At 41.6% G+C, this 243,793-nt stretch overlaps 3 protein-coding genes and 1 non-coding gene across 8 annotated transcripts; 1 reads left to right on the plus strand and 3 right to left on the minus strand.

Annotated features, from left to right (window-relative positions):
• Positions 1 to 56,100: 56,100 nt before the first annotated feature.
• EFR3A (EFR3 homolog A) lies at positions 56,101 to 161,703 on the plus strand. Of its 5 annotated transcripts, XM_025450092.3 has the most exons (23): positions 56,103 to 56,334; positions 93,398 to 93,474; positions 97,922 to 98,049; positions 99,428 to 99,578; positions 101,554 to 101,675; positions 105,134 to 105,283; positions 105,850 to 105,987; positions 112,963 to 113,041; positions 116,786 to 116,921; positions 117,629 to 117,796; positions 122,587 to 122,701; positions 123,889 to 123,940; positions 126,471 to 126,643; positions 127,293 to 127,368; positions 131,597 to 131,758; positions 132,383 to 132,514; positions 133,667 to 133,734; positions 134,660 to 134,787; positions 144,011 to 144,102; positions 148,978 to 149,026; positions 154,365 to 154,468; positions 154,990 to 155,039; positions 159,337 to 161,703. In XM_025450092.3, exons 1-23 carry the CDS (start codon positions 56,325 to 56,327, stop codon positions 159,440 to 159,442), a joined length of 2,466 nt encoding a protein of 821 aa, XP_025305877.1. In that variant the 5' UTR covers positions 56,103 to 56,324; the 3' UTR covers positions 159,443 to 161,703. The 5 variants fall into 5 exon arrangements, 4 of the variants coding, with proteins under 4 accessions (XP_025305877.1, XP_048948696.1, XP_025305878.1 ...); XR_003138124.3 differs by lacking the exons at positions 154,990 to 155,039; positions 159,337 to 161,703 and adding an exon at positions 147,751 to 147,993 and having other exon boundaries at positions 56,101 to 56,334; positions 154,365 to 154,454; XM_049092739.1 differs by lacking the exon at positions 105,850 to 105,987.
• LOC112662552 (U4 spliceosomal RNA) lies at positions 151,089 to 151,233 on the minus strand. Its single transcript, XR_003138649.1, has one exon. It is a non-coding gene; the product is annotated as a U4 spliceosomal RNA (small nuclear RNA).
• A 4,524-nt stretch (positions 161,704 to 166,227) lies between the features above and the next one.
• OC90 (otoconin 90) lies at positions 166,228 to 190,928 on the minus strand. Its single transcript, XM_049093272.1, has 12 exons — positions 190,676 to 190,928; positions 187,862 to 187,973; positions 185,743 to 186,015; positions 183,068 to 183,180; positions 180,670 to 180,798; positions 180,478 to 180,519; positions 179,261 to 179,311; positions 175,303 to 175,350; positions 171,853 to 171,969; positions 170,787 to 170,958; positions 169,373 to 169,479; positions 166,228 to 166,800 (listed from the first exon to the last, which is right to left on the minus strand). The coding sequence occupies exons 1-12, from the start codon at positions 190,926 to 190,928 to the stop codon at positions 166,499 to 166,501; spliced, it is 1,719 nt and encodes a 572-aa protein (XP_048949229.1). The 3' UTR covers positions 166,228 to 166,498.
• An 11,544-nt stretch (positions 190,929 to 202,472) lies between these two features.
• Positions 202,473 to 243,013, minus strand: HHLA1 (HERV-H LTR-associating 1). Its single transcript, XM_025451090.3, has 16 exons — positions 242,935 to 243,013; positions 241,763 to 241,822; positions 238,451 to 238,510; positions 237,349 to 237,429; positions 236,344 to 236,427; positions 235,270 to 235,353; positions 229,338 to 229,421; positions 227,421 to 227,477; positions 227,224 to 227,316; positions 224,578 to 224,817; positions 222,344 to 222,562; positions 219,864 to 219,932; positions 219,445 to 219,519; positions 207,683 to 207,839; positions 204,293 to 204,375; positions 202,473 to 203,002 (listed from the first exon to the last, which is right to left on the minus strand). The coding sequence occupies exons 1-16, from the start codon at positions 243,011 to 243,013 to the stop codon at positions 202,959 to 202,961; spliced, it is 1,569 nt and encodes a 522-aa protein (XP_025306875.1). The 3' UTR covers positions 202,473 to 202,958.
• Positions 243,014 to 243,793: the final 780 nt, after the last annotated feature.

The raw sequence follows: 243,793 nt of genomic DNA on the forward strand, positions 1-243,793 counted from the left end.
TATTCTAAGTATTAAAGAAGATAATGTGCCTGGCACAAAACCTGACAGAAAGCAGGTGTTTCATCCATTGTCATTATTGGTTTGGTTACTAATATTAGCAGTTATTTTCACCTAATACTGATTCCAGAGGCAATGCCTTATTCATTAGAGGAGTGGTCCTTAACTGGAGGCAAGTTTGCCTTCTGAGGGCTATTGGGCTCTATCTGGAGACATTTTTGGTTATTGCAACCAGGGTTGCTTTTGGCATCAGGGTGTAGAGACCAGAGATACTGCTGAACATCCTCCGATGTACAGAATCGCTGCCCACAGCAAAGAATCACCACTATTATCATAGTAGTGAAGAGAGCCCAGCACAGTTTCAAACCTAACACAGTAGGTTGTCAGTAAATGTTGGTGTTTGAAGGAATAAATAAATGAATCAGTGGATGGATAAAGACAGTCCCATTGAGCAGCCTGGGTGGCTCAGCGGTTTGGCACTGCCTTCAGCCCAGGGTGTGATCCTGGACACCGGGGATCAAGTCCTATGTTGGGCTCCCTGCATGGAGCCTGCTTCTCCCTCTACCTATGTCTCTGCCTCTCTCTCTCTCTCTCTCTCTCTCTCTCTGTGAATCTCATGAATAAATAGATGAATCTGAAAAAAAAAAAAGACAGTCCCATCATGACAATATTTTGCTTCTGCCTCATACTTTGCTGAAGAGGACTGCTCTATGGACCCCATAACATTGAATTGATACATACATTAGATTCAATGCCTAATGTCAGCTGTGACTCCATGTGTATTGTTCAAAGTTAAACCTCCAGTGCATGGTGTAATGATGACACAATATCTTGGTTGAAGGTCACCTGGGTGGCTCAGTAGGTTGAGCATCCAATTCTTGGTTTCAGCTTCAGGTCATAATCTCAGGGCTGTGAGGTTGAGCCTCACATCAGGCTCCACCCTCAGCAGGGAATCTGCTTGAGATTCTTTTCCTCTGTCCTTCCACCTCCCCTAACCCATTCACACATATTCTCTCTCTCTTTCAAATAAATAGATAAATCATTAAAAAATACATATCTCAATTGATGCTCGATAAATGGTAGCCAAAGAATAATTGAAGGTAGTCTCTTATGCCTATTGTACGAAATTCATTCATTCAACCATTACTTACTGAGCCTTGCTTTGTCCCACCTCTGTCCTTGAGGCTGTATGATAGGGATCTCCTTCTCACCCTCCATCCCATCCCCATTCCACACCCCCTAAAGAGTAGGATTGCATAGTAACAAAAAATTTCATGTTGCTCTCAGTTTTTCCCCAAACAGGAAAAAAAAATGTGTGTTGCAAACCCCAGCAGCACAGTGCAGTCCTGCTTGCTCCACATTGATAGGTTATGTGCATTATTAGGGGGGAGGAATAATACGTGGAGATAATTGTGCTGGAGGAGCTGAGGCAGAAAATGCAGGAATGGCAGCTGAACGAGTAAGCACACAATACCTGGGGAATTCGCTGAGCCTCTGAAAGGCAGGGGAGACTTCAGGACCCCAGGAGATGAAATGAGTGTTGTTGGTAGGTAGAAGAAGCAGTTCCTACAGGAGGCTTTTTGCTTTCTGTTTGTGTTTGTGTTTTTGTCTTAAGCCATTTCCTTAAAGGAAGAGAAACATTTAGAGGAACATCAATTTTAAAAATCTCCCATCTGGGAGATCCTGTCTTTGCAGGAAATATTAACCTTAGATTCATTAACCCTTAGCTGCCTATAGATGTACTGGAATCCATGGTAAGGAGGAAAACTTTTCCCTTTTTCCCTTCTAGGTTCTTTGGTCTAATAGTTAAATTGACACAAGACAGATTAACAGGAGGAAAACAAACTTAATTTTGCGCATACAGAAGCTCGTGGAAAAATGAGAGTCAAAGAAGTGACCAAAACAGGCTGCTTTTATGCCTTTTAGACAAAGACACAATTATTCTTGAAGATTTGACAAAATACAAGGGTTGGGCCTTGTGGTAGCATGCTAATGAAAAAGTAATGATGTTCATTTATACACCCTTCCCAGCCTCAAATTCCCTGTCTCAGGTGGTAAGAGTGATCTCTCCCCTCTTGGTATGGGGATGATACTTTCACAGGAGAGATTTATTTCCAGCTTTTAAGGGACAAAGGAAGTCAGAGTGTCCTTGTATCTTTTATTTCTTAAGTAACTTTAATTCAAAATAATCAATGTGCCAAGGTGGAATATTTGGGAGTGGCCTAGTCTCTCCTTCACCATAAATCCTTGAGAGTTTATGTAAAGTTATTTTCCAGACCTGTTTTTCACTGGACATCTGTTATCTGATTCATCATCCAAAGAGAAGTTAGTAACCACGTAACCACTGCTCTAGAACTGCTAATTATAGCAATGAATGGTTTTGACTACTTAATGTGTGCTAAGTACTGGAGTAAGAATAGGACACATATTTTCTCTTTTAATTGGAAAATAACTCTGTGAAATAGGCTCTTCTACTGTCCCTATGTTCTGGGTGAGGGGCAAAGGCCTGAGAAGCTCCCTGGATCAGTCTGTAGGGGCCAGACTCCAACCTCAGTGCTTCAAACCCCATGTCCCACTGCTGCCCTACCCACAGCCCACTGGTGCCATGGCTGCCACGGCTGAATCTCATCGGATAACTATCTATGTGGCTTTGGGTGAATTATTTACTGCCTCTTATCCTCAGATTCTTCGCCTCTAAATAAAGTTAGTAGGGGCAACTGGATGGCTCAGTAAGTTGAGCGTTCAAATCTTGGTTATGCCTCAGATCATGATCTTGGAGTCCTGAGATCCAGTCCTGCATCAAGCTCTGCACTCAGCAGGGAATCTGCTTTAGATTTCTCTTCCTCTCCTTCTCCCTCTGCCCCTCCACTGCTTGCACACACTCTCTCTTTCTGTCTCTCTCAAATAAATTAATAAATCTTAGAAAAATAATAGATAAATAAATGAAATATAGTTAGTAATAATAGTCATTCCATAAGATTACCATGAAGACTATATATAAAGAGTTCAGCAGAGTGTGTGTTACATATAAAACAGGTAATAGTTGGTAACTACAATTATATACTCCCACTATTTAGTTTCCTACTACAGAAGGAAATAAGGAAGCACCTTGGCCTATTAATTATTTGGAATTAAAGTTACTTACTTAAGAAATAGCAGATACAAGAAGGACACTCTGACTTCCTTTGTCTCTTAAAAGCAGGAAATAAGTCTCCTAAGGGGAGGTATCCTCTCCATACCAAGACAGTGGAGAGTATCTCACTGCCTGCGACAGGGAATTGGAGGCCAGGAAGGTTGTATAAATGGACATTGTTACTTCTTCATTAATTCGCTCCCCTTACAGATAAGAAAACCAGAACCTAAAGAGAGACATGACTTTCCCAAGGTGACAAGGCCAGATGATCACCATTCCAGGATAGGTGATCCTCAAGCCTCCTACTGCAAACAAGATGTGAGATCTGCTATACTCCATCTCATGCAGCGTCAGAGGGGCCCCTCTGCCCTCACCTGCCCAACCTGACAAGGGCAGTGCAGAAGTAAGCAAATCCAAGGGCAGTAGGAAAAGATGATGTGCAATCCAAACTTCACCATAGACATTTGCAAGCCTTTTTTAAAATGACATTAAATAGCTGCATTCCTGGCTTTTTAATTTGTTCACTGTGTGGTGATATGAATGAAATAATAAAAAGGGAGAGAAGTTGGGGTTAAGTCTTTTTGTAAGAAAAATGCTGATGAAGTCATGACCTAAATCATCCTCTCCACAAAATAGCATGAAAAGACCAAGTAGTCATGGGTTTTGAAGTTCGACAAATTCTAGCTCCAAACTGAGCAAGCTGTGTGACCTTGTGTTTCAGCCTTGCTGACTCTCATGACATGCAAGTTTAAAATGAGGTGAAATGCAGTATGTTCACTACACTGGAATTAAACAAATTTTAATCACATTTATTCAGAAAAATAAATGAGGTGAAATGCCCACAAGGATGATGGCAGGAGAGTCGAATGAGATCATAGGACATTTTGAAAACAGTTAAAGACAGGCTCTGAAGTTCAACAGGCATGAATTCAAATCCTAAGTCTGACATTTATAAGCTTTGTAATTGAGCAAGGTACCACACCTCTGCAAACCTACTCCTCCTCCTCTCTGAGATAACAATAATATTAATAACTACATCACAGAGCTGTTATAAAGATTGGGAGCTGCTAAGAATGCAGAGAACCTGGTAAATTGCCTGGCAAAAATGTAGGTGTTCAATAAATGCTGACTATGTGTACTAAGTCCCTCACAACTTTTTACTGAGCAGAGACTGCTGCTGACTACTTCTGAATGGACCTGTGGATTCATTTGCCCAACATACATTGAGTAACTACCATATGCCAAGTTTTGTGCCAGACTTCTCACACCACCTTTAAAAGATTGGAGCTAATGCTTGAAAAGGAAAAGAAAACAACACAGGATGAAAGGGGACATAAAAAGCATCATAAATATTTAAAGAACTATGACATGGTTTAGTTTTCATCTCAACATCTCCAAAGAGGAAAATGAGGATCAAGTCATGAAAAATTAGGAGATGAAATATATTTGTTTCTCCTATGATTTTCCTGCTGATCAGATCCATTAATACTCAGACTGTTAATCTTAAAAGACAGTGAGCTTCCCATTATCAGAAATAACATGATTTCTTTGCCCTCCATTCCGTGCCAATGGACAGATTGGGTTTCCAAATATGTCACACCATGTCATGTGTTTCTCTGTGACTCGGACAGTCTGTTCCCTTTCCCTAGAAAGATCTTCCCTTACCATGTATACTTCTGCTAGTCAATGCTTAAAGTTCTCGAGATCCTTCTCCAAAGTTATCCTATCTGCTGTGATGCTGTAAGAAGTTGTGCAATCTCGACAAGAACATTGTTTTAACTTTTATAATCTATGCCATCCTTATCTGGCTGCTTTGGGAGCCAGAACTATGTCTCACAATTTTGTGTCCTTTTAGAGGCTGACACTCTGCCTGCACATAAAATCCTCAATCAATAAATGCTGAAATGATAATCAGGAAATCACTGTATCTTGAAAATATTGGAGAGGAAATGTTTTAAAGATTTGTTGATTGATTGGTTGGTTGATTGATTTGGTGTAGGGAAGGAGTAGAGGGAGAGGAAGAGAGAATCTCAAGCAGATGCTGCACTGATTGTGTAGGCCAGTGCAGGACTCAAACCTATGACCCCAAGATCATGATCTGAACTGAAACCAAGAGTCTCACACTTAAGTGACTATGTCACCTAGGTGCCCCAGATGTGCTTTAAATTATTTTACATCACCTCTATTTATGGTCCATGTCAGTAGGATAGACCAGCCCTGTGCTGAGAAACCTACAATCCAAAATCTCAGATGTTGATCGCTGTTAATTTCTCACTCATCCAGAGTTATCCATAGGCTGTAGGCTGGGTAATTCTCCAGGGCACCTGTGCTCCACGCTGTGACCCAGTGATCAAGGATGCTCCATGTTGTGACTTCACCATCCCAAATCAAGGCCTCCATGAGCACTATAGCAGCAAAAGAAAGATGGGAAAATGTCAAAGGTGCTTTTTCCTGCAGTGTTCAAAAAGTATCACACTTCACTTCCACTCACACTCCTGGCCAGAACCAATTCCATGACCTGACCTAACCTCAAGGAAAACGAAAATAGAATTTTCCATAGGCCTAGAACGAGAACTAAGAAACAGGATTTGTTGAATCCATAAGTATCATCTCTGCCACATGGTCATTGAGAGGAAGTATAAAATATTTTTAGAGTGTTATTAATGTTTACTGCTCTTAAAAAAATAGTCTTAGAGCCATTCCAAATATTTACTGAATTAATGCAAATTGCAGAATAGCCATGTACCTAACTAAATCTTAGGTAGGAAATAAAAGTTATATTAGATAGGGCACTTGGGTGGCTCAGTCGGTTAAGTGTCTGACTCTTGATTCCTGCTTAGCTCTTGACCTCAGTGAGGGTCATGAGTTCATGAATTATTTTTATTTAAAAATAAAGCTATATTAGAGAAAAAATTTATAAAATATTAATACAAAAGTGTTGCAAAATAATATACACAGTATGTCTTCAATTTTGTCAAAGAGTGATATACGTTCACAGAAAAAAAAAAAAAAAAAAAAACACCTGGGATAGACATCAATGAGTTAAATCTGGTTATCTCCGAAAGATGGTATTACATGTGTTTCCATTTTCTTCCTTGAGCTTTTTTGTACTTCCTATTTTTCTTACAAGAAAGAATTATTACTTTTGTTATCAGGAAAAAAAGGAGTTTTTCCTTCTAATTTACCAAAGTAATGTACCTGCTGAGCCAAGAAACTATTAAATCACTCAAGAGTGGAATTCTCTTTTAGTGCTTTTTGTCTGGGTACTCCTGGGGATTCATGAAATCCGCCCAAAAGGAGCAGGGCTTTTGCCTTCTCCTGAAATGAAACATCTAAAAATAATATCCTGCAGAGTTTAGACTTCACAGGTGAGAAACATCAACCCTAAATTTAAGAAGAAAAATCACTAGGTTGTGAAAGTGTACAAGCACGGTCTGTGCCAGGTGCTGGGTGAGGGTGGCCGGAACAAGCAGAAGCCCTGCAATGGCTGAGGAGGTCATCAAACCCATCCAGTAGGACATGTGGAGAGGTTTGCAAAAGGTCAGTAGCTTGGGTGCACTTGAGACAAGGAACAAGAATACAGGAGAAGGTGGAAGAGAAATAGGGAAAGAGAAGGAGGAGGAGGCATGAAGAAGAACGGGAAGAGGGAATCAGTGATAGAATGTGGGCAAGGGGTCAAAGGAGAGTGGAGAGAGGAGAGAAGAGGACAAAGGGGAGGAGGCAGAGCTTAATAGTTTGGGTTTTTGCAGAATTTTTTGAGGTTTTTTTTTCATTGGAGAGAGAGTACGCATGCACATATATATGCACACATGCACAGGTGTGCAAACGCGTGCAGAAGTTAGAGAGGAAGAGGGAGAAAGAGAATCCCAAGTAGGCTCCACTCCCAACACGGAACCCAGCCCAGGGCTCAATCTCATGAGATTGGGATCATGACCTGAGGTGAAATCAAGTGTCCAATGCTTGGCTGACTGAGCCACACAGGCGCCTCTGGTTTGGGTTTTTGAAGTCCACTATATCTCGCTCCAGATCTTGTCCTCTGCCTATTACCTGTGACTCTTTCAACACTCTCTCTTCTTCTCATATTTAATTTATTTTATTTACTTGGTTTTAATCCACACAACACATGAACATAAAAAGTCTGATGGTTTCACACAGCTAACAACAGTCCAGCTGCCCTATCTCTAATCCCATCCCTGAAGGAAACCACTTTCAACTTGCTGGGCATTTACTTCTGTATTTCCAAAGGATAGGCCACATTGAAAGTTCTTCTTTTCTTAATTTATTTTAAAGATTTTATTTTAATTTTGTTTTTTTAGATTTATTTTATTTTATTTTTAAGTAATTGCCACATCCAACGTGAGGCTTGAACCAACAACCCAAAAATCGAGGGTTGCATGCTCCACAGACTGAACCAACCAGGCATCCTTGAAAGTTCTTAACTCCTCTTGTTTGATACATGATCTACTGACTTCCTACTAGGGAAGGTGACAATTTCTCTCCTCTTGTATGGCCAGCCTCTGCTTCCCTGCCCCATCCTTCTGACACCCCCAAACACAGAGACACTCACTTCTGTCCCATCTATGTCTCTACTTTTGGTTAAATTAGCATTCTGTTTAATATCATAATGCAATTATAAATAAAGAAGCACCTGGCTGGCTTAGTCAGCAGAACATTTGACTCTTGATCTTGAAATCATGAGTTTGAGCCCCAAAATGGACATAGAGCTCACTTAAATATATATATATATATACACACATATGTTAACATATATTTTAACATATATATGTATTTTTAACATATATATGTTATTCTTTTTTTAGATTTTATTTTTAAGTAATCTCTATACCCAATGTCGGGCTCAAACTCACAACCCCAAGATCAAGAGTTGCACATACCTCAATTGAGCCAGCCAGCAGGCTGCAAAAAGTATATATACTGTACAGTTACACTTTCATGGTTATTTGATTTTTTTCTCATTTTTCATATGCTTGATTTTGTGTACTAATGTCTAATTATTCAGGTCTAAACACTGACAAAAATATATTCATCTTTCAATGGTTCTAACACATCCAATGATCTAGAAGCTTCTTCTTCCCTTGGAGCCATTGTTGTGAAAGCCCTCTCTTCTCCCTGGTCCAACGTAGAGAAATCACTTTCCAGGCCTGTTACCGAACCATCGTTCTGGAACAGCCCCTCATCACCAACCTGGGGATTCTCTTTGCTTCTGTTCATTGTTGAGTCCTGTTTGCTCAATGGCATCTTTTTAAAGCTTAGGTTACACCCTCATTTGGGAGAAGCATAAATTGTGCTTCCACTCTTATTTGAGGGAAGCATCCTCAAATTGTATCCTGAAAAAGAGTCATACAAGGCAACTTTCTCAGATCTTGGATATCCCAAAATGCCTTTTTTCCTACTCTTCTTAATTGGTAGTATTGCTGGGGGGAAGAAATTCTAAACAGAAAACTGTTCTTTCTGAGAATGTTTTTCTTATTTATTTATTTATTTATTTATTTGTTTGTTTGTTTATTTTTATTGGAGTTCAATTTGCCAACATATAGCATAACACCCAGTGCTCATCCCATCAAGTGCCCTCCTCAGTGCCCATCACCCAGTCACCCCCACCTCCCTTTCCACCACCCCTTGTTCGCTTCCCAGAGTTAGGAGTCTCTCATGTTCTGTCTCCCTCTCTGATATTTCCCACTCATTTTCTGAGAATTTTTTGAGAATGCTTTTAAAAAGACGCATTTATTTATTTTAGAGAGACAGAGTGTGGAAAGGGGCAGAGGGAGAGGGAGAGAGAGACTCTCAAGCAGACTCCCCACTGAGCATGGAGCCTGACGCTGGGCTTAATCCCAGGACCCTGAGATCATGATCTGGGCCAAAGTCAAGAGTGGGACACTTAATCAACTGAGCCACCCAGGGACCCCAAGAAATTTTTGAAAATATTACAGCATAGGGAGTTTAGTCAATGGTATTGTAATCATACTGTGTGGTGAAAAAGAAAAAGAAAGAAAGAAAGAAGAAAGAAGAAGAAAGAAAGAAAGAAAGAAAGAAAGAAAGAAAGAAAGAAAGAAAGAAAGAAAGAAACACATTATCCAATTAGCTACTAACTATTGTTTCTGAGGTTGAAAACCCTAACATCCTTCTGATTCCTCACTCTTCCTTTATTCAAAAGTTTTGGGGGCTTTTGTCTATTTATTTTCTGTATAACTTATAGAAGCTTTTAGGTTCTCTTAATAGTCCAGACCCTCTTCAGTCTGAGAATGTTTACTCGTCCTTTCTGGGAAACTTACTAAACATTTCTTGGGTAAATGCCTCATCTCTATCTCATTTCCTATTCTAAACTTTCCATCATTCATATTTGGGACTTGCTGGCCTAAATGCACTTATTTTCATGTCTCTCCTAATTTCCCCTCATTTGCTTTTTATTCTAGTTTCTGGAAAATACCTTCAACTTTATTTTGCCATCTTATTCTCAGAGTTTTTATTTCAGATTTCCTATTTTAACTTCCAGGGCAACTTTTCATTTTTTGTTCCTTTTCAAACCTATTGTTCTTATTTCATGGTTGCATTGATTTACCTATTTCTCTGAGATTTTTACATATAACTTGTGGTTCTTTTAAATTTTCTCTGCTCCCTGAATTGACCATTTCCTCCAAGTTTCATTTTTCTGCTTGCATCTCTTTCAGTGTTAGCTTTTCTTCAAACCTGGTGATCCTTGGCTGTTCATTTACATGAAGAAGGAGGCACTAAAGGTAACTGGGCAGAGCCTACTGGGTGGTGGCTTTCAATAGGGTGATGGAGCAGTGCCTGGGATTTTCACTTGGAACCCTCAGCTATCCCTGTGTCCAGGTTATTGTGGCAGAGATACAGTTTTCCCAGAGATAAATTCCCCAATCTCCTGTCTAAGAGATTAAATAAACCCAGCTGTCAGCATTCTCACTGCCAAGTGGAAAGTGGATTGAGTTCTCACTGTTTAGGATGAAAACTTTCATATAATTCCACTTGCATCAGCATCCTTGGATTCAGCAGGTCTGATATTCCAGAGTTAAATCTTTCTGGTTAAATACCTCCAGAGAGTTTATCGCCAACCATCTTTTGTTGGAAAGGGGGAACTATAACAATACTAAATAGAAAAAAAGAGGGAGAGAGAAAAGAAAGAAAGAAGAAAGAAAGAAAGAAAGAAAGAAAGAAGAAAGAGAAAAGAGAAGAGAAGAAGAAAAGAAAAAAAAGAAAGAAAGAAAAGAAAAGAAAAGAAAAGAAAAGAAAAGAAAAGAAAAGAAAAGAAAAGAAAAGAAAAGAAAAAAGAGGGCAGCCCCAGTGGCTCAGCAGTTTAGTGCCACCTTCCACCGGGGTGTGATCCTGGCGACTCAAATCGAGCCCCACGTTGGGCTCCCTGCATGCAGCCTGCTTCTCCCTGTACCTGTGTCTCTGCCTCTCTCTCTCTCTTTCTGTGTGTGTGTGTGTGTGTGTGTGTGTGTCTCATGAATAAATAAATAAAATATCTTTAAAAAAAAAAGAAGGAAAATACTTTTAACCAATCTTGTTTTCCTGAGGTCTCACTCACATGTGGCATAAAATAGGTTGGATGGTAAAATCTTACACCTGAGTTGGATAATCAGGCTTTGGCCACCCCTTGCCACAAACTCCTAATGTGTGTTTCAAACACAAGCATGTTTCTTGCCTCTGAATCTGGCACTCAGGATTCAGCAAGGAGCACCTGTCCCCATGGCCCCATGAATAGTCCACTGAGTCAAAGCACCAAACTGTGGTTTCTATTAGCATGAAGTTTGGAAACTGAGCAGAAGGAAATGTCTGCTACCTCTGTGCCTGGAGATCAGGGATCCTTAGCAGGCAAGAGACACAGAGATTGATATAATGTGGGTGTCTCCAACATTCTTAGAGGAGGTATGATAAAAATCCACTGACCTAGCTCTGCAATGACCAGTCAAATGGACAGTTATATTAGGAGGAATGTGCTCTTTCTCCAGAACAATAGAAAAATAAATCCCTTAGTAAAAGCCCCAGGAAAGCTTATTACTTTCATAAAATATTTTTTTTTCTTTCCTTTCCAATGCTTGGTAAAGATTAAAAACAGAAGACAAATTGCACTGCATTGCTTGTTTTTATGTGTGTGAACCAAAAAATTCTGTAAAGATTCAATTAAAAAAATCAATAAAGTTTCTGAAAGAACTATGAAATCTAAAGTTTCTCAGTATAGAACCATAATGAGGGGAAATGGGGGGAGAGACACAGAAGGCTTGCAGAATCACTAATTAAAGAAATCGGCTAAAATGGAATCATATTTCCCTGAAATGGTTCTGAATCATCAAGTCTGGGGGCTGAAGAAGGGACACAAGAGATCATTTTGTCATCTTCCAATTCAAACACTAAACCAGAAAAATCCTTGTCTGTTCTTTTCCATAAACCTCCAGAGAAGGAAAAAAAAATTTTTTTTCACTCTCCCTCGACATTAACAGCCAGTCAGTGAGTCACTGAGTTAATAACCACCGAGCATTTATTTCACATCCAGTTCGATATTAATTGGAAAGAACCTATCTTTGGTCAGGTTCAACACATTTAGGTTGAAATGCCATTTGTTGGAAATTCCTATTACCAGTCAATGGACTACATACTTTCCCAAGTATTAACTCATTTACTCGGCACAACTATTCTGTGAAGCAGTCACCACTATTGTTCTTTTCTTATGAATAAGAAACAGATCTCTTAGAAAGCTAAGCAATCTCAAACCTAGTACGTGAAAGCCAGCTTTTATGATTCGATCTTTTATGTTTCTTCCACCTTATGACATGCCTGCCTTATATTCCAGTTTATTCTCAGAAGGTGGCCTTTTTTAAAAAAATAAGTTCTATGCTCAACTTGGGGCTCGAACTCACAGCCCCAAGTTTCAGAGTCCCTTGTTTTACCAACCAAGCCAGCCAGACCCCCCTAAACTTGCCTTCTTGAAACAAAAGAGTATGCATAGAGCAAACAAGTACAAGAATGTCTTTGTAGGACTTTGTAGATAACAGGGACACCACCCTCCACCAGCTCAGCCATTAAGAAACCATTTGACGTCTCTGAACATGTTGCTTCATTTGAAAAGAATCAAAATGATGTCTGTATTGAGCCACAGGTAGTAAATAAAATGCCACATATAAAAGTGCTAAGTAAACAGACAAAAACACTCAGTGAATATTATCTACGGTTTTCATCTTCTCTAAGGGGCCTCTCCACTCCATCTTGCTGTACTTTGTTTAAACCAGTTACTTCCCTCCACTTGACCTGGTTATTAACTGCTTGGATGTCCAGTTCTCTGACTAAATGTTAAGCTCCTTGAGAGCAGGCACCTCATTTTCTTTTTCTCCTACCCCGCAGTGCCCAGATTGACATCATGTACAGTGTAGACTTGCACAAAGGTGTGGCAAATTGACTAGAGAATAAATGGCTCTCATATACTGTTCTCCAGGCTATCCATGGCATATCCATTTTGGAAAATAGTTCAGCATTATCTGTTGACATTGAACATACACATAGACAGTAATCTAACAATTCCATTTCTGGGTGTATATGCTGCAGAAATGCCTACATATACACAGGAAAAATGTACACTCTGGCAGCACTGTTCATAATCGCCAAAAGCTCAACACGAATCAAATGCCCATCTCTAGTTGAGTGGCTAAACTGCCATGTTTGTTAATGAAATATTGCACAGCAGTGAGAATAAGTGAACTATAATTACATGTAACAATATGGATGAACCTCATTGACATAATGTGGAATGATGGAAACTAGACACAAAAGAGACCATACTATACAATTCTAGTTACATAAAGCCAATATCAATCGATGTTATTAGAAGCCAGGATGATGCTTATTCTTTGCGAGGAGTAATAACTGAGAGAGCTCCAGGGAGCTTTGAGGTGCTTTCCAGATTCTGTTCCTTCATCTTCGTGATGTTTACATGGGCCCCACTCAACTAATAAAATAACTGATAAAAATTTCACACTTTTCTGTTTTAAGTGTTTTATAGCAACAAAAAAGGTCTGAGAAATGAATAAATAGAAAAATAAGTCCACGAAGGTGTCAAAAAACAATGGAACACAGTACAAATAGGATTCCATAAAGGTAAGATGCTTGAAGAGACCCAGAATGGTATATATGAGACCTCCATAATCTAGCTGTTGCCTACTTTTCTCACCTCATGTCTGCAATCTGTCCCATATGCTGTGTCCAGCCACATATAATTATTCAGAGGCAGTTTGATTGCATTCACTGCCAATTCACAGCAGATTCTTCAGTCACCTTGCATTGCCTGACCCATTAGAATATGACGCTAAATTCACCCAGGATATGTCTGCTAAAGAATTAGGTCCAAATGTTAGCATAAACCTATTTACTTCCTTTCAAACTATGTGGATTTACTTTTCCTCTTATGAGTAACTCAAGAAACAAAAGAACCCTAACCACTTAAATCACTCACTAAAGGAATTGTTTTTTGTTTTTGTTTTCGTTTTTTTTTTTTTTTTTTGAGAGAGAAAGAGAGAGAGAGAACAGGAGGGGGGCAGGGGGAAAAGGAGAGAGAGAGTCTTAAGCAGGCTCTACACCCAGCGTGGAGCCCAACTCAGGGCTTGATCACCATCCTGAGATCATGACCTGAGCCAAAATGGAGAATCAGACACTTAACCCACCAAGCCATCTAGGTACCCAAGAACTGTATTATTTTTAACTAAAGACTGTTGTTACAACAAAAATATTAAACACACAGCAAATAGATATCCCACTTGTCATGGATTGCTGGGGTCTCACCCAAGTGGCCCAGGTCCATCTGTACAGGACTTAACACATCTGCCATCTATTTCCTCAAAATGCAGCATGAAAGGAAACGCAGAAGCCAGGGCTCTAATGGCAGGCTAATATATGTATTTATGTCCCCTAACACCAACAACTCCAACCACTGTCTTTAAATCTTTTATGTTATTTCTGCAAACTTGGATGACCATCATACAAAGTGACCCCTACGATTCTTTGATCAGGTGAAATGTATGATATCATATTCTTTCATTTGCTAGCAGGAAAGGAAGAGCTCATTAATTAGACACCTAAGAAAGACTTGCATTGGCAGCTACCATCTGCAAAGTTGACTGATTGCTTTTGTGGACTTGTAAGATTATAGTAGAAATCAAATGATCTAAGATGTCTAGGGCAAAACTTCACGGGAGGGTGCTTCCTTTGTTTTGCTTTTCGTGAGCATCTCCACCTTATTTTCTTGGCCTGGAAACTGTGACCAGTACTCTAGTCGCAAAGACTAAATTATTAGGACCTAAAGGAGAATAGCACTGTTCTCCAGGGGGGTTTTGGCAACTCTTGTATGTTTATGTGAGTGCACTCTCTCAAGTCCTTTTCTCTTGCTCTCTGATCAAATTCCTATCACTCAAGCTTTTCCTTATAAAAGAGGTTTCCTAGACCATCTCAGAAAGTTCTAGGGGCTCTAGATTTGTGATACCATTGTACTTTGCACATAATTAGATTAAAGCCAGTTAACTCTGATTTTTAGCTACCTGCCCATATCTTTCTGCCCCTACAAAAATCTCCATGTCTCATACGTAAAGGATGATTATCACAACATACCTGTTACTTGCTGTATGCACTAAGCGTTCCAAAAATGTCTGTTGAATTATCCTTCTTGTTGAAGAGAAATTCTCATCAAGAGAAATCAAAAACCTTAGCAAAGTCAAAATACACTGTTTCAATTTTTCTATCACTCTGTCACAGAAAGAAAACAGACTAGTTTGATATATCGATTCTTATAAAGCTCTGCTGTTTTTCACCCCAAACCTTGTGCTCTTATGGCTGCTTAGGAATTGATTTCTGGTGATATATTCAGTTTGGTTTTTTGTTTCACAGTATGACACATTGATGGATCCATATCACGCCACACTATCCCCTCTCTCCTTTCATGGAAATGGACTTTAAATTGCCTCTTTCACTCACTTTGACCACCTCCTCAAATCTTCATGATTCATTTACAATCATTGCTAGTGATTGTAATGTTCCAACTAGACCTCAAGTAAATGCAACTTTGCTGATTAAAATGCATCTCACTTGCTCAAAATGTAACTTAGGTTTCCCCAAGCCATACCAGCATTGTGGTTAAAAACATGATCGTCTTGAGGTGCTTGTGTGGCTCAGTCTGTTAAGCATCTGACTCTTGTTTTTAGCTTAGGTCATGATTTCTTGAGTCATGACCTCTTGGGATCCAGCCCCAAGGAGGACTCTGTACTCAGCGGGAACTTTGCCTGAGGATTCTCCTCCTGCCCCTACCCCCTCACTCTTTCTCTCTAAAATAAATAAATAAGTCTTTAAAAAACAACACAAAAACATGATTGTCCTAACACTAATAAAATAGAATATTACTCACAAATTATTATAAGACTCTATCTGATTCAAACTACTCCCCACACCAGATTCCTGGGGGTCACTGAGGACATGAGGTCCTGAGGTCCTGAGGTCATGAACAACCTGAGTGGCAGCCATGGGCACTGTTCAGAATGACCTGGCACTCCTATATAAACCATTGTATTCCAGATAAAATCCTTTGTCCAAACTCTGCGTTTGCTCAGAATGATGTCTTCTCCCAAAAGACTCCTAGTCCATAGTGACAACAGAATGCTCACGGGCATGTTCAAATGAGCTTTAGATATGACCAGTTATATCTGCATCATGAGTGACTACAGTTTGCAATCAGCATGAGGCTCCCTTCATGTTACATAAAGAGAACTAGCAGCTATACTCTATGTTGTGTCTTCCTGTTTTCCCATGCTTGTAGGTTTCCCTATCCATAGATTCTAGATAATGTTTAAAATTGTTCTGTTTCTGGGACTTCTGTGACCTGGTCAGCTCAATTAGATTCAGTAAGAATTTACTGAGTACCATCTGTATGCCAGGCATTTGCCAGCCCTAGGAATGCAGTGATAAATAAAACAGGAACCCTGTACTCTAGGGTTTTCTAGCCAATTAGAAAGAAATATTTATCATGTGGACTGATAATTTTTATGAAAGTGGTTAAGTACAGATGCCATGAGAGCAAAAAGGGGAAGAGCTTTTGTCAGCTGGGGGTCAGAGGAGGCTCTCAAATGGAATAATGCCTAATTTTAGTGCTAAAGGACAAATACGCACCACCTGAATCAAGATGGAAACTCCTGAGGGTGAGAAGAATATCATGAACTAAGATGCAGAGCATGCAGGCTACAGGATTCTTGGGGAAACTCCAAGTAGTTGTGTATTACTGGATAACAGGTGAAGGATTAGGGAAGGGTAGTAGTAGGAGGTTGTATCTATTTGTGGCTGCTAAAGCTTATGACCATATCTTTATATTTAGTGCAACCCCCAGCTCCAAATCATGAGGATTTGCATCTTCTCTATGGGGTTTGCCAAAAGAAAATGTAACAATCCTAACCACCTGTCACTTAGATAAAAGAAGAGGCATTCTTTCAATTAGTAGAATACTTGTAATGAGAGCACACTAGGCATTTAGCAAAGATAATTTCTGCCATAGATTCTTCTATCATTGGTGACCCCTACCTTCCAAGGTCTTCTATTTATGATTTCTGAAGGTCATTCATGGTTGACCATCTATGCCTCAAAATATCCCAAAGAAAGGGAATTTAGAGGCTGGTATTCTCTTGGTGAGTTGACATACCAGTCCCCCATCTTTGACCCAAGTGACTTGAATAGCTGTTATGTTTGGTCTAAGTTTTCATATGTTGAAAACTGGAGGGCTAGCACTCGAAGCGAATGAGCCATTTACTAATTTGCTAGTCCAAATATGTAGTACAATACAAACAAGAGGGGTGGGAATGTATTAGGATTGGCTAAACACTGCAACACAAAACACGTCAATGGATTGACACAATAATTACTTTTTTTTACTCACCTTATAGTCCAATGTGATAGACAGGAAGCCCTGTTCCACACTGTCATTTATGTATTCAGGCTTCACTCATCTTGTGACACAACCATCTTCAACAACTAGTCTTCAGAATTTCCACAAAAGAAAAAGAGAAGATAGAATAGGGAAGGTATATAGCTAGGCATAGCATATATCCCTTTTGCATGCATTCTGACATGTGGACCTCGGTCACATAGTCTCAGTTTAACTGCAAGGGAAACATGGAAATATGGTCTTCCTGTGTACCCACCAAAAAAAAAAAAAAGAAAGAAAGAAAAGAAAAGAAACTGCTCAGGCTAAACACATAGCATTGTTTCAAACACCTTAAGGGCAAAGAATGAATCAAAGTTGACCACTGTGAAGTTGCTCACTGATGCAAGGAAGCAAAGGGAAAACATGGAATTATTATCCCATTATATCTTTATATTGAACTCTATTCTACTTTCATGGAGATAAAGGCAGGATGAACACACCATCCTAGGCATAGAGAATGGTAGATGACAAGCTTTTATATTTCTGTGTGGGGATATTTACGTTTGTGAGCTCATTATTTGAAAGAGGCCTTTCAAGCTGTTGGGGGAAACTAGAGAATGGAGTATAGAACTTTTTAAGCTCTAAGATTTTGTGAGTTTTACTAACAAATACCATTGCCTGAGAAATAGCCTTTAATATTTTCCTTTCTGACTCTATATTTTTAAGACTGTTGGCAATTACTTTCCATCTAACAAGATTCACATCCATAAGAACCCTTGGCAACACCCATCTCCAAGGGCTCTGCAGCATTGGCCATGGTCTCAAGAGAATCAAATTAAATTCAGGAGAAGAATGTACCTTTTTATCATCCAGGATCAAATATCTACATAACGACAGAGCCCATGTAACATTTACACATAGATCTAAAACATTAGCATCTTGGGGAAAATGGCAGAAAACTATGAAGGTCATTTTGATTCATTACATCAGATTCTTCCAAAGCTTCACAGACATTTGAGCTAATTCCACAGTTTTTATGTTTACCATTTCACTGACTCACTATATTTTGTAGAGATAGCTTTTCTTTAATACCCCCAAAAAATCACAAAACATCTAGAAGCATTAGATATTATACAAAATATAAAGCAATAGTATAGTTTGTGGAGAGTAATTCTATCTCAAGAAACGCATTTATAATGCTGGTTTGGGAGTGGTATTAAAACTCACCTTACAGTCATCATTTTGCATAGGAATTTTGGATCTCAACATTTCTTCTCTTTTCGGCTTCCTGCTTCTACCTTTTGTTAATTATGATCATGAAAATTAATATTTTGACAAACAGGATAATTAACACGTCATTTTCTTACAGTGTTGGCACAGGGATCAAGTGAGACAACATACACATAATCATCTTTGAAAGAATAAAATGTGGCAGTTGTTCTATCACTTGACCCTGTGCCAGCAGAGTGGGCCTCTCTTCACTGCCCTGTGTGCATCAGTCCATGACATCCCTGTCCCCTTGGACTGTATCTATCATGGAATCAGAACTCTGGGATAGAAATGTGTTTGTCATTGGTTGGGGAAAGGAGTACTGTAATAATACAGTGATCATGCGTGATAGATGCGATAGGCACCAGGTAGGGCATCAAAACCAATCCATACCCCATCTGAAGACAGAGAAAGAGGTATCAAAGTCTTCTATCCTTAGACAGGAAGACATTGACTACTTGTCAGTCTACTTTCTTAATTAGGCCCATAGGCTGACAAGGAGACTTTCACTTCTGTCCCAGCTCCAGAAATGTTGGAGAGAATACATCTGATCTGGTCAATCTCTTTCCTTTTACCCCTAGGTGGTTGTGAGATTAGAAAGCCCAATATGTTTTAGAACAGAGCTACCTATTTTCTAACTTTTTCTTTCACTATCTTTTTTGTTTGTTCCCCTGAAAATGGGTTGTGAGACAAAATTAACAATTCTTCATACACTTGGATGGATAAGGGTACAGATCCAATCCAGAGGCAGGTCCTTACATTTAGCTCTGGAAGGAAGTGGGGGACAGAGAAAGAGATTTGAAGGAACTGATTCTCATGATTATAGAGGCTGAGAAGTCCCATGTTCTGCAGTCAGCAAGTGGAAATGCAAAATGCCAATTGTATACTTCCAGTCCGAGTCGAAAGGCATGAGGACCAGGAAAGCCAATGGTGTAAGTTCCAATCTGAGTCTGAATCCAATACCAGGAAAAAAAACAACACCTCACCTCAGAGACAGGAAGAAATAATTCTTTCTGTTTCCCCCTCCTTTTTTAATATTTATTTATTTATTTATTCATGACAGACACAGAAAGGCAGAGACATAGGCAGAGGGAGAAGTGAGCTCCCTGCAGGGAGCCCAATGTGGGATTCAATCCCAGGACCCCTGGGTGCCTCTGTTTTTTCTCTTTTTGTTCTCTCCAGGATTTTGATTTGCTCAGCCCACAGATTTAAGTGTTATTCTCATCCAGACATATCCTCAAACACTACCCAGAACAGTGTTTAACCCACTGTGTGGACCTCCACTGGCCCAGTCAAGATGGCACCCAAAGTCACAATCTCTAATCCTTTGCTAGAGAGTTCTTTGTCTTGTATGTTTAAAGCTAATGGTGAGATCATTGTTTGGCTCCTCATCTCCTCACTACTGGTTAGAACCCAAAGAGGAGATGTGGTAAGGAGCCAGCTGCAGCAAGCAGAGTGGGACCCTGTGCTGGAGAGCCTCAGTGATCACCCATGAGCAGAGCCAGGAAGGGCAGGTACTGGTAAACCAACTGCCATGTAGTCCTTTCAACTCTACAAACATAATCACATACCTAGAAAAGCAGGTAAATAAGATAATAAGATTATGTCTAGGGGCACCTGCATGGATCAGTCAGTTAAGTATCTGCCTTTGGCTCAGGTCATGATCCCGAGCTCCCAGGATTGAGCCCTACATCAGGCTCCCTGCTCAGCAGGGAGTGTGCATCTCCCTCTCCTCCTTGCTTTGCTCTCCCTTGCTATCTCTGTCTCTCTCTCTCTCAAATAAATATATAAAATCTTTTTTTAAAAAAATATTATGTCTAGAACATTATTGGGAGGTGAATGGTACTAAGAGATGTGACTATAGGACAAGAGAACTTAACCCTTGGCACTTTCAGGGGCTATCCAGATGATCCTCCCAATGTATTGGCTTCTCAGTTCCTTGAAATTCTCTCCCCTGATGATTCCATCCCAACTCCATTTCTCAATCCTGAAAGCTCATCCTCAACCTCATCATCACCCATAATGGCAACTCTGGTTATTTCATGCCTCCACCCTCCGACCACCACCTGCTAACTTCCACTCATTCATTCAATCCCTCTTCCCCCTACTCTGCAGTGTTCACTCCACTGACCCTCCCATTGACTTTCATCCCTTAACATTCTAACCCCCCAGGCAACTTCAATGCTTCAGAACATTAGCATCATCCTGTGGTCCCCTTCAATCCCTTGACACTCCCTCACTTCACCTTCCTCGATAGAAAAAACACAACCTGGTTCAAATCAACCCCTCACCCACTCACACTTGCCCTTGTGCAGCTGGACATGCCTTAAAGAAAAAAACCTCAACCTCTGTCCTTTTAAATCTATGACCAGGAACTCAAGAGGGCCCTTCACATTGCTCAGCAATTATCTTACACTTCCCTGGTCTATTCACTCCTCCGCACTCCTAGAGCACAATTGTGAAACTCCTCTCACCAGATCTTTGTCATCGCCTCTCCTAAGCTCATTTTCAGTGGATAAGCTTGCTTTCTATGTTGAGTAAATGGAAGTAATCAGATGAGAATCCCCACACCCTCGCACCCATCTGCATCTCCCTCTAGTGGGTGATCATGGATGGACTTCCCAAGATCCTTTCTCTTTTTTTTTTTTTTAATATTTTATTTATTTATTCATGAGAGACAGAGAGAGGCAGAGGGAGAAAGAAGCAGGCTCCATGCAGGGAGCCCGACGTGGGACTCGATCCTGGGACTCCAGGATCACGCCCTGGGCTGAGGGCAGATGCTCAACCGCTGAGCCACCCAGGTGTCCTCCCAAGATCCTTTCTAAGGCAGTCTTCCTCTTGCACTCTGGAGCTTATCCCTCTCACCTGCCCTACAGCATTGCTCTATTTCTCTCTCCCGCCAGTTCTCCCTCCATCCTAGACCACTGCCATCAGCAGACACACCTGACAATGTTTCTCCCACCTTATTTCATCAACCTTCTCTCTTCTCTAGACCCTTAACCCTGGAGCTAGTGCTCTATGCCCTTGCTCTTTCTCTTATAGCAAATCTCTTTTAAAATATGGGCAGCCTGAGTGGCTCAGGGGTTTACCACCACCTTTGGCCCAGGGCGTGATCTTGGAGACCCAGGATCAAGTCCCACATCAGGCTCCCTGCATGGAGCCTGCTTCTCTCTCTGCCTCTGTGTGTGTGTGAATCTCATGAATGAATAAATAAATAAAATCTTTTAAAAAATAAAATGTTCATCATAGGGGTACCTGGGTGGCTCAGTCGGTTGGATGTCTGTCTTCCACTCAGGTCATGATCTCAGGGTCCTGGGATCAAGTCCCATGTCAGGCTCCCTGCTCAGCAGGAAGTCTGCTTCTCCTGTTTCCTCTGTTCCCCACCCCCCCACACACCTCCCACTTGTGCGCTCATTCTCCCTTTCTCTCTGTTAAATAAATAAATAAAATCTTTAAAAATAAATAAAATAAAATGTTCATTATATTTGCTGCTTCCACTTTCTCTCCTTTAATCCATTCCTGTCAAGATTTCAACCCCCTCCCTCATCAAAAATGTCTTTCCACAGCCACACAAAGATACTTGCATTGTTAATCCAATGGTCAGTTTTCAGCCTTTTTACCAGACCCAGCAGCATCAGTTGACATAGTTGGTTACATTTTCCTGCTTGACTCTGATGCCTCTTTCTTCATTTGGCTTCCAGGACACCACACCCTTTTGCATTTCTGTCTCAGTCTTCTTTGCTCATTGTTCCCTACCTCTTTTTCCTGGAGTGGCCTTGCGCTGGGATCTTGGTCTCCTTCTCTCCTCTGTCTATGCTCATTTCCACCTGATCCTCATCTTGTCTTGTGGTTTTCAATGCCAACTATATGCCAATAGTTCACAAGTGCATATCTCCAGCCCAAGCCTGTTTTCTGAACACTGGACTTTGTATATTCAACTTCACATCTCTGCTCATTCGTATAAAAGATTCTTAACCCAACATGTCTAAAACTCAACTCCTAATCTTTCCTATCCCCCCAACAAACTTGCTTTCCATTCAGAGACTTCTTTATCTCAACCAATGGCAACCCCACCATCATGGCTCTCCCTTCAAAATATATACAACATTGGATCACTTCTCACTACTCCATCACAGCCATCCTGGTCTGTACCACCATCTCCTCAACACCTGAATGGCTGTAATAGGCTCCCAACTCATCTTCTGCTACCTTTGTTTCCCTACAGTCTATTCTCAACACAGGAAGCAGAGGGATCCTTTTTAAACTTAAGTCAGACTAAATCTCTATCCTGCTCAAAATCTACTATGGGCCTTAACTTTGGAATTCCTAGGAATTTCTTACTATAGCTTTCTGCAAGACCCTTCATGATGTGGGCCTCTGTCTCTCCCTTGGTTTTGTTTGCCCTCTCTCTATTCCCGCCACCATAGCATCTTTGCTCTTCTTTAGATATTCCAGACTTACTCCCACCTTAGAACCTCTGCAGTAGCTGTTCCCTCCATCTGGACTATTTCTCCCTAGATAAGCCCATGGCTCACTCTCTCACCCCCACATGTCTTTATTCCAATGCCACCTTCTTGGTGAGGCCTACCATAAACACCTCTCCAAAATGGCATTCACCTCTCTTAAATTCCCTACTCCCTCACCATATTCTGCACTTTCTTTTTTCTATAGCACTACTACCAAACATCCTGTAAAATTTATTTATTATGTTTATAATTTATTTTGTTTCCCTCACCCTGGAATATAAGCTTTCAAAGAAAAATTATGGTAATAGCTTTTGTTCACTGATGGATTCTAAGCATTCAAAACTGAGCCTGACACATATTAGATAGTCAGTCAATATTTGTTGAATGCAAGAAGGAACTCACAGATGCACGAATAAAAATAAATAGAAACTGGTGGGTAATGGGAATAGCAGTGAGGCAGGAAGAAGCCTGTGGAGAAAGGTGTCCAGGGAGAAATGCCTTAGGAGTGCAGAAGCCAAAAGACTTTTAAGAACAAGGGTGCATAAAATTAATTTTTCTATCATTTTTTCACTGCACTATTGCCCTCTTTTGGTGGTTAAAAAAAAGGCATGAGTTCTTTAACACTTTTCTTGAGAGGTGGGGGAGGTTTGTGGGTGCTCCTACCAATAGGGTTTGGCAACTGTGAGGGACCTATGGGACCTCTGAGGCTACATCACACAAGGTCTTGCCCTTTCTGACTGGTCTCTCAAGTGCTTGTTCTGGAGACATTCCGTCTTGGAATCCAGCCACCCTGAGTGAGAAGTACTAGGCAGGGCAGAGGCCATGGGTAAGTGTCCCAGTGGACAGTCCCAGCTGGGCACAGCTTTCAAGTTACACACAGATGATTCAGAGCCTCTGAACCCCACTCTGTTGAGAGAGTCACCCTGAGTTGAGGCCTCACATATCGAGGAATAGAGAAGCCCTCTCCACAGTGCACTGTTTGCATTACTGATTTTTTTTAAAGTGAGCATAATAAAATTATTGCTGTTTCATATCATTAAGTTCCAAATGGCTCATTACATGGCAATAGTAACTGGGACAGCCCCCATCCTCCAGAGACAAACACATGACCAGTGTGACTGGGATATAAGTTTTTGGAAAAGAATCGGTGAAGGTAGTAAGTAAAGAACCACCTAGAAGGTGAAATTAATTTAGAGGTAAGAGTCTGCCAGGAGCCAAACCTGAGGGGCAGCTGTGACCAGAGTACAGGTCTCTAGAAAGTAGCAGAAAATATGAGGAAAGCAAAGAATTGCCCCCAGATGGTGAGGTTGGTAGGGGCTTGAGGCCACTGATGGCTGGTGACCACAGCCTGGGTTCCAGGAGGAAAGTAGAGGGTTTTCTACATTCGTGCTGATTCTACATTAGTTATCAACTAGGACCCAAGTGCAGGATGTCAGAGATCACCCCAGAAATCCACTGTGTCCACTGGGTGACCTTATGTCTCTCACTGTAAATCAGGGATTCTTTCCCCCACTCTTCTCTCTGCTCTGTCTCTACATCTAATCCCGACAGCAAAAGAGCAGAAGCAATCAAGTGACAGCTTTGAAGGCAGCTCTCTGGGTCTGATTATCCATCATAGAACAGGCCACCACCCAATTTCCAAACAACCAGTGATCCCTCATTGCTTCGGAATGCCACCAAGCCCTGCCCAATATCATGGCCCCAACATTACCGGTTTTCTCTCCTACCACTTTAATGCCCATTGCCTTTCTCCTTCTACCCACACATATTTGTTTCCTCTGCCAGCAATACCCTGCGCCCCACTTACCTCATTCTGTAATGTAGTCATCTGTGAAGGAATGTTCTCGGCAATGAGCACTAAAATCCTAGTGTTAACCCACTCACAGAAACCTCAATTCTCAGACTTTTTTTTCTGCTTTATTCTGAAGTAAAAGCAGGGAAAAGGATGAAAGCAAACCCATATCAGGGAAATTGTTTCTAATAAGTGTTTCCTTGATTCTTCTCCAAGAGCAGTTTATGTTGAACAATTTCCTGCCTCCTGTGGGGCTACACTGGCCAATCCCTCTCTCCCACCCCTTCTTCCTTGAGCAGTTCCTCAAAATGAGTCACAGTAACCAAGGAAAAGGTTGATATCACAATTATCGGGGCACATGTTTGTCCTTTTTACCCTAACCTTGACACTTGCCCAGGTAACACACACGTGAAAGGAGCACACACATGCACATGCACATGTACACGCATGTATGCACACACACATGACAGTGTGACATTATCGTCCTTGATATATGATGTATTGATTGTTGTTGTTTATTGTCTGCTTCTTCCCCTCCTGTCACCAAATGGCAAGCTCCCTGGGACTTCAGGGATTTGCCTGCTGTTGCATATCTAGTGCATAGTATTCAACACATACTAGATTCTCAACAAACATTAATGAATGAATGAATGATGAATGGATGGATGGATGAATGAATGGATGGATGGATAGATGACTGAATGGAAGAAACAATTCACTAAATTTATAATAGTAGGAATGTTGCTACTTATTAATTATACAATCTTAAGTAGGACCTAAGTCTTCTAATGAATAATGATGGGTGAGTGAGTGGATGAATGGATGATGGAAGAACCCACTTGAGTCATAATAAGTAGAAGTTCTGCTATTTCCTAACTTCATGGTCTTAGGTCAGAACTTAAACTTCTCTGGGCCTTAGTATTTTCATCCATGAAGAGTGCACAGTGGCATTTTAAAAGGAAAAAAAGTTATGGAAGAACTAACTCTACTCATACCTCCATGCCCTGCTCCATCACTGTGGAGCCATCATCACTGTGGAGACTACCTGTTTCTCCAACAGCATTTGACACTCCTTTAGATTCCATCTATGCTTCTGTGTCCTTATCACCGATGATCACTGAGCTCTAAGAATGTGCATGGAGAAGAACAGAATTTAAGGACTAAGAGGAGATATCCCCAGAAGGCTAATGGGGGTCAAGGAAAAAGCTAAAAATGTACCAGGCAGCATTAGAAGGCCTTTCTGAGAAAAGGAAGAAAATTCACAAGAAGAAAGGAAAATAGAGAAGGCAATAAGGAGAGAAAAGCAGTACATGGAGCCTTGACCTTTTGAAATCAGAAAATTATCTGCGTGAGAGTGGCAGATTTTTAAAATATTTTTAAAGATTTATTTATTTATTTATTTATTTATTTATTTATTTATTTATTTATGAGAGAGAGAGAGAAAGTGTGCAAGCACATGAGCAAGGAGGGGGCAGAGAGAAGGAAAGAATCTCAAGCAGACTCCCTGCTGAGCAGAGAGCCCAACATGGGGCTCAGTCCCAGGACCCTGAGATCATGACCTGAGCCAACTTCAAGATTTGGATGCTTAACCAACTCAGTCACTTAAGCGCCCATAAAGTGGTAGCCTTTTTAGTGCAAGGAAGGCACAGGGTGAGGGAAGAAGAAAGCCCCATGGACATTAGATCCCCATGCAAAGGATGGGAAGGTCATAGGGTCATTCATTACAACAAGAGCACAGGAGGGGATGCTTCTGTCATTGATCTTCCTGTGTTCCAGCAGAAATACCAGCATTTACTTACTACATGAGCAAACTATCCAGGATGCCAGAGGCAGGTCTCAGGACTCAGCACAGCATGGAAGCAGAGGGACCCTATCCACCCAGCACCGATACCGCAGTTGAAGAGGAACAGTGCCACCCAGTGCTCTGTAGCTTACACCTGGCTAGCTCTTAACATACTTTATGACTGGAAGAATTTGAGAATCTCTTTTAGCTAAAACATATTTGGGGCTGAAGTGTAAACAGTTGATTCTTTGCCAAGTATAAATGATACAGTCATTCGTTTTATGCCTTGAGAGAGGAAGAATGGATTGGAAAAGAAAAAAAGAGGGTAAGAGGGTGTTGAGAGTTCCAATTACGGATCAGGATATAGCCCTGCAGAGACTGTAAAGAGAGGCAGACAACACTGAAAGGAGATCTCAGAGGCTTCTAATTTTGCAGAGGGCTGTCATTCAATCCGGCAAGGTTAGACGGAGAGTATGTAGTGAGCTACCCATTGTGCTAAGGCTTTGAGGGTGCCAGGGGGAGAGGCCTGCCGAAACACCCATAATAAGAGTAAACAAACAAGGTCTGTGGGAACAGAGAAGGGAGCAATTAACTTGACATGTATACTAGAATAAGGTGCCAGGCAACCAGGGTCCTATTCAGCTCTACCATTCCCTCGCTGTGGGCCCTAAGACAAGTTACCTTAAATCTCACTGAGCCTCAGTTTCCTCTGTGAAAATGACAACGGTAATATTGACCATACCACATTGCAAGGATTAAAAAATGTAATTGAAAGAACCTAACGCAATGCCTAACACCTACAGCTATTCACTAAATCTGAACTCCTATTACAGAGGAGACTTCACGGAAGGTTTTATTGGAAAGTGACTTTTGAGCTAGATCTCAAAGAAGTAAGAGTTCCATTTTCTTGGCTGAAGAACTCTTATCCCCCTTAATTGAGGAAGTGACTCAAGATGGATGTCCTTGAAGCAGTGAGGGCAGATCAATGCGGGTACCCCTCCCGCCAGCCAGATACATGATTTCCTGCACGAGGTCTGTGGGAGACAGCTGTCACAGGCAGATCACCCAGACCTCCCACCGAAGAACAAGCAAGTTACCCCTAGCTGGAGACAGCAAACTTTCTGTGGCCAATCACCCTCCTCTGCAGAGCCATGGCTTGAGAATGGAGCCTCCAGTCTGAGGCTCTGTCCCAGAAGGCCTTCCCAGACTGCGGCTGAAAACTGCAGGTCAGGGAGGTGTGTATTACAGACACCATTCTGGCACTTTCTGAAGGCGATCTGCTCTCTACTGGATGGAGAAGGCATCGTTACTGCAGAAGATCAATCTGATTCTGTGCCAAAGATGCTTGCTCTCAATTAGCACCTGTGCTTTCCTAGCTGGGGTGCAACACACATTCAAGTATTTCTCAGCTCTAACACTGGAATTTGCAGGTTCTTCCACAGTCACAGGAACACTCCAGGTAAGAGGAAATAGGTACGTGTTGTGAAAATGTGAACAGGCTTCCTTCCCTACCCGCAGCCAAGAGCTGGAAACCCGGTTCTTCGCATCTCTGTCTTGCTCTCAGCGCCACCTACAGTTCCATAAAGGTGCTTTCTTTTCCTACCTGGGAGATCTTTTCCCCAGTACAAAACTGATGCTCTTTCACAACCAAGAGAAAGAGAGATCCGCACGCACTGTCCTCCGCATCAGAATATGCCAGAAGAAGTGAAAGTGACACTTTAAATCTAAGAGGCATTTTATTTCTAGTTAGGAGGGCAGGAAGAGACATCAGAGTAAAGAAACACATTTGTGAACATATGGAAGTTACATTTAACCTGATATGAAAACAATTGAGCCGAGCAATAATGTTCACCTCGTGTTATTAGGGTGCTGCTAATACTGCACAGCTGAAGGGGATACAAATTTTGCCCTCACAGAGCCAATTTCAAGACAGACAATTAAATACAGAGTGATTATGTGATCAAATTATAAAGAGCATGGGAAGGAGGCCTCAAGAAGACAGATCTATCAGAGTCTGAGAATGGGGTCGGGGACTCTCTGAGTAGAGGGCTTAAAAAGCTAGATGGATGGGGCACCTGGGTGGCTCAATGGTTGAGCATCTACACCTTTGGCTCAGGGTGTGATCCCGGGGTCCTGGGATCCAGTCCCACATCAGGCTTACTGCAGGGGGCCTGCTTCTCCCTCTGCCTGTGCTTCTGCCTCTCTCTGTGTCTCTCATGAATAAATAAGTAAAATATTAAAAAAAAAAAAAAAAAAAGCTAGATGGGTAAAGACAAAAAGAGGGGAGGGAAGAAGTGTTCATTTTGTGGGGATTAATAGGTATATTTACGGGTGTCAACCAAACCAGAGGACATCGGGGAGCTCCCCTAATTCACTGGTGGAGGAGGAGCCCCAGCTGTACAGCCTGTGTTCTATCCCCCCACACCCCAGTCAGGGCTGAGTGGACTAGGGAGCAGCACATTACCCAGCCTGAGCTGGGAAGGTAGAATTGAGACTTCGAGGTCTCCGATTGGGAAGAAAGGTGACATCTAACTTGGAGAGTTAGGTGGAGAAGCCATGATTTGCTGTGCAGGTAAAGCAGAAGAGGAAAAAAGTCTTCTCTCTCTTGGGTTATTGTTTTTTCTTCCAAATTTTTTTATTGAAATTCTAGCTATCTCCTGGGTTATTGTCAGAGCCTCCCAACAGGTACCCTTGCCTCCTTGGCCTCTTCTACAGCACTGGGCGATTCTATCCCGACTTTAACCAGATTCCCTCAGTTCTCCCCTTAACTGTGTCATAGCTTCAGCCCCAGAGTAGAAGCCAAAGTACCTAAAACAATTCAAGAAACTTTACGTGACCTCCTCCAGAATCACCACTACGTCTCCCCTCTAATCTGCTGACTCATCTCCCCCATTTCTCACACTGCTCCTCCTCCCTGGCCTCCTTGCTGTTGCTCTAAATGCTGCCTCACAGCCTTGGTGTTTGCTCTTCTCTCATCCTAGAATTTCTGACTGGAGAGGTCCATGTAACTCACTCATTCGCCTCCTTGAAGGTTTGCTCAAATGCCAACTTTTTAGTGAGATACCTCTTGACTCCTCAACTAAAAATTAAAACACTCTATAATGTTCCCTCCCCCTGTCCCTGCTTTATCGTTCATTCATGGAACTTACCACCATCTGACATACTATAGACTCCCCTTATTTAGACTGTATACTATCCGGCTTTGCCCCCATCGCCAACAACAACTGTTGTTAGAACATGGGAAAGAGATTTTAAATAATTGCTTAGCTGATTAATTAATTAGTGGAGTAGATGGGTGCGTGGAGAAAGCTCTGGTTGGGTCCTAATTGCTTTTCTAGCTCCTAATTCACCTGCTCCTGACTCCACCTGCCATGGTGTCCTAGGAAAATCTCTGCCACCTTATGACAAATTCTTCTTTTGTTGCTAAAATAATCTCAGTTGATTTTTGTCATATGTGCAAACTAAAAAGTCCTACAATGAGAGAATAGTCTGAAGTTGCTCTATCTGAAGTAAGTTTTCCTCTAAATATCCTGAAGCCTTGCTCCCTTACTTCACCTACGTCTCTGGTCGAGTGTCTCTGAATTGCAGAGGTCTTCTCTGACCACCTTACCTAAAATAGCAATCTCCTAGGGGTGGGGGCGGGGATGGGGTAACTGGCTGATAGACATTAAGGAGGGCACTTGATGTAATGAGCACCAGGTATGATATACAGCTCATGAATCACTAAATTCTACCCCTGAAATTAATAATACATCATATGTTAGCTAACTTGAACTTTTATAAAGATTTTATTTATTTATTCATGAAAGACACACACACAGAGAGGCAGAGACATAGGCAGAGGGAGAAGCAGGGTCCATGCAGGGAACCTGACGTGGGACTCGATCCCAGGACTCCAGGATTATGCCCTGGGCTGAAGGCAGGAGCTCAACCACTGAGCCACCCAAGCGTCCCACTAATTTAAACTTAAATAAAACAAAGTGAACAAATAATAAAACAGCAATCTTCTAGAATAGATCTCAAGAGTTCATGCCACAAAAAAAGGTGACTATGTGAGCTGATGGATCTGTTAATTAGCTTGATTGTAATAATCAGGGTACATGTATATCAAAACATCATATTGTATGACCTAAATATATACAGTTTTTGTCTATCAAAAATAAAATAAAAATAAAACTGGTAAATAAAATAAAATGGCACTCTTCTGTCTCCCCCTCATAGTCTATTCCAACCCACATTATACTTACCTTCATAGCACATGTGGCTAGCCTGATAATATATTTATTTATTTACTGCTCCCTCCACTGGAAGGTAAACTCCAGGAAAATAGGGACACATAGGGCTTTTACCACTGGATCCTCAGTGTTTAGAATCATCTAGCAGACAGCTCACACTCGGTAACTGTATGCTCACCTATTCCACAAATGCCTTTAAAATGCCCATCACTGGGGCACCTGAGTGGCTCAGTGGTTGAGCTTCTGCTTTGGTTCAGGGTGTGATCCTGGGGTCCTAGAATCAAGTCCCACATCGTGCTCCCATGGGGAGCCTGCTTCTCTCTCTGCCTATATCTCTGCCTCTGTCTGTGTCTCTCATGAATAAATAAATAAAATCTTTAAAAAATAAATAAAATAAAATAAAATAAAATAAAATAAAATAAAATAAAATAAAATAAAATGCCAATCACTGTGTTACAGGTACTATGGAAGCACATGCCCTGCAGGAACCTACATCCTAATGGGAGATTTTTGTTAGCTATGAAATGAATGCACTTAGAGGTGAGAAACATATGGAGCGTATGTTAAAGTGTTGCTGGACCTGAAAGTTGAGACGAGAACTAAACTTTGGGACCACCTTGGAGGTCCTAGTGGGTTATAGAAGACTTTGGTTGGTTGTTTCCCTAGCATCTACCTCCCACACCCAACAAAAGAATACAGATTTTCAAAAAAAAAAAAAAATGAATACAGATTTTCCCCCTGGCAAACTACCCTACATCCAGTTTCAGCAACACTGTTTGGACAGCTCTAGGGGCCGTATCTAAATAGACATAAGCAATCAGCATGTGACCCGTTGGCCACCAACATTGATTTTCAGAAGAGCATGTGACTCAGTTCAGTAAGGCTGAACTTACTGGTAAGTAAGAACTTACTTACTAGCAAGGCTGGAAGAAATATTTGTTGAAGTTTTGGGGCAAGAAATGTCTTTTTTCCATAAGAACTACAAGAAAAGTAATTTCTCTTCCTGTGGATACCAGGTTGAAGCTGAATGTTCCAGAACTCTTGCAGCAAACATTGCTTCCATAAGCTAAAGAATGAACAATACAAGGTGGCATATGGAGGACAAAGCAACATACAGAAAATGGCAGAGTTCAGAGAATTGCCCTGATGATATCATAAACCCCTGGATCAGATGGTCTGAAGCACAAATTCTGACCTTTTCTGTCCTATAAGCCAATAAACTCCTTGTATGGATTAAGCCGATTTTTATATTTGCCAAACCAGAAAAGGAATACATGCTTGTAGAAACATGAGAAATAGTAGAGATACATAAGACAAAGCTGAGCAGCTTCTCTTATATTCCCTTCCATTCCATCCTCTGAAATATTAACAGATGGGTGTTGCTATGGGTTGAACTGTGTCTCCCCCAAAAAAAGCCATATGTTGAAGTCGTAACTCCCAGTATCTCAGAGCGTGACTATATTTAATGATAGGATCTTTTAAAAGATAATTAAGTTAAAGGTCGCCTGGGTGGCTCAGTCCGTTAAGCATCCAACTTTTGATTTAGGTTCAGGTCATGATCTCAGAGTCATAAGATCAAGCCCCAGGTCAGGCTCCATGCTCAGTGTAGAGTCTGCTTGAGGTTTTCCTCTCCCTCTGCCTCTCCCCACCCATAAATTAATAAATTAATAAATAACAGGGTAAGTTAAAATGAGGCCATTGGGTCAGCCCAAAACCAATGAGGTTGATGTCTTTATAAGAAAGGAGATTGGGACAAACACACACACAGAGGGAAGACCATGTGAAGATATAGAGAGAAGACAACCATCTGCAAGGCAAAGAAAGAAGACTCTGAAGAGACCAATTCTGTCAACACCTTGGTCTCAGACTTCTGGCTTCCAGAATTGTGAGAAAATGAATTTATGTTGTTTAAGCCGCTTAGTATATGGTACTTTATTACAGCAGTGGTAGCAGCTAATACACATTTGTATCTTTCCACAGCTTTCTCCTTGCTTCCATCTAGACTTACAATGTATCTACACATAATTATAGTTTCTGCTTTTGTTTTTATCAAAAGAGTCATGCTGTACTCATTATTCTGCAACCTGTTTTTCTCACAAAAAACATGGGTATTGCTAAATATCAGCTGAGACCAATCCATCTGTATCTGTTTCCTAATTTTTAAGTGCATGTACATGTATGTAAATATAGTTTTATACAAATGCAATCATATACCTAAGGTGTTTGAAGGAGGAAATTTGTTTGTTTTTCTGTTTGGTTTGCTTGGTTTTTTTTGTTGTTGTTGTTGTTGTTTTTGGTACTGTTTTCTTACTTTCTCTTTTTTTTCTGGGACTTGTCTCTTTCCTTTTCCCTCAGACCCAAGATAAACCAAATTAACAACTTTAAATGTGTCCTGGAAACCATGCTTTTCTCCGAGCCTTGTAATCTTTTCATTGCCTAACTCCTATCATCCCAACCCAACTGCACAACCCCTAGGACATGATGGCTATAACACAACCCCTAGGACCTAGGACCTGATGGCTATAACGCAACCCCTAGGACCTGATGGCTCTAACACAAAAGTGTGGTTTCATCCCAGCCCATGAGTGGTTCACTTCAAATGGTTCATGGAGGATCCCATTATTCCTAAGGACTCAGGGGTTGAAATGAGAGCCTTGGCTGTGGATGTTGCCCAAAGCCTGGAGTGGAAAAAAGATGGCTGACACCAAGAGATCTTTGAGATGATTGTATTTGTTAGCACACAAGAGACACCTGCTGGAGACTCTCAGGATTGTTTGGAAGAGCAAAAGAATGCCGTGGCTGCTGGACATCCTGTGGTAACTGGAAAGCCCTTCAAAAACTCTTTTGTTCTCCCCAGTTGAACTCCTCCTGCTTGACAATTGCATTTAGGTGATAGTAGAGAAATGATGCCACTAGAATAGTAGTCTTTGAAAACAGCTCAGATGCACTGGTGATTATCAGCTGATGCTGGTTTTGTGTGTGTGTGTGTGTGTAAACGACTTATCTCTGTTAATAGCAAAATTGCACAACCAAATTCTTGTGCCCTTAGAGATCAGTAAAACATAAGAATAAGATGGGAAGTTCCCATTTATCTTCCTTTTAAAGAGTTAAGTTATTGAACTAGTTCTTCACTTTGCTCAAGGTGATCTGCCTTCAGTAGGGCAAAGGCAACACAAATCAGAGAGATTCCAGATCCAACAAAGCACTGTGAAGAAAATGGTGGAATTTCACATAGGATGGCCCCCACATATGTGCCATTCAGAAACCAGCTTTGTGGCTGCTGAGCTCACACTATTTTATGTCACACATCAGCACACCATCAGCCAGTCTGTATCCTACCATGGGTTTTATTTTATCCAGAAACATTCCACCTCTTTCTTCAGCTGTTAGGCAAATGCTCCTTTGGGCTCAAACACACTTGAAATATCGTGTATTTAAGAAATGGAGTGTTTAAAAAAAAAAAGAAATGGAGTGTTTTACAAATAGATAAAACAAACTTCAAAAGAGATCCTGAGTAAAAAATATGTACAGGTTATGCATGTGAAGTGTAAGCGGAGGGGAAGAAAATCAGTATTAATCCTCTCAAACCATGAGTACAAATTAGAATCATAATAAAATATGTTTGGGGACACCTGGGTGGCTTACTGGTTGAGCTTCTGCCTTCATCTCAGGGCATGATCCCAGGGTCCTGGGATCAAGTCCCACATCGGGCTCCCTCTGCCTATGTCTCTGCCTCTCTCTCTTTCTCTGCGTCTCTCATGAATTAATAAATAAAATCCTTAAAAATGTATATATATATATATATGTTTGGTCAATAAAACAGCAAAATAAAAGTTAATGCAGTGTTAGTGAATATGTAGGGAAACTGGATTGTCATACACAGTTGATGACAGGGTAAATTACTATAAGCTTTTTGAAAAGCAACTTGATCATAAACAACTTAAACATACGACTAATTTTGACTCACAACGCTATGTTAATGGATATTAATTCTGATATACAAGTATTTTATTGTCTTAGAAAGCTGCTCATAAAACATGAGGTTTTGAAAGCGTGAGTGAAAGAACCTTATTATGTTAGAGAAAAATATCTGTGTATGTGCATGCATGCCCACATGACACATGCCTAAAGAAAATTCTGGAAGAATGTACATAAATTTTAACAGCAGTTATTTTTTACCTGCCATCTTTTTCCTTTTTCCTCAGCCATCTTCTGGCCTCATCTCCTGCACCTCATCAGCACTCCAGCCATACCAGCCTCCTCACCACTCTAGAATATACGAGGACAGTTTTGTCTTGGTGATATTCCATCGATTTGTTAGCCGGGAACTCTTTCCCTTTGGATATTCACTTGGTTCCCACCCTCACACTCTTCAAGGCTTTGCTGAAATGCCCCCTTCTCAATAAGGCTTTCCTCTATCCCACAAGTTAAAACTGAAACCACCCCCAATGCAGAGCCCCATATCCTTTTCCTGCTTTCCCTCCATGGAACTTCCCACCATGTAACTTGCTAGACATTTCACTCATGATTTATTATGCCTTGTTCGAAGCCAGCTGATCCCAAGGATAGAAATTTGTTTTCCGTGCTGAATCCTCAATCCTTTGAATAGTGCCTGGCACACACTAGGTTCTAAATACAGGGGAAATGAAGGAATGTGCTTGATGATTCAGTGTTATAAAGCTTCACAACCATTCTGGGAGGCAGGCACTCAGTACTCCATTTTTTATAGGGGACCAAACCAAACCTTAGAGGTAAAAATGTCATTTGGCAAACAAACAATAAGATCAGGGTACAAACCCACAATTACTAGACCTCAAAGCCAAACTTCTTATCACTATGGCTACCTCACCACCATCTTCTCTCCAAAAACGGCTGGTGGGATTCAGATCATTCTGACGCCTATTGCACCTTTTATTTATTTATTTTTTAAATTGTGAGAGAGAAAGTGCGTGCGCGCACACACACACACACACACACACAAGCAGAGGGGGAGGGACAGGAGGAGAGAGAGAATCTTAAGCAGTCTCCATCCCCAGCACAGAGACAGCATGGAGCCCAGCACAGAGCTCAATCTCACAACTCTGAGATCATGACCTGAGCTAAAATCAAGAGTCTGGCACTTAACCAGCTGAGCCACCAAGGCACTCCAATTATTGTACCTTTTAAAATGTTGCTAGACCCATTGGTAGGTAACCATGGAAGCCAAAATAAGTAAGATAATAGGCTAAAGACTGAGTTAATTGGTAGACCAGTAATTCACCTTGTCAGAGTCCCAGGATTCCTGTTCTGGATGTCTTTAGACATGTCATGCCCTCAGCCTGGACAAAACACTTGGCTTTGAAGTTTAGATATACCTGAGCCCTGGCCTCCCAGTTGTCATCCGTTATGTGTGTGTGAAGCAACTTGTCAGCCCTCTGGGTTTCAAAGTCCTCATCTGCAAAAGGAGATGTATGTCCCCTACTTGCAAGATTAACTGAAAAAGTATGCATTAGGTGCCTACCACAGCGCCTGGTGCTTAGGAGCAAACATGTAATAAATGTTCTCCTTATGTATGCAGCAAGGAACAGCCCAGAGCAGCGTTGGACTTTTTGAGCCTATGGTCAAGCAGCGGGCTAGTGTGTTCAGTATCGCCTCTCAGATGAAGAATGTGTTGGGAATAGGTCAATAAAAATTTCTGGTGCTTTTTTTGTGTGTGCCTCAGTAGCAGAATCTTGATAAATTATAACTATTTGCACAAAACTGGATTGCACAAATTAGATATCTTTGTCCATTCTTTGCTTCAACCTTATGCTGAGGTAATATTATTATTACAAAGTGTGAGGGCATTATTCTTTTACTATACTCAGGCTCTTTTCATCTATTACTTACTTAAGTAGATAGTAAAATACTTCTGCAAATAAAGATAAAATATTACAATGTTAGGAAAGTGCTCTCTTCTTCTTCTTCTTCTTCTTCTTCTTCTCCTTCTTTCTTTTTCTTCTTCTTCTTCTTCTTCTTCTTCTTCTTCTTCTTCTTCTTCTTCTTCTTCTTCTTCTTGTTACAGCACTCATCAGTATCTGAAGCTGTCTTATTTATTAAATGCTTAACTATTCATTACTTTTCTCACCTACTAGACTATGAGCTCCCTGAGGGCAAAGAGCACATCCAGTTGCATTTTTACTCCTCTTCCTCTAGTTCCTAGAACAGTATCTAGACCATAATTGGTGTTCAATAAATACTTGTCAAAAGAGAAATGTAAAAGGAGAATATGCTTTTCTGAAAAGATTTGACCAGCCTGAGCCTGAGGGAGCCATCTGTGAGGCCAAGCTAATATGCTTTTTTGAAAAATTATGTTATTGGACTTCTATTAAAATCCTGAACATATGCTTTTCTGGAAAATTACTTGTCTAATGGAAATATATTACAATTCCAACTTTTATTCTGAGCAACTGACACTGTTTCTGGGTGATGTGGACTCCTCTCCCCCCTACCCCATTTCATCCCCCCCGATGTGGAGAACAAAAGCAAAAGCAATATAGAAAAAAATATTAAACTTCCTTGTAACTTACAGCCCATTGACAAGTCCTTAAGACAAGCAGAGTGACCTTCCTCCAGGAAGCCAACTGCCTCAATACTTTGTTAGAGGGAAAAGACAACTGTAGCTTGACACTAGCCTGATCCCCAGGATCCTGTAAATCTACTTTAATATATAAAAATTCTTTTGGAGACTTCCTTTATCTCTACCTTTCCCCACCAAGATATAAGTTAGCAATCATCCTCCAGACATACGACCAACTGATATACATCTGAAGCGTATCATTTCTAAGGTTTTACTAGACAGTAGTAAATGACCTTATCCTAACAACAACCAATCCCTCCAGGACCTAGAAACTTTACTTCCAAATTCCTTAGAGACATATCCTATCCCTAACCCCCTCCCAACTTGAAAGTATATAATCAATCACCTGTCACAACGCCAGTGTGGGTCTTTCTGCCCATAGGTTCTGTCCCTGTGCTTTAATAAAACCACCTTTTTACATCAAAGATATCTCAAAAATTCTTTCTTGACCACTTACTCCTGGATCCCAAATTTCACATCATCCACCGAGTCTCCTTCTAGACAGAGGAACACTAGAGAATGGAAGAAAATATTTTTAAAGTATTCCTGAATCTCAACATCCTCAGCAAGTGCTCTTATTCTTTTACTAAGTTCTTGCAGATTTCCATTGTTAAAACATGGTCAGATTTCACTGTTGTTCAAGGCTCGCAGCAAGATTACAAATAAATAGACAGTCTAAAAATATCTTTGTACATGGTTTGGAGAGAGATCTTCCAGAGTATCCTTTGAGATATCATTCAGATAAAAAATGCTGTGAGGCTGTGCTCTCATTATTGTGGCTTTATTCTTTCTTCTCATTCACATGAAGGTGAGAACATATTGATGACAAAGATGCCTGTAGGCTTTTGTTCTTCTATAAAGATGCTCCCATTGAGTTCAACAGCTTTCAGAGAATCATTACAAGACATTGTGTTGTTTAACTTCCCGCATCACACAAGGGCAATAAAGGGTTTTCAACACCTTTTTAATATTCCAACCATCTCTCATAGCCTATGCAAGCTGTATCGAATACATTAAAAAAATCGTCCTAATGCATACAAAATGTTTAAGAAGAAAAACATAGTAAATGGCAGGGGGAGATAAAAATTGCTAAAGGCTCCCTTTATTGTTGCCTATAAAGTTTTAATCAGACGCAATTTGTTGAGCCTGGAATGGGAAGAGAATAATGAGCTTCTATTTTTGGAAGTTATGATCATCAGAAATTCTGACAATACTGATTTACTGCAAGGCACAAAAAAGGCATGGCCTCAGCTGGCAGGGCTGAAGTGCATCTAGTTCCAATCTCTGTGCAAAAGGGATTAGTGCTTGACAAATACACCAAATCTCACATTCGAGAGCTCATGACTATCTAATCTATAAGAACTCAGATATGGATTTCCTGTTTTTTCCTCATCTTCTCTGGCGTTTCAAAAATTTTAAAAATTGCTCATCGATACAATGGGGAAGAGTCTCCGAGGACATGTAGTCCACATCTTCCTTTCAACCAGTGGGGATATTGAGGCAAAGAAAAGTTTTCTCAAGTTCAATAAACAGAATGGACCCACCAGATGGCAAGGAGCCATTCTACTGTTATTTTTTTTTCATTTTTAAAACAATAGAATAAATAAGCAAGTTTAGGAAATCAAATTCTACATCCTACTTAGTAGGCAAGTTTCGTCCATGTGTTCACAAAGACTTTTACAACTGTCATGAGAAAGATGGTCATTTTCAATAAAATTGTTATGGCTTGATCATGAGAGTGGATGTGGAGGCAGAAGATAGAAGTCACAGACTTCTAGGAATCTGATTTGGGTAATCCAACATGAGTCAATGCCTTATGAGCTCCATTAGCCCAAGAAAGAAGGCAGGATCTCATTACCACAGCCTCCTTTTTCAGCTAGATTCAGCCATGGGACCTAATAACCTCTACCAATCAGATGCACCAGGACAAGATGTCTATTCAAAAGTGAGCAATAGAAGGAGTCTACCAGGACATGGAATTTCTTTTTGCAGAGAGACTTGGGAGTGAAGTAGTGGAAGTTTAAGAATATAGAGGCTGGCATCCTGCGTTTGAGCCCAGGCAAGATATCAGTAGGTTCTACACTATGAACCTTGCACTGTGGCTTGGACCCTGTTCCTGAATACCTAACTTTCAAGCCTGATTTTCTGGCTTCACTGGGGAATCTCTTTACTACCTGTCACTTTTTTTTTTTAAGATTTTATTTATTTATTTGTGAGAGACACAGAGAGAGAGAGAGGCAGAGACACAGGCAGAGGAAGCAGGCTCCATGCAGGGTTTCCAGGATCACGCCCTGGGCTGAAGGCGGCGCTAAACTGCTAAGCCACTGGGGCTGCCAAACTCCCTGTCATTTTAACACACTTTCTTTGCTGGAGTGGAAGGGGAGCTAGTCTCCAGAGATGGCTCCTCTGTGAGCCTCATCTCATGGTGTCATCCTTCCCTTGAATCTGGGCTAGCCCTGTGACTCCACTCATACCAAAATGTGATGGAGTGGTACTCTGTGACTCTAATGGTAAGTCACTAGAATCCTTCTGCCTTTGCCACTCAGATGGCTTGCTCTTGGGGAAGCCAGGTTTGGAAACTGGCTGCCCCCCTGTTAGAAGCTTAAGCCATGTGGAGAGGCAGTATGGTGTCAGGACAAATCAAAAGAAGAGGTGAGACTCTTTCTGCTGAAAATAAAGAATGTCTCTCTCCTCAGCCTTGGATAATTTACTTTAGAAAACCTGTAATTATAAGTACTGGCTTCCTCTCTTTGGAGTGTATATAAACCCCTTTGAAAACTAGATGGGTCTTTTGTCAGGTGTATGACCCATCAAGGACCTGGGATCCTTTACTTTGAAATGTAAACCTCAAGTGAGATAGCACCTCCCCTGTCCCAGTCCCCAACCCCTGCTCTCTCTCTCCTTTCCTTTCTCTCCCTGCCTCCCTCTCTCTCTCTGTTTGTTTTCGACAGTGGGAACCTAGCTTGATTAGGTACCTTTCTCCAAGTTGCAAAATAATCTCCCAGTCATAAAGACATCAGAAGTTTGTTATTCCTCTGGATAAAACCAATTAGCCAACACAGATGGTCACCCTCATTACCATGTAAAGTTAGGACGAAATGTTTGTGACAAGTAGTGCCATCAAATCCTCTGACCTGAGGACTAGCTATTTGTTATCTTGAGAATGGGTATGTAACAGGTTGTGACTGCTTGGCCATATAAAAGGGTGCAATTTCTCTTTGCCATCTCTTAGCAGAGTGCCTCAAATATGCACCTCATTCTGGTTTAGTGCTTACTGAACAATAAAACTGGTTTTTCTTATTCTTATTATTATTTTACTACCTCTGCAGAGAGGGTTTCTGGGTTAGAAGATTTTGTTTTTAATTGTGTTTCCCACGAGTAGACACTGGGTTGTCAGCCCAGCTGAGGTCCCAGATGACAACCAGTACCAGCTGCCAGCCATGGGAATGAGCCATCCTGGATGTCCAGCCCAGTAAGCCCTCAGATGACTGCAGCCCTGGCCAATATCTGATCATAATTACATGAGGGATCAAGCCAGACCCGCTAGTTGAGCCAGTCAATCAGAGAACCATGAGAAGTTAACAATGATTTATTGTTTTAAGTCACTAAGTTTGGGGGGAATACATTCTACAGCAAGAGATCACCAAGACGGGGCAGCCTGGGTGGCTCAGCAGTTTAGCGCCTTTGGCCCAGGGCGTGATCCTGGGGTCCTGGGATCGAGTCTCCCATGGGTCCCTGCAGGGAGCCTACTTCTCCCTCTGCCTGTGTCCCTGCCTCTCTGTGTGTGTGTTTCTCATTAATAAATAAATAAAATATTTTTAAGAGATAACCAAAACGAATGACTCTTGTTCTTGGAAAGTAAGAACTGACTAGTACTAGAACCTCTTCTTCTATGCGGTGAGTGTCTTGGAAGATTAGGGTCCATTCTGTCTCTGAAATTCCCTCTTGAACCTGGTGTTACTTTTTGCATAGAGAGGTTACTGATACCCATCCCTGCTTAAATCATTTTTTGGACAGTGGGGGTTTCAGTAAAGTAAAAACAACAAATCAGAGGCAATACATGCCAATCCAAATAAATTGAATATTTTTATCTAACAACTGCTTCTAAAAACCATTTTCTTCTGTTTATATACTCCACAGATAATTTCCCTGCAGTTTAAAGCCAATACACCCCAAATTATATGCGGACAATTATATGCAGACCAAGACTTTCTCATTTGTTCAGAACCATTTCCAAGCTTTGACCTTGGTTCACTGGGCATTTCATTCCAATGTTTACTTGAGGGGACACCATGTTGGGTTCTGTGCCTACTTTTTTTCCCATTTCAATGCTATAATTGAAAGCTCTCTATTTGTTGACCACAGGGACCTCTTTCACAATACACTGTCAGGATTGGAACCAAATAGTTAGGCAGAAAGAATACTATCTGCAGGGACCCATTGTTCCATTTCTGTGGAGCATCAGCCTCTGTGGAGCCACCTTTGGGTTATGTTTCTACAGATGCATGCTGTCTCTGCCACCTTGACTTTCCACACCTCTGACATATTACTGACTCTCAGGTTTTTTGGTAAAAACAATCCAGATGCTGTCTTTCTGCTTTTTCCAGGATTGATAAATGCCTTTTAGTTGCAATTTAAATTGAATTTTGGAAACTTTAGGCTGGTTTCCTTAGTTGATCTGAAACTTCCTAACATGATTCATCTTCCACACAGAGACTCAGCAAGCAGAGGTTCACAGCTACCAATTTCCCCTTCTTTCCCCCATCCATTTTAAAAAAATTTTTAGAATTATTTTACTTATTTATTTGAGAGAAAGAGAGAGTGCACAAGTAGGGTGAGCAACAGGCATAAGGAGAGGGAGAAGCAGTCTCCTTGCTGAGCAGGGAGCCTGATGGGGGACTTCATCCTAGGACCCTGGGATCATGACCTGAGCCAACAGCAGATGCTTACCCAACTGAGCCGCCCAGGTTCCCCACCCCTACCCATTTTTTAAAGCCTCATGGCATGAATCAGCAGACCATCCATTTATAGAGAAAGGGTTGTGTAAAGATGTCATAAATGACAACCAGACCACAAAGTCTGTTGCAGGTGACCAGCTCCTATCTGATGGGCTGAAATCTCTCATTTGCCTCTGTTTCCATAGAGCCTGGGATAACCATGTAAAGACGGGAAGTAAAAAGGTTCTCAAGCAATTTGGAAAAGTCTGTTGAAAGAGTGAGTTCCGAAGCATACATCCATGGTTTCAGCAATTTCATCTTCAAAAAGACAAACTATTAGTATGCACCTCCCAGGGCAGCAGAGAAGCCTAAAAAGAGTAAGAATGTAGGCAATGCCCTGAGTATTGTGTTGGCTCCTCACAAAGCAATAAATCAATCAGTGTCACCTTTGATTATTGTCTCATCCAGGGCAGTACTGTGAGCAATGCATTCTGTTGGAGGCACTGTGCAAGAGAGACTTTGCAAGATGTAGAGCTACGAAAAGAGAAGAAAAGGGAAGAGGAGCAAGAGGAGGAGGAAAAGCAGCAGAAGGGAAGGAAAAGGAGAAGACGAATGAAGAGAGGAAATGACCAGAATGATGAAGGGCCTTGACATAATGTCAGATGAGAATTCTACAGAAAATAAGACATCACACCTGGAGAACATAAAGCACAAAGATCATGAAAACCAAAATGCCTCCTGGTTGAGGAAACAGATCTTTGATCGTTTAGCAATTGCATACTTAATGCTGATCTTGTGCCCCGCATACTCAGTCATAAATGCAGGTACAGTAACTGCCTACATGGAGCTCATAGTTGAAAGGAGGAGAAATCAATCAAATAATAATGAAAACACGTTTGATGTCCTGTTGTCTTTTGCACATTTAGAGTCCCTTGAATTCCATGGCACGAATTTTTCCTTATACTAAAGCAAAAGGTTACTTCTGAGTAAGAGGAAGGTAAATTAGACATCATTGGTATTTTCTGCTTTATACTTTTCTGTATTTTCCAGATTTTCTATAATTGGCATGTATGTCTTTTAAAAATATATCTTTTTCATTAGACAGATTGTATTTTACTCTCCAGCTGGAATCTTTGGAACCTGCAAAGATTTTTGGTTCCTGTGATCAAAAACTATTTTCTACTACTCTGCATCATTATAACAGCATTTGGGAATTGTAGTTGGTTTATGTGAGATTATACTAAAGTTATTAACATCATATGTCTTAATATGACTGGGGAAATGTGCTTTATTTAATTGTTAGCACAATTATAAAACAAGTAAAGCAGGTCAGATTATGTGAGGAACAATTTTATTGAATATCAGGATAAATAACCGGAGGGGGGCGCGGGGGCTATTCTGAAAAGATTTGCAATTAAATTTAAGGCAATTTTAAAACTGACTTATTAAAAGTGTAAACTCTGGCACCTGTTTCGTTTAGTTTAGTTTAGTAAAATTGTATTAGCTTAACTCTGTGGCGAATGAACAACCATAACAACAAAATCAATGACATTTTTTTCTCTTCTTTTCCTCCGCAGCTCATTCTTCATGCTGTGTGTGTTTGTCTGAATCATCGCATGGTCCCTTATGTTCATACTTCTGTATCTCACCAAGCTTGCCTTGTCTGATACCATGTAGAAGTGTATAAACTTCGATGGTTTTGGACAACTAGTTTGCAACTTAGCTTAATAGCAAAATAGGGAATTCCCTTTGCCACATTTCATGAATCACTTATAGGGTTTTTGGCCAGCTAATCCCCTCTTAAGGAGAATAGATTCCTCTTCATTTTGCTGTTAAATATCTATTCCTGTAGACTTCTTTCCTCTCCACTTCATGTCTTCTTCATTTCCAAATTGCACAGGTAAAAATGCTCTCTCTCTCTCCTTGATAATGATCATTAATTGCCAAACTCAAGGACTTAGTCCTTTCCCCATTAAAGACTTCTGTAAGTTAGAGATTGCCATCATCCTTAAAAGAGCAAGATTGCCCATTGGAGAGGAAAGCTTCACATGTTTAGAAGAGCCAGACCTGAAAGCCCTAACCTTTGTCCTTCTGAACTTCATCTTCCTCCTTGAGAGAGACGATCACTTCAGAGAGATCCAATGGTACCTAGTGTGTTTCCACCTGGAGGTGATCATTTTTTAACAATCTCTTTCTCAATATGACAAAAATGCTTTTACTAATAATCTAATAATCAATGAAATCAAATTTTGATTTTTTTAAACCTTTAATGTAAGGGACACCTGGCTGGCTTAGTCAGTAGACCATACAACTCTTGATCTTGGGGCTGTGAGTTTGAGCCCCATGTTGCATGTAGAGATTATTTAAAAATAAAATCTTTAGGGCACCTGAGTGGCTCAGTTGGTTAAGTGTCTGAATCTTGAGTTCAGCTCAGGTCTTGATCTCAGAGTCCTGAGATCAAGCTCTGTGTTGGGCTCCACCCTCATTGGGGTATCTGCTTGAGATGCTCTCTTCCTCTGTCCCTCCCTCCACCATACGTGCATTAAATAAATAAATAAATAAATAAATAAATAAATAAATAAATCTTAAAGAAGATCTGAAATAAAGCAAATAATTTTAAAAGAATCTTTAAAATTAAAATATCATTCAAAATCAGTAAAATAGTTCAGATACAAACTGAAATGTGCACTTCCAAACACTATTATGTAGCAGAGCCTGCAATTCACTATTTTAAAATTTCAATGCAAATAAAAACTCTAAATTGTTCACTTAGATTTGAAGTCCCTCAAGTTATATTTCTTAGTTTTCATGGTCATGGTGGTATCATTCATTTTAGTTTCACTCTTTGATTGCAGAGATGTGTTATACCACAAGATTTGGAGGTGAGAATTGAACCAGAAGCTAGCTCAAATAATCAGAATCACTCTGAACCTACTCTCAGAATGAACATGTGTAAGTGTGTCCATATGTGTGGCAGTCCATTTCTATAACTGGTAGTTCTTGAAAGTATTCCATATTGATTATGTTTATTAAGGAATATGCGATTAAAATGTGCTAATTACATATAAATTATTAGAACTCACAGTAACCACAGAAATTGATTAGAACTTAGACCAACAAAAAATTTTTTTAGAGAATATGTTATCACTGACATTGTTTATAATAGCTGGCACATGATAATTAAAAAAGCAAACACACTTTTTTTTTTTTTGAGAGAGAGAGAAAACTTGTTTGCATGCACTCAAGTGGGGGTAGATATTGCTGATCCCACTTGAGTGAGAGAGAGAGAATCCTAAGAAGACTCCTCCCAGTGTGGAGCCTAGTGCTGGGTTGGATCTCATGACCCTAAGATCATGACCCAAGCCAAAACCAAGGGTTGGAAGCTTAACCAACCAAGCCACCCCAGGTGCCCCCCTCCTTTTTTTTTTTTTAGCAGACACTTTTAATTAATATATTTTTTATTGTTGTCAAGTCCTCTACAAAGAATGCCTTCTTTTATAACTGGCATCTGCGATGAACCATACCTACCCACTGCTTTTGGTAAGCCAAGGAAGAGGTCTTTTCCAGACCCTCTATCTAATAAGCATTCCCCTAATCCCATTTCTTTTTATCACAGGACACTATTTGCTTTACAGCACTTAACACAATTCATAATTAGATATTTGCTCATGTACTTAACCTACTGTCTACCCTACGACACTGCAATCACCATGAATTAACAATGGTTGGTTGTGTCTATCCCAGCACCCATTGGATGCTTGGCATACAGCAAATACTGAATACATTTTTCAAAAATAAATGAACGCATGCAAGAATGAATAAGTTAAAGTCTTGTTCATTTAGCAGTGGCAAGGGGGATGACATGATGTAATATGGGATTCTAACTTATCCAAAAATAAAGCAGTCTTGTGGCATGACTTGGTGTGCCCTGGCCAATATTCTCACCCTATTTAAAATCACAATATATTGAAGTATACAAATCAAATGTCCATGTGGTAAGAAATATAACCATCCAGAAGGCCAGGAGTTTGTACTGGCCTTAACAGTGCATTCTTTCTTATAGTAAATATAGATAAGAAATCAAACCAAGATTTCTCAATGAACCACAGGACTGCGGCCAAGATAATTAGGTATGTGCTTCAAACAGTACAGTGACTAATTTAGAAAAAGTCCCTAAACGTTGGGAGAAGGGAAGGAATGGATAGATGAGAGCAATGCCTCATCTTCACAAAAGAAGACACAGAGTATTTGAATCTTTGAGCCTGGGTCCCCCTTCCCTAAGACCATTTTATATGAATCTACCAGACATGCCTCTTTGATTCCTCTCTTTCTATATAACATTGCTAGGATTCCTGGGTGGCTCAGCAGTTGAGTGTCTGCCTTCAGCTCAGGGCGTGGTCCCAGAGTCCCAGGATTGAGTCCCACATCAGGTTCCCCACAGGGAGCCTGCTTTTCCCTCTGTCTGTGCCTCTGCCTCTCTCTCTGTGTCTCTCATGAATAAATAAATAAAATCTTTAAATATATAATCTTTAAATATAAATATATAAAATCTTTAAATGTATATATGTATATTTATCATTGCTGATCATTTCCTATGCTGGCTAAAACTCTCTTGTAACTTAATGTAACAGAATGACTACACTCCGTGGGGTCAGATAGAACTGATATAGGACCCTGGCCCTGATACCTCCATGCCTGTTTCTTATCTCATAGGGTGCTATGATAATTCAGTGACATATTAGCCTCCTAGATTAGTCTATTTTGAGAAGTAGTGGCTTGCCTTATAATAATCATCTTAGGTGTGCCCACAGGTGTGATCCTCAGCAGTGAGATGTGTACTGTCCATCTAGGGTAAATTAACTGCATTGATCCTCCCAACTAATGGCCTCTATATATGCATCACCTTTGCCCTATAACATTGTAGTTTGTGTCACTCTGAGGATGGTCTCCATCACAAGACTTGTTTTGACTAATTAAGTAGTAGTAAACTGGACTCATGCCAAGACTTGAGAAAGTGTTTGCACCTTGGTACTTTCTCAGAACCCTGTCACTGTTATGTGAATAAGCCTAAGCTAGCCTATTTGGAGGATGAGAGACCATGTGGATGAGATCCAAATATCTTAGAAAAGGCCATTCATTCTTAAACCAGCCAGTTTGCTGGTAACCCAACGGCTGATCACTTACGCATAGATGCATCTAGCCAAATTCAGTCAAACTTAGCCCAGATAAGAAGAACCATCCAGTTGACACAAAAACTCATGAGAATATGCATGGCTATTGTTTTAAGCCTCTGAGGTTTGGGGTGGTTTGCTGTGTAGTATTACTGCAGCAAACATAACTAATGTACCATCTGTGTAGCAGCTACAGTTGATTGAAACAAGAGGTATACCTGACTCAAACCACACCAATCATATTGTCTTGGGAATTTAGGACTAGAATGAACAGAGAAGAGTTCAATTTGGGTTGCTGGCATTTTTTAGTATAGCAAATAATAAAATTTGAGGTCTGTGGAATGGCCATCTGTAGTTGTGTGAACTACATAGCAAAATAATCAGTCTGCAGAAGATAGGCAAGAGACAGCCATGAGGAAGATACACTATTTCCAATGTTCCTGATTACTTTAATTTTAATTCCAAGTCATTTTGAGCTTGCTGCATCCTGCCCTTATATTCTCATAATAAAGTCCCTCCTTGTGTGTGTGTGTGTTTAAACTACATTCAAATGCTTTCTGATACTGTATTGAGCAGGTATTTAGTTGAGCAGTAGTTCTAAGATCCACAATTTCATCAATTACATGATAGGTATATTTGCTTTTCCTATAGTTAGCCCGATAAAGCTTTTTTTTTTTTTTTCACCCAATGTGGGGCTTGAACTCATGACCCTGAGATCAAGAGTCACATGCTCTACCTATTGAGACATATAGGCACCCCGGCTCAATAAAACTTTTGTCTTAAATCTACCTTACATATATAATTTCATGCATCGCATTTCTTCAATTGTAAAATGTCATCAATTGCAAGATAAACTATGATTTAATCACAGTGTTTTAGGGAGAAACAAGAAACTCAATAAATGTATTTTAAAAATCGATCAATAGAGCATATATTCACCCATATAATTACAGTGTACTTTCTCATTAATTTCACAATCTAAGTTTGACTTTAAGCCTTCTTCATATTCAGCACCCAAAGGTTCTTCTGAATCACATTTGTCTCTCAACAGCTATGTGGTTAATCATGAAGACATACTGGTTTTCATGAACTTGATCTCAGCCTCCATTGCTACCTTTGCTTCGATGGTAGTATTTTGAGGCTAATCAAAGCATACACGAGTTTTAGCTATATTTGTTATCTGATTAAGTTCATAATGATGAGACAACAAAAGACAAGCTGAAGGCAAAAGGCAAACTGACATTCCACATACCCCTCCCCAAAGTATGACTGCCCAAGAACAAAGGAAGGAAAAAAAAAAACAAATGGTCAGCTGATAAAGATCACAGTTATAAAGGACATGAAACTCCGTCAGTTTGTTTTCAGGCATCCAAGAACAAAGACCAGTGCTTAGGTGTCTGTCTCTGTGTCCTGAAGCCAGGGGTCTTGATGAGTCAGTGGTTTTGGAAAGTTCATGGGGACCCCACCCAGTCACCTCTTTAATGTTATCTACTATGCTAGAAGACTCCAAAGACATCATTTACTCCTTGACCTTGATAAGGAGGACATGATCTGTTCTATAAGGCATGTATAAGGCAGAGGCCTAAGTCCTAGCAAGAACAGAAGCATGAAAGGGAACAGAAAAAGCAGCTTTTCTGTGGAGTCTCTTTAAATTCCCTGTGTCAGGTGGAAGCACAGGTAAGAGAGCCTAGGCTTGCCACTCGTGACTGGTGTCTGCACCTGGGGTTGGCAGGCTATCTGGAGGACTGAGCTCTTAATCCATGGAAACTGTCACTCTCTCCAGGTACTGTCTGAACTGAGTTGAATTGTAGGACACCCAGTTGGTGTCCAGAGAATAGCTTGTTGATGTGAGGAAAATTTCCCATGCCCTGCCCCATCCTCCCACATCCCCTCCCTCCAAAGTGGTACCTAAAATGCTAGGTACTAGCTAATTCTGGCTCTCGTATTTATTTTACTTACTTATTTACATATATATATATTTTTTTAAGTAGGCTTCATGCCCAGCACAGGGATTGAATTCACAACACCAAGATCAAGACCTGAGCTGAGATCAAGAGTCAGATACTCAACCAACTGAGCCACCCAGATGTCCCTAATTCTTGCTCTTTGAAAATCCAAAGACCCAAAAAGGCCTACAGACCACTCAAAGTGTTACTCAAAATATAATCCCTTTATTCTCCAATAAAATATGTTACACAACATTCTGGTGTTACCCAACTGGTTTCAGCCACCTGCTTGTGATATTTTTTTCTTTCCCTCCTTCCTCCCTCCCTTCATTCCTTCCTTCCTTTTGTCTTTCCTTTCCATTATTTCAAAGCAGGAATACCACTCCACTCCCTCATTTCATTGGATATAAATAGGGTTTGGCTGTAACTGGGTTTCTGCTTGGAAGACATAAATTCTGGCTTTACTTCTAACTACCCCTCCCCCCATTCAAGATTCAAGGTAAGCAAGAACAGCAGTGGTATTACCTAACTGCAACTCTGTTGCCTTAGTTGAGACAAATTGCATAGGCAGATATTTCTGCCTCTCTCACTCTCAGCTACATAAAAGTCTGGGATGACACAATTTATGGACAAAGATTTCTCATAGGAACTTCACAAGTATTTCAGGTTTCATTGGATGCAATGTTTTAAAACTTATTTTAAGGACGCCTGAGTAGCTCAGGGATTGAGCGTCTGCCCTTGGCTCACAGTGTGATCCTGATCCAGGATCCCCTGAGTCCTGCATCGGGCTCCCTGCCGGGGCCCTGCTTGTCCCTCTGCCTATGTCTCTGTGTCTCTCATGAAAAAAATAAATCTTAAAAAAAAGTATTTTAACTTATTTGAAGACAATATTGTACTGTCACCATTTATTGCCACCTTCTCAAACAAGAGGAAATCCGACAACTATATGGTGTTCACTTACCTCTGTTTTGACTTCGAACTTTCTAATTGATTCTTTCTGGCTTATCTCTTGACTTAGGCAAAAGACCTTATGGACAAAGTATCTTGTGATGAGAACCAGAACTACTCCCTGAAAAGGAAAGGACTTCTCTGATACAGCAAGACTCCATGTGACCCCAAGACAATGATTGACTTGACTTCCACCGCTCACCTGCAGGTCCTCACAGACCTTTGTCCCACATTTTCCTTCTATAAACCTGAAAGTATTTTCGGTACTGTGGAGACAGTCTTTGAGATGTTAGTCCAATGTCTTCCTGGTGTTGGCCTCGCTGACGTAAATCCCCTTCTTGTTGCACCACCATCATCTCTCTGTCTTTGGATTTTGTTAGTGCCCAAATGTGGTGTTTGGGAACCCAGGAGCGAGGTGTTTTGCATTCTCACAGGAGGGCTACAACTGCAAATCAGTTTCCAGTCTCTAAAAGGAGAATCGGTACAAAGCCTATTGACTTTCTTATGAGTCTTTGAAACAGTTGGAAAACGTAATTCCTCTTCTGAAGCATTTCACAATTCTTTCCAAAAGGCAAACTGGAAAGAGACAACAATTGTTGCTAGCTGCACCACCATCTCCTATCCAGCCCTCTGATCTGCTTGTCAGTTGACTCTTTGTACTATCTGTAGTCAGAAATCTGGGTTTGGGGGCCAACAAACCTGAGTTCAAATTCCAGGGCCACTCACCTGACTTTAATCTAAACTCCTATTAAAACAATAGGGCTATTCATCTGCTCAGTTTTTGTGACGATAATGTCAGAAAATGCATGGAAGGTACTTAGCATGCTACTTGGCACAAATTAAGATCTTGATAAATTATACTTCCTATAATGATTTTTTTAAAGATTTATTTATTTGAGAGAGAAAAGGAGAGAATGTGGGGTGGGAGAGAGAGAGAGAGAGACAGAGAGGGAGAGAGAGAGGCTCTCAAGCAGACTCCTTGACGAGCACAGAGCCAAGGTAGGTCTCGATCTCATGACCCTGGGGTCATGACCTGAGCTGAAATCAAGAGTTGGATGCTTAACCGACTAACCTACCCAGGCACCCCCCCCATTAATGATTTCTATACAGTATGGATTAGTTAGATACAGTTGTAATGATAACTAGTAATAGTGATTATGGAGTACATAGATAACCACCCCTAAACTTAAAATAAGTGGCTTAAAAATAACTATTTAGCTCATGTTCCTGTGGGTTGACAACTGAGCCAGATCTCAGTGGAGCAGTCTTATGTTGGTCTTGGCTAGACTCACTCTTGAATCTTTGCTGAACTGATGGATCAATTGGTTCTGACTAATTGATGGTGGCCTCATTTGGAATGGTTGGGATGACTGGGGCCTCTCCTCCAAAAAGGAGCCCAGTCTACACATTTTCTAAGTCTCTGCTTGCACAATGTTTGTCTTTATCTTATTGGCCAAAGTTGTAAGGTCAGCCCAGATTCCAGAATGGAGAAAGTGTACTTCTTTTGGAAGGAGTCAACTGCAAGAGTGTGTATACAGCCTGGTAAAGAAATTCAAGCTATTGTTCCAATCTACCACAAAAAGCCTCTTCTGCTCTTTGATTTACATGTTTGCTTCTCATCTCTATATCCTTTACATTGATCTCCTCATTCCCCCTTTTTCTCCCTCAAATGTTTACTAAGCCCCTAATATGTTCTATATATAGGAGATACAGCAAAAAATAGTATTTAATTCCAGTTGTCATAAAAACATTGTAAAGGAGTCACTGCCGAGAATGTCACTATATTTAAAGTATTTTTTCCCTCTTAGAGCAGCTCCACTACACTCTGTGTTAAATGCTAAAGCTAGCTAGCATTTTAGTAACAATAAGAGAGAATGCTTTCCTCTAATTGTTTAAAATGATAGTGTTTCTAAGGAAGGGTTTCCAGCTGTTTTGGCTGATTTAATCAAGAGCTCCTAATTACCTCAGGATTTTGCTCCCTATCCATTTGCAAGTGTCTTTACAAAGCACAGAGGAGGATGATTTTGGTTCATGGAATGTTCGGGGGATTGTGCCTTGCAGTGTTCTAGTTGGCACAGAAAGGGTAGCTAATGACCTTCTGGGTTAGAGGTTTATCCTTTTCACTTGTTCTCATGTGTGTTTGCAACTACTTTGGCTAGGACATGAGTGAGAAAATTACTCTAGAATTCAGAGGGCAATGATCTCAAAACGCATGACCTTGACTGGCAGCAGAAATTGTCCAACTGACTCTGAGTTAGAGCCTCATTCACTTTGCTCAATTCTTTCCTAGGGCAATGGAGCTCAACGTGGCTGCATACAAACACCTGGAGAGCTTTTAAACTAGGTCCAGGCCCAGACCATGCTGCAGACCAACTATATCTGGATTTTGGGAGTAGGACCCAGAGATGAGTATTCTTTAAAGCTCTTCTAATGAGTCCAAAGTTCAACCAAGTTTGATAACTATTGCCTTAAGGTAATTCATAAAATATCACAACACAAGGGAATGTCTCTTGATTTTGAATTTGAGGAAAAGTCCACAGAAGTCATGGATTGTCAAAAGGTCAGGTAAGGGGGAAGGCAGGATTCAAACTCAGGTTTTCTAAATCCAGTGTCTGTGCTTTTTCTATGCCTCCTAAGAACTGGAAATCCCCAAGTCACTATTAAGCAATGGGAGAAATAAAATGGAAATGTATGACACAAAAGGCACATCATTGATGTACATATTGAACAAGAAGGAAAACTAAGCCATGAGAGCATCAGATTGCATCATGTTGGCCTATTGGGAATAATCTTTTCGGAAGAACAAATATCCTTGCAGTTAATTCCTATAAACTGTCAATTTTCTGGCAATTACCTTGGGACACTAAAATGTGTGCCAATTAAAAATGAATTGTCTCCGTGCCCGATTTAGAAATTGAAACAAATAGTGGGCTAAACTGGAAGCAGCTATTTTGGGCAATGTGGCCAAAAGCTAATGTTCCAATAGGATGCCAACGATGATCGTTCTAATATCATTTTAACTGACAGTATCAGGCAGGCATTCTTTCTGGAAGAGGGACCTAAGTGGCTCATGCCTGGGTCAGCAAGACAGGGCATGCAAGTACAAAGTGCTGGGCAGTGTGGGGACTGACAGATGGATAAAGCCCAATTCCTACCACCCCAAATGGGGCTTTAAAAGGGGAATACAGGCAGAGGGTTTGGAAGGGTGTTTGCAAGACAGAAGAAGTGGTCCAGGAGAATCTACCAGTCTTAGACCAAGTCTAAAGAAGGTGGCAGCAGAATTAGTGCTCTCAGAGAAAGAGGGAAGAGGGTGCATAGGCAGAAGGTGATCCAGAGGATTTGATAGGGAAAGGGGTCTGTATGGTAGCTCTGTTACCCAAAGCCCATGTGTAAACCAGGAAAGCACTTTGGCATGTTGTATGCCATCCTGCAATTATGATGACACAATTATTATTTCTGACTTTCAGCCGTCCTTCCCTAGAATCTCTGGCAGCTGATTTAATTTCTGGCAACAATACAAACCAAAAGACCAAGGAGACTTAAAAAAAAAAAAAAAAAAGAACCAAACTCATTATGGGCCAGACTATCTCAGGACTTCTGGGATTTACATCTTTTTTGAGTAGTGTAAGTGGAGATGTCTGTCCTTTGGAAGCATATCCTCCTTCAGCTTACACGGGGCACTGTGCCCTTTGGATCTCCTCTATCTCTGTCTCTTTGGCTCCACACCCTCCCTCAGCAGGTTTTCTCTGACTCCTGGCTTTAGCTTCTGTCTGCAGGCCAAAGTTTCCCATGTCTCCAACCTTTAGATCCTCCATCTGTCTTCAGCCTGGTATGCCCACCTGCCTCAGAACGATTCACTCGGATGTCTCCCTTGGATGTCACTTCCAGCTTAATGTGTCAAAGAGAAACTCACATCCTCTCTTCACACCCTTCCCCTAAAACAGCATTCCCTTTCAACTTGTCTACTGCTTTCTCAGTATCATTCGTTTCCTTATTCCAGCCTTGGAGTTACATAACACTAACAGATGCCTCTCTTTTGCTCCCAAGCCAGCAGCCAACAGATCCCAGGGATTCTTCTGCTGCAGTAAGATTCAGCTCATTCCTTTTCCACAGCCACCACTAAAACCAGGCACCTGACACTTCCTACAGTGTCCATGCTAAGGACTCTCCTCCATGGTTTCTGTGTCATGCTGTCCATTCCGCCGAACCCTGCTTCTGATTATTTAATGCCACTGTCCTCATAGAGAATCTAGAATGGCATCTAATTCCAAGTTTGCAAGGTTGTTCATTACCTAGTTCTATTTTAGCTGTTTTTTTCTCACATTCACTGAATAAATACATACTTTGTTAAACAGTCATTAAATGAAAATGCTCTAGCTCCCTACTGCATGCCAGGCAGGGATACATAAATATGGATAATGGTTTGTGCCCTTTTCTGAAAAGTGCATAGTCCAGTGGTGGAATATAAACACTTGATTAAGACTCAATGGGAAAAGTGCTATCGTACAAGTAAGCTAAGATACTGTAAAAGTCTCAGGACAAAAACATGGGAGCCAGAAAGATGTTATAGATGATAAAAATACGCATCAGTGCATTGGAGGATAAGGAAGTGTTGGCCAAGTACTTGGTAGTTTGGCTTCTACCCAAAGCAAGAGAAGATCTGGTGTTTGGCCACTGTACATACTTTCCTCTCACCAGCTTCCCTGACTCGCTCTTCATTGCTTTCACCCTCCCCAGCCTCGTGAAGGGCTCCCCAGGTCTTTGCTGATTCAAATTCTGCTTTCCTCCAAGTCCACCTCTAGACTCCCTTCTCCCAAACCCTTCCTGGATCTTATCTGCGCCTTTTTCCTCTTCTCCCATCACCGCGCGTTATCATGTCTCAACCAGAGTGCTGGCATCACTCTCTAGGACAAGTTCTCAAATCAAGTATTTATTTGAAGCCACCCCTCGTGTGATCCAGTGCGTTTAGCTCAGGACCTCTGAGTCTGCTTTTCGACAGTTCCCATGTGAATCAGACACCAAAAGACCCTGAACCACTGTGAGAAACACTGTTTTGGATCTTTGTGGCTTCCTCCTGTATCTCCACGCAGGCTGTCCATAGCCCACGGGGCCTAGCAACGTGTGTCGTCTGCTCAACGCTCCAGGCTCCACCAAGTGTCTGCTCAGTTGGGTGACTATTAGGTACAAAGATTAATGACACTGAGTCAGGAAAAGCGGCTCCGTCAAGTGGATGGAACCGCCCTCAACGTGTCTGGAAGTCACCAGTGAAGCAAGAGGAAATGACATCTTCTGTGCTCTCAAAAACCGCTCAGCCTTCACCCCGAGTGACCTGAGGGCGTCTCTAACCAGGCTTCCAGAGAAGCAGAACGCACTGCAAGTTCGACAGCTTTGCAAACAAAGCCATCGTGCATGGCCTCCCAAACATCACCGAGACGCGGAAATCGCGAATGCGCCGCGAGTAAGGACCCAGGGAAACCAACGGGGACCTAAATAAAGCCCCAGGGCGTGAGCACAGAACCCGGTGCGCAGCTAGCCCGGGACACTAACCGCCTTCCCTAGTCCCCGCCCCCTGCCCCGCCGGGGCGCTCCTGGGCGGAGCTCGGCCGCGGAGCGGAGGCGTGGCCTGGAGGGGCGGGGCCTGGAGGGGGCGTGGCCTGTAAGAGGCGGGGCCTCTAGGAGGCGTGGCCGGGAGGAGGACGGGCCGGGCGGAGGCGGAGCTCGGCCGCAGGGCCTGGAGGAGGCGGGGCCGGGAGGAGGCGGGGCCGGGAGGAGGCGGGGCCTGGAGGAGGCGGGGCCGGGCGGAAGCAGGGCCAGGCGGACGCAGAGCTCGGCCACAGGGAGGAGGTGGGGCCGGGCGGAGGCGGGGCCGGGCGTCGGCGACGTGCTGACGTCAGGGCGTGGGGACGCCCAACGCGTCGTCCGGCGCGCAGCGGGGCCGGCGGTGGCAGCTGTCGCTGGCTTCGCTGCGTGCGGCGGACGCCCCGCGGCCGCTCCCTCCGCCCTCCGCCCTTCGCCTTTCGCCCGGTCCCGGTCCGGGTCTCGGCGGCCCGGCCATGGTGCGGTCGGCGCGTCCTGCGCGGCCCCGCTGAGCCTCGGGGCGGCGGCGAGCGCGGCTCGGGGTCACCATGCCTACCCGTGAGTGACCGGCCGAGGGTCGTCGGGCCGGGGGTGGGGGCGGGGGTGGGGGGGCGTTGGGAGGCGGCGGCCGGCTGGGCGCGCTCTCCGCGGTGGCCCGCGGTGGTGGAGCGGGGCCGGAAGTACCCGCCACTCTCCCAAGTCCCTTTCGCTTCGGCTGAGTCTTCCTGCGGGGCGGCGTGAGCCCATTGCACGGACGGGAACACTGAGGCCCGAGCGTTTAAGGACGCGCGGCCGGTCGGTGGCTGAGCCGGAGTAACGCAGACCTGTGGGACTTCACAGTCCAAGCTCTACTCCAGCCTTTTTGCAGAGCTCGCGGTGGGGCGGGGGGGTACTTTGTGGAAATTGCTGCAAAGAGCTGCGGTCGCGTGGCCTTGTGAGCGGCTCAGGGACCAGGCATCGCCGGGTGGGACGCACGGGTGCAGGGCGTCCGGGGGCCCGGCCCGAAGCCCCTCCTCCAGGCTCGCGGTCTGGACTTCGTCCCCCCCTTCCCCCTCCCTCCGTCCACAACGCCGAAGTGAGGTGTTCTTTGGGGAACTTGTTAAAGGCGCATATGCCCCAAAGTGTGGCTGTTGGAGCACCTGCATCAGATCCACCTGGCTGCTGGTTAAAGAATGCGGTGTAGGGTTCCTCCCTAGGCCCCCCGAAGCTTGCTGGCTTGTTAATAAGCGGCCTCGGTGTTATTGAGGGACCCCCCCCAACACACACACACACACACCCCGCCAAAGTTTGAAAAACCCTGGATGTGGGCGACGTTTTGGGGCCCCCCCGGGCAGGGCAACACTACTAATGATCCATTGCACAAGGACCCAGAGAATTGCAGTGTGACTGTAAAACCCAGTGGCCCGTAAGTGTCTGTGCAAACTAAGGAGGCTGATGGAGCCTCGGGCGGGAGGAAGCACGATGGTGATGGATTGGAAACGGTTTTCGGTCGGGGGCTCCGGAAGCACCTGCACCCAGTACAGAGGCCCCCAGGCAGGCTCCCCTTGCTTCAGATTCGTGAACTCCTCGCCGTCCTTCCTTGGGGGGGGCGGGGAGGCCGACGGGGCGCTGCGTTTCCAGGTCAGCCTCAAACGCAGGCTTTGCCTACCGGTGGGTAAGGAGGAATTATTTCCTGATATCAGGAAGGTTTATATGTAATGCAGAGGCAAATCATAAAATGATCTTGATGGAACGAGGACTTCTAAGTGCTACCTGTGTGGGGGGAGGTGGGTTTTGTTTTCTAAACACAGTCCTGCGTGTGAGCACACGGTCTTGGATTTGTCTTCGTTAAATATGTCAGCAGTTTATGTTTTCATTGCATTCCTTTAGATGGGGCCCATGCCATTCTTCGTATTTCTGGATTCGTGCCACCTTATCCAGGAATATTTGAGATTAGCATAATCTCACTGATTTTACTGAGAAAGGAAAAGAGAGGGAATAAAGACCTAGTCCTGAAAGTTAAGGCTGCATGTGGGATTTACTGGTAAAATGTCAAGATACATATGCTAAGAAGTTAACCAAAGTTTTAGCTCTAAGATTATCTAGCTTCATGGAGTGGATTTAGGAAACTTGCTTCTTTTAAAACACATAATTTGCAATGCAAATTGGACCGTGCTGTATTTGCATAGTTATGAATGCAGATTTTTCTGACCTGATTGGAAGCAAGTGAAATGTTTGAATTATCTGTCATTATTGTTGATGTTTATTATGGTACAGTTTCCTTGGTACAGCACAAAAGTGTGGCACCAGCTGGTAGTATCCCTGTTGCAGTGCTAGTGTTCGTGTCGCTTTTTGTCTCCTTTTATGGCCAGAACCACCAAAGTTGCTGCGATAGTTGTGGACAGTAGTACTCCTCAGAAATTCTGAGAAATGTAAATTTCAACATAAGCAGAGACAACAAAATTATCACTCTCTTTGGGAACTCTTCTCCCCCTTTTGGGGGGTGTTTTTAGGAAGAAATCTCTCCAAATAAACTGATTTTTTTTTTTTTAAACCTCAGCTGAGTTCAGAGGCTCATTTGTAAGCTCAGCCAGTTAATCCTTAAGGCTTTAGTGAATTAATGTAATGATTTGATGTGGGAGATGATCACTAGGGTCTCTCAGACTCTGTAATTCTGAAAGTGACCCTTGTGCCAAGTCTTAGAATCATTCTGTTCCTGTTTTGTTGCTTATTTGGAATATTGATAGTCTCAGTCATTGAAACTGGTGTTAATAAGCAGAATCTGATGGAGCATGGTATACCCTTGAAGACTAAGAGTTGCATTATCTCATGAATGTTAACGGTAGCTTCATTGGAATTATTTTGGAGAGCCATAAACTCTTTTTTCAGAAAGCAACTACCTGGAAGGATGCCTGATGGGAAGCTGCTGCGACACAGGAACAATTCTGTGGTTATGCCACTCTATATTCAGCCAGTAGTTTGCAATGATCACTAAGCACAGATTTCAAGAGTGTTTTACTAAATGATCTTTTCAAACCTCCACATCTATAATTTGATACATAATTTATCTAAAGGCCTTTATTTCTTCTCGTTTCAAAGGACCATTAAGAAACATTTTGATCTTAAGGATTTTCAGACCCTGAATAGAATTCCAGTGGAAGAAATGTTTAAGTTTCTTAATTCAATTATTTTCTTTTTCATATCAAGAGACTGAGACCCAGTAAGTTTCTGTAACTTGGCTAAGGTCATACGTGGGATAGAATCAGGACCTGAACACTGGGCAGCCCTGGTGGCTCAGTGGTTTAGTGCTGCCTTCCGCCCAGGGCCTGATCCTAGAGACCCGGGATTGAGTCCCATGTCGGGCTACCTGCATGGAGCCTGCTTCTCCCTCTGCCTGTGTCTCTGCCCCCGCGCCCCCCTCCCCCCCCCCCCCCCCGTGTCTCTTGAATAAATATATAAAATCTTTAAAAAAAAAAAAGACCTGAACACTGATCTGCTCCCTGTAATCCTTAACCACAAGGAGCATAGTTGAAGTTTATTTTTTTTTCCCCCAGCACTAAGTTGATCCTGGTTTAGCCTCTCCCCCAACTTTTTCTCCCTGGGGTTACATGAGGACAAAAGTAAGTTTAGCCAAAACTTAAGTCAGACACGTGCGCTTATAAGAAAATCTAACATTTTTACCTTTGCTTCTGTCTTGTCAGGGGACTCTGGGCAAAGGCCGAGGATTTCACAGATGTGCTCAGTAGATACGTGGTTGTACAGGCACAGACTTCCCTTTTAGTAAACTGCTTGCGTGAAAGAGGTTCCATCACTGACAGTTTGCCTAAAAACAGGTCCAGTAAAATGTTCTCTTTTATGATCTTTGTAAATTATTGTGTATGGCCAAGGGGAACTGAAACTCTTAGTTACCCATTGTTTACTATAAATAACTATACTTTCAGTAATTTGTGGTTAAGGCTTTCTTTTCTCCCTGAGATGTTGGCATTGATATCTGATCACATTTGTTAGGTTATGATAATGTGGTCGTTCCGTGTTTGTTTTTTCCCCCACTGATGGGGCTGATTATATTTAACTTGTTTTTCAGTCCATTCTTAAGAAGGAAGTGCAAAATACTGATGAATTGTGAAGTGAAAGATGGATGCTGGTTGAAATGTTTCCCTTCAGGTGTGCATTGCAAGCAAATGACCTATTCCTGTCTTGGGAGGCTTTTGTGTTGATTAGTTCTCTACGCCCCTCCTTGCCCTCCCACCCAGTACCTATGTGTACTTGCCAGACGTACAGCTGAAGAATTCTCTTACTCACAGTGACCTTTGGCTTGACACTGGTTACTACCAGGTCTCCTCTTTCAGTCTGTTCCCACCCATGGGACATATGACATTAAAGATGGTGTAGGTGGAGGCTGGGGGAGAAACAGCCAGAATTTGGAGATCTTAACTTTAGTCAAGTGAACGTGACTAAAATTGTGTTCAAGCTGTCACAATCACAGAAGCAGTGACTGTCCTTTTCATAGGCATACCAGCCATTTCCAACGTATGGATTACATTATAAAAACTTAAAACTTGCTGTTAGTAATAGAGAATTAATTATTGAATACTGTTGTGTGCTAGGCAGTATAGTTTGTGCTTCACATGATTTAGCTTATTTCTCTTCTCTGTGGGAAGTCCTATTTGACATAGAAATGGAGAGATTGAAGCTCAGGGAAGTTAAATAACTTGCCTAATGACAGTAAATGGTGGAGTTGGGATCAGAACTAGATGGGTCTGACTTCAGAGTCCCAGGTAGGTTGGTTAGGTTTTTTTTTTTTTCCTGCTGCACTGCTCTGAGCCAGGCAGGATTGAAATCTACCAGACACTATCAGTTTCTTTTAACACCATTACTTTGCTTAGCACTGTGCTTAATTATGTAATAGGTACTTGGTAAATGTTGAATAAATGAATGATTGCATCTTAACTGGAGTCACAGAAATTATTCTTTGGTTACCAATACCCGAAATAAACTTTCTTCCATTTAAAGTGTTGTAAGAGTTCTATAATTTATAATTAAATTCTTAGCAGGCTTCCCTATAACATTTGTGAGGCCTGAGACAAGAATACAAATGGAAGCTTGCAAATCATAGTCAATCAGGATTTCTCAGACTTTGCTCTGTTGATGTCTTGGATTGGCTAATTTTTTTTGTTTGGGAAGGGGAGGGCTGTTGTGTGCTTTGTGAGATGTTTAGCAGCAACTCTGACCTTTACCCACCAGAGGCTGGTAGTAAATGCCCTTGTTCCCCAAAGTCTTGTCTATGAAAACTGTCTCCAGACATTGCCAGATGCCCCCTAAGGGTCAGAATCATCCCTGGGTTGAGAATTACTGGTTTAAAGATTTAAATGTTGTAGATCAGTCTGTGCCTGCCACCGGGCCTGCTTTCATATCCAGGGTCCCTGCAGCCTACTCCCCAGAGATTGTCTTCTGAAGGCCCAGAGGAACTTGGAGGGCTGGTTGATTCACCAAGGATCTGTTGAGTCAGGGGGAGGGTCTCTCCTGACTCTGATTGGGGATTGACCCTGCCACATTCCTTCAGGGAGCCTGGGCAGCGCGTCCCCTTGGTCCATACTTCACTTTTCCATCTCCGGATTTCCCCAGTTCTGAGTACCTTGTAAAGCTGTACTACCAGAATAGAAGGGTAGGTGAGAGGAGCGAGTCCAGTGTTTTGGGGAACTCTCCATCACTGGGGTTGATTTGGAGTGAGCAGCTTGAAACAAAAATAACTTCTGCCATCCTCTGGCTGTCTAGGCAGTGGTTTTCAGTGTTGCCTCTCTGTTCCTTTCTCAGCCCACAGATCCCTCTAGAAAAAAAAACAAAACAAAAACAAAACACACACACGCACAAAACAGGCCTTTGTTTTGGGAGGCAGAGGCCCCCCCTTTTTTTTTCCGGAGTCAAATATGAAGGTCCTAGTTCTTAGGAGGAAGCTACATTTTACCCATTAACATAGCTCTGCTTTGGTATGGGGTGACCCAGTTGTCAGTTAACGGTGTTTCTGTAGGAATGAAGTGGATCACAGAGGACGAATCTCATTTTATATGCTTTGTCATGCTCTCCCTTTGCATATTTGTTTATTGCTGCCTACGATTAGGTATTATTAGATAACATGATTCCAATTTTTATTAAAGAAGGAATCACTATGCAGGTTTTTTTTTTTTTTTTTTTGGTGCAATAAAGGTGGCTTAATTAAAGCATGGGGACAGGACCCATGAACAGAAAGAGCTGTCATGTAGATATTTTTATTGTATTTTTGAATCATACAGTCCTTCTGTATGAACAAACCAGTTGTGTTACAAGCTCCACTTTTTTCTTTTATCTTTTTTCTTTTTTCTTTTTTCTTTTTTTTTTAGATTTTATTTGTTCATGAGAGACACAGAGAGGCCGAGACATAGGCAGAGGGGAGCCCAATGCGGGACTGGATCCCAGGACCCTGGGATCACGACCTGAGCTGAAGGCAGACACCCAACCACTGAGCCACCCATGTGTCCCACAAGCTCCACTTGACTGCTTTTGAGGAGCCCCTAGGAAATGAGTAATATGTCTATATCCTATAGTGGTAATAGAAAGGTTTTTATTGATAATGTTGAAGGAAACTGGTCCCTGGCATTCTCAGAAATGGAGAGGAGGGCACAGAAGATCCTAGAATGTCCGCATCTCTTGAAGGAGTAAAGGGTAGACTAGTAGCTATGAGCTATTTGTTGAGGCTAGGGTTTCTTAAATATTTTTGCATAATGAGCCCTGTTGAGAATCTGATGAACACAGTGATTATTGTTCCCCAGAAGATGCAAATTTTCACACAAAGTTTTGCGTCTAGTTTCAAGATAATCAAAAGCATACTGAGATGTGTATCCCCTGGAAGAATGGAGATCACCAGAGCGGCAGTTGTTCTTTGGCCAAAGGCTTAGTAATTCAGGTTGTAGAAAAATATCCTTATTTGCCAAATGTATCATGCCATTATTTTTAAAAAATTTGGAAGAGTCTCTGGTTCTAATTTTTATTTTTTAAATTAAAAAAATGTTCATATATTTTATATACTTGTATATATTTTGTATTTGTAAATGTTTATATATATTTTAAGTACTTTTTAAAAAGATGTGTTTATTTAAGAGACAGCATGCATGGGGAGGGACAGAAAGAGGGCAACAAGCAGACTCCCCACTGAGTGGGGAGCCCTACGCAGGGCCCAATCCCAAGACCCTGAGATTGTGACCTGAGCCGAAATCAAAAGTTGGACGTTAACCAACTGAGCCACCCAGGTGCCCCATTCCAAGTACTTTTTTCTTTTACTTTATTTCTTCCTAAAGAAAGAATCTTTCTTTTACATCTTTTTATTATTTTCTCTTACCTTCTTGCTAGCCTGATGAAATCTTTTAATTATAATGTGGGTGAGTATTCAGTAAGGCTTTTCTGAATTCAGTAGATATGAAGAGTGTTAACTTAGGAACTTAAAAGAAGGAACTTAAAAAATGAAATTGAATTGAATTTTATAGCTAAAAGGAACATTTAGTGAAGTCATTAAGAAGAAGGATAAACCAAATGGGTTAAGTGTGCCATTCAGCTGGGTAATGGTGTGGTACTAGGAAGGAAGGTCATCTGAATACTGGATGGGTGTTCACAGCTACATACCTTCATACTGCCTTCATAGGAGTTAGAAGGGTATGGGATAGAAGTGTTACAAAAATCTGTTTTGAAGAATTTAAAGTTAATGTCAAATACAAAATCAATATCTGCAGTATTTATACAAGTCAGAAACAAAACACCAATCCTTCGTGGTTAAAGCTTTGACCTATGCTTATATAAGTCTAGGTACAAACAATTGGTAAAGATTTGGGGGGAAATGATTAAATGATGAATAAAGAAATGCTAATTAAAAGCCAAAAGCATTTTTGGATTGTCAGATTACCAAAGACTTTTTAATAACAGGCCAAGGTGGTGTGGTACAGTATTAAAGGCAGAAGTTTAGGAATGCCTGGGTGGTTCAGTTGGTTAAGCATCTGCCTTTGCCCTGGGTCATGGTCTTAGGATCCCGGGATGGAGCCCTGGTGGCAGCGCAGCAGCCAGCCAGTGGGTTCCTGCTCAGCGGGGAGTCTGCTCCTCCCTCTGCTTCTCCCCACCACTCCTGAGCTTGCTCTCTCAGATAAATAAATAAAGTATTTTTTAAAGATTGCAGTAATTTATCGAGTGCTCGAATAATGCTTATATTCATTGACCTAGTAATTTAACTTTTGGGAATCTGTCCCTAAGAAATAACTAAAAATAGACTATAGCAAGCTATACCTCTGCACAGAGATGTTTATCACAGTAATATTTATAAAATGGTGAAAACCCAGAAACTTTAGTAGGCAATAATAGAGAAGTAGAAATTGAATGTGGAACATTAACCATTAAAAATCATACTTTTGAATGTGCTGAGGTCATGAATTGTTTTTATCTTCTTTGTAATTTGTGTTTTTCAGATTTTCTGTAGTTAGCATATATTCTATAATCAGAAAAAGATGCTTCAAGTTTTTTGCAGATTTCACAGAATTTTGTTTAAAAAGTTTAAAAAGCTGAAGTGAAACATTAAAATATTGTCCTGAACTGGCTTTTCCTTTGGCCCACGGAAAAGAATTTTGATTAATTGATCAAATAGTGTTGGCTGTATATAGGAAACCATGGCATTTGTTGTGTGATTGCTATTATCATATGCTAGGTAATGTAAACTTCTTTGAGTTACTTTGAACAGTGGTTGGTGAATAATGTTCTCGAATAGGAAGTAAAATAATGGGGCTTTTTTTTTTTTTTTTAAATCATTGGCATTGTATTCTATTCTGGAAGGAGGGAGAAATAATCTGATTTATTTAGTGGTTTAATCATGAAAATCTGAAAGGTTGAGAGCTGAATCATTATGTGTGGGTTCACTTTATTGGGAGTTTGTAGGGCTTGGGTTTTTTTTTTTTTTTTTTTTTTTTTTTTTTTTGAAATGATTGTGTGTTGTAGAATGAACACAATTCTAGGAAGTATGATTATAAAATGAATGTTGGCAGCTTCTCCTATGATTAATATGTCAAACCTGTCAAAATTGTCTCATCATTTCTATTTGTCAGGTTCATTCAGTTCTTGAAATGAGCCTGCTCTCTCGCATGTGCTCTAAGGCAAACAGGAGCTACTATAATTCTTCCTCTTTCCATGTAGGCTCTTCTTTCTTTTGCATATATATTTACTGCTCTTTAGCTTCAGGTATTATGAGATAGCATGATTCTATTTTTATAAAAGAAGGAGTCACTACTCAGGTTTTTTTCATTGTACTTCTGAATGAAGAGTTTGCATTATTCTAAAATTAGGCATTACATCTTATGCTATCCAGTCTTTAGGAAGAACAGTCCTTCTAAATGTTTTTTATTTATTTTGTTTGTATCCTTATTTGGTGGGTTATTCAGCTGTACCTTTTCACTACCTGAACTCCACGGTATTCCTGCTGCGGTAGTTTTCTGGGTAATGCTAAGTGTTCTTCACACCCCTGGTATTTAATTGGTTTTTGAACAGCTGTCTTGGAAATTTGCTATAAAGTTCTTGGTGCTGTGGTTTCACTTAACTTTAAGTGGATCTCACTCCTGCTGGGCAGAGAAAATGAAATATAAGGTTGACAAGTTTGCCACTATCAATTCCTGGAGCTTGATAAACTTTGGAAAAGGTATTATGTTAGGCTAAAGGACTGGCCTAGAAATTAAAATGAGTGGCCCATTTATGAATGAATATGACTTAAGTGGATTTTTGAACTTAGTTATACGTATTTTTATTATAGCTGTTAGACATATTAAGCGGAAAATAATAATACTTCTCAGGGATATTTAGACGCAGTAGAATTTATGTATTTGTGCCTTAGAGGTAGAAATATTTCATGAACATGTGATTAGAATCAACAAGTTTTAAGGACAAGATAGTTGCCTCTTGGATTATTACCATTTGCTATATATGCTTCCAGGAGGGCTTCTGCAGAGAGGAGAGCACTCCAGGCAGATATACGGTAGCAGGGATTTGGGGTCTAAATCCTGTCTGCATGTCTGCATTTCTGCCGTCCTCTTAGCTGTGCTGTGCTGTGCTGTGCTGTGTGGACTGCAGAGGGCCAGCTTCTTCTTCAGTTCACAGCCCCAATTTGAAACCAACTTAAAGGACTTGTCTAATCCTGTCATCTTCTCCCTCGGTTCCATCCTGGTTCCTTCCTTTGGGAAGTTCTTCCAGGTGTGTCTTACTGCACCAGGTTAAGGAAATGCAGCAGTTCAGGTGCAAGAAGAGATGGTGGACATCTGTTCCAGTCAGTTCTATGTATATTACCTTTACAAAAGCTCCATTCCCTGACACAGGATATTTCTTTGTTAGTTCCTGAGAATTTCATGTTCTTGATCCACATCAGAGGGTGGCCCAAGGGGAGCTTGACATACCTTTAGAGCCAGATTTTCCCAAGTGTCTTCGGTGGATGTATGAGCAGGTGGGCTTCTCTGCCTGATTCAGCCTCAGCTGGAGTTGCTCTTGGTATTGTGGGATTCTGCATTCGATTTCAGTAGGGCAGTAATGTTGGCTGCTTTTAGACAATTTGAAATTTGTAGTCTCCGACAGTAGAAAATGCCCTCCGACAAAAATATAAGGTGTTTCAGAATCAAAACCTTAAGAACCTAATGGCAGAACCCAAAGCCATTTGGGCTGATGGCATCTCGCCTGTTCTGCTCTGATGAGCTCCAGAAATGGCGGTGTGTGCTCTCTCCTGGTAGTCCTTCAGTCATAGGTGCTGCCACTGTGCTCTTGGAGTCACTTCCAGCTTTTCTTCTGTTCCCTTTGGATTTCTCTTAGGGATTCATCATCTAGCAGGTTGTTTCATTGCCTACATGTGCCCTGCTAGGTGGGGAATCGAGAGACGACTAAAGCAGCCTCCAGCTCTAAGAATTGTACCTTCTACCTCGTGTAGAAGGGTGTGACAGATGGAGCACGCTCAGAACCCTGCTGTGGAGATTAGGGGAGATGCTGGGGGGGCGGTGGGGGAGCATGAGTGGAAGCCTGAGGAGTCATAGGGGGAGTGTGGCTTTGGGGAAGGGGTGTGAGGAGAGTCATACAGGTGGAAATAGCCAGCAGCCAGTTAAAGTATGTCCTTGGTACTGGGGAAAGTGAAGACTTTAAAGGCTGTCTGTGTGTATGTGTGTGTTTGGTGATTTTGTCTTAACGCATGTATTCAGTCCCTACTATATGTCAATTTTTATGGACACTGAAGATATGGCAAAACCTCATACTGGACATGATGGACATCATCATGGATGTCATACCTGTTCTCTTGAAGCTTAGTCTGATGAGGAAGACAAGTCAGGAGCACATAATTACACTGACCAGACAGGAAGCTTCCTAAGTACCTGTGCCTGTTTCTTTTGCCACCACACGTAGCTTTTGATACAGTGCTTGGCCCATGGTACACATTCCTTGTATATTTGTAGAATGACTCAAATGACTAAAAGGGAAGCACTGGTTGCTACAGAAACACATGCATGAGGTTGGAGGGAGAACAGTTAGAGGTTATCAAGTACAGTAGTGAGTGATGGGCTTTGGACTTGGATGGTGGCAGTGGGGTTGATTGCAGCAGACCAGCCTTCAGCAGACCTTCCTCTGTTGAGGAAGTACAGTTGATGGAATTAGTTGTATGAGGGGTGGAGGGAGGAGGAGTTGAGTTTCACTCTGAAGTTTCAGGGTTGATAATTTGGGTGAACTGCTCTGGTTTGATATGGGGACTTTCTGGAGGAAGAGTGATCAAGAAAATTAAGATGGAACGTTGAGTCCATTTCAGGCTATGATAAGTGTATGATGCCTGAAAGGACTTTCAGAGTGTATTTGTAGGAATGACATTGGGCGAAGTTACTAAAGGATAGTTTTGTAAGGACAGAAAAGAGACTGAGGGCAGATCCTTGAGGAACATGTCCTTTTAAGGATGGAATAGGCAGAGAAACCAAGAGGTAGCAGGTGCGGCATTACTAAAACAAATACCACTGCAACAAATGTGTGACAAGAACTACGTAAGACTCAGATGGCAGTCCATTTATTTATAGTAGCATTTGAAACATTCCAGTATAGCAAGAAGAAAAAAATAAAAGCTAGACAGTCTCTTACTGTTTGATCTGATGTTATGACAATAATTTATGAAGTGTTAGGAAAAAAATTTACCTTAAAACTTAGGGATCTAAGGATGATTGTGTGTCTTAACCATGGTATATGCTGTCCTGTCCTTAAGTCCTTAACTGTCTTGTACTGCTTGCCTAGCTGGGGGAAGAGATTGTCATATTATATTTGGTTGAGAGGATGTAAGTTGTTCTATAACTCCTGGGTAGACATGCTTAATTGTCCGGTTTGCAAGTAGAAATTAAGGCAGCTCTACATATGTAATCTAAAATATTTCATGTAGAACTAAACGATTAACTTATCTCTTGCTGTCTTTTTTGAAGTCTCATTATTATGTGTATTTGTGAAATAACTGAATGATTTGCTGGCGGCAGATACAATACTTAAGTAAACTTGCTGAAGAACTGTTTTATCTCACAGAAGTGAGAGGCATGGGTACCTGAGCTGGCACCTGAGCACCTCTGTTAGCTTTGTGAGCACTGGGCATGATTTTCTTGCCTTACACAGCTAATCCTCCATTTTCACCTCCTAACCCCCAATCCATTCTTTTCTGGGTATTTACTCAGTGTAGCTCAGTAAGCAGCCTCTGATAGGGTACAGCAACATGCTGGTTAAGGGCTGAACAATTATAAAAAAATTAGTTCCAGTATACTTAGCATACAGTGTTATGGTAGTTTCAGGTATACAGTATAATGACTCAGCAAATCCATGTATCACCCAGTGCTCATCAATACAAGAGCACCCCTTAATCCCAGCCGCCTATTTAACCCATCCTCCTATCCACCTCCTCATCTGTTCTCTGTGGTTAAGAGTCTCTTGGTTTGTCTCTCTTTTTTTGTTTCCCCTTTGCTCCTTTGTTTTGTTTCTTAAATTCTACATATGAGTGAAATCATGAAATATTTGTCATTCTGTGACTTCGCTGAGCATACCTAATACCCTCCAGATCTATGCATGCTGTTGCAAATGGCAAGAGTTCATTCTTTCTTTCTTTCTTTTTTTTTTTTTTTTAATTTCATTTATTTATTCATGAAAGACACAGAGAGAGGCAGAGACAGACAGAGGCAGAAGCAGGCTCCTCATTAGGGAGCCCGATGCAGGACTTGATCTCTGGATCTGGGATCATGCCCTGAGCTGAAGGTAGATGCTCAACTGCTGAACCACCCAGGTGTCCTGATTTCATTCTTTTTATTGGCTGGATAATATACATATATATGTATATTTGTACACACACACATATATGTATATACACACATACCACATCTTCTTTCTCCATTCATTTGTTAATGGACATTTGGACTACTTCCATAGTTTGACAGTTGTCAATAATGCTACAATAAACGTAGATGTGCATAAGGGCTGAACAGTTTTGAAAGCTCTGCATCCAGTGGTTCTGAGACATTAATAAGGGGTGAATTTAATGAAGTATAGTTTGGCTGCTGAGCTTTTGTTGGAATGGCAGTTGATTCCACTACTCTTAATTTTTTTTAAAGATTTTTTTAATTTATTTATTCATGAGAGACAGAGAGAGAGAGAGAGAGAGGCAGAGACATAGGCAGAGGGAGAGGCAGGCTTCATACAGGGAGCCTGATGTGGGACTCGAACCCAGGACTCCAGGATCACGCCCTGAGCTGAAGGCAGGCGCTTAACCACTGAGCCATCCGAGCATCCCTACTCTTAATTTTTTTTACCTAAAATTGCATTGTATTTCAACCTTGCTAAACAATTTGAGTATTTCCATAAAAGATAATTTTCCATTTACTCTCTGAATTCTCAAGAGTAAGTTTCGGTAGTTGCAGTAATAAAATGAGTAGTACAGATGTATACAGATTTATAGGTGATTCTTTGTGTATAACATCACAGAGAGTTGCTGATTTTTTTCTTTTGTGCATTAATAATAATGTCTTACTTTTGAACTTGAGCAAAATTTGGTAATGCATTGAAATCTGTGGCATTAGATTTTAGTTTATAATTCATTAAAATGTATTAGAAAAGATTAGATTGCATTCTTAGAGTTTTGATTAACATAAAAATCAACCATGTATACTAACTGTGACCATAATGTGTGTGTGTAATAAACTGAAAGAGGGACACCTTGGTGCCTCAGCCAGTTAAGTGTCTGACTCTTGATTTTGGCTCAGGTCATGATCTCAGGGTCATGATTTTGCTGTCTTTAAATTTGGGATAAAAAAATAACTTAAAATATACATTCTACTTAGGCACATGATTACAGCACTACCTGTTTACTGTTTAATCAAAAAAATTAATCATTGTAATTCTACTGAAAATCTTCAGCATATGGCATAGACACTTTGGGTATTGTGAAATTTATAAGACTCAGTACTGTATATTACATGTATTTGTTCTAAAAATAATCTTGGAAGTTATAAGCATCCCCAACAGATTTAACACTTTTGTTATTCTATGACTAATGAGGAAATACACATTTGTTAAAATTTAAGTAGTTGGGGAATTTTAAAGCTGTTTTGAAATTTGCTTGATATAGTCATATCCTACTTGTGAAATATTCAGAGAATTTTTAATTAAAAATAACTCCCATCAACCTAGTTAACTGAGAAAAGTTTTAGTCATTGCTTTTGGTAGATTTTGCTCAAGTGGGTGACAGATTACTATCTTTTGATTTAAGGGTATATTTTTCTAGACTATATGCTTTAGTTTATTTAAGTAGAAATGGTATTTGTTGGTGTTTTTTTGAAAAAGAGCTTAGCTGAAAAGCTTCAGAAACCCTCATCCCTATATTTTTTCTTATCTGGATTTTCACTGTGTATAATAGGGTAGCACTAAGGTTTTAAACCTGGACCTTAGTATTACAGATAAATATTAAGATCACAATAGATACAATATAGGAAAGAACTGTTTTTTTTTTTTTTTTAAAGAACTGTTTTTTAAAAACACCTTTATTAAGGTATAATTTGCATCCCATAAAATTTACTTGTTTTAAGTGTGTAGAAAGACTTGTTTTTTTACATGAAACAAAAACCTTATGAATTACTCAAGCATTATAAATATGAATTTCCAGATGCCCTACTTTTTCTTTTTTTAAAAAAAATTTTTTAAAAAATATTTTATCTGTTTATTTGTGAGAGACACAGAGAGAGGCAGACACACAGGCAGAGGGAGAAACAGGCTCCTTGCAGGGAACCTGATGTGGGACTCGATCCTGGGACCAGGATCACACCGTGAGCCAAAGGCAGATGCTCAACTGCTGAGCTACCCAGGCGTCCCCCCCACTTTTTTTTCCTTCTAGATTTGGTTCAGTAAGACTCAGTTTGATACATATTAGGAGACTTGCTAAAATTAAAGATCTGAAATTCCAGTTCTTTTTAATTTCCTCATTGAAAAGAAGATACTTTTATCTGTGGATTTTAAATTTTACATAGTATATCTTTAAGTTTAAAAATCTGAAATCATCCAGTATCAGATTACCATAATCACAATAGGGTCATATTTGTGGAGGGGAAAATTCATTGGACTTTTTTTCTCTGCCTGCTCAAACTATGATGCAGCAAAGAATTCCCCTGTTGTCATTGCAAAGGGATAGTGGGCTGTAGCTTCAAACCAGTAATTGCTTAGATAAGGGTTTGCTGCTAGAATTTTGTGGAAGGTTACAGAGAATTGCTTCCATTAGGGTCCTTATTGGTTTTGGGACACTTGTGCCAGAGTGCTGTATTGTTATAAGCAGAAACTCACAGTGCATGGTGAGTAGGAAAGCTTTTAAGGAATCCTAGGCAGCAGTTGTCATTTGGCTGCGAGTTTGTGAAGGCCTGGGGTTTTCTCCCACTTTTCCCAATGGTTGAGTGTTCCATTCTGCTCTTGCTCATCTAGTATGCTGGGGATATGCAGTAACTTTTTATGGAGGAACTCTTAAGAATGTAACAAAGCTCATTTTCTTTTTTTCATATAGGTATATTCTTAGGGGCATTTTAGAGCTCAGAGTAACTTAGAAGTAGGAAAAGAAAATAATTTCTAGAAGTGGGGTGTTTTGTAATATGACACATTCTCAGGCTGGGTGTCATTTCTCCATTCTCTGCCATCTGACTTGATTTTGGTACAGTGGTAACAATAGTGTAGTCTTTTGGCAGCTGCATAATATTTTGACTATGTTGCTTTAGTCTCCAAACAAAACAGATTTTTTGTTTTGTTTTGTTTTTAAGCAATCTCACGAAGACAATGTAGTGCATAAACGTTAAGAGCACAGGCTCTTCTTAACTGGATCCAGCGTTTTTAGTTGTGTGACTTTGGACTTTTACCTTTCTGATTCCCTGTGTGTTATTTGTCAATGTATGATTCCTTATAAGGTGGTTGTGAGCATAAAGGAAGATAAAACCAAGAGTATAATAGATAACATACTCAAGATAACAAATATAACATATTTGTTGAATGCATTCTGAAAGAATCAGACTGACTTAAGGAATAAGAGCAGTGTATTCCTGGGGTAGATTAGCCATTTGGTTAGGTCTTCTGGTTTTCTACTATATTTTGTACCATATCCATGAAATCAGAATTTGTGTCTTATGGAACTTGTGTTTAGTATTTGCTATTTTGTTAGTATAGCCTACTACTGCTATAACAAAGTAGCACAAACTGAGTGGCCTAAACAAATTTTTTGGCTCACTGGAGGGTAGAAGTCTGAAATCAAAGTGTTGGCAGGATCTTCCTGAGGGCTGTGAGGGGGGTGTGTTCCAGGCCTTTCTCCCTGGCTTGTAGATGACCATCCTCATATATCCATATGGAATTCCCCCTGTATGCATGTTTATCTCTGGACTTCACCTCTTTTGCAAGATACCAGTCTTACGAGATGAGGGCCCACTCTGACAACTTGATTCTAACTGAATTATCTCTGCAAGACTCTGTCTCTAAATAAAGTCACATTCTGAGACATCGGGATTTAGGACTTAAACATAGTAATTTAGGGGAAGGTACACTGAACAGACCTCTAATAGATGTGTTTGAGACATAAAAGTGAAACTTTTTTGGTTAAAGTGTTTCCATTTTAAAAACTATGCTTATTAAACCTGTAAACTAATGGCATGGTCACTTTCATTTACCTAAACTTTTTTTTTTTTTTAAGATTTTATTTATTCATGAGAGATACAGAGAAGGGGGCAGAGATATAGGCAGAGGGAGAAGCAGGCCTGATGCAAGGCTTGATCCCAGGACCCATGGGTCACGACCTGAGCCAAAGGCAGATGCGCAACCACTGAGCCACCTAAGTGCCTTAATTTACCTAAACTTGAGTTACACCTTGCACGTAAAGAAAATTGGTAGGATTGAGCAAAAATTCTTTCCATATCTCCATCATTTTGTATGCTTTATTTTGGATGGGGAAAGAATCTTTGAGTTTGAATGACAGGAATATCAAGGAATAAATTACATTCCTGGGGGCTGACTTCAAGTCATTTTGGCATTTGAGTTGATTTCAGGAATGATACATATCTGGTAACTATAGAACTCACTGGTCTACAGGCTATATGAAATTTTATTTGTTAGTTTCCCAAGGCTGCTGTAACAAGTTACCAGAAACTGGATGGTTTAGGATGGCAGAGAATTCTCACAGTGCTGAAAGTTAGAAATTTGAAATCAAGGTATGGGCAGGGCCCTGCTCCCCCTGAGGTTCTGAAGAAGAACCTTTTCTTCCTGGTCTAGCTCTTGTGTTGCTGGCAGTCTTGAGTTCTTAGTTTGTGCAATATTGCTGATTTCTTACTGTCTTCTCCTGGGCTTCCCTATATGTCTCCATCTGTCTCTTTGTAAGATGTCAGCCATTGATCAAGGGCCTGCCCTTATCCAATATGACTTTGTTTTAACTTGATTAGCTGTGCAAAAACTGTTCCCAAATAAGGTCACATTCGTAGGTACTCAGGTTAGGACTAGCGTATTCTTCTGAGCAACAGAGTTCATTCCACAGAACCTGTTCATTGTTTTAAAAAGTTAGTTTTACTTTTAACTTCCCTCTTTAATCCTCTAAGTATTCCTGACTAATAAATGGACAATTTTGTTACCACAGGTTAATAATGTACTGGAACCTGACAACTCAAGAGAACACTCCGTCTGCCCTGATTACTAACCCATTGCCTTGGTTTTCTAGGTGCAGAGTGAGGCTTCATTTTTTACTCTTTCTGTTTTAATAGTTTGTTGCAAATTCAAGTTCCTTTTGTTTCATGCTTTATCAATTCAGTGTGATGAGTTATGTTTGAAATGGTTGAACCTACTAATTTATAACCTGTAGATTTTATTTCCAGGAGTCTTGTAATTGGAATGCATATTACTTCACTACTGGACACATATCATCTATACCACTTTTTTTCTTTTTTTTTTAAAGATAGACTATTCTGCATAGATAGAATGGCATGAACAAATGCATGGGAAGAAAAAGTTTGGGGCTTGACTTCAGAGCTGTGAGTATTCACAGTTTCATTGTGAAAGATACTAATGATTAATTCGGGAAGTAAGACTGAAAAAGGTGAAAACTGTGCCAGGTTTTCCTTTAAGACCAGCCTGGCAAAGAAGCAGAAATAAATTGGAGAGATCTCTATTTTGGCAAAAGTACAAGTGACTTCAGTTTTTAAATCTTTAAATAAATATGTGTGTATATAGCTAAAATAGGCTATTAAATCATATACATTTTATAAAATAAGTGATTTCAGTTTTTGTAGGTATAAACTGACAGAACTATCTTACAAATTATCTAATTGTGGAGACTGTATTAATCATCTTTTCTATCATATTCTCAATATATTTCTGACATAAGTGAAATATTTCATACTTATTCTTTCTGTGTTCATTTTGCCTTATAAATTTCACAGCCTTTTTAAAAAAGCATATGGAAAATGTCAGGAATTTTTTTTTTCTTTTCACTTTCACAAACTGGAAATGCCACATTCAGATAACTTCTGAGGAGGAATAAAGGCTGTTTTTGTGAGTCTAGATTTGAACCAAAAATTCAGTGGACTTTCTTGTTACCTGCATGGCAAATTAATTTATAAAGAAAGTATTAAAGCATGAAAATGAGGGAAAAAATGGCATTGTACATCATCAGCTAGCTAAGGTCAGCTAATTAACCTTTGCCAGTGGGTAGTGTGGGAAGAACTATATCCTCCAAATCAGGGGAGCCTAGGTGGCTCAGTCAGTTAGGTGTCTGGCTCTTGATTTCCATTCTGGTCATGATCTCAGGGTCAGAGATCAAGCCTTTCAGAGTCCGCTTTGGATGTTCTCTCTCCCTGTCCCTCTGTCTCCACCCCTCCCCAACACCCCCGTCCCCCAACTGTACACATGCTCTCTCTCTCTCAAATACAATCCTAAAAAAAAAAAAAAATGGAAATCAGTGTCCTCTGACTTACAGGAAGTGGGGATGGTAGCCCACCTAGGTCAATGAAATAGACTTTGAAACTGTCATTGGTAGATTTAGTAGGTTTGTTCTTTCTTTGCGTAATTAAAAATCTAAAGCCTGAAACACAGTGAACATTTTGACATTTAGCTTTTAAGTCCCTGTTGATCTGCTTTACTGTCGATGGCATATCCTGCTAACAGTTGCTCATTTAGATACTCCTTCTTAGGTCATTAAAAGAACATTTAATAGATTGTTTCTCATGAGGACTAGTGTAGAGGTTATTTATTACCAGAGTTTGCTATTAGCTTTTTTTTTTTTTTTTATAATTAGCTTTTTATACCAGAGGAATCATTTCCAGATCCTACCATCAATAATTTAATATACTCAGAAATGATACTCATTTACATCTAATTAACAAACTAAAGTTATTTTAATATAAATCTGAAAATCTGATTATATTTTTTAAACTTTATTATTTTGTGCTGTGTAGCACATTAAATGCTTGTAGGTTTAAGACAACTGTCTTAAACCAGATTTTAGTTAGATCTCCATACCATACTTTGTCCTTGAATTTTGCATTTTCCCTCATAGCTATGAATGTAGCTATCTTAAAAATGTTCACTAAGTAATTTTTTTAATCCTTTGACATAGTCAGTAGATGAAACTTATAATTATAGATTCATAATGCCATTTCCCTGATCACAGATTTAGGGTAGGTCATATTTTGTACAAAGTGAAACTTCTCCTCCACGTCTCAAAGATCTAGAGTTTCGAGGAGAGAAAACTATATATTAATATGTGCATTTGTACAGCTTCTGCTAGTCATCATTCTTGTTGGCTTTTTTCTCCTAGGTCCCAAAGCTGAAATCGGCTGGGTTAGTCATTCTGCTACTCTAGGACAGCCTTTGTTTTTCTCAGCCTTTCTGGAATACCATTACCTCTGTTCATTTTCTTCCTGTTGAAAGGCCAGCTCATAGCTCAGCTCTTTCGCAATGAGAAGCTTTTCCTAATCATTTCAGCTCACAAAAATCTTTTCTTCTGATCTCTAAGGAATCATCTGCTTACTTTGTGTTCATGCTTGGCTAAGCTCACTGTTCTCATCCTCTAAGAAGCAATCTTAGACTTTTCTTGTTGGAATTTATTTTCTCATTTCTCTTATTTTTATTAATACTGTTTGCATGTGTGTCTTTTACCCTTTCAAACATATGAGTCCTTGTTAAGTAATATTTTCCACTGTAGATACTTTTAGAGGTCTTTTACCCTTTCAAACATATGAGTCCTTGTTAAGTAATATTTTCCACTGTAGATACTTTTTAGAGGTCTTTTTTGTACCTCTGCAATACTTTTTATATGGTACTTTTCAAATAATTGTATTCATTAATGTTTGTTTGCATTTAAGACAGAAAGCCATGTATGTTTAGAGTGATGAAAGGTTAATCTAATCTCTAGTTTGAGTCTTGACAGCACCTGGCAGACGATCCTGTTTGGAAGCTCTCAGAGAATTGTCAATAATTTTTCCCATTTCAAACGAACAAGGGGTGGTGGAAAGAGAGGTGGGGGGGGGGGGTGGGGATGACTGGGTGACAGGCACTGAGGGGGGCACTTGATGGGATGAGCACTGGGTGTTATGCTATATGTTGGCAAATTGAACTCTAGTAAAAAAATTTTTTTAAAAAATAATTTTTCCCATTTCTATCCTAAATTCTGTTCTTTCTGAGCATCCCATAATACCATCATTTTTTACATGGTGTCCTTTTAGTATTTGAGTAATACCTGATATTTTAACATTTACTGTGTGACATTCTGTGCTAAGCATTTTTTTTAACTAAAGGAAGGTTTTTGTTAAGTGTTATGAATTGCATTAGCACCCATCAGGTATACCATACCACAGTCCATCTACAGTTAGTCAAACCACAGCAGTTCATTTATGCAGAATCCATGAAGAATCGCAAAACTCTCTTCAGTTAACGGTAAAATACCTACTTAGCTCTTGGAGGCAGCTATTGCATTGTACCTTCTTTCTTTCTTTCTTTCTTTCTTTCTTTCTTTCTTTCTTTCTTTCTTTCTTTCTTCTTTCTTTCTTTCTTTCTTTCTTTCTTTTTTTTTTTTTAAAGATTTTATTTATTCATGAGAGACGCAGAAAGAGAGAGAGGCAGAGACACAGGAAGAGGGAAAAGCAAGCCTCCTGTAAGGAGCCTGATGTGGGACTCGATCCTGGATCCCAGGATCACGCCCTGAGCCAAAGGCAGACTCTCAACCGCTGAGCGTCCCTGTACCCCATTTCTGAGCACTAAAATGTGAAGGAAGAGCATCCTGAGAATTACATAGAAATGATTATTAGGAAACTTGGATTTGATTTCCAAGTTCGTAAAATAGAAAACACAAAACCATAAAAATGATACATATATACTTTTACAAAAATATGAATGGAAAAGTTCTAAAGAATAATATGTTTTCTGTAGCAGAAGGAACTGTATGTATTTACAATTTTATTTATGTATTTTTAATTTATCTATCAAAGATTTTATTTATCTGAGAGGGACAGAGAGAGAGCATGCACACATGAGCGGGGGAGGAAGAAGCAGACTCCCTGCTGAGCAGGAAGCCTGACCTGAGGCTTGATCCCAGGACCCCAGGATCACCTGAGCCTAACGCAGCCGCTTAACTGAGCCACCCAGGCGCCCCAAGTTTAATTTTTTTAATGTAATCTCTGCTCCCAGTGTAGGGCTTGAACTCAAAACCTTGAGAGCAAGAGTCGCATGCTCCACTGACTGAGCCAGCTAAGTGCCCCTATGGCCACAGGAACTTTAAAACAAACACAATTTCCAAATCCTCTCTCCTTCCCCAGATTTTGCTAATAAGGCACGAAACAGAGTAATGTATACAGTGAACATACCAGGGTAATGTTGATGCAGCATGGCGTAAAAGTTATGCGTGCATTAGAAATCATGAAATGTACAGAGTGGAGCATTAGTTCAAATACTCTGATAGCTGTTTCAGAGGCTTAGTTTGTTGTTCTCAGATTGCAGTATATTAGTCACAGAGTTTCAGAATGTATTATGTTGATTTTACAGGCCAATAACTGTCTCTTCTGTGATTTCAAGTTTATTTAACTTCCTTGTAAATATGTATTATTATCTATATATAGTTAAGATCAACAGACTGTGCTACTGGTTGTTTTAATGTTATGGTATCACATTTTAACAGTAATGAAATTTAAGAAAGAAGAAAAATTTATTTATTTTTTTATATGATCATGAAATCAAAGCCTTAAAGCCTTATTGTGACAAAATAATGGAAGATGAAGTATTATGGCATACACATGGTGCCAAATACTAAAAATTCTACTGAAGCTAAATACCTGCCTGCTGCCAAAATTTACTTTCTGTATAGCTCAAGAAATACAACCGATTTTTTGTGATAACCAACATTAAATGTTTATGTATTTTAAGTGTGGGTCAAATGCTCTTTTTCTGTTACAGTATTTTGACTATAACTGATGTAATCTAAAAAAGATTTTTTGATTCTGATATATCAGAGAGGACTCCAGATTTCCAAGATTTCATTTTGTTTTCACAGAGAGGAAAAATGTGTATCACTGTAGGCTTGCTTTCTAGACATTTCTAAATTCTTACCTTTGAGCATCTTTCACCCTCTGAGTCTTTCAAAAATGAGTCAACCACAGCCCTGTCCTTGAGGAGGTTACAGACCTCCAAGAGAAATAGATTAGTGGTTAACTATGGTTAAACACAGAGTGGTGGTTGTGGTGGCAGAGGAGAGTGGGCTGTGCCCAGCATCCGGTGGTCATCAAGGACAACTTCCTTGATAAATATTGCCAGACAGGGGCTGGGGTGAATGGGTTAATAGGGGAAAGTAATGAGAGTGAGGCCTGTCCTCTTCTTCATACATGTTAGTTTACTCATGCTTTTGAAGATGCAACATGCAGAACATAGCCTTTTCTACATCCAAGCTATAGATTTGTTAGATGAGCTAAATTCAGATGTCGGTGGCAATGATTAGAAATCTTCTAGGTTTGTGTTTCCCTAACATGAAGTTTCTGACCCTGACAATGTTCTCACACCCTGGATTGAAACATACTGTATGAAAAGTTTAATATTCTTACTTTAGATGAATACTTGGTACCATTGTGGCTTTAGACACAGAAGTAAATGTGGTCAACCAAAATCAATATGACATTATTTGGTTATAGGTGATCTTGCATATACTCATACAAACAAAATGGCTTTTAGTGAGACTTTAGTGAGACTCCTAGTCTTAGGAGCCAGGATAGGTGTATTAAGAAGTACTCACAAATTGGGGCACCTGACTGGCTCAGTTGCTAGAACGTGTGACTTTTCAGCTTAGAGTTGTAAGTTCGAGCCCCATGTTGGGTATAGAGATTACTTAAAAATAGAAAATCTTATAAAAACCCTCACAAATCTTCAGTTAGTTTATAGTTAGTGGTTGGTGTTTATTGATTTGTATTTTCTGATCTCTACTTAACCAGAAATTGAATTTTCATATGTTCATTATTGCAACAAAAAGGAAAAGGGAGCTCTACTCAGCTCTTAGGAAATTTGAACTACTACGACACATGGGAATAACTGAGAGAACAGATAATGGATGTGAGATTACAAAGCTGTGAGAGCCTTATCAGCACCTGGCCTTTTAGAACTTCCTGTTCATCATAATTTCCTGAACATTACTGACAGTACTTCCGTAACCACAATCTTAAAATTGTCTTTGATGATGAAAAATACAGTGCGACAACTAGAATTTTTTTTTTTTAAAGATTTTATTTATTTATTCATAGACACACAGAGAGAGGCAGAGGGAGAGGGAGAAGCAGGCTCCATGCAGGGAGCCCGATGTGGGAGTCGATCCCAGGTCTCCAGGATCACACCCCAGGCTGCAGGCGGCACCAAACCGCTGCACCACCGGGGCTGCCCGACAACTAGAATTTTTGAATTTACCTTTCCAGATTGAGAACTTCTTGAATGCACCTCTTGCATTTCTGGCACCTTACATGTAGAAGGAACCTTATAAGCCTAATCTGATGAGTTGAATAGTCATGAAAAAGTTAAAATGCTCTTTGAATAGTTTGTCTTTGAAAAACTCCTCAAATGTGGAACTTCTGTTAAACTGTATCTGTTACTAGAATTAAGACCAGTGCCGAATTCTTGATTTTATTAGAAGAAATCTCTGCTTTTTTTTTTATACTTGAACATTGAACACCAAGTGCCAAATAAAGGGTAGGGATCGGCAGACATAAAATTTTCTTCTGATTGTTATTTTAGTAGAACCGTTGTTTTTTGATTATCTCATTTTAACCAATTATTTTATCCTTCATTATTTACTCAAATTATAGAACATAATCTAGTTCTGGATTTTGGGTAAAATATTTGTATCTGACTAAAAACTAGTTAAAACAGTAGTGAAATATTACTAGATCCTTGTGAGGGATATTTTGTATTATCTGTTATTTTTTTTTTTTAATTAAAAAAAAATTTTTTTTTAAAATTTATTTATGATAGTCACAGAGAGGGAGAGAGAGGCAGAGACACAGGCAGAGGGAGAAGCAGGCTCCATACACCGGGAGCCCGATGTGGGACTCGATCCCGGGTCTCCGGGATCGCACCCCGGGCCAAAGGCAGGCGCCAAACCGCTGCACCACCCAGGGATCCCCTTATCTGTTATTTTTAATAAGAACCTACAATCATAAACTATGTGAACAGTCTTTTTTCCCCTCCATATCAACTGTAGCGTCTCTTGAATACTGATTCTCAGTCTGGATATTCTGAAACTGCCACAGCTGTGATTTATTTTTGGTTAAAATATTTAATCCATCATGAAATTTTAATTGACATTACCATTAAATCTGAGATTTGTTTTTAAAAATGATCTTAATTTCTTTTTTTGGAGTGTTGTTTGAAGTCCTTATTTCTTTTATCTATGTAATTGGTATTTTTGTAGAAGGTACAACATTTGGAAAGCCCCTTTGTTTTTCTAACACTTTAAAAAAAAGGATTAATTTGTTTATTCCGTAGATAGTGTGTGCAGGCAGGGGGTGGGGCAGAGGGAGGGGAGAGACTCTCAAGCAGACCCCCTTCTGAGGGTAGGGCTCCATATGACCCTGAGATCATGACCTGTGCCAAAATCAAGAATTGGACACTTAGCTGCTGAGCCACCCAGGCTCCCCTCTAACTCTATTCTTTTTTTTTTTTTTTTTTTTAATTTATGATAGTCACACACAGAGAGAGGCAGAGACACAGGCAGAGGGAGAAGCAGGCTCCATGCACTGGGAGCCCGATGTAGGATTCGAACCCGGGTCTCCAGGATCGCGCCCTGGGCCAAAGGCAGGCGCCAAACCGCTGCGCCACCCAGGGATCCCTCTAACTCTATTCTTTTATAGTTTTTACCCATTTTGTTTTCTTTTTGTTTTGTTTTTCTTTTTTCTTTTTCTTTTTTTTCCTACTTCCTCCTCTGCTGATCATCCCTTACATGTTTACTTTCCCCAGGGTTCTCTCTAACTCCTTCCTGTTTTCTTTGCTGACTCCAGCTAGCTGCTTTGCTATCACTTACATGTTTTTAGTCCTTAAGTTTGTATTTTTGGTGTAGATCACCTGCCTACGGTGGAATCTCCTACTTTTACGATTTTACCTCGTTGAGCTTTGACAAAACAGAATTTTTTTCCGATACCCTCCTCCCACCTCAAAATATATCTTCCTCTGTTTCTTGTTGGTCAGTGGCTCCACCATCCAACCATTTCTCCAAACTGTCCCATCTCCTTGTTATTTTGACTCCTTTGTTCATTTGATTTCCTGGTCTGCTTCCTCCAGGTTTGTCTAGCCTTCTATGAGGTTGCAGCGCTTTATACATGTTTGCAAATGAATACCACACTCTTGTTTAAACCTCAGAACTTTAACATATATGGCTTCTGTCGCCTGGAAGGATAATCTTCTCTTGGCCTAATTCCTAGTTTTTCTTTAAGACTTAGTCATTACTTCTTGCAAGAAGGTTAGGCGTTGCAGTACTGTTCTCCCAGAGTGTCCTGGTGTGCTGTAGCTGTTATCACACAGACTTAAGAGTTCTCTCTGTGATTATCTTCCACGACCAGGTCATCAGCTGCTGAAGGCCAGAGACTGTGGCCTGTATTCATATGCTCTGCATTTAGCCTAGGTCATGGTAGGCCTCTTATTAAAAAGCTTGCTAAAAGAATAAATGTGATTGGTTGGGTATATGAGTTTTTCCCAATCAGATGTGCATCTGAGGCATATGTGTGTGTTGATTTTAAGAGGATTGCAATGCATCCTTGTCCCCTTCTGAGTTTGGAACCAACTGAGAGAAATCTAAAAACCAATCTAATGCCAGACAAAATATTAGCTTTGTTGCTAATAAAGCTGGGTCGGAGAATGTGACTTGACTTTTGTCAAGGACTACTTGTCCTCCAAATCTAGACTTTTCAGCAGTGTGTCTAAGGGACATCCCAGGTTGGCAGAGCAGACATACTTACCCAGACTTCTTCAAGGAGGACATCCTGACTCCCAACTTCTTGGTAACCCCATTGTGCCATATAGAGACCGGCTTCCGACCCAAATATGCTTATCACATAGAAGCAGAAAGAGTGACTTGCAGAATGCAGACCTGAAAAAGAAACCCTTAAGAGTTCATTTGTTCTTTCATTCAACAAATAGATATTGAGCACTCACTGTGTTCTGTGTTCTCGGCATTGTGTAAGGAAGTGCAGAGGATACAGATTGGGGGCTTATGTCTTAGGGCATGCTTAATTCCTTCATCCTGACTCACCAGTATAATAAGTCATTCTCATAACAGAAGTCTTCTCTAGAAAAGGTGGGGATAGAAGAATAGAGTCATTTTTCCAAATGTATAGCTATTTCTCCACCTGTTGCATGTAAAATAATTCTGAGGACTATGATAATTTTAAAGACACAGTGGCATGAAATACAGAAAAGCATACCAGACAGTCTTTTAGGAAATGGAAAGATTTCAAAGGTCTTGTTATGTTTTACAAAAAATTTGCAAAGCCTGATCATGATCGTTTGTTTTCCTTTGCTTGCAATACTTAGGATCTTAAAGTTCATTTAGTATGTCACCCTGATTTATTTCTAGCATGAGTCTGCCAAGTATTCGTTTATATGAGTTACTTAGAAAATCTAGTCCACAGGGAGCTATGGTGGCAGCATTTCAAAGTAATGAGGAAGTTCTAGAGATCTCAGCCTCAGCACCAGCTCATTGTTGGCAGTAATAGGTCTTTATCACGTCAGCAGCATCTTCTGTGAAATGGTTTCCGAATGCCCTCACATTTATCATTTCTGTCAGTGTGTTTAGTGCTTTATATGATTCATGTATTGTAATGTATTAGATGGTCATAGCGCGCAGCCTGTATTATAACTTTCTGTCCGTTGCATAACTTAAATAAGGACAGTGTCCCAAGTACCTAAAGGACACGATAAGAAAAAGTCATATACTTCTTTAATTCATTGTACAAAGCAAGTGGTTCTCTAGAGCAGTGATTCTCAAATTTGAATGTGCATGAGGGTCATAGTAGGAAGCCAGGGTGATTTTTGGAAATAGAAATTCCTGGTATCCCATACCTAGAGATGGACTCAGAAGGTCGTGGGTAGGGCTAGAGAGTATTCAGTTAAAAAAATACTCCAGGAGACTGCTCTTCAGATGATTTATAAAGCACCCTAAGAAAAGCATTGACTGTACTATGGAAACACTGTTTTTTGTAGGATTTCTTATGAAGTAACCTCATGAGGAGAATAAACACATTGACACAGTAGAAGGCTTGCACGTATTGACTTCACAGGAAATTGAGGATAATGGTAATTGATTTCTGGTGTGATAGTGTTTATGGTGGAAAAAATCAGCATAATTGGGTATATATAATTCTACTCAGAGACTGAGGGTGAATTCAGTCACTTGCTGTTATTATGATTTTGTTTGCATCTGTCTTTTGTTTTTAGAGAAAGAATCCTTGTATTTTATAACACTGATTTCTTATAATCCTGCATTTATTTGTAGGTCTTGATGTTAGGAGCCAATTTTGTGAGTTAACACATCTCACAATGCCTAGCTTAGTATGTTGACTATAGTAGGCATTTTATAAAACATTTAATTATAAATGTCCAGGGAGTTTATCAGTTAACGAGCTTTATACAAAAATTATTACAAGTGATAATCAATATATTAAGGTAATTATCATATACTAGAAAAATTAAAGCTAGGTACGCTGTATTTTTTTTACTCTATTATTTTTATTATCAGTCTTTTGTTTCTTTTTTTTTCTTTTACCTTTATCTTCCTTGGCTGAATTCTTGCCTTTTCCTCATTTTGTAGCTATAATAGAAAATCTGATTACTTTGTTAGTGCCCTTAGGTATATCCCAGTACTCACTCTAAGAGCACAAGTAGGGAAACTGCAGGTCCTGGTTTGCCTGGAAGGGTCTGGGTCTCTACTGCTGGTCCGAGCATAATTATTAGCATCTTCAGTCAATCTAAAGATACTCAAGTACTCAACACTCCTGGACCCTAAAAGCATCTGAATCAGTGATTTGCAAATTGAGTCCTTGCCTTCACTTCTCCATAGGGGTCCTTCAGCACCTCTGCAGGCTTATCTTTGTGGTGTTAAAATCATGCTTCTTCCTGTGTTTTGATTTCTTTTTTTAAAAATTTTTAAATTTTTTATTGGAGTTCGATTTGCCAACATATAGCATAACACCCAGTGCTCATCCTGTCAAATTCCCGCCTCAGTGCCTGTCACCCAATCACCCCATCCCCCCTCCCACCTCCCCTTCCACTACCCCTTGTTTGTTTCTTTCATGTTCTGTCTCCCTCTCTGATACTTCCCACTCATTTTCTCTCCTTTCCCCTTAAATCCCTTTCACTACTTTTTATATTCCCCGAATGAATGAAACCATATGTTTGTCCTTCTTTGACTGACTGACTTCACTCAGCATAATAACCCTGCAATTTTATCCACGTTGAAGCAAATGGTGGGTATTTTGATTTCTAATTTGAGGATCCTAGACCCCCACTTTCCAGGATCCTTTTGTAAGAAACACTAGTAGCATCCTTATTTTTAATGAGAATTTTGTTTTTATGTGAAATTTTTAATTTGCTTTAATCTTATTTTTGAACTATAGAAGGTTTTGGCTATTTCAAAAACATTTTTTGCCCTTTCAAAATGGTTTCTAAATGGGTGGGACTTCCTGGGCCATTTGTTTATGTGTAGGCATTGACAAAATAAAAACAGTTTTCAAAAAGGCATAAAAAAAACAATATTCCATGGTGTTCGTGAATACTTCTTCATACTAAGGGTTCTTAACAAGAAATTCTAACTAAAGGAAAGTTTTAATATCAGTTTCTTTTGTCTTCTACCAAATTAAAGGAACTTGCCGCTAGTCCTTTAGGTATACATAGATCTCCATTTCTGTTTATCTTTGAAGAATACCGTTTCTCCTTACGGTAAGATGCTCCTGTACTTTTTGGCTAGCTTTGTGGTATATATACACCAAGATTTGCTCTGAAAAGTGGAAAATAAATTTTTGAAGGAAAGCTCCAGCAATCGATTTGTTGAAATATACTCCAGAGATGAAAACTGTCAGAACCCATAATGACTTGGCCACATGTTTCCCTAGTTGGGTATTCAGTCTCCTTTTGAGGATTAGGGTTTTGTTGTTGCTCTTGTTGTTTTGGGGTCAGCTAGAGTCTTTGTTAGACTATAGTTTAAGACTCTTAAAACACATCAGTGCTTAGGATTTTACTTTCTCAGTTCCATTATAAATTCTACACAGTCTAATTTGTCTTTTGCCCTTTCTCTATTTTTCTGGCTTCTAATCATAATTTTTTAATTTATCTTTAACCACTCTATAATTCTCCCCTCCCCTGAAACCTATTAATTGTACAAAGTAAGTATTTATGCAACAGAACCATGGTTTGCATGAGGAAGGTTGTTGCTCACATACTTTTGGTTCTTTTTAAAACATTTATATGTTTTAAAAGAGAAAACGTGATTCTTTTTATAATTTTTTTTTAAAGCAGTCTCTTTGCCCAGTGTGGAGCCAACATGGGGCTTAATTCACAACTCTGAGATCAAGACCTGAGCTGAGATCAAGAATTGAATGCTTGACTGAGCCACCCTGGTGCCAGTCTTTTTCTAATCTTAGCAGTACTACCAACAATATCATAGAAGACATTTAGTATTTTATATGTTAAATAAGGGAATCACATACCATTTTAGTTTTTAATTCTAACTCATCTAATTACTTACCTCTGGAAATTGAGACACAAGAGTGCTGTACCCTCCTTCCAAGACTGCCATCTAAGCACATTTGAAGAAGGCCTGTGGCAGGCAGGGTCCAGGGATACATACGGTCTTAGAAGTGGAGATGAACCACATGTTACATCCTAACCGTGGTGGAGACAGGTATGAGTACTTTTCTTACCTGGTTGCAGCTCTGGTTTCTGTCATCCATTGGATCCTTTCTTATTTCTTGTTTAAGCCAACATCAGATGAAATGGAGAATTGTATTTTCTGGTTTTAGTATTTGTGGTAATTTCGTTCTATATGGTGGCTCCAGGTTTTCAAATGGAATCTTGTAGGATTATATTTTCTAAAACCCAGGATTATTCAATATTGTTTCTCTTTTAGATAACTCTGCTGAGTAATATTTAATTTTTTTCAGTTAAGTATGATAGTATACTATAAACTTAAATCTAAGTTTAAATCTATAAATTGACTAGGGAGAATGTCTATTATTTTTTTTCTTTAAAAATTGTGATAGTGGAGAGAAAACAAATGTGGAGTATAGACAATCATTTGTTGACTCAAAAAAAGCTTTTTGCAAAACCCTGTGGATAGTATATATCTCTATGTAGGTTTGAAAGTATATCAGAAATTTGTCTGCATTGTGCCTGTTGTATAGCCAAGTATTGCCATGTAATGGAAAGAGCAACTTTTTTTACTTTTTTTTATTTTTATTTTTTTAGATTTTTATTTATTGATTGATGAGAGACAGAGAGGCAGAGACACAGGCAGAGGGGGAAGCACACTCCCCGTGGGGATCCTGATGTGGGACTGGATCCTAGGACCCCGGGATCATGCCCTGAGCCAAAGGCAGATGCTCAACCACTGAGCCACCAGGCATCCCGAGCATCTTTTTAAAATAGAATTGAGCTTTAGTTCCATTTATTGCCTTTGTTGTCCTCTTTTTCCATGAGGTTTATGTGCCTGGGAATAAAGAACAAGTAGTGAAATTGAGAACGAAAGGAGAGAAGGTATAGAATTACAAGTGGAAAGAATCGTGTAATAAAATATTCCTCTAATGGATTAAAATCCTCTTAAAAGGAACACTTTCCTGAAGATAAGACTATTTTATTCCCGTTTCTTTGACCCCATATCTAATTAGTCACCAAACTCTTGATGCTTCCTTTGTGCCACCTCCCACGTTTCTTCCTTTTTAAGCTGTGGGCCATTAGAAAATGCATTTTGGTTTTTCCATGTGTCATCCTCCATAGTGATGTTTGCATTGTTCCGTCTGACTATAATTGTCTCTCCCTGTCCCGAGTTTATCTTTATAGTTCAGTGTATTTGTTCTTCATGGGAGCTCTCAGCTCAAGTTCAGTGTCCTTCATAAAATCTCTCTTCACTTGAGCTAGAAGTGCTTCTCTTTCTTTTGAACTTCTATGAGTGACCCTTATAGATTGGATATCCCTTGTCCTTAGATGTTTTCCAAATCTTATTTCAAAATCAGTTTTTAAACCTTTGTCTTTTTACAAAATTACCTTTTTAATCCCCTGTAGTTCTTTACATAGTGGCTGTATACATGTTGAAGGGCAGGAATAACATCCATAATATAGGCTTTATGTATAGCATATACATGTATGTTTATGTGTCTATGTACATTTCTATATTAAGTTTTTGGTACTTGGGAGGGGTATGTATGAGTGGGACTGTAGTATTACTGAGTGTTTTTAGTTATTATTCTAACATTAACTGAATAAGTAACTTGACTTTTAATTTTAACCTTGGAGAAAATATATGTGTTGCTGACTTTTAATAGGGTTCTGGATACCATAGAGCTACAGTTTTTGGAGTGATGAATTTGTAAAATCTTCTGAGAGAGTAACAGTCTGTCCCTTTTCACCTTGATTATGGATGGCCGCCACTAGGTCTAAAAATAAAACACGAATTGTTTAAAGTGATTTAGTGGACATTGTCATCTGTTTGTCGAAGAAATCTTGTTCTGACATGTAGTGTTTTGTGGTGGACAGCGTACTTTCTTGATGATTATTTTGAATCTTATAACACATACCAGAGTAGATAATAAATTGATTTAATCTGTTAGTGAACTTTGGGTCTTCATTTAATGAAGGAACATTTTTTTAAAAAAGATTTTATTTATTTATTCATGAGAGACAGAGAGAGAGAGAGAGAGAGACAGGCAGAGGGAGAAGCAGGCTCCATGCAGGGAGCTGGATGCGGGACAGGATCCCGGGACTCCAGGATCACGCCCTGGGCTGAAGGCAGGCGCTAAACCACTGAGCCACCCTGGGATCCCTCTCAGTGAAGGAACATTTTAATAAATGTCTCCTATATGCCAGACACGCACAACAATGAATAAGGTATATGGACTTTATATCTGGTGGTAAAGGCAGGCATGTATATAAATAAGTATAATAAATTGCAGATATACAGTGAAGGCATAAATGACCTAAATCCTATGATCATAGCCATTCCCATTTAAAAGTATGAAATTTAGTAAGCCCTAAAAATGCCAGTGAATTCCCAGTATATTATTTGAAAGAATTAATTGAGATAATATAATTGCTGTGTAGAAGATACAGATACCATTATATTCTGCTTCTATAGATCACAAAACAAACCTATTTTAAAGTCAGTTGGTCCTCATAATAGGATCCAAGCATTCTTTAACTTCAATGACAATGTTAGTAGTAACTTATTTTTGTTTTAGAGGATAGCTTTATCCAAGTTCCCAGTGCTATGTTGGTGTTTAATAATAGAGACAGTAATTAATAGTTAAACAATGGAGGCTTTAGTAATTTCCAGTTAGATTTAACTTGTCATTGAAAGTATAAGTAGCTTATTTTAAAAGGAGTCTCTATTAATCATCGAAATCCCCCAAACTCGCAGAGCTGCATAGGAAGACAAATGTCATCGCAAACCAGAAATGCTCATCAGTTACGCAGAATTCTCCCAGAACCTTCATGGGCTCATGTGCCTGATTCATCCTTCTGTCATTTCAGCTCTGAGGTTTTCTGTGCAGCTACTCAGGTCCTACTGTGAATGCCTCTGTGGGTCAGGGTGGGTTGGAAATTCATTTTAACACCTCACCATCGAAGAAGAAGAAGGTTGCCAGAGGTCAATACAGTCATACCTGTGTGTGATGAGGACCAGGAGACATTGGTGAATCCTCCTAAGAATGATGGTAGGGGAACTCAGAAGAAATTCTTGGAGTGTCTTTAAAAGAAGTGGTTAATTCAGCAGTATGCACAATTTGCTTAAAAATGTATTACATGGCTTCTACATTGTAGGTCCTGTATACGTATATCGATTTATTAGTACCCCTCACCCTGAGAAGTAGGTAGAGTGGTTGTACTCAGCCCATTAATCAGAGTGCTCCATGGGCCTGCCTGTACACTACTGGAATAGGCAGCTTGGTACTTTTGGGGGGTCAGTTTTTTTGTTTCCATCTGTGCCCGTGTTCCATTTTTCTGTAGTTACCACTTTGGGACTTCCTGTTTCTACTGGCATATCATAAGCAAAATTCTGAATTCCACCTGCTTCAGGAGAATAGAGGACTCCCTTCTTATGTACTAGAATTAAATGGTAACGGAAGAATTCCTGTTTGTTGTTCAGACTTGCCAGTTGCATGAGGCATGCTGTGATATGCTTAGTCCTTTCGAAAGAGAAAGTTGGGAATGGGTCAAAAATAGCATGGTTTAGGGCTCAGATGAGGAGTTTGTTGGAAGGGATTAGAAGAAAGGATGAGGAGGAATTGAAAGAATGTTTTAAGGAAAAAAGGTAAGTAGCTTTATTCTCCTATTAAACTGTAAAAATCTGCTTTTATTAGACTAGCAACTAGCTAGACCAACTAGCTTTGGTCTTGGCAGCAGAATTTGATATGGATATATTATCAGGTTCTTGATAGCTTTACACTTGATGTCAGCAACTAGATAGATAAGTTATAGTCCATTAGTATCCTCTACTAATTAATTACAAGTGAAGTGAACCAAAGGTACTTCCTGAGCAGTAGGGAAAGGATCCAAAAGCAGGAAGATCGACTAGAAAATACTCTCCTACAACATGAAAGACTACATTCAAGTTCCTGCAGCAGAACTCGACAAGCCTTATGAATTGACTTCAACAAGGGAGTCAACCCCTTTTCTGTGGCTGAGTAGGTCCAGTTATTTCATTTTACTTGTTCTTGTGATGTTTATGAGTTTAGTATTCTCTTCTTTAAGTAGTTAATAATGTTTCTTTCATGATTACTGATGCCACAGTCATTTTAACCTTATGTTATCATCAATATGTGATCGCTTTATAGAAATCTCAATAAACTGAAAAATTTTAATTCTGGTTTCATGTATCTTCTCTAAATAGGTAGCTTTTCATGTATAGTAAGTAGTCAAGAAGGTATTTCTGTTTCATTTTGGGTCTTCTGGAAAAGGTCACTGTGATCATTACTTCCCTGTATGTCGTGCATTCCTAGTCTGGGAGACAGACTCAGTCTTCCAGTTGTGGTCATTTGTCACAGTTTGTGGAGAGCTAAAATGTTTAGTGTAGAAATTGTCTAGTACTTGCATAGTGTGGCATTTACCCTTTGAAGTCGTCTGGGCTGGACTCTGCTCAGCTGTGCTCCTTAGCAACTGGGTGATACTGGACAGATGGCCTCTCTAAGCATGTACCCTTTTAACCCCATACTGACTGTTTGGCGATTTCCTGTTTACTCATGTTTCTGTGAGTAGACCTGAGCTTTCTGAAAGTAGGAGCTGGATATGGTGTGTATTAACAAGTTCACATCTTTTCTAAAACCTCTTTAAACCAATATATAATATCCAAAAGTGTCAATGTGAGGAAACCTAATAGCTCTTAATCTTTTCTTATTGAAAATAACATAATTTTCCATTTTGATGGGGAACTTGAAGCAGTGAGACTTGTTTTTCAGTCCCTTTGCAGTGGTAGCAATTCGAGCGTGCTATATTTGGCCTTGCATTAGTGTTAGCAGAGTATTTGTCTTAATCTTCTTATCAGGTTGCAAGCTTTTTTCATCATTGCATTACCTAGCTTGGTGCTCTGTATAATAACCACTCAGTACATATTTGATTTTATTTCATTAATATTTATCTGAAGTATTTTTATATTGGTTCTGATAGAGAAATACTATTTTAATTGCTTACTGGGCTTCTACCTCCCTCTCCTCCCCGCTTCTTTTCCTGTAATAATAGGACCAGTGTTTTTGTTTTTGGATTCAAAAAAGAGTTCAGGTGTTTTGGTGTTCGTTAATCTGAAAAATTCCCCAGTGGACTCTGGAATTTTTTTTCTTCTGTTAAAGTAGAAAACATCCTGAACAATGGATGGCATTTTATACTACCAGCACGTGGTGCCAACTATATATTGCTGACATTAATTCACTATTTTTAAAATAAGTTTATAGACTCAAGGGCAGGGATCTTGTCTTTTACACTTTCTTATGTCTGTGGCATCTAGCATGGTCTTAGGCATGTAGTAGGTACAAATTAAGTATTTGGGTATTGACTGATTTGACCACTAGTCTGTGTGGTGTTGTGGGAGGAACATGGGGTTACAGAATTAGACACCAGACTCTCACCCAGACTTGCTGTTGAGTAAGTTACTGAGTCACTTCTGCTGCACTTCTCACGCCTGTAAAGTAATGGGAATAGTACTTCACCTGTTTTCTAGAAGTCTTATTATATATGCACAGTGCTCTGTGATCACTAAAGATGCTGCACACATCTTAAGTCTGTCTTGTTTTTATCACTTTATTAACTCTGTTCCCCTGCACATCTGGACTCAACCTTACTTGTTTTACCCATTGCTGGGTGCTCAGTTGACATTTGGTATATGACTGTGTGCGTAAGTGATGTGTACTTAATGAGTAAAATGAGATCTGGAGAAGTTGTCTCTTGTCATAAGCTTACTCAATGAGATAGTAGAAGTGTGCTTAGATCCGACTTCTCTTAACTTCCAGCTCAAGCAGTCTTACGTACCATGTTTTGGTTTCTAAATACATGCAAATGCACACTTACACAGAGACACACATACCCCAGTTTCATGGAAATAATTTTATAAGACTCCAGACCAGCATTCCTTTTACTAGTTTGAAGGAGAAGAAAACTGATCCCTCTCACTAACATGGGGTTCTTTCCAGATAGCTGATGTGCTTTACCCAAGACCATGTAGCCACTTAAGGGAAAAAATCGAAATGAACCCAGGTATTTTGGATCCCAATCCATTGCTCTTTCCAAGATACCAACTGAAACTTTACAGAGCAGCCTTTGAGCATTTTTGAAATTCCTGGACTTTGCTTTGAGGTTGTTTCCCCTTCTAGCGTAGTTCCTTATATGATGAATTCAGTAGATACACGTATTAATTGTTTTCACCAGCCATGCTGGGTGCAGACTGTCTTTCAAGATTGCTGTGGCTGGGGCTGTGAGTGGATTGGGCCAGGCATGGGAGTGTGGGATTGGAGGGTGCAGAAGCTGGTTGGACACAAGATTAGAAAGTAAGGGGGTACAGATTATATATTTGCTTTATAGGGTGAACTTGGTAGGGGTGTGTGTGTGTGTGTGTGTGTGTGTACACACACACGCACACACATACCCCTAAATGATTTGATTTGAAACTTTGGAATAATTCATTAATATATACTCACTTTGGCCTGTGTCTTTGGGGAGGGGAGAGGACATTTTTCATTTTAGTACTGGAATTCGCATTCCTGTTCTCTGTTACTACCAGTTTGCAGTTTTTATTTGAAGTAACTAAGTAATATTCAGAAACGTGAATTTCGGGGTCAATTTACAATATGAGTAATCTTTGTACTTTGTGATTTTATTCTTTTTTCAACAGGAGTGTGTTGCTGCTGTTCTGCTTTGCGTCCTCGCTACAAACGCCTGGTGGACAACATATTCCCTGAAGATCCAAAAGTAATTTGATCTACATCTACTGATCCTTCTCTTTGCTGACCCATCCTTCCCCCCTGCTGACCTCCCTAAGGTTTCCCTAATTTCATTTCTCTACTTTTACCCCTAAATCTCATCATGTACACTGCTATTTTTATATTTATCTTTTTCCCCACCTTACTTTTAAATGACCCATGCTTGCTTGTCTAATTTTCAGATCCTTTTCATAGATTAATGTACATTTGGAATGATGGACAGATGGTATTCTCTTGTCTAGAGAGTTCCTATATTTAATACTTTTCAAAAATTTATGAGCTAGTGCCAGGTTATTTGTACGAAAGGCTAAGAATATAACTGTGAACACTGACATGGTTTTCTGCTCTTACCGAGCTCACAGACAAGGAAATTGGCGATTACAGTATTGTGTGAAAGAAGCTGTGATAGAGAGATGAAGTACCCCGCACTCCTGGAGTAGGTCAGAATGGCGCCTAATGTAGGCCTGGAGAACACAGGGCTGAAGGAAATGAAATCTAAGCTAAGGTCTGAAGAGTAAATAGTTTGTCCACACGGTTTTCAGAAGAGAATTGAGAGGTACAGGAATATTCCAGGCAGTTTGTTCTCTTTTTACTTAAATGCTTTTAAATTTTTATACTGGTTACTTTATTGTGGAAGATTACTGTTTTCAGAGCAGCTGGATTTGAATGATTTTGTTTGATACTGCCCTAAATTTTCCAAGATTCCTTTAGTCTAGTGTTAAATGGATATGAACAACAACAACAAAAAATACTAGATAGGTTTGATTGCCTTATTTTATCTTTTTTTTTTTTTTTAAGATTTTATTTATTCATGAGAGACACAGAGAGAGAGAGGCAGAGACACAGGCAGAGGGAGAAGCAGGGAGCCCGATGTGGGACTCGATCCCCGGCCTCCAGGACCACGCCCTGGGCCGAAGGCAGGTGCTGATAAACCTCTGAGCCACCCAGGGATCCCTGATTGCCTTATTTTAAATTGTAGCCAGGACAGATGCCTGACTAGCTTAGTCCACAGAACATGTGATTTTTGGTCTCAGGGTTATGGTTATAGGTTCAAGTCTCATGTTAGGTATAGAGATTACATGAAAATTTAAAAAGTGTTTACAAAAAAATAAATATAGCCAATTATAGAAACCTTATTGTTATCTTAACATTAATTTATATATTTCATGATATATGAAATATCTCATTTTTAATCAAATTTGATCTAAATGTTCAGCCATTTAAAAGAGGTTAATCTTACATACTATTGGCTGCCAGATACCTGGATAATTTGTCGCAGATAAAAGCCCTAAGGTATGGTACCTGCCTTTAGTAGCTTTCCATCCATTAACTGATGTAAAGCAACTGCATACTAAGTATTAAATCACAATGCATAAGTCAGTAAGCAAAATGTTAAGTAAAACAGGTGGTAAAGTTTTTGCCTTTAAAGCAGAGAGGTTTTACTATGGATGGCATTCTTTGGGATGCATTCTCAGAGGAAATGAGATTTGTTGAGCTTTGAAGGATGTGTGCCATCTGGAGAAGTGAGATTAGTCTCTTTGTTGCAAGTGAGGGGTCTCAAGAGAAAAGGCAAAAGGGTGCAGGAGAAAGCAAGGGGTACATTTGAGATCAAGAACCTTTGAAAAAGGTTTATATAGCCTCATTGTAGAGAGTGATGGGTAGTAATCTTGACCACAATTTCTGATTTGAAATTCTAGTCATGTCATTTAATAGACTGAATATTCAGATCATTGCCCTGAGGAATCTGGGACACATGGTTACTGAAGATAAGGTGGAGACCAGACTTTGGAGGAATGTGAATGACAGACAAAGCTTCTGCTTTATCTATTTTAACTACTAGGCAGTGAGAGAGTTTTGAACACTTGTGACCATGAGAGTGATGACCCGTAGATTAGATTACATTAGTGATGACAGGTAGAGAATGGTTGTAGAAAGAATCTTTATTTTTGTCAGGTACTGATTGATTGAATGCCAAGCATTTGGATAAGATTTGTTTAAATGGAGATTTATAAAATGATTTTTAAAAAGTTTACGTGAACCTTGGCATACGTGTGGTAATCATACCCATTTGGCTTTATTCATTTTAATTTATCGACCACCAACAAAAAAATATTGTGGTATAACCAAAACAGATCAGGCAGTGGGTGCCCAGAGTGCAGAGGTCTACATATTCTAGTCCCTGCCTTGAAAGAGTGATCCCGTGAAGGGGACAAATAACCAGACCATTTCTTATAATTACTAGCCTTGTGATCTTGGACAGGTGCCTCAGTTTCTCATCATGAAATGGAAATTATAAATAGTATCTATTTCATAATATTCTCATGAGTATTAAATGAGTTAATATAATTCTTTGCTTACCTGTTCTTCCCTAGTGTCTATGACAGTGCCTGGCACATGGTTAGCACTTGATGAGTATTCATTTAATGAGTGAAAAACAGTACAATAAAATAGAATAGGATAAGTACATTGAGCTAAAGAAACGTATAGTAAGAGCCTTGCACCCAAGCTTTGAAGGACATTTGGGAGGGTGCATTGAAGGCCTTTTGGAGGACATTGAGATCTGCAGGATGAGGAGGAGTTATCCAGGTGAGTTAGAGAAGCATCCCCAGGCAGCATTGAGTTGAGTGAGAGAAGTTATGCACAGATGAGTCAAACTATGATTCCTTCAGTGCATGCTGCTTTTTATAATGTTGAAAAGCAGAGCAGTGGTTGCCTTGGGAGGAAGAGATGAACTGCAAAGAATATGAGGAATCCTTAGCAAATAATGGAAATATTTGCATCTTGTATGTATGTATGTATTTATTTATTTAAATATTTTATTTATTTATTCATGAGAGACACAGAGAGAGAAAGGCAGAGACACAGGCAGAGGGAGAAGCAGGCTCCATACAAGGAGCCAGATGTGGGACTTGATCCTGGATCTCCAGGATCACACCTTGGGCTGAAGGCAGCGTTAAACCACTGAACCACCCGGGCTGCCCTGTATTTTGTTTTTTAGTGGTGGTTTTATAGATACACAACTGTCATAGTTCAAAACATGTACTTGGATATAGTTTATTGTATATTAATTATTCTTCAACAAAATTAGTAAGGTATAAAAAAATGGATTAGAGAAGTTGTATTCAACTGATGATGTGTAGGAACCAATACAAAAGGAGAGGTTAAAAAAAACAGGAAAGAGAGAGGCTAAACTATTGGAGCCATGAAAGGCAAATAGTAAGAACATAGGCAAACTGATTTCTCCAAGATGAGTCCTCCAAAAATAGGGCACTTTCACTTTGCATGTGGCATGGTTTCTTAATTCAGCTTCTTTTGACCTTTTGATCCAGTTAATTATTTGCTGTTGGGTTAGCCTATGCATTTTGGGATGTTTATTGGCATGCCGAGCCTGTACCACAGATGCCAGTACACCCACCATCCAGCTGTGACAACCCAAAATGTTTCCAGACACTGCCCTGAGATAGGAAGTCACCCTGGTTGAAAACCACTGGTCTAGAGGGCACTGAGAAAACAGGGGTATTTTGCCAGTAAATTCTAATCCGATGATTTCCATCTTCTCTGAGAGGAAGAAGAGCTCATTTGATGTCAGAGAGGGTAGAAAGGTGGCAAAGTAGCAAGTTTGAGGAAAACCAAGTAGGTAAAAATAGGAGGGACTGGTGATGGAGCAGTGGCAAAACAGAACATCGAGGGGCCAGCTGAAAATGCAGATTGTAAAATTTTTAGTTGTAGAGTCACCATTTAATATAATTTCTATCTGCCTTCCCATGTCCTCCACCAGTCCTAAACAACATTTAGTTATATGAACTATATATGACCAACATATAATAGATGATGTAGATTGATCATTGATTTATTGTCTGAGAGTGAGGAGTACGCCTGTCACCTTTTAGAGGGCAGACAAATGAGAGTTTGCCAGTTCCATACCAGGGGCCTCTTGTTTTCTTTAATAGTGGCTGAGCAGAGATTCATGCAGTTCTTAATACTTTCTCATTTATTAATTAAAAGAAGGCTTTATAATGATAATCAAGTTTTGAGTCATTTTAACATGTTCACTGTTGTATATGTAAAGGAGTAAAATAGGCTTAACAGCATAGTATAAGATTTCAAATTGAAATAAATCTGTTTGAAATCTTTTCAGTAAAATTCATTCCATTCCCTACATATTGCAGTTAGTTGAGCTGTTTCTCTATTTAGGAAAGTGTTAGAATAATTCATTGCATGTGAAGGTATATTTAAATATTCTGCCTAAGTGGGGGCATTTTTTTAACTTTCTGAAAATTGTATATCCAGAATGGTAAATATTTACAGTAAGGAGGTTATAGCCAGAAAGGTTTAGCATAACTAATGGATTAATCGTGAATCCAAAAAGGGGACATGTGAATGAAGCAAACAACACTTAGGAGTACAAAAAATAACTTTGTTGTTCTTATTTTTAGGATGGCCTTGTTAAAGCAGACATGGAGAAATTGACATTTTATGCAGTATCTGCTCCAGAGAAACTGGATCGAATTGGTTCTTACTTAGCAGAAAGGTTGAGCAGGGATGTTGTCAGACATCGTTCTGGGTAAGGAAACTAATTGCTGCTTAATACTGTATCTCTGAGAACTCCTCCTAGGCTAAATCATTCTATGTATTGTTTTGTCATCTAGTCATGCAAAGATAACATGTAGAGGATAAAACCCTGTAATATTTTATGAGGATATGTGTAATGCCATAGATATTTGCAGCTTTTATTACTTTCCTGATGGTCATGTTTGGTTTTTTTTGTTTGTTTTTTTTTGATGGTCATGTTTTAAGAATAGACACATGCAAGCTAATAGAGTTGCCTTTAGCTTAAGCATCCATAAGTTTTTGGTATTTTAATATTTCTTTAATGGAAATAGTAGAAATTGACTCCTTTAGTGTATTTTTACCTATCAGTAGTAGAATAATAAAAGAGAACATTAGGCTCAGATATTAAGGTCCAGAGAATGTAAGTGTGCTAATTTGGAACTGTGCTAGCTATATACTTACCTATAAATAAAGGTCTGCCATCTTAATCCATTCTCTATGCTTAACAGTAGTAACTTGGATAATTTGGGTTATAAATAGTTTTCCATATTCATTTTATGATTCTAGTTTTCTTAGAGTAGTCCATTCTTCGAGTGATACTGGTTTTCTATGCTTCTCTATTGTTACCTTTTAGAACATTTTAGCAATCTAGAATTATTGAAACAAAGTTATCTAAAGTCAATTTTAATTTTTAGTGTAAGCTTTAAATCTGATGAATTGTAAGGTTAAATTTATTAGATGTTTCCTTATGATACTCTATTGTTGCTGGTGATGTTTTATATTCAGATTTACAAACAGATTATATTGGAAACTTTAGACACATTGCTTTTTTTTTTTAATTTTTTTATTTATTTATGATAGTCACAGAGAGAGAGAGAGAGAGAGAGAGAGAGAGGCAGAGACACAGGCAGAGGAAGAAGCAGGCTCCATGCACTGGGAGCCCAATGTGGGATTCGATCCCGGGTCTCCAGGATCGCGCCCCGGGCCAAAGGCAGGCGCTAAACCACTGCGCCACCCAGGAATCCCAGACACATTGCTTATAGTAACTATTTTGGGTCAGATACAAAGATAGATGGTTAGAAGTCTGGAAATTAGAAGATGTCCATGTTTCCAAAGAAAAACATACACAAAGCTAATGTTAAGGAAGCTCTGAAGAGTTTGGAAAGGAGAAGAAAATGGAGTAGTACAGCATAATTTTTGTACACTTCAGCATGAGGGTTATTATATAATCTGTGATCATTAGTGTTTGTGAGAAATAAGATTTTACTTGGGAACTACTAAATTTGCCTTTCTCTGTTCTGCGCATTTGCATATAATTATTCCAATGAAAAGCACCTAGGAGAATTTAGAGAGCTAGAAATGCTTTGACATTATTTTTTTCTTACACTTAGGTATGTTTTAATTGCTATGGAGGCGTTGGACCAACTTCTTATGGCTTGCCATTCTCAAAGCATTAAGCCATTTGTAGAAAGCTTTCTTCATATGGTAGCAAAGCTGCTAGAATCCGGGGAACCAAAGCTTCAAGTTCTTGGAACAAATTCTGTGAGTAAAACTGTTCTCTAACTTTCAGGTTAATTAGCGTATCTAGACTTGATTTCTTCTTAGAATGTTTTTACCTGATAAAATGCTCTTGTGAGGGACATGTGGACAGACAACGCAGATGTGGGTGGTTAGAACACTGTTCCTAGGGGTGTCTGGCTGATGGAGTCAGTGGAGTGTGCAACTTGATCTCGAGGTTGTGTATTCGAGCCCCACTTGGGGTATATATAGAGGTTATTTAAAGATAAGATCTTAAAAAAAAAGAATAGTCTCTAGTTTTTTCTGTTGCTCCTTGTGAAATATGTGATACTAACCAATCGTAAGGAGCATCAGGAAATCTGTTGGCCATAAAGTAAGTTCTTCAAACTCAGAGGCAATATGATCTTCTATAAATGATCATTTGGTCTCTGTTGTTACTTGCGACTTTCAATAAGTGAAAAGTGAATAAAGTTTCCCCTTCTAAAAATTTTCCAGAACATTTAAAATTTTAATGGTCATTTAAAAAACTTCTGATTTATTTAAAAGTAATATGCTTATTATAGCACATTAGGAAAATCAAAACAATATGAAAGAGTAAACAAGACTCCTGAAATTCCAATATCTAGAAGTAATCTTTCAATATTTTTCTTTTTTCAATATATATTAGAAAGTGGGAAACAAATTATAGGTAAACCTCTGTGTGTTTTTTTCCCCATTTACATTTTTGAGCATTCCCTGATACAATTTAAGGTTTATTTTCATGAAAACAGGGATACTTGGTGTAATATTTTCTGAAACTTTACATGGTCAGTGTGTAGTATGGGAATCCTGACAATTGGAGTCCAGTCAAATCCCTGCACTCTAATGCCAGTCCCACCACTTATTAAAGTGTCACTTTGGACAAATGATTTCACCTCTTGAACTTCAGTGTTCCTATCTATAAACTGAGGATAATGATACATTCCTTACAGGGCCATTGGAATGATTAAATCATGTCAAAACACGTAGCACAGAATATGGGACACAATAGGTAATGAATGTCAGTTTAATGTCAACCAAGTGTAGTATTTGTGACCTTTTTCTAGATAACATGGATCATATAAAATTATTTAAAAACTGAGAACTTAGCTCTGGTGGAATTAATTTAAATTGTTTTGGTATCATAATTTCATTTTCTCACATTGATTCTATCCTTATTTCAGTTTAGTTTTCAGGAAAAAATTGGTAAATTTGGTTGAATCCTTCTTTTGGGTATAGCCTTTCAAGCTGTCAGCCATATCCTAGCAGGTGTTTACATATATTTAAATATGCATGTAAAATATGTTGCTTTGGGCTGTACACAGAAGTAACATATCACTGAATGAATGGAAAGCTAATGAACAAAGAAAATACATAATAAGGAGCCTTAGGGCCAGGTCTGTGACATAGGTAGGGTATTTGAAACTTCCCAAATGTGTGGATATTTCTTTTTTGTTTCTAGAAAGGAGTTAGAATGTATTTTATCATCTCAGTATTTTCTTCTCTGTTGAGTGTACATTTCCTTCAGTTTATGTTCCCTTTCCATGTCCCATCTTATTGGTATGAATATTACTCATTCGTGTGTTAAGTCACAGTTGTCATGGAAGATTTGCTGCTCATGATTAAAGAATAAAATTTTCTGCAGGTTTGGGCCTGAGGTTATCACTGAAGCATAGTCAGTATCTAGGAAATGGAGAAGAGCTTTAGAGTAAGACCTTTGCTTCTAGAGAGTGGGATCACTCACTCAAAAGAAACTGAATTAAAGTGTTAAAGTTAATATTTATAATGCTATATTCTTGATTTTCTCAAGTTTATTAAAAAATTCCTTTTATCTATATGTGGCATTTGTGGTATGTGTTTCATTTGCAGCTTATTTGATAGTTCTTGTTAATGTACCAAATAATAGATGAAAGTAAATGTGTTTCATACGTTCAAAAAGGCACTAACATGTTTATATTGGTTTTTGTTTTTTTTTTTTTAGTTTGTCAAATTTGCAAATATTGAAGAAGACACACCATCCTATCACAGACGTTATGACTTCTTTGTATCTCGCTTCAGTGCCATGTGTCATTCCTGTCATAGTGATCCAGAAATACGAACAGAGTATGTATTATTTTACTGTTATGACTTATTATTTTTAACTAGCTTTTAGTGGGCAAGCTATAGTGTTAGTTTACACAAATCAAAACAAATGGAGAACGATATTTTAAGACGGTGAAAGAAAGCTGAGAAGTGATTTACTAATTGTTTTCAGATACAAACACGCTGGCATGCCATAGGTATAATGAATTTTCCTCAGTTTAGTATTGGCCATATAGAGTTAATGGTGTTATTCCTTTTTTATGAGTGTAGAGCCTTAGAAGGAAGAGATAACTGTAACTATCTTACTAATTTCCTCTTTTTTCCAGTTACCATTAAAAATCTTTTTTTTCTCTCCCTAAAGGACATTTTTAAAATGTTTTATAAAATTTGTCTCTGTTATGGGACACCTGGGTGGATCAGTTGGTTGAGTGTCCGACTCTTGATTTCAGCTCTTGTCATGACCTTGGGGTCCAGGGATTGGCAGGATAGGGCTCTCTGTGCTCAGCAGGGAGTCTGCTTAAGGTTCTCCTTGTCCTTCTGCTTCCTCCAACCCCTCACCAGTTCACAGGCTCACACACGCTCGCTCTCTCTCAAATGAATCTTAAAAAAAAAAAAAAAGGGGGGGGGGATCCCTGGGTGGCTCAGTGGTTTAGCGCCTGCCTTCAGCCCAGGGCATGATCCTGGGAGACCCGGGATCAAGTCCCACATCAGGCTTCCTGCCGGGAGTCTGCTTCTCCCTCCACCTGTGTCTCTGTCTCCCATGAATAAATAAATAAAATCCCATGAATAAATAAATAAAATCTTTAAAAAAAAAATTGTCCCTGTTCTCAGAGGCTGACATTAACTTTTTAATGGGGCAAAAAGGTATAAAGATTACTTAAAGAAAAGGATATTTTGTTTTTTTGTTTTTTTTTAAGATTGACAGTTTTGTTTTCTTTTAAAATACAGTAGATATGCAGAATATAGTATTTTTTTGTTTAGTATTATGAAGAGTAGTAAACTATACACAGGTGTTTCTCAAATTTTGGTTGAAGTGAGTTTCACATATAAACCATTGTAGGTGAAAAGTGTGATATCCACAGTATTTATGAAAGGACATATTTAATAAGCTCAAAATTTAGGGGTATATGGGTGGCTCAGTCAGTTAAGTGGCCAACTCTTATTTCTACTCAGGTCATGCATCATCTCAGGGTCCTAGCATCAAGCCACAGATTGGGCTCCACACTCAGTGGGGAGTCTCCTTGGGATTCTCTCTCTCCTTCCCCTCCCCCCAAATAAATAAATAAACCTTTAAAAAAAAGTTCAAAATTAATTACTTAAGATGTCTTATTTTTAGGTATGTACTGCCCCCTAGTGAAAGATCTTGTCTTTTGAACATATTTTCACCCAATGTTTTTGACTAATGTTTACAAAAAGAAACTTGAAATTTTTCTAAATATAAATGAAAAAGCCTTATGGTACTTTTTCCCAATTTTGGGTCTTTCCAGAATTATATGATATATGAATTCCAAAATGGCATTTTGTTTGAATCGCTATGAAACAAATCAATGAGTGAGCTAAAATGCTTTTAATATACAGGGTTCAATTTTTTTTCTCTGCTTTGTTGTAAGTAAAAGTCCTTTTGATTTTCTTCTAGCATATTAATACTCCTTTTTTAGATTCTTAGTTACTTATCATTCCCTTTATTTTCAGCAAAACTGTATCAAATAGAATTCAGGGGGCTAGTAAACAGGGCTGAAAACTTAAGATCTTCTTAACATATTTACCCTGCAGAAATGGTTTCCACCTATAAAGTTGTATGTGATAATTTTAAGTTCTATTTTCCTAAGCAGCCTTTAGTTATGGTAGCACTTATCATTAGCATCATAATGATAGCGGGAACACCCAACACTTACTAATTACTGTGTGCCAGTTTATTTTATTTAATACTTCATTGGCTGACCACTGTACATAAATTAACTCATTAACTCCTTTAAGTCCTTAGAACATTCCTGTGCTTTAGGCAAGACAAATTCTATTTTACTGATGAGGAAACTATAAAATTCCTTTAAAGTCATGACTAGAATATATTGGTTAGGCCAGATCCTGATCTGAATTGGGTGCCAGCTGTGTATCTGTAGTAGCTATAGATCGTTCCATCACCATCTGTTGCCCTCCCATTTAGGCTTCTGTGTCACCACGAGGTATCAGCGCCCCCTCCTTGTTTGTTTGTGTGCTCCGTGCCATCTCATGCTTGGTCCTTTCATCACCGAAGGAGTAACAGCAGGCTAACCAAGCAGACACCACAACAGTAATATTAGGCTTGCCTGCTTGTGATAACTGTACGAGAGTCTCTCAAGTGACATGTATAGACACAGCTTCCAGATAGGCAAAATCTGTCTTTATGTCTCCTGTTCACTTTCTTACCTGTTCATTATCCTGTTATCCTGTTCTCCGTTGCCATTCCTGAATGCCTATGTTATGTCCTCATGGGTTTGTAAAGCACGGTCACCCCCTTCCCCATATCTTTCATTCTTCAAAACCTGTAACTATTAGAAGACTATGCGGGGTAAGCTGAATAAACCTCTGTTGGTGAATATTTCCAGTAGTAGCAAAAAAGGCGGTAAATGATAATCAAGGGCAGGAGAGGTTCTCTCCCTGTGTGGATAGATTTTCAGCCATACATATATGTGATATATGTATACGTGTGTGTGTATGTGTGTGTGTGTGTGTGTATGTATATATATATATATATATATATATATATATACATACACACATACGTGTGTGTATGTTTAAAAATGGCTGAGGTTATCTGTACTCCCATTTTGATAGTTCTCATTTGTCACAATACCTTTATGGGAACCTGTTTAGTCTTCCATCCGTGTGGACTGTGGGAAGTGAGAGGCCTTTGGAGAGAAACAGTGAAAAAGAGGAAGCACTGAAGGGTGTTGAGGAAGAGTGAAATCCTGTTTCCACTCACTTCTGAGACTCCTGGGCAAGACATGGAGAGAATCTAGTTCATACTGGTTTGAATTATTATCATCCCCTTAGGAAAATTTAATGCTTTTGATTAAATTCTTTTTTATTGAAAAATAATAATAGACTTGATATTATTATATTTTATGGCCCCTTTAAACTTTAAAATGCTGATTTTTAAAAGATGGTATTCAAAGTAAATCTTGGGATGCCTGGCTGGCTTAGTCAGTATAGCATAGAGTTCTTGATCTTGGGGTCTTGAGGTTGAGCCCTGCATCAGCTGGGGGGAATGGGGTGGGTAGTGATTACATTAAAAATTAAAAAACAAAAACATAAAGTAAATCTCTTTTGGAACTGCCATATCTCTGTCTTAGATTTTTGAGATTTTAATTTCTTAGATTTATTCTGTTATTTTCATTTTGTTGACTTGAAATAACAATATTTATTTGGCATCCATTCTCTTAGCTAAACAGTCAGACTTGTTTAATCTTTCTTAGGACTTATTTTTTTCTTTTTTATAGAATCCGAATTGCTGGAATCAGAGGTATTCAAGGAGTGGTTCGCAAAACAGTTAATGATGAACTCCGGGCTACCATTTGGGAACCCCAGCATATGGATAAAATAGTTCCATCCCTCTTGTTTAACATGCAGAAGATAGAAGAGGTTGACAGGTATTGGATAAAGATATTAGGGTTGAGGGTGGTTACTTTTGTATATGTGTATTTGTGTTTGCTTGTCAGGATAAGCAAGTTTTGTCTTTAGTATTGTATAAATAGTGGTCTCGTAAACTTGAATGAGTTTAAATATGTGCCCTTTCTGAAAAAATTATTCATTTCTAGGCTTAGTAGACAACATATTCTTACTCATACATGTAAGGTTTTATTTCTTTTAGAATAAATTTATACTTGCTGCTTGTTATTGAGCATCCAAATGCTGTTTGAATTAATACTAAAAGTAGCAAATGTGTGAAACAAATTATAGCTGAACATCTGTTATTCTTTAGAGATCCTGGATGCTTTTTCTTAGGCAATTAGAAGTAACCAAAAGAATACTGATAATAATGATTGCTTTGTCATTTTTATAAACAAAAGGTTAGACTGTGTTTCTTATTCTTAAGTATTTTGGGAAAAAAGGAAAACATTTTAACATTTCTTGAGTCAAGTCTGTTCTTTTAGTTGTTAGAACTGGTGCTAGAGTTCTTGCATCCAGCTTTCTTCATTTCCCTTTTCCCCCCCAGTCGTACAGGTCCTCCTCCTTCCCCTTCTGCAACTGACAAAGAAGAGAATCCCGCTGTGCTGGCTGAAAACTGTTTCAGAGAACTGCTGGGTCGAGCGACTTTTGGGAACATGAATAATGCTGTTAGACCAGTTTTTGCGTAAGGAGTTGGCATTTTCCTGGTTATTTGTGGCTGGGCCATACTGATTCTGTGTTCCTTTACTTAACAGAGGACACTTTTTGTGAGCATGCGTGCATTACTACTGGAAAGTGTAGTAGCATTGTAGGGAGAGTACAGGAGTGAACCCAACATCATGTGTTTGAGCGCTGTTCAACCACTACACCAGCTTTTTCCCCTTAAAAATGAAATACAATCATGTGCTTGATAGTATGAGTATCATTTATCGTGAATTTCTACTGCCAGCATTTAAAATGCATATGCACAGTAAAATATTAACAGTGTCCTAGTGTGATACATCTTGTTTAGTAACTTCTATGGTCATTTCCTTCTAGTCCCTGGCTTCTGTTTCTTGACTGGCTTTCTCCACTGGCCAGACTACCTTAGTGCATGTTCACTTCTCTAAATTTTGCCTTATATCTGTGACTGGTCAGAGCAGGAGTATTGACTGTCTTATTGGTATATCTGTTTCCCCCTCAGGGAAAATATATTTGTGAACTTTGAGTTTCTCCACAGAGATATTATCTCTTAAGACTTGTTGTCAAGCTTCTTTTGGTGTTCTAACTCAATTATCAGATAATACATCTACTGCATAATATTTTGTAATTTCTGGCCATTTTTGCTGATTTTTATTAATCATTTGCCCATCATTTTCCCTTCCTGACTGTAATAAAGTCTTAATAGCATATATAAAGTTGTCTAACATCCCAGAATTCTTTATATAAGGCAGATATTTGGGTTTAAAGTTGAGCTTTAGTTATAAGAGTCTATAAACCACAAAATTATATTAAAATTACGAGAATCATTAGGTATCCAAAAAAATCTGTGATTTCCCCCACTGCCCAAAAAAGAAAAATTGAAATCTGTTTAATGACTGGGCTTATGGAAATGCTAGTAAGGAAATAATCAAAATTATGTCAGATATAACTAAAGGTAACTAAAGATTTATTGTTTAGTGTCCAGACCTGCTGATTTAATATTAGAATTCCAGTTTTTATCGTAATACTTTTATTAATTGAGAGGTAATATATAAGGCCTTTAAAATCTAGAGAGTGATCCTGGAAGAAAAAGACTATTAAATTAACTGTACTTGAGGTGGGTAACCTGAAGTGGGCTATGTTTTTTATTGTGTAGAACTTGATGGCCTTAAATCTTGATCATGTGTTAGTTAATTAAGTTGTTAATTAAATATTTAATTATATATTTGCTAGTTAATGAGCTAATTAAATATTAAATGCCCTAAGTAAGATACCAGGTATTTTGGAGACTATATACACAAATAAAGCTTTCCTAGTCCTCAGCAAACTTCTGGTGGATGATTGACATCCACAGTAATTTTAATACAATATGTAGGTTATAAGAAAGGGCCAAAATGTGCTGTAGCAGTTCAAAACAAAGAATTCACGTTGAATTGGGGTTATTGGGGGTGATCTTTTTTGATACTTAGGTGGATAAGCAGATTTTAGCTGGTTGAGATGCATGAGGAGAGGCAGAGACGTGGATTTTGAGAAACAGATTAGTTGATACCATTAACTGGAGTATCAGAGTTGAAAGGTTAGTGTAAAATGACAGATAGTTCAAGCCACACTTTAGGGATCTTATAGTTTTATATTTAAATCTGTATGGAATTCGTGCTTTTAGCTCAAAGATGTGAAATGACCATAATTGTCCTTTGAGAAAGTTAATCAGATGAGCTATGAGGATGGATTTGAGCCAGGGCCAGTATGTTACGAGGTTACTGTAATAAAACTCTGGACAAGGTGGAAGAATCAAAAGTAAATGGTACCATGTTTGAAGAGGTAAATAAAGTTCAGTTTTCTGCCTCTTTAGCAAAGTGGTTTTGAACTTTATAGAAGAGTCATGATACATTTTTAACTTCAGGGGCATTTTACAGCTTCTTTTAATGATAAATGACTCATTTTAGGAGGTTTTGACTTTAACCCTGCAGTTTTTTGTTTGTTTTTTTTTTTTAGGAAAAACAGTATTTCTTTATGTACTATTCTTAAATACTTAAAAATGTATCCTGCTATATTCACTGTTTATTAAAAATGTGATATTCAAAATTTCTGTTAAATTATTTTCCTTACTAGATCAAATAATAATTGAAATAAAAAACCTGCTTGACTGTCAAACTAAAGCATTTTTTTGGAAGTAATTTCCCAGATCAGTTTTCCTAACTTACGAACTATTTTTTGTAGTCATTCATTAACTAGAAATAAATTGCCCGTTAGGAAACGAATCTTTCTTACTACTGGAAGATTTCTATGAGGTACTAATTTTGCAAAGTATGCTACACTGTTGTCATTTTTACTCTTACTTAAAAAAAATTACTTAATATATCATTGAAATACTGTTTTTTTTTGTTTTGTTTTTTTTAAGATTTTATTTATCTATGAGAAACACACAGAGAGAGAGAGGCAGAGGGAGAAGCAGGCTCCATGCAGGGAGCCCGATGTGGGACTCGATCCCGGGACTCCAGGATCATGCCCTGCACTGAAGGCAGGCACTCAACCACTGAGCCACCTAGGCATCCCGAAATACTATTCTTACTGCATACTTTTTTTATATACCTAAAAAGTTAATTTAGCATTGAAAAAAAAATTATTAGTATAAAGATAAATGATTTTAATAATTCCTATGTAAAATAGTTTTGCCTTTTCTTTCTACTTCCTTTTCTTTTTTTTTTTTTTTTCTCTTAAGTATGCTCCATGGCCAGTGTGGAGCCTACATGGGGCTTGAACTCACAACCCTGAGATCAAGATCTGAATATTCAACCGGCTGAGCCACTCAGGTGCCACTATGGCTATTTTTATATGCAGAGATTTTTAACTTTATATAGTTTAAGGTTTTTCTTTTTCTCTTCTTTCTTTCTTTCTTTCTTTCTTTCTTTCTTTCTTTCTTTCTTTCTTCTCTTTCTTCCTTCCTTCCTTCCTTCCTTCTTTCTTTCTTTCTTTCTTTCTTTCTTTCTTTCTTTCTTTCTTTCTTTCTTTCTTTCTTTCTTTCTTCTTTCTTTCTTTCCTTTTCTTTCTTTCTTTCTTTCTTTCTTTCTTTCTTTCTTTCTTTCTTTCTTTCTTTCTTTCTTTCTTTCTTTCTTTCTTTCTTTCTTTCTTTCTTTCTTTCATTTTTAAATAGACTATTCATGAGAGAGACAGAGAGGCAGAGACATAGGCAGAGGGAGAAGCAGGCTCCCTGCAGGGAGCCTGATACGGGACTGGATCCCAGGACCCAGGATCACTACCCGAGCCAAAGGCAGACACTCAACCTCTGAGCCACCCAGGTGTCCCAGTATTTCTTTTTAAATTATTAACCTTAGGATTGCCTATTTCATGTTTTGCAAATTATGGTTGTGATTTTTTTTAACCGGACTACGTTCAGCTCAAGATTTTTGAGAAGTTTAATAGATTAGGGTTAAAGTGCCATATATTTAGAGATGTATCTTGGTGTAGGGTATGGTCACTCAGTTATCACAATTACTTTTTGAATGTTTTGAACCTAGAAAATTTAGTCTTTTTTTCTTTCTTAAGATTTTATTTATTTGAGAGAGAGCGCGACAGTGTTGTAGGCATACAGAAGCTGAGGGAGGGAGAAGCAGACTTCCCACTGAGCAAGAAGACTGACGCAGGGCTCAATCCCAGGACCCTGAGATCGTGACCTGAGCCTGAGCCGAAGGCAGATGCTTAGCTAACTGAGCCACCCAGGCGCTTCTTAGCCTTGACTTTTTAGAGCAGACGTAACATTGCTCATTGAATACTAGGGCAGAAATTTTGGGTGCTAGGGTAGCAGGGAAAAAGAGATAAGGATTGAAATTAAAGTTGATGTTGTACATTGTGAACACTGTGCTTGGTGATTTTGTTAGCTTTATCTCATTTAATTTGCACAGTGCAGTTATCCTGTTAAGTGGAGGGTATTGTCATTCATGTTTTACAAATGAAAGGCTATGGCCCATAGCTCTGAACTTTGAAGTTCTTTGCATTGATTGATTCTGTACTTGTAAAGATTTTATAAGAAAATTTAAAAATTAAAATTTGACATTTGGAGACAAAATTAGACATTTGGATATAGAATATCAATAGCTGTGATAAAAGGTAAAAGCTTTTCATGTTTCTTAAAGCTTTGCACCAGAGTCAACAGAGTGAACTGGTATGTTTGACCTTTGGTTGTCTAGAAGTAGCTTAAAGTGAGAAACTGGACATTTCTTTGAAGTCACATTTTTTATTTTATGAATTATTGAAAATTTTGCATGCCATTATATGATGTGTCCATAATTTTTGCATATATAAAAATAAGGCATTTTCTTTTTTCTTCAAGTCTGAGTGAAATTGTTCTTCTACTGAAAGGAATAGTAAGGTGAAAATTTTATATTTCATCTGACCCCTTAGTCTGACTATGCTTATAGATCTTTTACTAGTGTCCATACTGTTGGAATTGAAATATTTTTCATTCGAACTGAATATATTCTGTCCCAGTTCTTGTTTTAGAAGTTTTAGAATTGATTAAGTAGGGCAGCCCCAGTGGCGCAGTGGTTAAGCGCTGCCTGAAGCCCGGGGTGTGATCCTGGAGACTGAGGATCGAGTCCCACGTTGGGCTCCCTACATGGAGCCCGCTTCTCCCTCTGCCTGTATCTCTGCCTGTGTGTGTGTGTGTGTGTGTGTGTGTGTGATGAATAAATAAATAAAATCTTTAAAAAAAAGAAGTGATTAAGTGGAAATTTTTTACTTTCAAAGATCTCACCCAGTTGCATTTGTGACTCTACTTTTTCTTTGTTACGCATCAGTGACTCCTCAAAGTAAAACTCCCCACCTGTTTTGCAAAGATAGTAAGAGTAGTAAATTGTGTATGTATAAGTCCAGGACAGTGGTTTTCAGAAGTTAATTATGCTTAAAAATCTCAGGGATGTGTAAGATCTTTGGTCCCATCGTTCTTAGGCCTGGGGCCTAGTAGAGAGCCCTGAAATCTGCCTGTTGTGTTTTTTTAGCCAAGGTGATTTTGATGCATGTGGTCTGAGAAACATGATTTGAGAATCACTGATCTTATAAATTTGAAATTATTTTCCTCTCCCTCTCCCTTTCCCTTTACTACTAAACTTGCAGAAAAAATAGGATCTAGTTGCTGCTTGGTTCCATTGCAGTTTGACTTCTGCTCATGCCAATAGGTTGGGGCTCTTCTTACAAAAGTAACCAGTACACTGGACCTGTAACATTGCTTTGCTTTTCTCCTCCAGAGATAGGAGCAGCGTGTTACTTCTGTGTATTAGATAGCCTAAAGCAACATTGTGACAAATTAGTTACAAATTTAAATATATATAAACACCTGCCAGCATATAGACCAATGGCTTGAAAGGCTATAACCAAAAGAATGATTCAACCAAATTTACCAATTCTTTCCTTGAAAACTAAACTGAAATAAGGATAGAATCAACGTGAGAAAATGAAATTACAATACCAAAACAATTTAAAATTAATTCCACCAAAGCTAAGTTCTTGATTTTAAATGCTAATTTTATATGATTTATTTTGTCTAGAAAGGGCCCAAGATACTACACCTGGTTGAGATTAAGCTGACATTTGTTACCTGTTCTGTGCCATACACTGTGCTACATGTTTTCACATGACTTCTTGTTTAATCATCCCAACAGCCCTGTAAGGAATGTGTCATTACCCCCAATTTACAGATAGGAACACTGAAATTCTAGAGGTGAAACCACTTATGTAAAGTGATAGTTCATAAGTGGCATCTAAATGCAGGGGTTTGACCCCAATTTTCAAGATTCCTATACCAGTGGTAAAACATGGAGCATGACGTTTGCTGAGGTTTTTTTTTTTTTTTTTAAATAGAAAACTTTTATTGGCTTCAGAAAATTCTCACTTATCTCTAGTTTGCTGTCAATTTCTAAAATCACAAGCTTTTTTTTTTTTTTTTAAGATTTTATTTATTTATTCATGAGAGACGTAGAAAGAGAGAGGCAGAGGCAGAGGGAGAAGCAGGCTCCATGCAGGGAACTTGATGTGGGACTTGATTCCGAGTCTCAGCTCAGGATCACATCTCCTGGACTGAAGGCGGTGCTAAACTGCTGAGCCACCCAGGCTGCCCTTGTAATTTTTCTGCTTCGAATGGTTCTTAGGAAATATAACATTCATTTTTATATAATATTTAAAGTTTAACATTCAGTTTTTTGGTGTAAAGTTTAATATTTTCTTTTTCTTCTTTAGGAATAAAAGGTTAAATGCTTTTGTCTTAATAGCTACTTTTGGCTAGAATATTTTTCAGTTTCACAAATTAGATATTGTATTAGTGTATGTGTGTGTTTTAACTTGTATGTTTGGTTCTGTTGCTCAGCATTCCTTTTTGCCTTTCTGTTTTTTATTCTGGAATCATTTTTTTCCCTCCTTCTAAAGTAAATCCTCTAGAAATTGCTTTATCGCATGTCTTCATTTTATCCACATTGAAAGTTTTGCTTAGCAAATAATACTAAGCTGAATTAGCAGATCAGTACTCTGAGGGTATTATCCTATTCTCTGGCTTCTCTTGTTGCTCTTGGTGAGTTACCTGGGAATCTAGTTCTGTTTCCTTTAGAGGTGAGTTGTTGTCCCTCTTGGACCTTGTCTTTATCTTGATGAGATTCCTGAACCTGAGGATTAGGGGTTTGATCGTTGGTTGGCTGTTTTTAATTAGAAAAAATCTCAGTCAAAAAAAAAAAAAGAAAGAAAAAATCTCAGTCATTGGCTCCTCAAATGGAGCTTATTCTCATTAGATCTTTGTCCTTCTGAAACTCTGGCTAGAGGCGTCTTGGGTCTTCTCCCTCCTGACCAAGCTCTTAAGCTCTCCTAACACATTGTTTTTATTCCTTTGCTTTTCTCTGCTACATTCTAGGATAAATTTTACATATTGTTTGGGGTGCTAGAGGAAGAATGTAATAAAAAAAAGGAACACTTAAAGTAATTTTCTTGTTAATTACAGGCATTTAGACCATCACAAACTATGGGATCCCAATGAATTTGCAGTTCACTGCTTTAAAATTATAATGTATTCCATTCAGGTAAGGATTGGTTTAAGTATTTATCATATTTATATAAGTAATTTTGATTTTGTGTCAATAAACATATCAGAGTTCTAGAACACTGTAAAATGTACACGTTCTTAATTTAGTTTTTTGTCTCATTTTATTTACCACTTATTTTCTTATTTGCCAAGATGAAAAGATACTTAATAAAAAGAAGTAAAAGATCTCGTGATGCTGTTTATTGTTCATTTATTTGAATATATTTATTGTGTTTATATTTCACTGATAAACTGATATTGGAATTGAAATTTATTACAGTAGCATATAGCTGATAATAATTAGTATTTATTGAGTTTTTACTGTGTGATAGTGCGTGTGTTAACTCCTCTAGCCTTAATAGAACCTCATGATGAGATACTCTTATCTACTACAGAGGACCACAACTTGGTTCTCCTGGAAACCTGAACAGACCCAGGTGGCTCTTAATTCAAGTGGAGATTTTAAGTCCTTTTTTTTTTTTTTTTTTTTTTAAACACATTCTATATTTTTTATGCCCTGAAAAGTCATCGTTCAATCAAAGGAGATAAGATAGTAAGAAAGCAGCATGGCTTTTACTATAGGTCATACCAGGATTCACATCCTAGATGTGCGGTTTACTGGTTGTGTGAACTTGGGCAAATTATTCAGTCCCTCTGAGTTCTAGTTTTCTCATTTCTGAAAAGAAAACTTTAATGCATGCATTGAATGGATCATTTATATTTTTAAAATAGAAATACCATTTTATCAAGTGCCAGTTGTACTAGGTACTGTGTACATAACTTGCTCTCTTGTTTTGAATCCTCATTTTTTATAATAGATACTGTGATTATTCTCCTTTTGCAGATCAGGAAACTGATGTTTAGAGAGGTCAGGTATGGCACTAAAGGGAACACAGGTAGAATGCGAAATCACGGTTCAGATTCTGGTCATTCTGTTCCACAAGGTTTGGTCTAAACCAACCAGTAAGTTAAAGTTAGCATACCATAATGTGGGTTTTTGATAAGTGGTAGTTACTATAAAGCTGCTTTGGATGTAGTAGGATAATATCAAAAATTTATATTTCTAGTTTTATTGAGTCATAATTGACATACAACATTGTGTGGCTTTAAGATGTACAACATATGATTGGATATATGTATATATTGTAAAATGATTACTGTAGTAGTTTATTAAAGATCTGTCACCTTACAAGTCTTTTGCACAAAATAAAGTGATAAAGTCAAAGAATCAATAAATACTTACTGATTAAAGATTAAGAAACTCCTGGTCCACAGCATTTCTCTGGACATAGCTTTAAGTACAGCATGTTTTATAAGTCCATTGATCACAGGTTAAATAGTAGTACCCAGTAGAATGAGAATTTCTGTTTAGTAAGACTTATCTTGATACAATTAAAACTTGTAATAAATTTGTTTTAATTGCTGTTTACCATAAAATTGTTTATGGGAATCATTCTGAAGTAACATTTCTTCCTCTCTCAGCACAGTAAGCTAGCTAGCCTGACCAGGATTTATATCCCTAAGGGGTTACATAGACATAATTTCAGGTAGTTTCAAATATAATAGGGCATTTGTGGTAAAGGGAAAATATTTAAAGCTCATCCTTTGTGCTAAATTGATTTGTTGAAGGTAATAAGGTGTTGTGTTTAAGAGCTGGGCCCTGAGGTTGGGTTAGGATTCACAGCTAGGCCCTCCCTTAGAGTTTCTGCGTGATCTTTTACAAATTACTGAACTTAAAATTAAAAACCTGCCTCATTTGCACTGGGAAGTGTACAGTGGAACTGCTGGTGTGGATAAAATGTGATACTACATATACAGTGGGTAGAACAGTGCCTGGCATCTGCTTCTGAATCAAATGTGTTCTTCTGTTGTCATTTTTGTTTGTTTAATGTTGCAGTAACATATTATTCCAGGAGTCACCAATTAAAGAGTAAGTAATAATGGCTAAATTGAACACGTTTCCTGTAGTAGATACAATTTTAGGTTCCTTTCACAAATGAATTCATGTGTCACAACGATTCTACAAAATAACTGTTTTTATTTTCTAAATATTGTAGATGAGGAAAACTGAGGTTTAGAGAAGTTAAGTAATTCTCTCTTAAGCTGTACGCTATTAAGCTATTAAATGATGCAGCCCAAATTTGAATTTGGGCAAATCTGACTCCAGGGCTTATATTCAAATAACCACCCTATTATGTTGCTTCTTAAAGGCTACACATCCAACAATATTGCTCTAAACTTCAGTGTGAGGGTGAGTTTTACCATAGGTACACAATAGCTCAGTAAAACTGCGTGAGGAACTTTCAGTGTTTAGTATAATTAACATCATTGTAGTTTTGTTCCTATCACTCCATACACTTTTCATCCAAGGTGGAATTCTTGAGCTCTTGTGGACAGGTGCTATGCTTTGCTTAGGATAGCCCTGCTTTATGTAGTTATTAATACTCACTCTCTGAAGTGTCCTGGTTTAGACAATAAGTCAAATTGCCATTGTATTTGTAAGACAGACCCTACCGTGAGGCTCATGCATGAGAAGCATACAGCTTTCTTGGCAAGAAGTTCCGTTTCAGGTTTTGTGTACGTGTGTGTCTGTCTGTCTGGGATTCATCTCTTTTTATGTTACAGAAAGTAAATGTGAAAATGTTTACCTTGGGTTGTTATAAAAGTAGATGTATTGTGATAAATACCAGAAATACTTGATGGCAAATTTGGTTATGTTGATAGAGGTGGAGGGAGATTCTTTTTGCTTTTGAGCAGAGTAGCCATTATGTGTTGGACACTGCTTTTGACATAAAACAACCCATTCCAAAGGCTAGAAAAGTCACCAGTGTCAAAACAGAGCGGTGGGGCCTGAGGGCAAGCAAACACAGACATGGAGATTCAGGGCCATAGCCCATTTTGTTTGTTTTTGTTTTTTTACAGCCTAGTAGTAGACCCACTCGTGACTTCTGGGTGTAGTTACTAGTTTAAAAAAAAAAAAAAAAAAACAACCACCACCAAAACTTTGCTACTCTCTTAAAAAAAAAAGAAGTAAGAAAATATTCATTGTAGTAAACATTTTCTAGCTATCTTATTTTAGATTTAGGCCTCAATATCGTTCATTGTGATTGATCAAATTTATTTATGATAAAATTGCCTTTGTAAAATTGCAAATCTTCCAATATTTCCTTGATTTAAATTTAATCAGGTATACACTGATAACATTTTCATTTTCATTTTCATATTGGCTTTTGATGAGATGGGAGTTTTGACTGTTTAGCATTGTTAGGTATCCATAATGAGAAATAATATTTATCTAGTTTGGGTAAGAGAGAAGTGCTGTAAATATCATAATCTGTTTATTTTAAATATTTGTCCTATTATCAAATTATAAGAGTATATAAATGTTCTTTGAAATTACAGAGAAGTGTGAAGAGAATAAAAACTTGGTATGAATCCTGGGCACTGTCAATATTTAGGTGTATATAATTCTAGTCCTATATATTGTTTTAAAGAACTGATTAAATTTCATTAATCATAGTATTTTGCAACTTTTTTCATACAGGGTATTATAAATGTTTTCTAGTATCCCAGTTTATTCTTGAAAAGTGTGTTTTTTAATGGCTACATATTTTTCTGTGACATGAGTATACGTCTCCGGCAGTTGGACATTTAAGGGACATATGATTTTCCCTTCTTAGGAATTCTATCAGTATGCATATAACTATTCGTACATCTTTGTGTACTGTTTTGCTTCTTTTAGGCTCAGTATTCTCACCATGTAATTCAGGAGATCCTAGGACACCTTGATGCTCGTAAAAAAGATTCTCCACGGGTTCGAGCAGGTATCATCCAGGTTCTATTAGAGGCTGTTGCCATTGCTGCTAAGGGTTCCATAGGTGAGTGTCAGCAAACAAAACAAAACAAAAAAACCTAAAACAAAAAAATTAATGCAGTAATCTATTGTAGATTTTTTTTCAGTAGATACAGCAGTGTATAGAAAACTCTTTAAAAATACTTTAATGTTTTTAAATGTGCTATAATTTCTCTTGAAATTTTGGGCTCCCTTGATGACTCTCAGACTTCTTTAATGCACACTTAAGCCTTTCCTCTATATCAGTCTCCCCTTCCTCCTTTTTTCTTTTCTTTTTTTTTTTTTTTAATTTTATTCATTTATTCATTAGAGACACAGAGAGAGAGGGGCAGAGACATAGGCAGAGAGAGAAGCAGGTTCCCTGCGGGGAGCCCGATGCGGGACTCAATCCCAGGACCCTGGGGATCATGACCTGAGCTGAAGGCAGATGCTCAACCACTGAGCCACCCAGGGGTCCCCCTCCTTTTTTCTAATAAAGAACTTGAAAACCAGTTATGTACTAGACATTTGGGAGGATATAGATCCAAATGTTATTATTTCTATCAAATGCTGTAATTCAGGGCAGAATTTGCTTGCATATCATAAGAAAACCAGAGTGCAAACCAGGCATGGAAAGCGGGTTGGTAAGAGCAAAATAATACATCGCTTATTTGGCTAGAATGTGTGGTAGTGTGGAGGAATTGGTTTTGAGTGTATAATACTGGAAAAGCTCACATTAGTGTTCATTTCCAGGACCCACAGTGCTGGAAGTCTTTAACACCCTCCTGAAGCATCTGCGTCTCAGTGTTGAATTTGAAGCAAATGATTTACAGGGGGGATCTGTAGGCAGTGCCAGCTTAAACTCAAGTTCCAAAGACAATGATGAGAAGATTGTGCAGAATGCTATCATCCAAACAATAGGTGAGTACATTTCACTTTTAAAAACTTTATGTAAAACAGTGATTAAAAAGCTCTCACTGAAGGATATTTGTCTCTAACAGTGCATTAATCAAAAGTGAATTGTAGCTTTAGACTTTTAAAAAACTTACATTCCAAAAATAAACATAATAGGACAAAGAACACTGTATATCCTTCACCCAGATTCATCTGTTAATCCTGTATGCCATTTATTTTATCATTTATGTTGTTTCTTTTCCTCCTTCCCTCTCTCCATTTCTCCATGTGTGCATGTATGTATATTTGTGTGTACATATATATACATTATACACACACACACACACAGATACATACATACATCCTCATTTATCCCTAAACCACTAAGACACTAAGTGCATATGCATCATGGTCTCTTACCATAGAGTATTTTTCCAAAGAATAAGATTCTTTCTTATGTAACCAGAATATACTTACCAACATCCATGAATTTAACATTGACATAGTACATGAATCAGACTTCCATATTGTAGTTTTGTCATTTGACCTAATACTTTTTTTTTTAGAGCATCTTTTTCCTTATGTCCAGGATTCAGTCTAGGATCATAAATTGCATTTAGTTGTAATACTTAAGTTCCTTTAGTCTTAAGTTCTTTTCAGTTATGATACAGTTTTGTTTTTTTATAAATTTATTTTTTATTGGTGTTCAATTTGCCAACATATAGAATAACACCCAGTGCTCATCCTGTCAAGTACTGATACGGGGGTTTTTAAGAGCATACCACCCCCATCCAAAAATTTTTCCTCTTTTGGGTTTGGTGTTTGCTCATTCCTTGGCTGAATGCTACATAAGGGATAAGGTTCTTGGATGATTGCGTACAGAGAGGTACACAGTGTACTTTTGCTTCTCATTGGTGATGTGAATTTTGATCCAAGTGTTCTGTTTCTCTGTTGTACGGTTTCAGTTTTTATCCTTATAAACAATAAGCCATCTTTGAGGATGTGCTTTTAGACCATGTGGATATTCTGCTCTTCACCCAAACCTCCCCATGAATTTAGTAACCATTCATAATTTTTACCTGAACCTGTCTTTACTGTCATGTTGCAAATGGATGGTTTTCAAATTCCGCACTCCCTCCACAGCTGTCAGGTGGCACTCAGTGTTCTGCGGTGAGCAGGAATCCCTTTTTCTTCCCTGTGTATGTATGTAGGAATGCGGGTATTTATATCTTTATTATTGGCATGAGCTTATGGATTTATATTTTCATGCTTCATAATTCATTCTGTATTTATTGTTTTATTTTGGTGCTGAAATTGTCTTAGATTTGGCCAGTTGGAACTCCCATCTTCCATGTCTTTGTAACTTTTCCCCATTTCTTTTGAGCATAGCCTTACTGGTTTAAGCTGTTTCAGGCTCATTTTATATTTCCTGCTGCAGCCATGGAATCCGTCATTTCTCAAAGTGCTGTGGTTTATTTTACTGGGGACTGATATTAGAAACCAAGTTATGGGTACCGATGCCTTTGGCTTTAATTTCATTTTTTTTTTTTCTTAAAAACATGACTAAAGTACAGTAAAAGTGTAAAGAACTTCCTTTAAAAAAATTTTTTTTGGGGGGGGAAATAGAGTGATCTGACTGTATTAAAGTAAAATATAAATTTAATTCAAATTTAAGTAAGCACACTCCTATTCTCCTTTAACCTTCCCCTCCTAATATCTTTAGAATACCCAGATCACGTTTTAGTGTCACTACGTGATTTCTGTAATAATTTCAAAATTGAGTTGTATCCCTGGGGTTTAGTGCCTAATTTCTAATGGTTGCTAATAGTTTCTGCTAAAAATAAAGTCATATTTTATTTTGGAGCCCAGTTTATATCTTTTATCTGGATAATTTTTCTGTATGGGGGCTACTTATTTAAGTAGTCCTTTGGAATATGTAATATAAAGTTTCTTTTTTATCTTCTTTCTGAAGTTTTATGGATATGCATATATGCATTATGCATCCAGCATTCAGCACTTACATATTGAATGTGTATGTAGCAGGCCCCATACTAGGATTTTGTGATGCAGGTAGTTTATCTGCTTAGTGCTATACCTCTATTTTACCTAGCTATGATCTTATGTGTGCAGAAATTATCCTCATGAGGGCAAAGGCCCAGGTGTGTCTTATTCAGCACAGTAAAACATAATAGGTGCTTAAGATTTTGGAGTGAAAATACAAAACATAATGAAGTCCAGTATTACCATGGAATCTCAGTATAGCAGAGATATTTTTGGTATTCTTAAACCAATTAGATCAGTGTATAGTAAATGGTAAATGTAACTTTTATGGTGATTCTTAAATTTATTTGGATTTATGGATTTTCTGTGATATTTTAAGATAATAAATCAGCTATTCCTGTCTTCACAGAATTAAATTGCTTTAGTGAATTCCAGTGAATTCACTGTTGGTCTTTCACTCCAGAATATTTATTTTTTCAAGTATTTTATTATAAAATATATATGCAGTAAACTCAAGCAATATTTCTGTGACATAACACATTCAAAATAACATGTGGAAATTAAAATGAGAGAAAAGAAGTGCAGTGTGGCACAGTGAGTAAGATTTTTGTTTAATCGGATTTCTGATTTCCTCAATATTTTCTTTTAGAAGTTTTCAATACTTAGATAGTTACCAGGTTGTGTGGATATTGCTGTTGGACTAGGGAGCAGGGCTGCTGTGCCTTTGCCACTTGAAGATATGAGGCTGGCGGCCAAATTCTTTTTTTTTTTTTTTTTTTTTACAGTGATCAAGAACCTAGCTCCCTGCAGTGTTCTTTCCAGTTGGGGATTAGGTGGGGCTCCTCAGCACTTCCACCCAGTGGTTCAAACACAAATAGTGGGCTCAGAAAATTAATTCCTTTCAGGACTCTCCTCACAGTTGATTATGTTGGAAACTTGATGCCCTCATGGTAATGACTGGGTTGCTTGGAACAGAAAATCCGTGTCTAGTTTTGCATGGTGATTAGCAACATATCTAATTGGGTTCTTGGAAAGTTAAAAGTACCTTACAGGGAGGAAAGAGAGAATAATGATAACATAGGCTTTGGAAATGAATAGCCCACACCTCAGGCCTTACTGTTAGCTGTGTAGTTGTTTTTTTTTTTTAAGATTTTATTTATTTATTCATGAGAAACACAGAGAGAGAGAGAGAGAGAGAGAGAGAGATAGGCAGAGGGAGAAGCAGGCTCTACGCAGGGAGCCTGACATGGGACTCGATCCTGGGTCTCCAGGATCACTTCCTGGGCTGAAGGTAACACTAAACCGCTGAACCCTCAGGGCTGCCAGCTGTCTAGTTTTTTGGTTTGAGTTCTTACCCTCTCTAATCCTTATTCCCACAAGTGGTAACTGAGGTTAATAAGAAGTAGTTCCTAGACTCATATGGTTGTTGTGAGGATCCAAATACAAAATAGTTTCTTAACACCATAGATAATGCTCCTGAAGTGTTAGAATAATATACTTTATGTGGATTGCACAATGTTAAGATCATGAGATTTTTGCTTGCTGAAGTGTGTGATAATAGGAAATGACTTTTATCCCCAGATCTAATCAGATGATAAATAGAACAATTTTAGTTTGCATAGATTATTCATTCCTATAATAATAGCTGAAGAGTTAAATTGAAAAACTAATTTATTCTTAAATAAGCATTGAAAATGAGGTTTTTGTAATGATTATGTTGCATTTTGAGAAATGAACAAAACCAGCATGATTCAGTACCTGTTCTCATTTTTCAATGAAACAACAAAGTTTGAAGTTTGAGTAAGTGATAATTAAATGTTTTAAGTCTTCTAGACTAAGAAGTAAAAAACTACAGCAAATACATTTAATATCCACAAGATGTAAGAGTACATGAGAAAAATGACAAGTAAATAACATTTTGTGGGATTTTGTGTGTGTGTGTGTGTGTGTTAGTTGAATTATATATATTGAATTAACCCACTGGGTAGATTGTAAACCTGGCTCATTGTAATGATATTCTACAGCATTTTAGCAATTGTAGGAAGCCAAAGTATTGTGACCTAATTTTTGACTTCTTCACCAAAATTTGGCCTCATTACTGACTTTCTTACCAGAACAAGAATTTAGGCTCACAATATATGAACAAGAGTTTCTTAAGAAACACTACCAGAGGTTTTTTTTTCTGTTTTCTAAAAGTCCAACTCAAATTGATGATGGTTTACCATCATAAACCATATGCAAAATACTTTTTTAGACATTTACTGTTTTATGTGTTAGTCTGTTATACACATCTTACACTATACATGAGTAAATGATTTTGAACAAAAGAAATTAGAGTACCTTAAAAGTTTTTTTTTTTTTTAATTTTTAAAATTTTAATGCAGTTCAAATCAGTGTGCCAAGTTCATTTCAGCTCCTTCACCCCAAACCTGGGGGCAGGGACTGCTTCAGTTTCTCTTTGTGATGGCTGAGGTATAAAGGTGTCTGCTGTATTGAACTTTACATTTCATGTTATCTTTACTTTTCTTGATCTTGATGGATATGGCATCCTTTTGCCTGGCCATGAGCAGAAAGTCCTTGATTTCTTCAATTCCGTGAGGCATGGCTACGATGGGCACAGGGGAGCACACGGCCAGCAGAGCAAGTGACAAGAAGGGAGAACAGAAAAGGACTTTAGAGTAATATATATGACTTAAAGACATTGTTTTACCACATATTGAAAGCTTTGGTTAAAATATATTATGATTTTGTGTTATGGAAAAATAACTGTTTTAATTAGTAAAATTTATCTTAACTTTATCTTAATATTTTCATAGGATTTTTTGGAAGTAACCTACCAGATTATCAGAGGTCAGAAATCATGATGTTCATTATGGGGAAAGTACCTGTTTTTGGAACATCAACCCATACTTTGGATATCAGTCAACTAGGGTATGCGTATGTAGTTTTCCCTATGTTCTCAAACTATAAATTTTAATATCATCTTGGGCTAAATTTCATCTTAATGTTATAAAATGTTTTTTTTTTAAATCATTCATCATAAAAATCCTATGGAAAACATTATTTTTGTGGCACTAGATTGCTAAGCAGTTGTTTTTGTTTGTTTGTTTTTAAAGATTTATTTATTTATTCATTCAGGGAGAGCGAAGAGAGAGGCAGAGACACAGGCAGAGGGAGAAGCAGGCTCCACGCAGGAAGCCCGATGTGGGACTCAATCCTGGGTCTCCAGGATCACACCCCGGGCTGTAGGCAGCACTAAACTGCTGTGCCACCAGGGCTGCCCAGATTGCTAAGCAGTTGTATTACCATTGCCTGATTTTACACAATCAGTTTTCAGAATCAGTTTTCAGTATATCATAAATTCTCAAATTTTCTGTCTTACATTAACTAGATTGAAGGTTAATTTATCCTGGACGTTGTCTATATACATACATAATATGTGGTACGGCTTCAAGTTTCTTATAAAGATTTTAAAGATGAATGTCAGTTTTGTCAAATGTTGACTTATTCTTTGAATTCTAGAACTGAAAGTGATTTTTAAAGATCATATTTTTTGGCTTCATTTTATAGTTTGATTTGATTTTACAACATGCTAAAGCTTTAGTTTGGAGATATTTGTGAGTTTTTAATTTAATAAAGAAATGATAGTCTTATTTAATTTATATTTCTTTGACCACTAATTAGATAACCTTTTTCCATTTGTTAGCTTTTTAAAAATTATCTGTTCGTAACTGCTTATTGATACATGTTAAATAGATATTATGTTTGCCATTTATATTCATGGTAAGTATATTCTCAAATTTGCAGTGTCTTTTAATTGGGGTTGTTTCATTGTGTGTTCATGTAATCGATTGAATTATTGAATTTTCACATCATTTGTACTGTTTTGAGAGCCAATAGCTTTTTAATTTTTTGTCTGAATTTTTTGTTTTCTACATAGAACTCTTTAATTCATATGAAATTGATGAGTATAAAGTGAGTCATGACTTTAGCTGGTTTGGAAACCATGTATTTAATCAAAATGAATAGAGTTTTAAAATTAGGTAATATAAGTAAATGAAATAATGTCAATTTGAATTACTACTAATAAGATAATACCAGTATTTTGTGTATCTTAGGGATTTGGGAACCAGGCGGATTCAGATAATGTTGCTGAGATCTTTACTTATGGTAAGGCCTTTAAAATAAGTGAAGAATACACTTAACATCGTTGAAGAGGTTGAAAAAATAGCTTCACATTATCCACTTTTCTCTTATATTGTAAAATACTGCTTATGGTTAGTTTTTTCCTATGGCTTATATACTTAAATTTTTATTGTATTACTGTTTATTCCTCACATCTCCTGTCATCTTATTTATCTTCATAATGATAAAACATACAGAAGATAGCAAGTATTGTGTTTTTATACACACGAAGATGCCTGGGCTCATTGACTTGGAGTAGGAGGAGTGAAAGAGGTTCTCCAAGGACAATAAGCTGAAGACTAGAACTTGGATGTGAAACCACGTTCTTTGTACAAATCATGCTATTTTCTTCATATACTCACCAAATAATGATTTCTCATTTGGAAAATAATTCAACTATGAAGAGCTAAAAAGTAACAGCATATTTAAAATGTGATGACCTCTAGTTATGATTATTTTCATCTTTTTTAAAAAGATTTTTTAATTCATTTGAGAGAGAGAGCAAGAGCATGAGTCAGAGGGTCAAAAGGAGACAGAGAAGCAGGCTCCCTGCTGAGCAGGAACACCACCCCACCCCCATGTGGGGCACTATTCCAGGACCCTGGGATCATGACTTGAACGGAAGGCGGATGCTTAACCAACTGAGCCCTGTGTGCCCCTTATTTTCATCTTTGATTTAACTCTATCTAGTATAATGCCAAGAACAAAGTAGGAGCTGATTATTTGGAATGTGTGTCCTTTCCAAATCTTTTTTTTTTTTTTTTTTTTAAGATTTTATTTATTTATTCATGATAGACAGAGGCAGAGACACAGAAAGCAGGCTCCATGCCAGGAGCCTGATGCGGGACTCGATCCCCGGACTCCAGGATCGCGCCCTGGGCCAAAGGCAGGCGCCAAACCGCTGAGCCACCCAGGGATTCCCCCCTTTCCAAATCTTTATCTTTTAAATTTGTTTTAGGAAATCTTTACATGATCCCTCCCCGCTTTTTTTAAAGATTTTATTTATTCATGAGACACAGAGAGAGAGGCAGAGACACAGGCAGAAGGAGAAGCAAGCTCCCTGCAGGGAGCCTGATATGGAACTCAATCCCAGGACCCTGGGACCACACCCTGAGCCAAAGGCAGACGCTCAACCGCTGAGCCACCCAGGTGTCCTGATCCCTTTTTTTAAATAAATATTTTATTGCTAGGGATTTGTACAGAAATATCTCTTGTGTTTCATTTTTAACTCTGGTTATGGTACTTGCCATATAGAAGTTTTAAATCTAATATAGCCAGATCTGTCAATCCTTTTGTATGTGTTTTGTGCTTTTTTATTTGTATCTTGTTTAAGAACTTTTGCCTACTCTTAAAATATGAACACATTTTGTTTATTTTTTTTAACAGAAGTTTTTAAAATTTGACTTCCCATAGCTAGGTATTTGAAGTTTATTTTTGTATGTGGTGTGAGACTTGAATATGTTTTTAATTCTTCTAGGCGAGCAACAGTTGTCCTACCAAATTCCTTGCCCATTTGTAAAATCACCTCCATCCTGTAATAAGTGCCCAAATACAAATGCTCATAATCATTTGTAATCCTGAATATAAATAGAGACTTCCCACCTGAAATTTCTTTGTTTCTAAGCCTTTTAATTAAACAAATACCCTGAGTAAATCATCTTGTCTCTAATCCTAATTGTACCAGAGTCACCTGAATGGATGTCTGTATGGTATAGTTAAAATGTTTCATAGCATTTTAAAGAGCATTCAGTATGTGCTCTTTAAAAGCTTTAAATTCAGAAGATAGGCATACGTTCAGAAATGTCAAATCAAGTAATAAAATACATCTTTCCAAAATAAAAATGTATTCCTGTTAACCTAAACTGCTTATTTTAAAATAAAAGAATAATTTGACAATTTAAAATTACCATTCATACCTGTACTATTTGCTACCTAATAATACCTTGTATCCACTTAGTACTGACTACCATCTCACAGATTCTTGACCATTCTGAGCCTGTTTTCTGTTACAAAATGGGGATACATATCGATGCCTCTGTCATAGAGATGTGGTGAAGAGGAAATTAATACTCATACAGTGCTTAGACTTGTGTTTGGCACATGGTAAATATGTGCTTTTATTAATTTTATTATTCTTATTATGATGTTTTTATAAAGTCACTAAAGTCCTCATTACTTTTTTTTAAGATCCATTTATTTTAGAGAGAGAGCACAGTGGGAGGGGGCAGGAGAGGAAGAAGAGACTCTTTCTTAATCAGATTCCATGCTGAGCATGGAGCTTGATCACATGACCCTGAGATCATGACCTGAGCAGAAACCAGGAGTCCGACACCTATGTTACCCAGGCACCCCAAAATCCTCATTACCTTATAAATATCCTTTTTGTTTTTCATTCAGACTATGTTCATACTTGCTGTTTCCCTAAATTTATGGATTTTATAAAACAGTTTAAAAAATTTTACCGAAGGACTCATGACAAAGGTTTTTTGTTTCTGTTTTTCTTCCCAATAATCAGGTAACCTCTGGATACAAAGCAAAAACAATTGTTACTGCACTGCCTGGATCTTTTCTGGATCCTTTGTTATCACCATCCCTCATGGAAGACTATGAACTGAGACAGTTAGTCTTGGAAGTAATGCATAATCTCATGGATCGCCATGACAATAGGGCAAAACTTCGAGGGATCAGGTATTGGGCCATTTTGAAATAGGCTTAATGATAATGTTTTTTAAATTCCCACATTAATATATTCAAGTATTATGATTTTTTAAATTTCAGATTTTTAGTTTTTTTTTAAAGATTTTATTTATTTGTTCGTGAGAGACACAAAGAGAGAGGCAGAGACATAGGCAGAGGAAGAAGCAGGCCCAATGTAGTACTGGAGCCCAATGTAGTACTGGATCCCAGAGTCCATGGCCTGAGCTGGAGGAGGCAGATGCTCAACCACTGAGCCACCCAGGCATCCCTCAGATTTTTAAGTTTTATTCAAAGTTTCATTTAATTGGTATTGAGACAATTTAATTATTATATTTTGGTTAATATGTTCAAAGGTCTTTTAATGTACTTTCAGAGATCTCATCTAGTAGTCACTAGTTACATGAATTTTATTTTGGTTTTGCTTTAAACTTAGGAATGACAAGGAGTCAAGATGAATTTATGAAATTCCCCTACTTATCTGGTAATTCAATAGTATCATTACATATAGGATTACTTCAAATGCTCATTGAAATGTGTTAAATATAAATAGTTCAAATTCCTAAGTATAATTATAATTTGCCTAAGAAGACATGATATGTACTAAATGTATTGTTCATTAAAAATTATATATTGTCTCTAGAATAATACCAGATGTAGCTGACCTAAAGATAAAAAGAGAAAAAATTTGTAGACAAGACACAAGTTTCATGAAAAAGGTAAGATTATTTTCTTAAAAATAATGCATGATAGAAGTTATAGCTGTTTGAATTGTTAGTTTTATATTGATCTGTGACCTTGAAAAGAAGCCATTGGATTTTGGAGTTGGAAATCTCAAGCTACCATCTTTAGCTTTCCATATTACCATAACATTCTTGATGGTGTCTCTTCCGGCCTGTGTTTAAGCATTGGTGGATGCTGCAATAGTTCTAAATTCTTGCTTTGAGTAAAATGTTTTCCTGTAATTTCTGTCTGCACTCTTCTCCACCCTAGGCACACACACTGATTCCACTTTTAATGGCTTCATGTTTTTGAAAATACTTATCACCAGTGAATAAATAAATATAATGAGTGTTTTATGTTTTTTTACAGTGTATTTGGCTTTGTTCTGTGCATTATTTGGGATATAAAGATCAGATAGGCAGATCTCTGCCCTTAAAAGTAATATGTACCTAGATTACCATTATGGTCAGTTGAATTTGATATGTCTGTTGGCAAGTAGCTGAATTTAGAAAATCACAACACCTAAAGTTATTTAGCATATTGTATAATCTTTCTGCATATTCTTCATTCAAAGCTTAAGCACTTAGTATTTGCCAGATTCTTTTTTTTTTTTTTTTAAGATTTTATTTATTTGTGAGAGACACAGAGAGAGAGACAGAGACATAGGCAGAGGGAGAAGCAGGATCCTCATACAGAGCCTGATGTGGGACTCGATCCCCAAACTGGGATCACGCCCTGAGCCAAAGCCTCAACCATTGAGCCACCAAGGTGTCCCTATTTGCCAGATTCCGAGCTCAACTTTGAGATGCACAGCAGTATCTATGACACACTTGCCAACTGGCCTCATGATAATCCCAGTCTTGGTAGATAAGTGAGCCTGGGTCTTTAGAGGTGCAGGGAACAACAAGCAGAGAGCCCCATAGGAAGATAGGTGCAGATATCTATAATCCATGTTCTTTGGCTCATTTCTAAACCATGCTTTGTCCCTGTCAGTATCTTTTATTTTGCTCTATTACTATTGATTTGTGTGTTTCAAGTTAATGTCCCTACAGTTTAGGAAATTTATTTGAAAATTGAATTATAAAATAACAGTTACTGAATTAATGTAAGTAAAATAATTCTTTAAAGTTGGCTATATTGTGTATGAAAACAGTAGCTAATAAATAGGGCCAGAGGCATTAGCTCTTTCCAACTTCTGCTTTTTCAATATTTCCTTATTTATCCAGTTAATGAAAGAAGTTGTTTCTCATAACGGAAGAACTTTTAATCATGAGTAATAGAATGGATTTTGAAAACTCACTAACATTTAGGCTTTGACTTTATATAATGACATTAAGGAGAATTTGGGGACTATATTCATTTTATTTTATCTGGTATGACAGTGATAGAAATAATCCTTCTTTTTCCTTAATTTGCTAGCCAACTAATTTTGAAAGGTTCCAGTTGAACCAAAAGATTAGACTTGAAATTTTGAAGTTGTTCCCTGAATTAGTTATCCTTCGATTTTATAATTTAAAATAACTGGTTAAGCATTTGTTACTGTTGGTATATAACACTTCTTTTTAGTATATTTTTCTTTTGGTGCAATCTGTTCATTTTTTTAAATCAAATTTTATTTTTACTGTTGGACACCCTTTTTCATTTACCTTCCAATTTATCCTGTCAGTCAAAATGCTGTTTGGTTTTCTTAGGCAACTTTAACTGGCACCTTATGGAAATTTCAACAAAGACCTAAAGAAAAAAAAATTGGAGTTCTGTAGTCGGGGGATGATGGACTGCCCTTTGGATATTACTACCCAGCCTAAAACCACTCCATCAGAATGTTTTAGGGACATATTAGGCATTGGGTCTGTGTTTGAAAAACTGGCCTGGGGCAGGAAGCCCTTACAGTTTACACTGGGAGGTGCTCCTTTACCTCTTACTTCCTAATGAACTGTACTTCTAGGTACAAGGAAAAGCTGTTGCTACTCAGTATCTGGTGTCTCATATGGCAGGGCTACTCTCTGAAAGTTGTGATCCTAACAGAATTCACCATGTGAAAGGGTTCTTGTTAACCAGCTGAAAGAGCAATTCAGGGAATTACTTTGCAAAAAAAGTACCAGTTGTTATGAAATACAAAGTGTATGGGCATTATTTAATTATTCTGAAGTGAACCAACAGTGTAGGCCCCCACATGCCCGGCTTGTCCACTGCTCCATGTCTTTCACAGCAGGTAGTAAACCCTGTTCTTTTATGAAAATAGACTCCTTGCTTTGTTTTCTTTACAGTTTGCCACCTAATTGTCCACCTATAGATTCCTAAACAATACAGTGTAGCTTTGTTAGTTTTTTGCATTTTGTGTGAAAGGAACCATATGATGCATATTCTTTTATGTTTTCTTTCATTTAGCTCTATTTTAGTAAAATTCATTCATCTGTGTAGCTGTATAGTATTGCATAACACGAATATACCACAAGTTATCTGTTTTCCCGCTGAGGACATTTGAATTGTTTCTGGTTTGGGGTTGTTACAGAAAGGGCTGCTATGAATGTTCTTGTCCATGTAGTATACCACATGTAACTCTTGTTTCTCTAAGGCCTATAGGAGAGGCTTTGTTGAATAATAGGTTCTTCAGATTTTTTTTTTTTAAGATTTTATTTATCCACTCATGAGAGACACAGAAAGAGAGGCAGAGACACAGGCAGAGGGAGGAGAAGCAGGCACTGTGCAAGGAGCCCAATGTGGCACTCGATCCCGTGAATCTGGGATCAGGCCCTGAGCCAAAGGCAGACACCCAGCCGCTAAGCCATCCAAGTGTCCCAGGTTCTTCAGATTTATTGGACAATGTCAAACCACCTTGTGAAGTCATCACACTGATTTACACTATTAATTTAGTACATAATGTTAGATTTTAATGTTATCTAATAACTAGGTGTTCGGTAATGCTATCTAATACGATGGGTAGGTAACAGGTACAAAATCTACTTGAATTAAAGGAACCTAACATCTAAACTCTCCTATGTGCAAGCTTTAATGTTATTATTTCGGAATCCCAGGATTCAAGCATAGGGTTGGAGAGGGCCCAATACATAGACCATTGTTACAGACCCAAGTATAGAACTATTTGAAAGAAGCAGATCCTGGATTCAGAAGACTGTTGGTCTTGTTTAGTTCGCTTTCTTTAAAGTGAACATCAGATGAACCTGCTGAGAAACGGGCTGGAGTGTTAAGCTAAAGTCCACTTATGGACTTTAAGTGTTAAGCTAAAGTCACTCCACTTATGAGTGAATAGTCTGCATATTAGAATCACCTAGGGATATTTGTGCTTTAAAAATACCTGGGCTTCACTGCTAACCAGCTAAATCATATTGGGGACAGTGGCGAGGGTAGAAGCATGGTGGTCATTCCAATTTCTCAGTGATTGTAGCTTACAATTAGTGTTGAGAACCAATGCAGCAAGTTGAGTTAATTACCACATAGTAATTAACCACAGAAAGTCATAGTGACTTTAAGTGGGGAGCACACTCTTATTTCTGTTAGCTCTCATTTAGCAGTTGGACCTACCTAGGAATGCTTTAAGATAGGAAAAAATTTTCTGTTCTGTATTAGCATATTTAGATTAGTTTGGTTTAGGGGGAAACCTTTTGCAGTCCCTGGAATGTTTCTGTAACCTCTCCCTTGTATAAGGCTTTAGGCTTATACACTAATACACTAATAAGTGTATACACTTACACACTCCACACCAAAGTGTAGCAGAACCTGCAGATGCTCTTCCTTGGACAGCTCCTAACCCACCTCATAGGAGATTGCCTCCAAAGGCAAGAAAGTGTTAAGTACTTTTCTCCTTAGCCAAATTTATTATTTTTTTAATCATTGCCTAGGCTGTATTGCAGAAGTATTTCCCATAACTCTGGCAGCCCTTTCAGCCTTTTCCCGAATCAGTCTATAATTTGCTTTTATCTTTTCAAATTAGCTCTAAAAGCATTTCATTGTTTACACTGGAACTCTTTCTTAGTTGCTATTTTAATTTCTGGTTCATGCTTCAACTCTTACCTTAGTTTATAGTTGTATATTAGCATATTTGTTGATGTTGATAATTGTAATACAATTTGACCATCTGATTAATTAGCTTAAGTTTCTCTTCCATGTTAAGTCCTGTAATAAGAACTACTTTGTTATGTGCCTATGAAATCTATAGTACTTTTAAGCGAAATTATCTTTTTCCTCTGTCACTTCCCTTTTCAGAATGGGCAGCAGCTCTATCGGCACATATATTTGGGCTGTAAAGAGGAGGACAATGTTCAGAAAAACTATGAGCTACTTTATACTTCTCTTGCTCTTATAACTATTGAATTAGCCAATGAAGAAGTAGTTATTGATCTCATTCGATTGGCCATTGCTTTACAGGTATGCTTTCATACTCTTACAATGAAGAAAAAAAATTTTTTTTCTATGAACAAGACACCATCTTTAAAGTGGTGTTGCCTAAATCCAAGGACATGAATTTTAAAAGGAGGTGTGTAGTTTTAAATTGATAATTCTCCAGGTTGTGCTCATATGCATTCTTTTAACAAAGATTGAATGAACATCAGCTGTGTGCCAGATTTGCTCAGAGCCTTGGGAATACTGTGAAGAGGAGGCATCATGGCCCCTCTGCCCATACTCTCAGTCTAGTGGGGAAGAAGTCATTACACAGGCATTACTTATGTAGCTGTCTCACTGGAGTGTGTAAAGGACAGCGTGCAATAGGAATATGTGTCGAATATATATTTTAATGTAAGATATATGTGTGTATTTGTGTACCCCTCCTCCACCCCCTGGAAGACTCCTAAGAAAGCAATTTGAGAGATTGAACTCTCCTGTAAATGGGCATTTATTCTCCTTCCAGAATTCTCTAAAAAATAACTTCTTAAAAGGTAACATTTTTATTAGCACTCCAAACAACCTGCATTTTTTTCTGTATAACTATAGAGAAAACACTAATGGAGCATAAGACCTTGATCTGTTAGCTGCGTTTGTTTTTTATTAAAGGATAGTGCGATTATCAATGAGGATAATTTGCCCATGTTCCATCGCTGTGGGATCATGGCACTGGTTGCGGCATACCTCAACTTTGTGAGTCAGATGATAGCTGTCCCTGCATTTTGCCAGCATGTTAGCAAGGTAAGATGTTTGGAAAGGTCCTTCATCTTGATTTTTATATAAAAATGGCTGATTTTCTTCCACTGCTGATTATTGTTAATTTTGATGATTATATGTCAAATTATAAAGGTAATGCTATAAAAGTATGCATCACCTTTTCAGTAGTGGCTTAATTGAAACTAAAACTACAGCTAGTGTTTATATTTTCTTTGAGGCCTGCTGCTTTATTAGAATTTTTTTGGATAGTGGTCAAGTAGAATGCGTGGTTTTCTTCTAGAATGTCATGTACATTCTTACATAATTGTTTTCCTTTTAAGCCATCATGAATCTTAGTATCTATATCATTTCTAGTTATATTGTTTTATACTATTTTAGTCACTGTTTTAAACCAGTCTACTCAAGCCGAATCTCAAAGGTTGAATTATTGAAGAAAACATTTTATTAGAAATTTGTCTCGTGCAGTTTTTCAGCAGTAACTCATGAAATGGCTACCTGCACAATTTAATATGCATTTCAGAGTTCCTAATTTATGTGACAGAGAAAGTCCACTTGATCTTTGTTGTTTAAGGATACTAGTCAAGGAGAGCCTCATTTTTCTGAAATTGGAAGCACATCTCCCAGTCCATGGTAAAATGGAGGCTTTAGTGCATTCTAAGAAAAAAAACTCGTTTGTTCATTTGACAGCTGCCCTTGGAGATACACATATTACAGAAGCAGAGTGCCCCCTCTGGTTGCTCACAGTGAGTTGGAGTCCCACCTCAGAAGTGCCTTGAGATCTCACACATGCACTGCAGAAGGTGGCTCCAGAGGGTAAGGGTATCAATGGCCTTTGACTCTGCCAAGGACTTTCCAGCATAGTGGCACTCAAGAAAATTACATGTTCTTTATCCTTTGGTAGTAGGTTCAATCAAATATAACACATCATTGTTTTTTACTATATGTACTATTTTATTGTCACAATTTTGTTACCTTCTGAATTTTTAAAATAATAAATGTGTAAATAAAATGAACTCTGCATATGGGCTCTAAACATAGCTTAAATTCCAAAATAAAGTGCTGGTATTTTTAAAAATGTTTAATTTCTCCGTTTTTGGTTTTCCAAATTTTCAGAGCCAGGTCCTAAGGAATAAGGTTATTGATTTGTTTTGTTTTGTTTTTTTGGATATGTTTCAGGTCATTGAGATTCGAACTATGGAAGCCCCTTATTTTCTACCAGAGCATATTTTCAGAGATAAGTGCATGTATGTTAATGCTTTACATTTTAAGGAAGGAACACTGACTTGAGAAACCATCAGTGATGATTATAAAGGAGTAAACTGTTGTTAGATTATTTTCATATATTAAGTATTTCTGTCATTTAATGTATCTGACTTCTTTCTTTGCTATAAAAGTTCTTGTGTAGACTCATCCACACACAGAATTGATCTTTGATGAAAAAATTTATCTTTTTTTAGTATGGAGATATAATTCTTAAATGTAGCATGTTCTCATATATAAATAAGCATTTCTTTAAGAGAATATAATATCCTCTTGAAGACTTTCAATAATAGCTAGCAGTACTCAAAATTGTGGGACAGAGAATATACTAAGGAAAATCTGTATTATACCCTACATTCTACTTTGCTCTTCAAATAAGAACATATATGTGAACAATACTTTATTCAGATCTTGGGACTGTAAAAGCAGTGTAGTATTGAGAGCATCAGCATAAGATAGTATCAGATGGATTGAGAAGAAAGTAGATCTTTATGTGATTGGTCAGGTGCTTCCTGTCACTTCACTGGCTGATATGTGTCTCATTAGCAATCACTGAACTGCAGTTTGATTTTCTTGTCTCAGTTTTAATTAGCATGAAGGTTAAAGCTGAATTTAGTCCTCTTCATCATTTAATGTGTGAATGCCCACAGAATAATTAAGATTGACTTCTCCATTGGAATGTTACTGGAGAAGAAATCACAGCAGAATGCTTAACATATGGGACCCGTACCATGTGTTTTTATAGTCAGATTGGTCACCAAAAATACGCTGATTTTTCTGTTACTAATTACAGTTTTAAGATGTGTTTATATTTATATTTAGGCTTTGATCTAGCATGCTTGTGTTAACTTATTTTTGCTCAGTGATTTAAATAATACTGAATGACTTTTGTTTTGATCAACCTGACAGGCTTCCAAAATCTTTAGAGAAGCATGACAAAAATTTATACTTTTTGACCAACAAGATTGCAGAATCACTAGGTGGAAGCGGCTATAGTGTTGAGAGATTGTCAGTACCATATGTACCACAAGTAACAGGTAAGAGGAGGGTAATTGGAACTCTAACTCTGGTGATTATATTTTGGGAATTTTCCCATTAACCCAGTTAGCAATGAAGATTCATTGTTTATGCTTACTTGACCACAGTTTATCAATTGCTTAAGAGCTTTTTCACTTTAAAATTTTGCCCTGAAAAACCTTTAGTAAATCACTTTAAATACATACAATTTTATCATGAACAAATTGAGTCCTTCCTTAAGTGATAGTTTTATACTTAATATATTCTTGTACTTCAAACAGAGAAGCCCATGGAAATCTTTCTTCATTAACCTGTATTGTGTTTGCCTTATGGAAACGTGTGTAAATTGTTTAATGATTTTGTGACTGCTGTGCTGAATGAGTCAGGTAGCTCCTGTCTTGAAAGAGTACTGTGTAATCTGTAAAAGGCCTGCAGACCTTTTAAGTTAAGAATACGTTCTCCTCTGTGCACCATGTATTTCTTTCCTTTCTTTTCATTGCCTCAAATAATTCTGTTGTTTTTAAGGCAAAACTGCATGGTGTCTTGCATTCATTGTTAACAACTAAAATCGGAGTATCTCTGTCCTATGTCTTCATTGTCATTTGATGGTCAAGTATTAGTATTATAAGTATTAAATTTGGTAGAAAACCTAGTTCTTGCTTTGGGGACCTCTCTGTTCTATATGGGAACTGTTTGATTTGAGTTAGGTAGTTTTCTGGATTAGTCACTAAAAATAGCACAACCTTTGTAAATAGCTTTTTTTATAACGTGTATTTAAAACATACATGTTTATTACAATGATAGTTGATAATCCCCTGAGACATTAATGGATGCTTTTGCATTTTATTTGACATTCTATTATATGAAAGATTCTATACCTCATGAGTTCCTTGGGGACTTAAAGTGCTAAGAACAAAACAGTAGTACAGTTTTGTAATTTAAAACTTTTTTTTTTAAAAAAAACCTTAAAAATATTTCATTCTTATAATTTGGATTTAGCTCTCTTTCCTTCAGGCAAAAAGCCTCATAAACCCAGGCACAAGCACAAAGGTAAATAAATCCAAGTGTCAGTTTGACATGCCCTTCCCTCACCTGTCCTCTAGGAAAATAGCTTAATAAAATTTGCCTTTTAGAAATGGAGCCAGTAGCCCATATATTTTATGTAGTTATAAGTTCAGTGATTAGTTCCCTTTACCTTCCCAGTAGCCATAGTGTATTTTCACCCTTGTTTCCTTTTACCCTGTTCCTTTAACTCTTTAACAGATTGGACCCTTAACAAGTAACAATTTTTAATGAAAATTATGGTACTTTTTATTTTTGTAACAGATGGTGTGCTCTCCCTTTAATGGAGAATGGTATTCCCATTCTTAATGCCTCTTTATCATTGACTGGAAGAATTCTGAATATTTCAGTATATATTTAATTATATAACTGCATAGAAATCCCTCACTATGAGTAAGACTTTTTTCTTTTTAAAGGTTTTATTTATTCATGAGAGACTAGAGAGAGAGAGAGAAGCAGACACATAGGCAGAGGGAGAAGCAGACTCCCTGCAGGTAGCCTGATGTGGGACCTGATCCCCAAACCCCAGGATCACGCCTTGAGCCAAAAGCAGCTGCTCAACCACTGAGCCATTCAGGCATCCCTGAATAAGATTTTTCTTTTTCTTTTTCTTTTAGATTTTTCTGATTTATAAAAATTTCGGTAGTTTACAACCAGTCTGTGGCATATCCATCCTGCTTAATGCAGAAAGAGTCCAAGGGGGGGCAGCCCAGGTGGCTCAGTGGTTTAGCGCCACCTTTGGCCAGGGTGTGATCCTGGCGACTCAGATCAAGTCCCGTGTCGGGCTCCCTGCATGGAGCCTGCTTCTCCCTCTGCCTGTGTCTCTGCCTCTCTGTCTCTCTCTCTCTCTCTCTGTGTCTCATGAATAAATAAAATATTAAAAAAAAAATTAAAGAGTCCAAAGATGCAGTGATACTTTATAGTATAATCAATTGGTTATTAAAATTTCCTTTTGCTGTGTAACCATCAGATAGTCATTTAAAAAAATACGGGATTTAAGGATATATCAAAAGAAAAAGCAAAACGTATTTGGTTTGTTGTATATCATGCATATACTTGTCATTATTAAAATATTAGCAGCCATTTAGTATGCACTGACTCTGAGCCAGTCACTGAGATAAGTACTTACATTCATTTTCTCATTTAATCCTTAAAATAGTTTGGTGAAGAAGGTAGCATTATCTTTGTTTGCAAATGAGAATAATGAAGTGGAAATTAAATAATTTGAATAGGTAACACTGCTCTTTTATGTACATAAAGATTGTTCAGGGATCCCTGGGTGGCGCAGCGGTTTGGCGCCTGCCTTTGGCCCAGGGCGTGATCCTGGAGACCTGGGATCGAATCCCACGTCAGGCTCCTGGTACATGGAGCCTGCTTCTCCCTCTGCCTATGTCTCTGCCTCTCTCTCTCTCTCTCTCTCTCTCTCTCTCTCTCTCTCTCTCTCTGTGTGTGACTATCATAAATAAATAAAATTAAAAAAAAAAAAAAAGATTGTTCAGTCATCCCTACTGATAATATTTTTTTTTTCATGTATTCCACAAACCTTGACTGAGTGCCTATACTATATGCCAAACATTGTTGTGGTTTTTCAGGGTGGAAAGATGTTACGGATTAAAATCTGGTGGAGAAGGCAGACACATGGTTGAATATAGTGGTAATTGGTTCTAAAGAAAGAAGAATGGTCTACGTAAAGTTTATTGAACTGTTGGTGATTGATATATAATAAGTGGTCCATAAATGTTAGGTGGCTATAGCATTTTTCTTTTATCCCAAATCAACCCAGAACTTGAGTGAGTAGTGTATGTCTAGGAATGTGCTAAATACTCCTTCATGAAGGGGTACAGTAATAACCCTCAGCTAGGTCAGTCAGAGGTGCCAGTGGCTGTAGTAAACTCGTATAATGAAGTATTTATGAGTATTTACAGTTCCAGCTTCTATACAGACAGAAATAAGAATGAACAGGATAGGTAGAAGTCTCTACTTTGACAGAACTGATGATAGTCTTTCTCAACCGGGTTCCTCATTGAGACCACAGAACACAGAAGATTATTTGAGTGACTATTTTCTCAGTTCCCCCAAGATGGCATTTTACCAGTTTTATTCCAGATATTAGGAAAGAAGCAAACCCATTATACAGTTTATCTCGAACAGGATAAATAACTGGACAGTTAAAGCATACCTTTAGGGCTATAATCAGAGAAGTTCCCAGGAGGCAGCTATGACGGCATTTGGTCTAGGTTTGGTGAGCCAGAGATGTCTTTCAAAGGGAACAATTCCGAGGCTGAGCCTGAAATAGGCATTAGGCAAGTGTTTCCTGCAGAAGTGACATCATGTGTGAAAGAATGGACGTAGGCAAGAACATGATTCTTCAGGGAATTAGTAGGAAATTAGTCTACTTGTACTGAACTGGAAAAGTAGGGTTGGGAATTATAAAAGCAGGTTGAATAGTTTGCACTATTGTGCAAGCAGTGGGGAGTCATGGAGTGATTTTAAACAGGGTTAGGCATTGTACAAGTATTACTCTGGTGGTAGTTTAGCAGATTGCAGACAGGTCACCCATTTAGAATGCTCTTCAATAATCTCCAGGAGAGATGACCCTGGCCTGCACCAAGTGAGAATACAGAGAAGTGGGTGAATTCTAGAAACACAAGAAAGAATTTATAAGCATGTGATTGGTCTGAGGGGATCATGAGAAAATCAAAGATTTGTCTGGGTTTCTGTTGTGGCTCTTTGGAATGATGGCCTACCACTACGGGTGAAGGCAGAGAGTATTTTCTGCTTCATTTGCTTTATTATTTGGAGAGTTGGGTGCTATGACTCGGTTTAAGTGAAGAAAAAGATACACATTTCAGATCTAATTGTCAAATGTTTTAGATCTTGGATGATAGAAGAAGGATGGAGTTTTATTAACACAAATGAATAGGAAAAAGTGGCTAGTTTAGGGGATCTGTCTCTTGTTGAGTATCTTTGACTAGTGAGCAACCAAATAGGGGGCCCTGTAAGCAGTTAAGAGCCAGGGATGGGTTTTGTGCGGGAGTTGGGAGGTTACAATGAGAATTATGAAATTAGCAGTATAGGGGATATTTACAGAAGCATGCAGAAAGGATGATTTCTCAGAGTGGAGAGAAGAGAGAATAGACTGGCATGGCTCTACCTTAGCTCTGTGGCTTGTCGACTACTCTGATCTGTGAAGCAGGGACTGTAACTAAGCCTTTTGGCTTAAATTGGATAGATACATGAAAATACCTTTGTATTTTTTATTTGTATTTTTAAAGTACTTTTGAAAAAATACTGCATATTAAGAGGAGTAATTTATTCATCTTTCAGTTGGCATTCTGAATTCTGAATTTAATCTATAGGTTAAAATAGGACAAATTAATACAAGAATACGTCTACTTTACCAAAACCTCCATTATTTACTAACCAGTATCTTCCTATAAAAGTATTTTCATGTATATATTCATCTCTCCTGGTAAAGGTTTTGTTTTAAATTTTGTTTTAAGTAAAAGCAATTGTCTTTTGTATTACATTGACTTTTTATTCCATGATGACAGTAATTTTGGTTTTTTTTTTCTGTAAATATTCATGAGCTCTAGATAGAATTTTTAGTTTTTCTACAGAACCAAAAAATTATATCTGAGTAGTGTTAGCATTAAATCATGGCATTTTGAATTCTGTGTAGATAAATTACTTGTGAAATTTCATTTTACCCTAGTTAGATTTTTAATTGAATCTGAGTGGTTTAGCAGCCCTAATTGTATTTCTGATTTATTAAATACAGTGAGGTCAGTTCCTGTATCTCATTTTTTTATGTAGCCATGGAAAATTCTGTTGAGAACAATTTAATGTAGTTCTGCGCCATACTTGTATTCACACAGTTTCCTCTGTTCCTTAGCAGTGCACTTATGTACATCAAGTATAGATACACCAAGTGGCAGCAGAATATCACTGAAGGAAGTTAGGCATAGCTCTTTCTAAGAATTGCTTCAAAACTACAAGTTCTAGTTTGAAACAACGAGAAGAGGAGATGGTCACCAGTGTGAATAGCAGATACAGGAAGTGGAGCAGGAGGAGGGATAGGAAAGGGGTGAAGTCACAGCAAGCAGTGTCTGGGATTTACCCCAGCCAGTCTTGACAGGAAACAGGAGTCTCCCCAGAGGGTGTAAATATCAGACACTGAGATGGTGACAGGGCAACTCTTAAGAGCCAGCAGGATGGTGTAGTCCACGGAGGCTATGGTGAGGCTGCATTTCAGTAGGCTTGGAAAAACAGGTCAAGAACAGACAAGGCAGCCCGTGAGGACCAGGGGCATTATCTTTGTAAGCTCCATTTTAGAAACCTTACTTTCGTGTAAACATACATGATATTTGATTACAGTGGTACCTGGGCTTTTCTGCAGTCACCTGTAAGCAGGTGATTGTATAGGTCAAAAGAAAAAAGTTCTGAGAATATAACGTTAGAGTTTCCCATTACATTTTATTTTCTTCCCTTTAAAAAATGTTAATCTTACATATGCACCCTCTGAACTATGTTCACATTGATTTTTGCCACCCAGTGATCCTTTCCCTGCCCTCCTGCCTCTCGTCCCCTTTTATTTTTATCCTAGACTTAAAGCTGACTTTTCTATGCTACCCATCAGCCTTTGTATGTTAACCTAGAAATCCTTTTATGGGGTTCTTTGCGAGAAACAAATTCCTTATTTTGAATTCTGGTGAGACCTCGACAGTTGACCAGCTGAGAGGGTAAAAGCAAGTCAGCAGTAATGACCACATACTACTTTGTAGCAGTTTCCATTGATGCCATTATGTTTGGTAATTTATATCAAAGTAAATGATCATGAGATTAAAACAAAGAATACAGTGTCCAGGTCCTAGTACTAACCACAAGCAAGAGATAGAGTATTTTCAGTCAGAAAACCATAGCAGAACCATCTGGATACTGTGTCACAGTTGACTATGTATTCATTCATCCGTACCTCCAGCCCTCTTCCAGTAGAACCCGAGTGAATCCTGCATGGTGATCCAAACCAGAGAGTCTGCCACTGGATTTCTACTGTATTTGCCCAATGAGGCATTCATTTACATATCCTAGTACAAGCCCTGGCAGTAATGATGGAAGGGTGGTAGAAGAAGAATCAATCAACTCATAATAGATTTGTGTAGCCAAAAGAAAGAGGGATAAGTAGAAATAACTGGAGTAATATTTGAGATTTTAAGGAAGTGATGTAATGTTCATCTAGGCCTTGAAAGATATGAGAATATGTATTGTATAGTGGGAGGATGTCAGGAAGGCAGGTAATGAAGGATCTCCAGTAGGGGATTCCGTTTGTAGAAAAACATGGGAGGCAGAGAGGCCAAAGCGTGCTCAGAGAAGGGAAAAAAGCACCTTTTACTTGAACACTGGATAAATCAGGAAGCAGTTGAAGTTACTGTTGGTAAGATCTGACCAGAGACCTCAGGATGACTTTTTAATTCACCGAGAAGTAGGTACCTTGACGGAATGAGGTGATATTGTCTGTGCTGTGGTATATGAACATTGCCAATTTTATATTTATTGCAGTGAAAAAGAAACTAAAAATATATGAAAATGAGGAGCATGTCCATGCTCCTAAATCTGTGTGGGTGCATGTAGGAGAAGTGAGTAGGTGTCTCTTGAAAGGAGGCTTTTTGGAGTAGGATCTCCCAGGCTTCTCCTTGTGTTCCTGCTTGGGGATCACTGCTGCGAGCTGACTGGACCTCCCCAACAGAAGTTTGTGATTCTGCTTTGGTGAAGGTTCATTGACTAGTAGAACTCATTCCGTTTTAGTGCATATTTCAATATAAGTGTAAACATTTCACTCAAAAAAAAAAAAAAAAAAAAGCAGTGAGGCTGTTATCAGTGTCAGGATGGATTAGGTCAGTGATTCTTATCTGAGGGTGATTTTGCCCATGCCAGGGAACATTTGTGAATCCTAGAGACATTTTTAGTTATCATCACTGTGGGGCCAGGAGAGGTAGGGGTAGCCCTACTGGCTTCTAGTGGGTAGAAGCTCAACATCCTGCATTACACAGACAACCCCTCACCACAAGAATTATCTGGCACAAAATGTCAGTAGTGCCAAGGTTAAACCCTGGACTAAGCTAAGTCGTGATAACAAACAATGATAGGTTCTTAATGGTATAAAGCAGTAAATTTTTTGCTCAAACTAACTGCATAACTTCATAGCCTCCATATCTAGAATCCAACCTGATCGGGCAGCTGCTCTCTGCAATACTGCTTGTATTTTATTGGCCAGAACTAGTTACATAGCCTCTCTAAACCACAGGGAAGCTGGAATTGCAGTCCTACTCTCTGCTTAGAAGAGGGTGAACTACCATATTTGATCACCAGCATTAATTACTACCATGGAAGTCTCCCGTGGAGTTGAAGAGTGGTCAGTGAGAAACCTGTTTCTTCATCTGTGCTGGCCTTCTTGTAGTTCTTCATTCTTAACTCTTTCTGTAGAATAACATCACAGTATGTATAAAATAGGATTAGAATGGTGGGGTATTGCCAGATTATGAAGTGACTGTCAGACTCTGGACCTAAGCTTCCCAGCTATTGTTGGGAACATTCTATGTGTGTCTGGATATTGATTGCCTTAGCCCTCTAGGAGCTGGGTGGGGCCTGGGGCAGTCTGAGCCCACAGTGTGAGCAGCCTCTTCCATTTTTCTCTGACATGTACTAAACCTAATTTCAAAAGCTTGGGAAACTGCATTACTCAGTGGGCTGTATTTTAAAATTATAATTAAGACTAAAAATGATTTACTTTGAAGACATCACTATAAGAAATGTAAATGGGAGAGAGCAGTGACATGAGATAGATGCAGAATTTTAATGGTGGCACTCTTGAAAATAAATAGGACAGTGTGAAATAAACATGATTTATTAGAGGTGTTAAAATTGGGTTTAGAACTTGTCGAATAAAATTACTAATAGAAAGTTGGAAATACTGACCTGGAGCTCAGAAGAGAAAGTATACTTACCTAGTTCTGGCTATGGTTGAATAAACCTCTAATCCTTTATATTGGAATATACAAAGTGGCTTCCTATTTTCCAATGAAACCATGACTATTAGATGTTCTCCTAGCACCCAGTGCTTCCCCATTGTACTTCATTATTTGTGTAGCTATTGGCTTATTTTGGGTCTTCTCTGTTAGACTATATGCTGGTTTGAACTATATTCGGCAGTCTGTCCCTAACACCTAACATGGTGTCTAATCACCTAATAGGTTTGTTGAACGACAAAGGCGAAAATTGGAGTAGAAAAAAAATGTATGGATGGAGATTGTAATAAATTCAATTGCCCATGAAATGCTTAAGCGCAAAATGAACCAAGGAATACCTGGTGAACTTACTGGTTAGGAAGACACCCTGTTTCAGAAGAGTGGTTGAAGGCAGGATTATAACTGCTGGGGTTAAGAGTGGTAGGTAGTGACGGATTAGAACAGTTGGTGCAGACCAGACAAGTGAGCAAGTTTGCAGAAGTGGAGAGAAAGTAGATTAGCTAAAGCAAATGAAGAGCAAGTTTTCCCAGACAGGTAGTTGACTTCAGTGAAGGGTCAGGAGCCGTAGAATTGAGTGGCTGGAAAAGGGGGGTGGGGCAAGAGCTATTGACTGAAGCATCAGATCCTTTCAGTCCAGTCTGGTGCATGGTAAACACTTGCACATATGGGTTCCTTCACTTAGTGCACACCTTTCACTGTTTGGGGGAGAAATGAGAGATAATCAGGGCAGTATTTGTGAGTGTTTAGTAAAAATGAAATATATTCCATTTAGATTATATAATTCCTCCTTTCAGTGTTGGCCTTTTTGTTGTTGTTGTTGTTGTTTTTATTAAACTATTGGGGGAAGGGAATTTTGCTGTTCTGAATGCTCCTTTTTGGAAAGTAAAACTAATAACCTAGTTCACCCCATCAATTTTACATTTTTAATTTGATGAAATATAAAAGTCTGAGAACACAGTGCTTTATGTGTTTAGAGCAAAAGAGGACAAACTTTTAATTTTCTGAAATTTTCTGAAATCTGAAATTTTCTGAAATCTGAAATAGGTGAAGTTCATAGATGATGTCCCATATCTAACTATCCAGTAATGGGGGAAAAAACTTTTTGACTTTATTATTTTATTTATTTATTTGTTTATTTTTAACATTTTGATTTTAGATGAAGATCGACTTTCTAGAAGAAAAAGTATTGTGGACACTGTATCCATTCAGGTGGATATTTTACCCAACAGCATTCCTTCTGATGATGTGGTAAGTCGCTGAAAGTGTATGGCAAGGTACTTTCTTGAGATAGATATTACTTTAAAAGAATTTTTTCCCCCTCTATAGTTTGAAACAGGAACAAATATAACTAAATTATCCCCCAAATCAACAGTGCTATTAGTAGATATTAATCTGATTTAGCTTTTAGCTTATTTCTTACATATTTTACTGAACTCATGTTGGCTCTCAGTAAAGATACATAAACTTAATATCGTGTATTATGAGGTTGTTAGTTTTTACATTGTAACTTAGTGTAATAAAAGGAACTGTGTGAAACAACTAAGTTTTTTTTAATCAGTAAGAAATAAGGCCTGTTAATAAATTAGGAGGCTCTCCAAATCCTATTTTTAAAGATTTATGAAACAAATTATGAGAATAAAGGAAATTGTACAATCTCATGTGAAGGCAAATACTTTATAGAAGGCTTCAAAGCCTCATCTGGGAGGGCATATTTTTTTTTTATCATCTGATAGTAACTATAATGAATTTAATGTAGGCTATACTGTATCAGTGCCCTACATACCCTTTAAGAACTGTGACTTATTTGAAATGTCAGAGATTTGATGCTCTCCTCCTGTTTGAATAGAGCATAAAACTGTACCCTCCCTAGTTTTAGGAAGAAAAACCAGCCAGCATTGTCTAGGACTAAACTCCACATGGATCAACCAGAGAATTTTTTGATAGTCGAGTAAAAATGCTGAAATGCCAGCATGTCAAGTCAGCCTCTTCCTTGGGGATTTATCTGCTGTTTGCCTACCTAGGTATTTCATGACTTCTCATGGTACAGTATAAATAGTTAACAGATTATCCATTTAAGAAAAGGGAAAGGAATTTGCCTGAATTCATGCTGTCACAGCCCACCTCACACCCCCCCCCCCCCCCCCGGCCAATCCCTGTCAATTAATCTTCAAGAATTATAGCTTTTTGGTGGCCAGGCTCCAGCCATCTAGTTTACATCTTTTTTGCTGTTCCACTCCCTACTAAATAGAACCAGTCAGTTTCACTAAGAAATTATCAGCAGAGTGTCAAGATCATTTAAGAGGCAGTTAGTGTTCATTTTGAGGTATGGTGGGTATAGTTTCTTGCCAGTTTAAAGCTCAAGAAAAATCATCCTCCCTAAATACATCTGTTGAAAGCCATTTTAATGTATATACTTTTTACTAGTCAGGAGGGTATTGTGCTACCTTTGTATTTTAATGATAATGAATTTGCTCTTTCTTTTGGGGGTCGGGGGGAATTAATCTAAAGCCGTAGCTTACACACTTTATCAGGAGTGCAGTAAATATTATTGAGTAGTACTCCATTCTTCTTTTGGCAACCATTGTTATTTAAAAATATATATATATAGCACTTCAAGTTATTGCAAAGAAGTCAGTCTAATTTGAGAAAAATGAAGTGAAGAAAACATTTGTATACAGACTTACTATAGAAAGATTCTCAGACATTTTGCAATTAAAAGTCCATTAATGTATTTTTTAACTTGTCAAAGACCCTGTTTTCTCTTTGCTATAAGTTCTACGTCAGATATGCTGCCTACCAAGCATTTGAAAAATTAAGTACAGTTTATTATAAGAGTCACTTGAGCACATTGAAGTTTCAAACTCAGTTACCATTATGGAATCTGATATTGCATATTAGTAATGATAGTTCAAAAAACAGAAGACAATATAACATTACTTTCTAGGCTACAACTAATTAATAGCATGGGCAGGAGAAATTCACATCAGTTAAGTGTTCACCAGTTAATGGTATAACAAAATATCAAACTGTGAATAAATATATTTGCTAACAATCAAAGAGAAAATTGTTCATTGAAGAAAACATTCCTCTTGTATTTGATCAAAATTATTTGAAATTTTATATGCATAATCCCAGTTAGTCCTCAAATATCCACTGCTTTTAGAGCTTAAATTTAAAAAAAAAAAAAAAGTCAGATTGCTTAGATGAGATCATAGCAAACTAATATTTTCCCTAGATATACCTCAAATTGTTACTGTAGTCTGTTGAAATACTTGGTCCACTTGAGGTATGTCAGTACTGATATTTGCAATTCAAACCTTAGCCCACCATGATCACTCCATGAATTTTCTAAAAGTTGACATATATATACAGAAAGAGATGGATAGGTAGATACCTAAATTAAGACATTCAAGAAGATAAATGGCTAAAATGGATAGAAATGCCTCTGCTTCCACAGATAAGATTATCAGCTTTACTAATAGCATAAAGCACGATTGACGTGATTCTTTGATCTCTGGTGCTCTCAGCATTATGGGCATGATTGATACACATAATGGATATGAGTAAAACCTGAAATCCCCACTTGATTCTTCTAATAGGTAATCGTCAATGCTTGATTATTTGGGGGAATGGATGGAGGATATAAAAATTACATTTTGAGTGCATATGGAATTTTTCTTTGTACAAAAGTAAGTCCCAGTTGGCTAAAAAGAATTGTCATTTATTCTAGGACAAATAGAATCTTGTCTTTATACATATGTACTCCCTGCCTTTTCCCAAATACAAGTAAAGAAACTTGCACGTGTGCTAACGAAACAAGTCTAGCCTAATATTAGAAACTGCTGTGCTAGGTGTTGTAAAATTAGTAAGATACAGTGAAAATAACATAACTACTAGTCTGATTGGAAAAATATAATCAGCAGATTTTATGTAGGCTCAGGGGGGTTGTACAGCCTAGGTTAGAGTTGCACATGTTGAGTAAGGCAAAAGTTCTCAAGAGTCGAAGGAATGTTGAAGCTCCTAGAGGCTGATATCTTTGCACCATTTCTCCCGAACATACAACTGGTGTTCTGGAGAGGCAAACAGACTGTAGTTTGTTTGGGCACCAAGTAAAGAAGGTGGCTTGTATTTACACTGTATGAAAAATATGAATCATTAAACAGTTGGTCCTTTTTCCTTTTTAAATGGGATTCATAAAAGGAAAGGGGGAAACGAGATGGAAGCCAAATTATAGAAAATTTTGTCACCCACCTGAGGGCTTGTGTGTGATTTGGTAGGAAGTTAGGGAAACATCGAGATTTGGGCAGTGTTGTTAGCAGCACTATGATTTTATGAAAGGAGTCTCAGAAGCGTGGCCAAATGAAATCAGGAAGAGGAGACTGGAGCTAGAGAAGCCAGCTTATAGATCCTTTTAATAATCTATGGTTGGATAAGGAGGACCCACAGTAGCCAGGCTGGAGATAAGGAAGGGGGCAGGAGAGCAGTAGCTTGTTTGAGAGTGGGATGGGCATGGCGAAGAAGTTTCAAAAAGGGAGTCTGAGAAAGAAGGTTAAAAACAAAAAAGCAGAGGGACAGAGTGACTGCATTGTGATCATCCGAATTAGGGAAAAGAAGAACCAGTAGAGAAGAGTTCTTGGAATAAAGTACTTTAACTTTCCACTTCCCTGAGATTGGAATGGGTCATAAATTAACACTTAACATGTGACAAGAAGGCTGGCCTCATGGTTCTTCTGTGTCCTTTTCCCTGTAATATAATTGTTTTGCAGGAGTCTCTAAACTCCTTAACCACATATACGAACGACAGTGGGTTTTTGTCATTGAGGTACTAGATTGCTTCTAGGTACAAATAATTAATGAGCCAGAGCCTAATCCTGTATATCTGCTCCAAATATCTAGAACAAGGCAACTGAAGATTCCCGAGTTTAATCTGACTTCAACTAGAAATATGCACCCTCAGTAGAAAAACTGAGGTAGTGGAACTCTTGCTGCTTTGATTTCCAGCTAAAGCCTTTGCATTACAGAGAAGCTAAGGTGCAAAAGCATGAAGTCTTGCTTTCGTTAGTCTTGCTGCCTTAGACTTAGCAAAAGAAGCTCATGAGCTAAAATTAGGGCTGACCAGAGGCCCAGGCAAGTACTCAGGTATCATTTTTTAACTTCTATTCAGAGACACTATAGTAACTTGGGTATATTATTCCCCCTGAAAATGTGCTGGTGCCATAAAAAGTATTACTTTTTATCATAAAGCAGTTGATTCCATGCCTTTTATATATCTCAAAGCAAGAAAGGGGAGAACCTCTTATTAAAGGGTGTTTCTGGAAAATAGGTCTTGGTGGTTGACCTTCAAAGATCCAGAATATGATTAAGATGTTGATTATCTATACTCATTGAATGCTTATCAAAGTAGTGATGATTCTTTTTTTATTTAGTTTTTTTATTTTTATTTTTATTTTTTTTTAAGATTTTATTTATTTATTCATGAGAGACACAGAGAGAGAGAGAGCAAGGCAGAGACACAGGCAGAGGGAGAAGCAGGCTCCATGCAGAAGCCTGATGTGGGACTCCATCCCGGGACTCCAGGATCATGCCCTGGACTGAAGGCAGGCGCTAAACCGCTGAGCCACCCAGGGATCCCCCCCCCCCCTTTTTTTTTTTTTTTTTAAGTAGTGAGGATTCTTGCTTTTAAACCATTTTAAGTTTTCAGTTTATTTTTAATTTGTAAACTGTATATGGCACCAAAATTAATAGAGGGTGTAGAGTACTTAGTTTACATATTTTCCCTGCCTTGAATATCTCCAAGCACTGTTCACTTAGGGAAGCCTGGTACAGTCAGGGGGACTCAGATCTTGTTGCACACCCATGACGGGATGGACGTCTGTAATGCAGTGGTGGTTGGGTTGCCTCCAGGAAGCTGCCAGCCTGGCATTAATCACTGCAGTCAGGCCACTGTTAAAACCAAGGGAGAAATGGAGAGTTTTTGATATTAGGGAATATAGTCACAAATCCAGCCAGCACAAAGAAGAGAAACAATTGCAAAAGTTCTTAGATGACTTGTAACCAGGTGAAGCTGTTACTTATATTGACCTTTCTTAACTCTTTGTTTTACTTAAAATCACTTTTCTCTAGGTTAGTAACACTGAAGAAATCACCTTTGAAGCATTGAAGAAAGCAATTGGTGAGATTTTTGTTAACTCTCCTAATGATTTGCTAGCTTCTCGCTTATGAAGTGTCAAATAAACAGAAGCTGCATGGTGTTTCTGCATCGATCTGTAATTGATTTACTCAGCTACGTTTTTTAGACTTTTATGCTTGCCCTGTCTTATCATAGGTGGTTCTTTTTCTTTCTGTAGAGTGACTTTCCTAGAATTGTGAAAGCATGTCAGTGTATTTTATGCCACACTTACTTGGTGGCCAACATGCAGGCTGCACGAACTTAGGAGAAACAGCATATTTCCTTTTGTAGGAAATGGGAGGATGAAAATTCTGAATAATTCTAAGTGAATTAAGTAGAGTAACTTTTAACAGGCACAAAGTAATGTAATTATAAGCGTGTTTCTAATGGGGTAGGAGAAAGGAGCTGGCTGAGATTGTTAGCAGATAGGCATAATAGAGGACCATGTTACATCTTGCTGTTTTATCAGTGAGAACATTGGAGCAGAGAAATGAACAAACTCTTCTGAGATCATGTAGCTAGTAAATGATGATGCCGGATTTCATACCCACATCTAATTGACTAATCTTTTCACTTTGCATAAAGAATGATTTTTTTTTTCTCCTTTGGCCCTTATGGAAATAAATTTTACATGGTTTGCCTGTTTTTAAAATTTTTTAAATGGTTCTTTCAATTAAGTACTAATATAAATTACTACTAGGTTAGTGATATCTTGTCCTCAATTCATTTCTAATTGGTAAAGCTATATAGAGTGGAAATAGACTCTCATTTTTTTTTTCAGAGATGTTAGAATAAGAAAATCAGTATCAAGGAAAGTAGAGTGCTCTAGCACACATCATGCATAAAAGAAAATCTAATCTTTTTCAGCTTAATTCATTAGAGGATTTAAAAAAAAATTTGTAATACAACATCAAATTTACCAAAATAAAATTAATTGAATTCAGTAAGCAATTTTGAGTACCCTTATATAATGTACAGGATATTTTGAGATATTTGAAGATGAATAGGACATGTCGTGGGGTGCGTAGTTGGCTCAGTTGGTAGAGCTCATGACTCTTTTTCGTTCCCCCTTTGTCTTAATTTAAATTCAAGTTGCCAACATATAACACCCAGTGCTCATCCATCAAGAGCCCTCCTCAGAAGCACATGACTCTTAATATTAGGGTTGTGAGTTCAAGCCCCATGTTGGGCATGGAGTCTACTTAAAAATAACAGCAACAAGATAGAACATGTCAAGAAATCTACAGTCTAGGACAGTGGTTCTCACGGTATGTCTTGGACCTCTGGATAGCCTATAGTGGCTCTTTCAAGGGATCCTTCAAGCAAAAAAATTTCATCATAACATTAAGATACTATTAGCCTTATACTGCATCAATTAACATGAATGAAGGAGGCAGTGGTATCACACTAGACCAAGAGTCATCATGTCATATTCTTCACCACACACACATATTTATTTTTAAATGATATTTTATTTCATTTGTATATGTTCTTAATTAATATAAATTATTTTATTAAATCTCAACCCATGGGTACATCTCTGGGAAATACACATAAAGCACTTCTTTGCCTTGATTTGTAAGCTGAACTAGTTGACTTTTTTTTAAAGATTTATGTATTTGAGAGAGAGAGAGAGAAAGGTGTATAGAAGCCGGGGGGTGGGGGACAAACAGGGAGAGAACCTCAGGTAGACTCCCTGCTAAGCAGGGAACCCAACACAGGGCTTAATCTCATGACCTGAGTTGAAAAGTCAGATGGTTAACCCACTGAGCCACCCAGGTGCCCCTGAACTAGTTGATTTTTTAAGGAACGCCGTTTTTAGTTCAAAAAGAAAAAGAAAAGACTAACAGAAAACCTATGGTATTTGGTAGGCATTTTCTGGAAAATAAATGAAATGAAGCTGTGACTTTAAGGGAAAAAACAAACCATCCTCACTGTTTTTGCTTCTAATGATAAAATTAGCACTTTGAACAAAATTAAAATTTTAAAACTTTTGTTCACCACTATGAGTTTGACAGCACCCAGGTATTTAAAGATGCTTCTAATGAGATCAGTGGTGGTAACTAACAAATATGATTTTAAAAATACTGTGTAATGAGTCATGTCTACATTTAGACAACCTGCATAAATCACTGGATCAGTATTCCAATTAGCAATAATCACGCCTCGGATAAACCTCATTGGCTATGATACTGCCACTGCTCAAAGCTTGGATCAGTATTTCAGATGACCATTGCATGATGTTACAGAATCATGCATGAAGATTATTCAAAGTGTAAAATTGACCAGTAGATTTTAACCATAACCAGTTACACAATGTTTATTAGGAAGATTTTTTAAAATAGAAAGTTTAATTTTTTTTAATTTTAATTTTTTTTAAAGATTTCATTTATTTATTCATGAGAGACACACAGAGACACAGAGAGAGAGGCAGAGACATAGGCCAAGGGAGAAGCAGGTCCCGTGCAGGGAACCTGATGTAGGACTTGATCCCAGGTCTCTGGGATCGTGACCTGAGCCAAAGGCTGACGCTTAACTGCTGAGCCACCCAGGTGTCCCTATTAGGAAGATTTCAAATTTCATATTGTAACAAACTTTTAAGAAAACTACCATTTCTCAAATTTTGTTGTAGTGTCCAAAAAAGATACCCATAGTTCTGTGAAAGGCTATTAGAATACTTTTTCCCAGTATCTGTCTCTCTGATGCTAGATTCTCTTTATATACTTCAACCAAAATAACACTGACAGTGGGTTGGATACATTTGCAGCTAGAATCCAGCTGCCTTCTGTTAAGCCAAGACATGGAAGAGATTTGCAAAAATATAAAACAATACCACTCTCCTCCTGGAATTTATTTCACTTTGGAAAGTATGGTCATGTTTTCATTAAATGTTATTTATGGTACCATATAATGGTTTCATAATTGTTTTTAAATGAATTAAGTATTCTTAAGGTTTCTCAGTTTTGTATTGTAATCTAAAACTATTAATGGATATGAAAATTTGGCTTTCTTACAACTTTGAAGGATGTAAAGGACTCTTGAAACCAAAAACCTTGAGAACGGCCTAATGCGTGGCAAATAGATTTGGTGCCTGCAGGTCAAATTTAGTTCAAAGTATCTTCAGAAAGAGTGCACAGATCAGGGTGCATCTGCCTCATCTCACCCACGTACCCTTATTTTCTACTGCTTTTACATGACCTAATTTAAACACTTCGGTGTCCTGCCTGGCCTCAGGCACATTTGAGCTGCTTGCCCTGGTCTAGTGAAAAACAGAGTGGTGATAATAATTCTCTGTCATTCAGAAGTGTATAAATTCTTCAGTTTTGTTAACCTGCCACAGTTTTAGAGGAAAAATCGACCTCTGTTTCCTTTCTACCTGCTATTTCTATTTCCGCTTTTTAAAACTAACCGATTGTGACCTATAGATTATCCGCCTCAAAAGCAGCCTGAGTTAAAGAACATTGAACACAAGTGCATTCATCCTATGAAATTCTCAACCAGGAAAAAAACAAAACAGCTAAAGAATTGCTGGGGGGTTACAGTAGACCATTACCAATAAGCCATAAATTAACCCTATTTCCATATTCTTTTTTTTTTTTTAAGATTTCATTTGTTTATTAGAGCCAAGCAGGGGGAAGGGCAAAAGAAGAGGGAGGAGCAGGCTCCCCATTGAGCAGGGAGCTGGACGCGGGGTTCGGGGCTCAACCCTAGGACCCAAGAGATCATGACCTAAGCCGAAGACGGATGCTTAACTGACTGAACCACCCAGGATCATATTCTGAAGCAGATGTTCACACTTATATTAGTAGTATCAAGATAGGCATTTATCTTACTGTCTCACAAACTTTGGTCAGGCCTCACATCATAAAACACGTCTTTTTAAACTGTCAACAAGTGCAAAAGGCTAAAACAGTAAGGTTCCAAATGACTCTATTTCCACTATGACATTCAGTATCAGCAGACTTTTTTTTTTTTATTAAATTTATTTTTTATTGGTGTTCAATTTACTAACATACAGAATAACCCCCAGTGCCCGTCACCCATTCACTCCCACCCCCCGCCCTCCTCCCCTTCTACCACCCCTAGTTCGTTTCCCAGAGTTAGCAGTCTTTACGTTCTGTCTCCCTTTCTGATATTTCCCCCACATTTCTTCTCCCTTCCCTTATATTCCCTTTCACTATTATTTATATTCCCCAAATGAATGAGAACATACAATGTTTGTCCTTCTCCGACTGACTTACTTCACTCAGCATAATACCCTCCAGTTCCATCCACGTTGAAGCAAATGGTGGGTATTTGTCATTTCTAATAGCTGAGTAATATTCCATTGTATACATAAACCACATCTTCTTTATCCATTCATCTTTCGTTGGACACCGAGGCTCCTTCCACAGTTTGGCTATCGTGGCCATTGCTGCTATAAACATCAGGGTGCAGGTGTCCCGGCGTTTCATTGCATTTGTATCTTTGGGGTAAATCCCCAACAGTGCAATTGCTGAGTCGTAGGGCAGGTATATTTTTAACTGTTTGAGGAACCTCCACACAGTTTTCCAGAGTGGCTGCACCAGTTCACATTCCCACCAACAGTGTATGAGGGTTCCCTTTTCTCCGCATCCTCTCCAACATTTGTTGTTTCCTGCCTTGTTAATTTGCCCCATTCTCACTGGGGTGAGGTGGTATCTCATTGTGGTTTTGATTTGTATTTCCCTGATGGCAAGTGATGCAGAGCATTTTCTCATATGCATGTTGGCCATGTCTATGTCTTCCTCTGTGAGATTTCTGTTCATGTCTTTTGCCCATTTCATGATTGGATTGTTTGTTTCTTTGGTGTTGAGTTTAATAAGTTCTTTATAGATCTTGGAAACTAGCCCTTTATCTGATATGTCATTTGCAAATATCTTCTCCCATTCTGTAGGTTGTCTTTGAGTTTTGTTGACTGTATCCTTTGCTGTGCAGTATCAGCAGACTTTTAATTTAGTGTCTCATGTACAAGGGCATGAATATTTATAAAAGAATTATCCTTCAGGTAGGGCCCTGACGTTGTTTGGTTTATAGCAGGGTGTCCTGCTCCTGCTTTTTTGGGGAAGAGAGAGGTAGTCTTTAAGAAAGGAACTTGTACGATATAGCTTTACCTTAGATTAAAAAAAAAAAATTTTGTGTATCTGCTCTCTAGTGTTACAGACATTTCAAGGATGTTTGGTCTTTTGCTTTTTTCCTTTTAAAACTAGTCTTATAAATTACCTTTATTTTTGATTTATAGATTATTTGCTTTTATGGTCATTGGCAAGGTTCTGTGAAAATCTGTATTCTCTTTAATGGGTCTTTGTAAACATTTATATAGATACCAGTGGAATGGAAGAACAGGAAAAGGAAAAGAGGCGTCTTGTGATAGAGAAATTCCAGAAAGCACCTTTTGAAGAAATAGCAGCACAATGTGAATCCAAAGTGAGTAAGCCACAGGGTAAAAGGGATGGAGGAGGAGTTTTATTTTGTGAACATTTTCTTAGTCATTAGGTGGTAGGTTCCATGCTTTATGCAGATCCACAGAACACAAGGTAATGAATGTATCAGGTAGGGACTGAAAACCCTGACAGCCTGGCTAGGAGGCCTCAGTGATATCTGTGTGTAGTACAAGCTGATGGAATGCCAGATCCCAAACTGAATGGTGAAGATTATTGTTGCCCTGATACTTTCTGGGCAGTAGTTTTCAGGGACTTAACTGTGAGTGTTTTGTTTTATGTGTCTCTTGGTTTGTTTCTACCAGTGAGACTAGGAAATGGATGAAAGAGGAACTTTACATTAAATTCCAGTGTATGGGACAGAAGAAACCAAAACATGAAAGTACTTTGTACCATCAGCTTCATGGTTTCACTTATGGCTTTCCTCTGTAGACTGTGTTTGTATTAGCACAGATGGGTATTAGGGAAATAAAGAAATCCATTCTTAATTTTTTTTCTCCATTGTAGGCAAATTTGCTTCATGATAGACTTGCTCAAATATTGGAACTCACCATACGGTAAGGATTTTATTACTACAACAGCAATAAAATAACAAAATAGAAATTATTAAACCCCTATATAGATTTGTGGTTGATTATATTTTTAGGTAATAGTGCTTTTCAGTTAGGCAAACACAAGATCACAGAGGTGCTTCCGTCTTGGTGTCATTCTGTTCCCTGGACAGACCTCGATAGGATTGCTTCTAGTGTCTTCTAGCTGTCCTAGCTTTCCTTTTTAGATCATTCCTTCCTTTAGCCTGCTGCCATAAGGAAATCTGGGTAACTTGGAAGTCTCACATTCTAATGATATGTTTAACCAGGTAATTTGTCATATTTAACCATTTTGACCTACAAAAAACTGCAGTTTTATATGGTTCAACCTCACCATTGTCTCCAGGGCAGGACTAATTGTCCCTATGCATACGGCTCGCTTGAATCATTAAATTTTCCTCAGTCATACCTATTTCAGTCCTATTGTAACTTTATGTCCCAAACATAAGGTATCTGACATACTTGATCATGGCATTACCTGCTTGTATCTGGTGGTTCTTAAGTAGAGAAGCACGGGAGAGAGACAATGACAGGTTCCCTATAGGGAAAGCACTTACACAGGTCCCTCTGCCGACCTCCGTGTGGACGCTGGCCTGTCTGAGGGAGCACAGTGGATGAGCTGTAGTTCAAAGCTATGCTTTTGGAGGTTTTTTAATACATCAACTGTGTCTTTTATATCTTTAACTTGATTAGCTAAGTCTGTGTTGCTTCAGCCCCAGTATTCTGTAAATAGGAAAGTCAGGTACATGCTATAGTCCACTTGCTTTTTTAGTTCAGCCTTTTTTCTGCTGTCCTGTACAAAGCATGTTTTCATCAGTATCACCTCTTATTCTAGGCGTTTCCCCCTCTGTTCCTGCCACCCCCACTAAGCTAACAATTACTCATTTAAAAATTTTTGGAACAGAAAATCAGACTATAGTATGCGATATGTGATATACCTTAGAATCAGATAAAATTGATGGCTGTGAGCATTTAGTTATTTGATGCCTGTTAATTATAATAGTAATGGTCTATTTTGTAATTGATCTTATGCAACATGTTTTATATGTTACTTTTGCTAATTCTCACCACACCCTTGAAAAGATAAGTAGGTGCTTCTCCAGCCCCCTCACCCCCTGCTTCCAGGTAAAAACAGAGGCTTTATTTAGAGAAATAACTGGCTGGAGGTCACCTGGCTACTGAGTGGAAAAATCAAAATTCAAATCCATAACTGTTCTTAAAAGGAATATTGCTAGAACCCCACCATATTACATTTAATCACATCGTCATAGCTCTGTGGATTTAGTATTTTAGGATAAAAATTATGGCTAATCCTCTTTTATTGATATTGCAAATACTACTAATAACATTTATTGAGCACTTACTACTAACTGTTAGTATTTATTGAATACTTACATTGTTCTAGGCTTTATATTAAGTGCATTATTTCATTTAATATTTATAACAAAAACTTAAAAAAGGGTAGTGATTAATTTTACTTGACGAATGTAGAAACTAAGGAACACAGAAGTCAGGTGACTTATCCAAGGTCACCTAGTTGGAAGGAGTAGTTCTGGATCACTTACATCATATGAAGAAGTCTTTTGTTCTTGTTGGATGGATTTCTTCTTGTTCATTTCCCTGCTCTCCCTAACAGACAGAAGGCAGGGTTTGTGCCCTTGAGAAACAGAAGAGTCTTATACTTCAGTCTCCATTGTTCTTTCATTCCCTTGGACCTGCAATAAAGAAAGTAATAAGAAATGCAGAGAAGCAGGAAAATATAGTAAGAGTAGGCAGCCCCACAGATGATCCAGTTACTGGAATTAGTAGACAAGGACAGAAAAATACATACACACACGTACATTAAAGAACTTCAAGGAAGAGAGTCACATGTTTTAGGAGAGAAGAGGAAACTAAAAAAGAACAAGGTCATAATGCAAGAACAGAGTGACACAGTGTGTGAAGGGAAGAATTTCAGAGGATAAGCCTAATGGTATATTGGGACGCTACAGAAGAACACTCTACATTGCTCGTGGGAATGTAAAATGTGTACTTTGTGAAACTTTAGCAATTTCTTACAAAGTTAAACACATACCTGCTCTTGATCCTGTAATCCCATTTCTCAGTATTTACCCAGAGAAATAAAAACTTATGTTCACAGAAAGATACAGACATGAATGTTGTAGCAGCTTTTTTTATAATTTCCAAATGTCCATTAACAGGAGAGTAGATAGACAATAGACAAATAATGATATTCTTAATATAGTGAAATAATATTCAATAAACAGGAACACTTTTTTATGCTAAAAAAATAAACACATTGAACAAAAGACATAAAAGAGTATAGCTTGTATGGACAATTCTTTACAGGCTGTATGTATAACTGTGAAATTCAGGAACAAGCAACTCTAATCGTCAGCAGGAGAGATCAGAACACAGTTGTTGGATGTGGGGATGTGAGAGTAGTGAGAAATTAACTAGGGACACAAAGGAACTTTTTGAATAGCGAACATGTTCATGATCTGTATTGGGATGTGATTATGCAAGTGTATATACATTTGTCGATTCTTGTTGAACAGTATACTTAAAATCTATGCATTTAACTCTGAAAACTATCCCTCAGTAAAAAAAAAAAAAAAAAAAAGAGAGGTATTACAAATACTGAAATGGGGATTGCAAAATAATTATTAGTTACAGAAGTAAAATAATATGTCAGGAAAGTAGAAACAACTAAATAGCTTAAGAACAGTTTACAGTTAGATAATTATATGAAATTAATATTTGTGCATACATTATTTAAATTCATTACTATACGAATGGTAATGAAAATGTATTCCCATATATTCATAACTATAAAACACTAACTCAAAGAACTATTTATGACTTACATGAAATAATCCTGTCTCTGAAATATGCATAAAAATACTTCATAAATGAAAACTCATACCTTTGAATAGAAAGTATTTTAAAGGCACCAGTTCTCTGCAGATGAATCTTTAGTTTTAGTCAAAATCTTCACAGTTTTTGTTTTTTTTTTATACTTGAACAAATGATGCTAAAGACAGTGTGTAGAAAATCCAATAGAAAACAGTCAAGAAAGTGTCATGGAAAGAAAAACAGGGAGCCTTGCTGGGTAGGAAAGCATGGTAGATCTTTGGTATCTACAGTAGGATGGACTTGTGTATAGTTAGGTAGACTAAAGGAGAATTTGAAATATAAATGTCCATGGTTTTCAGGGAAAAGAGCAGGTATTATGTGCAGTAAATCTTGTTTGGACAACTACTAAAGACTTGACAAAGGAGGGAGGGTGGAGGATTCTTCACTATTTTTACCAAAATAGAAAATTTTAACTCTGTTTAGGAAACTATGTGGAAATACTAGAATTTATATAGGAATATTTTTTGTGATTTTAGTCTAGGGAAAGTATTCCTTAGCATATTACAAAGCTGAAAGTCATAAGAGAATGGTATGGATTTTTTGGTACGGTTTTTTTCGGCAAGACAAAACTCAAAACACAAGGTTCAGATTCAAATAGTACAGTTGTGGAAAAGCATTTGTATCATACAAAAAAAAATTAGTTTCCCATACTGATAAGATAAAAACATTGGAGTACAAATATAGGAAGTGGACTCAAATAGACAATTTGTTTTAAAAGAAACAGAGTGGATACTAAATCTTTTGTAGATATCTTAGTGATATATACTACTAGTGGTAACCCCAAAATTAAAAATGAGTGGTTCCCCTTTTGCCTGCCAGATTGGCAAAGATTAAAGAAAAAAAGAGAACAAGTGCACTCCGGTGTTGAAAGTATAAATTGCTAGTAATCTGGCAATATGTATCAAAGTCAAAATTGTGAGTATACTTCAAGAAATTCTGTTTGTAAGACTATAAACCTGGAGACAATAAGGATAAAAATGATAGGTGCATATATCCAGTGGACTAGATCAATGAACAGTATGAAATACTATGCTGTCAGCAAAAAGGATACTATGTGTACACATGAAAGATATCTCTGCTAATGAAACAGAGCAAGCTTACCTGAATGGATGTAGTGTAATCCTACTATAAGAAATTGTACACACACATATTCAAAAGAAAATGTCTGGTTTAGATTTAAGAACAGCTTGATAGTACTACAGTCCTTTCCTCCATAGCCTTGTAGCTAACCAGCAACGATAACGATGCAAGGTGTGTCTCACTCTGCTGTGTGCAGGTAGGTAAGAGAATGCTCTGTGAAATGAACGACTTCCAATGTATCTGTTGACAGTGACTTGTTCTCTTACAGCCCTCCTCCCAGTCCATCAGGAACGCTGACCATTACTTCTGGGCATGCCCAGTACCAGTCTGTCCCAGTCTATGAGATGAAGTTTCCAGATCTGTGTGTGTACTGAGTGGCTTGCTCATGAAGACCTCAGCATAGGAGCCTAAAAATTAAGGCCACACCGAGTTTTCAGGGTTTACTTAATGCGTGTTAACATACTTCTGGAGAATAATGGTGAGACTTCTCTTTAACCACATGCTTGGCGCATACCACATTAGAAATGGTGGAACCGAATGTGATGTGGAGTGCTTTTGAAGATGGATTTCTGTCCTGATAATTTCTTTTGCGGTTCCCGTTGGCTTTTGAAGTTCGACATGTATTGATCTCCCATTATTCCATAGTTAAACAGTGTATTTTAAACTTTTCACAAACATGTAATTTTTAAAAATTTGCCTTCAGAGGGTTGAAGATGTATGAAGTGTCTACTGTATTTCTTCAACATCTACACAACCGCTTAGAAATAGAAGTGCTTTTGTGTTCAGTTATCTGCAAAAGCAAATACATGCAAATATATTGCTAATCTTGGGGCTGAAAAAGTGTTCTGTGGCTTGTTGTCCCCATGTTTTAGATGTTGTGAATATATAACAACATGTGATAGACATTCCTCAACTTGTTTATGGTAATACTCCTAGAATATGACCAACCCTACAATCGCCATACTTAAAAGTGTCTAGTTCTTGTAATACTGTGTTTTCTGCCAAGGGTTTAAGCATTCTACTTGAGAGAAGCTTAGAGCTTACTCTTGGCACACCAAACTGTGCAATATTTTTTTACATCATGAGATGTATTAGTTTACAAACTATACTTTGAAATTATAGTAGTATTTTGCTGTGGCTCCATTAATTAAATGAGATCTATATTTAGTGTAGGGAAAAAAAAGACATTTAAAACAGCTACTAGTTCACCTGTGAAGAGTGTGTATGTTTTGATTTCTATCAGAAGCACATTATTTACATTTTTATATTGTGCATTGTTTAAAATCTTCATAGTCAAAAAATTCTCCAAATGGACTTTTAATTTGTAAATTTCAACTGTTAACCCATATGCATCTGTTTAGGATTTGTTCTATTACATTTGAAAAGAGTGCCTATGGCTTTAGCAGGCAAGCTAAGGATCCTCAGTGTAAGCTTCTGTTGATTTAAGCTATCAAGATTACATGTGTACTCTACACGTGTGCTCACAGGCCCTTAGTGTTTTCTTAAAATTATGTGCATTTTAGTGAATTCCATCACACAGCGAAAATGAACAACTTTCTTTGCAACTCTTAGAAAATTCTCGTAGGACATTTTTATAGAATAACCTGTTTATAATTATATTGCCTTTTCAGATTCAATTTCTTTTTACAAAGAACAAATATACATATCAAAATTTGTAGTTCAGAAACTACTTTTGTTTTTGTTTGAAAAATTACAGTGAGAATGGCAGGTTATAAGTTTGTGTTTATGATTATTGTGTACCTTTACAACAGAAAAAAGTCAGGAAGTGAGAAAAGAACAAGCGTACCCCATATGTTTTGAATAAACAAGTACAGTATCTTGAAAAATCTTGCAGAAGATCCTGGTCATTTAAACCCATAAAATGGTACTCAGCCCTCCTGGGCAGTGTTAAATGTAGGTAAGCAAGAATAATAGTGGAGATGTTGAATGGCCTTCTTGCAGCTGTCAGTATAACTTTGCCTCTTGATCAGGTAAAAAGTTTCATCATATGATCGGCCAAGTTTTAATTTTTATTTCCCTTTTTTTCTTCTGTATTTTTAAAGAAATCTGTTATTTTTTTGTGCATTAAAAAAAATCTAAGCAGGGGGACATGCAAAAACAATCATCATCCACTTGGATGTCATTTTATAGATTAACACTGTGTGCTTTTGTATGGAAAAAATATATATAATTTAATAGTATAAGTAAAGGAGATCTATATTCATTTGCACTCATGTAAAACAAACTTTGCTCTACAAAATGTCAAGTTTCTGTGCTTTAAAAAAATGCATGTATTGCATGTAAAGGAAAACCATTTGAATTAATGTTTATCACACCTTTCTCTCAGTCTGTTTGTAAACTGTTGTTGTGGGGTTTTTTTCTTGTTCTTGTTTTTAAATCACAGTAGACGTCTGTATATCCTAGATTACTGAGCTGGTCTTGTTAATGATTCCCCAGAAGTGGAGCTTTTCTTTGATTTGTCCTTTCCAGGAGATCACAGGAAATCCTGCCAGGTAATGGGTGTACTATATTAGAGCCAATTTGGAGACTGAAAGTTTAGGGTTTGTTGAAGTTCATTGTATGGCTATATTTTTGTAGATATTTAAAACTTAATAATAAAACTGTTATCATTCTCTTTTTGCGTATACACTTGCTTCATTTTTTTCCTTGACATTAATTAGCTAACATAAACATTCCTTATATTTGTGTTGCCTTTGACTGCTTATGTAGAGTTTATCATTGGAGTTCGTCTGAATACACACACACACACACATGTGCACACATAACACCCTTCATGCTCCTGAACTCATTAGCTTTTAGAATAATACCACACTTTACCAGCACTTAACATCTGTCTTCATCCTGTCTGAAAATGGAACTCATTTGTCTTTCTCATGCCAATATATGTAATGTATCAAAGTGAGGTTTTTTTTTGAAATGTAAAAATTCACTTTGCAATTCGTGTAAGCAAGAAAACAAAATCAGATCATTTCTGTAGAAGTAGATATTTGTAAGAACTATTACACTTACTAAATTAAGTTTAATATTTTGCTTTAGTTAAAAATGAAGAGCTTTTATAAAAACCAAGCTGCCATGTGGATGCGTCTTCACATAGTGGAAGAATCAGAACGGTAACTGCCATCATGACGAGATGCAGTGAAGGTGGAGCTCATAGTTTGACCAGGGAAAGCACAGGTGCCACCTCTGCATCCATCTCAACCACCCCCTATTGAATACATCATACAGAACCTCTCTCAAAAAAACAAAACAACGGCTCTAGTTCCCTCTGCCACCCTGGTTTGCTTATTCTACTTCCAGGAAGCTGTGGTATAGACGGAGCAGTCTGTATTATGTGCTTTGTCACATGCTTTCTTTCCAGCCTTAACTGGTCAGATCCTATCAGCTGTTCTGATAAATACTGATTTCAGGCACTAAGTTCATATGAATGAAAAGGTAGAGCCAAAGTAGAGCATCACATGCTGCCTCCTATTTCTATAAAATTTGACTTTCCCTTGTGCTTTGGGTCACAGGCTCTGCCTTTGGAGAACTTGGGCTAGGACAAAGGCTTACACTCGAGGATTATTCTGGGCTGCGATCCCAGAAAATCCAGCCAGGGCCTGGAACTGTGAAATGCAAGGAGAAAAGGCTCATTAAGACGATTCATGTATGAATTGTCCATTGCTGTAGGTGACTGGACGTTCTCATAAGGAGGTTCGTGAACTCAGAACTGGCCACCCAGGCGATGAAAGCTGGGGAAGCGTGTATCCTTTCATCCTCAAGGGGAGCCTGTGGGCAGCAACATTTCTGGGTTGAGTGTTTGTGTGTGCTTGAGCCTTGAGTGATTTCCCAGGGTGCCCCATGCTTCCTTCCCAGAGAAGTCCTGTGTCAGAACACAAGAGGAACAGAAGTTTGGAAGGCAGACCTTGTCTGATCCACCTCTATAAACGAGGCAGGTCAAGGCCCGTGTGGAACTGGTTATCACAGCAGTGTGTGGAGTAAAGTCCGATGATGTAGAGTCAGGTAAACAATGCCCAGCAGAGCACCATCTAGTTGGGCAATTAAGGACAAGACTAAAGGTAGGAGCATCAGATTTACAATTTCACACTACAGTCATCTTGCTTAATGAGTCGAGGGATTTTTAAAGGTGGGAGATTTTAGGGCATGTTTGTATGCTCATTAGAGTGATACAATAGAAGAGGATAAATTGGTTTAAGAAGGAAATACTGGGGTGCCTGGGTGGTTCAGTTAAGCATCCAGCTCTTGATTTTGACTCAGGTCATAAATGAGGGTCATGAAATCAAGCCCCACATCAGGCTCTGCACCAAGTGCAGAACTTGCTTAAGATTCTGCAGCGCCCCCTACCCCCATGCATGAGTGCTCTCTAAAAAAAAAGAAAGAAATATATACAGGAGTCAAACCCTAGAGAATACAGTAGAGCATTATACACAGAGCCTAGTTGGAGGGATTGACCTTTGATCCGAATAAGGAACACTTTCTTGTAACAAGAGGGAAGAGAGAGACGGTAATTTTGTAACTTTGGCAGCAGGAAGACAAAGCCATTGCCCCTGGAAACCTTCAATTTTCTCAGTTGGAGTATTAGCTGAGACCACTGTTGCTAGACAATTCTCCATGTGTCTGTGTGGTGTGAGCATGCAGACACTAACAGCCTTTATTCTGGACTGTGTTCTCAAGAATGTGTTCTAGCAAACGGATTCTACTCTAGGAAGGTAGGAATGGTGTCGCCCCTTGGAGCCAAGGGCAGACCTGCTTACTATCCCATATAATGTGTTTGGGGCGCCTGGGTGGCTGAGTCGGTTAAGCATCTGACTCTTGGTCAGCTTGGGTCTTCATCTCAGGGTCGTGAGTTCCTAGGATCCCAGCATGGAGCTTGTTTTAAAAAAAAAAAAAAAAAGTTAAAAAAGTGTTAAAAAATTTAAAAATTTTTTAAAAAAGTGTTCTGGGATCAAGCAGGCTAACAGCCAGTGTGCCGTTTCGGGTTCCTGAACTAACTCCCTGCCTTGCCTCAGGGCTGGAGGGACCCATGTAAATGCTGACACTCTGCCTACTGCCATTACTAGACAATAAAGTCCTTAGTCTCTGACCCTGGGGTGGGGGTGGGGGTCTCATGTGCTCTGGTGGCTTCCGTGAAATGCTGAGGAACTTAGAAGTTGCAAGGAAGGTGAGTCTCAGACCCTTCACAGTCCTGCAGGATCGTGAGCTGAGTGCAAGCGGGAGGAGCGGGGGTCTGACGAGAGGAGGTAGAGCGCGGAACAGTTGGAAAGCAGAAAAATCAACTTTTTAAGAAGAGGGTGGGCATCCGCAGGAGGTTCTGTGGTTGGGAACCAGAGTGAAGCGGGTCGGCTCGGCCGCTGTCTTGCTCGAGCACCACCTGGCCGCACGGCAAGGCGTGGAGGAGGCACGGTCACCGCACCCGTGGCCGGCCTGGCCCTGGGACTGCCAGTGGGGTGGGCAGCTGGGCCCCAGCTCCGGGCTGCGGGAAGCGGGAGCCGGCCGTCGCCCTCTGCCGCTGGCCGCACGCGGGCTGGCCGCCGGCTGCTACTCCTGCGGGTCTGCCCGCGGCTTCCCCTGGGCCTGGAGCCTGCTTTGCGCCCGTGTGCAGGCCCAGAGGGAGGACATCGGGGTGGGGGGCGGGGGCGGGGGCGGAGGCTGATCTGATAGAGGTCCCAGGCTCTCTCCCTTCCAGTTGTAACCCTTCGCTGACTGCCTCTCCTGTCCTCTGTCTCCCGTCTCCGCACAGGCTTTCCCTCACTTGCCAACTAAACTTGATCTCAAGAAAAAAAAATAAAATAAAAAAATTTAAAAAATAACCTTGCTCTCAAGTTTTTGTCGGGGGGCTCACTTCTGGGAAAGCCCCAACTTAGGCTGTTATAGTACCTGGTGAAAAAGGTACCGATGTGCTGGATTCCATCAAAAAGGGCTCATCACACAAATCCCCTGGAAGGCAGGAAAGGAAGGATGGCAGCTAGTGGCTTGGCATCCCCACCTTTTAGTTTTTGTTTTTGTTTTTAAGATTTTATTTATTTATTCATGAGAGAGAGAGAAGCAGAGACACAGGCAGAGGGAGAAGCAGGCTCCATGCCGGGAGCCCGACGTGGGACTCGATCCAGGGACTCCAGGATCACACCCTGGGCCAAAGGCAGGCGCTAAACCGCTGAGCCACCCAGGGTCCCCCCTCACAACCTTTTAGTTTCTTAACCTTGTTGCCAACTTGAGAATATTTTCCTGCCACGAGGAGGTCAGCGACACCAACCTCCAGCGGCTCTGCTCTCCCATCTGGCTGAGGAGCCAGCAGGGACTCTCACCATCTCACTCCCAGACACACGGTTTATGGAGCTCGAGAACCAAAGATGTGATGGGAACCAAGGAGTTTGTGTTCCTCCCGGATATCGAGGGAGATGCTGGTAACAGGCGGCCTTCCACCTGCTAACACCGGAGCACCTCTAACAGTAGGTGCGTGGGTGGATGGAGGGATGGATACCATTTGTTTATTACAATTACCCTGATCTTAATCTGCCTCTGTCAGCAAGGACATTTAAACCCCCAGAACTTCCAGCCACTGGGATAAACCTTATTAAAAAATATATATATATGGACGCCTCGGTGGCTCAGCAGTTGAGCGCCTGCCTTCCATCCAGGGCATGATCCTGGAGTCCCGGGATCAAGTCCCACATCAGGCTCCCTGCATGGAGCCTGCTTCTCCCTTTGCCTGTGTCTCTGCCTCTCCCTGTGTGTCTCTCGTGAATAAATAAATAAAATCTTAAATAATAAAAAGTCCAGGATCCAAGACAAGGGTGAGCAGTAATTCTCCGTGGGGTGGTGGCTATGGCACATGGCCACTTGTAATAACTGGAATGGCAAGTGTGTTTTTTAGGGGCACGGACCAAAAAGAGCTGTCATTTCACCCCTTGGCATACGTCCTCGGGTTATTGGTAACTCGCAGGTGATCTCCTATGCTTGATTAAAATACTCCTTTTTTTTTTTTTTTTTTTTTGTCCTAATAGAAGAAAGAGTAGCTTTCAGTGATTATGGAGTGGAGATCATTAATTTTGCTCCGTGGCGCTGTCATCTTACATTTGACATCTACTCGCGCTCCCGTATCTACAGCATTTCTTCCAAACAAAACCAAAACCAACACTGATTGGAGGATTTATTGAGCTCCCGGGGCGTGCTGGAGGAGGCCTAGAGCCTCCCCTGGTCTGCCTTCTCCGAGTGCACGTGTGAGCTGGCACACGTCGCGGTGCACGGGGCTGCCCGGCTCTTTGCCCTCTGAGCCTTTGCTGAGGACGGGAGGATGGAGGACGGGGATGAAGGATGAGAGGACGGAGGATGGGGACAGGGACGGAGGCCCGAGGAGCTTACAGGAACCAGAGGAACCTACTGTGGGTGTGCGGGCGGCTCTCCATAGGGGTCTATCTGGGGCCATGCGGTCGCCTGGTCCCCACAGCACCAAGCCACTTGCCCAGGAATCTCCTGGTCCTCCTCCGGCCCTCTGGGTCGGGCACGGCCTCCTCGCTGTTCTCCTCGGAGCTGGAGCCGGGGGAGGCGGCGGTGGGCGCTCCGTGCAGGTGCTCCCCGCACGACGGCCGGCGGCCCTGGCACGCTCGTTTGCCGGCTGACCCGAGGCTCAGGTTAAAGGCGGCAGAGGCCATGCACTCGGCCGCCGTCTGGTCACAGGCACACAGCAGCTGCGCACACAGGCTCCGCCCCACACCTGGGAGGCAAGAGCAGAGGAGCGGCGGTGACGGGGGCACACGGCCAGCCTGACTGTCCCCTCCCTGCATCTTGGGGCCTCGTGACGTCCAGCAGCCGTGATCTCCCCCTGGGAACTGTCCCACGTTCTCCGCCTGGGGAACTCGTACCTGTGTGTCAGGACTCCCCCTGACTTCCCAGCTCCCCCCGGAAGCCCCCGGAGCCCCCGGGTAAGGGGAGTATCTTCTCGCGGGCTCCCACCAAATCCCACCTATGGCCCTTCTGTCCCAGCAGGTTGAATGGTCTGCATCGACCTCCCCCTCCGGCAGGCTGGAGAACCCTGGCGGCACAGCCCGTGTGTTCCGAGCGCTCACGTCCATCCCTGACCCCCATTTCCGGAGTTGGCACCCGGAGCATATTTGCTGCACGGAACCGCTACACCTCCCTTCTCCTCCTCCGTCAGAGGGAACTGCCTCCTGCCCCATCTACTGAACTTTGCCGGATGAGATGTGGGATGCCCAGTGCGACGGGAGTTTCCGATAAATATGTTCAAGTGAGTATGTCCCTTTGGGGTATACTTATACCACGCAATTATTTGTTGTCCGTCCGGCATTCAAGTTAGTGTATTTTTATTTGCGAGACCTGGCAACCTTCCCAACTTCTCGGATGTCTCGGTTGCGTGCAGAGGGGGTGGGAGGGATACCATCCGTGTGGCTCAGATGAAGTGATGTGTTTCCAGGTTCTTGGACACAGATCTGCCTTCTGCAAATATCATTCCTTACCTACAGTTTTCAATGAAGCTAAGGATGGTATTTGTTCTAACTTTTCTCCCCTCGTCTGGTCCTACCACGAAATGTTCATAGACCAGATTTTCTTTTTTTTCTCAACATGCAGACCCTCTCAACTTCCTCCACTGGCCTGCACACCAGCCCCAGACACACGTGTTACATTCCAACATGAAGAAGCAAAAGGAGGAGGAGGAGGAGGGGACAAAGGCAGGACCCAGAGCACAGTGGACACACACACACACACACACACACACACACACACGAGCCCACTCCCCCCCGGGGAAATTCTGGGCCTAGTGTCAGGACAGCACAGAGCACGCTCTGCCCTCCTTTCTCATTTGCCGCATCTGGGATGGGACACCGCTCAGAGCTCACGGGGGGTGGGGGTGGGGCTCCGCTGGGTCCTGGGAGCCCCACAGGAGTTCAGACTCCCAGGGTAGTGCTCCTGCACTCAGCAAGGATGCAGCGTGGGCGAAGGAGCCTTCCTCAGCTGAGCAAGTGACACCTCGAGGCACCATGACATCTGACGCTGACAAGAATCTGATCCTGGCACCCAGGCTCTAAGCTCCCACCCATCTCCTCGTGTCCCTGGTGGACGAACCTCAGGTGACCCTCTGGTACCTGTCTAGCTCCCACCTCACCTGGCGCCACAGCCGTCCCCACCCCCACCTTCTGTTCCCAGCCGCCTGGGAGCCCCCCCAACTGCCTTGATTTTCCTCTTTTCCCTTCTCTTGGACCGTCCACACCCAGCGCGGCCATCTGGGAGCCCGACAGCCTCTTGTAAGACCCCTCCTCGCCGCCTCTCCTGACTCTGCTCAGCTCCCCACCCCAGCGCCCTGCTCTGCGAGCTCAGACACCCTCGGCGGCCCCCAGGGCACACCCACCTGCGGGGCGCACCTGCCAGCCAGGGATGAGCAGTCACCTGCTGTCTGTGTCTGTGTCTGTGTCTGCACCACACACCCGCAGGGCTGTGAGGAGCTGTGTCTGCCCTTTGCCTGCCCAGCCCCTGGGAAAGGTGTGTGGGATAGATGGGGGAGTGCGCACCACGTGGCCACGGGGTCCCGGGACGCGGCAGGTACACCTGGTCCCACCCGCAAGGAGGCAGGGAGGCCCACGCCACTGCTGAGGGAGGGCAGGGGAAGGATGGGGGCCTCCCTGGAGGCAAAACGAGATAGGGAACAAGGCCTCACACGGCTCTGTGACACACTCCAGGGAGCACGGCCTTGAACCCGCAAAGTCCGGAGCAAATAGACGCGGAAAGCAGGCCCTGGGGTGTGTGAGAGCGAGGCTGGCTCATGGGGGGCCGGGGCTCAGACGCCCGCTGAGGCTCCCAGCACAGGGAGGAGCGGGGCTCCGCAGGGGGCTCCCTTGGGAGAAGGCTTCTGCTTCTTCGGAAAAGAACCACATGCCCTGAGCCCCCGGCCCAAGGCCTCGGTGCTGGTGGGAGGTCACGCAGAGTTCCTGGCCTCCGCTGAGCCTGGCCCCTGCCGCCTGCCCTGTGAAGAGAGGACTCGGGGCCTCCTCCCAGGTCCGTGGGAGGATGAACTCTGCTCACACACCTTGAGCACTCAGGCCGGCCCGAGGCAGGCACCCCATCAGCTCGGGCCCTTCCCGTTTTCTGTTCCTACCCAGCCCTGACTTTCAGAGGCTGACAGAGCCTCTTAAACTTGCATGTCCTCAGCGGGCCTCACAGTTAGGGAGGGTGTTAAATCCCGTTACAGACGGGCAAGCATCGGGAGGCATGAGGCCTCCGTGAGGCGGCCTGGGCGAGGGGGAGCGCGCCGTGCTCGGGCCCTCAGCACTTACACTTGGCTGTACCGTCCACGCACTCCACCAGCGACCCAGGAAGCCTCTCGGACAGGCAGCCCAGCCTTGTCACCTGCTCCACGCAGCAGTGGTGGGAGAAACAGCACCTGAGACCAAGGAAAAACCCAGCTACCCCAGGGCCTCCTTCAGGGGCTGCTTCTGCCACAATCCCTCCAGCGGTGAGCTTGCACGGTGGGGCCGGATGGCCGTGAGTGGCGAAGGGAGAAAGGCCTAGGGAGGCGGGTGGCTGGGGGAAGGACACAGTCGGCCAGACCCTATCTGACCTGCAGGTGACATGCCCGTGTGCCTGCCATCACCTAGCCCGTGTATTAACTATAGCGAGCCTATCTTTTCCTTGTTTCCAGCATCCACTCAAGTGGCTGATTGTCCTTCAGCAACCCCACCATCCCAAGGGCCCTACGCCTTTTGAGCGCAGAGCCCACCGGCCAGGGGCCAGGACAGTCCCCACGTGCGGTCAGGCTTCACGCCTTATCAACTCCACCCTCGGAATAGTCCTGCAGTTCCCGTCTAGGTTGGCTCCCCCTCTGTTTTGACCGCTGCAATTATAGCGTTGGTGGTCTTTTTGTGGAATGGCCCATCTTGGGCACCGTGCAGCTCCTCTTGGGCACTGGCAGTTTGTTTCGATCTGCTTTGTTCAGTTCAGGTCTAACCATTTGTGCGTCTCCACCACCAAGCACAGTGCCTGGCGCAGAGCAAAAGCTCAAGAAATGTGGGCTGAATGGATACATGAATGAATGAATGAATTCATCAATGCATAGGGTCACTGAAAATTCTTCCAGGAGTGGCAGATATAAAATTTAGTAGTTATACTTAAAAGCTATTGGGGAACCTGGGTGGCTCAGTTGGTTAAAGATCTGACTCTTGGTTTCAGCTCTAGTCCTGATCTCAGGCTCGTGGAGTTGAGCCCCATGTCCGGCTCTGTGCTCAACACCAAGTCTGCTTCAGACTCTCTCTCCCTCTCTCTTTAAAAATAGATAAAAAATTCTTAAAAAAAAAAAAAAAAAAAAACGTTATCAAGAGGCTAAGTTCCACGTGGCCACCTGCAGGGCAAACTGAGTGGAGGTGCCAATTTGCCATGTTGGTTGTTGCAAAATAGGCAGATTTGGGGTCTTCTGAAGGGCTTCATGGGTGGACTCTGGGGCAGCTGGGTGGTACTTGTGGTAGAGCTAAAGGAGCTCTAGACCCCATATCGATGGGTCAGGGTCGCTCTGGCTCTGCCCCTTCATAGCCCAATGCCCACAGACGAGTCCGGGCCTCTGCTGCCTGTGACGGTGCCAGCCACCCGGAGTGAGCCACTGCTCTCAGCGAAGCCTCAGGCCGTGGCCAGCAGAGAGGAGGGCTATCACCCCTTCCTGAGGCAGCATGGGCACCTGCCACCCTCACCTGTGCCTACCTGTCCAGGGCATCCCTCGGCTCGCCTTGTCCTTCTTGCCCACAGTAACAGCCATAAGATTCAAATTCTTCTGGGCATCGGGATGTCAGACAAAAGAGCATCTCTGCAAACTGAGGCATCACCCGTGTGTCATCCGCACCTCCTGGATGCAGGAAGGTGAACCTGTCACAGGCTAATGAGAAACAGGGCTATCAGGAGAGCGGCGTACAGGGGGATAGTGCTCACACAAGCGTGCAGTGATCCGGATGGGTACTGGTCATCCGAGGAACACTGTGTCTTTGTTTCCCATTGTCATTCTTCTGGGAAGATGGCTACAGGCCGGTCCCCCTACCCCATCCCACCCCCCTCTGGCATGATTTGTCTTTCAGAGGGAAGTCTTCCTTGCCAGGCTTCTACGGCTCTGCCCAGACTCTTGGTTAAACCTCCCTGAGGGGTGGGGGGCTAGTCAGGACTGAAGGGGCTCTTAGACCGTGTGTGATTCCTGAATGGAGTGATTGTGACCCACTGAGGTGCCAGCAGCACCCGGCGTCCTGGGAGGCATCCCGGCTGTCCTCTCGGGCATCCTGGCTCCATCAGGTTAGCACACTCTGCCGTCAGAGCTCTGATTTTCTTTCTTTGCCTCTGCCCTTTCCTCCTGCACCCTCTTCCCCACCCGATTCCCCTCCCCCTCTGCCTGCACCTTTGGCCAAGTCCTTCTTGCAGGTGTGAGGCCTCTGGTGGGTTCTCTGGGGAGGACGAGAGAGAAGAGGGAGGGAGGGAAAGCCTGGGGGTTTCCTTCTTTCCAACAACTTAGTGTGGACGGTGCCAAGCTGTCACCCTGGGGGCCAGTTCGAGGGGTGGGAGCACTAGGCCGGCAGGCCCCTGTCCCTGACTCGGCAGTTGGGTGGCCACAGGCACGTCAGGTGCCTTCTATGTCTCACGAGCCACCTGGCAAGGAGTGTTCTAGTCGCACCAACACGAAGAGGTCACAGTGTGATGCCATGGCCTGAAGGCCTTTGTTACTGTCCCATCCAGAGTGTCTCAGGGCCAAGAGAGAGCAGATGCTCCTCTGCCTGTCCCCGCTCACCTTTTCCCGTTGTCTCCTCTAGGCCACTTTTGTTAGATGACGCAGCTAAGCCCAAAGACTTCAAGCCGGCGGGGGCCAAGGTTACTCCTTTTGTCGAGACAACGATGTCTACAGATCCTGAAAATGCACAACGTTATGGCTCATATTCAGCAAGCAGTTCAGGAAGAGATTTGCCAATGGACACACGGTCAAGCCCACATGGAGGCAGATATTTCAGAAGAACAGAGTGTTAGGTGGGTGTCCTCAGCCTGGGCTTACAGATGTCAGGGCTGAGTATCAGGGACCCACAAATGTTACATGAGAATTTCCAGATACTCTGATACAGTGAAGGAAACAATCCACTCAACTGAAAGCCTACGGAATGGGAGATGTGTGCACATGACATATCTGGTCAAGGGTTAGTACCCAAAATGTGTAAAGAACTTATCGAGCTCAACACCCCAAAACCAAATAATCCAGGTAAGAAATGGGCAGAAGACATGAGCAGACATTTTCCCAAAGAAGACATCCACATGGCCAACGGACACATGGAAAGGTGCTCAACATCACGCATCATGAGGGAAATAGAGATCGAAACCACAATGCACTGGTCAGAATGGCTAAAATTAACAGCACAGGAAACAACAGATGTCGATGAGGATGCAGAGAAAGGGGAGCCCTCTCACACTGCTGGTGGGAATGCCAGTTGGTGCAACCACTCTGGAAAACAGTATGGAGCTTCCTCAAGAAGTTAAAAATAGAGCTACCCTATGACCCAGCAATTGCACTACTAGGTATTTATACAAAGGATACAAAAATACACATTTGAAGGGTACATGCACCCCGATGTTTATAGCAGCAATGTCCACAATAGCCAAACTATGGAAAGAACCCAGATGTCCATCCACTGATGAATGGATAAGGAAGATGTCACACACTCACATGCATGTGCGCACGCACCTACACACACACACACACACACACACACGTTACTCAGGCATGAAAAAAGATGAAATCTTGCCAATCACAATGACATGACTGGAACTAGTGTGTATTATACTCAGTGAAATAAGTCAGTCAAAAAAGGACAAATACTACATGATCTCACTCATATATGGAATTTAAGAAATAAAATACATGAACATAGGGGAGGAGAAAAGAAAGAAAAAGAAAAGAGAGGAAAGCGGGATCCCTGGGTGGCGCAGCGGTTTGGCGCCTGCCTTTGGCCCGGGGTGCGATCCTGGAGACTCGGGATCGAATCCCATGTCGGGCTCCTGGTGCATGGAGCCTGCTTCTCCCTCTGCCTGTGTCTCTGCCTCTCTCTCTCTCTCTCTCTCTCTCTGACTATCATGAATAAATAAAAAAAATTAAAAAAAAAAAGAAAGAAAAGAGAGGAAAGCAAACCATAGGAGACTCTTAACTATAAAGAACCCATGGACGGGGTGGGGATGGGCTAGATGGGGGATGGGCACTTGTTAGATGAGTCCTGGGTGTTATACGTTAAGTGACAAGTCACTGAACTCTACTCCTGAAACCAGTATTACACTATATGTTAACTGACTAGAATTTAAATAAAAGATGAAACAAAAATACATACATAGAATGTATTGTGCTAAAAAAATTAAGTAAATAAATGGAACATAAATATAACGAAAAAACCCCACACAAATACTCCGTGATAAACTTAAATCGGACAGGAGCCCAGGCTAGACCAGCTGCATGACATCTCTCGACGGGCACTGTCCGAGCCCGCCAGGCCTCTGTGTACGTCATGTGTCCTACCACGCGCCCGCCAAGTGGAGGCCTAGCATGGTGTTCACGGATGAAGGGATAAGACTGGTAGAGAAATGAAGCCAACTCCTGGCACTTAGTAACGGAGGCAAGTACACCCACCTCAACTCCCCAGAATCCTGGAAGACCTTCTCATCATAGTCTGAATGAAGTGCCAGGTCCTCATTGAGGCGGGTGATCTGGCCCTGCCTCCCGCACACAGGCTCCCCGGCACGGTCGGTCCATGTCTCCCTTTGCTGTGCATCGGCTGTCTCTGTTCTCTTGGCCAGAGGCAGCGACATCTCCAGCCCAGTCTGGTCCAGCCAGAGGGAGCTTTGTAGGCTCTGCTCTGCCATCTTGCCGACCCAGAGCACTGGGGGAGGCCTGGGCATCTTGGGAGGCCTCTTGACTTGCAGTCTCTTCCCAAACCTACCATATTGGTTTGCATCATGCATCTGGGCTTCTGGGTCTTTGCTCAATGCTCTGTTTGCTGGGGCTTGGGAGGAGGGCTTTCATAGCATCATCCCCTCGGTCTCTAAGATTTTAAGTCTTTAAGATTTTACTTATTGATTTGACAGAGAACACAAACAGGGGAGCATCAGGAAGAGGGAGAGGGAGAAACAGACTGTCCACTGAGCAAGAAGCCCGATGTGGGGCTCAATCCCAGGACCCTGGGATCATGACCTGAGCCTAAAGCACATGCTTAATTGACTGAGCCACCCAAGGGCCCTGTTGGCTTGCTCTTAAATAGCAGTATGCAGTATCACCCATGGGATATGTATATGAGGGTAAGTTGTTTCAATTTTTCTCTAGGGCAGTTAGGCCACATATGGATACATACATATTGTATGGGTACATACAATGAATGTGCCCCTTGTGCAGTAATTCAACTTCTAGGCATTTGCTGTGACAAATTAATCAGAAGTGGAAGGGTATAAAATGTCTATTATTTATAAGAACAAATGTTAGAAACAACTGGCTAAATGCATTATGGCATTCCACATATTCCACACCAGAAACTATGGTACAGCCCCTAAAAACCCTGTGTGGAAAGATATTTCCTGTCAGGGGAATATCATCTTATTTTTTGAGTGATACAGCTCAGACCACAAAGCCGTGGTGCCAATTTTAATATAATTAAAATTCATTTTAATTATATTCATGGATATGCTCATGCAGGTGGGAGACATTAGAAGAAAGCACCTTCAGATACTAAAAGCGGCTAACTTTATAACACGGAAGTACGAGTGGTTTAAATAGAAAAGAAAACACAGTTTTCTATATTTTTCTAAATGCATCTCTTTATCAGATAGGCTTCCATTTCTTCCTACTAATGAATCCAACTTTTAATTTCATTTGTCTACTTTGGAGGGGGTGGTATAAAAGTGAATTGGTCCCAATGATTCTTCCATGTTTTATTTTTTAATTTTTATTATTTTTTAAATAAATATTATTTATTTATTCATGAGAGACACAGAGAGAGGCAGAGACACAGGCACAGGGAGAAGCAGGCACCATGCCAGGATCCCGATGTGGGGCTCGATCCCAGGACTCCTGGGATCACACCCTGAGCCAAACGCAGACGCTCAACCGCTGAGCCACCCAGGCGTCCCTGATTCTCCATGTTTTAGAACAAACCTGATCTCATACCCGTTTAGGGACAACCATTATTCGCAGGTGGGAGAAGCCAGGGGTGCTTACCTGGAGGGGATGTCGCGGTTTCTGTGCCTTTTTCATCTCGACCTGCTTCTGCCCACAAAAGAAGAGAGATGCAGTGAGTGTTGACTCCAGCCTGTCCCACCTTGGTATCTGGGAGCAGTTCCCATCCCACAGGCACAGGAGGCAACATGGTCATTGCTCTGCCCCTTGTTGCTTCCCAGGGGAGATGGTGATGACAGGGTCACTGCCAATTCAAAAAGATTGCCCTCCCCAGACAGACGCACTGGCAAAGGCAGCTGCAGCCTGCTGGGCTAGAAGCGGGTGTATCTTTGAAATACTTTAGGAAAGCAGATCTCTCTCTCTCTCTCTCTCTCTCTCTCTCTCTCTCTCTCTCTTCAAATCACATATTTTTGAACAAAGAAAACCAAGACAAAATTGTGGATTCTAGTTCCCTGTTCTGTGGCTCTCAGAAGACTTCTGAACCCTGGTTCTCAGTAAAATGAGTTTGTGGCTGTTTAATTATTACTAGGCTCCTATTGTGCTATAGACTGAACATCTGTCTGCCCCAAATTCATGTGTTGAAACCTAATCCCCAGTGGGATGGTCTTGGGGCTTTTGGGGGTGATTAGGTCATGAGGGTGGAGCCTTCATGAATGGAATTAGTGCCCTTATGAAAGACACCCCCAAGGAGCCTCCTGGCTCCTTCCACCATGTGGGAACACAGCTAGAAGGCGGCTGTCTATGAACCAGGAAGTGGACCTCAGCCAACTTGACCATGTTGGTGTCTTGAGCTTGGACTTCCAGCCTTTAGAACCATGAGAGATGAATTTTGTTGTTCACAGGCGACCCAGTCTGTGATATGTTGTTGTAGCGGGCAGAACGGACGAAGACATACAACATGCCCAGATACAAGATTAAGTGCTTGGCTTGTGCCAACTCCACCACAAGCCCACGAATTAGTACCATGCTCGCCCTCATTCAGAGATGAGAAAGCAAGTGGACGCACCGAAAACACAGGTCACTGGCCCTAGGTCACGGAGCTAGGAAGCGGCAATGCAAGCCCGGACCCAAAGCTGGCTGCCCTAACTGAGCTCGCTGCTGCTTCACTTCGGGCTGTACCACGGAGAGGAGCGATGCTAACTCCCACCACGCTTGGGGAAGGAAGGAACTGCCTTAACCTCAATGGGTCAAAGATCAAGATCACAATGCTGTTATGTGGAAGTCGGGCTTACAACTTTACTGATGATGTGGACCCGCAAAACGTGATCCAGCAAAGAGCCAGAACCTCAAAGGTTCTAAGCCGGGCAGATGGTTCTCTTCAAAGTGAAATGCGCAGGTTCAGAACAGAATCCTATGCTGAGGTTGTAACCCCAGGCAAACGACTGCCTCTTGGAGTGCGTCCTTCATCTGCCAAATGGGCCTCCTAGGACCGGGGCGGGGGCATCTCAGAGGATATATGGAGGGGCTCAGGAACATGCCAGCACACTGAGGTCCTCCGTGGTGTCCCTGCCTGTTCATCAAGGAATCCGTTTGTCTATTGTTCATCCCTAGTAACTGGTAAATGGTTATCATGAGTGATTAATACGTATTAATAAAGAATCCATGGTTCTTAATCACCACAAGCAAAGTAAATGGCTAGGTCACTTCTTCTGATGACAGCCTGGCCTATGTATGTTTTTGGGTACGAGGCTGTTCCCCACGAGTCACTACCATATCATGGGGACAAAATGAATCTTGCAGCCTGAGGCCGGGTTCAAAACCAGTCCAGCAGGTCTCCTGCTGAACCACCTGTAACTTTTCACCTCCCAGAGCCTGGGTGTCCTACATCATCTGAAAAATGGGTATCCTGTTATCTTCTGAGCCCTGTCTAAGAGCAATCGTCAGAACTGAACGTGTTTATGTAGAAGGTGTGTCTCCACTGGATCCCATGCTGCCCTCCTGTCGCGTCTCCTTGGCTTACTTGTCCTGGAGGGACTGGTTGGTGGGTCAGCTGTGGTCTCAATAGCCACTGTGGAAAGAAACCACTCAACCTCAATTGCCCACCCATCTCAGCACATAAGCCAGGCAGGGATCACCTGTGATCAAGACAGTTTTGGGGCTGGGAGACCCAGGAGAGAAAGCCCATGGTGGCCTGATCAGGAACATTGACACACTGGTTCCCCATTCAGGGGACAAGGGGCCAGATTAGCATCAGGCCTGTGTTTAGGTAGTGCAACCTCTCTTTGGGAGGAAGGGCCATTATGTCCCCTGCTAGAGTGGGTCCTTGGGCATGGCAGCATAAGAGGAAGTTCAGTCTAGCGGTAAAGACAAATGCCATGGAGGCCTTGCCAGCCGGCTCCCAATCTTGGACAATTTCTCTCTCTAACTCAATCTACCATCTCAATGCGGAGGTTATGGCAATGATTTCACAGCCTTGTGTGAGCAAGAAATGAGATCATGTATTTTAAGCAAGTTGTCCAGTGTCCAACATGTGGCTTAAGAGGGCATTGCTATTTTTTTACAGCCACACCAGAATTTCTGAAGACGATGCTTGTTCAGAGTCTTCCCATGCTCTTCTCCTTTAATCCCCTGCCACCCTGAAGGACAGGTATAACCATCCAGGGGCTGGTAAACCATGGCCCAGCCCTCGGCCTGTTTTTGTAAATAATGTTTCACTTGAACACAGGCACACCCACCCAGTCTCTGGCTGTTGTCCTGCTACGATGGCAGACTTGGGTCATTGTGACAGAGACTGTATGATCCAGAAAGCCTAAAATATTTATTCTCTGGCTTTTTATAGAAGAAAAATTGCCAATCCCTGCTTTCCAAAATGAAGAAATTGAAGCTTCGAGAGGTCGAGCCATGCTTCCAGAGTCATCCAACTGAAACACGGAGGAGTCTGGCTTCCATCCTGAAGCTGCCTGATTTCAAAGCATGATCGTTTCATTCCATGATGGTGAGAACAATCACTAGCCCTATACCTTTTTCTTTCATAATTAGTGTTTGTCCTACCTTCAGGCTGCCTCCCTTTCTGGTGGACGTTTATGGGCACTGCTGGGTCATGGGTGTGGATGTGTGTGTGTTGGAGGACAAATGTGTGAGTGTACACACTTTCTTTCTCCAGTTAGACTAGATTCCTTAAGAAGCTTATTCTTTGCCCCGTTCCCATGGCCAAGCCACAAAATGATGATGGTTCAGGCTGAAGAGAGTGGAAAATATGCCAATGTAGGGTTATTTTGTTATTGTTTTGTGGGCATGTCCTCAGTTGAGAATGAAAGTGGCCACTGTCAATCATGTGGGAATTGTTGCTGTGCGGGCAGGGCACATGGTGAAGCTTTGGCTTGGCATAGGTGCCACTTCTTTTTCTAGACCTGGAACACAAGACACAGGCTGACTGTGAGCTGTTGGGGATGTGATGCCCTTGGACATGGAGGACAGCCAGAGATGAGCTGCACTGTGAGCATCTGCTTCTGTTCTCATAGCAGCAGCAGCAGAGGACAGATATACACAAACTTCCAGGGAGGTGGTTGTGCAGAGCGATCTCCCTGAGGCATGGGGTTGCCAAACTTGGCAAATAAAAATACAGGATGCCCAGTTAAATTTAGATTTCACATGAAAATAAAATAGAAACCACCTGCAAAAAAATAAATAAATAAAATAGATTTCACATGAACAACCGATCACTTTTCAGTATAAGTATAGCCCACACCAATTCTGGGACATACTTATACTTAAAAAGTATTTGCTGTTCATCTGAAATTCAACATCAGATGGTTGAGGGTGAAGGTCCTGCATCTGACAGTTCTACTGAGGTGGAAATAAGGGTGTGGGAGAAAGCAGAGCACGTAGAGAAGAGCTTTAGGAGTCAGGAGAAACTGAGAGTGGCTCTGGAATGATCTCGAGGTGGTATCAGTGCAAACCCAGGAAGGGGACATTTTAGGGGAGCTAATTGCAGCAAGTAGGTAGATGGTACGATCAAAACGTGGGTACTTGGGTTATACATCAGTCTTCTTGTGCTCACCTTCTCCTGAAAGGACCTTTGCACTGGTGTCTGTGGGCTCTGTGGGAACCACTGAAAAACAAAGTCCCCAGATCAGTGGCTGATGGAACACAGTGACTATACCACATGCTACGGGTCTCAAAGGGACCCAGCAGTCTGGGACTGCTGGAGCACAGGAGGAGGGGGCTGTGAGAGGTGTTGGCAGCCAAGGGCTGTTCGTTCTATCCCAGGCTTCCCCTGCCTCTCATGCATCTCCCAGGGCGTGGGGTGCCCAGCAAGGCCCTGGCTCAGGAAAGACTCCAGCCCATGCTGGGTTCTGACCAGGAAGGTGACACCTGCAGACCCAGGCTGGGCAATGAAAGCCCCACAGACCCCAAAGACTTGTGGCTCTGCAATATGGCAATCTTTCTTGGGAAGACCTCTGTTCCAAAGGGAGGCCGATGACTCAGAAAAACGAGCTCTGGACTCAGAAGATACATAGAGGTAGAAGGCGCACATATACATACTCATACTCATGCATGTACGAACACGTGCACCAACCCACACCTGTGCAACATGCTCCTTTAACCAATGCCACAGCACTGGGGAGGAGACCCCAGCCCCAGGAAAGGGGGGGTTGCTTTGCCAAAGGGCACCTACAACTTCCCGTTGGGTCTGAGAGATCGTGCGAACTTTTGTGACAAGGAATGACAGACAGAAGCTGAACCCTCGCTTTTTGCATAGGATGCGTGTTTTAGGGTAGGAATTATCATTTGCAGAAAAGATACTGCCCTCTGAGAAGCCACCATCTGGGTCCAGGCTGCCCTTTCTGCTGAAGGTTCTGGAAGGCAGAGGAAGGAGCCAGCTGGTTGGCTCGCGGGTGGCCTCAGTGGCCAGGAGCTCACCCAGCTGAGATAGGCCTTTCTCTGTCAGAGCGTTAGGCTTTGTCCTGGTCACACCACACACCAGGGCCCTCACCGAAGAGCAAGCGAGAAGGAACTGGGGTCTGCCTCTCGACTGGATTCAGCACACACCTGTCCATGTGGCAAAGAACAACATCTGCCCGAGGGGCATCTGCTGCTGGATGTTTGAACTGGGTCTATCAGAAGTAATGGCATCCCCTGGCCAGGGAAAGGTGGGGACATCTCCAGTGCCATGGGTTACTCCTGCAGGCCCAGGGGAGGGGGTGTAGCTGTCGGCTCCATCCGTAGTTTGGCCCTTGGGATCCAAAGAAAAGCAGCTTCCCTAGAAGGCCTTACCTCTGGGTGGAAGCGTTGTCAGCTCTTCCGTGCTAGCTGTCTCTGCAAAGAAACACATTGGAAAGTTAGTTGACAGCAGCGGGTTTGGAGAGCATCAGAAGGAGCTGGACTTGCGTCTGAAGATACACCACTGCTACTGCTCCCATAGCAGCTCCCGAACCCGACCGTCAGCCTCACCGCGGGTGCTCCCACCTGGAGGCTGAGCCAGACAGAACGAAGTGTCCAGATGGTTCAGGGAAGAGTTGATACTGGACCGAGCCAAGCATTCTATGGCAGCCTTGTTGCAGGTACACAGCAGGTGCTCACAAGGGTCCCCGGACTCTGCACAGAGCAAGGGCAGAGCAGATTGGAAAATCTCATTTGGAATCCCAGGGTAATGCAAGCTCCTGACCCCGATCTGCCCGCCGAGGCCCTGCTCCTCCTGCAGGTGTCCTATTGTCCACATCGGCTCCGTGAGCTTCGGCTACATAGGCCCAACCTGGGAGGCATGGCCACCCACCTCTCATACACCCAACCAGTTGGGCATTCTATCAGCTCGACTTTTGACTTTTGACCCTTTAGAGCATGACCACATATCCCCACCTCCACGCCCCTACCCTACACTGAGCCCCCCCTCAGCTCATGCCTGGGTTATGTCCCTGGCCTCCTCCCCCTGCTTCCCTATCTACTGTCATCGAGGAGCCAGAACAAGGCTTTCAAGACTCAGGGCGAGCCATGTCTTTCGGGGGGATTCAGAACCCTCCGACGACTTCCCAATCGACCTCAAAGCTGCTGCCCTCTTCCTTCTCAGGGCTCGTCTCTTTCCTCCCTATCACCCCCTTTCTGACTGACTGGCCTGCCTCCCCCACATGCAGGGCTCCTCGAGCCTGGGGGTGAGCCCACCTCCCAGACAGCCACGAGTGGCTTCCTTCTCTGCCCCCAACACCTCAGTCTTTGCTCCATGGGTGTCTCCTCCCAGCCAGCCCTCCCTGGGCCTTGCCCCTGGTTCATTTCCCTCCACGGCTCTGGTCACTGCCTAACACACTCTGGCACTTTGATATTTTCAAGGTCTGGTGGCCATGAGGAGATTTCAGAAGGTCAAAATATCCCCAACATCTGGACGATTGCTTTGCACTAGGTGCTCAGTATGCATCTGGTGAATGAATGGATGGATGATGGATGAATGGATGGATGGATGGATGGATGGATGGATGGATGTTTTCCATGTTCACTGTGTAGTGACTTATGCCCATGCCTCTCCTTACTCCTCTCCCCATGCACCACACTGCAGCCAGTCCTTGCTACCTGGACTTTGGGTGGGGTTAGTTGAAACCTGGGCTCAAATCCTGACTCTATCACTTAGCAGCTTATATGACTTTGGGCAAGTTATTTAATTTGAGCTTTCCTGCCTTCTCTGAAAACTGGGAATATCTCATAAGATGGTTGGGACAGAGGCACCTGAGTGGCTCAGTGGTTGAGCATCTGTCCTTGGCTCAGGTCATGATCCCGGGGTCCTGGGATTGAGTCCCACATCGGGCTTCCTGTATGGAACCTGCTTCTCCCTCTGCCTGTGTTTCTGCCTCTCTCTCTGTAGGTTTCTCATGAATCAATAAATAAAATCTTAAAAACCAAAGATTGTCGGGATGATTGCATCTGCTGGCCATAAAGCCTTTGGTACATAATAGGTGCTCATAGAGGGAGGCTCAAACAGAGCACCCCAAGGTGACATGTACCTCTTCCCTCTGTGCCTTTGCCTATTCTAATTCTTCCATCAGGGTTGCCCAGAGACACAAAATAAAATCCCTGGAGTCACACAGTGAGTAGGGTGGAGAGCTGAGATCTGCATTGACACATGTCTGATTCTTACAAACAGCAGCAACCCCAAACCTAATTCATCCCTCCCTGCCTCTCTTCCACTTCCAACACTGACTTCTTAACTTAGGCCAGGCCCTGTGTTAACTGTTTTACATTTAGCCATGTTTACACGTAACACATGCACCACTGTTTTACACTGAAGCATTTATTTTTTTTTAAGATTTTACTTATTCATGAGAGACGCAGAGAGAAATAGAGGTAGAGATATAGGCAGAGGGAGAAGCAGGCTGCCTGCAGGGACCCGGGTGTGGGACTCGACTCCAGGTCTCCAGGAACCTGGCTAAAGGCAGGCGCTAAACCACTGAGCCACCTAGGCATCCCTGAAGCATTCATTCATTTATTTATTTTTTACAAATCTCTGAAGCAAGTTTTCTCTTCCCCATGTAGAGTTTCCGACATGTGGATTAGCTGCCCTCCAACCACACAACGGGTCAGTAGCAAGCCATCTGCCCCCACAAGCTCCCAGGATTGCTACAGTATAAAATTGTAAATCAAATAACCTGCCAATCAAATATTCTTTCATTTCAAAAAGCATTTATTGTGCATCTACTCCATGCAAAGTACAGATGCCACAGATCTAGCCCTTGTGGGGTTCGGAGCATAGCTGATAATGTCCTCAGTGGTGGTGACGATGAGGGGGACCCCTGGGAGCCCTGGGTCTGGTCCAGGCCTGGGATTCCTGGACTGTCATTGCTATTTCTCAGCCCAGCCCCCGGGGACACCTGGGGATGCTCACCACACGTGATGCTCTTGCTGACACAGTTGACATCTATGCTGAGCTTGGCTGGGTCTTGGGGACAGTCCTTCTCAGCGGCCTCCTCGTAGCATCTTCGGTGCTGGAAGCAGCAGCTGGGGCAGGTGGGGGGAGGTCAAGGTGAGAACATGGGGGAGGGTGAAGAGAGGGGAACTGTTGTGTCTCTGGATGATCCCTGGCAGTGACCTGTTTCAAATAGTGCTCTCTCTCACACACACATGCACACGCACACACGCACACACACTATTTGAGTTCTATTACCTACACGGCAGATGGCTATTATCCTTATGAGCCTTTACACACGTGGGGATTGAGACACATAGGGTTCAGGAACTTGCCAAGGTCAAAGTCGATCACAGAGCGAGGCTGACACTAACATGGGAATCAGGAAACTTTTGCAGTGCACGCAGGTGGTCAGTGGAGACCGAGGTAAAGAATAAAAAAATATACAGGCAGGTGATGGCCTTGGGCAAGTTACTAAGTTTCTCAAGCTACCTACTCAAGAATTTTGGCAGATTTAAGAAAACATCTGCTGCATTCGGGTTCACCCTTTCTCTTTGTGAACGTCACCAGGCTGCCCCCGGGAGGCAGTTTGCTCATGATCCCAAAGGTAGGAAAACGCCCTTCTGATCAGAGGCAACTCACACCCTCTTGTGGAGATGTGGAAATGGGAGAGATCTATTGCTTGATGCCAGAGCCATTATTCCTGAACCACCAAGGATCTATTGCTTTTTATTTAATTAATTAACTAATTAACTTGAAAAGCAGTTGGAGGCGGACTATCTAGTCAGTTAATTTGCTGAGTTCCTACTATGTGCCCAGTGCTGTGGCTCATGCTGGGGGTGCAAAGAAATAACACGGTGCAGACCCACCCCCCTTGAGCGCATGGGGCGGATACCGTGTGCACCCACTGGCCCATGTGGCAGGTGCAGGACAGGGGAGCGCAGGTGTTTGGGGAGCAGGGAGGTTAACCTGGTGCCTTGGGGGCAGGGTGTCCTAATGGAGAAACGTCCAGGCCATCCGAACTATTCCAAAGGAGAGTCCTTCCCGCTTCGATGAGAGCGCACCCTCCATCACACTGCTCCGGGCACAGGTATCAGACCAGTGAGGTAGGGACTCCGGGGGTCAGTGAGGTAGGGATGGATTCCGGGGCACAGGGAGATGCAGGTTCAATTCCCCGCTTTCCTACTACTACTGCCGCTGCTGCCGTCACTATGGCTGCAATGACTGTCACTACTACCACTAGTACAGTGCTAGTAGCAGTACTACGAGCAGTACTAGTCCTACAGCTCTCCTAGTATTGCTGCTACAGCTGCCAGCGCTCCTGCTGCTGCGGCTGTTACTACTACTGGTACTATTCATGCTACTACAGCTACCATGACAACTGTTGCCACGGCCGTGGCTACTATTACTTCCACGGCATTACTAACATTGCTACTATTGCTGCTAATACTGCTGCTGCTGTGGCTGTTACGACCATTGCTGCGTTAGTGTTCATACTACTACACCTACACCTACACCAGCAAGTGTTACTGTGGCCATTGCTACTATTTCTTCTACAGCATTACTAATATTGCTACTGACGCTGCTGCTGACATCGCTATTACTGCTATTACTACTACCCTTGGTATTAATACTACGACGGCTACTAGGACAACTGTTACTACCCCTATTGTTACTACTATTACGACGACGATGACGACGATAGCCCTACTGTGACTGCCGCCACGATGGCGACTCCCGCTGTCACCACTACCGCTATAGCCCTACTCTTCCTGTCACTGCTGCTACCGATCACCAGTACTCTCAGTAAGTAAACTCAATAAACCGGACGGAGTCCCAGTCACGTACCGTGTCCTTGCTCACTTAATCTTAAATGATAATTCTATGAAGAAGGTATCACCGTAATGTGTGGCTTCTACCAAATTTTTCCAGCTGACCCTCCCCGCCGCCAGTATCTCTTAGGCAGATCCTTGCTACCGCTCGATGCATCTCAGGTTTTCAATTGTGTCGCCCGTCTCCTGTGCGAAGGTGGGTATCTCGTGTTCCTTTCCTCCCCCGTGTGCAGGGGGGCCACACATCTTTACCGGCCCCTCGTACCTCCTTCACATTCCCCGCTAGCTGTTTACCTCTTCGAAGCAGGGATAGCATTCTGCTTATATTAAGCCCAGAGTTCAAATGCTACTGGTGCATGTTTGTGGAAAATTAAACAGATGCCTTCAGAGTTGCTTTACCCCTGGTGGCCAGGACGGTCTGAAAAATGAATAACTCTCTTATGCTTATGGGTCACCTGGGAGCTCATCTAAAATTCGGACTTCCAGGGTCTAGCTAAAGGTATTCCGAGTCAGTAGGTCTGGGATGGGTCCCTAGAATCTGCATTTAAGCAAGCATTCAGCTGGTTCTGATACCAGTGGGCCCAACTTCGAGAAATACCACGCTGCAGCTTTGCATATCAGACATACCCAGGCTCTTGACAACCCCCAGGAAGTGGGGCGATCACAGAATATGCTGCAATTTAAGGCTGAGGCTACCTGTTTCCCTGCAGGTCAGGAGAACCAAGACATGTCCTGGCAGCTTTCCACATCTGTGCTCTGCCCAAGCAGCAGCCAGGCCTCCGACAGCTGCCCATCACCCCCCCCCGCCCAGGTGTGGCTCACCTGTCAGCCTCATCCACGGGGGCCCCCTCCATCTCGAACCTGCACGCACAGCCATAGTCTTCGAAGTCCCGGGGGCAGAGACCAGCCACACACTTCATGCCACTCACGAACTGGAGCAGCGCGGGGAAATTGGTGAAGACAGCCTGCAGCCAGGTGAAGTGGGAGCCCAGGCAGTCTGCGGATGGCACAGCGGGAGGGGACAGCCGTGCAGGGACTGGGAACCAGGGTTGGGGAAGGAGGCCCTGGGCCCGGGGTTCCCCACACCTCAGCAGCCTACTGAGCCCCTACTGTGTACTCGCAACTGTTCCAGACAATTGCAGGGAGGCGGGTTTATAAGCTGTGGTCCCTGTTGGTTGCCCCCCTGAGAAACGGTCATTTAAATCCTCCTCCCTCACCAATAAAGCTGAAAGGGACTCAGTGAAGCTGAGCCTCATCCCTAAGTCCCTGGAGATGTTTGACACTTGCTCATTCTCAGTTGGTCGTGCTAATCCCAGCTTTCGTGACAGTGAGTGACCTGGGGCTGAGCATGTGACCCAGATCCGGAAGTCATTTAGAGGCTTTTGGGAATTATTTCTTTCATAACACAAATCAAAGGCATGTAAGAGGTCCTTTTGATCTACATCTTCCTCCTTCCTTGAATATGGGTAAGGATGTGCTGGCTGGGACTACAGCAACCACTTTGGCACCATGAGGCCCCATGTCTGAAGTTGAAAAGCCAGTAGGTTTAGTTATAGCAGCGGAGGAGGAATGAGCCCGCTGGGCCTCTGATACCCGTGTTGAGCTACTGCAGCAATCCTGATGCTTTCAGCATCTGTGACATAGTTAAATGTCTCTGTTATTTAAGTCCCTATGAGTCTGCTGAATGGATCCCAAATGATAGAGTCCCCAGCCCTGGAGAACTGTAATCCAGGGGGAAGAGAAGGGATACAGACACTAATAATTTGGGGACCCTACTATGTGCCACAAACTGTGCCGCATGCTTCAAACAGCACAATGGTTTAGGGTCATAGTGAGTCTAGAAAGCATTCACTTGGTCCATCACCCCATAAACTTCATGTTCATCCTGCAAGGCCGATACTATTCTGTGACTTGTATTTCGCAGATAAAGAAACTGAAGGTCAGAGATATGCCCGAGGTACCAACCAGGGGCAACGATTTACCCTACACAGGAACGCTCTTGTGAACAAAAGTGGCAAGAGAACAATTTCCAGTTCCCTCTTCTGGGCCTTTCTGACTGGAGGACCATTAAGTGCTAACGGGGTGACCCCCAAACCCTGATTCTAATGCAGAGGGTCACACGTTGGGGAGCTTGGGGAGGTCGTGGAGTGGTCTGTGAGGACAAGTGTCACCCAGACTGTTCTAGTTTTTCCTGCCCCATTCAAACCTCCTTTTCCGTGTCTTGTTTCCACAAAGCCTAACCAGAAAAATGAAGACATAATTCTGTACTGAAGGAAAAACCGACTCTAAGGTTTGTGTGTGTGTGTTTATATAAATATGCATATTCACTCAAAAACTTACCAAGCACCTGAGCTTGGGCGCATACCTGCCTTCAGTGCTGTTCTCTGGGCAGCACGGTCTAATCCAATAGCATCTCAGAGCTTCTTGCTCCCGTCAGTCCTATGATAGTCTCATTTGGGGGCTACTTTTAGAAAGCTATGGACCATCATGGTGCCCGGCAGTTGACAGTCACATGATAGTTATGTAACTGGTAAGTGGAATACTTGGCACTGTTCAGAATTCTTAGGCTTTATTATATTTCATTATATGCATTTACTGGCTGGGGAGAGAAAATCCAACAACTTTGGTGTTGGAGGCTAAGCTCTGGACACAGAGGGAGCTTCCACCTTGTGACCTGGACATGGCACATAATTCCTGTCACTTCCTCTCCTGTGCAACGGGGTTGCTTTCTCTTCCCAGCCAGGTTGTGGTGTGGTCAGGGCTAAGGAAATAAGGACTAGGAAGGCACCTGGCCACTTGGTGACTCACCCTGCAATAAAAGACACCATGGCTCTTGTTGGACCTGGATCGCAGAGCTCAGAGCTTGCTGGGTTGGCAGGAGCGTGGAGCCCAGAGAGCAGAGCCCGAGGTCCTGGTAATCTGCTTGGATTTCCACACTCACCCCATGCCCTGACACCTGGTGGATGGAAGCGCTTTGGTTTTGGTATTTAACTTACCAAAAATGTCTGCCACATTTTCCACATTTTTAAACACCCCGTGGAAGGCTGTGATATCTAAGTGGAAGGCAGAGAAAGCAAGTCAGAGAGCTGTTGGTTTCTCCCCTTCCCCTGCCCTGTTGCCTGGCCCTGCCCCACCCCTGTGAAGAGCAAGGAAAACCCTTTCTCTTCCTCTAAGGATAGATTTGACCTTGGGCTAACTTTCTAGGAACACAGGTTACCATGGAGACCCAATAAGATGAGCCGGGAGCTGTGTTACCAAGCAACATTGCCCAGTGGTACAGAACACCCTGGATGGTAAGGTGTGTCTGGACTTGGCAGGGACCACAGCTGAACTGTAAATACCTGGCAGGAAGTCGTCCCCTGGGGGCTTCCCTCAGGGTGACACCTCTTGCAGGGGAAGCATGCCTTTTCTGGGCATCCCAGAAATTATACCTATGAAATTGTTGCTAGAGGTAGTAATTCCAATAGAGACTAAAGCTTCTAGGCCAGGGCAGGTCCTGGGGGCTGCTCCATGTGAGCCCCACCCCCCTGTCCCAGAGCTGCTCCCTGGGGGCTCCAGGCAGATGTGCAGATCACACCGGGGCCACACTTGTTGGGGAGGTATGGCTGGCATGGCCTGATGGCGCACAGGGCTTCCTGGCCTTGATCCTTCCAAGTGCCAGGTGCGGCCTATGAATCTTAACATCCACCAGAAGTTCTCCTTGGGCCACGAATCGCACTTCCCATGGAGGTTATGGCATTGTGAGGGAGGTCAGGCGATCATTTGGGTCTGGGTGGGACTGATCACTTTGCTTGCATGGACTCAAGCACAGACAACTCGGTTGACTCAGGTCGCCTCTCTGCAAGTGGGGAGATGAACCCTAATTTCGGGGCTTAGGTGACCAGCTGGGTCGCTGTGCATCATGTTCTTCAGCAGTACCCAGACAGGAAGCTGCTTAAGAAATCTTCATGGTCTATCACCAGGAAAACATCTCCTTCCCAAGGGAACAATTATGGGTCCTCCTCTCTTATAAGCAGAGCACTGGAATGCATTGTCTTTCTCTTTTTGCCTTGCCTTCTAGGAGGCTCCGAGCTCAATTTGAAGCTAAAAAAACACATTTACTTCTATCCCTCTTTCAGCTGCCCTTCGTGTTTTGATGGAAGTCATAATACTTTGTCACTTGGGGGGTGGGGAGTTAGACACAGGAGAGACTGCATAGGGAGAGGGCTTTCAAGTCTTATTTGAATCACTCTGCCTACAAGAGCCACAGCAGTGAGCAGTATATTTCGAAGGGGTCATCCTCCCTGCCAATATCCTAGACAACTCTCTACCCAGCTAGGTCGCCCAAGGAAAGTTCAAAGGATCCTTACTGATATTTTTTGAGAGTCCTGGAGGCAGCTCCCGTGGAAGGTGTGGGGTGTCCAGAGGGTGGGCCCCTACAATCGAGGAGGAGAGCAGGGTGAGCAGGAGCAGCAGCCAGGAGGTGAGGGGACGCAGGTAAATTCAATTCCACGTGTATTTTTCTAGGACCTGCCACGTGCCGGGTCTCTGATGACAATAAGGTGGCGCCAGTGTTTTAAAGAGTAGCCTTCTGGTGGAGGATAGAGAGGTTTGGGGACTTTAATTTAATTTTAGATCGCATGCTTGTTTGGAGTGCCTTGAGATGAAAGATTGGTGGAAATAAGCGCGGGCAAGGAAAGGCCCCCAGGTCCCCGGGAGCCTGGAGTCAAGGACAGGGCTTTCCCACACCCATATTTCCCATATTTGGCAAGCAAAATAGCCAGTGGCTCGTAGGGATCCATGAGCGCTGAGACGCAGCCCCCGACCCTGCATCTATCCTCAGTGGAGACACGGGGAGAGGACGCAAGGTTTGAACTGCAGGAGATATTCCAGCAAGGAGCCAGTGGGACCTGGTCCTGCTCCAGCCTTGGTCACTGGCTGGGCTCCGTCCCCAGGGGCCCTGAATGCTCATTACGAAGTAGGGTGTCTGCAGGGAATCAGGAGGGGTCGGGCCGAGGATGGTGTGATATTAGATGAACTTGAACCTGCAATTCTGACAGATGGGAGCCCCTGGTCAGTTAAGCATCTGCCTCACCTTTGGGTCTTGGTCCCAGGATCTTGGGATCAAGGCCCTTGACGGGCTCCCTGCTCAGTGGGGCGTCTGCTTCTCCTTGCTCTCTCTCCCTCTGCTCATACTCCCTCCACCCCACCCCGTCTCTCATTCATGCACTCTCTCTCTCTCAAATAAATAAATAAAATCTTAAAAAAAATAAAAGATCTGATATCACAGGTAAAGAAGCGTGTGAATAGTAGAATAAATGGCCCTGGCAGGTGTGCCGTGGACATGCCAATGTTACGGCAGCCATGCATCGTTATTATTACTACTATTATCACCGACTTGTGCCTCTCCCTGCCCTCTTCCCCCTCCACACCAGCACGTGGTTGCATCGCTTGGACCTCACCTCCTCACCAGCCTCCTCCTCTTCGCCATGGACTTATCTCAGGGACACTGATGACTTTAGCAGGTGCTTGTCTGTGGGAGGGGAGCCTCCCACCCTATGAGCCTCGTGGGCTCGCCCTGGGTCTGGGCAGCCCCAGGCCTCCTCTGTCAGGCCCTCCAGGGATGGGTCGGAGGGGGGGCGGCCGCCCTCCTCTGCATGGCCCCGGCCCTTCCCCGCAGGCCTCCCTCCCAGCCGACGTGCTCCGGGGCTGTGGGCAGGGGCAGCCCCTCTGGCCCTCTGATCGCTCACTATTCAACACAGGGCGATGGGCCCACCGAGGCACGTTCCCTCCTGCCCGAGAGCCATGGGCTGCATGGGGAAGTGCCCTGCAGATGTCCCGAAGGTGGGGAGACCCAGGTCCTCCTTCGGCTCCAGGTGAGCCCCATCACAGAGCCCAGTAATGGCTCTGGCACTTTCCATATTTGGTGTCATTGCCTCCGGAGCGATCTCATTAGCAGACCAGCCCACAGCTAAGAATGTCTGCTGCCCACTTGGGCACCAGCAGGGAGATATTGCCTGGTCCTCCATCGGCTCTTCCCTGGTATCGCCTAGGCCCCCTGGCAGGTGGAGAAGCAGTGGACAAGTGTGCGTCCCCACGCCCCTCACTCCTACTCACATCAGGGTGTCGACACCCACCCATCTCATTAGCAGCTAAAGAAGCCGCCCTGGTTTTTACATTGTTTATCCCAGAGGTCTGAGTTGGCTCATTCACAGAGTCCAGAGATGACGGGGAGCCCTGGCCCGGGAGGACCGCTGCTCTAAGGGAAGGGAACTAGCATTCCTACCATTCCGGGCTTGCTCTTGCAGGCATCCTCTGAAATCCAGGGCTGGGCCCAGTACCGCGGGGCACATCCTTGTCATTGCCATTTTATGGATAAGGAAGCCGAGACCCAGGGAGGAAGCTCTAGCTTTTTCTGCCCCGGCACCTAAGGCTTCCCTCCCTCTGCCCCTGCCAAGCTCTCCCAAACCATCTCCCTCTTTGGACCTAACTTAATGCTTCTGGGATGCTTATCATTTCCCAGACACCAAACTACTTCTTGCCATCCTGGCTTTGCTTGTGCCATGCCCTGAGCCTGGGGAGCCTGCCCCCTTTTTGCATTACTGACCCTCACGTTTTGGGATTCTGTGCAGAGTTCGAGAAGCCCTACCGGGACCCCACTGTGGGTGGGGTTAGGGGCACCTGCCGGGGCTCCTGTCATGCTGGGACATCCTTCTCTCACTGCACTTATGACCTCGTGTGGCAATGATCTGTTTATGTGACCCTTTCACCCACTAAACTAGAAATGTGTTGAGGGTAAGCACGCTGACCCACTGAGTAGGGTGCAGTAGATGTCTCTCTGATGAACAAAGAGCATAGAGTGGCTGAACTTTGCCATCAAACGGCCAGTGTATCAGCCAATGAGTGATGGCCCAGTAGAAGCACAGAACCCTAGCCTCGTAACATTTCAGTGAAACTGGGAGACGTTGTCTTGAGATAGTGGAAAGATGAGGTCTACCGGCGGCTATGAGTGGTATTTCCCAGTACCAAGTACTCTACCCAGAAGATCAACCAGGAAGGCACCAAACCCCCCCTTGGCCCAGCCCCCTTTCCCAGAGGTTCTAGAAGTTGGACATGCAGAGATCCATGGGGAGTGAGAACAAATTTCCCTGCGTGATGTGGGCCAGTGTAGAGCTCTCCGATAAAGGGAGCGTGTGGTGTAGACCGAAGGTCCAAGGGTGTCTCCCTCTCCTAACACAGACCTGACCACCATCCCACCGCCCAGCTCCTGCAAGAGCCAGCTGTCAGTGATGAGAAGAGCACCTGCCCTGGGTGTGCTGAGGAGGCAAAGATAGAGGCCGCTCTTACTCCTGGCATGAGGACAAAGAAACACCCCGGAGAGAGAGGAGCCAGGTAGGGCACAGAGACTCTCCACATTGTCCACACACCCAAAGCCTTGCCTTGAAATATGAGTCAGAGAGCACTGGGGCCTCAGAAATACGGGGCAGGGCTTGCACTGGCTCCCAGCCGGTGACTCAGCAGGTATACTGCAGTGGACCCCTTCCTGGGGGACATGGGGCTCTTCTGATGGACTCCCCCCTGGTGGCCTCGCCAAGTGCTCCTCAGACCCAGCAGTGATCAAGGACGCCCTGCCTTCACTGGCACACATCTGGTCTCTCCCCCTTCCTGGTTGCTGTCTCATATTTTCCCCCAGATGTGTGTCCTCTAATGACTTCTCCAGTCCCAGCATCTATTTCTCAGAGGACCCAGACTAAGACACCACTCTCACCTCTTTGAGACCAGGCAGACAAGCAGAGAGGCCTCAGAAACAGACCTTTCCCCCTATAGTGCCTGGATCAAGAGCTGGTGAATTTGTTGGGTGGGCAGTGTTAGCTCTGTGGTGGTCATACCCTCACCCCTGCGACGTTGAGTCTGCAGGTGAGGTACATTTAACTCCATAAATAAATAAATAAATAAATAAATAAATAAATAAATAAAAATCCACACACACATACATGTTTGCACTTAAATTTTCTACGGTGATAATTTTTGGACTCTAGGTGTTTGTATCTGAGAATAAAACCTCCCAGGACAGATGCACAAATGCTTGTGACAGTTTAGAATAACAATTTTATAGAGAAATTTTATACATAAATAAAACATTTAAAGAGATGTGTAGAAGGTGTTTGGGGGGCAGTGCTGAAGGGGTCATTTTGGTCAAAAGCAAATTCAATGTATTGGAAAAGAAGAAGGACAGAGAAGAGAGTAAGTTTGAAAAATTAGAAGAACAGGTTTTGGTGGGTAAGATCTCATTTTAAAGAGTAGGGAAGAAATTGAAAAGCTGCAGGCTATTTCACAGCCTTATCGTCCAAAAGCAGGCAAGTCGAGACCATAGTTGGCATCTGATCAAGACAGTCGAGGTAAAGGTGTCCCACCTGCGCTATCCCTGAGAACCCAAGTCACGACAAAATGGCTTTAATGAGGAAAAAATCATCCACAAAGGAACTAAATAATCAATAGAAGCCCAACAACTCCTGGAAGTGGGTGTCCACCCTGTCCTGCAGGGAAGGTCTGGAGTCTTCTGTGACGTGCAGTGATTTCTGCTCACAAGCTTCCGGGGACCATGTAAACCTCCGTAAATCCGCTAACTCAGGTCATGGTCACAATAAATTTCAGTAATCCTGGTGGATTCACTGTGGCTCACCCCACTCTCGTGTTCAGCACAGAGAGGGGCACTCAGCGTGTTGGTCCCAAGTTGATGTGAACAGAAGGAGAGAAGGGGAGAATGTCTGGATAAATGAGTGGTGTCAGTCGCTACAGAGTCTGGGCAGTGGTAGGAAGGGAAGACGCGAGCTGGGGTGTTGGAGAGTGGCACCAGGAATGGAAAGAGGAAGGAGCCAGAAGTCTCAGATACGAAGCCCCTACTCTGCGCAAACTTGAGACAACTACCCCGGCTGCCAAGGAGCCTGCTCAGATGTCTCCAGGCTCCTACAGGTGCGGGCCCCTACAGCGTGGGGTGGAGGTGTTTGCCTCTACACCAGACACACCTACGCAGGGGAAAGGGAGCTGCTGCATGTCAAGAAGACTGACACGCTCGCTCGGAGGAAACCAGCCAGACCTGGGACGGTGATCCATGAGCAAAGGGAAGAGGACATGCGCTCTCAGGTGGAGGCGTGATTGCCGACTGGCCACCTGCCTTTAGCTGTCCTTGGATCTCCACCTCATGGCCCATCCCATCCACCCTTCATGCCCTGGGTGGGGGGGAGGGCTCAAAACATCAGCTGAACTAGCCCGTAGCTTATCATTACTGTGTGATTCCCATCACTCCTAGGCAAGGGGATAAAAGTAATAATAAGCAAATCAGATGATGTTTGCCAACAGTCCCCAGTGTTCATAGTGATGATATGCCAAACCAGACAGCATAAAATACTGTCACTCACCGCCACGCGAGGCCGTCAGCATACTCAGGAGGAGAAGCACGATCATAGCGGGAGGCCAAAGGCTGGGGGCTGAGGTATCAACTGGAACAGCCTCCAGGGAGAGAAGTCAGCGGAATACGATGAGGATTCTTTCAGAGATCCCAGGAAATAAGAACCACCAGGAGCTTTGTCCCACGGTGCCGTGCCGTTAGCAGGAGAGAGTCCCCGAAGTGTTTCTGTCCCCGCTTTGCTACCAACTAGCATTTAAGTAATCAGGAGACCATGTTCTCTCTATGAGATTCAGTTCATCCATCTGTAAGGTGGAAACCTAACCGGGCTCTCCTTGCGGACACAGATCTGGTCCTGTTGTGTTAGTCATTTTCCCGTGCTCGTTGATTGTGTGTCAGGCACGTTTGCAAGGATCCAGGGATGCAAAGTGAGGGGAAAACGCTCCTTATCTGTGAGCTGTTCACAGACTAGTGGGGAAGGGAGACGGTCTAACAAGTACTATGGCTTGACTTTTGTAGGGTGAACTGTAGATAACCCACCCGTTGGACTAGCAGGGTGCCCACTACACCTGCAGCGGTCTGACTCCAGCCTTCCTACCATCACCTGACACAGGTGCACATTTGGCGACCGCATGGTGGCGCTGCCTGCTAGCAAACAGTGCTTTCCCGCAGGGGCTCCACCTTCCTTTCCAGTGGCTTCAAAGCGCTTTGAATACTTGGTTTCAGTCCCCGGTGTTCAAGACAGTGCTTCCGGGGACTGCCATGGTGGTGGTGGTGGTGGGGTGGGGGTGGGGGTTGGAAGGCAAGGGGGCAAGGTCCAAGCACCTACCACCTCTCAGCCGTCGCTGCCCTGTGATCGGAGCAGCTCCGCAAATATTTAACTTGGGGAGGCGCTTAATGCACTCAAGGAGGTCAACCATGTATTTAATAGGGAAGGAAAAGCATTAAAGACCTGAGAGATTTTTAGAATAATTTTAGCTCCCCGGGGAATATAACTCCATAAAGAATGTCAGAGGCTTGGCTGACTTGTGCATATTCTGCTGTGAAACAGGGACTTGTGCATATTCTGCTGTGAAGCAGGTTTTTTAGAGCCAAGTATGAATGATAATACAGTCTGATCGGGCCACCTCAGTTGACACACACGGCTGCTGGACAGGGTTGTACATGTTGCGCACTGTGCAAAGTTGTTGCACTGAGGGGCATGCAAGGGCTGAAATGCAACCAGTGCTCAACCCCCAAGGTTGCCCTCTGCAGGGCTGCATCAACCTGGGGGAAGGAGGACTCTGCAGTTTGTTCTTCCAGAGGCAGAGCCTGCCCCATGTTCTGGTGGCCCTGCAAATGTGCCGGGGTCACAGTGGGCCACTCTACCTTGTGGGCAGGGAAGGTGTCCCGGAGGAGAAGACATTTGTAGGTCGTAGGATCACTACTCTGAACCTTCCCCAGGGCCTAGCACAGCCTCTGGTGGCTGCAAAATAAATGTTGAATGAATGCAGAGGACAGAATGTGAGTTCTTGGAGGTTCTCGCTCAGCTCAATCATTTTCTTACACTCTGGTTATTATCTTTTTTTTTTAATTTTATCCATTCATTTGACAGAGGGGGGGGCACAAGGAGGAGGAGTGGCAAGCAGAGGGAGAGGGAGATGCAGGCTCCCCGCTGAGCAGAGAGATGATGGAGGGCTCGAACCCAGGACCCCAGGATCAAGACCTGAGCCCAAGACAGGCACCGAACCGACTGAGCCACCCAGGTGCCCTCTGGTTATTCTCTGATGGGCATAATGCTCTGCTTTCACCTTTTGCAGTCGCATCAATTCCGACAGCAAGTTAACATTAGAGGTTAGGAGGGCTCTCTGATTGTTCTGCAGAGATTTAGACCCGAGTGACTCGATCAAGGCCGTGGAACCAGACTGAAAATGTAGGGCGAGCTCCGGGACGTCTCCAGATGGAGAGTGGCTGCCCTGGAAACTCCACGGGGGAGCGGTTGATGGCATTCCAGGGGGTCCTACTCACTCAAGTCATGCCCACAAGACTTCAGCCCATGTCACCACCTGGCACCAAGTCCTATTTGCTATTGTCCCCCAGCACACAATGAGGGAATGCTGGGATGCCTGAGCTCGGAGAAGGTGCTGGAACCATCCTGTGCAAACTCATTTTGCAGATGAGATCAGTGAGCCTAAGAGACTGGCAAGTTATGGTCAAAACGTGCCACTTCCCAGGTCCAGAGCTCATTCTGATAACAGTACTGCTTCCGAGGCTATTGTAAGGACCGAATGAGCTCACCCACCCAGGGTGCTGACGACAGTGCCTGATGGACAGAGGTGGCTCGGAAACATTCGTCATTGCAGCCACTGTGTCTGGCACACAGTAAGGGCACCATAGACAGCAGCCGTTACAATAGAGCCCTCCCCCCCCAAAAAAATAAATAATAAAAAAAACAATAGAGGCCCCCATACCCCATTCGGGTGGAAGCCCCTGTCTGGTGAAATGAAGGAGGGTGGTCAGTTTTGTGCAGAGGATGCTCCTCTTTTGTTCCTGCAAACTCATTTCAGGGAGGCCCTCCCCTGGGTTGTCCTGACGCACGAAGACAGGCTGAGGGTGACGCGTATTGGAATTGCAAATATGTTGATTGGATTTTCAAGCATGTATTTATTAGAAGGCAAATGAGCAAGAGTGACCTTAATACCGATCAAATCTTGACTCGGCTCTGATTTTTTTTTTTTTTTAAGTAGGTTATGGGGAGGGAGGGTCATTGTTGAGTGGGACAGGGCTTCAGCTGGGAAGATGAGAAGGTTCTGGAGGTGGACGCTGGTGGTGGTTGCACCGTACTAGATGCTAGGGAACCGCATACTTACAAGCCGTCCAAATGGTAAATTTTACAGTATGTGTATTTCACCACAACTAAAAGCGAAGTAAGTCATACGCTCTTGGACCTTGCTCCTTTAAACACTGCCTTTCATTTATGGGGTCATTCTTTGTGTCAGGTGCACCACTGACCATGCGCCGTAGACTGGCTCCTCAGGACTTTTACCAGCACATCTCATTTTCCATGCGGGGAACTGAGGCTCAGAGAGGTCCCACAAGGCTGTGGCCACCTCTGCAGGGACACCACGGAGAACGGGACGAAGTTTTCAAACTGAGCCGGTTCGTCCGAAGGGCGTCTGTGCCACATGTGTGGCACCCACCCAAAACTGCCATCCTGATCAGAAACCCCGAACAAGGGACACCTGGTGGCTCAGCGATTGAGCCTCTGCCTTCAGCTCAGGGCATGATCCTGGGTCAGGGATCGAGTCCCACATCGGGCTCCCTACGGGGAGCCTGCTCTCCCTCTGCCTGTGTCTCTCATGAATAAATAAATAAAATCTTAAAAAACAAAAACAAAACAAAAAAAACAAAAACAAAACAAAAAAGCAGCCCGGCAATCATTTGCTGTACAAGTGTCATGATTTTTTGGTAACACTCGCTTGGCAGGCCCCTCAGGGTAGCCAGCCACTGGCTGCGGTGCGGTGTGATGCTGAGAACCAAGAGAGGGAAATCCGGGTGCCAGCCAGAGGAGGCAGCGCACGCTCAGCCCCGCGCCACGGCGAGGGAGACCCGCATCCAGGGCACGCACACTAACTAGGGTCTCCAGGTGGGAGGGCACAGGGCCACTGCTGACATCAGCAGCCGTCTGTTGGCCAAGCCAGGGGCCCTTGGGTGTGGGGCTGTGTCGCCCTGGAGGAAGGCCTGCCTCTTCCTAATTCACCCAAGGAGGCCTCCTGGGCGGCAGACACCTGACAGCCCTTGAGGAAGTGAGGGCTCCCCCGGGCTTGCCTTGGTCCACGTGCACTATTTGGGGTGCTGGCTCGTCAAGGCTGCCCCCTGATGACCAGTTCTGAGGCAGCGTGGGAAGCGTCTAAGAGCAAGGGCTTCCTAGCGGGCAGGCCCGGCTGGGCTCGGCCTCATGCATACTGAGCGGCCTGAGCCAGGCACCGGAGCTGCTCGGAACTCGTTTTCCTGGGCAGTAAAATGCCCAGATGGTGGTTCTTCATCATGGCATCGTGAGGGTTCACTGGGGCCCCGTGTCTGGCTCGCACTAAGTGCTCGGGAAGGCTGGCCCGTAACTGATGATGACTTGTGTTCCCACAGCAGGTGCGCTGGGGAAACACATGGGCCCACACAGGTTTGCAGGGCCCTCACTGATGTGATGCAGTGGATTTTTCTCCAGGTCTATTCGGCAGGTGCTGTCCCTCCAGCATCACTTCTCCACATCCGTACAAGGGCTCAGGGCACCTGTGGTTTCTAGCTCCATCCTGCACTAGCATCCGAGTCTCAGGTATGGCCCTGAGAGCTCCCCCCTCCCTCCCTCTCTTCTGCCATCCATAGCTCCCTTTCTCCATCCTTCCATCCACCCTTCCCCCTCTCCTCCTTCCCTCCCTCCTGCCCTCTTTGGCTCCCTACCCATCGGGAGAGAGGGGGTGCCTACCGTGAAGGTGCCACTTGGAAGCAGGTGGATGAATGATGCTCCGCTTTGAACAAGATGGTGACCGAGCCCTTTATACCCCCAAGGGAAGACCCTTAGTCACGTGATCCCCCTCCCCGTCCTCACCTGAAGAGGATGGGCTTTTGTGCAGGTTGGCAGGTGGGAGGCCTCTGAGGGGGAGGAGGACATCATAATGCTAAGACTTGGAGCAGGTGAGGCTCTATATTAAGAGGCCCATCTTGAGCCTTCCAGGAGACCCAGGGTCTAATCAGAGAACAATGGCTCCCCTGTTCCCCACCTCCCACCTCCCCTCAAAGGCCTAGAGGCCCAGGGATTGTGTCTCGGGGTCATCAGCTCCCAGAACCGATGAAAGTCACGTGGGCTCTCCCACGGGTAGAAGGGCTGGCTTTGTCTGGTTTAGTTCATTCTTCAGCAAGAGGATCTCTGGGGTGATTCTTATATGTTCTTGGCCTCAGGCCTGGGAATTTGATGCCTCTTTTCTTATGGGGTTTCCAGCCCCAGCTGTGGGGTTAGGTGAGACAGGGCTTTATACTCAGACATGCGAGGATCAGGTGCCAGCCCTGCCACTCATTAGAAGTGGGACCCTGACCTCGGGCTTGGCTCCCCCATACTTTTCATGGGGATGACCCTACTGGGACTGTGTGAACAAGGCAAGCCAAGGGCGGTGTGTGGTGAGGCTCGTGATCCTAGATGCCTCCAGAATTTCAGGTTTCCTTTCCAGAGCTTAAGAGGGAGAGCAAGCATCTACTGAGCGCTAATTAGGAGCCACATGTGTTTTTACGGGATTGGGTCCCTCTCTCCCCGAAGCTGCCCTGGTAATCCCACAATTGTGACAGCCCGCACAGCAAGGACTCCACTTCACAGACAGGACACACGGGGTCGGCATGGGGGCTTTTGTCCGAGCTCACGGTGATGGGATCGAGCTTAGCTGACAGGTCGGCCCGGTGGCGCAAGCCCTCCAAGTGGTTCACCTACCACCACCTGCTGGAGCGCAGGGGCCCATCCGATGATTAACTCTGAGGGTGCTGTGTCTTTACAGAGTCCACCAGAAGGCTTCTGCAAATAATGAGTTGCCCTTGTGCATTGAAGCTTCCGTTTATAGATCATTAGTTATTGTTCGGGGTCTCGTGAGCGCTGATGATGAACGAAGCCACGCTGCCCCCATCTTTACCCACCGGCGCAGAAGACGCTTCATCTCTGAACTGCGAGGTCAACAGGCTGTGTGGCTTGGCGCCAAAACTCCTGCCTTCCCTCCCTCCCCTGCCCTCCTCCCCCCTGCCCTCTCTCCTGCCAGTTTGGTTTGTATTTCGGGCATGAATGAAACAGACAGGAATGCACCTGCGCCTTTCCCTTGCGAAGAATCCCGTTTAGTGATTGTTGCACCTGTAGCCCACTCCTCCATCAGCTCACTTACCTCGTCAGTGAACCTCTGGTGGCCACATGGGCACACAGTACCAAGAACTCTAGTGGGGGGAGGAAGCACCCCCTCAGGCCTCCTCATTGCCCTAAGCATCCTCCAAATCAGGACCTGCTCAGCTCAGAAAGGGTCAAACTTCTCCCCTTAACCTCCAGCAGACCGTGGACTCTAGTTTGCTCTTGGATCCTGTTTTCCTCCTGCCACCGCGGCTGCTGTTGTGACCCGAGAAAATCGGTCCCGTGTGGTCCTCCAAGCCTCTGTCTTTGCTGCGATGTCAGATCCCTACATGTGCCTCCGAGGTCCTCCATATGTGGGCTTTCAAAAGTTAGCCACGCTCGGCCGTCATCGTCGTGGCGTGGGATGGGTGGGCCCACTTGGGCTTTCCCCCGAAGTGAGGGGCCAGGGGTTCGGGCCGAGTCATTAGTCCCACCTTCCCTGATGGTAGATTTCTCTTTGGGAAACTTCTGGGATCCTTCTCTGCCAAAGAGCCTTCGTTACTACCAACGTTATCCATTAGAGAAGGTCCCCTCAGATTAACCCACACCTGATGAATGGTGCTGTTTTCTCCATTCCAATCCAGACACCGGTCCCTTTGTACCAGCAGATTTCCTGTGTCCTCCTCAGCTTTGCAAACTAGAGGGTCCTCTGCAGGCCTCAAGAGTCATGACCACAGGGATTCCCCAGCTTGACATTTGCATAACTTTGAGGCTCTCTCAAGAGTCCTGGAGAGTAAAAAGAAATCTGTGTGTGATCAGAGAGGGAAGTGCCTGGCTGCTTCTCTCTCCAATTTCAAGTTCTTACCTTTCCAAGAGCCTTGTGATTCACAGGGAGTCAGAGCAAGGGCACTCAAGTGTCTTCCAATGGGGGAAAAAATAGGTTCTACTTAGATTGCAAATGGAAAGTGAATTTTCTTACCAGGAGGTAGGCACAGATCACAAAGGTGGGGCTCTGATGTCAGAGCAGACATCTCATCACTAACATGAGAAAGTGGAGCAGGAGATCCAGGCACAGGAACGAGGAACTATGGGGTCGGCACAGGGCCATTGGAAAGAGCAAGCCTGCTTGGCAATGGTCTGCATGGAGACTTGGCATTCACAGGGGTGTTGGGACTAATGCAGACTTGGAAAAAGTTAAGAGGGGCCTGAATTAATAAAGGTCACACCTGCATCCGTGGGTGTGCAGGAAAGGGTTGACTCAGCAGGGCCAGGGCATGTGAACCCTGCATCTGCCAAAGAAAAGTCTTAGCTCTTAAACAGCTCCCGGGAGCTAACCTCTGAACCCTTGGAATCTCCTGCCAGATAAAAGTGTCCATCCACCTGGGCTTTGGGCCACGCTGGACAGTCTAAGCTAACAATGTGATTTTTTATTTTTGAAAATTTTATTTATTTATTTGAGAGAGAGAGCAGGCATGAGCAGGGTGAGGAACAAAGGGAGAAGCAGACTCTCCTCTGAGCAGGGAGCCCAACCCCACATTGTGCTGGATCCCAGGACTTCAGGATCATGACCTGAGCTGAAGGCAGATGCTTAACCTACTGAGCCACCCAGGTGGCCCTAACAATGAGATTTATAGCGGGTGCTTTGGGTTACACTATGTTGCCTTGACCTCTCAAGAGCCTGGAGATTGAGTAATTGAGGTCAGCCATGTAGGCACCTCATGCCTACAGGCCGATCCCTAATTGAAATCCATGGCTCGGGGGATCCCTGGGTGGCTCAGCGGTTTAGCACCTGCCTTTGGCCCAGGACGAGGTTCTGGAGTCCCAGGATCGAGTCCCACGTCGGGCTCCCTGCATGGAGCCTGCTTCTCCCTCCGCCTGTGTCTCTGCCTCTCTCTCTCTCTTACGAATAAATGAAAAAAAAATCTTAAAAAAAAGAAATCCATGGCTTGGATGAGCCTTTCTGGTTGACAATATTCCTTATGGGTTGTCATATGTCATTACTGGAAGAAACCAGTGCTACCCATGCTGCTTCACTGGAGACCACAACTGGAAGCTGGTGCCTGGGCGCTCCTGGGCCCTGCCCTCTGCCCCTTTTATCTTTGTTGACTTTAATCTCTGTCCTTTTGCTGTAGGGAATGTGATTATAGGAGCTGTTCCGACTTCCATGAGGCCTATTAGTGAATCGCTGACCCTGAGAATGCACTTGGAGGCCCCCGAATACCATAGGATCCACAGATGAGGAATCAAGACAAGAACTTAACAACAAAAACCCCACTACTCTCTATACTTCTTCCAAGGGAAGATCTCCTCACCTTCTACTTAGAGGTGCTTGGGGGGTGATATGGGTCCTATAGTGAGCAAGTCTGATGAGTTGTACATAACTGAGGGTGAGTTAATGGTATAGAGAAATCCTAGGTGAATCTCTTCACAGCATGGGCTCACTTTTCCTTATCTATCTTGTTCTCTTCCTACAATCCCAAGTTTAAGTCGCTTTGGGTCAGGGTCTCGGTGCCTGGACTAGTTTCTTCTTGCTAGAGTGACACCCCTCACGCCATCTCTCCAGTCTCAGGATTGCTGCGAACATCATGGGGGTTTCTTGAGCATGGATTTAGGTTTCCGTGCAGCTTCTAACACTTTGGCCTTCCACCTTCCCAGGAGTCACAGGAGAGAGAGAAATGCTACTTCCAAAAAGAACCTCTTTCAGTTAATTGATGACCTAGCTGGAGCCTGGCAAATTTTGCAAAGTCAGCCAACTCGGGCCAGGGGCCAGGGTGAAGAGATGTCGTCCAATTTATCAATAGGTACCATCGCTTTTTCAAGGCCTCACACCGACTGGCAGATATTCTGGAGGCATTTTTGTTTTAAGGCTGGAAAGAAAAAAAGAAGAGGGAATTCAAGGGAGTGAGAAAGAAAGGAACGCTACAGGGACATAAATTCAGGTAGCACCAGCCATGGGCCAGGCTACTCTGGAGGACAGGGGTGTGGCCGAGCAGTGGCTGGGGACTCAGGAGTCTGTGTCAGAGAGGGGAAGGGTGTGGACAAGACCCCGTGCTGGTTAGAAGCCATGTGGAGAGGGAGGTAGCATTCAGTTCTCCACTCTCCGCCCAGTGATGGCTTCCCAGTCTCCCTGGTTTGCAAAAAGCTAATCTAACCTTGTTAATATGTTGTGCAGCAGATGTAATATATTGTTTGAGTCGAGACTGCAGTGTGGCAGGGACGGAGGAAGAGCTGTTTAAGTAGAGGTTGCTTGCAAGATTTCCTGCTCCCTCTGCCCATAACAGGCAAAGGAATTTCTTTGACTACTGAGCCCTCCACCCCCAAATGCTTGACTTTTATGCTGCAGAGTGAAGGTAATTTAAGTTCCATATAGTTCCACAAGTTTTAGAAAGTCAGAGTCCTTTGACTGGGAAGTCCAGGTAGATGGCCAGACCATTAGCTTGGGGACCAGTTAGGCCAGATCGGCCACTTTGTCTGCAGGAATGGGAGAAAAAACAAAGGTCACACCTGGCCTCTCTGGGAGTAAATGGGGGCTTTGATGCCATCAGGATAAGGAGAGGGGTACTGTATACCCTACTCCTAGCACCTCAGGCCGCCTTCTTTATCTTGGATTATTTGGGGGAGCTTGGCTGGCTCAGTCCATAGAGCACATGACTCTTGACCTCAGGGTTGTGAGTGTGAGCCCCATGTTGGGCATAGAGATTACTTAAAAGTAAAATCTTAAAAACAAAACAAGAACAAGCTCTTTTTGGATTATTTGTGATCATTTTGCTTTGGTCAGGAATTTGAGCATTTCTATGGGATCTGTCTTTTGTTTGATTTTTCTTTGTTCATTTATATGTTTACCTTACATGGGAGTCAGGGAGGATTCAGAAACTTGCTGGAGCTCACACAGAAAGCAACACTGCTTGGTTGGACTGACTCCTGCTATTTTTCTTTTCTTTTTTCTTCTATGCCTAATTGCAAACATCAAACTGTTAGGTGAAGAGTAATCAGAAATACCTTCCACTTTTTTTTTTTGTCTAGAATTAATGAGGACTGCATGAGCTGCATCTACTGTGATTGGCCCCCAACGAATGCAGGAACAACCACTGAGTTCTAGAACACTTTCATAGAAGGCATTTATGATTAAGTTACAACACGGTCAGGTGTTTACTTACTCTGGGAGTGAGGCATCTGTTTCACCCTCTGACAGATGTAGGTGGCATTCTTCAGAAACCAGGAGTAGTATTCAAGACAGTACCTAAAGATTCCAATTAGAGTGGAAAGCAGTCACCATCCCTTGTGGCTAAGGGAAGATTATCATCATTTAAAAAGTCAGAGTATGAGACGCTTGGGTGGCTCAGTGGTTGAGCATCTGCCATCGGCTCAGGGCGTGATCCTGGAGTCCTGGGATCGAGTCCCAAATTGGGATCCCTGCGTGGAGCCTGCTTCTCCCTCTGCCTATGTCTCTGCCTCTCTCTCTCTCACTGTCTCTCTTATGAATAAATAAATAAAATCTTTAAAAAATAAAAAATAAGATAAATTAAAAAGTCAGAGTGGCCAACTCTTCACAGCAAGAACCCCCTCTCCATCTCTACAAGGTGTGGGAGGAGAGGCAGGGGATGAGGCTGAGCAGGGAAAGGCTTAGACCTTGGAGTGAGAAAGCTATATTTTTAGTTCTGGCATCATTCTTGACTAGGGATGTATGACGTCAGGCTGAGCACTCACTTCTCTGGGCCTTAGATTTTTCATCTACACAAGAAAGGGCGATGCTAGAACCTACCCTCGCAGGTCATCACGAAGATTAAGTGAGCTAACGTGGACCAAGTTTCCAAACAGGGCCGGGCTCGTATGGTGCTCAGCAAATGGTCATGTTCATTTATTTGTTTGTTTGCGTGAGGTGGGGTGAGAAGAGCGCAGGGCTGTTACAGTTTACAAGGCCGCCAGTACTTGCAAAATAATATCCGGCTCTTGGCTGGGACTGCAGGGATGGCTTCGGAGGGCTTCAATGAAAGAGCACCAAGCACAATTTTAGGAAGAAGAGCTTTCTGAGTGGGCAGCTCACTGTGGGACTCTGGGAATTCACCGGATACGTGATGAGGTTGGGCCAAACATCTTCCCATTTCTCTCCCGCCTCCACCGCTCTGTGATTCTAGCATTCTCTGGGGAGCCACTAACCGCTCAAGTAAAGCTGGCTGTAAGGATTCCCCAGGCTCTATCACTCTCAATTTATAGGACACTGAGACATTAAGAAAACTAGGGCACAGAGATGGTCTGATTTGCCTGAACACTCACTGTTCTCAAGCGGTGGTGCAGGATTTTTACCCATGTAATCCGCTTCATGCCCGAGCGCGCTTCCGTTCCAACCGGGCTATACTCATTTTGCAGAAGCACAAACTGAGGCTCAGAGAGATTACATGACCAGCCTACATAGCGTGTACACAGCAGAGCCTAAATTTAAACCCGGGTCTGCTTGGTTTCAACCCCCATCACCCGCCCCCCAATCATACAGCACAGTAAGCGACCTACTAGCTTTGAGGGTGCGGTTCTGCGGCCTAATCCCTAATCTCCCCTCAGCTAGCCTGAAGTGGGCCAGCTTGACAAGATTTTCTTCTAACAACCGCAAACAAAATGCTTAGAAAGCTTCCAAAACAGAGAGGATATCCTACTACCCTGGGGAATGGGTTCAATCTGTTCTGAATGAAGGAGGAAATGCACAGCCGGGAGGAGCAGCTGGAGCCTGAAGGGAAAAAGTCCAGACTTGTTTGCCAAGAGCTCGCCAGGTGCTTGAAGACAGCAAGGCTCCCCTGAAAAGGGACCTGTGCCAGGGCCACTGGCCGATCACCTTGGCTGCAGCCACCCTGCCTGTCCCGGTGGACCTGTGATGCTGCAGGCTGCATCTCCCTTGTCTGTCTTTGCACTTGCTGCTCCTTTAGCCTGGAGTGGCCTCTCCCAATGCCTGCCCTGGAAGCTTCTCTTCCTCCATCAAGCCCTATCAGTGGCCCTGGTACATACTTGGGATCTGCCACAGTGCTTGTCACACTGTTTTGTAATTTCTCTTTATGTGGCCAACTTCCCCAGTCAAACATGATTTTTTTGATCACGGAGGCTGTCCTATTCAACAAACACAGAGTCCAGCCAGCCTCCCACTCTATTAGTCCTAGCTGGGACTCAATGTTTAGTATGAAATTATAGAACAATTCACTATTAGGTTAAAATACAGGGATAAGCTCAGATTCATAGACGCTTCATCTCCCTAAATTTTCACTTAAACCTCTTTCTGGGAACTTCCTCCTTCCTCATTTATCCTTCCACTCAGCACTTGCAATACAGATTTTTTTAAATGTGATTTTTTTTTTCCCCCAAGGGGATATGAAGAATAGGTTCTGTCTCTGGGTATGGCTTGGTTCTGTCCCTCACCCTGTCGTATTTTAATTTGTATTTAGGATCATGAAATCCTTGGTTTCTGGGCCTGTTTCTGATTCACCTCTCAATTCCCAGGGCTTGGCATGGTGCGTCATGCATAAGTAGGAGAGACTCAACTCGTGTTGTTGATTTGAAGAGCTGTTGGAAGTAGGCTCTGATGGTGAGATCCTGTGAGAAAGCATTGTTGCAAAAGTGTTCTCTTCCTTAGGATGAAGGGACAGCATGCATGGTGGGGAAATGCCTCCTCAATGCTCGCTAACAGCCTTGGGTCTGTGACCTTGGTCAGGTCTCTCTCTGGGTGGAGGAAGAAGCATTGCTGATGGAAGAATCCAGAACAAGGATTTAATGGAAAGAAGCTTCAAACCCAGACTGGGGGCTCAGAGCTAGTGGATGATGGAGGTTTGAAAAGCCAAAGAGTAGGGGCGCCTGCCTGGTTGACTCAGTTGGTAGAGCACACAACTTTTAATCTCAGGGTTATGAGTTCAAGCCCACATTGGGTGTAGAGATTGCTTAAAAATAAAATCTCAAAAAGCTGAAGGATCGTGAGCGGACTTTGGAAGGAACGTTAAAGATCTTTGGGATTGGCCCCGGACCACTGGAGAAGACGTGTTCATCCATGTTTGTTTGGTTCTGGGTTTATAGCCAAGACTAAACCCCAGAAGAAAGGATAAAATGTCTGCACTCGAGGGTGAGAAAACCTCCACGCCTAGAACATCTAATATGAAGCACAGTCTGCCTTCTAAGTGTCTTTTTACAATCTTCTCATTAGGCCAGCAAATGACTGCTAGGGATTTAGAAGGAGCTGGGATTTCGATGGACATGTCCTCTGGTTGTTCTCTTCTGGCAAATCTCACCAGGAAGAGGCCAAGTCTACCAGCCAGGCTCAGTTTACACCAACTCGGCTCACCTCCACTCGACTAGATGTGTTTGCTGTGTCAGGCCTTGCACTGTGTTCCGGGGACCCAGAAATGAATGAGGTTCCATTCCTGGCTCTCAAGGAGGTGATGATCTAATAGGAGACTCACCAGAGAGTCTAATCTGTTGCCTGTCTGTTCCTGGCCGCCTGTGGCCTACAGAGCAGCCTCACAGCATATACAGCCTCTCAATACTGGCTGTGGGAAGGGACAACTGGCTCAGGTTACCTCACGGCCTCCGTCCTCGGGTCTCTCTTCCTGCTCATGCAGAGGCATTGCTGGAAAAAGCGGCACAGCTCCATCAGGCAAGGGTTGAGCTTCTGGATGGCCAGGGTGAGGGGAGCAGCTGTGATGGCCCCTTCCTCGAGGAGCAGCTGAGGACACCCTAGAAGAGGCAATCCCAGGCCACTGAAATCACCAAGGGTCGAGCAAGCATCTTCCCTCTGACAGGTACGATACTTGGTGAATAGAGTCTCGCCCCTGATCTCAGGTGGCTCTGGGACAGAGAGGTAGACAAGCGTTGCTTCGTCAGTGCCCAGGAAAGCTGCTGTGAGAAAACAAGAGGCAGGTGGAGAAAGGTGGGGTCCAGTTCCCAGAGGAAATCAGAGATGGTTTCACTGAGAGCAAATATTAAAAAAGAATCCAAAAACATTAAACAGAAGTGGATAAGGTGGAGGCATCTCCAGAGGAAGAGGTAGGGTATGTGAGGACCCAACCTCATGCAAGGGGATGGTTTACTGATAGGGAAATGGAGCATAATTTGATGGTACAGAGGGTGTGGGGTATGGTGTGTGTGTGTGTGTGTGTGTGTGTGCAGGCATATGTGTGAGTGTGTGCACATATGGGTATGTGCATTTTGCATGGGTATGCGGGCATTATGTATGTACACGTGTGAGACTGGGTAATGTGTACGGGGTGTGTCACCTGACGACCACGGGGAGGATTAAAGGAGACAATTTATGCAAAGCAAACTGCAAAGTTCCTGCTGTGGAATAAACAATAAATAATAGCTATGATTACTGATCTATTAAAAATGTATTGAGCAGAGCACCTGGGTGGCTCATTCGGTCAAATGTCAGACTCTTGATTTCCACTCAAGTCATGATCTCAGGGTCCTGGGATCAAGCCCCACATCGGGCTCCCTGCTCAGCGTGGAGCCTTCTTGGGATTCTCTCTCTCTCTCTGTCTCTCTCCCTCTGCCCCTCCCCTTTCCCCCATGTGCATGTTCGCTCGCTCTCTCTCTCTCAAGTAAATAATCTTTTTTAAGAAGAGGAAAAGAGGCTTCCTCTTACAGAGCTCACCCTTCAGTGATTTGAAGACTATATTAGGATATTGATAATAATCTTCCAAAAAAGAATTGCTAGTTACTATCAAGAAAGATGATCTAAAACCTGGAAGTAAGTTCTGGGGATTGTCTAGCAGACTCGGTGGGGGATTATCTGGTTATATAAGGGTACGTGCCTTTGATTGATCTATTGAGTAGGTGATTTTACAACTCTGAAGACATTAGCTGATAGTAGTGTAAATGACTGTCGTCTGAGAGCAACACAAATAATTCTTTTCCATAAGCAATGTAAATGAATTATGCCTGGGCAAGGTGCAACTGTTTTTTTTTTTTTTTTTTTTTGTCTAGTGAGAAAAAAATAACTTATTGCAATATGATATCAATTAGTAAATTCCCTTCCAAATTCCTGGGACTATAAAAATCCCTATTCCTCACACTCTCCATTGAGCCAATTTTAATCAATTCATTAATTAATGGTCGAATAATATCTCTGACATGTGTTTGTTTCATATTTTTATGAGTCATGTTTTATGATTTGAAAGTTACAATTTAGCAGCTTTAGATTTATTTTTATATTTGCTTTTTAAAAATTTAATTCCAGTGTAGTTAACATACATACATATATAACATAACAAACTAATATTATTTTCAGGTGTATGATATAGTGATTCATCACTTTTATACATCACCCGGTGCTCATCAACATGCGTGCACACTCTTTATCCCTATCACCTGTTTCGCCTCTGCCCCCAGCCCCCTCCCCTCTGGTGACCAGCGGTTTGTTCTCTATATTTAGGAGTACAGTATGCTTTTTGCTTTGTCTCTTTTCCCCGCTTTGTTTTGTTTCTTAAATTCCACATTTGAGGCAGGAGGAGCAAGATGGCGGAAGAGTAGGGTCCCCAAATCACCTGTCTCCACCAAACTACCTAGAAAACCTTCAAATTATCCTGAAAATCTATGAATTCGGCCTGAGATTTAAAGAGAGACCAGCTGGAATGCAACAGTGAGAAGAGTTCGCGCTTCTATCAAGGTAGGAAGACGGGGAAAAAGAAGTAAAGAAACAAAGGCCTCCAAGGGGGAGGGGCCCGCGAGGAGCAGGGCTGAGGCCGGGGCGAGTGTCCCCAGGACAGGAGAGCCCCGTCCCGGAGGAGCAGGAGCTGCACCGACCTTCCCGGGCGGAAAGGGGCTCGCAGGGGGTTGGAGCAGGAACCAGGAGGGCGAGGATGCCCTCGGGCTCCCGGGGACAGTAACAGAGGAACTGCGCGCCCAGGAGAGTGCGCCGAGCTCCCTAAGGGCTGCAGCGCGCACGGCGGGACCCGGCGGGACCGGAGCAGCTCGGGGGGGCTCGGGCGGCGGCTCCGCGGAGGGGGCTGCGCGGCCCCGGGAGCAGCTCGGAGGGGCTCGGGCAGAGGAAGAGGCTCCGTGCGGAGGGGGCTGCGCGGCCCCGGGAGCAGCTCGGAGGGGCTCGGGCAGAGGAAGAGGCTCCGTGCGGAGGGGGCTGCGCGGTTCCAGGAGCAGCTCGGAGGGGCTCGGGCGGCGGCTCCACGGAGGGGGCTGCGCGGCCCGGGAGCGCGAATCCAACAGCGCAGGCTCCGGAGCACAGGGCGCCGGGACACAGCCCAGGATCCGGCCTCCCCCGGGACAGGCAGAGGCCGGGAGGGCCCAGGACAGCGAGGACGCTCCTGCCCCAGCTGAGCAGATCAGCGGCCCCACCCCGGAGCCTCCAGGCCCTGCAGACGGAGTTCCTGCCGGAGCTGAATCCAGGGCTCCAGAGCTGCCCCGCCACTGGGGCTGTTCCTCCTGCGGCCTCACGGGGTAAACAACCCCCACCGAGCCCTGCACCAGGCAGGGGCACAGCAGCTCCCCCAACTGCTAACACCTGAAAATCAGCACAACAGGCCCCTCCCCCAGAACACCAGCTAGACGGACAACTTCCAGGAGAAGCCAAGGGACTTAAAGTACACAGAATCAGAAGATACTCCCCGGTGGTTCTTTGTTTGTTTGTTTGTTTTTGTTTTTGTTTTGTTTTGCTTTTTGATTTGTTTCCTTCCCCCACCCCCTTTTTTTCCTCCTTTCTTTTTCTTTCTCTTTTTCTTCTTTTTTTTTTTTTCGTTTTTTTTTTCTTTTTCTTCCCTTTTTTTTTCTCTTTCTCTTTTCTTTCCTTCTTTCTCTCCTCTCTTTTTCTCTTTTTCCCAATACAACTTGCTTTTGGCCACTCTGCACTGAGCAAAATGACTAGAAGGAAAACCTCACCTCAAAAGAAAGAATCAGAAACAGTCCTCTCTCCCACAGAGTTACAAAATCTGGATTACAATTCAATGTCAGAAAGCCAATTCAGAAGCACTATTATACAGCTACTGGTGGCTCTAGAAAAAAGTATAAAGGACTCAAGAGACTTCATGACTGCAGAATTTAGAGCTAATCAGGCAGAAATTAAAAATCAATTGAATGAGATGCAATCCAAACTAGAAGTCCTAACGACGAGGGTTAACGAGGTGGAAGAACGAGTGAGTGACATAGAAGACAAGTTGATAGCAAAGAGGGAAACTGAGGAAAAAAGAGACAAACAATTAAAAGACCATGAAGATAGATTAAGGGAAATAAACAACAGCCTGAGGAAGAAAAACCTACGTTTAATTGGGGTTCCCGAGGGCGCCGAAAGGGACAGAGGGCCAGAATATGTATTTGAACAAATTCTAGCTGAAAACTTTCCTAATCTGGGAAGGGAAACAGGCATTCAGATCCAGGAAATAGAGAGATCCCCCCCTAAAATCAATAAAAACCGTTCAACACCTCGACATTTAATTGTGAAGCTTGCAAATTCCAAAGATAAGGAGAAGATCCTTAAAGCAGCAAGAGACAAGAAATCCCTGACTTTTATGGGGAGGAGTATTAGGGTAACAGCAGACCTCTCCACAGAGACCTGGCAGGCCAGAAAGGGCTGGCAGGATATATTCAGGGTCCTAAATGAGAAGAACATGCAACCAAGAATACTTTATCCAGCAAGGCTCTCATTCAAAATGGAAGGAGAGATAAAGAGCTTCCAAGACAGGCAGCAACTAAAAGAATATGTGACCTCCAAACCAGCTCTGCAAGAAATTTTAAGGGGGCCTCTTAAAATTCCCCTTTAAGAAGAAGTTCAGTGGAACAGTCCACAAAAACAAAGACTGAATAGATATCATGATGACACTAAACTCATATCTCTCAATAGTAACTCTGAATGTGAACGGGCTTAATGACCCCATCAAAAGGCGCAGGGTTTCAGACTGGATAAAAAAGCAGGACCCATCTATTTGCTGTCTACAAGAGACTCATTTTAGACAGAAGGACACCTACAGCCTGAAAATAAAAGGTTGGAGAACCATTTACCATTCGAATGGTCCTCAAAAGAAAGCAGGGGTAGCCATCCTTATATCAGATAAACTAAAATTTACCCCAAAGACTGTAGTGAGAGATGAAGAGGGACACTATATCATACTTAAAGGATCTATTCAACAAGAGGACTTAACAATCCTCAATATATATGCTCCGAATGTGGGAGCTGCCAAATATATAAATCAATTATTAACCAAAGTGAAGAAATACTTAGATAATAATACACTTATACTTGGTGACTTCAATCTAGCTCTTTCTATACTCGATAGGTCTTCTAAGCAAAACATCTCCAAAGAAACGAGAGCTTTAAATGATACACTGGACCAGATGGATTTCACAGATATCTACAGAACTTTACATCCAAAATCAACTGAATACACATTCTTCTCAAGCGCACATGGAACTTTCTCCAGAATAGACCACATACTGGGTCACAAATCGGGTCTGAACCGATACCAAAAGATTGGGATTGTCCCCTGCATATTCTCGGACCATAATGCCTTGAAATTAGAACTAAATCACAACAAGAAGTTTGGAAGGACCTCAAACACGTGGAGGTTAAGGACCATCCTGCTAAAAGATAAAAGGGTCAACCAGGAAATTAAGGAAGAATTAAAAAGATTCATGGAAACTAATGAGAATGAAGATACAACCGTTCAAAATCTTTGGGATGCAGCAAAAGCAGTCCTAAGGGGGAAATACATCGCAATACAAGCATCCATTCAAAAACTGGAAAGAACTCAAATACAAAAGCTAACCTTACACATAAAGGAGCTAGAGAAAAAACAGCAAATAGATCCTACACCCAAGAGAAGAAGGGAGTTAATAAAGATTCGAGCAGAACTCAACGAAATCGAGACCAGAAGAACTGTGGAACAGATCAACAGAACCAGGAGTTGGTTCTTTGAAAGAATTAATAAGATAGATAAACCATTAGCCAGCCTTATTAAAAAGAAGAGAGAGAAGACTCAAATTAATAAAATCATGAATGAGAAAGGAGAGATCACTACCAACACCAAGGAAATACAAACGATTTTAAAAACGTATTATGAACAGCTATACGCCAATAAATTAGGCAATCTAGAAGAAATGGACGCATTCCTGGAAAGCCACAAACTACCAAAACTGGAACAGGAAGAAATAGAAAACCTGAACAGGCCAATAACCAGGGAGGAAATTGAAGCAGTCATCAAAAACCTCCCAAGACACAAGAGTCCAGGGCCAGATGGCTTCCCAGGAGAATTTTATCAAACGTTTAAAGAAGAAATCATACCTATTCTCCTAAAGCTGTTTGGAAAGATAGAAAGAGATGGAGTACTTCCAAATTCGTTCTATGAAGCCAGCATCACCTTAATTCCAAAGCCAGACAAAGACCCCGCCAAAAAGGAGAATTACAGACCAATATCCCTGATGAACATGGATGCAAAAATTCTCAACAAGATACTGGCCAATAGGATCCAACAGTACATTAAGAAAATTATTCACCATGACCAAGTAGGATTTATCCCTGGGACACAAGGCTGGTTCAACACCCGTAAAACAATCAATGTGATTCATCATATCAGCAAGAGAAAAACCAAGAACCATATGATCCTCTCATTGGATGCAGAGAAAGCATTTGACAAAATACAGCATCCATTCCTGATTAAAACTCTTCAGAGTGTAGGGATAGAGGGAACATTCCTCGACATCTTAAAAGCCATCTATGAAAAGCCCACAGCAAATATCATTCTCAATGGGGAAGCACTGGGAGCCTTTCCCCTAAGATCAGGAACAAGACAGGGATGTCCACTCTCACCACTGCTATTCAACATAGTACTGGAAGTCCTAGCCTCAGCAATCAGACAACAAAAAGACATTAAAGGCATTCAAATTGGCAAAGAAGAAGTCAAACTCTCTCTCTTCGCCGATGACATGATACTCTACATAGAAAACCCAAAAGTCTCCACCCCAAGATTGCTAGAACTCATACAGCAATTCGGTAGCGTGGCAGGATACAAAATCAATGCCCAGAAGTCAGTGGCATTTCTATACACTAACAATGAGACTGAAGAAAGAGAAATTAAGGAGTCAATCCCATTTACAATTGCACCCAAAAGCATAAGATACCTAGGAATAAACCTCACCAAAGATGTAAAGGATCTATACCCTCAAAACTATAGAACACTTCTGAAAGAAATTGAGGAAGACACAAAGAGATGGAAAAATATTCCATGCTCATGGATTGGCAGAATTAATATTGTGAAAATGTCAATGTTACCCAGGGCAATATACACGTTTAATGCAATCCCTATCAAAATACCATGGACTTTCTTCAGAGAGTTAGAACAAATTATTTTAAGATTTGTGTGGAATCAGAAAAGACCCCGAATAGCCAGGGGAATTTTAAAAAAGAAAACCATATCTGGGGGCATCACAATGCCAGATTTCAGGTTGTACTACAAAGCTGTGGTCATCAAGACAGTGTGGTACTGGCACAAAAACAGACACATAGATCAGTGGAACAGAATAGAGAATCCAGAAGTGGACCCTGAACTTTATGGTCAACTAATATTCGATAAAGGAGGAAAGACTATCCATTGGAAGAAAGACAGTCTCTTCAATAAATGGTGCTGGGAAAATTGGACATCCACATGCAGAAGAATGAAACTAGACCACTCTCTTGCACCATACACAAAGATAAACTCAAAATGGATGAAAGATCTAAATGTGAGACAAGATTCCATCAAAATCCTAGAGAAGAACACAGGCAACACCCTTTTTGAACTCGGCCATAGTAACTTCTTGCAAGATACATCCACAAAGGCAAAAGAAACAAAAGCAAAAATGAACTATTGGGACTTCATCAAGATAAGAAGCTTTTGCACAGCAAAGGATACAGTCAACAAAACTCAAAGACAACCTACAGAATGGGAGAAGATATTTGCAAATGACATATCAGATAAAGGGCTAGTTTCCAAGATCTATAAAGAACTTATTAAACTCAACACCAAAGAAACAAACAATCCAATCATGAAATGGGCAAAAGACATGAACAGAAATCTCACAGAGGAAGACATAGACATGGCCAACATGCATATGAGAAAATGCTCTGCATCACTTGCCATCAGGGAAATACAAATCAAAACTACAATGAGATACCACCTCACACCAGTGAGAATGGGGAAAATTAACAAGGCAGGAAACAACAAATGTTGGAGAGGATGCGGAGAAAGGGGAACCCTCTTACACTGTTGGTGGGAATGTGAACTGGTGCAGCCACTCTGGAAAACTGTGTGGAGGTTCCTCAAACAGTTAAAAATATACCTGCCCTACGACCCAGCAATTGCACTGTTGGGGATTTACCCCAAAGATACAAATGCAATGAAACGCCAGGACACCTGCACCCCGATGTTTATAGCAGCAATGTCCACAATAGCCAAACTGTGGAAGGAGCCTCGGTGTCCATCGAAAGATGAATGGATAAAGAAGATGTGGTTTATGTATACAATGGAATATTACTCAGCTATTAGAAATGACAAATACCCACCATTTGCTTCAACGTGGATGGAACTGGAGGGTATTATGCTGAGTGAAGTAAGTCAGTCGGAGAAGGACAAACATTATATGTTCTCATTCATTTGGGGAATATAAATAATAGTGAAAGGGAAAATAAGGGAAGGGAGAAGAAATGTGTGGGAAATATCAGAAAGGGAGACAGAACGTAAAGACTGCTAACTCTGGGAAACGAACTAGGGGTGGTAGAAGGGGAGGAGGGCGGGGGGGTGGGAGTGAATGGGTGACGGGCACTGGGTATTATTCTGTATGTTAGTAAATTGAACACCAATAAAAAAAAAAGAAATTAAAAAAAAAATTCCACATTTGAATGAAATTATATGGTATTTGTCTTTCTCTTACTGACTTATTTCACTCAGCATTATACCCTCTAGCTCTATCCACTTCGTGGCAAATGACAAGATTTCATTCTTTTCCATGGCTGAGTAATATTCTGTTGTGTATATAGATAGACCACATCTTATTTATCCATTCATCTATCAGTTATATATGTATTAAAGTCGAGAGAGGGCTCATAATGTTAGGAAAAGATTTAGTAAAAAATGTAGGCAGGAAATGTATTTTGAATTTTATCTTGAGTCAATTAGAACAGTACACCCTCCAGAGCATTTATCAATTTTTTTAAGTATGCTATGGCTTTTTTTCTTTAACATGCATTGCACACCTGCTATGTATCAGCTACTTTCCTAAGTTCTTTACATACATCGTTTCATTTAATTCTCATAAAATATCTATTTTATAGAAGAGGATACAGAGAGCCTGAATGATCCTGTAGTTTGATCAGTTATATAGCAGGTAGTGGCTCTGGCAGGACCTGAGTCTGGAGCTCATAACCAGCACACTTTACTACTCAGAGCATCCTTGACATTTCTGAAGCTTGATTTCCATGCCTCTCTCCCCTTCCCAACCTCTCCCATGCTTCTTCATCTCTGGAAATGGCTCTTTGCTGCTCAGCTGTCCAAACTTGGTTGTGATGTTTGGTTATGTCTTGGGGGATCACTCCACCATCGTCACATTTCTTGATACCTGAATATCACTCAAGTCTCCCTATTGAGTCAAGTCTTCCTCAGCCCCCATCATCTCTGGCTGTGCTTAGTACAACACTCTCATATCCTCCTCTCTTTAGTCTCCACTTTGCAGCCAGAGAAGCCTTTCTGCACCACAAATATGACCATGTCACTCTGATTTGTCTCAGGAGAGGTCCACATTCCTTCTATGGCCCTGGGACAGCGCCCTGTCCCCTTGCCAGCCTCTGCTCCCTCACTCCTCATCACTTTCCTGTAGCATCAGAATTCCAGCCCCTGGAAAAACATCTGTCCTTTCCTGCCTCATGCCTTTGCATAAGCTGTGCCTCTACTTAGAATGCATACGTAGAGGCTACCTTGTTCTGGTGTTCTGGTTCTTTTCTTTTCTTTTCTTTTCTTTTCTTTTCTTTTCTTTTCTTTTCTTTTCTTTCTTTTCTTTTCTTTTCTTTTCTTTCTTTCTTTCTTTCTTTCTTTCTTTCTTTTCCCTAAAGATTTATTTATTTATTTATTTATTTATTTATTTATTTATTTGAGACAGAGAGAGAAAGGAGGGACAGAGGGAGAGGGAGAAAGGATCTTAAGCAGACTCCACACTGAGTGCAGAGCCCAATGCAGGGCTCCATCCCACAACTGCAAGATTATGACCTGAGCTGGAAGCAAGAGTCAGATACTTAACTGACTGAGCCACGCAGGTGCCCCCAGATGCCACTTTCCTGATGAATGAAAACTTTTTGAGCAATCCCTCCAGATGGAGCTAATCTCTTCCTCTCTGGCTGCACATAGCATTTACTGCTTTTTCTCTTAAGAACTTAACCTTGAAAGACTCCTAACTCTGGGAAATGAGCAAGGGGTAGTAGAAGGGGAGGTGGGCGGGGGGATAGGGTGACTGGGTGATGGGCACTGAGGGGGGGACTTGATGGGATGAGCACTGGGTGTTATACTGTATGTTGACAAATCGAACTCCAATAAAAATATACATATAAAAAACTTAATCAATTTCTTCCTCGAATTGCAATTATTTTATACAGATGGAGAATCTTGGGACAGATAACACAGAAGAGTGGAATGAGCTCAGGCTTGGAATTCGACAAATGTAGGCTCAAAATTTAGTTACTTTTTAGCTGTAGCATTCACTGAAATTGCTTAATGAAGATAACATTACCTATCTTGCAGAATTATTGCAAAGAAAGGGTAAAAATAGGCTTAGTACAGTGCATGGGAAACAGCAGAAGCTCAATAAATATTCACAGAGTGGATGAAGGAGTCAATCTCAAAAGACTTTGTGGCATGATTTCTTTGTGAATGGGAAGAATCAGTTACTGGAAATTGTCAAAACCCCTTTATTTTATACTTACATTTCTTATTGTATGGATGGATGAACAGAATGACAGAGATAGATAGATAGATAGATAGATAGATAGATAGATAGATAGATGATAGATAGATAGATAGATAATAGAGAGAGCTATATAAGTAGATACAGATACAGATAGTTTATATAGTCAACTTGCTTTCCAAAACTCAGTCTGACAACTGCCCCCATCTGCACCAACAGTGTGTTTCTTTAGAACCTCTGGGGGAAAATGGCTATAATTTCTTTTGGCAGTATAATCATGGCTTTGTGTCTGAAAGGCCCATTCACTGCAGGTTGGGAGTGGGGCTGGGGCAGATCTCCAGTGTATGAAAAAAGAGACTGTGTAGTCTCCAGGAATTTAATAATGCCCTGCTGACATATGCCTGGATAGTCCAGGAACATTCTGGAAACCGGCATGCAAAGGCACCCAGGAGTGGGAGGGGCCTGAGGGCTCCACCAGCTTTGAAGGGCTCACTTTGTATCAATTTCTGTCTTCTGGAGCAGAAAGGAAGAGAACGAGGCATCCAAAAATGGAAAAAACGCATCACGAAACCCAGAAACTGAAGCGCCGAGCCTCTGTGAGGAGTCTCAAAAACCCAACCATAAGCCCAAGACATGGTTTCCTCTACAATTCCATAGAAATTAAGGGTCAGGGATGGGAGAGGCAGGGTGTCCTTTCAAACACAACAAAAGTAGGGGCACCTGGGTGGCTCAGTTGGTTAAGCACCTGCCTTTGGCTCAGGTCATGATCCTGAGGTCTTGGGATCAGGTCATGATCTCAGGGTCCTGGGATCGAGCCCCAGGTCAGGTTCCCTGCTCAGCAGGGAATCTGCTTCTCCTTCTCCCTATGCCCCTCCCCTGCTTGTTCTCTCACTCTCTCTCTTTCCCTCCAATAAATAAGTAAAATCTTTAAAAATAATAAGTAAAATGCAACAAAAGTAAGCTGCATCCAGTGAATGGGGGTTGAATTTGGGAGTCACCCATTCCTCCTTTCGCCGCCTTTGCTGACATCAGGCTCATGAAAAGAACAGCCTCTGTTTGCAAAGCGCACAGCGCCTCACTCAATAGGTGTTCACTCGATAAAAGTTGATTGGATTAAGTTATGCGGAGCTCTGTAGTTCCAAATCACTTCCACACACATTATCTTAATACAAAACCATGGGAAATAAAGACAGTTTTAGTGCCCACGATAATTGTTATTATTCTTGCTTCCTAGTCGAGGAAACTGAATTCCCGAAGCTGAGCGCTGGAGCCCGCCTCACCAGTAAATAGTAGAGCTAGGATTTAATCCCAGCACTCTGAATCTAAATTTATCTAGCAAACCTCTTTTTATTGCACTACACCACCTCCTTCCAAAAACACAAGGGCGACAGAGCAGCAGGCTGCCGGGACGTACTTGAGACGTGGTGGGGTCCTTGGACCAGGGCTGGCTCTTCTCCATGGGTAGGTGGCCATGCTTCAGGGAGGTCCCCTGCAAGGGGCAAGAGTGGCCGCACAACAGTCAGCATGATCTGACTTTGGGTGATGCAGACAACTAAGGAATAATAGCACCTTAAGGATAAAGCATTCTCAAAATCTAGAGGGAATTGTAGCCAAGAAGGAGGGAGTGCTTTATGCAAATCGCAGGGCAACTTAGCAACATGGCAAGGCTTGTAAATGAGTTCTCCTGCCTCTTTTGCTGCTAGAACTGATGAAGTATGATGCCCGGCTTGGTCAGCCTACTGGCTCCCTTGTTCCCACCACCCCTCACCACTGCGGAGCCCTACCTCAAAGCCATGTGGTACTGGGATTCCTTTCCCAGCCGCATGTTCTTACCTGTCTGTGGATATTTTGGAGCTGGTGCCTTGGTCGGACTCGGGGTCTGTGTGCCAGGGGTGGAGGATCCTGGGAGGAAGAGAAGGAGGGGAGAGCCCATGTTTTTTCTTGGGGTGCATGATGGAGAGAAGAAGCCCCATGCCACCAGTCCTGCCCTAGTCAACCAAAGGTGATGCCTTCATGCCCATCCTTGTAAATTGTCTGTCTTCTTCATGGTAGAGCATGGGCTCATCTCAGCAATTCTTTTCATCATGTTCGTAAAGTCCTGGCTTAAGGACCACTTCAGGATATGAACCTTTCTGTCAAGAACCTGGTCTCTGGCAAAAGTGGCAAAGCAGCCTCCTTGGAGGGGGTGAGGATGAGGGAGATAGGACGGGCCATTTCACTTGTGTGGTGAAATGGAAGCAAAGGGGGTGAGGCTGACCTGCACGAGAGCAGAGAGGATGGAGGTTGGGGGCAGAGGACATGTTCTCTGAGACGCAAACATAGTGGTTAGTGAGGAGAACAGGCCTTCCAGGCAGAGCAAAGAGCTTAAGCAAAGCCCCAGAGAAGTGAGTGGCAGTTTGTTTGCTATGACTGGATGGCTGGACTCTCCGGGATGATGTGGAGGGGTGAGGTGGGGGGGAAGCCAGCTGCTGGTTCCTTATGCTCCCCTGCTAGGCCATGGGTGTGGCAACATTGCATTAGATGCTGCTTCTGCTCCACGTGGGCCGCTGCATTGGTACCCAAGCTGGGCAGCATCACACATGTGCAGACCACTATGGTCAGGGGGCCCACCTACATGGGGCAGTCTTGCCATTTTCTTAGAGGGGGTCAGCACAGGACTGTAAGCCCCCTGAACCCAGAAGGTGTCAGTTGATGCTTGCTGGCTGGGTGCCACAGAGCAGCTTTAATCACAACCCAAACACAGAGTTTAACTAAATGACTGTAGAAATTATAGAGGATTAGAGCTGAAAGGGACTTCGGGCAAAAGCAGACCCAGGCTCTCCTCTGGTGATGTCCTGCTGGCCACTGCCCTTTGTGAAGTGGGTCCCTAGGAGCCGGCCACCACGCTGTACTGGGGGTGCCATGGGACAGGTTGGTAGGAGTTGCCAGGGACTGAGTGGTTCCCAGGTGCCACATGCTGAGCTGAACGCCTTAGTGAAGCCACTTGATTCAATCCTCACAGCTGCTCCAAAAGTTAGCTATTCCCGCCCCCAGGTTTGAAGATGAAAAAACCAGGACTCAGAGAGATCAAGAGAAGGGTCTCAGGACAGACAGCAAAGGTGGAGTCGATTTCAACCCTGCTGTGATGGAATAAAGACCAGACAGTGTAGCCTTGGGGCTGTGCTGGCTGCTGATGTCCTGTTAGCCAAACCCAAATGTGTTAGCTTTTATTGTTCCTATGTGATCCTGTGAGGTGTTTCTCCCATCGATCGCAGTTACCAAAATTGCATCCCCAGATCTGTTGGTGCAATTGAGATTTTGAGTCTCAAGGCAATACTTCACATGTATACCTTCCATTTCTTAAAGAAATGCAGGTGGTCCTGCCAACTTTTCCTGAATGCCTGTTACGTTCCAGGTTCTTGAGGTGGGAGCATGGCCCACAGGCAGGAAGGTCAAATTAATGGACACGAAGCACAGACATGACGAGTCTTCTGATCTCCAGCTGTGGTGAGCTTGGAAGAAGGGCCACTGGCAACAGGTGCCAGAGGAAGTGATTTTAAAAATAAATACAGTAAAACTTTTTTGTTTGATTATAGGAGGATAAAAATATGGAAAATTCATGACAGTGGAGTGAAGAAAAATAAAAATCATATCAACTTCCCAGATATAGTCAAGGTTAATACATTGTGAATTTCTTTTTTCAGTCTTATTTTGGTTCACTTTCTATTTTCTGTGTATTATTTATTACACACATACGTAAACACATAGATACATGAAACTGAGATCACATTTGACAACTTTTTTCTTGTTTTTTGTAACTCAAGCTTTCCTGATAGCACATGATTACATATGAATGCACATATCATTTTATTTGTGTATGTAGTTAACGAGTATGCCACATTATATTGCATAAACATCGTGCATATGTAATTAATGAAATAACATTAATACCTACTGATCCTATGCCAAAAAGGCAGTTGAACTGGCTGGAGGGAACAGTATTGGCTCCTAATGGTCACTTGCTTCATGAGCAGTGAAAAAGAAATTTTTCTGGAAATTGGAAATTTCTAAATTCAACACATAAAACAGAGAGAGCAAGGGAGACCCTGCAAAGAGGGAGTTTCCATTCATTCATTCATTCATTCAAGGTGAAAGAAGAGGGTTGGAGTAAAGAAAAGGAAGAGAGAGTTTGCTTTATGATTGTTAATTATTGTGCTAACTTAGGTTTCATTACTTTCCTGTGCATTGTATTTCAAAAATTTAGAAAATGTTTTAAAAACAGTGCTAAATTTAGCTTAAAAATGGAGGAAATGAGAGTGAGCACCTCCTCTTACCTGAGGTTGGGCTGGCCTGGGAGGAGCTGCCCTGTGTGGCTGCTGTCCTAGAGGAAGGCCCAGAAAGGCTCCTTGTGGCCGTGGCCTCAGCAGGCGATGTCAGCGTGGAGGACAGCATTTCCCAGGGAGGCCCTCCGGGTGCCCAGAGCGTAGGCAGTGTGGGAGTCCGTGCCTGACTGTCCGTTGTCGCCCATGGGCTCCTGGCCAACCTCCTGGTAGCTGATCATGAGACAGTAACAGGCCACTTACATTCTTGACCGATTTGATTCAGACATAAAATAACCAAAACACTGAAATGCTACCAAAGGGGAAATGCAACGTGCATGCATAAAACAGGTAGCTCAGGGATTTAAGCTCTACCTTGAACTGGAATAAATAGAACAAAGTAAACTTTATTTTCCTAACTACCAATTAAGAAAGGAATCTCTAAATTCCTTGGATATCCGATCAGCGGGCTCTCTCAAAGTTCATCTTGTGACCCAGTGGAAAGGTTATGGGGTTCGAGGTGAGGAGACCCTGAGAGGAAACTGTTTTTGCCTCCCTCATGTTATGACATTGAGAGCAAGTGACTTCACTTTTTTTTTTAGCTTTATCATTAAAATGGGGATGATGATAAAGCTAATAACGATAATACGGTATCACAGGATTGTGACGAAGCCCAAACATCCCTCTCTGGTCTTTTAAGTAATTCTATCTAGGTTTTCTCTTATTCATTTCCATGGTAGGCATGAAAAATATTTTTTCAAGTTTTTAAAACTCACAGAGAAAAATTTAAATATAAAAGTTAAGTTGGTGGGACGCCTGGGTGGCTCAGCAGTTGGGCAGCTGCCTTTGGCTCGGGTTGTGATCTTGGGATCTGAGATCGAATCCTGAATCAGGCTCCTGCGGGGGGCCTACTTCTCCCTCTGCCTGTGTCTCTGCTCCTCTCTCTCTCTGTCTCTCATAAATAAATAAATAAATCTTTAAAAAATAAAAATAGTTAAGTTGCAAACAACTTCCATCTTTAAAATATTCAGATTTCTCATCCAGGACATGGTATATCACTTTATTTATTTAAATATGCCTTTATTACTCTCACTAAAGTTTTATAGTGTTTCTTATATAGAACCTAGCACTTTTCCTGCTAGGCTTACAGCTAAGTATTTTATTGTTTTTCTTGCCGCTAGCAATCACATCTTTTTTTTTTTTTTTTTTTCTTCATATTGTTCTGGGAAACTTTCTAATTATGTGGAATTGTCATGATACAAGCTAGCATACTAATGACTTTCTGGTTAGTGAAGTTGATTCCTTTTCCTCATTCTTGCTTTCCTTCCTGCCTGACTCCCATCAGTTTTTACCTCCTCCAGGAAGTCCCTTCGCTGGGCTCTCCAGGATAATAGTTCTTTGTAGGATAGATCCTAACTATCAGTTTACTTGCCCCATGTCTCCTCCCTGTACTGTAAGCTCAGGAATGAAAGAGAACATTGATAGAGCTGTGCTTTTAGCAGCTAACCCAGAGTCTGGTATTAAAAACATATCTCGATGAGTGAATGAGTGAACGAATGAATTCTATAACTCTCGTCCCTTGTCGGAACTCATCAAGACAGTACTGGCTTTTAATGAAAGTGTTATCTCTGTTGTATCTTATTTCCAAATAGCATGAACATATCCTTTCATCTTCTGTGACAACAGTACTGATGGTGTCTACAAAGATGGTGGCACATGATATATGGCAGCTTTCCATGCTGGCATCAAGTCATCAACATATTTTTGGCATCATTATCCAGCCAGCTACAAATTAACCTAATCCTGCCATGAAATGTTGACCTCATTCCACCACATACTGTTCATTTCAGGAGAGATATTGCTCAGTGCTTTGCTGAAATAAGAATACATCATGGTATAACATACTTCACTTAGGTAAGATACTCCTATTGGGAGATGCTGGGTGAAAGATATCAGGGAGCTCTCTGTACTACTTTTTGCAATGTCTTGTGAGTCTTCAACTATTTCAAAATTTTCAAAATCATACAAATAAATGTCAGCAGGACATTATGCCAATGATACTTGGTGCCTTTGCTTGTCTGCATCAAATTCATATTGGCTCACACCAATCTCTTATTTCAAGGATGCTGAAGAAGAACAGGGTCATTGGAAAAGGGATAAAGAAAGGGTTTCACTTATTTATGTGAGCTTAGGGGGGGAACAGGTGGGAGAAACAGGACAGGAGGGGAAAGAGAGAGAAAGCTTCTTACCCAAGGATGGGAGGGTGGGTGAAGCACTGCCCTGTGTGGCCGTGACCCTGGTGAGAAGCTGGGCAAGCCTGTCTGTGTTCCTGGTCTGCTCTCCCTCTGCAGGAGGAGTTGTCTCTGTCCATGGAGAGGTTCTTAGAGCAGATGCCCTGGTGCTCTGGACTCCGCGCAGAGGGCTTGTCCTCGGTAGCATTTGCTGGCTTGTGGGCGTGAGCTTTGAAGTCATGGCTGTGCTCCTGGTAGCTGTACATTCAGGGAGATGGTCAGTGGCAGATTTAATATGCTTGACACTTTGAGCAAAAAAATTGTCAAGCCACTGAAAGATTGTTGGATGCAAATGTACCAAACACAGAGATCCAAACCTTACTTGGAACAGTACCACATGTCACAAAAGAGGAGGATTTCTTTTTGAATGGCAAAATAAGCTAAAATATCAATTTCCAAAAACACTATGTGGAGAAGCACTGCGAACAGAATGCAAAGCTGTCAGACTGCAAAGTATCCGACATCCGACAGGTTTCCTGACAGAACCTGAATCCATCAGAGTCCTCACCCACCTCACAGCCCTCAGCAGCTTGATGGCTCCAGAACTTTTTCCTAGAAGGGGGACAGGCTTGATCCATGTGTCCTATGGGTGCAACTAGAGACCGGAGGTGGAATTTGGGGGCATCAGAAGCTGCCAGGAAGAAGCTGCCTGAAAGATGGGTCCCCACTGAAATAGCAGGAAGGCTCAATTTGGAGGGTGATCTACACAGTGCTCTTGGATGCTCCATGAAGACAGGGAAGAAAAGGCTCAGGTGTTCATTTTTACCTTCTAGCTCCTTTCGGGCAGCCTTTAGAGGTGGAAGCTGCATGTCAGGATGACAGGCTCCTATGAGCATTGGATCCCTTCTTCTGGGTTGGATTTCAGCCCTCACTTGCCCCTTTGGCAGGTCACTGTACAGGGCACATCCTGTACAAGGGTAAGACATGGTCCTGCAGCCTCATCTCTTCTCTCCTGTTTTACTTCTGGGATCAGTAGAACCCACACGCACCAGAGGCCTGGTGCTTGTTTCCAGATCAATTGGACATAGGGCTAAGTGCCTTCCAATCAAACCATCACTCAACCAGGTAACTGGCTATCAAGCACATCAACCATGCAAATACGTGTCAACTTGTAAACATGTTCTCTCTTCCCAAGCATTTGTACTTCATAAAGGAAGACAAAGGGTAGATATAATTGAGATGGTGTGGGAAGGTCTTGGGAGGACTCTCTAAAGAAGTGAAATTGACCCAGTCCTTGGATATGCCCTCAGAATCAAGTAGGCAAAGAGAATCCAACAAATTCCCACTTCATCGCCTCATCAAGCAGCCTCATTCCATACAAGTTGAGGTTCCTTCCTCAGGATAACTAAGATAAATAAACAGAACTGTTATAAAAGCAAATCAAAGCAGTCCCCTGAAGTGGAATTGGAGATTTATTGTAAATTTCATTTCACTCCAAGAAACACTGTTCAAGAGCCTCCTATGGACATGATATCATGCAAGGCACCAGGGGGAAGGCAGATTGTGAGGCTGAAGGAGACTTGGTGTCTGCCTTGAAGCATCATTCAATGAGGAGACACACACAGAAAGTCACCTGTGTTCCAACCTGGAGTCCAAATGATGGATGAGTGTCATATTAAGGAGTCATAGAAGATAGAAGGCAAATACTGATTGGGGGATTTTTAGGAAAAAGGTGGCAGCAGCTGAGCTGGTGATTGACAGACATAGTGGGGCTCTGAAATATGGAAAAGTAGGAAGGAGCTCCAGGCTGGGCAGAGCGACACGGGCATGCAGAGAGATGCCATCTGCAAGAAAGGCAGGAGTTTCAATGTCATTCTAGCAGAAGGTTCAAGGAAAAAGAGAGCAGATGAGGCTGGGCATGATGACAGAGCAATGTATGCTCCAGGCTAAGGGCTTTGGACCCTCTGCTACCGACTCTGTTCTGAGCAGTGATGAGACAAAACCCAAATGTATTTTAAGACTATCGCTCTATTGGCAATAGAAGGATATTTTAAAGAAATATGAAAGGAAGACTGGTTCAGAGGCTATCCCATTTCAAAGGTAGATGAGAAGGACTGGAACCACAGCAGCAGCAGATAATCTTGGAGGACCAGCCAGATTCCAGAAACTTTATTCAGCTACAAATGATCGTTAAGTGTAGGGGCGAAAGTGTGTTCAAAGGTAGTTCCAAAAATGCCACTTGTGCCACGGAAGAGGCAAGCAGATGGGCAGGAGTGTGCACAGAGGGGTAGAGGATGGTTGGGAGGGGCTGGGTATTATAGGGTGACAATGTATACAACAGGGTCACTAATGCAATTACCTACAAAATCCAGGTAGTTAATCTGAGAAAAATGTGTCAGGTGATAAGGAACAGAGAGGTCTATGGAAAAGAGGAGGATGGTGTCCCTCCTAATGGGAGGAATGGAGATAGTGACTACTCAACTCCAGTGGAGTCATCAGTTATTCTTTTGTAAGAGAATCCAGAGATAAATTTTCTTTAGTGGTGAAACCCATTGATTTTAGCACAGTGTAGCTAAACAAAACACCTGAGGGCAGCATTCAGTTTTCATTTTGCTACCTGGGAACCCTGGCCTGGAGCCTCTAGTAGGAGCGTTGGGGGTTTACACTCACCCAGAACACCAGCCATGCTGCTGGTGAACGTGTAGTTGATAACAGGAGACTTCTCCGCCATCTCCCAGAAGTCAGAAAGATTCCTTCCTACAAAAACCACACCAACAGAATCAAATCCTGGGTTCGCCTGCTGGAAGGTTCCGTTTAAGTTTCAACTCAGAGAACTTGTCAAAGAATGGCAGGTAATTCACCTGACTTTCCTGTCATCACACAGATGAAGATGCAGTCGGATTCATTCGTTTGGCTCACTGTAAGACAAACCAGTACACCAGACTTAGCAGTGGGTCTAAAGCTGTAGCTTCTTTTAATGTTGAAATGAACATTAAACTGGAATCCCTAGCTTAAGATGTTATGGGAAAAATAAGGCAAACTCCTTTTTAAGGCAACTCTGATTTTCTGGGAATTTTTTTTGGGGGGGGGATGTGCAGGATAATATAATGGCTAAGGGTACAGCCTCTAGGGTCAGCTGCCAGTGTTAAAATATCAGCTCTGCTGTTTACTAGCAGAATATGTGGCCATCAGTGAATTACTTGACCTCTCTAAGTCTCAGTTTACCCATTTTAGAATGGTGAACATTTGAATTCCACAGTCCCTCATTTGAGATCACTGTAAGATGGAAGGTTTTATATGAGTTTGGTACCAGGACTTACTTGGTCGCAAATCTGACTTGACAGATATGAGGCTAGTTACAGTCTTCAATTTGTCTCATTTAGTGTAAAGGGCCATTTTGCCAAAAGAATGTGAATGTTTAATTATGGCAGGATGCTGCTGGCAATGTTTTATCATGTGTGGTATAGATGTCCTACTAGACCTTCAAAAGTCTGGAAACTAATGAATTCCTAAACATCCTTGTCCCTTAAGATGCTACCCAAAAGAGGCGCCTGGTTAAGCAGTAGGTTAAGCATCCGACTCTTGGTTTTGGCTCAAGTCATAATCTCAGGGTCATGAGATGGAGCTGTGTGGTGAGTGTGGAGACTACTGGAGATTCTCTCTCTCTCTCTCTCCCTCTCCCTTCCTCTCCCTCTCCCTCTGTCCCTGTCCTCCTTCTTTGTGCCATGCACTCTCTCTCTCTCTAAAAAAAGTTTTTTTGTTAAAAAAAAGATGCTGCCCAAAACAATGTGGACGTTTGTTCACACATCCTTCGAAGGATGGCTGTGATGACCCAGTAAGATAATGTGCATGGTACCTGGCAGATAGAAGAACTCAGTAAATAGACAAAATAATAATAATTATCACTATGACTGCAGTCCTGTTATTATATATATTAGCATAATGAGCAAGAGCATGGAATTTAGAGCCAGATCACCTGGGTTGGAATTGCATTTCTTCATAATGACCTTAGGCAAATTACTTGACCTCTGTGCCATGGTTTCCTTACCTATAACACGTGGATACATATGTAATTATTCCACAAGGTTATACTGAGGATCCAGTGAGGCAATACATGGAAAGGCCTTGGAAGAGTCCCTGGCAGCTGATGTATCTATTACTATTTCTCCTTCTCCCTTCTCCCTGTTTCTAACACAATAGTTGCTCCATGGTGCAGCACCCCAGCCTTCTGATGAGGCCATGTGTGGGCAATTGACTAGATTTGTGCTTTCCAAAGTGAGTCCCTGGGGGAATGTGACTTGCTTGGGGTTATGTGAAGCCACTGTGTAGTGAGGCAGATCTTCCTCAACTGTATGTCGGACATGGTCTTGGGCTGCAAATAGATCTCATACTAAACTCTGAACTGACCTTCAGCAAAATAGGCAACCTCTCCAAGTCTCAGTTTTTCATCTTTAAATTGGGATTAAAGCTATCTAATAGAAGCTGTTTTCTTGAGTTTGCCTAGATTCCCCTAACTCTGAGCCTTGGATTCTTCCTCCAACATTTTAGATACCAGGAAGAAGTCTGATTGGAAGACGGAGCCTTCAAATACTAGTGGTTGAAACTGGACCACACTGATTGTTTAAATAAAACTTACATAGAGTTCCTGGCAGCCCAGCATGTGGCAGGGCTTGGGGTGGGGATTCCACTTTGGTTATATATCCAAAGTTTGGATAAATTTGGATAACTTGGATATATTTGCCAAATCAATTTTCCAAGCATTTTCAAGATGAACACACCTGAGAGGATGGAAGTTGACTTAAAAATCTCTGTGAGGTAGCTGGTTGAATTTCCAATGACGTCCACCAGTAGGGCTGTGAAATCTGCAAGAAAGATTGAGGAGATATAAATTTCTGATCCAGAAAGTTGAGGGGAAAGGTACAATATATTTGGACTTTTGGGAGTAGATTTTACAAGTTCAATTTTGTTCAGTGTGTTGAGGAATGTTAATCATCATATAGAGAAATATTACTAGTTACAAACATGCCTTATTTCCAGGCAAGGAGAACACTTCTGGATACACAGTCATAACTCCCTTCCTCCTCCCATTGCCCTCTCCTCCCAAATCCCTCCATGCCAACACCAAATGAGTGAGAAAAGCCACATTACTGAATAATGATTTTCCCCATTTGTTGTCCCCTGTTATTTCATCCAATTGTTTTAGAATACCAAGTCCATCTGACAGGAAGCAGCTCACAATAATGCAACATAATTTTACAATAATTTTGTGGGTTTTTTTTGTATATTCTTTTATTGGAGTTCTATTTGCCAACATGTAGCATAACACCCAGTGCTCAACCTGTCAAGTGCCCCACTCAGTGCTCGTCACCCAGTCACCCCAACCCCCCCCCACCTCCCTTTCCACTACCCCTTGTTCATTTCCTAAAGTTAGGTGTCTCTCATGTTACAATAATTTTGGATTTTAATGTGATGTCAACATTAGTGGTGGGTTAAAAAGAGGCAAGAACCCTACGCAAAACAGAAGCCTGATGGGAGGGGATTGGGAAAATTTCACAACATTTCAGGCTATAAAATCTTTGTGAACTTTCTCTCTGAGCAGGATTTGAGTAGGACCATTGCTTGACATGGTGGGTGCCATTGACCAATGAAAGCTTCCAGTGACAATGCACTTCCAAGCAAACCTCCTTCATTGTTTATTTATGGTTTTCCATGATCCAACACATTTTGGGCTTCCAGGGCAAAGGATGTGAATTCTTGGAGCCCCAAACAGGAAGGAAGAATCTTCTGGTGTCATCCAGATAATTTCCTGTCATGTTTTATAAAAACACTTCTTTTACTAATGGGATGATGAGTTCAGCTGTGGGGGTGGGGGCAAGCTGATTTGAAAATATAGAATACAGAGGACTGAAAATGCAGAGCCCAGAGAGGCAGGAGAATGTCATGTTATAACCAATGGAACATGCAGCATGTGAGGCCAACAGGAGATGGACACTTCTCTACATGAACCAGAGCCATGGTGTGATCTTACCACACCTGCACAGACACATGGTCAACCTCCGGGAGGGGAGACATCGATGCAGATGTGGACACCTGGCCATACAGAAGGAACACTAACTTGAGTCTACTCCTTTTCACATCTCTTTAGACCAGTCTGAAGAAAGGTAGTATTTCATTATTTCTTCCATTTACTTTCTTCCTGCTTCTCAAATTTCTTTTTTGTTCATTAATTCATTTATCTAACAAACATTCATTGAGTGTTTGTGGGGCACCAGACACCTACTCAGTACTGGAGGATTGCATGAAACACAATCTCTGCCTGCCAGAAGCTGAGATTAATGGGAGAGAGAGGGAGACTAATAAACTGACCAGTAAACTGAAATTTGCTACTAACACTTCCCAGAAGCCAAGACCATGGCTCTGGAGCAGGACACCAAGATGGAGTCCAGGTTGTGCCCAAGTTTCAGAGATGATGGAACTTTCCCAAGGTCCCCCAGGATGTGGTGAAACCCGAATTTGAACTAAGGTCTATGTTGGGCCAAAGCTCCCACTCTTCCCAATGTTCCCACTACTGTTCAAGCAATGTCTTAACACATTGTATGAACTCTCCCTTCAGAATGGCTTTTACAAGGCTTGGAAGAAAACCAGCTATCATAACCCCAGAGTCATCCCTTGTTTTGATGAAAATTTGGATTATCCAACTTACTAGCAATACCGATACATAAGTGATTTCTGATTATCTTTTTTTTTTAATTTTATTTATTTATTCATGACAGACACACACAGAGAGAGGCAGAGATACAGGCAGAGGGAGAAGCAGGCTCCATGCAGGAAGCCCGATGTGGGACTCGATCCCAGGTCCCCAGGATCACGCCCTGGGCTGAAGGCAGTGCTAAACCGCTGAGCCACCCAGGCTGCCCCTATTTCTATCTTTATATATAAATAGAAAATAGGGAGAAAAACCCTTTTGCCTATACGGTTGGTAATGATTTAAGAATGTGTCTTAGTACTTTGTGTTGTCAAGGGTGTGGAAGACATGAGCTCTCAAAAAATATTGGTAGAAGTGTAAACTTAGGCAAGATGTCTTAGAGGAAATTTTAGCAATTTGAATCACCACAAAATTATTTCCCTGTCAGACAACAATTCTATTTCAAGGACTGTATCCCACAGCATAATTAGGCAAGTACACCAAGTACTCCAAGCACACAGGTATTCATCATAGCATTGTTTATAATTATAACAACACTGAGAATAAACTAAGTTCCCATCAAGAAGAGACACATTAAATACATTATGGTACATTTTTTCAACAAATATTATGGATTCATATGAAGAACGAGGCATATTTGTAGTCATTGAAATAGAATGGCTTTTAAGATGCATTGATTAGTTTAAAGATGGATTCTAAAGCTGCGTGGAAAACTTGGTAGATATGGATGGTTGTCTCTGAATATCCATTCTCCTACCTTCTTTTAATAAGAGAACATGAGAGCAGCCCGGGTGGCTCAGCAGTTTAGTGCCACCTTTGGCCAAGGGTGTGATCCTGGAGACCTGGGATCGAGTCCCACATCAGGCTCCCTGCATGGAGCCTGCTTCTCCTTCTTCCTGTGTCTCTGTCTTTCTGTCTCTGTCTCTCTCTCTGTCTTTCATGAATAAATAAATAAAATCTTTTTAAAAATAAGAGACCATGAAATTTCAGTTGGGCACATGGTGGCTTAACATAATTGAAAAACTACATTTTTTGAGCCTGTTTGCAGGTGGGTGTGGCCATAGGACTAAATCCTGGGCAATAGAGTGTGAGAAGCCATGTAGAAGGTTTCCAGACTGTGAGTGGGAATGTCATCAGTTTCTTTCTCCTCTCCCATGTGGCTGGAATGTGGATGTGGACTACAAGAACAAGAGCAATCAATCATAGGAGGCAGAGCAACAAGCTAGAAGGAGCCTGGGTCCCCTAAACCATCAAGCAGAGCAGCCCTGATAGGTTTATCCAGATGGTCACACACGAAAGCTACCCCCTTCTATCCTCTGTCAGGCATCTTATTTTGGGGTCATTTGTCATAATAACCTGGCTTGTATTCTAAATAGTATAGAGAATGTAGAGTAGGATGAGTAAATAGATGGGAGGATGGATGGGGTAGGTGGGATGGCGGACAGGTAGGTTAGACAACTAGTTGACAGATGGCTTAGGTAAGTAGATTAGAGAGGTTGCTTAGATCACTTTGGGTGACGTGATTACCTATGGATGTTGGGATTTCAGATGTTTTTGATTTTTTTTTATTATACTGTCTCTGTCATATGGCATTTTGACATCATAATACATTATTTTTTTAAAATCAAGAAAATGTAAGCAATTTTCAATTAGAAAAAAATATGCAAATATATCCTCACAGGAGGGCTTTAAAGAGTTGAGACCATTCAAGTGAAAATGATCCAGGTCTGAAGAGTATCCACAAATACATCTTCCCCCAGGTACTGAGCAATGGCAAAAAGCTGGCCTGTGTACAGCCTCTCATCGCAGTGATTTGAGGGGAGTAGACATCAGCACGTTGTGATGTGTCCATTGTGAACCTTGTGAAAATTGCTGTGCCTTACTGCAGGAGTAGCATGCTATTTTATCAGTGGTAATGATCCATGGATCAATTCTTTTCAAATAATCATTTCAAGTATGTGGAAATATGCTTTGGCTCACCGAGTAGAATTAGAAACTCTTTTCCTGCAGATGTGACTCTGCTTTTTACATCTTATTTTTATCTTTTATACAATCAAGGCAGGGACTCAGTGCCTACACAAAACTAGGCCCCCAGCAGGGGCTAATGAGAGGCTGAGGAAGATGTGGTTATGGACAACATTTGTCCTCCCACGTGTAATTTGTTGATAAGGGCCAGTTAAACAAGATAATGGCTGTGAGGTACTTGCTGCAGGGTCTGGCACACAATACTCATTAAACATTACTAATTACTCTCTTTAAAATGTTCACAATATTTGTTCCAGAAATTCCACTTCAAGGAATCTATCCTTTGAAAGTGATCTGAAATGGGAAAGTTTTATGCACCAGGATGTCTAATACAGGATTTTTTTTTATGTTAAGAAAAGCCTAGAATCCACCCCAAAGTCACCAGCATATGGCTAAGAAAATACTGCTAATGTTTACAGGCTATGTAGTCATCACAAATGTTTGCAGAGTTTATAATATCCTGGAAAATATTTTAAGATTGGGTCAAGTGATAAAAAAGACCAGGAGGCTTTTCCACCTTTACTCCTTACTTCTTTTACAATCTTTTTTTTTTTTTTTTTTAAAGAACAGCTAAAGAGATTCTTTCAAAACATAACTTAGATCATATCACTCCTCCTCTGTGTGGACAATCACACAGGCTTCCTTCTTATTCAGAGTGAAAAATCAAAATCCTTGAGTGGATTATAAACTTCTACTTGATTCTCAACACCCTCCCTACTTTGCCCCTACAACTCTGAGCTCATTTCCCATGATCGTCTGCTGTGGCTCACTTGCTCCAACAATGCTGGCCTCTCTAGTCCTTACCCTGCTGCCCAGGCTTTTGCCTGGAACACTGTGTCCCCAGGTACCCCAGGGCTGTCTCTCCATTTCCTGCCTCATTAGGGAAGACTTCCCTGGTCACCCTACACATAGCAGCCATGCCCGCCACCATTTCCCTCCTCACCGTTTCCCTTGCTTTATTGTTCTCATGGTCATGTTATTAGCCAACACATCATGCATTTTTTATTTATTCATTGACTCTCTGTCCTTCCCTAGTTCATGAGAGCAGGGTGTGTGTGTTCACTCTGCCCAGTGTGGTACCCCCACACCTCGAAGAGAGTCTGGCTAATAGTATGTGCCCAATAAAGAATCATTGAATGGATGAATTAGTGGTAAGAGAGTAATTTTCAGTTTTACTTTTCAGGATTCTCTAGCTAGAAGGAACATCAAATAATTTTAATTTTCAGCTATAAAAGTAATACATGAGTATACTAGCTTTGAAAAAAACATCTGGTGACACCTTTGTACACCTCAAAACACGCATCATGATCTTCTTTCAGAGGTAAACAACTATCTGGTGTCCAGATATGTATCTCTTCATCAACGACAGTGTATTCTACACATTATTTTGTCTAAGTCTGTTTTTCTAATTGAAAATGCCATGAAGGGAGCCCTGGGTGGTTCAATGGTTTGGCACCTGCCTTCGGCCCAGGGTGTGATCCTGGAGTCCCAGGATCGAGTCCGATATTGGGCTTCCTGCATGGAGCCTGCTTCTCCCTCTGCCTGCATCTCTTCCTCTCTCTCTGTGTCTTTTATGAATAAATAAATAAAATCTTTTAAAAAATGCCATGAAAATGTTTTCATATGTGGGCCAAATCTGGCCACACCCATTCATTAATGCATGGCCTCTGGCTGTTTTCCAACGTATAGACTATTTAACCATTTTCCTGATGATGGATATTTATGTTGTTCTCAGAGTTTTCTGCTTAAAAAAGCTGCATGAACACATCTTTGCCCGTTTGTTCAGACTTAACTATTTCCCTAGTCTAAAAACCAAGCAAAGAACTTTCTGTGACAGCGAATAGGTACATATCTAAGCATAATAGATACCACTGTGTTTTCTTATTTCACTCTAAAGAGAAAAAAATTAAATCAAACATATCCAGAAGGGTACAAGCAAAATCAGGAAAGCTGCAAGCCTGGCAGATAGCTGCACCCACCTGATAAGTCATTGGTCCGGTTGTTCAGACAGTAACAGTACCGGGTGGGGAATTTGTCAGGGTCCACAGTCTTCAGGTTAGAAACTGTGAAGAGACACAATCCAAAGGCAGTCTTATGAACAGAAATCTCACAGAGGAAGACACAGACATGGCCAAAAAGCACATGAGTAAATGCTCCGCATCACTGGCCATCAGGGAAATACAAATCAAAACTACAATGAGGTACCACCTCACACCAGTGAGAATGGGGAAAATTAACAAGACAGGAAACCACAAATGTTGGAGAGGATGTGGAGAAAGGGGAATCCTCTTACACTGTTGGTGGGAATGTGAACTGGTACAGCCACTCTGGAAAACTGTGTGGAGGTTCCTCAAATAGTTAAAAATAGACCTGCCCTACGACCTAGCAATTGCACTGCTGGGGATTTACCCCAAAGATACAGATTCAGTGAAACGCCGGGACACCTGCACCCCGATGTTTATATCAGCAATGTCCACAATAGCCAAACTGTGGGAGGAGCCTCGGTGTTCATCGAAAGATGAATGGATAAAGAAGATGTGGTTTATGTATACAATGGAATATTACTCAGCTATTAGAAATGACAAATACCCACCATTTGCTTCAACGTGGATGGAACTGGAGGGTATTATGCTGAGTGAAATAAGTCAATCGGAAAAGGTCAAACATTATATGGTCTCATTCATTTGGGGAATATAAATAATAGTGAAAGGGAATAGAAGGGAAGGGAGAAAAAAATGGGTAGGAAATATCAGAAAGGGAGACAGAACATGGAAGACTCCTAACTCTGGGAAACGAACTAGGGGTGGTGGAAGGGGAGGAGGGTGGGGGGTTGGGGTGACTGGGTGATGGGCACTGAGGGGGGCGCTTGGCAGGATGAGCACTAGGTGTTATGCTATATGTTGGCAAATTGGACTCCAATAAAACAAACAAACAACAACAACAACAAAAAAAAAAAAAAAAAAAAAAACAGAAGGCAGTCTTGACACAGAACCTGGCCCTGTCAGCCCGTCGCTCCCCATCATTGCCAACAGGAAGAGCCGGGCAGCACTTACTGTTGTAAATGGCCACAGAAAACTTGTAGAAGGCAAAGGAGCTGTAGGAAGTGATGCTTAGCAGGGAGAAGAACTTCTTGGTATCTGCCAAGGATATTGAGATAAAGAAGCCATCGGACAAATGCCTACTGACATTAATAATACTATCGATTAGTAAACAGATAATAGAAATTAAAAATACAGGGGTGCCTAGGTGGCTCAGCTGGTTAAGCATCTGCCTTTAGCTCAGGTCATGATCCTGGGATCGAGTTCTGCATTCCCTGTTCAGCGGGGAGTTTGTCTCTCCCTCTCCATCTGCCTCTGCCACTCCCCCTGCTTGTGCTCTCTCTCTCTCTTTCTTTGTGTGTCAAATAAATACATAAAATCTTTTTTTAAAAAAAGAAATTAAAAATGCAATGAACAAGTAATAAAAGTAAATAGCAAAAATAAACAATAATATAATAAACATTGAAAATAAATCAGATAAAAGCAACCCCCAAATTACAAAAGTGCATGACCCTTAGCTGTGTTTTCCTTATCCGTCCCTAAGCCCTGACAATTCTCTCTCAGTGTCATTGTGATTAGAAATATCAGCACATATGCTGTGTCTGGAATGCAGCTTGCTCTCAAAATGCTGGCAAGCCTCTTACTTCACTTGGATGTTTTCAATCTCCTCAGGAGTTAGGTGGGACACTGCATTCTCCATCTGCACGCGGAGATGCTGGGGAATCGAGGTGTGATCTGTTTTGCCCATCTTGCAGACCATCCAGAAGTGACGTGCATACAGGCATAAGCGGGCCTGGATGGTTGGTGCTTTTTTTTTTTTTTTAAGATTTTATTTATTTATTCATGAGAGACACACAGAGAGAGGCAGAGATACAGGCAGAGGGAGAAGCAGGCTCCCTGTGGGGAGCCCAATGCAGGACTCGATCCCAGGACCCTGGGATCACGACCTGAGCCAAAGGCAGATGCTCAACCACTGAGCCACCCAGGTGCCCCCTGCCCCCTTTTTGAAGAAAAGGATACCTTTTAAAGCTCTACTCAGCATTCCATTCACCAGCTCTGTAAGATTTAGGGCGGACAGATCGACTGACCTGGCAGGCAGCTCTGAAAGAGATTTGCAGATGATGTCACTGGCTGGCTTTTCTTGCCACAGAAGTTCCCCTTTTCTGACATTCAGGCTGATGTGCCTTCTTTTTGGACACTTACTGAGCTCACACCCACAGCACAAGGGGCACAAGGAATTCAAGGGTAAGGGGCAGTGCCCGTGCTCTGGAGATGACAGCCAGTGGCATGCATCATGACAAGCTAGATAGGAGAAGTCCACGTGGAGGACAGGAACTCTTAGTCTGTGAATAATTTATCTCTGCATTTGGAGACAGTAGGGACAGGCGGGAAAAGCCCACGTTCAGTGGGAAGGCCCAGGAAACCACACTCAGCAGCACTGAATTTAGCAAGGACTACATTGTCTAACAGACAATGCTTAAGCTGGGTGCTGGTATCTCTGGGGGAAAAGCTTATTTTTTTCTTTCTTTCTTTCTTTCTTTCTTTCTTTCTTTCTTTCTTTCTTTCTTTCTTTCTTTCTTTCCTTTCTTTCTTTCTTTCTTTCTTTCTTTCTTTCTTTCTTTCTTTCTTTCTTTCTTTCTTTCTTTCTTTCTTTCTTTCTTTTCTTTCTTTCTTTCTTTTTTTCTTTTTTTTCTTTTTCTTTTTTTTTTTTTTAATTCTGCAAGTCTGCTGCTTGGGCTCCATCATCAGAGATTCAGGTTTAATCAGTCTCGGATGTGGCTCAGACAACCACACAGAAATCGATCAACCAGTGGGTCACTCTCCCGGACATTGGTAGCAGGCAGCCAAGTGGAGAGAAGCTGCTAGGTTAAAATTCGCCCATCTCCTAGCTCTTCCTTGAACTTTCAGAACAGCAGCTGACGAGGTGAAAATAGTGGTTCATGCTCCTCTTTATATTTTTACTAACATAGTCTTTTTCAACGCTTACTTAATGCTCAGATAATTGTGGTGGATCACACAATCTGAAGCCTGGGGAGATGATGCACCGTGCTGTGGGGACTTGGAGTGGGGGTCCTGAGAAGAGCGTCACCCACAGAGCCCCAGTGGGAAGGAGTATACTCACCTGTAGTATCGAGAAAAGCCACCCCCTTTTCCTTCCTCTCTTCTCCTCCAAGGCCAGACACTGGGGAGAGAAAAGGCTTCAGGGAGACATAGGAGCCTGTAACACCAGCTTCAAGTCACTGGAGAAGCCTTGGGGGCCTCTATGCAGCAGCCCCCAGCTCAGTGAAGGTCAGAATCACCAGCCTCGTGCAAAGGTGACTCCTCCCCTGAATACACTAGTCTCCTTGGGCTGATCTTGACCTAGAAATCCCCATTTTAATAAGCAGGCAGGTGATGCCCAGGCAGGGTGCCTAATCTACCGCACCCCCTTACCCAATCAGGAAACTGAGGCTCAGAGTGGAAAAGAAACTTGCCTAAACTGTAGAGCCCAGAACCTGCTTCCCAAGAGCTATAGAGTGGCCTTCCAAAATATCAGGCCACCTGCCCACTCATTGGAGTTTGTGCTGTCAAAGAAAACATCACAGGAAATCTTGAAATACCTAGAGCACACATTCAGTCTTTATTCATTCAACAGACACTCACTGAGGGCCAAGCAATCATGCTGGGTGTTGGGTCTAAAGAGGTCCAGGGAAAGGGGCAAGTCTCTACCTCCATGGGGCTTACTGTCTGTGCCTCAGGAGGGAGGAGGGACATGCATGTGTTATTACGTGAGGAGTGGCAGACAGGGCACTCAGGATGCGGTGAGCTCCTCCTGTGACCTGGAAGATCAGCTGCTTTGGATTAGGTGGCAGTAGGGTCATCCTGCATTTGTTGCTACTATTGTTGCCATGATTACCTTCCCTGTTACATTCCAGGGGAACAGGTGCTTTTATATCCATTTTACAGGTGGAAAAAACAAGGCAGAGACAGGCTGAAGAATGTGTTCCAGAGTTCCAGGGCAAGTTAAGAGTCAGGGCTGGGCTACTTACCTGTCACACCAAGGACAGTGGCCTCTTTTTCCTTTTTGATGTCTTTGTTTACAGACACTATAATGAATGAAATCACATCATGGAAGCACAGCCTTATATAATTTATAACATTCTTTTTTTTGTTAAATATTTTATTTATTTATTCATGAGAGACAGAGAGAGAGAGAGAGAAAGAGAGAGAGAGAGAGAGAGAGTTAGAGACATAGGCAGAGGGAGAAGCAGGCTCCCCACAAGGAGCCTGATGTGAGACTCAATCCCAGATCCCGGGGTCAGGACCTGAGCTGAAGGCAGATGCTCAACCACTGAGCCATCCTGGTGTCCCAATTTATAACATTCTTAAAAGCCATCCTGTCCAGCATTCCCTTTGAAGGTTGAGGGTATTAAGGCCTAGGGAAGTGAAGTGAGGTACCTACATCCCATATCTAGCTGGTGGTCCTGTTTCCTTTCCACTGAGTCCCTGGTAACCCTTTCTCGGCTCTGCTACTAAGGATTTGACTATTTTACATCCCTCCTAGAAGAGGCATCATGTAGTATGCATCCTTCTGTGACTGGATTGTTCCACCTAGCTTAATGCCCTCCAGCTCCAACAAGATGGTGTTGTGTATGGCAAGATTATCTTCCATTTTAAGGCCGAATGATATTTCACTGTATGTACGTATCACATTTTCTTTACCCATTCATCTGCGGATGGATGTTTAGAGTGTTCCTTGCTTTTCAAACAGCCTGTAGGAACTTGGATCCAGGTAACTGTTACCTGTGTAAGCCAGTTTGACCTTTCATCAGGTATCAAGCTTCCTGGTTAAATACTAGAGCTTGAGGGATCAGAGGCAGGTAGGATCTGTGCTTCTCCTTCTCCATACATGGTTACTGAAGGAGGTGGGTTATGTCACAATAGTAGGAACTCTGAGACAGACGTATATGATCAAGTAGGCCCTAAGCTGGCACACAGTCTACTTTCCTGTCTGGTGCTCTGAGCTATCTACATGATGTAGCCCCAGTGATGTTTGTGGCAGACACCAACCTGGCCTGTGATGGAGCCAGGAAGGAGAAACCTCTGTACAGGTGAAGGATTGGGGTCATGTGGGCTTGGGAGCTCCAGTCTCCAGGGGAGCTCTGGGCTATGACACTTGCAGGATTCCTGCACCTGTCAAGTCAGTTTGGTGGGCCTTGTGTAATCTTCCTAACCAAGAACTGTTCTTGAACACCACTCCTTCTACTAAGGAAATGTTATTTCCACCACTCCTTTTTTAATAATTGCAAACCTGTGGGTGGATTTTGATAATGATAATTTGAAGTGTGAACTGAACACCCCTGAAGAAGAAATTTCAGAACAAGATGCCATGTAGAGCAGTTTTCAAATAAATTACCACATGGATAATGTAAAACTATTGTTGTCTTTTTGGATAAAAAGACCACCAAAGTAGTATCTTTAAGATAGAAGGTGTTTGTTGCTTTTCATACTTTTTCATGCTTACTATTTTGATCAGCTTTCATCCTGTGTGATTACCTGTGGAGCAGAAATAGTTACCATTTGAAGAGGAGAAAATTGAAGCCTCATATAAGGGAAATATTTATTGAAAATCACTCTGCTCATACACAAGAAATTGGTACAACTGGTGTCCTCTGGGGGAAAGGAAGTGGTTGGCCAGGGACCATTTTAACTTTATATACTTATGTACCTTTTGCATTTTGAACCACATGAATGTACTAATTAAAAATAAATAAAAATTAGGGACGCCTAGGTGGCTCAGTTAGTTGAGCATCTGATTCTTGATTTCAGCTCAGGTCATGATCTTGAGGTTGTGAGATCAAGCCCTGTGTTGGGCTCTGAGTTGGGCTCCATGCTAGCCATGCAGCCTGCTTATGATTCTCTCTCTCTCTCTCTCTCCTCCACACACACTCTCTCTATAAAAAATAAATAAATAAATAAAAATAAAGGGCGATTGTAAAAAAAAAAAGGGCAATTGTGCCCTCCCTCCCCCCAGCTATCCTGCTTGTTTACCAACAGGTTTAGAAAAGCACCCAGGCCCCTGCGTCCTATGTATTCTTATGTTGTGATGCATTCACTGTCTTGCTGTATAGCCAATTTCATACTATCAAAAAGAAAAAGACAAAGAAAGATGAAATTACTGCAAAGGTGATGATGACACATGACAATACCTCCCATTATGAAATCTTCCATGGCTAATAGAATGTCATGATCTCTGTGGATTTAATAACATCATGAGGATCCAGTGTGCTACGAACCATAAAGCAAGAGAAATTCCCAGAAACTATTCCTATGACAGTTGGAGCTTGAGCTGTAGAGGCAATATCCATCTTACAGATAGAAAAAATGAGGCTGAGAAAAGCCAAGGAGTTTGCCCAAGACAGAATGAGCTGAGCTGGAACACCTGCCCCTTTACCTGTTGTAAGAAGGAGGGTCATGACTTTTTCCTTCTTGGCTTCTCCTTTAACAGCAGACACTAAAATAAGAGAGTGTTATCAGAGAATTTTAGCCCAGATTTGACATTATAAGGTATTTAATTCAAAATACTCATTTTTAAAAGATGAGACAATTATGATCTTAAATGGTGACAGTGACTTGTTTAAAATCCCACATGTAGTCTGCTCATTCAATTTAGTCATCGAATATTTATTGATCAACTATAACAAAACTAATGATTGAAAGTATTGTTTGGCAGGTGCATTTAATAAACATTATGTGTGTAGGTGCTGGGGATACTATGATGAATGAGTGGGCACAGATTCCATCCTTATGGAGCTTAAAGTCTAGTTGGGAAGGTAAACATAAAGGAAAAGAAAACTCAAGGGTATTACAAACAGTGTTGAGTATTTTGAAGGGCACTTTAAGGATGTGTAATAGGGAGCCTGATACATTTCAGTGGTCCAAAAGCTTTCGCTGGGAGATGATGTGTGGCTGAGATTTGGAGGATGAATAGATAGTACTTGAGTAGGATGTAACGGGCTGAGGAGGGATTCAGAGTGTAGATGACAGTGAGTGCCCAGGGACTGAGGTGGACACAAGAATTATTTTAAAGAAATGAGCAAAGGCCAACAGTGATAGAGCACAAAGAATGCAGGAGGGAGGACATTTTAGGAACTGGTGATGACATGGTGGGCAGGGTCATGTAGAGCATGACCTATGTATATGAAGGACTTGAAATACTATCCAAAGAGAAGCAGGAAGTCACTGCATAATTTGGGGTGGGTGGAATGAGAAGGGAACCTGGGAGGTTACTTACTGAGATGTGTGAAAAGAGAATAGGTCATGGAGAGGCAAGAGGAGAGGCAGGTGGTGATTTAACAATTTCTTTAGGTGGTCTAGGAAAGAGAAGACATTGGTTTGGACAAGAGTTGTAACAGCGGAGGTGAAGATAATTCTGTTGCAGAAATGGCACTCAAGTTCAAAATGTCAGTGGACAAAACCAGAAATAAGGAATTCATCATTGCCATTTTGACCAAACTCATTTAGGATTCTGGCCTGAGACATTGGCTGCTGCCATTCTCTGAAGCCCAATGAAAACCCAAACTCAGCATATAGAACAGACACTTCTTAAACTCTGACTGGACCTACCTGTGTTCCAAAGGGACAAGACACACGTGAGGCCCACACACAGCCTCACCAGAGGACTGGGTACCAGGAAGCCTGGCATGTCTGTGATCCTCTGGCCCACCTGGAAGCAAGCAAGCAAGCCCTTGGAGGAAACAGGTTGGATTGCCAAGCACACAGATGCGGAATATCCTTGAGTCATCAGGAATACAATCTGCAGATGGCTTTCAATAGGATAGGTCAGGTTATGCTGAGGTAACAAATTAACTCCATAATCTCATTAGTTTAATTCAACAACAGAAGTTGATTTCTTCTTCATATCAACACTCAATGCAAATTGGTGGGAAGATCTGCTCCACACAGTCACTCAGGGACCAGATTCATGAACCTTCACTGCCTTGTCGTTCTCCGTCTGGTCCCTGCAAGCTCTTTAGTCACTAGTTCGTTGTAGCTGTGGAAGGCACAGAGAGAGCTGGAGGCTTATGCACCAACTCATACACTCTGGCAGGAAGTGCCATGCTCACTTTTATTTATAGGCCATGCCAGAATTACTCCAGTGGCCTCGCATAACTACAGAAATCTGAGAATCTGGGAGGGGGATGCATGCATAGTCACGAAGCATTAATGTCTCTTCCATGGGTTTTCTGGTTGTTTAGCTGGGAAATACCCTCTAAAAACAGTACCATGGCTGCTTATAAATAGAAAAATAATATACGAGTGTATGGGCATGTTCACAGTCCTACATTGTTGGCAGCACTGTGCCAGCTATTTGCTTTGCAGAACCAGCATGATAATTCAAGCTGCAAAGCTGAGCCTAATAAGAATAATGGTGAAAAGTTAGTAGGTGCTTTCTATGTGCCAGACACCACACAGGATGCTGCTC

This window comes from Canis lupus, chromosome 13 (assembly GCF_003254725.2).
Source record: "Canis lupus dingo isolate Sandy chromosome 13, ASM325472v2, whole genome shotgun sequence".
NCBI lineage: Eukaryota > Metazoa > Chordata > Mammalia > Carnivora > Canidae > Canis > Canis lupus.

Coding starts and splice junctions, on each gene's coding strand:
- EFR3A (XM_025450092.3), top strand. Junction 93,475..97,921: donor TATTCCCTGAAGATCCAAAA/GTAATTTGATCT, acceptor TCTTATTTTTAG/GATGGCCTTGTTAAAGCAGA. Junction 98,050..99,427: donor GTTGTCAGACATCGTTCTGG/GTAAGGAAACTA, acceptor TCTTACACTTAG/GTATGTTTTAATTGCTATGG.
- OC90 (XM_049093272.1), bottom strand. CDS start 190,928: ATGGAGGACCAGGCAATATCTCCCTGCTGGTGCCCAAGTGGGCAGCAG. Junction 186,016..187,861: donor ACCAGGTGTCAGGGCATGGG/GTGAGTGTGGAA, acceptor GGGGCTCAGTAG/GCTGCTGAGGTGTGGGGAAC. Junction 183,181..185,742: donor CCCGTGGATGAGGCTGACAG/GTGAGCCACACC, acceptor CACCTGCCCCAG/CTGCTGCTTCCAGCACCGAA.
- HHLA1 (XM_025451090.3), bottom strand. CDS start 243,013: ATGCCAGGCTTCCTGGTACCCAGTCCTCTGGTGAGGCTGTGTGTGGGC. Junction 236,428..237,348: donor GCTGAGTAGAGCTTTAAAAG/GTATCCTTTTCT, acceptor TATCCTTGGCAG/ATACCAAGAAGTTCTTCTCC. Junction 227,317..227,420: donor TGTGATGACAGGAAAGTCAG/GTGAATTACCTG, acceptor TGGTTTTTGTAG/GAAGGAATCTTTCTGACTTC.